Source organism: Panthera leo, chromosome C1 (assembly GCF_018350215.1).
Source record: "Panthera leo isolate Ple1 chromosome C1, P.leo_Ple1_pat1.1, whole genome shotgun sequence".
Lineage (NCBI taxonomy): Eukaryota > Metazoa > Chordata > Mammalia > Carnivora > Felidae > Panthera > Panthera leo.
Genome location: NC_056686.1, coordinates 7247482 through 7456305, shown reverse-complemented (window position 1 = coordinate 7456305; position 208824 = coordinate 7247482). Strand labels below are relative to the sequence as shown.

The following is a 208824-nucleotide window of genomic DNA, read 5'->3' as shown; positions in this document are numbered from 1 at the left end:
TGGTGACAGACACAAAAGCGCAGATTCTTTTTTTTTTTTTTAGAATTTTTTAAAATTTAAATCTAAGTTAGTTAACATATAATGTGGTAATGGTTTCAGGAGTAGAATTCAGTGATTCGTCACTTACCTACGACACCCAGTGCTCATCCCAGCAAGTGCCCTCCTTAATGCCCGTCCCCCCACCCACCTCCCCTCCAGCAACCCTCAGTTCGTTCTCTGTATTTAAGAGTCTCTTATGGTTTGCCTCCCTCTCTGTTTTCATCTCATTTTTGCTTCCCTTCCCCAAAGTGCAGATTCTGATGCAACAGGTTCCTGGAGGGGCCAAGATCCCACCCAGCGCCCTGGGGGGATGCTGCAGGGGCCCGGCCCAGGCCCGCTGGGGCTCAGACCGCTGGCGCCCCCCCCCCCCCCTCCCCGCCGTGGTCACAAACTCGCACTTTTCTCTGAAGGACATAGAAATCCGGGCACCACGTGGAGCCAGAGCTACTTGGCAGGTGTGTCGGGTGTAAAACGCACTTCTTACTGCGCTTGACCCGCTTTCCTTCGACTGCACCACCGCGGGGGATCCTCCTCCGTGCCCCACTTCCCCCCCCCACCCCCACCAACCGCCTCCCTTCACTGGTCCCAGTTGCAGACTCACACGAGCAAAGAAAGGCACAGACCCTCTTTACCCACCGGAGACGACCGGTAAACTGAGACCCGGGCCGCAAAGCTGCTAAACGCGGCCAGCAGCCATGGCAAGGTCCCGAGTAGAAGTAATGCAGCGGGAGCACGCACTCCACTGCCCTCTCCACTAGGAGCACTAAGGTTTTGTGTCCACAGTCCTGGTTCCCACCCCCTCACGGGGGAAGTCTCCACGTGAAGTTCCATTTCATCACAGGATTTGAAAGGGTCTGGGTAAAACCGCCATGACCTGAGGAGTCCTGGCTCGTATTTTTTCCATACTAATTTCTTTGCCTAATTCCCACAAATGGATTAAAAAATTGAGTCTTAGAGATGAGAAATTCACAGCAGCTTCGCCAATTTCTTATACCGAGCATATTTTGCAGATTTTTTTTTAATGTTTATTCAGTTTTGAGAGAGAGAGAGAGAGAGAAAGCACGAGCAGGGGAGAGACAGAGAGACAGGCAGAGAGAAAGAATCCCGAGCAGGTTCTGCACTGACAGCAGAGAACCCAGTGCAGGGCTCGAACTCACAGACCGCGAGATCATGACCCGAGCCGAAGTCAGGCACTCAACAGACGGAGCCACCCAGGCGCCCGTATCTTGCAGCCTTTACTCGATGGACTCGTGAAACACTCCGAGCACCTAGCACGTACGCAGAACGACAAAGGACCCAGCCCACACCCACCCCAGCAGCGTTGTTAGAGCCCAGCCGGGTGGCAGGACACACAGCCGACAAACGAAAGCACATTCGGGGCAACGGCAAGTGCACCAGGGAGGGCCGCGTGGGGCAGCTGGAGGGAGGCCATGCGTCATCTCAGTACTGGCTGTTTCCAAGGAGGTGGCAGCGTGTCTTCAAGGTGACAGCTGAAGACTAAAATCCTGGCTTTGCTCTTCAATTAGCCCCCCTGTGGCCCCAGTTTCCTCATCTGTGACACGGGGATGAAAAATCGCGCCCACCGCCCGCATCACAGCGTCGTGGCGAGCAAACAACCCACCAAGCACAAGAGGAAGGCACAGCGGACGCTGGTGTTCAGAACCGCTATTGAGATCTCCTGTCCTACTCCACTGGCACGCCTTCCACTCCAGAGTCCAAGTATCTCAGGGTGCCTACCGTGTGATCACCCTTCTCCAGCCCAAAGCCTGTCCGCAGGGAGCTGATAATCTAAGGTCTTCTGCAAGTATGTGTTTCGGAAAAGATGTAGAATGGGAACTTTGAGTAAAAGGAACTCAGGACTGGGGCTCCTGGCTGGCTCAGTCAGTAAAGCATGGGACTCTTGATCTCAGGGTCCTGAGTTCAAGCCCCACGTTGGGCATGGAGCCTACTTAAACATAAACAAACAAGTAAGAAAAGTTTAAAAAAAAAAAAAAAAAAAAGGAACTCAGTACTGAATTATTTTGAAAAACTTGAAAAACAAAGACAGCTCATCCTAAACGGCAGAACAGGACCCAGATAGAAGTTAGAATAGGGGCACCTGGGTGGCTCAGTCGGTTTAGCATCCGTCTTCGGCTCAGGTCACGATCTCAGTTCAGGAGTTCAAGCCCCAGGTCGAGCTCTGTGCTGACAGCTCAGAGCCTGGAGCCTGCTTTGGATTCTGTCGCCCTCTCTCTCTCTGCCCCATCCCCGCTCACACTCTGTCTCTGTCTCTCAAAAATGAATAAAAACATTAAAAAAAAATATTAAAGAAGTTAGAAAAGACTTTTCTCTGTACACAGAAGAACCTTGTAATAGTGAGTGTCCCATAACCAGAAGGGCTGTCTCTGGAGTTCCTGTGTAGTTCCTTGTTGGTGAGGAGATTGGACTAAATGACCCCTAGCGCCTCTTTATAAATTCCACAATTCAGTAAAGGGAAAGAAGCGTGTCCCGATTTAACCCTCCTGGGACATCCAGGCTTTAGGGTCTCAGCTGTGTACCAGCCAGTGCCGACCCTTGGCGCATTCCAGGGGCTGCTGTGTGCAGAAAGGGATGCTTTCCAAGTTCGCTGGCTCCAGTTAATTTCAGTAATAACAAATCAACACAAGACCTTTCATTTCGAGCTCTTCGAGGAACTGGTGTTAACAAGGAAGACAACAGATACTATAAATGTTAAGTTGCCCGTGTTTCCAGGACGCGTTCTTCCAAAGACACGAGCGTCTTTACACGGTTCATCATCTGGTAAATGGCTCATAGGTTAAAGTTCAGACGAGGTTCCAGGACACTCGAGGAAGCCAGCCCACAAAAACAGGGCCCTCTGCAACCCCTTTCCGCCACGTGTCCCCAAAGATGGACTCACACAGGATGACTGACATCGCTTTGGACATTCCAGAGTCAACAAGACCCCATCTAACATGCAGTGGAGAAGAGACAGCTCAAGAGAACACAGGAAATGGAGTCAGCTCTTCTTTACAAAGTCTGTCGACTCCTGTGTTGCGAGCCCTGAAAAATGTACTCACCTGCAGTATAAGCAGGTCACACGTTAAAGATGCGAAATAAACCAAAAGATTACGTGAACATCAAGTCAATTTTACAATCTGGCTAGAAAATTTCCCATCAAAACACCCATGCCAGCCCCCAGGTGCCCTCTCCAAGCCTGTAACCAGACAGGACGCCCGTGGCGCACAGAGTTCACCACTTCCAATCGTGAGCGTCCCGGGTTTCGAGAGCTACAGAAATCCATAAACACGAGACCCATAGTAACAGTGCTGCCCCCTTCCTCTTCCTGTCACGTACAACCTCGCTGCAAGGTACAGGGGACCCTACTGCACTCGAACAAAAAGCCACAGAATGTCACACGGCCACTAGAGTTGCAAACCCAGGATGCAAATCCAAGTCTGCGGACTTCTGGAAAGTCCATGGCATCCGGTGTCTGACCTCTCCTGACGCACAGTTCCAGAGAGCTTCTCCGGAAATGAAGCTGCTCACATACGGATCCGGGAGGGAATGCGACCTAAGGACGGAACGCTTTAGGATTCCCTTTTCTCCGACGTGACACACAGTCGTTTCCAGAAATGAAATAATTCGTCCTTTGCAGAGCCTGATGCCGAGAAGCTTGATTTCAGTGCTTTGCTGTGACCACAGCCCGCCACCGCCCCTTGAGAGCCAAACTTTGGGGTGTCTTTTGCTCATATTTAGTACGGGTGGTATAAATTCTATCCAGAACGCGTGTCCTGATCTCTCTTGCCCCCTCTTTAGTCAGCACCCCCAGTGTGAACACTGCCTCTGATCCGTAGAGCAGGGCAGCTGGCTGACCTCTTCGAGCCTCGGTCTGCATGTCAGTAAAATGGGGATAATGAGATCCACACTGATAAGGCTGTGAAAATGCGGTGACGTCCTATGGGAAGCCTCCAGGGCAGCCTGGCGCACAGAACGGCCTCTGCAAACGCTGCCCCTCCTCTTCCCCCTCTTGCCCCATGGGGGGAAATGCGCACCCTGGGCCTCCCAGACACCCCGGAGAGAAGACAGCAGAACCGGGCCCCTGGGAGGACCAGCCCTCACAGACTGACCCAGAGCACGACACACGGAAGTGTTTGGGAAGAGCCCAGGTTTTCCTCTCCAGCAAAACTTCCGGCCCACAGAACCATAGTTCAATTACAAAATAACCCAGAGAAAAGCTGCATCAAGTGTATTCTGGAGAAAATCATCTGTAAAAAGTAACGCAGACAATTTCCAAATATCACATTTACCTTGTGGTCACAAGTGACCCAGGTTTAAAAGCTATATTGGTGGTCAAAAGGACTAAATAAATAGAGCTGTATTCATCTTTCAGGGACTGTCAGCCTGAAAAATGACAAAGAATAACATTTTTGCTTGAAAAAATGGACTACATTTAAGCTGCTGACACAATTTTATTAGCAATAGATACAGCTTCCAATCTTTGCCACTCAAACCCTCCCGTGTTAGTGGAGGGTGAGAGACGGGAGTATTTCGCTGGAGAGTTTCCGGTCTCTTTGACACCAGCTTTGGCAGCCAATGACTCTGAGAAAGCAGCCCAGCAAGCCTCTTAGCCTTTTTATTTTAATCTCTACTGACCCCTTGGAAAACCCCTTTGTGGCAACGCAAGCTCTTGGCAACCTCCCTGCTGAAGGCTGCCTTTGCCAGCGACAGCTACAGACTCGAATTGTCCTTTTTTGCTGCTGCAGCCTCTGCTGGCTCCACTGGTTTTTGGTTTTCTTCCTCTAATTTCTTCTTCTTTTTTGCTCTTTGTTCTGAGTTAAACTGTGCAAGCTCTTCGCTTTTCTCTGTGATGTATTTTAGCTGGGAGGAAGGAAGAAAGGGGAAGGAAGGAAGGAAGGAGGAGGAAGGAAGGAGGAAGGGGGGAGGGAGGAAGAAATACATTATCTGGTTGTGCCATTTTATAAGTCTGGGGGAGGCAGTGGGAATCTACATCCCTCCCAACCACTCCCACCCTAAGAATCTGGGTGGAAAAGCCCGGGTTACATTCCTTAGAGTGAAAGCCTGGGTTACATTCCTAGAGTGAAACAAGCCTAGGTTACATTCCTTCCATTTTTTCTGGAAGAAGTAATCAACTAGAAAAATCAACCGATTGCTGCCCATACTCCTACCAAACAGGTAGGAAGGAGCTCCTTGAATAATCAGAAGAGTTAAAATGTGGAACTTGGGGCGCCTGAGTAGCTCAGTCAGTTGAGCGTCCAACTCTTGATTTCGGCTCAGGTCATGATCTCACGGTTGTGGGATTGAGCCCCTCCACTCAGCCCAGAGCCTGCTTCGGATTCTCTCTCTCTCTCCCCTTCTGCCCCTCCCCACCCCAAAATAAATAAACAAACATTAAAAAAAAAAAAGTGGAACTTGCAGAAGGCACGCCAGTCCTAAATATACTCCACACCAACTCCAGTACAGCCAACACCCCCCTAAATGTAGCCAACTAACATTACTGAGTGCTACTATGCACCAGATAGTAGGGGCAGAAGGTACAGAAAGAACACGGGGTCCCTGCCCTCCGGGAGCATTTCGTCAAATGCCTAAATTTAGCTGTAACCCTGTCAGATGAAATAAAAAATTAAGAGTCCAAAATAAAAATAATATTTGCAGGTAAACAAATGTGCAATAAACAGATAACGTCCCAATTAATATTCTAAGGTGACTGGCACTGACCAGTCCTTTGCAAAAGGTAGAAACTGCCCACTGAAACAGACCACGAACAGCTCTGACCCGCACCGAATTTACGGACAGAGAGGAGCGTCCTTGCCACTGACACACAGCACCGCCAGTCACCTTAGCTATTTTCCTTAGGGATCGCATCATCTTTAACCTTGACTTAAACTTTAAAGAGAGAATATTAGAAGAGCAGAGGGGGAAAAGAGAGCCGGGTAGAAACAGCGCTAGATCCTGGGCCAGAAGGTTAGGGCTCAGCTATCAACCAGAGAGCTTTGTTTTCAGCTCTGGGAAGTTACTGAACTCCAGCTGCCTCCCCTGTAAAAACGGGCTAATAAATCCTGTTCTTAAAGACCCTCAGAGGGTGGTTGTGAGGTTTAAATAATACATGTAAAATAACATCTATAAAAGTCCCCTGTAAACTGTCAACTGCTATACAAACTCATTCGACAACTACTTGCCGAGCACCTGCTGTGCGCCAGGCTCTATTCTAGGCACGGCAGATGGAGCAGAGATAAAAACCCCCGCCCTGGTGGAGCTCACAGTAAAGTATTTTTACTGCGGGAATTAAACTAGGTCATAAAACCTCACAGATGCCCTGGATCTGCCCCGGGCCACTGGCCTGGGATGATCACAGCATCACCTGTAAAATGAGGGCCTGGTCGAGATGACTTCTAGATTTCTTTGAAAAGACAGACAACGTGCTCAGTTTTCTGCCCGTCCCAGCTGTACGGACACTCCTTCCATACCTGGCCCATCAGACTTGCGGGCACCGTAATGGAACTGTCTCCATACACTCTAGCCTGGGGTCTGTCTCTGACATCATGCTGTAAATGAAAGGCAGGGCCAAAGTTTTGAGATGTTACGAAAAAGGCAAATTATGAAACCCAGAGAGTGCTGATTAGAAAATTCCAAATTGGCTTAGCGAGATCCATCATGATGAAAGAGAGACTATAAATTACGGGCAGGCCTGAATGGTTCAACCATCTCTCGTTTTTCATGCAAGGTGCCCTGGGGAATCGCTTCATGGCTGCAAGTGATTAATTGGGAATAATGTATTCTGATGGGAAAGGGGAGTGAGGAAAGAAATCCATCTCTCACCAGTGAATTACTCCTCCTGGCTAAGAGCTTCACATCTTCCGTGTTAATTGTGCTTCTTTTTGCGTGTCTGTAGAAAGGGCAGGAACAATTCACCAAAATGTTTAGTACCATTTCAAGTTTTGATGAAACCCAAAAGTTCATGGTCAGAGTCCAAACCAGCAAGGATCTCTAAGTAGCCCATCTTTTTAAATTAAATGCATTAAGCAACCATGACATAAAAACGAGTGAAGTGACTTAGCCAAGACACCAATTAAATAAAGAGACTAAGGAAAACAGAAGCCCATCTGTCCACCTCCGCCTGAGGCCCCGGGTGCCTGAGCAGGGACTTGCTTGAGCACCACGGTCACAGTGAACACCACAGAAAGAGCAAGCAGCACATACGTGCACACTTTCAGTGGAAAGAGAAAACGGCACAGTCTCACGACACAAAGATTGCCTACGCCTAAACAGACACTAAGTAGAAGAACAAAGAAAAGGTACAAGTTCCCGAGGCTCTTCTCCAAGGGTGAAATCACAGGAAAAAGCTCACACGGATGTCCCCTAATACCCCACTCCCCACCAGGGAGGTACCGCGCTCCCCCCACGATAGCCTGGCTAGAACAAAGAACGTCCTGTCAACTGGAGTCTGTGTCTTGCTCACAGCTTGGACTCCAATTCTCATTCCAGTCCTCGGATCTTGGCTTCAACAGGTAAAGCGGACAGGTCTGATAAGCTCCAGTCAATAACCTACTGCTCTGGTTACACCCCTTCTTGCCATTTCCAACTTCCTCCAAAAATAAGGAGAAAGTGTGTACACAGGAACAAGTAGGCGCGTGTCCCGAACAACCAGCACACGCAGCGTCCTCGCTGGGTACCCGCGCCGCTAACGATAAACTCACACGGAAATTCTACTCTGTATCTGGCCGAACCCCCCCATCCTGCTAAATGTGCAAACATCAAGCGTCATCTCATCACGGCCGCCTCTGCCGACGGTGTCACTCCAGGAGACGACCTCTAGTTAGCGGGCCGCAAGCACCAGGACGCCGACCCCCCCCCCCCCCCACTACTCCGCCAGTTAGCTGGCACCACCTGAAAGTTACCACTTCCCTAAATGGGTTGGGGGGTGGGGGCAGGTATATCCGATGGCGGCCGCTGCACATCAGAGACTCTCCTAAATCAAACCTCTGACTCCAGAAAACTACTCCAGAGAAGATTACAAAGCGACGTTTCATATGACACTTTTAGCGACACGGGTTGTAAAGACTATTCCCAAAGTCTTCCTAGAATTTATTCACTGTCCAGTATCTATCTTCAAGATGTTACATCTTTAACACATTGACAATGTGAGGTGACTAGAGATTGCAAAGCTAAATAAAGGAAACTCACAACTTAAATTGTGAGATAACTTGCCAAAGTTTACAGGCAAACTATTTCAAATGTAGGCACTATTTTCTCAGAGAAACAATGTTACAAATACCGCTTAAGTTCCCAGCCAGCCTATTTAGACTACTTAGGCTGGCCTGAAACAGACCCTTTGACTCTTTGTGGTGCTCACAGTTCTAGAAGACAGTGGCCACGGGGAAAATACAAAGCCACAGGATAAACGAAGCTAACCTTCTGGGAATATCAATTTCATCCCATGATAAACTTTAAAACAGGACTTTTTTTTTAATATGACGGCAAACTGAAACATTATGAAGATCAGTGTGAAATTAAGACAAAGGCCGAGTCTTCAAAGAAAATCTGCACTTGCGTCGGCTCAGGGTTCAGAGGGTGGCGGGAGCGTGCAGCATGCTGTGGGACACTCTCAGAGACGCGGAAGGTGAGGCACCTCCTGCTCAGTACGTCTCTGCCGCGCTCACTTAGACAAGAACAGCGTGAGAGCCTTTACCCAGACCCCTCGACTTACATGATGTCCTTCCCTGGGGAGCTCCCGGTCTAAGTGACAAACACAACACTCTCCCCCCCTTCACCAAGTACCCAGCAAAAGAAAATCAACCTTTTTTTTTTTTTTTTTTTTTTTAAAGCATGGTTAGAGTTAGGGAGTCCTTCCCCTGACATTTTTTTATTAAGAGCTTATTTTTAAGCTTATTATTAAGAGCCACCAGCATGGGGCTTCGAGCTTACAACCCCGAGATCAAGAGTCACCCTCTCCACCAGGGAGCCAGCCGGGCGCCCCGAAAATCAACCTCTTGATGTAATGATAAAAACACAGAGTGCCTGAAAGCTCAATGTACTACAATGCTAAATATTTCCAATTTCATTTTTATGTCTAGTATTTTATAGAAGCATCTAAAAACGTTCGTGGTCTTTTCCCACAGGGAACACAGAAATGGCAAGAAAAGTCACAACGGGGGGCCGCGCTACGGGCATCTACCAGAGAGAGGTCAGAGGAGCCAATGAACACCCTACTATGCACAGGACAGTCCCCACCACAACCCAGAATGATCTGGTGCAAATTGTCAACGGTGCTGAGGCAGAGAAACCCTACTCTCTATCGATAATCTTCATGTTCAAATTAAATACTCATTTGCTTACTTATTTACCTTTTTGTGCCACCCTTTGTAATAAAAAGAAGTTGTATTTTAAAAAAAAAGGAAAGAAATGGCAAGGAAAGGTGATAAATGGGTGTCACAGGAGACGAGGGGGCTGCGGGCGGGGGACGGGAGATAATGGGCGCCATGAAAGGGGCCACCACCCGTATTAACAAAGAATAAACCACATGAGCTATGACTATTCCATAATATGATCTTAGCCCTGTTGGCCAAGCCGAAGATGCTAAGCGGTTTTTAGGGACTCCTACACGTAGGGATGGGAAAGATTTAGAGTCTGCCCTCCAAGAACCTACTGCTTTAATTCATTCAAAATATTCACCCGAGCAACACAGAGCTAACGGGAGCAAGGTGAAAAGCGCCGGGTACGGAAGAGGCTGGCACCAACTCAGAAGTGCTAGCAAATTAGAAAGCTCTAGCCCTTTCCGGCCTCAGTCATTCAAACTGCTTCATAAAAGCAATTCCTCGCCAATTGTTTTCAATTACCTGAGGTCCTAATTGAAGAGATGAGCGTAAATCACCTGTAAAAGCTAAAGCTTACCAGCTGAGAGCAAATCACCCGCTTTTCAGGGAGCGGATGTCTCGCTGGTGACTAAGGCGGTGAATGCCAGGCTGACGGGGTGGGTGTCGGGCGCCGTGGTCCCCCGCGCACCGTCCCGCGGAAGCGTTCTGCAAAGCACACACACCCTGCACATTCACCGTCCGGGGCTGCTTTGTAGCCGCCAAATGAACGGCTCTGGTTCTTGCACAAAAAGTGCTTGGAAGACATAACCAAAAAAAGGCCAAATCAAGTCTGAATGGACGTGATTAAAGAGGATGTGATATTCTTGCAGAATCATGATTAGAGATGAGCCTCCAGAAAATCCACACGCACACACAGACTGCATACAGCTCGCCTGAAACACAGCAGCAGGTGGAGAGTACAAATGGGGTGTAAATGCACACAGCATCAGAGAACCGGCCTCTTTACCCACCTTGCAAACATTTCGAGGTCTTTGGCGAAATTTTCTGAAAGAGAAAAAGATGTGCTTTAGCTACCCTGATCTCAATCTTATTTCAGAAGGAGGGAAAGTGGAACTTCGGGACGTTTGGCACAGTGACTAATGCCACAAGCCCTTTAAAAGGCGAGAGGAGGCATTTCCGGAGCCTTTAGCAGTTTTATTCGTTGTGGCCTCCTTGTCATAATTGGGGTATTGTGGCTACACCCTTCCTTCCGTGAAACTGGCCCTTAATCTTAAATTTGGCTACAAGTTAGGGCTTGAAAGGACATTAATTTTCTCTAACGTCAAGCAGATACCAATGTCATAAGCCCGGCTGTCAAATAAACCATGGCATGGTGGACATAAAAATGTTATAAAGCAGGGGCGCCTGGGTGGCGCAGTCGGTTAGGCGTCCGACTTCAGCCAGGTCACGATCTTGCGGTCCGTGAGTTCGAGCCCCGCGTCAGGCTCTGGGCTGATGGCTCGGAGCTTGGAGCCTGTTTCCGATTCTGTGTCTCCCTCTCTCTCTGCCCCTCCCCCGTTCATGCTCTGTCTCTCTCTGTCCCAAAAATAAATAAAAAACGTTGAAAAAAAAAAATTAAAAAAAAAAAATGTTATAAAGCAATGAGGTAAAAAATTGAATGTCTAATGTTCCAGGCAGTTTAAAAAATAAAACAAAGGTGTTAATACCCAGTGTTAGGTAACAGGGAAAAAAAAAAAGTTCTTTTCATAAAATATCTGAATTTTACGGCAAAGAACTGTCTCACGAATAATGCCTGATGACCACGTTCTCCATCTGTTGGGATGACGAGCCAGGGCACCCCCCACACGTCTCTCCCAGGCAAAAGCAACTTCTGGGATGCCTCTACACCTACAGGAAGGCCATGGCTTCCTACCGCACTGCCGGAAAGTCAGCTCCGAGATGGCCGCAATGGTTTGTTTGCTGAACCGAATCTCTCTGTCCGACGCAACTTCCTCGCAAAGACACCCAACGGTGTAGTGAACGGCTGCTTTTAGCCTCTGAAGCGAAAATCAAAATACTTCATGGGTAAGGCTGCAAAGAAGAGCTTCGCACATCTTGGAAAGTTAAGACCAAGGAGAGGGTCTGCTGCGCTTCCCTCCTTCAGCACTTTCCATAATGGCTGAGTGACTTTTCAAGTGTACTAATAAATTAATGAGGCCCTCTGGAGTGTGGCTTGTAGAAACATTACTTCCTAGTTAATGGTTATGATTTAGGTCAAGTAAAGATAAGGAATTACAATGGCAGGTCAGTGGGGAGAAAAGTCGGACTCGCACTTGCAAAGTATCTGCATGACTTGAGTCGGGTAGTCCACGAACAGGGACCACGTTCCTACTGAGTAAAGGCCCATGCCAGCTGTTTGAGGAACAACGGAAAACCAGACAGGGGTTAATCAAGCGAAAAAGGAGGCGGTGCCATCCCCCTGCGGCCAGTCTCTGCCAGCCCCGGGCCTGCGTGTGACAAAAGACAAACGCTCAGGACTGGCTGGGAAAGGCCTGTGCGGGCACGTCTGAGCCTCCTTTGATTTGTTGGCTTGCTGGCCCACCTCGCCAGGACCCTCACTGCTCCTTAGCAGCCCTTTTAGATACTGAGTAACATATCTTTCCCATGCAGAGGAGCAAAGAAGCAAAACAAAGTTAAGCCAAGATCTCAGTCTCATGTCAGCAAACTTCTTGAGCCCCTAGGTGTGCTCCTCTATGGTGGAGACAGAACTGAACTGGACATGGGGACAGCTGAAGCCAAGACAGCATCAACCCTACCAGCAAGTGTTCACAGTTGAGACAAGATGAGGAGGAACCACAGAAACACAGGTCGAGGACTGAGGACCGAGGACCCAGGTAGAGGCCAGGCAGATAAGCAAGGGCAACTACCTTCCTTAGTTTCAGAGGTCACAAGACTAGGAAGTGGAGGCCTTTGGCAGGAGACAAAGGGACCATCACCCGGGGAGGGATAAAGACCTTCCCAGGTCATCTTTTTTAGGTATGCGTGAGGCAGGGGAGGTTCGGGGAACAGGACAGGAAGCCTTCTGAACATTCCAGGAAGTTTTTTAATGTCTCTCCTCCTTCTGTACGCCTCTTGGATGGGGCCAACTGCCTTCTGCAATGCTGCACACGCTAACCCACTAGACCCTAAATTCCTCAAGGGCACGACCCTGTCTGTTTTGTTCACTACCATCCACCTACCTAGTGCCAAGAACAGCTGGTTCAATGAATGGTGGGATCTTCAACCTGCTCACCAATTTCTCAGCCCAGCTCTGCAGCCTTACTCATCTCGTCAGCACGCAGAACCAGCCTCTGGTTCTTTATTGGGCACTGAGAACCAGCCTCTGTACTCGGGGCTGAGAATACAAAAATGGAAAGGCCAGCTCCCTTCTCAAAGACTTTATCTCCTGCTACACCTTTGCCATCAATGGACTCTTCAAAACCATCAATGTCAGGAAAAAGAGGATGGAGAACCAACCCGTCCAGGGAAGATCAGAGCCAGGATTACTAAATGCACTTTATGTTCCTTGACTGGATCCTGGGTGAGATAAAAAAAGACCACTAGAAAAAAAAAACAAAAAACTGCTTTGGAACACCGGGAACATAAAGGTGGACCGAACATTACATAATAGGATTTTATCCGTATTAAATTTGCTGAGTGTGATCATCGAGATTATGCAGAATACCCCTGTGGTCGGGAGAGCATACTATAAAGTATTAAAACTTACAGGGAAAGGGTCAAGGTATCTGTGATTATATCTCAAAGGAGTCAGAAAAAAAGAGAGCAAAGGAGCAAACACAGCCAAGTGCTAACAACTGGTGAATCCAGGTGGGGAGCATACGGCTGCAGAGTGGACTATTCTCGCCAACTTTTCCTGAAATCTTACACTTCTCAAAATAAAGGCAGGCGGTGGGTAAAACAGCTGAAGTGTAACACTGGCAGGAGGGAACTCCCGCGCCCTGAGCTCCTTCGAGTCTCTTGAGTGCCCCCTCTTTGAGGATACCGCCCTGGTTCTGGCTTTTTATCTCTTTGGGTCTTTACGGTTGGTTCCCGCGACCCTGCCCCATCGTACTAACTCCCGGGCCGATTAGAGGAAGGGCCGCCCCCGGGAGGGGGTTACTGTTACTCTGTTATTCTGCAAACAGGAAAGCTGGGCTCGCGCGGCGCCGAAGCGACCCTCGGGCTGCGGAGGCGGGACCGGAACCCGCCCGGGAAGGATGGGCTCCGGGACCGCACTGCCCGCGTCGCACCCAGGTTCGCAGGCCGTCTCCGCGTCTGCAGGACGGAGCGCGCACGTCACGGCGGCCACGTGCCGGGCATCGGGCTACGTGCTTGGCCTGAATCCCCTCCAAATGCTCACACCCCATCTTCACAACACCCCTGAGAAGGGAGACTGCGGCTGTCCTAGGCAAGAAGGCTGCCGCGCGACTCGGACCCGCGTTACCGAGGATACCGCCTCCCAGCACCCCCCGCGGCAGCCCAGCTGGCGCAGGCGCACGCGGCCCGAGCGCGCCCTTCGCCCCGGGGGACGCGCCCCGAGAAGCGCCAGGCCTCGGGGCCTTTCCCTCTCCAGCAGCTCGACGCCGTCCTCCCGCAGCCTGGCCGGGACCCGGCTTTCCTGTACCTGTTGGTAGGAGAATCGCTGCTGCTCCTCGGCCGCCTCGTCCTCCTCCATCTCACCGGGCCGACCCAGGCAGGCGTGCCAGGGCAGTAGGAGGCGGCGGCCGGGAGGAGCCCGTCGGATTTCCCGCCGCGGCGCCCGGAGACGGACCGCGCGAGGGGACAAAGCGCGAAGTTCCACGCCGCCGTGTGCGCGCGCCCCCTGGCGGCCGCTCTGGGAACGGTCCGCAGCGGTCCGAGCTCCCGCCTCGAGGCGCGGGGGGACCTGGCGGTCCAGGTCCCCTGGCTCCGCTCGGCTCTGCGCCTGGCTCGCGGCTCACGCGAACCCTTGAAAAGAACGCTTGTGTGTAGGGACAGCGTTGTCGGGCGGCACTCTTTACTGTGAGTTACGTGGGGCCGTAAGCTCCGTAGACCTTGCAGAATCCACCAACGTTCTGTAACTGTGTCACCAACAGTAGTGTCACCGAGTCAGACGCAGGCGAATGCTGGATTGCTGTCCATTCAGCATCGCAGTGAGTAGGTGACACAGCCGAGGCTAAGGCACTCATCAGCAGTGCAAGTGTCCCCGATTAAAAAAAAAAAAATTGTTTTTTTTTTTTCTTAAGTAATGTCTATACCCAGCATGGGTCTCTAACTCAGGATGCCGCAAGGGTCAAGAGTTGTGTGCTCCACGACTGAGCCAGCCAGATGCCCCAGGGCCCCCAATTTTTATGTATGTATGTATGTATGTATTTACTTCTTTATGAGAGAGAGAGGAAGAGAGACAGGCAAAGAGAAAGAGCGAGAATCCCAAGCAGTCTCTGCACTATCAGGGCGGAGTCCAGTGCAGGGCTTGAACCGTGAGCTCATGACCTGAACCAAAATCAAGAGTTGGACGCTTAACCAACTGAGCCACCCAGTCGCCCCAGGGCCCCTAATTTTTTTAAAAGAAATTAATTTGGTTATATATTTTCTAATGTCTTGGTGCAATCATCAGGGAGAAAAGCGCCTTCTTGGACCTCCTCACACTTTTTGTAAGGGTTAAGGTTGTGTTTATTTTTTTTTAAGATTCGTTTATTTTTATTTATTTATTTTTTTAATGTTTATTTATTTTTGAGACAGAGACAGAGCATGAATGGGTGAGGGTCAGAGAGAGAGGGAGACACAGAATCTGAAGCAGCCTCCAGGCTCTGAGCTGTCGGCACAGAGCCTGACGCAGGGCCTGAACTCACCGTGAGATCATGACCTGAGCCGAAGTCGGACGCTCAACCAGCTGAGCCACCCAGGCGTCCTGTTTATTTTTTTTAAAGATTTATTTATTTAGAGAGAGAGAAAACGAGTGGGGATGGTGCAGAGACAGAGAGAGAGAGAATCCCAAGCAAGTTCCGTGCTGTCAACACAGAGCCCGACTCGGGGCCCGATCCCACAAACCGTGAGATCATGACCTGAGCCGAAATCAAGAGTCCGACGCTTAACTAACTGACCCACCTAGGCGCCCCTGGTCAATTTCTACTGCATCTGAGATGACAGGTGCCTCTGGCCTCTTCTCCCCTTTGCTCCCGGAGAGAATTCCAGTTTCCAGTCCCCTGGGATGGTCCCCGATGTCATGCAGGGCAGGCCTCTCACGGGATGTCCCTGATCTGCAGCTGTGCCTTAGCAGGCCGAGCTCTGCCGGTCGGTTGTCGCCCTGCTCCCCGCTGCTGCAGCTCTCTGGTCTCCAGCAGGAAAGAAAAGGGTTGGGGGTGTGGAGTGGGCTGGGAGCAGGTGGGGAGCTCCAGCCGAGGCCCAGACCTTGGGTTCGGGGCCCGGCCCCTTTCACAAGCTTTGTGACCCTGGGTGAGTCACAGAACCTCTCCAAGCCCCAGTTCCTGCATTTATAAAGTGAGAAGCATGGGACTAACTTCAGAGAGTGGTCTCAAGGCCTAAGTTGCCTCACCAAAGGGCACAAGAAATAGTAACCATCTTCTCCTGGGCAGTTTCTGTGCTTTGTACCTTGCATGATGTCTCATTTTAAAGCAGTTGCTTCCCAGGGCCAAAAATACATTATTCTAGCAGCTTCTGGAATACCTGGGCACTTTAGAGTCTGAAGAGGAAGGCCTGGAGCTGAGGCATTACGTCACAGAAAATGGCTCTGTTCCTTTGGAACAATTTTGCCCGGGAAAGAACCAGCCACGTCAACTGGCCACTAGATGTCAGCATTGTGCCACGTTGTGGAACAAGGCGGGTCTTCCTGCCGGTGATCCGCCCCCCTCACCTTAACCCTGGGGTTACTAGCCTCTGGGTTCTAGGCACCCCGCTTGGGTTAGGTCTCAGCTGCTCAGAGGTAGGTGGGGATCCATCTCCTACGTGAGGGAACAAGGTCGCAGAGGGGAGAGAACTTTGCCTGAGGTTAGCCTGCCAGGAAGTGGTAAGAGTCCAGTGTCCGCAGGCTGGCGTCGGAGTCTGCGCCCTCACCAGAGATAAGACAGGGACATTTGTCCCTGGATCCTTTTCAGCTGCATCAAATAGGGTACAAGGAATACTTAGCTCAATAACAGTCCTCATTTATTCCCCCTATAAATGCGCTACAAACTGCTGGTTCAAAAATCAGTCTCCGGGGCGCCTGGGTGGCTCAGTCGGTTGAGCCTCCGACTCTTGACTTAAGCTCAGGTTATGATCCCAGGGTCGTGGGATTGAGCCACGCGTCAGGCTCCGCACCGAGCGTGGAGCCTGCTTAAAATTCTCTCCCTCGGGACGTCTGGGTGGTTAAGCATCCGACTTCAGTTCAGGTCATGACCTCACGGCTCGTGAGTTCGAGCCCCGCGTCGGGCTCTGTCCTGACAGCTCAGAGCCTGGAGCCTGCTTCGGATTCTGTCTCCCTCTCTCTCTCTGCCCTTCCCTCGCTAACACTCTCTCTCAAGAATAAACAAACATTAAAAAAATTCTCTTTCCCTCTTCCCCTTCCCCCACTCTCTCTCTCAAGGAAAAAAAAAATCAATTTCCATTAGCTGTAGTATAGATTCTATAAGCTCATGAGGTCAGGACTTTTCATCTTCTCTCACCACTGACACACGGTCCCGTCACAGTGCTTGGCACACAGTGGGTATACTGTAAGTATGCCAGTGGCCGAGTGAATAAGTGAATTGTACACTTCGAGCATTAAGAGCTTAATGGTTAATTGCCCGGATTCTGGCAGCAGCTTGCCATTGTTCCAGTTCCAGTGCCTCAGGAGTTACGTGACCTTGGACAGGTTACTTAACCATCCGGGAACTTCATTTGTGAATTGGGGATGACGGTAGCACCTGCTTCAGGGGGGTGTTGTATTATAAAACAGTGCCTGGCACACACTCAGTTATTACTTTCCAGTATGTGCCATGTATACGGCATGAGAACTCAGGAACACTAGCAAGTAGGGCCAGAGTTCCTAACTTCGTATAACCAACTGTCTTTTTCAAAAGAAGCGTATGTGGCAGATCATATTCGCTCAAAACATAGAGCCAGTGTCTCCTGACCCTTGTGTTCCTCCAGAACACTGCCGCTCCGCCATGAAGAGGTGGACTCTAGGGGCACCTGCGGGGCTCAGTCACTCAAGTGTCCAACTCTTGGTTTCGGTGTCGGGTCACAAGCTAAGGGTTCGTGGGTTCGAGCCCCACGTCGGGTTCCATGCTGTCAGCACGGAACCTGCCTGGGATTCTCTCCCTCCTCTCTCTCTGCTCATGTGCACTCTCCCCTGCTCATGTGCACTCTCTTTCTCTCTCAAAGTAAACATAAAAAAAAAAAAAAAAAAGGTAGAGTCTAGCCCTCCACCCATTGAATTTGGGGTGTCTATGACTTGCTTGTAACCGATACAGTGGGGCTGAAATAACGCCCTGTGGCATCCATGGCTAGGTCTTACAAGGCAATCCAGCGTCTGCTTTGTTAGCGGGGACATTCCTCACCTTTGGAGCCCTGCGCTCCCACGTGAGAAGTTAGCCCAGCCCGAGGCTGCCGTGAAGCGGGGCAGCCGACGGCCGTGTGGCGAGGCCACAAGTAGCTTTTGCAGCCCTAGCTGAGGTCCCAGCCAGCAGCCAGCAGCGGCCACCGGATGCATGAAGAGGACGGTCACGTCCAAGTGATCCCAGCCGTGGCCACCAGCTGTCTTTTTGCTGAGGTCCAGATGTTGTGGAGGAGAGATGAGCTATACCCCCTGTACCCTTCCAGTTCCTAACCTAGCCCACAGGATTAGGGTAGTAATGATGGTTTTATTACTCCCACTGAGTTTAGGGTAGTTCCAGGAATAACTGGAACAACATATAGGATTCCTAGACAGTGAACACACATGTGCCAACATCCATACTAAACACAGTACACGCATCTACACCCACCCTGGAAGACTTCTCTACGCCTCCTAAAGGGAGGGGCTCCACATCTACCTCAAAGAATGCACACTTGTCAATCGCCTGCCTAAAGTCTCTTGGCTGAGAAACCCTGTCCCCTCCCTTATCTGATCCATACACCTTTCTAACCACCCAACCCCTTTGTGTCCCAAGTAAAGCAGAAGTTGTGGCTGAAGTCATTAATAGGCCTGCAGTCTCTGCCCAGGGAGGCCCTTTGCTAGAATAGCCACCAGACTGTCCCTGCGTGGTCCGGGGACAGACCCCTGTGAGACCAGCTCCATCACTTTCAGAACTGTGGACTACCTCACCTTCCACGGGAGCTGGGTAATAGTGAACCCACCAACAGTATTTCACTACGCGGCGGGCACTGACTTCATCCTCAGAAGAACTCGGTGAGGTAGGTATTGTCATCACCTCTTTTGTGTGAATGGAAAACCGCGTGGGTACAGAGGTTTAGACACGTGTGGGGCAACAGTGAGTTCGTGGTGGGGCTGGGATTTGGGCCCAGGCTCCCACCCAGTAAGCTGGGCTGCCCTTACTAGAGCTAAGAGTTTTCACTGATACGTTTTCAAGTAGGTCATGGGATGTAAAATTCAAAAAGCATGAAAGCATATATAGTAAAAAGTCTCGCCCCCCCCCCCCCCCCCCACGAGGACCTAGGCAAAGGACCGTTGTATTCTTTGACAGTAAAAACTTCCTTTTGTTATGCCTTGTGTGCCAGGTACTGAGCCAAGGACTTTGTATAATCTCATCTATCATCCCACTAACCTAGGGAAGTAGTTGTGTCTTTTTTATTATTATTTTTGTTTTAGCATGCAAGTGAGGGAGAGGGGTAGAGGGAGAGAGAGAATCTTACGCAGCTGAGCATCGAGCGCGACACAGGGCTCGATCCCACGACCCTGGGATCATGACCTGAGCCTAAATCAAGAGTTGGACGCGCAACCGAGTGACCCAGGCACCCCGGGAAGTAGTTTTTAACTATGAGGAAATGTCAAGTCAGAGAGTTTAAAGAACTTACCTGCGGGGACAGCGCCAGTTAGTAGAGCGAGGGCATGTGTGCTCAGGCATCCTGACTCTGCACTGACGCCCCTCCTGCCGCGCTCCAGCACTGCTCCGTGGTCGAGTGGCCAGGGTGGCCTCAGCTGGGAGCTAGTGAGAAACGCACAGCATGGAGGGGCGCCTGGGTGGTTCAGTCGGTTAAGCGTCCGACTCTTGATTTCAGCTTAGGTGATGATCTCATGGTTCATGAGTTCAAGCCCCACATCGGGCTCTGTGCTGACAGTGCAGAGCCTGCTTGGGATTCTCTCTCTCTCCTCCCTCTCTGCTTGTGCTTGCTTTCTCTCTCTCTCAAAACTAGACATTAAAAATTAAAAGAAATGCACAGCATGGGGCCACCCCCCAGCACCCCTCTCCTGCTGAATCAGAAGCTGCCCTTTTTTTCCAGATCCACCCCCGGGGGTGGGGGCTCACAGTTTGAGGAGCTCCACTGGCCTGGAAGATGTTTGACGTGACCTACACCCCCCCTCCCCCCCTCCCGCCATGCAGCACACAGAGAAGCCCCACCAGGAACCTTCTGAGGACTGGTTTGCAGAGTGAACTCACTGCTGGGTGCTGAGAAATAAATCTGGTTTCTAGCGCTCAGAAATCCCTCTGCGTCGGGGACAGACACACCCGGAAGTGGTAATAATGCCACATATAGGTGATTATGTGCCAAGCATATAATCTTGGTCTGTTCTTGCTCTGCAAATGCTCAAAATAGCCTTAAGGAGACAGGTACTACCATCCTGTTTTACAGATGAGAAAACTGAGGCCAGAGACAGAAAATAGTTGGCCTAGAGTTCCACAGCTAGCCGGTGAAGGGGCCTGGAGCTGAGGCTTCCGCTTCCAGACGGTGAGCAGGGGCGTGTGTTCTGTCAGATGGCGTCACTAGTATTTCAAGCACTCTTCTGGACAGTCCAGCTTTCCTTTCCTTTCCTTCTGGCCCTTAACCTCCCACGCCTCGCTAGTGCTTCTCTCTGAAGGCACTCGCTCTCCATTCTAGAAGCACAAGTGGCCATAGTTCACCTGTGAGAAAAGCTGCACTGAGTGATTCACGTCCCTCAAAAAAGAACCCTGTCATGAGCAGTGACTCAGCACCTCTTATATTTAAAGGTGTGATCAGGGAGGGGGGACAGTCTCGCTGTGTACTCACATCCAGGCTGAGTCTCAAAAGTGGAACATTTCATGAAAAGGACCGCCTCCCGTGTCAGCCCCTGCCTGTCCCCGCGCTTTTCTGGAAGAGGTCAGAGCTGAGGTTATAGACACCAGCTGTCAAAACAGGGAAACTCTGGCTCTATTCTAGGATCCTCTCAGGACTTTCTGAAGCATTCCACAGAATTCTTTCTGGAGTTAAGCTGCTGGAATAAAACAATTACACTGGCCCCAGGCCACAGAACTATCAGTAAGAATTTGCTGGCAGGGTTTTTTTTCTTGAGTAAAGAAGATAAAGTAAAAAGGTCTGATTCAGAGGGCAGGCTTAGGTCGCCAGAAGTCCCACCCCAAACCCAGGGCCTGGCTTAGGGACAAACAGAAAGAGGTGGGGCACGCTGAGCCCACCCTGTCATTTAAGTGGAGTTTCCTAAAACATCTGGGATGAAGTGACAAAAGCCATGAAGACTGCACCCGTGAGCGGCCAGGGCCCAGCGCCCGACCCGGGGAAACGTTCGCACCCCCTGCACACTCAGCCCCCGATGGCCTCCTGGTCCTTCCCCGAGTCAATCGTTACCCTAACTTTGGTCTGTTTCTTATATTACAGTCTTTCTTTAAAGGAAACGGAGAGGAAACAGTAAACGAGGCTGGAAGGAAACAATGGGAGTCAACTGTGAGGAAACCAGCTGCAGATCTGTCTGCCAAGGGGGATGATGGCTCAGCGTGGCAGGTGAGGCTCCTGGAGAGTCTGCAGATGAAGCACAGATAGAATGTATCTTTTATTAAGTAGAGAAAACTGGGAATTCTACTACGTGACACAAAGGTTCCAGTTTGAGCGGACTCCACAGAAACCCTTCCCATCCACATGCGCCTCTAGCCGGGAAGACTGCGCTGCCTCCCCGACCACAGGTGCCACGCGGAGCTGATTCACAGGTACCGCGCACATGGTCACCTCCGGGTCGCCCCAAGGGGCGGGGGCCGAGGGCATGGCGGGTCTCAAAGAGCTACGTTACAAGTAAACTCGTGCTGACTTTTTCAGGAGTCCCTCGTGAGACTTTATTTTAAAGGGTCCGCGCAGTGGGCCGTGGGGCAGAGGGCTGCGTAAGCGGTGTCGTGTGGCCAAGTGGAATGTCCCAATCTGTGGACTCGTGGCGGGTGACCAGTCCGGTCAGGCATTGTAGGAAGAGGATGACACGCTGCCACCGTGGCCTGTCCAGTTGGTGTGGATGAACCGTCCGGGGTTGGCTAAGAGTTCGTAAGTGTGAGCCCCGAAGTAATCCCGCTGAGCCTGGAAAACAAGGAATTGGACGGGTTGGGATAACACGGGGACACGGACCCTCGGGCCGTGTCGATGTTTACCACCTGCTCCGAAAGCTTACCTGGATAAGGTTGGCAGGCAGCATCTCGTGTCTGTAGCCGTCGTAGAAGGAGAGGGCGGTGGTGAAACAGGGCATGGGGATGCCCGCCCGGACACCGGTGCTCACCGTCCGCCGCCAGGAGTCCTGAGCCAGAAAGAGCCAAAGACTCCGGGTCAGCCCCCAGAGAGGAGAACGGGTTCCATTTGAAATGACAACGCTCACGGGCATCGATGCTGGTGAGGGAAACACAAAGCCCGGTGAGGCAGAATTCCCACACCGCCCAGCTCTGGGCTACCTACCTGGCAGTTTTCAACAGCAGACTTAAAAAAGTCATCCAGTAGTAGATTCTGAAGGCGTGGGTTCCGATCGAATGCGTCTTTTATCTTTCCTAGGAACACGCTGAAACAAGCAAGAGGGAAGAAACCAATGAAACTTCACCTCCGTGCGTTCAGTGCCTGCCAGAAGGCAGGGAAGTAAGCCGGAAGCTGGTACATCGGCCCGCGAGGTACAGAGTTACTCTCCTTATCCCTTCAAGCCGGCTGTTTGCTCAGTGAAAACAGAGCCCACATCCCACGAGGCAAGGCCAGAGGGCATGACCGTCCTCCCAGAACCAGTTTAAAGGGAGTAGGGTAGACAGTCTAGTTAGAACAGCCGACCCCGTCCTGTCGCCAGCGAGGGGACTGGCCGCGCACATCCTAGGGAAACCGTCCCCAGGTGCAAGGCCGCGACTCCCAGCACGGTGCCGCGGCGCGTCCCCACACTTACCTCCTGATGATGCAGCCCCCCCTCCACATCAGGGCGATGCCACCGTAGTTAAGGGTCCAGCCGAATTCCATGGCGGCTTGTCTCAGCAGCATAAAGCCTTGCGCGTATGAGATGATCTTGGAAGCATACAGGGCCTACGGAACAACGGACCCGTCAGAGCTACGGTTAGCCACATCCACCCCGCGGGCAGGGCCGGGCCTGGCGCGGACAGCGGTGTCAGGATGGGGCTGGACTCTGCCGCCCCCACCCGGGGCCTCCCACATCTCCACGGGCCGCTGCCACCCCCACTGCCACCCAAGGCGCCAACCACGACCACTGCCAGGGAGCGGGCCCCACCTTCTGAATGTCCTCCAGGAATGATTTCTTATCACCTTCAAACTGGATCTTTTGGGGACCCTTCAGCTTTTGGCTGGCTTGAACCCTCTCGTCCTTCAGAGATGATAAGCACCGAGCAAAAACTGCCTCTCCTATGTGGGAGAGAGGATAACGTTACCGAAGTTCACACGTAAAACTGGACAGAAAAGAGTACACGTAAGCCCGAGAAGTTGAGGAAAAAATAGAAATGGAGCCGGATCTCCAATTGTACAAAGAGCCAGAAGTCTCAGTCTTAGGCCACAAAATCTAACATGGCTCAGAAAGAACTTTTTTTTTTAAGTTTATTTATTTACTGAGAGAGAGAGAGAGAGAGAGGGAGCGTGCACAGAGGAGGGGCAGAGAGAGAGAGAGAGAGAGAGAGAGAGAGAGAGAGAGAGAATCCCAAGCAGGCTCTGCCCTGTCAGCAAAAAGCCCAACTCAGGGCTTGATTCCAGGAACCGTGAGATCATGACCTGAGCCAAAACCAAGACTCGGATGCTTAACCAACTGAGCTACCCAGATGCCCCAGGAAGAACGTTTATACAAAACTCTAGACAGCTGACTTGGAAACTAAAACTCCACAAACAAGTCAATCTTCCAACATAATGTAGGCATCAACCACAAAAATCAACATGCAACTCAATGGGGAGCTTTGCAGAAAAAGCGAGGAGGTAAAGCCACCATGAGTCACAATTACTCTGTTGGTCCCCAAGTCAAATTTCAATTTCAATTGAGAGGACTTTAATTTTTAAATGCTCATCAAAGACTCTACTTTAAAAGCACTCGCTACCCCTCAAAAACTAGCGAATAACAGGCAGCCTCAGAATTTGGTAGGAGGCTCAACTATGGCGGCATTGCCTGCACACGGGGGGTGGTGTGAAACCACTAGAACACTGAGAAGTAACCTAGACTCACCCCTCAAAACACTCCATTTTCTATTTGTGAAAATGTAGTTTCCAGTACATCTATAATCACCACAACTTTGTTTCACTGGACTAAAAAACATTTTAGAAAGGTATTTTCATATCAAGACATTTAGTATCTTCAAGAACTAACCCTTATAAAAGACTACTTGCTCAACCGACAAGGTCTTTTTTTTTTTTTTTTTTAATGTTTATTCATTTTTGAGGGGGGGGAAGGGGCAGAGAGAGAGAGAGAGAGAGAGATACAGAATCGGAAGCAGCTCCAAGCTCCGAGCTGTCAGCACAGAGCCCGACACGGGGCTCGAACCCACGAGATCCTGACCTGAACGGAAGTCAGACGCTTTACCGATTGAGCCAACCAGGCGCCCCTCAACTGACAAGTTCTCTAATTAGAAGAATTCCTCTAGCCATTCCTTTCCCCGCAGACAAAAATGAAGTAAACTCTCTGGGGACCAACAAAGGGCTTTGTTTTTGAGGAAAGGGTACCAGCCACACACACTCGAGAACGCTGGGTAGTCCTTCTGTCCTTCTGTCCCCGGGCAGCCCCCTGGCCTGCACACACCCAATGACTCAGCACAAGCAGGAGGAAGTATCTGTGCAAGGCCACTGGCACCAGGAGGCCAGTGTGGCGCAAGCCCTCGGCGTTACTCAAGGCTCAGCCCGAAGACTTACTTCCCCGATAGTTCAGCAAACACACACGGTGCCCATCCGGGGATTAAGCCTGGCCTGCCTCTGCCGGGCAGAAGGGGTACACCGTCTCTCAAACAAGAGAGTGGGATCCTTTCTGAGCCCGCAATACTCTCCCATTTGGGTCAGTGATGACTACACTGTTCCCAGCTATTGTCCCCTTGGTCCCCAGCCCAGGCAACACTCAGATTTGCTAAACCTCGGCCACTTCCTTCTGCCTGCTTCTCCTTACGATGTCTCACAGCCCCAGCTCACTGTCACCAAGGAGCCATAATTAATCAGGATATCAGAAGGAGGGAGGAGGCCAAGGAGGGAAAGACAACCTTTAACCGGAAGGGTGAGGAGGAAACGGTGTTTTATTGGAAAGGGAGCCGTTCTGCCATCAGCAAAGATCAGCCTTTCATTATACACACTAGACCCCTTGTTTTATTCTTTTCTTTTCTTTTTTTAAATTAATTTGTTGGGTTTTTAAAAGGACACCTTTTAAAAGGTGCTGTCCGGGCACCCCGTTCTCCTTTTTCACTCTTGCCATAAATGTAGCTATTTTACTCTGAAAGGACCAACTTGTGGTTTTACTAATCCTCATTATTTGTTCTCTATTTCTGCTTTCTATGATTTCCTTCGCCCTGTATCTTTTTGAGTTTGAGGCTTAGCTCACGGCTACAAGACAAACAACATGCATGAAAAGGAGACACACCAATGGTCAGGACAGTGGCTTTCTTCTACAAGAAGGGCAAGGAACTTAGGACAACAATGTTAAAGGACTTGAAATGTGTAGGCAGTATTTTATTTTTAAAATATCGGGGGGGGGGAACCTCAGCAAAATATTAATAAATGCTGAGTACATAAGCTTATGTTATTCTCTGAACTTTTGTATGAAAAACTTCATTACAGTGATCTGACCCATTAGAAAGTCATGGAGGTCGCCGACTACAGTTCAATCACTAAGACAAAAACTATCCCAGGGGCACCTGGGTGGCTCAGTCGGTTAAGCCTCTGGCTCTTGATTTCGGCTCAGGTCATGATCTCATGATTCATGGGTTCGAGCCTCACGTCAGGCTCTGCGCTGAGAGTGCGAGCCTGCTTCGGGTTCTCTCTGTCCCTCCCCTACTCATGCTCTCTTTCTCTCTCTCTCAAAATAAATAAATAAACTTAAAAAAAAACACAAAAAGCTATCCCAAAGGTCAAACTGGAGAAGAAAGCCAAGAATATCCAAATGTATCTCAAAGTCCGTATGACTGAGAGGAGGTTACCGGGAAGAGACTGAACAACGTCAGCCTCGCACACCAGAAGAGCAGAACGCGCTCTGGAGGCTGACGAGGGCTGCACGCATTGTCCAAAGACCCGCTCCTTAGCTGCCAGTCTACACCAATTTTCCAGGAGGACGTCAAGAGCAAAACAGTGAGATAAAAGGCTCCAGGTGGAAGCCGCACCTTACCGATGAGGGTGACAGGAACGCCGTACTCCAGGGCCGAGATGGCAGTCCACTTCCCTGTGCCCTTCTGCCCTGCGCTGTCCCTGATCTTCGGCAGCAGGTGTTTGCCGTCGCTGTCTTGGAACTTGAGGATGTTGGCTGTGATTTCAATCAGGAACGAGTCGAGCTCGGTCTTATTCCATTCCTCAAATGCCTAGTGCAGGACGTGAGAGGAAACAGTGTGAGAGAAACCAGGGCCACACGGGAGAAGCCCCCTTAACCGGCTCACTGCTTTCCTCTGCAAATGCTCACCGATGCTCACGATTTGCTCAGCACGTGAGGCCAACAGGCTCTAAGAATGTGCCTGAACGCTGCTCCCCGACTGAGCTCTCTGCTCCCCAGGAGGCAGTTGTATCTATTTCCACCCGGTTATGCTGACTTCCGATTGCCAGCACAGCTCTTTCCCCCGAGGCAAGCGCCCCTCGCCCCACACCATCGCCTCCTCAGAGGCCTTCCCCACTCCCCTGATCTATATCTACCCCTTACAACAGTTTCCTCCTCTTTGTAACAGGTACCACCAGCGGGCTTCATCTATTTATTTATTTTCATGTTTTTGAGAGAGAGAGAGAGAGAGAGAGGGAGAGAGAGAGAGAGGGAGAGAGAGAGAGGGAGAGGGAGAGAGAGAGAGAGAGAGGGAGAGAGAGAGAGGGAGAGGGAGAGGGAGAGAGAGAGAGAGAGAGGGAGAGGGAGAGGGAGAGAGGGAGGGAGGGAGAGAGAGAGAGAGAGAGAGAGAGAGAGAGAGAGAAAGAGAGCACAAATGCGTGAGCAGGGAAGGGGCAGAGAAAGAGACAGAGAATCCCAAGCAGGCCCCATGTTGCCAGCATAGAGCCTGATGAGGGCTCGATCCCATGAACCGTGAGATCATGACCTGAGTCAAAGTGGGCCACTTAACTGAGCCACCCAGGTGCCACACCCCTGAGTTTTCTATTGTCTATGCAATTATTATTGTGTCTTCCCAGCTCCATGCAGGATAGCGCCTTTGTGGGTTTTTTTCACTGTCACATCCCCAGTGTTTAGAACAGTTCCTAGCGTGGACAGAAGCACTTCTATGTACTCGTTGAACACATGTATTAAGTTTGAAGTAAACCAATGAAATATGAACACAACAAAAAAAGCACTATTTCTATGAAAACTAAGTTAGATTGTGTTGGGGGTGCCTGGGTGGCTGAGTCAGTAAAGCAAAGTGGGGATGACACCGTTAAACATCAGGAGGAAAAACCGTACAAAATCTGGAAGGACTCTGCAGTGCGTACCTCACAAGTGTCTCTAAATCACGCTCCACTCGAAGGGACTAGAACTAGAAATTCTGGATGAGAAAGGACTACGATGCGAGCCGGGAGAGCCACATTTAGAGAAAAGGGCGGGAGTGGCGATGAGTGTGCTCTCCTGTATTTTCAGTTAAAAGAAGTGTTTGCCTCGTCAACGATGCTGAAGAGAACAGAGTACTGAGGCTTACCTTGAAACGTATTTGTAAAAGATCAAACCGACGGAGGGCTGGCCAGATAATCGACACGGCAAGCGTAGTGGAACGCTAAGCAAAGAATCAGGGTGGTGTTCCCACAAGTGCTCACTACCGAATTCTTTCAGCTTTGCTGTATGTTTGCACATCTTCATAATAAAATATCGGGGTGGGGGCGGGGGGTGTTCTGTTTCCCCACTTTGGCTAACTTTTTTGACTAACTGCCAAACAGCCAGTCCCAACCTGACCAGAAAAGCAAGCTTCTCGGGGTGCCCGGCTGGCTTCGTCAGTGGAGTGTGCGACTCTTGAGCTTGCGGTTTTGAGTTTAAGCCCCACCTTGGGTGTAGAGATTACTTGAAAAATAAAATCTTTAAAAAAAAAAAAAAAAAAAAAAAAGGGGGGCACCTGGGTGACTCAGTCGGTCAAGCAGCCGACTCGCTATCAGCTCAGGTTATGATCTCATGGTTCGTGAGATCGAGCCCTGCATCTGGCCCCATGCACTTGCTCTCTTGTTCTCTCTAAAAATAAGCTTAAAAAAAAAGGGGTCAGTAAACGGTGGGAGTGGTTACCACCAAGATCCCCTGGGGACGTTCGGCTCGGTGACGAGCTCTCCCATCTTATAGCTTACCTCCAACCGGGCTGAGTCCATCCTGCCAGCAGCACGACCGCGGGAAGGAGGAGGAGGGAGGCTTTACTGGAGCCAGCAAGTCCCTTCTCCGAGCAGGCCCGCCTGCCGCACCTGCAGCAGGGCCCGGGACTCACCTTCGCCATCTCGTCGTGCCCCATCTCCAGCACATCTTTCATCAGGTGGTAGGCCTCACAGATGAGCTGCATGTCCCCGTACTCTATCCCGTTGTGCACCATCTTCACGAAGTGTCCCGCTCCTTCATCTCCCACCTGTCAGAGGGACGGGCACCAGGAGGCCTCAGAGACGGCCCCAGAGGAACGGCCCAGAAAGGCCCACATCAAACCCTTTCGCCAGGCTCCCTCCCCAGACAAGGAACGACAGCGATGAAGCAAATATCTGTAGTATTTTTAAAATTAAGAATCACTATGGAGCAACTCAATACAAGCTTCAATCCAGCCCCGTGTCACTTCAAACTCACTCTAAATTCATTCTAGATTCTTCCACACCTTTCAACTCACTGCCGGCACCCCCAGCCCTTTACCTGCATTTCCCACCTTCCCTTGTTACTCAGGGCCCCTCGCCCCCAGCCCTGGCCACGAGTCAAAGACCTCCTCCTCCTCCTCCTCCTCCTGAGGTCACCATGCTCCTGGTGACCGGGGGTTACAGTAAGTCAGCTAATTAAATCGCTTGTACTTTTAAAAATACGTGTGTCGTAGGTGTTTCCAGTGGCTACCAAGGGGTAAAGTGACCTTAGATCCCAGGTCTGGCCCTCCACCTCGGAAGCCCAGAAATGTGTCCTCACCAGGGTCTCACAGTTGACAAAAAACACTGATTTCTAACAAAGATGGCAAGATGTATATAGTCAGAGTCCCAGTTTATGAATTGAGGGTGAGAAACTTAACTATGGATCTTAGTAGTTACAAGTGTGAGTCCGGCCGGCACACTCTGTCCCTGCAGACAAGCTACGGGGGAAGCCAAATAATCTGCAAATTGTGTAGTGGGCGGGGACTCAGAACAAAGGGAGTGTCGGGGTCAGTACTCAGGGGCATCGGGCTCTGAGGTCAGGTGCATCCGTCTCCACGACAGGCACCTACCTGCGGCTGGAGCCAGTGTTTGCTGGACCTGAGCACGCTCTATCCTGGCTGTCACTGCCGTACTGCTGACGTTTAGAGAGACCTCCATGGTCTGAGTCTCCACTGGTGACCTGCCTCCTGCTGACTGTGACACTTTCTGTGGCTGCTAAGGAGCGTGATGAGTAACATCTTACTTCACCCCATCCTGGCTGTGACTTCACAAGTGAACTAAGGAGTGCCTTTTAGGATCTATCCCAGTTCTTTCAGTATCCCGAGACAAAGCCTTGAGGCTACGGAAAGACTCAATCAAGACACCTCAGGGCCAGTATCTGTATCTGTAGATACGCTTAGGACAGAATTCTTGACGCTTCTATCCTAAGCGTATCTACAAAGAAGTGACTGTCGCTGTACTTTTACTGTAGTAATTGACTGTCAAGGCGTTAAGAGTTCCCTTCCCAGTCCTTCATACTAAGGAGAAAATCATCAGCCCTCCAAATCCGGCCCAGCCTCTCTCTACCCTAAGCAGACAGTGACCACTGGTGAAAATGTACGGACCAGCGTGGGTGCTACAGCTGAAGTCACCGGGCGTGGTCAGGCCCCCCCATTCTTCATATGCCTCAGTCCTCGGTTCATCTCCACCCTTTACCTCCCTGGGACGAAATCAAACTAACAAAGGGGATTAGGAGCTAAAGAGACCTTAGCGGTCATCCAGCCCACCCCCCACGTTTTACAGACAAGAACACTGAAGCCCACGGAATTTTCTGACTCGCTCATGATCACCCAGTTAATGGAGAGAGCCAGAATTACAGCTCAGGTCTCCCAGCCTCGCGGTATGGACTGAGGCTGCAGTAGGGATAAAACTTATTCTAGTAGCAACACAAAATGCCGGAAGAGAGGTCTGTATGAACGAGCCTGGGCCTCCCTCCCATTTCGTGAAGGCAAGAGGCCATAATGTGCTCTGTTCAAGCACAGGGCACCTGCATCCCAAGCTACAGGTACGAGATTTTCCACGGCCGGGCCAGGATATCTGACAGCACCAGCCAGTCAGTCCTCTTCCACGTGGGCAGACAAGGGCCCCTTTGGACTCTGACATCTTCGTCATCTTCCTGAAGCCACACAGCTAAAATAAACCTCACTTCCCCTCATCCTTGCTGTGCCTTCTTAAAGAACCCGGCTTTCAGATGAATCGAGGAGGGCTGTTTTTAACATCAGCCTCAAGGCTCTGAATGTTCAGCTAAGATGCAAGGACATGTAACACAGGCAAGCATCTTAGGCCTCAGCTTGCTAGCGACTTCGTGACTTCACATCTGAGCCGCCTGTTGCCACCACGGGCGTCCTGGCTCTGTGCACTTCGCGACACCTGTGCCCATGTTACCAGCAGGCTTGAAAGAGTAGCCAGAACTTGCCCAGTCACAGCACGGTTCCCCAGTTCCTACTTTTGCAGCGATGCCTTGGAAGATTGTCTTGATGTGGGGCCTGTGGAAAGGAACCGTGTAGTTTAGCTACTGAAAAGAGAGGGGTTGAGATCTCAAGATACTCAAGGACTATCCCCCCACCCCCAATTTTGTTCAAATGGAGAGGTTGAATGGGAGGTGGAAAAAAGTAACGAATGTGCCAGAAGTGCCGAGGGAAACCTGTCAGAGGCTGCGGGCTCTGTGATTAGAGCGGACAGACGGACAGACAGAAAGGCCAGAGGAAGCATCAAAGCATCAGGAGAAATTTCTTCTGCACAATCAAAAGAAGCTGTGGTTCCAAACGGCGGGCCACAGGGATGGTCCTGTAGACAGCCCTTCTCCCAGCCCGGGTGCGCGTGGTCAGATACAGCCCGGCTCTGCCTGGTGGCACCGCGCAGGACCTCCCGGGGTTGCGCCCACTACTATTCAGAGAAAAACCGGGTGTTCTTCATTCCTTCTGCTGCTCCTGTACGAGGACAGGTTACCTCACGGGGCTTCTCGCCTATGTTCTCCTCACTATTGACCACTAAAGGCTCCTTCGCAAGAAGTGTTTGGCAAAGACACAGAACTGACGGGGTCGCAAAGCTAACGCTTAGGATTAGGGCTAAGACAGTGACATGCGGAGCTTGAGAACTCTCCTGATTTCACGGGGAGCACGTCAGGTCACAGCGTCACTTGCACCTCTGCCAGGCCGGTGCGAGGAAATGCAGGGCACCTGCGCATATCAAATACTTTCCTGCGTCATGTCTGCGTGTCTAGCCTGCCGGGCTGTTACCCCCACGTAAATGTTCATAAGCTTCTCAGAAGCAGGAAGACTTCTATCTACTTCTAGATGTAACTTACTTAAAAGAATCCCCGAACTTGGGACGCCTGAGTGGCTCAGTCACTTAAGTGACCAACTCCAGCTCAGGTCATGATCTCATGGTTCGTGGGTTCAAGCCCAGAAATGGGCTCTGTGCTGACGGCTTGGAGCCTGGAGCCGGCTTCAGATTCTGTGTCTCCCTCTCTCTCTGCCCCTCCCCAACTTGCACTCTGTCTCTCTCTCAAAAACAAATAAAGAAACATTGCCAAAAAAAAAAATTTTTTTAACTAAAAAAAGAATCTCCAAACTTACTCCTCAGAGAGGTAACAGAAAGAATAACTTGCCCCAGGAAAACACTTCACCTCTGGGAATTAGGTTTGAACATGTTTTCTTTAACACCTGACTGTAGCATATTTGGAAGTCAAATTGATTCAGAAAAGAATGGTACCTTGTCAGGCCTCCCTGAAAAGGATCCTCCTTTTCTGTTTGCTTCTGTTCTGCTCAGCTATCTCCCTCTGTCTGGCTCTCTCTCTCTGCGGTCTGAACAGCAGGGGGAGTTGCCCTCAGTCAACGGCAGGTGGGATTATCCCTTCCATCTGTTTGTGTTGGTTCTCTCTCCGCTCACCCCCCACCCTTACGCCTCATGCACCCCTTCTTTCACATCTCCAACACACCTCCCCTTCTATGGCCAACACCTCCTCTTATATGAAGCACAGCAAACAGTGTAAAATGTGTTTTTGCCCCAAATCAAATAAAAAATGTCCACCTCGCTTTCCCAGGGACAAAATAGGCTCTGCCAGGTTTTCCCATTACCCACAATTATTAAATACATGGCTATCTTAGAACCGCACATCACTTACAGAGGCAGACCTTACTTCTAAGTCCAAACAGTGCACAGGACGCTATGCGAACAGCTTCCTTAAAGCCTCTGGACTCTGGAAGCCTATTTAGAATTTCTAGATCAGTCTTGGAGGGAGTAACAGAAGTAAACAGGCAAAAGAGAAGATGCACGTGTATGATGTCAAAGCAGCAGAGTGGATAAAAGAAACCTTTCCAGCATCTCTGACACTCAGGCACCACGGAGGTCAGGGTGCCAGAAGTGTCCCCAGCTCACCCTTCTCCCGGCTCAGGCCTCCCTCGTGCCGAAGTGGGGCACCTTCGATACTCACCAGGCTTCTTTGTCACCTCCTGGCATAAGTGAGGGGCCATAGCGGGCCCCTTCCTCTCCGCCACTGACTCCGCTCCCCACAAACAGGATTCCCTTGGCCTTGAGGGTTTGACATCGTCTCTACAGGAGAGAAAATTAATTTCATTATGCTTCCATAAAGTTCTCTCCCAATGAATGAGAGGAGGTATCAGACATGTATGGAGAGCCCACACTGGACATGAAATGACCCAAGGATCCAAGAATAACCTGATCATTCAAGAAATTTAATCCCCTCAGTTTGGGAGTTAGAAAAAAAATATCCAGCGTGCCTGGCTGGCTCAGTAAAGCATGTGACTCTTGATCTCAGGATCGTGAGTTTGATCCCTATGTCGTGTGCAGAGATTACTTTAAAAAAAAAAAAAAAAACAATCCACAGAAGTCTAATGTTTATTTATTTTTGAGAGAGAGAGAGAGAGAGAGAGAGAGAGAGAAGAGAGCGTGCTTGCACGCAAGTGGGGGAAGGGCAGAGAGAGGGAGACACAGAATCTGAAGCAGGTTCCAGGCTCTGAGCTGTCAGCACAGCTGACCCACAAACAGTGAGACCATGATCTAAGCAGAAGTCAGACATCCAACCAACTGAGCCACCCAGACGCCCCTCCACAGAAGTTTAAAATAGCTATCTGGGTGCCTGGGTAGCTCAGTCAGGTAAGTGTCCCGACTCTTGATTTCAGCTCAGGTCATGATTTCACAGTCTGTGGGATCGAGCCCCACATCCGGCTCTGTGCTGACAGCAAGAAGCCTGCTTGGAATGCTCTCCCTCTCTCTGTCCCCCCGTCAAAATAAATAATAAACATTAAAAAAATAATAATAAAATAAGAAAACAATAAAACAAAACAAAATAAAATAAATAGCTATCCTTCCCCCAAATGGAAATAACAAAGCCAAACATACATTCTCATTTTACTATAAGATCCAGTTACTGTAAGACTCAATCAGGAGTTTAATACAGGGCATCTGGGTGGCTCAATCGGTTAAGCATCTGGCTGCGGCTCAGGTCATGATCTCAAAGTTTGTGAGTTCAAGCCCAGCATCAAGCTCTCTGCTGTCAGCTTGGGATTCTCTGTCCCCCTCTCTGCCTCTCTCTCTCTCTCTCTCTCTCTCTCAAATAAAGCATTTTAAAAAATGATACAAAAGAGTTTAATACAAATACGACTTCCCCGACTCAGCACTTCAGATCCTCCAGAAACTCCTTCTAGCATATGAGGCCAGTAAAGACGTGGTTCTCGGGGCACCTGGGTGACTCGGTTGGTTGAGCATCCAACTTCCACTCAGGTGATGATCTCGCGGTTCATGGGTTCAAGTCCCGAATCGGGCTCACTGCTCTCGGTGCAAAGCCGGCTTCATATCCTCTTGTCCCCCTCTCTCCCTGCCCCTTCCCTGCTATCTCTCTCAAATAAAACATTAAAAAAAAAAAAAAGGACGTGGTTCTCAACCACATTGCACACCGACTGACATACCATGGGCTGGTGGCACAGTAGGAAAGAGCTAAGCACAAACTCTCAGCCTGCTGTATCCAGGCAAAAGTCATCCTGTTGAGTTATATGTATGACTGAGGAGGCCTCATTCCATCAGGTATGTCTTAGCAGAAACAAAGGCCAAGAACTGCAACGTCAGCACCAAGCCCCAGAGTCAGCACTACAGGACAGTCCATGCTTTTATCACATGTACAGTGCTGATACTTTTTTCTAGAATGTTCCCAGAACCAGGAAGAATTTAGACTGGAGAATACTTACTGTGGTATCCCTGTATTCAGAATTTCCTCCATCAATGATGATGTCACCAGTGTCCAACAATGGTACCTGTAACCAGACACTAGCATTAAGGTGAGCCAAAGAAATGAAAGACAAAAACAGAATGCACCTCGAGCAATTAATACAAACAAGAATTTATCCCAAATAAATCCAGTCTAAAAGCGTATGTTGTTTCATTTTCAAAAATCCTCTCCGTGGCTACGGCTGGAGCCTACATGAAAGGTTAGGGCTAGCAACCCAGTCAGACCTCCCCACAACTAAGATGGTTCTCTTTAAAATTTGACAACAACCAGGGGCGCCTGGGTGGCTCAGTCGGTTAAGCGTCCGACTTCAGCTCAGGTCATGATCTCACGGTCCATGAATTTGAGCCCCGCGTCGGGCTCTGGGCTGATGGCTCAGAACCTGGGGCCTGCTGCAGATTCTGTGTCTCCCTCTCTCTCTGCCCCTCCCCTGCTCATGCTCTGTCTCTCTCTGTGTCAAAAAGAAATAAAAACATTAAAAAAAAAAAGAGAAATAGGGGCACCTGGGTGGCTCAGTCGGTTAAGTGTCTGACTTCGGCTCAGGTCATGATCTCACGGTCTGTGAATTCGAGCCCCGCGTCGGGCTCTGTGCTGACAGCTCAGAGCCTGGAGCCTGTTTCGAATTCTGTGTCTCCCTCTCTCTCTGACCCTCCCCCATTCATGCTCTGTCTCTCTCTGTCTCAAAAATAAATAAACGTTAAAAAAAAAAATTTTAAATTTGACAACAACCAAAACCTACTTGAAAGATTTTGTATTTCCAGTGCGTGCCCTTGGCTCGTTTACATTCCCAAACACTGGGAACAGGGCTCGTTCTGAAGGATTACATCACGTCCTATAAAATCTCTGCACAGGGCAGAGTAGGGGTCCAGTGAACAGACATCAGGTGGTTTGGTGCCTGAGTGAGTGAGATGATCAGCCCCGTCTGGAGACGGCGGGACGAGACCGGACCTCGAACTAGCACATCTTCCTACAGAACACAACTGGGCTGGCTTGGTCATTTATCATTCAGTCCACATCCCCCCCGCACCCCCACACAGGGCTTCAGTGAACCTCACTTCGTATTTTCTTACGCTGAAGACTAAGCTACCACTTTCCAATCCGTTCTGTCGCTAATCGTGACCAGCTTAGCATCTTGCTACACAAAAAGCTTACTATGTCCTTCCCTTATCACAGTGTTCTTCCTTTCTAGGTCATTTTTGTCTTTCATGGTAGCACGCTGGTTACAAACCCCTCTCCCTGTGGAGTCGCCCCCACTGTTAACACTGCTCCTGGAGAAAAGGAACGTTCACCCCTTGCCTTTGTTTCCTGGCACTACATTTCTCACCGAGAAACGTTTCTTCCAGACAGCTAATGCCTCGGGTTTTTTTCAGAGATGTTACCGTAGAATTGTTTTTGAGTAGCTTCATGAGTTATTTCCACGGGTGCCCCTTCGTCCATATGTTGTGTGTGGTTTTGCGTTTCGTTGTTGGAGGAAATAGCACCCCGAGGCTGCAGGGCACTGGCCGTGAGCTTGTCTCCATGGATTGTCGGTGAGGTATGTTGAGGGAAGGGGCCCCAGAGGTGCCCCAGAAACAGCTCACAGCTACGGTGCCTCAACCAAATGCTGCTGGGCACATTCCCAGGGGAAAAGGCTGTTGTCCCCATCAGCTCCTCCTCTCCCACAGTCATCCCAGTGGGTGGGTGGCCATCAGCCCCTCTGTGAGGGGACAGACCCACCACCCCCTGATGACGCACAGCAGGGGAAAGTCTAGAGGGATCAGACTATAATGTGTTACAGAACAAGGGTTAGCACCTACACAAAACACTCCCTCCTTGGCTGATAATCAGGGCCAGAAGTGTAACAGAGGCCTGCCTCCCAGAGGCCCACCTCCCAGAGGCCCTCTCTGGGACACTTGGCATCGGGTCACCCATCTGCCCCAGCACGGCCGTTCCAGCCCTAACACACATTTTTTTTTTTTTTTCTTGCAAAAAAGATACACTTGCTAGAGCCAACAAATCATTGAGAAAGAATGTAGTTCCCAGGATTCCCTAAGGGGACCTCATCGTTTATATTAAGCGATACAACACTTTAAGTGTCAAGAAAAAACCGACTTCTAAATTTCAGACACTAAGGTTTATTAGCGAATAGCACTAAACACACGTAACACCACGACCAAAACTGTGTTTCCGAATACCAAAGACAGAGACCAAGACTACAGTTTCTGTCCCCATTGTTAATGAATTCTTATGGCAACGTCTCTCGTCTCTCGGTGGCTCAGAATCTCATGCCTAAGGAATCATTACCACCTGAGGATGTGCTGTCACTTAAATTAGTGCCAAGTTGACGAACGCTGAGACATTGAAGCAGTTTTGTTTGAACTGAGCAGTTCATATCCAGAAATTGAAAAAGAAAAAAAAAAAAAAATCTCTTAAGTAGAAAAGCGAGATCTAGCTACGGGAAGAGAAAAGCTGCCCCACTAGTAGCAGCTGGGGGGGCAGGGCTGGCCTCACCAGTTTTTCAATGAAATCATCAACGGCTTGGCCAGCCTTCACCAGCAGTATGACGCGCCGCGGTTTCTTCAGCTTGGAGACCATCTCCTCCAAGGAGTGTGCTCCGACCACCTTGGTTCCCTTTGCCTCGTTGGCCAAGAAATCATCCACTTTGGAGACCGTCCTATTAAAAGCACAAACCTAGAAGGCCGAAAAGGTCTGATTAGGAGATTCAGGACACGGAAGACCTTCAGAGCCTGGATTAAGTGAACCCCAAGGCACGGAACTGAATATAAGCAAAGGGTGACTGCCCGAGGCAAATCAGGCTAGAGTCTGTCACTAGCTGATAGAGACTCAATCAAGTCTAGGAAGCGGCTGCTGCAAACTGCTATCTTTGGTACCGAAACCACTTTAGTGTTTATAACTATTTAAACTTCTCTCTCTCCCCCGGTTCTCATTAGGCAATAAAGGTAGAGTTCTATACACCCAGCCGGATTTCTCCTACTTAACATCCGGTAAGTTTATCCAGGCTTACAGAACTGACATCTATTTTGCAAGACTGTCCTTCAGAGGATTGCAGAGCTGGCCCTCCCACACCGCATGTGACCTGGTGCTTCTCTTTCCCTTTGCAAAAAACGTCCTAAGCAGCAACAGGGCATATACGAAGAGACCTAAGTTCCAGATTGTACAGGATCTTTGAAATCAGCCTCCGTGCACCAAGAACCCACAAGAGTGTGCCCTCCTGACTTACCACGAAGCCATGGTCATTCATGTTCAAAATTAAGTTCTGGCCCATGACAGCCAGTCCAATCAGTGCAATATCAGCTCTAAAAGACCGGAAAAAGGAACAAAGAAAATGTGTCGGTTCCACTTTAATCCCTTCCAACTCAGGGGCCCAGAGTGTCCTAGCTTTTGCTATGAATACCTTGCCTTACCATTTCCTCTGTCCCCCTACTCTCTCCTACCCCTGAGAACCCAGGCATGCGCCTCCAGGCCACCCTGCCCTCTGCCACTTCAAAGGACCTCAAGTTCTCTTGAGATCAACTAGACTTGCACGCAGGAGGGCATGCAATCTTTGCCGTGCTCACTGCGGGTGTCCCCGCTCCCACACGGGGGAGAAGCCCCTGCAGGCACAGCCGCCCACTGTCCAGCCTCTTCCCCTCCTGGCTCGGGCCCCGGCTGCCCTCGGCCACGCGGGTTCCCTCCCGCCCGGCCCTTTCTAGAAAGGGGGATCCGCCCGGCGCCGCCGCGAAGGGTAGAGGGCCCGGGCCCGAAGGGGCTGAGACCCTGAAGGTCCGAGGCTCCGGGCGCCACGAGGCCGTGCTCCGGCGACCCCCGGGGCCAAAGCGACTTCAGGCAGGTTCGGCCCTCCTCGCCGGCTCCCGTAAAGTTCCCCGGCGGACCGCGAGCCGTCACTCACTGGGCCATGGCGGCGGCGACGGACCGGGCAGGAGCGGACAGAACCGGAGAGCTGAGGGCGCGCGGAGCGGCGACCGAGGAGGAGTCCCGCTCCTGCTTCGGCCCCCAGGCTCTGGCCGCGGCCTTCCAGCGCCGACCAATCGGGAGGAAGGGGCGGAGCTGTGCCACCACGCCATTGGCCCTTCCCGGCGCCTGTTAGACCACCTGAGGCAAACAGGCCCGCCCACTTCTGGAGCCGGCTCAGGAGAGCGCAGAGCACATCGATGGCGACGCCAAAGAGAAGGGGCGGGGTCGCCGGGGACTGGTACGAGCGCGCTGGGCGAGAGGCTCTGGGCGCCGGGACAGCAGGCTGGGCGCGGCGCGGGCATAAGTGGAGGGGGGGTGGGGGGCGCCTGGGACAGGCACAGGGAACCGAGCAGGGGGCGCCCGGGACTAGCACAAGGGGCCGGGAGGGGCGCAGGCACGAGTGGAGGGGTGCGGGGCACCTGAGACAGGCACTGGGGGCAGGGGGCAGGGGCACAAGTGAAGGCGGCGGGGGGCGCGAGCTGGCGGGCGCAAGGGACAGCGGAGCTGGCAGGGCGGGGGACGCCTGGGACTGGCACAGGGGGTGGGGCGAGGCGGGGGGCTCCGGGACAGGCACTGGCGACTGGGAGGGGGGGGCGGGGCGCAAGCCGGGAGGCCCCGGGACCGAGGAGGGTGTCGGGCGCGCGGCGGGGTCGCCGGGGCTGGCGGAGGGGCGGCGGCGGGCGGCCCCACCCGGACCCCAGAGCAGAGGACGCTCGGGGCCGGGGCTCCGCTCGGCGGGAAGGGTGGCGGCTCACGTCGGGCCGTGCATTCCAGGGTCCCAGGCACTCGGACGCCTGTTGTCCGAGTGCCCCTCGCCCCTCCCATCGCGGCCGCGCACTGTGGGGTTCAACCCCGTCGGGGACCGAGGCTCGTTGCGGCCTGTGGGAGTAACGGGTGCCAGGAAATGTGGGACCCCACCCACGACCCTGCGCGGGGAGCGCGCAGCCCCAGTTGCAGGAAAAGCAGCGGGCGCAGAGCAGGCTGGGAACGAACTTGTTGCGGGGGTGATGGAGGTCGCGTCGTTGAACTTCCTGAACCCGCTGAGGAGCTGGAGGTGCCCCGCAGGCCTTCTCAGAAGTGCCCGGGTGCTCCAGGCATCTTCCTCTCCCAGCACTGAACCCTCCCGCCTCCTACAGCAGATGCTGCTTGAACCAGGCTTGGCGCCTCCAGCACATTTAAGATTTTTTGTGTTTCCATGAATCCTTCATGTCATCTAACGTGTACCTTGCACACAGTAAGTGCTCACCGGATAGAAAAGTCACACAGCTGGTTAGTGGGTAATTAGTGACCCAGTTGTGACTGATTCAAGGCCAAGGCTAGTTCCATCACACCAAGTGCACAGATTTGTAATACAGATTTCGACAGGTACAATAATTTCCATGCGAGCTTGTGTCCCACCCACTATGGTAGTTTTTTTCCTGTTGGAAGTTGGGTATGAATAAATCACAGTAGCAGTATTTTTGAATGCAATGGAATCTCTGAAAATTTTAAAACTCACAATCTACTTTATCTTCTATGTAAATATTTATCTGTATGGTTTTCTTCACTAAAGGCATTCTTTCTATGAATTTGTTCTTTTTCTTGAGTCACTTCCATATTTGCCTGTTTTGTACCAGTCAGGGCTTACACGCCCGAAAAGTCCAATTTTCTTTTGTATACTCTCCCTTGAGCAAGGTGTTCATGGATTCTGAGGTTGACTCACTGTACAATGTCCAGGTGGGGCCAAGGTTAGAACAGCACTTCCTCCTAAGGAAGAGAAATCCCTGTCCCCTGAGGCCCTTTCCTTCTTTCCTTCTTGCTTTTCCTGGGTACAGAAATAGACAACTGTAGGCAAGCCCAGAGTTTATTTTATTTTTTGGTTCAACATTAGTAATTAAAAAAAAAGAAACCTCCAGTACAGTTAACATACTTTGTTGTTAATAGTTTCACGTATACAATGTAGTGATTCAACAATTTTGTACATTACTCAGTGCTCATCACAATAAGTGTACCCTTTAAAAAAAATAATAATCGGTTAAGCGTCCAACTTCGACTCAGGTCATGATCTCACAGTTCATGGGTTTGAGCCCCGCATCGGGCTCTGTGCTGACAGCTGGGAGCCTGGATCCTGCTTCAGATTCTGTGCCTCCTTCTCTCTCTGTCCCTCCCCTGCTCACGCTCTCTCTCTCGCAAAAATAAAATAAACATTAAAAAAAAATCTCTACCTGCAAATTGAGGCTCAAATTCATGACCCCAAGATCAAGAGTCGCATGTTCTACCGACTGAGCCAGCCAGGTGCCCCACAATAAGCGTACTACTCTCCTAGTCTTCTTCTATTTCACCCATCCCCACCCCCACTTCCCCTCTGCTACCCATCAGTTTGTTCTCTGTAGTTGAGTCTCTGTTTTTCTTTGTTGAATTCCACGTACGAGTAAAATCCTGTGGTATTTGTCTTTCTCGGACTTCACTTCTTTCACTTAGCATAATACACCCTAGTTCCATCCATGTTGCAAATGGGAAGATTTCATTCTTGTTTATGGCTCAATAGTATTCCAGTGTATATATACCACTCCTTTATCCATTCGTCAGTCGACGGACATTAGGGAGGCTTCTGTAATTTGGCCATTGTAGATCACGCCACAATAAACTCAGGGGTGCCTCTATCTTTTCGAATTAGCGTTTTCTTATTCTTGGGGTAAATACCCAGAAGTGGAATTACTGGATCATAGGGTAGTTCTATTTTTAATTTTTTGAGGCACCTCCATACGGTTTTCCACTGCGGCCGCACCGGTTAGCATTCCCGCCACAGGGCACCAGGGTTCCCCTTTCTCCACTTCCTCACCAACACCTGTTGTTTCTTCTGTTTTTAATTTCAGCCAAGAAAGCCCAGAATTTATCTTAAAGCTACAAGCAAGGTGCCTGGCTGCCCTCAACACTTCCCTAAAGGGGGAAGGAAGTGACTATGGAAATGGCGGAGCCAAGCAAAACCAGGGAGGGCAGACCTTCCGTCACTGGTCATCGTTGAGGCAAAAGCCCTGCGCGGCCTGAGCCCCGGCCCTGCCCAAACAGGTGACAGTACTTTTGGAGGAACCAGGCTGGTAGGAATCGTGGGGCTCTCCCAACCGAGTGTCTCCGCCCTCCAGTGTGCGAGGCGGCTTGTTAAATGTGAATTCGGATACCACAGATCTGGGGGACGCCGGGCAATGTGCATTTTATCCCTCCAGTGGGTTCTGACTGCAGGTGGCGCACGGGCCACCTTTTGAAACGGTTCTCAAAGGGTGGTCTAGGACCCCTGATACTTCATACCCTTTCAGGGTCCCTCATACCCTTTCAGGGAGAAGTGGGGACAAAACCTTTCTCCGTAGCACCAGTAGGATCGGATTTGTCTTTTTCATCTTCATTCTCTTACGAGTGTCCAGTGGCGTTTTCCAGAGGCTCTGTGACATGTGCTCTGGAAGAGGTTACATGTAGAAGCAAATGAGAGAATCCGGCGGTCTTAAACTGTAGTGAGCTTGACGTTAGAGAGATTTGCAAAACTGCCAGGCAGTAACACAGATCACGGAGTTTCCTTTTGTTTTGGGAACCTGTTATTAAAAACTGGTATTGATTTTTAAAAAAAACGGTAAATATTGGGCTGCCTACGTGGCTCAGTCGGTTAGGCATCTGACTCTTGATTTCGGCCCAGGTCATGGTCTGATGGCTGTGAGCCCCGTGTCGGGCTCTGTGCTGACAGTGTGGAGCCTACGTGGGATTCTCTCTCTCTCCCTCTCTCACTGCCCCTCCCTTGTCTTCTCTCAAAATAAGTAAGCTTCAAAGTCAATGAATTGGTAAATATTGATAAAACTCACATAAACAGAAGCTCTTTGTATCATCGGTCATTTTTAGGAATGTAAAGGGGTCTGAGACCGGTGGTTTGTGAACCACTCATCTAAACCAACCCCCGTTTTAGAGATGAGGAAATTGGGGCTCAGGGAAGCGGAACTTGCTTGATCAGAGACGTACACTAGAACTGCCCCTCTGGGGACAGATCAGATGCTCTCCAGGGTCCCTCTCAATAGAACCTGGGGTCCAGAGACAGACCCAGTGGTAGGACAGCACATTATCACAGAAGTCAGATCAGATGGCTCCTCAAATGACGTGGAACGTCTTTCTCAGCAGCTGCTTGATAGAGACAGGGAGGAATGAATGGGTTTGGGGGTCACGCTGCCCTTAGCCTGTTCCGATTCCACTTCTTTCTAGCTGTGCAGAATGGAGCAAGTTGTCGAGTCTCAGGAGTTTCCTCGTGTGTATATAAGGAGCGACAAAACCACAGAGGGTAGCTCTAGGGTGAAATGACTCAAACCAGGGCTTGTGTCTGGACTGAGTGCCCATATGCCAGCTTCTGTCTTTTTTTACAGAAAGGACACAGGAGAGATATAAACTGTAGTGGAGAATAGGACTAAAAGAGAACCTATCAGGGGTGCCTGGGTGACTCAGGTGAACATCTAGACTCTTCAGCTCAGGTCATGATCTCATGGTTCGTGAGTTCAAGCCCTGCGTGGGGCTCTGCACTGACAGCACAGAGCCTGTTTGGGATTCTGTCTCTCTCTCTTAATAAGTAAATAAGTAAGGAAGTAAATAAATAAACAGACAAACATTAAAAAAAAAAAACCCATGGGGTGTTTGGGTGGCTCAGTCGGTTGGGCGTCTGACTTCAGCTCGGGTCATGATCTCACCATTCCCGAGTTTGGGCCCCGCGTCAGGCTCTGTGCTGACAGCTCAGAGCCTGGAGCCTTCCGATTCTGTGCCTCCCTCTCTCTCTGGCCCTCCCCTGCTCGTGCTCTGTCTCTCTCGCTCTCAAAAATAAATAAACATAAACCAACAAAAACCAAAAACACCCACATTTCTTCAGGCTTCCTGGTGCAGTCTTCTGGGAATAGAGGCAAAAAAGCAACTTTGCAGCTTGCTGCACAGCTTCTGAGTGGTTCCTAGAGTTCTAACTCAGCTGGCGATAAAATGCCCCACTATTTGAATTGCTTGCTACGAAACTTCCCATTTGACAATGACATACCCATGACTCTCACAATCTCCGTCTTCCTGATCCAAATGCTTATCACCCCAAGCATCCTGTCTTCCTCCCCACAGTCACCACCTCTGTCCTACATCCCTTCTGGGTGCCCTAAGCAAGGTGCACGAGCATGGATGCCACGTCAGTCTTGCTCCCAAGTTTGTCTATCACCTTCCTGTGCCTTATACTTAATAGACGGCCACCAACTGTTGCTGTCAAATGTCTGGTTTACAGTTGTGTTTTTAAATTTTTATTTATTTTTTAAATGTTTATTTTTAAAAATTTTTATACGTTTATTTTTGATAGAGACAGAGCACAAGTGGGGGAAGGGCAGAGACAGAGAGGGAGACACAGAACCCGCAGCAGGCTCCAGGCTCCGAGCTGTCAGCACAGAGCCCGACGCGGGGCTCGAACTCACAAACCACAAGATCATGACCTGAGCTGAAGTCGGAGCTTAAGTGGCGCCGACTGAGCCACCCAGGCGCCCCTAAATGTTTATTTTTGAGAGAACACAAGGTGGGGAGGGGCAGAGTAAGTGGGGACAGAGGATTCGAAGCGGGCTCTATGCCGACAGCAGCAAGCCCGTTGTGGGGCTTGAACTCCCGAACCGTGAGATCATGACCTGGGCCGACACTGGACGCTCGACCGACGGAGCCACCCAGGCACCCCGCTTAGCATGTTTTTGAGGCTTGTCCGTGTTGCGGCATGTATGAACGGTGTGCTCCTTTTTACTGCCGAGTGGTATTCCTCTGCGTGTAATTTGTTTATCCACGTAATTTGTTTATCTGGTGGTGGACATTTGGATTATTTCTAAGTTGGACCATACATAAAGAACAAATCTTGTTTTGAACATTCACGTACCAAGTGTGGGGGCATGGTTTCATTTTTCTCGGGTAGACACGTTGGAGAAGAAGTGCTGGCTCATTTGGTGCATGTTTAACTTCTGAAGAGCTGCTAAGTTACTTCCAAAGTGGCCGCACCATCGTGCATTCCCACAAGCACTGTGTGAGGGTTCCCGTTCCCCCACATCCTCACCAACATTTGATTCTGTCTTTGTGATGACGGCCATCCTAGTGGGTGTGAAATGGTATCATCTCATTGTGGTTTTAATGTGCATCTCCCTAATGGCTAATAATGATGAGCATATTTTCAAGGGCTTATTAGCTATTCACATATATTTTATCCGGTGAGATATCCAATCAGATCTTTTCTTTGTACATTTTTAATAAGTTCAAGAATCGATTTATTTAAAAAGTTGCAGATAGTTCAGAGAGTAACCTTAGTTTCCCCCTACGGCTAACATCTTAACATGACCGTGGCGTATTTGTCACAACTGACAAACCAACACTGGCATTAATACTGTGACCTGAACTCCAGACTTCATCAGAGTTGCATTTTCCGGGGCGCCTGGGTGGCTCAGTCCATTAAGTGTCAGACTTCGGCTCCGGTCATGATCTCACGGTTGGTGAGTTCGAGTCCCGTGTCGGGCTCTGTGCTGACATCTTGGAGCCTGGAGCCTGCTTCCGATTCTATGCCTCCCTCTCTTTCTGCCCCTCCTCTGCTTGCACTCTGTCTCTCTTTCTCTCAAAAAGAAACATTAAAATAAATTTTTTAAAAAGAGAGAATTATATTTTCCACAAATATACTTTTCCTGTTTGGGGGCCTATCCAGAATACATTACATTTTATCATTACATCTTCTTAGTTTCCTCTGGTCTGTGGCAATTTCTTGGTCTTATTTTTAATAACCTTTGTTTTTTTTTTTAAAGATTATATTCTTAAGCAATCTCTATACCCATCGTGAGGCTTGAACTCACAACCCCGAGATCAAGAGTCACATGTTCCACTGATTTAGCCAGCCAGGCACCCCTCACGACCTTCAATTTTGAGGAATGCTGGTTGGGGATCTTATAGAATGTCCTTCAATTTGGATTGAAATTTTTTTTTTCTCTTGGTTATACAGGGGTTGTGGATTTTGTGGAAGAATACCATGGAAGTAAAGTGCCATTCTCTTGACATCATAACAGAGGGTCACGCTATCAACAGGGATGATATTAGTCTCAACCACTAGACAAGGCAGTGTTTATCGAGCCTCACCACTATAAAGTTCTTCCTTTACTCCTTTCCATGTTCTATTCTTTGGAACCCATTCACTAAGTACAGCCCACTTTTGCCTGTTTGTTTTTTAAATAGCATTGTTTGTCTTACTGAGTTTTAAAAGTTTTTGTGTATCCTAAATAAAAGTTATTTATTACATATACAACCAGCAAATATTTTCTCCCAGTTTGGGGCTTGTCTTTTCATTTTCTCAATTGTGTCTCCTGAAGAGGAAACTTTTAATTTTTTTTTTTTAATATTTATTTTTGAAAGACAGAGAGACAGAGTACAAGCAGGGGAGAGGCATCATGAGAGAGGGAGACACTGAATCCAAAGCAGGCTCCAGGCTGTCAGCACAGAGCCCGACGCGGGGCTCGAACTCACAGACCATGAGATCATGACCTGAGCCAAAGTCAGATGCTTAACCGACTGAGCCACTCAGGCGCCCCAGCTGGTGACATATCTAAAAAACCTTTGCCAAACCCAAAATCGCAAAGACTTTCTCCTATGTTTTCTTCCAGAATTCTTAGGGTTTTAGCTCTTACATGTAGATCCATGATCCATTTTGAGTTAATTTTTGTATAACATGTAAGGTAGGGGTCTAAGTCCATATTTTTGCATATGGATATCCAATTGTTCAAGCAACATTTGTTGGAAAGACCCCACTGAATTGCCTTGGCATCCTGGTAAAAAATCAGTCGACCTCAAATATGAACTATATATCTGGATTTTCCATTTTGTTCCATTGATTTTATGCTAGTACCACACTGTCTTCTTGATTACTGTAGCTTTATAGTAAGTTTTAAAATCAGGTAAATTCTTCGACTTAGTTTTTCTTTTCAAAAATTTTCTTTTTTGGCTATTGTAGGTCCTTTGCCATTTCCATACAAATCTTAGGATAAGCTTGTCAATTTCTACAGAAAAGCACCCTGGGATTTTATCGGGAGTGCACTGAGTCTATAGATTAATTTGGGGAGAATGGCCATCTTCTTTTTTTATTTTTAATTTACATCCAAATTAGTTAGCATATAGTGCAACAGTGATTTCAATAGATTCCTTAATGCCCCTTACCTATTTAGCCCATCCCCCCTTCCACAACCCCTCCAGTAACCCTCAGTTTGTTCTCCATATTTAAGAGTCTCTTCTGTTTTGTCCCCCTCCCTGTTTCTATATTGTTTTTGTTTCCCTTCCCTTATGTTCATCTGTTTTGTCTCTTAAAGTCCTGTGAGTGAAGTCATATGGTATTTGTTGTTCTCTAATTTCGCTTAGCATAATACCCTCCAGTTCCATCCACATGGTTATAAATGGCAAGGTTTCATTCTTTTTCATTGCTGAGTAGTATTCCATTGTGTGTGTGTGTGTGTGTGTGTGTGTGTGTGTATACCGCATCTTCTTTCTCCATTCATCCATCGATGGACATTTGGGCTCTTTCCATCCTTTGGCTATTGTTGATAGTGCTGCTATAAACATGGGGGTGCATGTGTCCCTTTGAAACAGCACACCTGTATCCCATGGATAAATGCCTAGTAGTGCAATTGCTGGGTCGTAGGGTAGTTCTGTTTTTAATTTTTTGAGGAACCTCCATACTGTTTTCCAGAGTGGCTGCACCAGCTTGCATTCCCAGAGAATGGCCATCTTAATAATATTGAGTCTTCCAACCCATGAACAGGTTATAATGTTTCCATCTATTTAGATCTTCAGCAATGTTCAGTGGTTTGAGTGTACAGGCTTTGCATTTTTGTTAACTAAATTCCAAATGCTCCTTTGGGTATTGTTCTGAACGGAATTTTCCTATTTTCAGTTTCAGATTGTTCATTGTTGGTGCATAGAAACACACCTAATTTTTTTTGTTGATCTTCATCCTGACAACTTACCATCTGTGATCATGTTATCTGCGAATAAACACAATTTTACTTCTTCCTTTCCAATCTGAACACCTTCTATTTTTGTTGCCATTTGCACTGAAGGCCACCTAGAGTGCGATGTTGAAGTGGTAAGAGGAGATCTATTTGCCTTGTTCCCAACCTTAGGGGGAAAGCATCAGTTTTTCACTACTGAGTATGACGCTCGTTTTAGGGTTTTCATAGATGCCTTTCGTTATGTTGAGAAATTTCACTTCACTTTGTTGAGAATTTTTATCATGAATTTTCAATTGCCTATTTCTCCTTTCATGTCTTTGACTCATGTCATTACCACCCTGATGCTAGATGCATATACATTTATAATGGTTATATCTTCCTGGTGTATTGATATCTTACCGTCATGAAATGTTCCTCTTTGGATCTGTTAAATAACATAAATTCAATCAAGTAATTCTGTTTCTTTATTTAGATTTTATTTGTTTGTGTAACTACTTATTTATTTATTTAAAAAGTAATCTCTGTGCCTAACGAAGGGCTCAAACTCACAATCCTGAGATCAAGAGTCTCATGCTCCACCAACTGAGCCGGACAGGGCACCCCCAACTAAGGACATTTTAAAGACTTTATTGTATTGTATTGTATTTATTTATTTTACTTTATTTATGCATGAATCAGTCAGCATCCTGTCTAGCAAGTAGAAGGGAGTTCCAAAGGGCCTACAGAAAAGGAAAGCCTTTTTATTTTATTAAAAAAAATTTTTTTTTAATGTTTGAAGGAGAGAGAGAGCATGAGCGAGGGAGGGGCAGGGAGAGAGGGAGACACAGAATCCGAAGCAGGCTCCAGGCTCCGAGCTGTCAGCACAGAGTCCGACACAAAGCTTGCTTGAACCCACTAACTGTGAGATCATGACCTGAGCCGAAGTCGGACGCTCAACCGACTGAGCCACCCAGGCGAGAAAAGAAAAGGCTTTTAAAATTAGGGAGTGGGGGAAAAGAGGGCATTTTATTAGCAAAGAATCCATTGTTTCAGGCAAGGTTGCCCTCCTAAGAGGACCAGAAGGGTGTATCAGTAAACTTCCTAATACTGACTAGGAAATTCCCATGTTAAATGTGACAAATCTGGTGGGTTGAAACTGCGGTGAGATTAGGTATTAAGCATTGGTTTTACAGACTTGGGGCCTCAACCCAAGTGACACCACTTTGGACCCATGGTTTCTCCCTAACAACTCCCTCTTTTGATCAGACTCTCAGCTCAGCTGAGAGATGGGATCCTTAGCTACAGCTCTTATTTCTCAAAGCTTCTGTTGCTCCTTTGCATGGTGTTCCCAGGTCACGATGGTTTTCCTTAATCTCTGAGATCGCCACAGTTATAGCTTCGGGTTCACAATTGTTTTTTTTTTTTAATAAAAAACAGATTTTATTTTATTTTATTTTTTATTTTTTAAACATGAGGTTTATTGCCAAATTGGTTCACAATTTTTAGATTGGTTGTCTTCTTTATTCCTTTCGTGACGCTCTGAGTCTCAGGGAAATCATTTGCTGTGGGTTAGCAGCTGCAAAAATGCATTTAAAGCTTTTGAGAGCATTTAACATACCAGGGAGATTCTTATGATTACTACAAACAGGGCAATTTCCAACGTTTGGAGTACACCTCGAAGCCGTGGTCCCCGAGACCCAAACCAAAAACCAAGTAAGTCAGAGAAAGACCCTGCTGAAGGAGCCGCTCTCTCGGTCAAGTGGCTTGCTCGGTGATCATGTAATCGGGGTTCAACTTCCCCAGAAGTGTCCATCCAGGTGCAGAAGATGGTGTTGGCCAGATACCTCCTTGCTCAGCTAGAAGAGAGTCAAGGGCTCTCTTATTATCAAGAACTACTTTGGCCAAAGATAAAAACAGAGAGAGAGGCAAAGCATAAGAGACTCTTTAATACAGAGAATAAACTGAGGGCTGGGGGTGGGGTGTTGGGTGTTGGGGATTGGCTAAATGGGTGATGGGCATTAAAGAGGTCACTTGTTGGGATGAGCACTGGGTACTGTATGTAAGTCACGAATCATTGGGTTCTACTCCTGAAACCGATACTACACTATATGTTAACTAACTTGAATTTAAGTAAAATAAATAAATATGGTATTTAAAAAAAAAAAGAACTACTTTGGCCAGAAAGTCCTAGAGGATTTCTGTTGGGTAGCTATTGAACTTCAGCCCCAGATTTTGCAATAATTTTAAGAGTTGAGGAGTTCCTGTAGCCTCAGTTACCTGTATCCCTAACCAGGGAAGCAGGCTCAGGCCAAAAGGAGTGAATCCTGAATCACAGGGGCCTCCTGGTAGGTCCTTTTTGACACACGATGTAAATTTAGGGGAGTTGACCAATGAGACGTCTTATTGTGCTTGTGATAAGTTAGGAGCATGGTTTGATTTTCTCTGAGCCTGAAATAAAAGCTTGCTCTGAACTTCCGGGTTACCCCAGACATAGAGATGAGGGCATTCTCTTTCCAGGACAATGTCAGAGTAAAAGAAAGGAAAAGAAGGAGAACGTTCTCACGTTTAAAGTGAGAAGCCTTGATCCGCTGTCTTGGGCAGAACGCGTCTACTGTGGCACCGGCCACTTGTCTTCTTTGCCCTTTGACTCGAGGTCTCCAGAGTCTGTGCAGGACCAGGTATCAGGGGATGCCTTTTTCAGCCGTGGGAGGTGTACCCGAGGCTTAATACCCTCTGGTTTTGCAGCAGCGTCCATGGTCGGGGCACTTGGTGAGGTCTCTTCCAATGGGGCTCGAGAGCTGTCTTCCGCGGCTCGCGTTTCCAGAATACCCACTCATCAGGCTCTAGACTGTGACCCACAGGATCCTCTGAATTGGGATCTGGGAAGGCTTTGGTGATAGGCTTGAGTATAAGACAGTAGAGACTGATACTAGCATGCAGAAGGTTGTACAGTGATAGGATTTCAAGAAGTTGACAAGGTTTTCCTTACGGTTCATATGATCTGCCCAGTGAACTGGGTGCCTTGATCACTGGAGATTATAGAAGATATACCCCAAGTGAAAAACGCATTTTTGAACACATTTTGAGCACATGTTCTTTGCCACTGTGAGGGCATCGGCAATGCGGCAGGGAAAGGCTTTAACCCATCTGGGAAACCAGAGCAGATTGGTAACTCATAGTAGGTGGAAACTGAATGAAGGTCAGGTGCAGGTGTTCAAAGTGTCCAGAGGGAGAAGGCCTGAGGCCTCTGGGAACACAGACTGTTTTTGTCTTTCCACCAATGTCTATCTATAATTTGAGTCATTTTATTTTATTTTTAAGTTTATTTTGAGAGAGAGAGCGAGAGAGAGAGAGCGAGCGAGTGCACACGAGCAGGGGAGGAGCGGAGAAAGAGAATCCCAAACTGACTTCTTACTGTCAGCACAGAGCCTGACACAGTGCTCTAACTTTATGAGACATCAAAAAGTCCTTCATTCTCGCAAGCTATTTAAAAAAATGAAGACACATTTTGTGTTAAGACATCCCGTCAACCTATTTGACTTTAAGTAAACCCAGGCAGAATAAAAGTTTTAATTTTAATGCTGATAACTAGAGACAGGTCTGTTTTAATTAAACCAACAACTGAGTATTTTCCCAGATTACGTGAACCCGAAAAAACATTTGGATTGACTTCCATCTGTCTGAGAGTTTTAGAATGCCGAATCCTTGCAGGCACTCGTCCAACTAGAGCTCTTTGACAAATTAATTTTAGCAATACTACCGGAGGTAGAAAAATCTCACATTTGTAATATGAATAGGTATGGACACACACACACACACACACATACACACACAGATGCAAGGACCCTATAGTTACTAATATTTGTGGAGAAGATTTTTAAGATTTGTATTTGTTCCTGGAATTGATTTTAAGGAAGAGGTGCTAAAGTTTGGGTACAAGAGCCGTTTTAGCAGTTTGTATTTTTAAAAGGCCTCCCCCACCCTCTTTTTTTTTTTTTTTCTTCAGTCTCAGGTGATTGTGGGCTGTGTTTACATTTCAAAGTCCTGATGAGATGTGTCGCTTTAAGGGACAGAGAAAGAATGCAAGTTCCTCCAGAAGGACTTTGGTTTCCTAAAGCCGATAGTTTTACAACCTGTTTAAGATAATGAGGGGAAGTTTGGGGACTGGAAAAGGAATAGGTGAACTTTGAATTGCCTCTAGTTTTGTAAAGATTTGTAAGATAAGGACAGTTGCTTTCGTTCCTCAAATAATTGGGTCGTAACTTAAATGATATCACCGGTTGATCCACCAACCCAAGTACACTATTCTCAATTTGCTTTTTTCCCTCTGGGTACATAGTTCTAATTTTAAATATTTCTGGAAATACCAAATAATCCCCCTTTTGGTGCAAGACGGTCCACAAAGAGGGTGCAAAGGATATTAATGGCCCAAGATGCAGAGTTACTCCCAATGAGAGCCAAAACACAGAAACACAACCCCAAAGTCTCAGGCAGGCAGAAAGCCAAGCCCAGCTCTGGGGAGAGGAGAGGAGCAGGAAGGCAGCTGGGACACAAAGGATCAATAACCAGTGGGTCTGGATTTGGAAAGGAAGGGACAACGTGACAACCAGACATTAGAGACAGATTCAGAAGAGGTGATTCTGGTAAGAATTTCCACCCTCTGTTGGCTTCTGCCAGTTCTTCCAGGATCCCGTCTGCGGGTTCTGCTATCACCATAGCTTCCCCTTGGCTGTTTACCAGAAAATCTTTCAGTTTCATCAACTCTGGGAGGGGCCCATATGGCAGCCCATCTTGGAAGGCAGATGTGGGGGTGTCTGTAAGGCCATTAACTTGGACGACTTTTGTTTACAGTTCTGTAATCCTTTCCAAGTGGGGAAACACTTCAGACAGAGGGTTACTACACTGGGCCCTGAGCAGGAAGTTGTGTCAGTCTTCAGGCTTTTGTTTTAGGTGCCTCTTACATTTATAATTTTTCATTAGCTGTTAATGAAACTAATTTGGAATCTTGAAACCTTTTGGAGGCTTTGTTTGCTAGTTAAAACAGGTATCCTAATTGGTTTAATTTGGGAATTTCTGCTTTCAAGGGTACTTTTCTTTCTTTCTTTCTTTCTTTCTTTCTTTCTTTCTTTCTTTCTCTCTTTTTTTTTTTTCTTAAGTAGGCTTCACCTCCAGCACAGAGCCCAACGCGGGACTTGAACTCATGACCCTGAGATCAAGACCTGAGCTGAGATCAAGATTGGACGCTTAACTGACTGAGTTACTCAGGTGGCCCTCAATAGTGGCTCAGTAGGACCCGAGCTGCAGATGGAGTTAACTCTCCCATTTTTGTACAGCCATATCCAGCCACAAATTGGGGGCAACCCCACTTTTCTCTGGTCTTATTTTGGGGCCTCCAGCCTGAAGGTTACCAAGCCAAATTCCTCAGGACACAAAACAAGCACAGTAAGATTCTGCTGTTTTTGCTAGCTATCTACCACTTCTGGGACTATCGTTTTTAGACATAAAATAATCAGGTGTGCTGGAAGGTTGAACGCTTGTCTTTAGACTTGAAGAATCCCATTAGCTAAGACTTTGGGTTTCTCAGAGCCAAACTGGTACCCAAAAAAGGACATGCCGTGACGTTGAGGACTGTGTGTGTTTTACGGTTTACCTTGTTGCATGAAGTTCTCTTGAGGTTGGTGGGTGACCTGACCTGTTCCGTGACCAACTTATCCTATCACAGGAGTCTTCTGGAGATGGCAAGTGCTCTAACAGTCTTTAAATGCTCAACCTGTGCCCACAGACTTTTGTGGCTTTTTGGCCTGAGATCCCCGCTAACAAGCCTTTATCTATATTAAACAAGACAAACAAATGTGCATCTTAATGCATTGGCAGCAACCAAGAGATGTTACAAGTATCCTGGCCACAAGATGGCCCTGTACGTACTACCACCAATTCCCTTGGAAACTTGCTGAGGTTTTCCATTAGGGGACTTACGATCTGAAAGGCTAGGGGCTTGCTCTGGGCAGACCCTCTGCCAGCTCAGTTGGGCTCTGGGCAAATATGGCAGGCAACTTGGGCTGCCAGCCCAAGCTGATCTGCCCTGTAAAGGAAAGCTGATTATCTCAGGAGCCCAACACAAAAAGAGCAGAGCTCAGAACCAGGAGGAACTCAACCAACAGGCAGTGAGAAAGGCAGTGAACCCAAACGGTTCACGGGTACCACATCTGTGTTTCTCATGGCTTCCGAATGCTGCTGGAAGTTCGTCTTGGTTCCCACTACTGCCACCAAATCTGTTAAATAACAAAAATTCAACAAAATACATTTTAAAGATCTAATTGGCTTTCTTAATCGATTCATGAATAGGGCAGTACCTGGCTAGCAAGTAGAGAAGAGCTCCAAAGGTTACAGAAAAGGAAAGGCTTGTGAAGGTAGAGAGGAAGTGGGGAAAAAGGAAATTGTTAGCAAAGAATCTGTTGTTTTAGGCAAGGTTGCCTTCCTCAAGGGAACAGAAGGGTCCATCAGTAAATTTCCTAATGCTGACCAGGAAATTCCCATGCTGATTGGTTAAGTTACATTCCTGGGGGGTTGAAAATGCAGTTAGGTTAGGGATTGAGTGTTGGTTTTCTGACTTGGGGCCTTAATCTAAATGCCACCATTTTGGGCCTGTAGTTTTCTTTTTAACATTTCCAGTAACAGTTCTTGTCTTAAAAAGTTGGTTTTTTCTGGTGTTGCTATAGCCATTCCAGTCCTCTTGTGGATTACTATTTGCATGGCAAATATTTCCAACCTTTTACTTTCAACCTGTTTGTGTCTTTGAAACTAAAGCAACTCTAGTAGACAGCATGTTGTTGGATCCTGCTTTTTGAAAACTTTTTTAACATTTATTTTTGAGAGACAGAGTGAGACAGAGCACGAGTGGGGGAGGGATAGGGGGGTACAGAATCCAAAGCAGGCTCCAGGCTCTGAGCTGTCAGCACAGAGCCCAGTGCAGGGCTTGAACTCACAAGACCACGAGATCATGATCTGAGCTGAAGTCAGACGCTTAACCAACTGAGCCACCCAGGTGCCCTAGATCCTACTTTTAAAAATCCAGTTTGACAATCTCTGCATTTTGATTGGAATTAATTTATTCATATGTAATTATTAATATAGGTGGATATATGAATGCCACTTAGCTATTTGTTTTCTATGTCTCATGTCTTTGTTCCTCTGGTCAGCTTTTACTGCTTCTTGTGTGTGTGTGTGTGTGTGTGTGTGTGTACACGTGTGTATACCACTATAATCCCTAAGTTGATTTTTAACTGTGTCTTTTTTTGAGTTATTTTCTTAGTGGTTGTCTAGAGATTACAATGTGTATCTCTTATTATAGTGTACTTCAGCTTAGTACTGAAAATTCTGGTAAAATATAGCAACTTTACTATATATAGCTCCATTTCCTTATTCATCCCTTTTGCTATTACTGTCATATACATCAGTATGTCATAACCCCAATAATACATGTTATAATTGCTAGTTTAAACACTGTTTTTTAAAAAATTAAGAAAAGAGGAAAATATAAAGTGTTTTCTTTTTTGTTATGTGTTTATCATTCCAGGGATCATCACTCCTTTTGGTGAACTTCAGTTACTGTCTGTCGTTGTCTTCCATTAGCCTAAGGCCTTCCTTTAGTATTTGCGTATTTCTTCTTGTAGTATTTCCTGTAGGACAACTCTGCCAGCCCTAATTCTTTTTTTTTTTTTTTCCTTTAAATCTGGGAATGTCTCTAACTTGCCCCTGTTTTTTTGAAAGATAGTTTTGCTGGGTATAAAATCCTGGCTTGCTGAGAATTCTTTGAGCACTTCAAGGACCTCATTTCAGTGGCTAGGACTTTTAGTTTCTGCTGAGTAGTTGGTTACTGTCATTCCCCTATATATGGTGAGCTGGTTTGCTCTTGCTGTTTTTAGAACTATCCCTTTGAACTGGTTTTCAATAGGTTAACTATGATGTATCTAAGCGCAGATCCCTCTGTGGTTATCCTAGAGGCCCACAGGGTTAGAACTGTAAATGAATGTCTTTCAACACATTCAGGCAGTTTTGAGCCCTTAATTTTTCACATATTTTTTCTGCCTTTTCTTTCCTCTCCTCCTAGAACCCCCATTTCACATATGCTGGTACACTCTGTCCAGATTTTTTTACTTTTACATTTTTAGTTTGGCTTCCTGATGGTTACCCTGTGTCTACCTAACTTAGCTGCCAGCTGAGGATTTGGAAGTCATGCCAGACCGACTGGAGGCCCTCGGGCCCCCACCCTCGGTGTTTCTGTACGCATCAGGAGCTGTGCTCACAGCTCTCCCAGGCCTCAACTTTGCTGTGGCTTTTGCTTGCGGCTGGGCTTCCAGAATTTCCCCTGCACATTTGCAGGTTTCTGGTAGCCAGGGACATGCTGAGCACTTACCTCGTCCTCCCTCCCATGGCACTCTCACTTTCAGAGTCTCCCCATTAAGTTTCTGGCTAGTCTGCTTCCTGCCCAACTGAGACCTCAGGCTAGCAAGCCTCGGGTTTTTCCCATTCCTCACCAGGTTTGCCACTTTTAGCTGACAAAAAACCCTACAGCTCTCCCCCTCCACCCCAAACCAAAGATGGTCAAGTATGCCCCATTCAGAGTGGAGCCCTGATCTGGTAAAACGGCTTCCCTTACCAACAGACAGACAGTGGGGATGGGGGAGAGCCCCAGGGGAGAGGGCTGCGGGCCTCCACTGCTCTTACTTGAAGAAGTTATAGTAGTTTTTCCCAAGAGTAATTGCTTTTTAATTCATCTGCCTTTGGTCAATTTCCAGAGTCTTGAAACGTTTTTAATACTTTTTCCAAGTTTTAGGCTTTTTTATGTTTTGCAGACTGCCTGTCCTCTTCACACTGGGGAGGCCGGAGCTCCCCCCAAAGCACTGCCCTTTTGTCTGCACTGAGGGCCTTCACCTGGAGTCCACCAGGGGGCACTCAGGGGCCTGAGAGTTTCCAGACACTGATTTGGGGGCAAAGTGAAACAGACCCTGTGCCGAGGCTGCCTCCACTGGCACTCCTCTTCCGCAGGCTGCGTTCAGCACCTCAGCCTCAGAGCACAGGGGAGAGACACCAAGAAGCAGAACATTGCAGGGAGAAGCTTCAAAAAGGACGAAGGGATCAGGAACCTCCCCCAAGTCCTGTTCTTCTCCAGGGGCTAACTAGAATTTCCAGGGTCCTTTGGGGGCCTGGCTGGCTCAGTCAGTAGAGCACGTGACTACTGATCTTCGGGTTGTGAGTTTGAGCCCCATGTTGGGCAGAGTTTATTTTAAAAAGTTTTCAGGGTTCTTGACTGCAGGGGTACTGCCTCCTGTCTGTCCTGCCTCCTTCTCAGGGTGGGCACAGCAAAGTGAGCTCATGCCTAGGAGAGTTCCTTGCAAACTTCAAATCGCTACACGGTTTTAAGATGCCATTATATGTAATGTGACAAGGAGACTCAGTGCAGGGAAAGTGGCTTTCTCAGCTAGTCAGTGGCAGAACGGAACTTAAACCCAAGTCTACTAAGAGCCCAGTACTCTGTCCTCATGGGAATAGCAGGCCATAATCAGGCAGATTCACAGAGACATGTTTCCCCAGCAAAATTGGGTTTAGCTGCATATTAGAGACCTTTAGTTGACCTTAAAAGGAAAGTTAAATAGAAATTAACTTTCAGGGTCCCTGGGTGGCTCAGTCGGAAGACATCTGACTCTTGATTTCGGCTCAGGTCATGATCCCAGGGTCATGGGATTGAGCCCCGCGTCAGGCTCCACACTTAAGGTTTTCTCTCTCTCTCCCTCTGCCCTTCTCCCCTGTGCTCTCTGTCTCTCTCTCTCTTGAAAGAAAAGAGAAGAGAAAAGAAAAGAAAAGAAAAGAAAAGAAAAGAAAAGAAAAAAAAGGGAGGAAGGAAGGAAGGATGGAAGGAAGGAAGGATGGAAGGAAGAAAAAAATACACATTAACTTTCTATGACTAGTTTTGGAGAACAAATGACACTTCTGGAAATTGTACAGGTTGAATTTCCACAATGGCTCCGATCAAGAAAGCCTCGGGACCTCCACACCTTTCAGCTTTGTTGCAAGGATTTCCTCTTTCTGTGGGGCTTGGTCGCAAGGAAAGCCTACCATCAGGTTTTGTTGCAGGAACAAATTGATTGCTCTAGTCTGAGATTTGGCAAGCGAGAGAAATGCTGAGTCAATGTGACTAAACATCTGGACACACCCAAGTCACCACCGAATAGACATCATTTTAGGCAAACGTGTTTAAACACCTAATGGAACAGCCCCCCGTTCGTTTTCTTCTGTCACTGATGTTACGTGCTATGCGGCCTTCCCATTTCTTTGCTAAGGCGTGAACCAGCAAAAAATGCTGGTTCCCAGGACTGTTGGAAAACTACCACAAACTGGTTTAGAAGACACAGGTGTCCTGTCAGTCGGGTTTTCTCTTTTTTTGTAAGTGCCTGACGCTTACGCTTTGATGGCTGGGGTATCCGCTTCATAGATGGCTCTCTCAAATAAACATTTTGCCGGCCCCGCCCCTAGAGAAAGCGCCAGCCCCTCTCTCCCCTCCTGGCTCCCCAGGCTCCTCTGTTTTAGAGATCTTGGTTGGGTTAGATAACTGACCATTTGGGCTACTTGTTTTTTCTCTTCCGACTTTAAATTCCTGTTTTTGTTTTAAATTCATCAATAAAGAGTGAGCCCAGCCTAACCCTGGATCCCCTCCCGCCCTAATAAAAAGCAGAACCCCAGACCTGGTTCTCTCTCTCTCTCTCTCTCTAACTGTAATCTTGCCGGGTGGCCCCAGGTGTACCATGCAATTTCCAGGTCCTATAAAAATAATAAACCCTGTGTTTGGTTCTCCAGCTTCCTGACTTATTGCTGAAGGGACTCTTGCAATCATAATAACCATGGGACTGAGACGAAGGCAAGTGTCTCCCAGAGATGAACAGAGTAAGGCCAGAGAATGCTGACCTTTAGTTTGCAGAAAATCCTCAAATGCTTGGCTTATAAGGCTTAAGAAAGTCAACTCACAGTATCATCCACCTTAACTTTTAGCCTTGCCCTAAATCCCCAAATCCCCAATCAAACCAGAGGCATGAATTCTACAAAAACAGCCCTTCTGTGCAAATCTCCCAGGGAAGAAAAACAGACTTACGTACGGGGGTGTGTAAGTTAACACACTAGTTGGGGCAGATTTGAAAATCCCCCTGCACTCACTTGCTCTAATTCCTGCGAATGAACCCAAAGGACTGGTTCACCTGCTAGGTAGAAAGAGCAAATTTAGGAAAAACCAGGAGACCACGTATTCAAAAGCCAGAGGAGCAAGCAGGTGACATACTCAGGGAAACTAAATTAAAACAGACTATGCAGAGACCAGGAGTTCCCGAGGGAAACAAAATCTCCACAACCGACCAAAAGTGGAGGGACCAGGAACATCAGGTAGAAAAGTAATGCATTCAACGCGCACAGTTCCATGGGGCCTCCTAAGAGACACGGTGACCTTCAAGAGAGCCTACACGACCCTGGATGAGGTCTAGTTGTAGGGGACAACCAACTCTGTAAAACAAATTCCATTTCGCTGTAAAGTCCAGTGGATTTCAGGAACGCAGGGCCCGACATAACCCTGAGAGCTGACCTAACTTCTCTGACGGATGAGTCCCACGGAGACAGACCGTTGCCATCAGAAGAGGCCCCCGGGAGTGGCTGTTGCTGTCTGCTGTCCCTGGCGGCCTCCGGGAACTGTGGTGACATGGTGGCACTGCCGTAGGACTCGAGACCCAGCTCTCTGCTGTGTGCCAGGCTACGAGGCTATCGCTCTAGCAAAACTCTCCACGCTGGTCTCTTCCTGTTGCCAGGTTTCCCTTCCTGTTCGCTCATTCCAGTCTACACACACACATGCACACACACACACACACACACACACACACATCTGTAAAGCTTTCTCCTTTCTTTGGGGCATCTGGGTGGCTCAGTCGGTTAAGCGGCCAACTTTGGCTCAGGTCACATCTTGTGGTTCGTGGGTTCGAGCCCTGCATCAGGCTCTGTGCTGACAGCTCGGAGCCTGGAGCCTGCTTTAGATTCTGTCTCCCTCGCTCCCTGCCCCTCCCCGACTCGTGCATACTCTCTCTCAAAAATAAATAAACTTAAAAAAAAAAGCTCTCTCCTTTCTTCAAAACACAAACCTCTCCTGGACTCCATATTCTTGTCCCTTCTCCCCTCTACAGTACAAATCTCCACAGGAATTTTCTGTACTATTTCAACGTCTTCTCCCCCACCTTTCCCCTGAACCCACCCTAGGTAGGCCTACTTGGCACCACTCAAGACGACGTCGCTCTCCTCGCCAACGACCTTTGTAGGGCGGGGGCACTTGTGACGTCTTCTCCCATGTGAAATGGGCGCCGTTACTGGAACATTCCTGCTTCTGCCAGCCCCTCACAGACCCCCAGGAGAGAAATGATAATTGTTGAGTTTGGGAAGCATGGACAGCCTGGCCACTGCCTCCCCCCTGAGAAGACTCCCCTGCCCTCAGAGCACACGGTCTGTAGTTCCTCCTACTTCCGTGACTTTCAGTGGGCCCACAACAGTGGCACTGCTGTCCCTTGGAAGCTGATCGGGAACGCAGAATGTCAGGGGCGCTTGGGTGGCACAAGTGTCTGACTCTGGATCTCGGCTCAGGCCATGATCTCACAGTTCCTGAGTTTGAGCCCCAGATCGAGCTGTGTTGATGGCGTGGAGCCTGCTTGGGATTCTGTCTCTCCTTCCCTCTGCCCCTCTCCTGCTTGTGCATACATGCATGCACTCTCTCTCAAAATAAGTAAATAAATTTAAAACCAAAAAAAAAAAAAGTAAAGAAAAGAAATGCAGAATTTCAGGCTGCACCCCAGGCCCACTCAGCCAGGATCCATGTTTTAGTGCGATCGCAGGCGAGTCTGGCGAAGTCCAAGCTCGCCGACCCTCTAGCCCTCACATTCTCTAATCGCACCTCTAATCGTCAACAAGACTGACCTGCCACATGCCTTATTCGTTTCTCGGTTGGCTCTGAAATTGGGAAACAGCGGCGGTATTCTCTGGCCCCCTCAAACTGCCTGGACCTCCCTGTTGCCGAAACCTGTGGTCGCTGCTCCGTCTGCCCTTAACCTGGCGGCTGCACCGGACACGGTTCTGCAAACACGTCCTTAACCTGGTCACCACGTGCCGCTCTCTCCCCGCGGCCGCTTCCTCGTCTTGGCCGAATCGTCCTCTTCCCCGCCCCCCGCCCCCCGCCCCGGACTCCTCGTCGCGGTGCTCCGGGACCCAACCCTTGGTTCGCAGGCCCCGCCACTCAGTCCCGGGTCTCCTGGCCTCTCGCCTTTCTCTGTCATCCTCACGCTGACAACCCCCAAGCGTACGTCCGCGGCCCCTCCTCTGCCCTGGACCCAACGGCCTCAGCGACTGGACAGTCAGGTGGGAACGTGGGCACCTCCAAGTGAACGTGACCGAAGCCAGATCCTTAATTCGGCCCCGCCCCCCCACCGTTCTCGCAATCTTCTTCAGCTCAGGCAGTCGCCATGCCGGCTGGGCTCAGGCGCACGTCCCGAGCCACCTCAGCAAACCGTTAGGGTCTGACCACATCTCCCGCCTTCGCCGCTCCTACCTGGGTCCAGGCCGCCAGCTCCCCCGGGGAGCACCGGGGTGACAGTTTCCTATTCGGTCTCCCTTCCTCCACCGGCCCCCTAGCCGCACGCCACCCTGGCTGCTCCCCACTCAGCAGTTAGAATGGCCTTCTGGAAACAAGAAGGATCGCGTGACTCCTCTCCCCCAGCCCTTCACTGGCTTCCTAGTTCACTCGCTGGGCCCCGGCTGCTTGCTGGGGCCGCGGGTTCGGGGTGCTCCCCCCCTTAGCCCACACCAGCCTCCCTGCCGTCTTTGGAACCTGCGGGGACACACCGCTGCCCCCAGGGCTCACACGCGTGTGTGTCCCCTCATTCAGGCGTCCGCTCCAGCGTCTTGTCAGCACAGGCCTTCTCTGACCACGTGGTCCGAAAGGACGCCTCCCTCTCACCCCTCCTCACCCTCCCTCAGCTGCCATTTGCTCTGTCACTGGGCGCTCGACGTTACGCATTCCACACTCGTCACAAAGGTCCTTCCTCAAGGGTGCGGGAGTGCCAGGGCACGTTCTGTTTGCTGCTGAGTCATCACCTCCCACCACGGCATCACTGCCTTCCGCCTGAACGCTGCTTCTCCCCGCCCTGTCTGTCCGCGAACAACCAGCACAGGGGTCCCTGCTCATGCCCTGCTCCCAACGGGAATTCGTTAAATTAAGCACACGGGGTGAACAATTCACTTTCTCCCTCTAGAAAAACCACACCGCCACCGCAGAATCATTGGTAGGTATATAAACAGGAGCTTCGGGAGAACCCAGACAACACTCGGGAGGAAGGCACTTTCAGGGAAACGGCACAAAAAAATAGCACCGGGCTCTCTGATAACCCTACTTTGAACGATCCGAAAAGAACGTGTTGGTCACACCATGGTAACTTTTGGCCTAGAAAGGTCATATCTCTGCAAGTCCAGAAGAGAAATCTTAAGTAAATACCTTTCAAAGGATGCAAGAATAAATGCATGTCAGGAGCCTTCTGATGCACTGGTTGTACCTTTATTATTTTTACCTCGTTCACTAATAGTTCCGTGATGCAAGGTTACCATACACAGTTAGATAATGTCTGCATCGCACATCTAAGGCTATACAGCAAAAGAACGAGAATTAGTACAAATACAAGAACTATATTTACATTCTGTATACTCAAGCTCCAAACATCAGATCATATTTACATAATAAAACATGAAAATGAAAATCTGAAATTAATAATGTACATTGTTGCTAATGTGCTCAACTCCTTACTGGGGAGAGATCAGTTTGCAAAGTCTTGGTTCAAAAAGGCCACGTATGCTCCATGGGTTCTGTTGCAGCGCACGAGGATGGCGAGGAGAGACCCCGACAGGTGGCGCCTTGCACGCGAGCAGGCCGATGGACTCCTCGGGTGAACAGATGCCAGAATGTGCAGCCTGAAAAAAGGGAACTCGGACACACGGAGACGACACACAACAGCCAGGGTTTGGGAGGAGACCAACCTCAGCTCGGACCTTCTGAGCACAGCTTGTAACATGAAATTTGGATCAATTCTCATTCTTTCCGTTAAATGATCACAAGCTTTCCTAAGGTTTCATGGGGTTCAAATACGACTTTCATAAATGGCCTTTTGAACAACAGCAGCAGATAATCTCTCAGCTGACATTTCAATTTGCTAAGGAAGCACAAATCAATACGTTCCTGCTACATACAGTAAAGGTCTGGCCACACACGTGGGTGTATCGTCACTGGCCACAGTGGACAGCTGCAGTGCGTACGGGCCAGAGTCCTGTTTAAAATACATTCAGCAAACCTTCCACGAGCAGCAGCAGAATTAGTGTTTTCCTTTTAAGGAGCAGGTTAACAATCACATTTTAATAAGGGAACCCAAAGCAAAAACGAAGGACCCGAGTCCAAGAGACAAACGAGCGAGCCCTGATCCCGTCCTGGAGACCCGTGTGGAACACAGCACGAGGAAACGGAGAGTACCGATAGCTGCCACACACTGGGTCATCCGCTCTTTTCCAGTCCGATGTGCAATTAATTACAGCACTATAAATATACATATACCTTACAAAATTAAATATCCCTGTAAATTAGAACAAGCAGCAGGCAACAAAGTCTTTGCTTTGAAATATGTGCCAGGAGAAGTCATTTTAATTTTAGAGCCTTAAAGACCTTGCACAATGATTTTACCTTATCCCTTCATCTTAAGAGAGCTGAAAAAAAAATCCATCAAAAATATGAGTAGTTGTTTAAGTTCTATGCAGCTGAAGGGAAAAGAAAAGTAAAACAATAGTGGTCGTTTAGTGGGGGGTGGGGGGGTGGGAATCGCTTCCCTTCCCCTCACAGTGAGCGCTCGAGCACTGTAACGACGTGCTGGGATCTGGGCGCCCACCACCCAAGCTGCCAGCAGCGGCCCTTCCCCACGCCCCTGGCCGTGTGCACGGCTGGCTGGCCCTGCACGGCCTGGCCCGAGAGCTGGCTGACCCCCAGGCAGGCACAGAGGGGAGGAGGCTGTGGGTCCCGGTTTGGTGTGGGCTGTGAGGCCGAATTTTGCTTTGGCAGGAGAAAGGAGGGTGGGGAAGGAGGGGAAGAGAGGATTACTTCTAACTGGAACTCATTTCTCCTTAATTTGCATAAGAGCTTTTTCTGGGTTGTTTTTTTTTTTTTGCTTGTTTAAAAGAATGCTTTAGGGAAAAAAAACCACAAAAGAAACCCCTTACTTAAAAGGTAGTTTCCTTAAATACTAATATTAATATCATCTTAAGTATCAACTTTCCTGCCACCGTGGCTTCAGCTAAAGCCTCGTAAGTAGCTCCTGCCATAAATGCTCTCTCAACTTCACAGGAGGGATGCACCTACCCAGAAAGAGAACATTAATCCCGAAACTGTTGCAACTCGGTCTGAAAACGGGCCGCTGGAAGAAGAGGGGCCACCAATAAGGGCTGTCCTCAGATGGAGGGAAGCACACCTGCCTGAGACCCTGCGGGCCGCGCACGTCCTGCTTCCTCAGGAGGCCCTCTTACCCGGGGGGTGTCACGAACGGTCCGGTCCTACCTGTCTTAATACCCGACACCTCCAAAGCAAAGACTTTCCAAGCCAGTTTTGTTTTGAGTTAGAAGAAAAACCGAACGTCATTTCAGTTTGTCACATGATTTTACTCTCCCTCAGCCCTCCCCACCTCCCTCTGTCACAGATCCAGGGCCCTCTGTCAGACTCTGTGACAAACAGCAGTGGCACCTGTGACTTCGCTAAAAGTCATCTTCCAACTTCATCATTTCCCTGCAACCGGATTTCATTCCAGTCCAGAAGCTGTCTCTAAGCACCGACAGGTCCTGGATTTGAGTATACACCAGAAGGGCATACCGTGCCCATTAGACGATGAAGGAACCCCTAACTACATTAAAAATCTCACACACCGCTTAGAAAACAAGTAACATCACAGTTAATGACCTATGTTTAAGGAGAGGAAAAAAGTTAAAAACCTACTGTTGAGTTTTTATTGATCACTTTTCAGCTAAGGTCACCGCCTGCGATTTCTATCCTTTCTTTTAAGCTCACCACGATTCACTTTTCCTCCCCTTGGCAAGGCAATTGTACCGAAGCTGGGAGACCTGTTCTCAGAGACGAGCCCAACCGGGAAGTCGGGAGCAAGGGTCTGTGGCCGGCGTGCTGCCCGGCTCTCGTCCGCAGCACCAACCGTGCACCAGCCCCTGCCCCCGTCCTGCCTGACGCAGACAGTCGGCCGGACCCCACAGAGTCGGCAATTCACGGCTGGGGGCCCTCAGTCTCCACGAGGTGGGAGAGGGCAGCTACTTTCCTGAGCGCCCGAGGGGTGGTCAGAGCTTCGTGTGAGGGAGGTAAGAAGGATGGTACAAAACACCCCAGGTCAACTGGCAAAGCAGCTGGAGTAACCCGGAGGCCTTCTCTTCCCCAGCTCGTTCCTAGAAAACGTAACTTTAACTGGCAGCGGAAAGAGAAAGAGTATCTATCTTCTTCCATGATGGCTTCTGGATGCAGACGACCCTGATCCGTCAGGGAAGGAGATGGGCAGCAGCGAGCTTCCTCCTTCCTCCTCCGGCAGTATTTCCACATCCGACAAACATGACCAAGGAGGAGAGGCCAGGCGGAGGCAGCAGCCAACCACTGGGGCCGTGGCTCAGGCGCACCTCCTCCCTGCCCCCGGATGTCCTCTTGTTTTCTTTTAGTGGTGGGAAGGGAGTGGTTTTAATCCTGGGATCCAGAAGGCAAAGCCTGCCGTGTCTGCGTATTTATGATTACAGGGGGGAGAAGCATTACCGAAAGTATTTTCAACTTGACAAGGATCATTGAAAATGCCCAGGAGTCAGAGGGAGGCTTCGCGTCTACACTTGAAGTTACGCTTGTTCGATCAAAGGGAGCTACAAGGATCACAAGGTCCCTGCTCGGCGTCACCATACTTATGATGGGAACAGTGACCCCCAGAAGGTGAGTCGCTCCCCCCTTGTGGATCATTGGTGTATGACGCTGCACTAATTCCAAACTGTACCACCGGCACTAATGCCAAGAAGAGAAATGAGAAATTCTGAGAGAAAAACAGTTCACAGGAATCCTGCTCTGAGGAACTGCTCTCATCCTACCGTCCGTCCGCCTTCATGAGCTGTTGCCAGATCCCACGGTCCTCTCAACCGTGCTGGCAATATCCTTGGCTTTTCCCTTCCCGCTGTTCCAGGCCTGCTACAAAGTCCTCCCTTCTCTCTTCCACTAAAAGAAAACCGCACAGCTACATTCTAACGAAGCTCCAATTTCAGAGAACACACCTGTGCCATTTCCAAGCTCACTACAACCTTTTCCCCGAATGGAAAATGCAGGGATTAGCAACGGCAAAAGGAGAGGGAAGGGGAAAAGGTAAGTTTTTTCCTTTTAGGTTTAAAAAAATGCCAGATGTTTCCTCCCTTAGTCTCTGAAGCCACCCCCCCCAAAATTAAAGTGATATCACAAATAGAGAAAAGAAAAAAAGGTATTGTGTTGTCTTAAAAAACAGACCAAGATATCCAAAGACAGCAGTACAGACATCACAGGTGGTCATATGGGGACCCATCATACAAAAGGAAGCCAAAAGTCACGAAAAAATAATTTGGAGATTCACCGGAGCCCCTCTGGGTCGTTTGTGTTTGTTCGTTTGTTTTTCTCCCTTTTGTTAGGCCACGTGCTATCACCACGATTCTCAGCACAGGAAAAAAGAAGGATACAGAGCAACGGAGACGGGGACCAGAAGAGCGAGAAAGAGTGTTGACAGGAGGGAAAGCAGTTACGCCACAGGCTTACACACGAGAGGGGCCGTCAAGAATCACAGAGAAAAGTGAGGGGCAACACTGACTTTATCTCTCGAAGGCGAGTGAGGGCGCTCGGCAGAGTCACTTAGTACTTCGGTTCGCTCGGGCACCTGCGGGACAGTTTCGACCTACAGGTGACACAGGGAAAGGAGGTTAGAAAGCTGGATGCAGACGACCGTCTCCTCACAGGTCTCTTTCCTCTGCGGTTCCCTCCTTGAGCTTCTGCCCTCCCCTCCGGCAGCCAAGACCCAGGTCTCCAGACTCCCCGAATAAGCAGGCTAAGCTGTGGTCTTCCCCATTCTGGGGCCCCCGGACACACGCCCCTCACAAGCTCAGAGGTTTGATCACAGGGCGGAATTCTGGGACACCTTGAAGGTTCTCACCACCTTCCCTTGACTCAGTCCCACGGACCCCAGCTGCAGACCCCTTCAGAACGAAAAGTCAAGGGGCGCCTGGCTGGCTCAGTGGGTGGAGCATGGGACTCTTGACCTCGGGGCTGTGAGTTCAAGCCCCACGCTGGGTGTAGAGATTATTTAAAAAAAAATAAACCTTAAAAAAAAAAGTCAAAGCAGGGCATTAACTGGGTACAGATGTGACCAGGTCCTCTTAGCCATTCAGGACACCAGGAGGCACCACCATCTCATAACTACACTCGACGTTGCCCTCCTTCCTCTATTTTCAACCTACTTTTGGGGAACAAGACTTCCTTCTCAGTTTACATTGATGTCACTGGGGCCAAAAGCCAGGAGAAGAAGGAAACACGAGGACTTCTTACCGTATCGTGCCAGCAAGCAGTGGGTTAAAGGCATACAACCAGTCGTTCATGTCTTTGTCATTGAGAGCCTGTAGAAGGACCCCACGGTGCTTCGTGCATACAGCAAAGATGTTAGGTGTCTGAAAGAGACATGGGTAAGTGGAAAAGTTACGATGGCTGCTGACAATGGGGACCACCCTGCCATATCACAGGTGCCCAGCACTTCATATTGAAGGTTCAGAGAGACCGGACGCATAGGAGAGATGCCACAGCACACAACAGAGAGTTCGGAACTCAGCAGGGAAGGGCCGACGGTGGCAATAAAAAGCCAAGAGAGCAGGACTGACCTTCACCATGGCCTGCTGGTCCTCACTGTATTCCACCTGTGCTGTGGACAGGTTAATGATGCCACGCTCCACTGGGTCTTTGTCGCTGTTATAGATGAAGACATAAGGGCGACGGACCACGACGAAATGTTTAGCCCAGTTGCTATAAAGCGGTTCCTTGAAATGCAGGTATCCTTTCTTAGAGACCACTGAGCTAAAAAGGACAGTACAAGAGAGGTTAGTTTCTCACAAAAAGAAAGGAATCATGGCCCGAGGACCATGAAAATATGTCTCACCTGGACCTAGTCCCTATAATGAACAAAAGAGGCAAGAGATCGCTTTGGCCTAGAATCTTCTCCGCTGAAGTAATACTGCAAAACAGCATAAAGCAGCACCATAGCAGATGCCTTGCAAGACACAGGCGAGCAGGATCCCAGCCCAGCTCTCTCCTCCCGGATTCCATTGGCATTAGACGGTGACATTCACCTCACGTACAAGAGCAGAGAGTAAATTACTGCTGATTTCTTTCTTATACCTGGCATCCCTGGGCAATACAGTACTCACCCTGGTCTAATTTCTTCAATATCTGGAACAAGATTGAGAAATTCATTTTTTCCTGCACGGGCCAAATAGGGTGTTTCCACAGTTGGGACAATCTGAAACTGTTCAAATTCTGGGCAGGGACTAGAGGCCCGGGAATTGGCTTCTGGGGTCCTTTAAAAGAGAGAGGGGTTAGGGGAAACAAGGAGCTTCAGCAAGGTCAATCCATAATGTGCACAACCCCCTCACCAGGAGGAACGACACCTCCCTCAACAGCAGGGGCCTTGCAAACATCAGCTCCAGAGAGCTCGGCTGAGAAGACAAGCTGCTGTTAGGAAGTTAATTCCAAATTCAACTGGGGTCATCCTTCAGAAGCTACGAAAGCCACCACCAAATCACACAGTCCCTCTTCCTACTCTGAAGCCCTCTGAACAGAGGCGTCTTGGGCAGGACCTCCATTCCCTTACATGTTTCTCTTTAGTCCCAAGGTCACAACTAGGGCAGTGGTCCTCAAAGTGCAGTCCCTGACCGGAGGCATCAACCTCACCTGGGAACTTGGTAGAAATTCAGTCTCGGGGCTCCGAGCCAGATGTACAGAATCAGAAATGCTGAGTGGAGTTCAGCCACCTGCACTTTTTAACAAGCCTCCCCAGTGATGCCGACGCGCACTAACGTCTGCGAACCGCTGCTCTGAGGGGCTGGCAGAGAGCACGCAAGCGGGAAGAAAGACCCGGCAGAGCGGAAGCTGCAGCGCCGAGCTGGCCCGGTCAGGACAGTTACGGGAGGACTTCCTGTGCTCTGCGCTGTGACTTGTCATCGCAGAGCAGCCTAGCCTAATGACGTGTATCCCACCAATTCTACAATTTCTGGACACTTGACCACTTCTCGAGTCGGGATGCGCCTTGCAGCTGACGACGGGTCACATTTTAAGTAGCGGTGCTTTTTCTCTCTCAGTGGCACATAAAATAATGTGTTATAGTTGATGACACCCTCAATTTAATTAAATTGCCTGGCTGTGTTACTTTCTCTGCCACGGTCAACTGTGGCAGTGCTGGTGTGGCAGGACAGGCAGCTGGACGGTACCAGGCGGGCTCTCTGACAGGTGAGCACGGTGAACGGAGACGGGCAAAGGAGTTTGATGGTGAGTTGCAAACGAGCGATTACAGTGATGATTCACAGAATCTAGACTACATTTGTCTCTATTGTTGTTATCAACACGTTTCACTGTGTCATCAAAATACTTTTTCCAAAGTAGTTTCAAACTGCTTTCCCCGCGATGAGGCTTCCTCTGTCTGACAAGATTCGGGAGCCTGGCAAGGGTGGGCATGGAAGGCCGAAATGAGCAGAGAGGGATTCAGAAGAGGAACCAAAGGTTTTTGTGCAGAAAGCTGCCGGGGCACGATGTGAGAAGGAGCAGGAGCGTCTCCCCAGGACTGGGATATCCAGAAAAGGCTCCCACATCCTTCTGAGTACTGCCGAGAGGGATGGTCCTGCCCTCAGCTGAGCACCACTGAGCTCTAGGAAGGCTGGAACTTCCCCTGGTTCTGAAATTAGCTTCTCTCAGTGAAGTCTGGATACTTGCTTTTTATTTATTTATTTTTTAGGTTGATATTTATTTATTTTTAGTAGTCTCTACTACCAATGTGGGGCTCAAACTCACGACCCCAAGATCAAGAGTTATATCCTCCACCAACTGAGCCAGCCAGGCACCCCTTTCATTTTTTTTATCAAAAAAATTTTTTTAAACGTTTATATACTTATTTTCTAAGTGTTTAATTATTCTCTCTGCAGGGGCAGAGAGAGGAGGAGACACAGAATCTGAAACAGGCTCCAGGCTCTGAGTTGTCAGCACAGAGCCTGATGCGGGCCTCGAACCCATGAACTGCGAGATCATGACCTGAGCCAAAGTCGGATATGCAACTGACTGAGCCACCCAGGCGCCCCTAAAAAAATTTTTTTTAATGTTTATTTATTTTTGAGAGAGAAGAGAGTGGGAGAGAGAGAGACAGAGTGTGAATGGGGTAGGGCCAGAGAGAGAGGGAGACACAGAATCTGAAGCAGGCTCTAGGCTCTGAGCTGTCAGCACAGAGCCCCATGCGGGGCTCGAACTCATGAGCTGTGAGATCATGACCTGAGCCCAAGTCAGATACCTAATCAACCGAGCCACCCAGGAACCCCTTATTTATTTTTTCAAAAGCAAACGAGGGTACTTACTTCTGCTCCTGAGAGTTGCTCCGAGCTTCTACCAGAGAAGGGCAGGTGGAGGAGGGAGTGAGGGTGGCGCTGCTGAAGCTGGACACGGACGGATCCCGTCCGAGAGGAGAGATATCAGACAGCTGGAGGCAAACACAAGACAGCGAGTGAGATTCGCTGGGAAAACAGAACGCCCCTGCAGCGAGGAGCTGTGATATAGATGTATATATATGTACGTATTTTTTTCAAGACTTACAAATACGGTATGGCCTGAGTGTCACAACAGGAATCATTTACAAAAGAGGCAAGGCTGGCTTTTTCTTTTGTGACTGTCCTCCTGCATTCAGTAAATGACCCTGTCTCCAGGAGCCCAGCACTTAGAACAACAGGCACTATTCTAAGAATATGGCAGAGGCCCCGCCCTGCTGGCGCTTCCATTCTAAGTGGAGAAGGCAGACAACAAACAAATCCACGAACACTCTGAGAAGCGTCAGGTAGTCCTACGATCCAGCGGTTCTACTACTGACTATTTACCCAAGGAAAATGAAAACACTAATTCAAAGAGATATATGCATGCCTCTGCTCACTGTAGCATCATCTACACTAGCCAAGATATGGAAGCGACTCAAGTGTCTGTCAGTAGATGAACGGGTAAAGAAGACATTGTACGTATACGCAATGCAGTATATACACAATGCACTCCACAAAAATGAATGACGTCTTGCCGTTTGTGACAAGATGGATGGACCTGGAGGGTACTATGCTAAGGGAAATACGACAGAGAAAGACAAATACCATGTAATTTGACTTATACGTGGACCTAAAAAACAAAAAACAAAACAAACGGATTCTTAAATACAGAGAACAAACCGGGGGGAGGTGGGTGAGGGGATGGGTGAAACAGATGACGGGGATTAAGAGGTACAGGCTTCCAGTTATAAAATAAATAAGGGGCGCCTGGGTGGTCAGTCGGTTGAGCATCCAACTTCGGCTCAGGTCATGATCCTGCGGTTCACAGGTTGGGACCCCACATTGGGCTCTGTGCTGACAGCTCAGAGCCTGGAACCTGCTTCGGATTTTTTGTCTCCCTCTCTCTCTGCCCCTCCCCAGGGCGCACACACTCTCTCTCTCTCTCTCTCAAAAATAAATAAACTTTAAAAAAATAAATAAACAGGGGCGCCTGGGTGGCTTAGTTGGTTAAGCATGCAACTTCAGCTCAGGTCATGATGTCAGGGCTCATGGATTCGAGCCCCGCGTCGGGCTCTGTGCTGATGGCTCAGAGCCTGGAGGCTGCTTTGGATTCTGTGTTTCCCTCTCTCTGTGTCCCCTCCCCCGCTTGCACTCTGCCTCTCTCTTAAAAAATAGAGATTAAAAAAATTTTTTTTTACTTTTTTTTTTTTTTAATGTTTTTATTTTTGAGACAGAGAGAGACAGAGCATGAGCAGGGGAGGGGCAGAGAGAGGGAGACACAGAATCTGAAGCAGGCTCTAGGCTCTGAGCTGTCAGCACAGAGCCCGACGTGGGGCTCGAACTCACGGCCTGTGAGATCATGACCTGAGCTGAAGTGGGATGCTTAACCGACTGAGCCACCCAGGCGCCCCCCAAAAAATTTTTTTTAATAAGTAAAATAAATAAGTCACAGAGATGACAAGTACAACACAGAGAATACAGTCAATGATGCCGTAATGATATCCTATAGTGACAGATGGGGACTATACTTATTATAATCACGGTGAGCACTGAGTGATGTACAGAATTATTCAATCACTAAGTTGTACACCTGAAGCTAATATAACACTGTATGTCAATTATACTTCAATAAAGAAAACGTCAGATAGCGGTAAGTGCTACAGCAAAAAATAAACCAAGGAAAGAGGTCAGAAAGTTTCGGGACCTGTTGGCTTTACACAGGGTGGTTAAGGAGTCGATATCTGAGCAGAAAGATGAAAAAGATAAGGGAGCCTATCATGGGCACATCTGGAAGAAGACTATTCCAAGGGAAGGGACAGCGAGGGTGTAAAGATCTGCTATAGGCAGGAATGAAGCTGGCATGTCTAAGGAACAGCAAAAAAGGTCCAAGTGATTAGAACAGAGTGGATGCTGGAGAGGCTCTTTAAAGTGTTCACCTCAGTCTTTGTCAAAAGCAACAACATTATGCCGCCAAGAACCTCAGGACCTCTAGTGTCCTGCCTTGCAGTGACGTACCAGCCCCTATAGGATCTTCCCTGAGGGATTTGGGGAAAAGCCAAAACGTTTCCCATCTGATTAACACCCTAAGAGACACCGGGGAGTACTCGTATCTTCAAAAGTCAGTGCTCTGACTCTAAAAAATGAAGATATGTCCTACATCCTCAAACACGATGCTACACCCATCTGAAGGCACCTAAAAGCAGGGAGACCCGGAGAGGAGATCTGAGCTCACCTTACAGTCACTGATGCTGCCATGCAGCTGGCTGAATTCCCGGTTGAAAGTGTGCGTGAGAAGTTGCAGGCACTGGGGACAAAAAGCCACGTGTAAGTTTCAGTGGTTAAATGAAGCCCTGGATGCGAGGCAGGAAGAGAAAATAACAGGCCTAAGACACACAGTGGGGCTCAGGTGCTGACCAAACGGCTCCAGAAATTAAATACGAATACAGCAAGGGAAGCCTGGCATACGTCTAACAAAGAAGATAAATTCAGTGGATTAAAAAAGCCATTCTCAGGACCACAAAAATGAATGGCTGCCACCACCACAGTTTAGAGCAACAGCTCCCCTTCCGACTTGTCCCCGTACTAGAAGGCGTGGAGACCTCTGGATGGAAGTATTTTCTTAAACCAACCAGAAGGCCATTCGGTTATTGAAACAACAAGACAGCCCCCCGCCCCGGCCCCCACCATCTCTCTATTCCACTGTTGGCCAGTTGCCCAGGCTCCATATGCCTGGGAGTCATCCTCGACGACCCCTCCGCCCTCTCCCACCCCACCCAGGCAACAAGGGGGGCTGATTCCACCTCCCCGGTGTCTCTTCCGTGACTGCTCTTCCTCCTCACCCTGCGGCCTCTGGCCTCAGCTGAGACCCGCACCGTCTCTATCTGGAACACCGTGCTAACGAGCTCTTTGTGCCTCTAGTCTCTCGTCGCCACAAACCCACCTTCTCTATTGCTGCCACGGGAGTCTTCCTAAAACAGGAATACCTGCTTAAAATATTTCCGCATCACCCCAGGACCCTCTGAACTCTATTCCAGTCCACAGACCCTGCCAGGTCTGGTCCTGTCCCATGTCTCCGACTCCATCTCCTGCCTCTGCCCACATCGCCCGCGTGATTCCCCAGCGCTGACGGTACAGCACACGAGGCTCCCTCTGGCGCAGACTTTCAAGGTCAGCTCACCGGCGCCAGCCCGCGGAGGCCCCCTCCTCTGGCTCCCCCAGGTTCCAGACACACACCTCCATCACACACTTGTCACCCGGTTCCCTGGGAGCTCAGTACGGGTAGAAACTGAGTCTTATTCTACCTTCCCAGCTAGCACCGGCCTCGAAACAGAGGCCCTCAAGGGTGCTGGAAAATGAAAACTCCAGCTGGCTCACGGGGTCTCACGGGGGAAAATGCTCAGCAAAGAGAAAGGGGGTCACACCTTGGTAGCCAGCTCCTTCTCTCGATCCACCAGGCTTTCGATGTCCGTGGAGTCGTAGCCGCTGCTCTCGCTGGGGGTGATGGCACTTTCAAAGGTGGTGGTAGAGATCTGAGAGGAGATGCTGGTGGAGGTGCTGAGGGTCCCACTGCTGAGGCTGGGGGACAGTGAGTCACTCAGGGATTTGGGGATGCTGTCACCAAGTCTCTCGCGCAGCAGCAGGAAGTGGCGAGTTTTCTCCACCTAAGAAGGTCAACACAATGGCCTCAGCGAACGCAAAGCTCGCTAAGACCTTCGTAAGCGAAATATTGGGCCTCTACCACGATCGAAGGCTGAAAAGCCAGGATCACGTAGAGAAGGTGAGCATGTGAGCCACACTTTGGGAGTTGTGCCCAAGAGTTCATCTGAGCAGCTCCCGCCCTCGGATACCTCGTGAAGGAGCTCCATCCTCTCCAACTCCCACTGGTGCTCAAGGATGAGGCTGTCCCCGCGGGGCCGCCAGCCCGCTAAGTTCTCTTCTCCCCGCACATAGGCCACTGACGTATCCAAGATTTTTCTTCTCCTTCTCTGCATGCCTGGGGCAAGAGGACAAAGTCTTTTATTCAGAGAAAAATCGGATTCCACTTTTAGCTCAAAACACACTGATAACTCAGATACGTGGCAAACGAAGACCCTTAGTCAAGATACCTGGGATTTTATTAATAATAATTCACCCCTTTTCCCCAAAGCAATTCTCTGAACCTCTTTTAAAACTGAGTTTTATATTCTTCGATAATTAGGGCGACCGTAACACAACCTGAGAAAATGCCCAAGTTGTTATGTTACATGAAAATATAGAAAGATCAAATTGTACCCTATGGTTCCAAATACATCCATACGAAGAAAGTAGGAAAGGACCATCCCCGTACTCCCCACACACACCCCACATTCACGAGCTCAGTTAGGACGGCAGACGGCAGATGGCTTCAGCCCCGTCATTTCCCATTAATTTCTAAAAATAGACTGTTTTTACATATCGAAGGCACGAACTTCTGTCAATTAATAAAATTTCTCAAGGAAATATCTGGACACCGTCAACAGCTACTACTGGGACTTGGATTCATACTCAGTCTTTTTTTAATCTACATCTTAACTGTGGGCCCCGACCTTTTCCTGTGTATGTTCCCTAAAATGATTCAAGCTCACCTTAATCAAATGTTGTTTATTTGTTCAGTTTTAAGTTTACTTATTTATTTTGAGACAGAGACAGTGTGAGTGCGGGAGGGGCAGACAAACAGGGAGGGAGAGAGAAAGAGAATCCCAAGCAGGCTCCGTGCTGCCAACGCAGAGCCCGATGTGGGGCTCGAACTCACGAGACTGAGAGATCATGACCTGAGCCGAAATCAAGAGTCAGATGCTTGACCGACTGAGCCATCAGGCGCCCTCAAATGTTTTTAAAAACACTGATTTTTGTCCACGTTCTGGTTTATAAATCTAGAAATGCAAAGGGCTGCTTAAGGCCACCAAGCCAGAGAGAGAAGTAATGGCAGCCCAGAGAGACATCCGAAAGGGCACCGAACAAGTTCAACTTAATAATTTGTCTTCCTAGGGCACAGGAAGTTCAAATTCTAGCTTGACAACACCTGTAAAGTCACACTGCCAAGTTACCTTTGGGGCTAACGTGGAGAGGGAAACGGTTATGAGGTCTGGAAAGCTAAATTCATTCTCACACACTCAAAGTTTTTATAATATGCAACAACCTCCTAACGTTTTGTTCAGTACAGTTTTTGTAACTGTTCTGCAGGTCATAAACCAAACAGTGTTGTTACTTAGAAAAAGGTAACTCTCACCACCACCAAAAAACTTATAAAATATGCTTGTTATATAAATATATAAAATATATATTTTTATATATAAAATATACTTGGTTTCTTATAAAATATACTTGGTTTCTACAAAATTTTCCTATTCGTGTAGGTTAGATTTTTGACATAAAATACCCCAAACACAGGCAAAGATAACCATCACCTCCCTGACCCACAAGGGCTTACCTGGGCTACCCGTGTCTGCCATTTTGCATAAACTGAGTTCATAAATTCCAGTGACACGATTGCTATTTGAATTAAAACAAACACTTGTTTAACTTCTCATGGCACAAAAACAGGAAAATCTCAATTCTCTCTACTTAAAACACTGTCTCCTCTGGAGGGACTGCAGCCCACCCTTAAATATAATTACAGACATTTCTCACTTCTTTTTTTATTCTGAACTTAAGAAGTATACTTTTTCCTAGGAGGAGTTTGTTTTCATGCCAATCTTTTGAATTACTTCAAAGGATGAGTAAAATTGAATGATGAACCCAAAAGTTTATAATACAAAGGTAAAAGTTAAAAATCTGTGTTTTCTTTTTTTTTTTAATTTTTTTTAATGTTTATTTATTTTTGAGACAGAGACAGAGCGTGAGCAGGGGAGGAGCAGAGAGAGAGGGAGACAGAATCCAAAACAGGTTCCAGGCTCTGAACTGTCAGCGCAGAGCCCGATGCGGGGCTCGAACTCACGAACTGCGAGATCGTGACCTGAGCCGAAGTCGGACGCTTAACCGACCGAGCCACCCAGGCGCCCCAAAAATCTGTTTCCTTACCACGAGAGACAAGACAGGGGCAGAGGAAGGTCTGACCAGAATGAAAAGATAAACATCGACTTTGGGGGCATGTCATGAGGAAGGTTACTGAACCCTCCACTGTGTTAGTAACGCATATTTATTTTGAGAGAGAACGTGTGTGCACACATGCGTGGAGGAGGAGCAGAGAGAAGAATCCCACGCAGGCTCCACACGCTGTCAGCAGAGCCTGACGCAGGGCTTGATCTCTCAAAACCGCGAAATCACGACCTGAGCCGAAATCAAGAGTCAGACGCTTAACCGACTGAACCACCCAGGCGCCCCGGTAACACGTATTTTTTAAGCTGAGTGGTGACACACAAGCATTCCCTGTATTAGTCTTGGCGGATTTCTACAGATCTTAAATATGAATAAGTCTTTAGAAGAAGAACGTCCCAATGGTGATCAGTTAGAAATAATGACATCTGAAAGAACATTTAGTCCCTGAAAAACTGCTGAGTGTTCACAATGTAATAGTCTTCCTTCCTTCATACGCTCGTCTATCCATCGGTATTCCATTAAATGCCAACATTTAAAAGTTACTGCCCTTCAGGCATCCGGTTGTAAGCTAAGCCCGCAGCAGCAAGCCAGGCACACTGCGGGCTCTGCTGACCCTGCAGTGGGCAGACCAAATGGAAACTCAACTTGTCTCAGAAACTTACGAGTCCGGTGACTTCGAGTAGCCGCTGCCAAAGAGGCTGCGCAGAGAGCGTGGCGGCGAGATCTTGGCGTCCCGGGAGTAGAAGACCATGCACACATCTTTGGTGATGACCGCCGGCTGGATGCAATGATCCAGCTGAAAGCAGAGAGGGGTGGGCCCCGATGAAACCCAGACGGAGCACTGTGGCAGGAGTCTGTGCGCCGCCACGGTTGGAGAGCTGGCCCCAGATGGGGGGCGGGGAGATTTCAGCTCTGCCAGTCGCTTCAACAGCAACTCGGCAGACGATACGTGCAAGAGTAGGCGGTGGTCCTCGCAGCTGCTTTACTTTTCGGAACTATTTTTAAAAGTTTTTTCTGTAATAACGGTTCCTATTTATTGTTTCTTATGTGCCAATCACTGTCCTAAATGCTTATATGTGATCTCTCAACACCTTTCTGAGGTAAATGCCATTATGTTTACCCTTGTTTAAGAAATGAGGGAACTGAGGCAGAGAGAGACGAAGCCCCTGTGTAAGGACATGCTGGCAGTAAGCGGCAGCACAGGGACCTGCGCTCAGTTGGGCTGGTTCCAGGGTCTGTGCTGTTAACCACGACCGGGCTCTGCCCACAGCTGCAAAAACACGAGGCAAAGTTTTCTTAAACTCATACCTTCTTTGAAGAATGGTGATTAGGCCACTAAAACTGAAGCTATAGTAGAAATCATAGGGCTTTTTTATTTTAAAGTTTATTACTATTTTTTTGAGTCATCTCTAACACCCAAAATGGGGCTCGAACTCACGACCGACCCCAAGATGGGGAGTCCCAACCTCTTCTGAGCCAGCCGAACACCCCGTCATGTAACTTTTCGATTAAACAGAGACTAGGAACAGAATTTCCTACAACCAGAACGGCAGCAAACGGTTGACAAAAATCTGTCAAATCATTCCTCTTCATCTCCCACGGTCATCTGCCCACTGTTCAGGGCTGGCCATTCAAGTTCAGAGTCTCCTCACCTCTAGGTATGCTGACAAGGTCATGTAGATCTTTTCCCCATAGGGTGTCACTCGGTTCAGAAGGAGAGAGTTATGGAGGGAGCTGTCCCACACGGCCTCGAAACGGTAGAAGGTCCTAAGGTCAGAAAGGCGAGAGGCAATTACCCAAAGAAGTGAAGTCACCTTAGTCGAGGTACTGTCACTGTCAGTAACACTGCCGACACCCACAAACACCTGCAATATATCGAAATCTAACAACACAGTGGAGGCTTTACCCCCTCGGAGGAAGAGGTAGGCCCCCCCCCCCGTCTCTCACCCCACCCACTACCCAGGAGCACTCAGCTATGCCTTCCCCCCCACCCCACAAGCCTGCTTTTCTGCCTATAAACATAAAAATAGAGCAATCAAAGAGATTAGGATGAAAAGGATAAGTGGGTACAGACAGAAACTAAAGGAAGAAAGCCAAAAGGAGCTCCTCCATCAGTCAACAAAGAGCAGGAAACAAATCCTCAGTAGATTGTAAGCCTGTCTTCACCTCACAGTCTGGTTCTGGAGCCTCAGAAATGTCACAAACATACCTGAGAAGATTGATGGAGGAAACAGGCAGGATAATTTAAGTACTGGGAGTCTTATTTTAAATAAAAAAACAAGTGGTTATCCTTAGCTGATGTTTCAGAAAAAGAATAATTTTAAAGTAGAGCTGGCTAACTACTATTTGTTACTTTTCAAAAAAAAAATCCACAAGAAAACCAACCTTGCATTTAAATAACAACTAGAAGCTTGATCTAATGAGTACCTATAAACTTTTTAAAGTTGTTCTCGTATCTTCTTTGTAAAACCCCACAGGGCTGACCTGGCCTGACATGGGTTCTGCCCATTCTGCAGTCTCATCTGAAGCACTGTGCTGAGTTACAGGCCAGCCCCCGACTGCCTGCAGTCCCCCCGCAGGGCCCCCGCGGGCTCCGTAACAGGTGCCTACCTCCGACAGTGCCTGTTCCATCGCTACTGGCTCTCACCCGATTCAGCTGGCAAGCGGTGGCGCACGCTGTGCTTCCTGCCCAATACACTCCTCCGAACTCCTTCCCAAATGGTGACCTTGCTATTGCTGTCTTTTCTAGGTTTCCTATGACAAATAACTGGTGTATTTTCTCTCTAAACACATGCCCGTGCTTCCTTCTCCTGAAACTGTCGAGAGAAAACAATTCACTTCTAAAAGAACTCCCTAGCCACACCTCATCCTCCACGTGTCAGACTAGGGAGCTCTTCTAGAAGCCTGACCAGTTCATTTCGTAGCTGCTTCCACATCGAAGTCTTCCGCAAGTACCTGCCACTCTCTCAAACGCCTAGCTTTTGATGCAGTGTGGATGGGTCAAGAAAATACAAAGACACCAAAGGAACAAAGAAACATTTAACAAGACAGAGACAGATAAAGCAACCAAGGGTCTCAAGAAGCAACCACAAAGGATGGTGGAAGTCTTCCTGGGCTCCTGGGCTCAGCAGAGAACACGTCATGCATCCACAGCGCCCTGTTTCAATCAAATAGTTCATTTTGGTTTAAAACACATTCTAATCCCGGGTGGTGATGAGCACTACTTGGGCAGAAGCTCCCTGAGAGCTCTGTCACCTGAGACTCCGCTTTTATTGTGTCCCTGTGTGTGTTGAGGTACCTGGAACGGGGCCTACCTGTCACACCACGAGGTCTGGACACACCCGTGCTGAAGTGGAATGAACCCCCTTCTTAGAGCGAGGGCATCTATTACTCTGGAGAAGCCGGACAGAAGTCCCTGTCCCTCCTGCCTATAATCTCTGACCCGTTAAATTTTCACACCGTGACTTAGCACCTCCCAGTGCCAATATTTAGGGTTCACGACTCTCTTTCAACACAGGCAAATGTTTTGAATTTGTCAAAGAAAAGCCTCTTCATTTCTGTTTTCAGGTTGCGTTTTCACTTAACCTAAGGAGGAAATTTCAGTGGTAGAACCTTGGCTAACAAAAAGGAATTTCTGACTCCACTAAAATCTTCCTGCATTTGCGGGGGAGGGGATTTTTGTTTCGTTTGGCACTTGGGGGTGCTGCAGCACATTCTTTTGGAATACCCACTGAAGAGAGAGCCAAAGCATTAGAGACTGTTAAAAACTGAGAACAAACTGAGGGTTGATGGGGGGTGGGAGGGAGGGCAGGGTGGGAGGGAGGGCAGGGTGGGTGATGGGTATTGAGGAGGGCACCTTTTGGGATGAGCACTGGGTGTTGTATGGAAACCAATTTGACAGTAAATTTCATATATTAAAAAATAAAAAAATAAATAAATAAATAAATAAATAAATCCCCAAAGATTAAAAAAAAAAAAAAATGGAATACCCACTGAAGATGGCAATCCTTCAGAGATGGTTGTTAAGAAACAAGACTGGTGAGAAATGTCAACTGAATCAAGCTAGCAAGAGAATTTAGAATTAGAAACAGGGCTGAGTCCTGAGACATGTTTCCCTGTATGGCTCCTATGGTGGTTAAGAAATAATCCCAAATGGATTTCTCGAGATGTTCTGAACAATGGCAGTGTGTGTGTGTGTGTGTGTGTGTGTCTTTAAAAACCAAACAGGGGCGCCTGGGTGGCTTGGTCGGTTAAGCGTCCGACTTCGGCTCAGGTCATGATCTCACGGCCCGTGAGTTCAAGCCCCGCGTCGGGCTCTGTGCTGACAGCTCAGAGCCTGGAGTCTGTTTCAAATTCTGTGTCTCCCTCTCTCTCTGCTCCTCCCCTGTTCATGCTCTGTCTCTCTCTGTCTCAAAAATAAATAAACGTCAAAAAAAAAAAAATTAAAAAAAAAAAAAACCAAACAGACATTTTAGGCTATGTTGTCATGTATAACTTCCTTCATTTTTCTTCCCTAAATCAGATGAAGAGAGATGGGCAAAGACTTCCTTCACTATTGAACCAGGACTTTTTTTCTACTGCAAAAGAAGAAAATAGATAAGACAAGCAGTCCTGACAGAGAAAGAGAAATGTTTAAAAATAAACAGCCTATTTTTCACAGACTCAGCTGCCCAAATAGCTAAACTGGTCTCTTCTACGGCATAGGACAAAACAAAGAAAACAGTGAGTAATTATGCAAAGCTACAGAGCAACAAACCTTTCAAGCTGCTGACAGAGACAGGACAGACAAAGAATAGAAAACCCAGCCTGAGATTCCACGAAAGGAGGGGAGTAACGCTCTAATTGGTAATGCAGCACAGGAAAACCCGAAGGCGCACAAGAATTAAATGGACAGGTCTAGTAAATGGAATGAAAGAATACGAACTCTGTCAATCATTTAAGAAGCTGTGTGTGAAACTATACACATCAGGAAAACCCGGGGAACAAAGGGTGCTGGAGAAGGTGTTGCTCTATCCTAGGTCTGCATGGGGAAAAACTACTAAATTAAAATAGTAGTCCAAGCAACGTAAGACATAAAGCATTCTGATAGACTAGAATCTTTATGTGCAAAAAAGCAAACAGAAAATACCTAGGAATGTCCTTATCAAGAAAGAGCCTGCAAAAACACAGAAAAGGCTTTTGTTAGTGCAGCAGTGGCACAAAAACGAAAGAGGAGAGGAAAGCAAAAGCGAAAAAAAAATACATAAGACACATTTGCTGTTAAGCAAAGTAAATTCAAGTGGACAATTGACACAGAACTCCATGGGGCACAATTTGATAGACAGCTTACAGTGACATGGGTCCCTCTCTCCCGAAACATTTAATTAAGGAAAATGCTGGGCACAGAAGGGACTGTGGAGACCACCTCTATTAACACCCCCTCTCTGCAGATGACTCAGTACTGGAAGGGGTAGGAAGTTGCTGCAGAATTAAGGGAAAACCAAAGCGATTCGGTAACACAGATGCGGGACTGGAAAGAAAAGCTGCAGTGGCCCCTGTTGGTCACACGCCACCATCAATACCCAGAGGTGCTCTCTCCTAGACACACGTGCACAACACACTCACACTGGAGTTCAAGTTCACCTTTAAACATTGAACCTTAGGCGAAACGAACAAAAGCTCTTAACCAAATTCCATTTAGCAACTTGCCAAATTAGCTTAGGCTCTCCGTATTCCTAAAATGGAAAGATGGATGTCCATTACGCGCTGAACATCCTAAACTAGATGGGTATCTCACCCACCCAGACAGTCTGCTCCCTAGAACTGAGTGGTGTGCTTATCAAGTGTCAATAGTACCTGGTCTTGACCCTGTTTATGCCGTTGTACTTACCATGATTATCTAAATTAATCCAGCATTAGGCAAAACAATGTAACGTGAGGGCAAAAATAATTTTTGCTCAGTGTGAAACAAAACTAAGTTGAACATTTTTAAAAGATTTGATAATGCTGAGTTGTCAAACAACTCAGCTGTCAAAAAACAGCTGTCAAACTAAGTTTGGGTGTGATCAATATAAAAAAGGGAAATATTAAAATTGTAATGACAGATGACAGAAAGCTGACAGGATTTTGCCATTAGATTTTCTTCAGAGGTTTCTACTTCTTGCTCCACAAGATTAAAAATCACAGATGATGAATTATGGGTGTGCTTCTGCAAGAAAGAGCATCCCAAGTCCAATAAATAAGGCTACAATTAAAGACAAGGCCTTGGCCCTACAGCAAGAGCTTGACAAGATAATGTACATTTATGGAGCTTAAATTAAAACGTTCAAAGTGCATATCTTTCTATTTTACTTGACGTTGGCCGACTTTTTTGATTAATTAACTCTACACCTCTATTGTGGAAGATAAGCTGCTTTTGACAAAAGCCAAATTCATTTCCTGCTGCATCTGACCTGCGGCCAGGTATGAATCCCGGGACTTCCGAAGGTCACTCTAACACAGGCCATTTAGCTCAACCAGCGTTTCAACCAAACATCATCCTTCCCTGTGAGTTTTGCTAAGTAACCTAGGAATATTTAGGATCTATTTCTCATAGCTGCAAAGAAAACATGGTGCATGCCGGCTGCCTCGGCAGGCGAGGATACCATGCAGGGTTAGTGAGGACTTCAGAGAAATGGTACCGCTCACGATTCTGCCCAGGAACGGACCAGGGAGGACCAGAGCACGCTTCTGTCCCTCTGTCCGCCCCGGCCCCCCCTACAGGTACACCCTCATACTCAGTCCCTCTCCCTCACAGCGCCTGCAGCTCCTCCTACAGGCAAAAAGCGAACAGATATTTGCTTTTTTTCCTCTTTCCTATGCAAAACTGTAACACAAGGAAACGGTGGAAAAAAATTAACTCTGGCCCAAACTTTTAATCCCATTTCTGCCTTTTGTCTCATTTTTCCTCTCCCTCTTCCCAACATAGATGTGAGCACGTTTTTCAGGAATACACAGAAGTATCCAGAAGTCCTCCTGTAATGCAAAGGCAGTGTTCTGAGCCCACATCTGCACACACAGCCACCCGTTTCCCAGCCATTGCTACATACAGGAATGGAGTCTCTGTGCACAGTGACAGAACTCCTTTCCTGGGGACGTAAGGGGCCCAGAAGATTTATCTCCAGTCTGACATGGGAAAGAAGACTGGCTATGTACTTTATGCATTGTCTGTCATCACTTGATTATAAAATGGAATTTTAAGGGAAGCCAGTTTAAAATTAAAAATAAAATAAAATTCATTATTTACAGCAGATAACCTTGGTCAGAAGAGTTCATACGTATGAATTTATCTCCTTTATAAGTGAACGAAAATGAAAAGCAAATACTAAGAATCCTGGAGCCTATGCTGGCAGCAGCAAAGGATAAACACAGGAGGGTTTGCTGGGCCCAGGAGGGCACGTTTCCATGACACTTAGGACAGACAGACCTTTCCCACAGCAACCACTTCATAGGAGAGCACCTAGTCTCAGCAATAATTAATTTGTACTTTTAAACCCTTGGGAAGAATGCTGAATTTTCTTTTTCTGTTCTCGTCTCTAAGACTGTATTTCATCTACTCAAACTCTATCCCGGAGAGAGTATTTTCACTCAGTATTGGTAACGGATCCACATACATGTAGCTCCACAATTATTTACTTTTGGAGAGCAGAGTGGCAGGGAGAAAAGGGATGTCTGAAGTGAAAGAGGAATTCGTTTCTGCCCCTGGACAGGAGTCACCGGTGAATGGGGAATCTAACGGTGTGGCGTCAACCTGCACGGGCTGACTCATCACGCTGCGCAGGGGCCGTACCTGCTGGAGTTGTGGGAGGACTTCAGGTACTTGGCAGAGATAATATTTAGGGAGAGGATAGCATCGACCGCAGCCTCATCCACTTCAGCCTTGTTCCTGATCCGGCCTACGAGGAAGAATAAAGAAACTAGGACAGGGGTACACTTAACGACACAACAGAAACTCATTAAGCCAAAGAGAGACTTTTAAACCTGTGTACCTTCGGGTGCCGGAAGGGTCACTTAGCCAACCACCAAATGGTCCTCCACTCTTCCCCCTGTTGTCTTCCCTTTCCTGCCCACATTTGGTCAATTGTGAAACCTTACAGACTCTTTGTTTGGAGTTTCTCATGCTCATCTCAACTTCTAGTTCTCATACCACCTCCTGCTCACAAAGGTCACCCCCTTCCCGTCTGGAACACTGCGATGGCCATTTCACTGATCTCCTGGCTGCTCACCTCATCCCCCTCTCCAATCCACCCTACACTCACCTTACAGAGACTTCTGAAGCCACTGCCTTCATTATACCGCTTAAAAACATTTTTTTTAATGTTTATTTATTTTTGAGAGAGACAGAGCGTGAGTGGGGGAGGAACAGAGAGAGAGGGAGACACAGAATCCAAAGCGGGTGCCAGGCTCTGAGCCATCAACATAGATGCCCGACACGGGGCTCGAACTTACAGAAGATCCTGACCTGAGCTGAAATCGAATGCTTAACCGACTGAGCCACGGAGGCGCCCCACCACTTTCCTGTTCAAAATCCTACAACTCTGTTTTCCAGTGAACACTAGGGGACGTACTGCAGAGAGGCTAAGAGCACAGCCTCTGGAGCTAGACTGGATTCAAATCTCAGCTTTAACACTTTCTGGCTGTGAAGCTTAGGCATATTGAGTCTTTGTTTCCTCTTCTATGAAGTGTGATTAGCAATTCTTCCCTTACATGATTGTTAAAACCATGTTATATATTTGTTATGTTAAATAATATTTTTAGAGCATTCAGAAAAGTACCTGGTATAGAGTAAGGACTACACAAGAGTTTGTTAAAATAAAAAAAAACAGTAATAAAAAAGAAAAGCTGCAAAAACCACTGCCCTAGACAGAAGAGAGTACAATCTCCCTTCTAGGGGTTCTTAATGTGGTCCACAGATACTCAAGGGGTCTATGTATAAAATTCAGGAGGTCCATGAGCTTGAATGAGAAAAAAAAAATTACAACTTTATTTTCATGAGCCTCTGACTAAAATTTGGCATTTCCTTCAATTATGAAGGGAGGAGACAATCCACAGGAAAATCAGCAGAAGCTGTGACTCTATCCCTGTAGAAATCAGATGTTTTCATGTCATACTAAGGTAGAATATCTCAACATTCATCACTGCTCTGAGTGATAGAAATTAGACCTGCTGCTTCTTTAATGCATTTAATGCATTAATATGAAGAAAAGCTTACACTATGAACTTATTTAGTATTTGAGCAATCTCAGTATCACTAGTTCCCTTTGTAACCCTATGTACAGCTGACCCTTGAACAACACGGGTTTGAACTGCATGGGTCCACTTACACACAGTTGTTTTTTCAGTAAATACAGGATAGTATTGTAAATATATTTTCTCTTATGATTTTCTTCCCCCATGGCTTTTTTTTTTTTTTTTTTTTTTTTTTTTTTTTTTAAAGTAGGCTTCATGCCCAGTGTGAAGCCCAAAGCAAGGCTTAAACTCGTGACACTGAGATCAGACCGGAGCTGAGACCAAGAGTCGGACGCTTGACTAACTGAGCCACTCAGGCGCACCCTCCCACCCTTATAATTTTCTTAATAACGTTTTTTTCTCTAGCTTACTTTAAGAATATAGTATATAATACATAAAGCATACAAAATACATGTTAATCAACTATTTACGTTATCAGGAAGGCTCTGGTCAACAAGAGGCTGTTAGCAGTTAAATTGTGGGGAGTCAAAAGTTATATGCAAATATTCAACTGCACTTTAAAACAATTTTTTTTAATGTTTATTTTTGAGAGACAGAGAGAAAGAGGGAGGGAGGGGCAGAGAGAGAGGGAGACACAGAATCTGAAGCAGGCTCCAGGCTCTGAGCTGTCGGCACAGAGCCCGACAAGGGGCTCAAACCCACGAACCGTGAGATCATGACCTGAGCCGAAGTCGGATGCCTAACCAACTGAGCCACCCAGATGCCCCTATCCAACTGCACTTCTAACCCTTACTCTGTTCAGGGGTCAACCGTACTTTATTTTCTACATTTAAAAACATTAATTCTGAGGCTACCCCACTGCCAAAGGGGTCCATGGCAACACAGGATCCAGAACCCTGCCTTGGACTCTAAAGCTTATACGGTTTATCCAGTTTTTTCTTCTCATCAGGAGACCTTGGCCATGGGTTTCTAGCCATCTGCATGTTAGACATGTTCCTGACTCTCTTTTCAAGATGTTTCTGTGTATGGAAAACAAGACAAATGAGAACCTTCTAATTTTTCCCACATCTGTTAAGATCCTCCTGGATCCTTTCTATTGTTAATTCTCAGCCCGGGGTCTTTCTCACTTGCCCTCATTTTGGCACTTACTCATCAAACTGCTCTATTTATTTATTATTTTTTAAGTTTATTTATTAATTTAAGTAATCTCTACACTCTACATGGGGCTTGAACTCATGATTCTGAGATCAAGAGTCGAATGCTCTACTGACTAAGCCAGCCAGGCGCCCCCCCACTGCTTTGCACATACATATGTCGTCTCCTCAACAAAACCGCAGGCTTACAATGAGCAGACACTTCTCTTAGGCCCTCTCAGAACCTTTAAAACAGAGCCATTCCCATGGTAGCTGAGTAAAATAACGGTTGGTTGCGGGGCACCTGGGTGGCTCAGTTGGTCAAGCATCTGACTCTTGATTTCAGCTCAGGTCATGATCTCACGGTTCATGACATTGAGCCCTGTGTCGGGCTCTGTGCTGACAGCACAGAGCCAGTTTGGGATTCTCCCTCTCTCCCTCTCTCTCTCTCTCCCCTCCCGCTCTGCCCCTCCCCCAATCTCGCTCTCTCTTGCTCTCCCTCTCTCAAAAATAAATAAATAAGCATTAAAAAAATAATGGCTGGTTGAATAACATATCCCTAATGATGGGAGTTGAGAAACAGAGTAGTTTCAAACTCTAGGCCACATATTCTCCAGTACTCTTTCTGCACATTCCCGGTGTTCCTCTAAAAAGCCTGGCTCTGTCCTCGGCTGAGGGAATGTACTCACCTACCACCAGCTCACGAACATCCTTCCAATGGAGCTCACTCCCCTTCTCATGGATAATGGTCACCGTGATCCTTCGCTGGATGCCCTAGGTAACGGAGCAGGGTTGTAATTTAGCTGGGACGGTCTAGGGTTTCCTCTTGTGTGCTGCTTTCTGGACTGCGTGGTGTGGGGGTGGGCAAGACGAGAGGAACGGAGAGGGGGCAATGCTGTCCCCACTCTCTCTTTTTTTTTTTTAAAGTAGGCTCCACGCCCAACGTGGGGCTTGAACTCACAACACCCTGAGATCGGTCACACGTTCTACTGACTGAGCTGCCTTGGCGCCCCTCCACGGTTACTCTAAACAAAGGGATATGGGCCGGGGACTGAGGAAGAGCCAGGTTCTGGAATGGCTTTAAGAACAAGCGGCTGGATGGTAGACCCAGAATATGAGACCCTCAGCTCCTACGCCCACCTGGGTGATAAGCATGTTTCTTAAAGATTTTACTTTTAAGTAATCTCTACGCCCGACGTGGGGCTTAAACTCACAGCCCCGAGATCAAGAGTCACGGGCTCCGCGGACGGAGCCAGCCAGGCGCCCCGGGCGTAGGCATGTCGGAGCACTGACCGAATCCACTTTTGATTTACCAAAGGAGGACACCTGAATTTCATGGCCAGATTTTAGTCCGTTGCAACTTCCATCCTCTATCCCCATTAAGAACTTTTAACTATAAAACGGTCTCCAAACATGGAAACTATATACAAGAAAATAAAATTGTATAAAATGACATGCGAGCTGCACAAATTATAGTAGTTGAATAAAAGTCTTTTTCAAAATAGGTCTCTCAAAATATATTTCTACGTATGAGCAAGGGTATAATACAAGCCAAGGTCTGAGGAAAAACATTAAAAAACGTACAAAAAAAGAAAAAAAAAGTACAACGTCTCCTGATCCCCAAATCTGCTTAAAGTGGAGAGGGAAAACAGAGACACAGAAAGAGCTCTGTTTTGGCTCTCTCCTAGGCCCTCTCTGGCTCCCTCATTAGTACCTGGTGAAGCAAAAATGTCCCCTGGCAGGGCAAGCCCGCTGTGTGGTCAACCACGGCTGGGATGTACCTAGAAGAACAGAAACGCAGAGAAAGCAGTCAGACGGGACGCCTGCGCGGAGGGCTCCGCCCGCAAGGTCTTCTCTGCTGCGACATCCCCCAGTGGTCTCGGTTTCCCTGGTCTTCCTCACCATTTGGGCATTCAGTGAGTCACACGGTCACTTGCATTTAATAAACCTTCTCACGTATCCGTGCCACATCCCCCTTACTAGACCCAAGTGCTCAAAGCACAGTAACATTTTGGGCTCCCTCCCAGCCTCCTGCATAACAGATATTCCATAAATAATGTACAACTGCAACAGCAAGTGTCAGGAGGTAGGAAAGGGGTCATTTCAGATTTCAGGTAGTTTTTAAGGATCAGAAAGCAATTAACTCAGTAGAAACTCTCCCTCATGACGCAAGTTATAATCACATTATAGGTCTGTGTACGGAAAGTACAGCTTCTTAAAGCCGTGTCACTACTGACAACGAAATATGGGACTGATACAGTCAGACTCTCCTATCGGTAGGAACACAAAAAATGTTTCATGGAGATGATCGTGGGGGTGGTACTCAGCATTATAAACAGAGGATCATTAGGATAACATTTTTTCCTTACCCTTTATATTAACCAATAGAGCCCCTTGCCTCTGTTCCAGGAATGGGATCTTTCTTTGTGTTTTTGCAAACGCAATTTAGAGACAACTGTGAACAAGAATTATATTCACCACTCGCTCTAACACAGCTCACACACAGAGAGTAAGCTGATGTTGATTCTTTTCATCTAGGACAACAGACCTCAACCGGGGGTGATTTGTAACGTCTGAGGACATTTTTGGTTGTCACACTGAAGGCAGGTGCTCCTGGCCCCCTGTGAGAAGAAGCCAGGGAGGCAACTACATATCCTACGATACACAGGACCGCCCCCCATGACGGAGACTTATCTGGCCCAAAACAGTGCTAAGGCTGAGAAACCCTGGTCTAAAGAAACATCCTGCCCTCAAATCCTCTCACTGAGATTATTAAGATAAGTTGTGACTATATTATGCACAAAATGCTTCTGATTCCCTTTGCTCTGCTGCTATTAAAACCCACTGTGTAAGTTTTCTTCCCTCATACAAGGTGCCAGGCTCCACGTTCTTGCTGTTGCTAACAAGAAGGCAAATTAGTATTCTGGACAGTCCCTTCTTTGACAAACATCTAATTCAAAAGAATAACACCACCAAAAATTCAATTCAAAACTGGAAGTCAACAGTGACGATGATTCATTAACCTGAATATGAGCAGAGAGGCTCAAAATTGCATTTTTTAATTTTGAAAAACTTTGCCCTTGTTTAAAAATTTAGAAAGTTGGACTTACTCTCCTGTAGGCTCCAGTTCACTGATCTCAAACCAAACCAGAAGATCGTACTTGCTCATGCTCTGGCCAAGGCTGGTTTTGCTCATGGTGTTTAACTTGGTAGCTGGAACTTTCAAAAGTTTTTAGAAAATGTCAAAATCTGGTCCGAGTCTACTTAGTAAAAGTATAAACTTCTCTTCAAGGACACACTTGGGAAAAAGGCAACGAAAGTCAGGGCTCCATTTCAATGCAGAAGACTCGGAAAAATGTCACCATCTACTGCATTAGTGCCTCTAAATTCAGAGAACTGGGAAAATGGAGAGTCGGCTTGTTTCTGCCTCTCAACAAACAGTATCCACTGACAAGAAAACGGGTTTCGTGCAGAGTGAACGTGCTCACAAAACTATTCAAAAACCTTCCTTAGACTGTCATATGTTCTGGCATGTGTAGCATGGTAACACTGTGGGAGAGACAGTGTGGACAGAGCCTCGTACGTCACAGGCTCTCTTCTCTCTCCCGTGCTCCCACCCAGTGGTGCCCAAACCTCCCTGTGCATTGGAGTCACCCAGGGATCTTAAAGCAAAGCCCAGGCAAGTAAATCATAATGTCCAGGGGTGGGACCCAGTCCGCCAAGAAGACTGAACCCCCTCTAGGCACTCTAATGTGTGGGTAAGTTCAGGAACCCCTGGTCCAAGATGCAAATACAGGATTCTATAAATGATCTTATGTTACACATTTTCTTCACATTTAAATTCCATATTATTAACTGTACTGGTGAAATAAGTTAGCCAAAAACACAGTATTCCCAAGAGTTCCAAATTCTACATGGTGGGTATTTTGAAACACTACACAGAAATTCTAAAATCTGGCAATACAAAGAGCGCTCTCTGCTCAGAACCTGGGAGCACTGGAGTGAGAGTCCGGTGGCTTGGGATCTAATACCGTTCAATCACTAACTATCTATGTGACTTGGGTTAAGTTGCTTAATCTCTGGGAGTCTGTCTCCTCATCTACAAAACGTAGATCATTAATATTTAGCCCGCTATCTTGAAAAGGTATCGTGAGGACCCACTCACAGATACCTGGGTATTTAGATACCCAAGAAGTATCTGGGTATTTAGATACCCAGGAAGTATCTAAAGGGGCCCAATACATACAGCACCAGTCAAATGTTAGCCTGTCTGCACTACACTCCAGCTGAATTCCACTAGTCAAGAAAAAAATAGTGTCACTGATTCTGGTGATCACCTGATGGGTCAGAAAGTGAAATCAGAAGCATTAAAAAAACAAAAACAAAACCCACTCGTTAATAAAACTCTTGAAAATTAAAGATACCATTACAAAGAATCCAAACGAGCAAACACAATGAGGCCCTCACCTTATGTGGCGATGTGAAAGAGGCACAAGGAGAGAAGGTGTGTCCTCACATCTCTCCAAAGGAAACGTGATCCTGACAACATGCTAGACTCTACGTTCGGGTCAAGCAGCAAGGAGAAACCCCAGCGTTTCGTACGCAGAGAGCCAGGCTTTAGGATGAGCCCGGAGGACGGTTCTACATCTAAGGCAGAGCTAAGTCGGCTACTAACCATCTCGTTTAGGTGCCCTCTCACTCTGGCAGCCGGGAACTGGCAGAGAGAGGAAAGGGGGCGATGTGTCTGCCCCATCCCGGAAGGTGGCGACAGCGGAGGAAGCAAGCGCGTTGGCGTGCTCAGAAACCGCGTCCAACACATGCACATTCACATAGTCAGCTACGAGAAACCGAATCAGCTCAATCTTTCTCTCATGGTCTGAAGGCAGGATGGAGAGCAGCAGTACGGAGGTGGAGAGCAAGTGTGGGCGGGGAGGGAAGGTGGCAAGTGGGCAACAAGGAGAGAGGATGAGAATGAAGAGAAAGCAAAACAGATGAATGAACATGCAGAATACATTTGATACGCAAAGAAACGCGCGGTCGCCAATCAGTTATGAGGAGTTACATACAAAAAGCAGAGAGATTTAGGGACAGGGAGCTTATCCAAATCTGTAATAAGAAGACCAGAAAGTTGGCAGGGAGAGAGAGCCCTATCGTTTCTGACTTCCCATTTAAATCAGGAACCAAGAATCCCAGCTCCTGCTAGACACAGGAATATGTAAGCACACACCAAGTGGAGCGGGAATGTGCAAATGGTTTCTATCTGAAAAGCCATCAGAATCAGAGCCGTGTCACCCCAAGGAGGGCTCACCTGGCTTGGAGAGCGGCATGGGCGGAGGGAAGAAGCGTCGAGATGGCTGAGGCGGGCTGCAAAGGAAGGGGACAAAGTTCAAGACTGAGAAAGGGTCCCATCAATGGCGTGTTTAAATCCCCTCTAGAAACGGATCCCTGGCACTTGCAAATGAGGCCTAGTATCAGATACCAGATATAACCCCACACAGTGAAACTGAGGCCAAGACATTTTAACAACAGTGCCCTTGGGTGTCCCAGTTAATAAACAGGAGAAGTTTTCTGCTAACACGGACACTCTGCCATCTCCCAAAAGGCCCCATTGCTGCTCTCCTCATCACTTTCAACGTCTCTACTTACAGCTCATGCTTCATATAGTTCTGGGTTAGTTAGGAACAATTACACAGAATTCTCATGTCGCATCACCTCAACTCTCTTTCCTATTCAAAGTCTCTTCCTACAAAAGAGATAGCACCCCAGGTCAGCTGGGCAAAATTCAATGCGCTCTACCTAAATTAGTGGTTCGGTGGCTTAGAAAAAAGGTGGTGACGTTTCTAAAGAGGAAATTATCAGGGACCACAGAAAACTGTTCTTCAGTTCTCTGAGTCCCGCAAAAGATTTCTTCCTTCCCGTCAAGTGGCAATGACAGTAAGAACAGGCCAACGATAACATCAGCAACAAGAATCTTTGCTTCTCTGGTCCAAACCTGTTAAGGTCCTGTCCTTGCAGATGAAGCGGGTGCTGCTGATAATGCCCAAAGACTTCAAATACTATCGGCTTGGTTTTGATATAGTCCACGAATGATTCCGTGACCTCCACTGCAATCTAATGAGGAATAAAGCCAAGCTAGATTAGGGAATGAATTACTCTAACAAACCCACATTTTTGCTGCAGTCAGAATTTTAGCACTTCTGAGTAGCCAGGGTGTGCTGGGGATTTGACTCTGCGGGTCTCTCCCACCAAGACAGGGGCTCCGCACTGGTTTTCATTCTAAAGCAACTTTAGTAATAAACTTTAGGCCTTCAAGACCCTCCGTCATCCGCACCTGCTGCCCTTTACACACTTACTGTTTTGGCATAAACTCACCTGCCGCTCCTCTCTCCCCTGTTGTGCCTGAGGACCTGCGCAGGCTATCGCCCTGCCTGTAAGGCCTGCTCCTGTCTCTGTGCCTGTAAGTCATTCGCAGACTTCCAGGCCTGGCTTGAATAGTAACGACAGTGAGAAAACCATGCCGGTTGACAAGGCACCAGGCACATAACCAAGTCTGACCCACCTTTTCTTATCACGCTACATCCTTCAGAAAGTTCCCACCTCCTTTCCCCACCCAACTACCAACCCCGCCCCCTGCCCCCACAGAAAAAGTAACCTAAAGTATCTTTCTGTTAATGGAAATAACTTTCCCTTCTTTCTACTTCCTTTGCATTTAACAAATACCTTGCTAATAAGCAAGGTCTCTAGGCCATGTGATACTGCTGTTTCAATACGCGTCTTATGTCTCTATCATCCTAAACTCTTCGGGGACACAACCCTCTGTGATTCATCACTCTTCCCTGGTGGCGTCAGCACAGTCCTTGTGCACACTATCCTCGTGAGTATTTCTCAGATACACGCACGCTCATACTCATGCAATTAAACATAAAGCAAGTGGGTTTCGCGTTTGCCGTTCCGTCTTTAGAGCTGTCCTTTCCGCTCGGACTTTAGACAGTGAATACGGTTAACAAGAGAAGGAGAGCGGTTCAGGTCGGAGCGAATCTCCTAGACACCACAGCCACATCGCTCTGGGCTTAAACCCCATCTCTGCCTCTTGTGAGCTCTGCAACCCTGGTGAGTGACTTTAACTGTTCTGCGCCTCAGTTATCTCAGCTGTCATTTGGGGGCCATGAGGGTCTGCGGTAGAAAGGTGAGGATTAGACGAATTAAGACACACAAGTGTCTCAGAACAGTGACTGACACAAAATAAGCTCTCAAAGAATGTTAGCTATTGTGAGGATGATGACTTCCGAACAGGGTTTGGGTGACCCTTCCTGGAAGAGACAGAAGCTCTGTTGTCTTACTCCACGTCTGAGAGAGCTGTAAGGGGCACTAACGGGTTAATCATAGTATCAGCTGCAAGGAAAACAGACTGAATCTTAATTTAGCTACAAAAGATAACGTAGTTTTTTTTTTAACCTTATTTGCAACTGAGCAACGTAAGTATCTTCTAGTTGAAAGGATAATACATTAACTTTAACAAAACTCCTACTAAGTGTGCTTATTTTTCTAGGAAGGAAACGCTAAAAACAACTCACTACATTCAAACTGATGGAAGATTTTATTGGCAGACCAACCCCCACATTGTTACACAGGGAAGGCTGGCTGCACGGTCCGCTGAGGATGACCTCATCGCTCTAGCCACTCCCTCCATTGTCTATTCTCACCAGGAAGCTCCCCCCACCCCCCCCCATGCCCAACCCCAGGCACAGCAGTTTGGACGATCCTCCTTCCTGGGCTGAGAAAGCCAGAGGCTGCCCACACAGGACGAGGGCCTAACACCAGCCGCTGTGGGGGCCCCCAAACCTGCAAGGCCTTTGGCAAAAACCACTTACATTCTGCACGTGATAAAAGCCCAGAGGACTTCCTCTGCCGTTGTTTTTGAGGGGTTCGGTGGAGAACGCTTCATCATGGCGATGCAAAAAGCTTAATAAAAAAATAAGACACGTGAATTTCACATTAACCAGTTTCATCAACATCGATGTCGTAGGAACCCGACTTGGATCGTATGGAAAGAAGCAGCCTACTTCAGCAGAGGCTTCCACTGAGCCAAGTAATTTGTAGTTCCTTGTAATGCACGTTTTCCAGGATCACTCAGATAGCATTTTAGATTTTATTTCAAAAATGACCGAAAGATTAACTGATGCTGACCACTTAGCCACCTGAACGCATACGCAAGACCTCAGATAGCAGAGCAAGAGTGAATTCAGGGAATTACTGTTTCTCTGTAGGAACATATTTTACTGAGAAAAAAAGATTATAATATCATTTTGTGTAGAAAAGATGTGGCATATTCAGGCTTCTACAAGGAAGTGCTAAAGCCTGTGTCTGGCATTCTCGCCTAGGAGTCTCCCTAAAGACCTGCAAAGATTAGGTTTAAGTGTCAGCTCCTCCAGGAAGTCTTCCCCAGCTCACCCAAACAGTTCTGTCTTCCCACAGCACTAGGGACCCGTTTTCTCCTCGACAGCAATTTCACTCTTTAAAATAATGTATTTACATGCCTGTCTCCCCGAGAGACAGCGAGTATCTCCTACAGTGCTCCAGATACAGAAGATACTCCTGAAATATTTGTGAAGCGATAGACTATGCTTATTCTCACAGACTGTGAGTTTTTATTGTTCTCTCTTCCTCCCTATTAGCCTGAAATGAAGAGGTAGAGAATGAAAGAAAACTCAACACAAAGACCTACTCCCAGACAGAAATAGCCATCGGAAGGACATCCCACAAGAAAACAAGGCGGGGAAAGGAACGAATACTTCGAATAGGGTGCCGAAACCAGGATTATGAACTCCCTGTCTTCCAAATCAGTTCACGGAGTCTGAGGGCAGCGGTGTACTTTTGCCCCGCATTCCTCATCCCAGATGCCACCTGCTGCCGGCACTGAAGCGTTCCGCACCGCACGCACCTTATTGGTCTTCTTCTCACTCTCCTCCTTAGCCCTCTCTTTCTCTCCTACCTGTACACCTTACTCCTTTTTTTCCTTCCGATTTCTTCCTATCCAGACCATACACCATACGTGCCAGAGGCTCCAGGGGCATCGCTTGATTTGCAGTCTATACTCCTCCATGTTATGATTACAGCAGGTACAAATATCCTGGGGTTCCACACTGGTCATGCATGAAATCGTCCATACTGCTTGACGGCCGTGTCTTCTCTACACAAGCCAGATAAGAGTCTGTAATAGCTCAAGAAGAATCTGAATCTTCTTTCAACGTGAGTCAACATGCCGTCCTCTCCAGAGCTGACCCCAGGTAGAGATGCTGCTCTCTCTTTGGAGATGTTAGGACAAAAGATCAACCTAACATTACTGACATTTCAGGTGCCCGTTAACCAAGGAGGTCTGTTTCCTAAGATATTCCAGTTGCCCCACAAGAATAACGATGAAAGCTCAAAGCAACTGGTTCATCTAGCAAACTCCACTGCACCCCACCCCCCAAACCATGTTAACTTAGGGTTGCCAGTGAAAACACACTGAATGGGCAAAATCAATACTTCAACAACAACTATGAGTTAGAGCAAATGACATTAGTGGTCTACTATGCAGTAATCACATTTGCTTCAGGACTTGGCTAAAATCTCTAGAAAGGCGGTGCTTTGTCAACTGCATTAGGATGCCTGGGAAGGCCGAGGCACATTCTGAGGGAGAGGGACAGCAGAACTTTCTAGAGCAGCCTCGTGGTGGCACCAGGGGCCAACTGATGGAACAGGGCGGGTCAGATGTCACTCTCTGTGGCCCTTCACAAGTACTGAAAAGATATACTGATGTCTATCAGTAAAACTGAAGGCATTAAAACTGAAGACTGACAAAAAAAGTGTTTTCCGAGGGAGGTCTTAAAAAGAATTCCAGGGCTCAAGAGGGTTACAGGCTGGAGAGAGCTTGTAGCGGAGGAGGAGCCAAACCCGTCACATCTTCTCCACATACTAGCTATTTTTCAGCTGATGTGGAATTTTACTCTCCTTTATATTATTTAAGTCAGTATTGAACAGGCATAATTGGTGGATGGACAATTCACTGCCTTCAGGCTTGTTTATTGGTAAGATACTGCTCCACGAAGAGCATTAGAATGACTAATAAACAGGCTTATCTAGATCAGATCCTGTACTGCCGGCAGAGGGGACAGGCCACAGCGGAACCCTGTGGCAGATGCACGGTCACACTCCTCCCCACGGCTAACTCTCTTTCATACCACTTTACGTGCCTGGTAGCAGTCCCATCTGGGGTGAAGAAAGCCTTTATTTCAGAAACTGCTGGTTGTGTACCTGATGAGAGCGGTACTATGTCACATATGTGGTACATCCTGCGGTTCACAGAGGACTGGGTCAACAGCCAGGATGGCGGAACCGGGGGCGGCTTACTTGAACTGACAGAAGATGTCTGCGTACTCCGGAAGGATCCCACTGGCCTGTAGCACTGTCACGCGGAAAGTGAAGGCGCTGCCCAGTTTCAGGTGGTTGCCAATCTCTTCAGAAAACCCTTCCATGACCATCTTACCATCCAGCAAAGTGCTTGACTTCAAATCTAAAGAGGGTCAAATTAGCACACAGGTGATCCAAATAATGCACACCACCTTTCAAAGAGGAGAGAGCAGAGCATTTCCGCTCCCAGTGGATGAAAGCAACCGTCTCCCTTGACAGTGCTCAATATTTTCCCCTCTTTGAAAATGTCCCCAGTCATAGTAAACTCTGTCTACGTACCCAAGTCATTCATTCGATTGATTTCTTCTGGAGGAGTGATGACCTCAGAACTCTGACCCTGCCCTTCCACAATCCTCAGTTCCTCCAGAGACAGACCAGAACGAGTCATTGCCACGGAAGAAAAGTCATTCTGAAAACAGGCAGGAGCAGGCGGATGATCAAGCTGCACGGCAGTGTGTTTTCCCCAATCTCCTTACTTATGTCTATCTGCCCAACAAGTAACGGTGACTGGAAAACTATGTGCATTGAGAGCTGCCTGAGAAAAGGCGATACAATACAATATAAATACCCCTTTACCTCTGTAAGTGTTAGATGTGTCCCATGATCTACGAACAACCCCGGGGTTACCCATCTTTTGTGACTCTAGTCAGAAGAATGGTTCTCCAGTGAACACCCTCCTTATAAACCTGTCTTCCACTTTCTCCTTTTCTGAGGTTTTTCTCCTTCCAGAAGGCTTCTCACCTGGTTAAAGTACTCGTTATCAAAAGATATTTTAGCTGTTCCTGATTGTCGAATTCCAGAGCCATAATCAGGAGCTTCCTCATCCGCTAAGTAGGGGGGGGAAAAAAAGGATCAAGTGAGACTACATACGGGGCAGGGGGGAATGGCTCCTGTTGGATCATAAATAGGAAAGTAGTGGAGCCCTCCGGTTCGAGAACTTTAGTAAGAGATATTAAAGAATAAGGCTTATGCATAAGAAAGGAAGAAAAGCTGGAAGCAGGAAAGTCACAAAGGGCTGCTTCCAGCTCTACTCAGGTAAATTTACCAACCTGCTTAGCTCAAATGAGACTAGTTAATAAAGAACCAGTTTTATCCTTGATATTGTTCAAATGTCATACCTAGAAATACCGACCCTTCGCTTGGCAAGATGATGTTCAATACCACCCAACAAATATTTGAAGAAGGAGTATTTGCAGAGATTTTCATAAACTCCACACTGGCGACTATGCCACAGATTTCCATGGGGAGAAGCTGAAAGGTCGCTCAACACAACATGGCACTTGGAAATTAAAAGACAAAAACTACAGGAAATGGCCACATTCTTCCCTCAGAATGTAGGCTGGATCGTGGAAAAGTATAAAATATCGGAATCTTGATCTATGCCCAACAAAAGAGAGTCAAAGGACAGAGAGGTCTACTAGAAGTACCCTGCAAGAAAATTAAGCAAGACAGAGTCGTGGAAATCCTGTTACTTCTGAAGCAGTTTTACCAATGTCTTTTATAAAGTCAATCCGAGAGTTGTTCTTCATGTTAAAGGAGATCCCTTCGTCCCGTTACTCCAAAATAGCTGTAGCCCAGACTAAACAGAATCCGTTTATGATACTCGGGAATAATAACTAAAAGGAAGCAGTAAAGGCTTTCTCCAAGGCAGCCCGTCAATCACGTAACCGAAGCGTGGCCCCCACACAATGGGACTGCTCTGTCTCTAGGCAAAGACTCCCCAGCTCCCAGTCCGGGAGAGGGTCACCTACCTGCAATGGCCTGCACAGCCACACGCAGAAATCCCCGCACTTCACCCTTCTCACTGACAATGGCCACCCTGTGAATCAGGGGCACAGGATACAGCAGGTTGCTCAGGTAAACAAATGCCCTGGAGACAGAAACCGGCAGACAAACATCTGAGCATCCCACAGACAGAGAGGATGGCTTTCAGAGTTACCGAGAATATCTTCAAGAAACTGTGAGCTGGCTTCTGGGCCCTGTCTTAAGGTCACCTTTCTGTTCTGTACTCCCAGACTGCCCCCTCCCGCCCCCGCCCCCATTGCTTTTTCAGCACAGATGATACAGAAAGAAATGCAAATGCTTGGTAAAGCAGTTGACAAAGACCAACTTATACCAAATTGCTTCCTATAAAAATGATGAGTTAAAAAAAAAAAAAGACTAGTTGGAGGTCGAAGAGTAACAATTGGAAGCAGACTTTCGAGGTACGGCCCTGTGGATGCTGCTAAGGGTGGAGAGAAGGGAGCCCACCGAAGAGCCTCACCTTTCAACATAAGCAATTATAAAGGTGTTTTGTTTTGTTTCTCCCAACAGATAAAACAGAAATCAGGAGACAAAAAAGGCAGGGAAATGTGATGAAACACAGCTAATTACTCTAAAATAGATTTCAAGTCACAGCATTATGGGTCTTTATTTTTCCCCTAGGAAATGACTGTTATCTTCAGGCAGGTGACTGACACACATGAACAGAGAGGCTCTGTAGCTAGAAGTTTCTGCGTAGCAAGCATATAGGAGACCCTGGAAGGGCACTGAGACAAATGTTGAGGGAGAATACAGCTGATCTCTAAAGGGCTGCTTTTGCTCCTGGATCCAAAACTTAACTCAGAAATGCAAACACAGAAGGGAGGTTACAGACCTCACATGGTCGATTTCAAACAAACTAGCAGTCCTATAGCACATTTGCACTCTTTTTACTTCTTCCGTTATTTTGTGGCTACTGAGGGTTTTTTTAAATAATAAAAATGCGATCACAAAGCTTAGGAGTGTTCACGTCAATCAGTGGATGGGATATAGAATCTAGTTCCCACTGTTACTCCTGTCTTCCGACTTGGTATATGCTGATCTTTGAACACAAGGCAAAACAAAGAGCAAACATTTGCACCAAGGAATCAAACGTAACTGAACGTGACACATGTGACTTTCTGCTTCTTTTCCTGCTCTGTATCTACTTTAAAACAAAGAGAAAAGAAGATGGAGGGGCTCTGTGGGGTTTCAACTCAATGCAATGAAAAAAAAAAACCACACACAGAAAATAGACAAAATACACCACAGAAAAACAAATGTTAATAAAACTCTAAGAGCATAAATGAAATGTGAATGAAAAGTATAACAAAAATAACTAACTGTAAATAAAACACTGAATCAGATCAAATGAAGTCTATTTCCCTTTCAGTCTGCTCCAAAGGCGGGGAGGGAAATGCTAAGAAACAGAGGATTAAGCTTTGTTGTATAAAAATTAAAAAATGAAAAGTCTTCTAAAAAGGGTTACAAACGAGACTCTCAAACATCAAAGTGCTGTGACAGAGTTTAAAGACTAAGAATCTGGCTTAAGGTACCAAATGGATCGTTTCACTTCCAAGGCGGCACCACACAGACCACCTCTGTCTCTCAATGGCATTCCGGCCACACCTGCTGACATTCGATGCCTGGCCATCACCGAGCCACTGCACATTCTTGTCCCCTGCCTGGAGTCCTCCCTGAACGCTGCGACCCACCTCACACCACTGATTTCACACCTTCAGGTCTTAGTCTGAACACCGCTCTCACGACAGCCCCCGCTTCCCACCCACCCCCCACCCCCCACCCCCCCCACGGCCTCTGGTGTTAAATGGTCTCGGTAACACGATTCCATCATTGCTATGATTTCCGTTTATTTATGTGATTATCTGTCTGTCTCGCCCACCAGACTGCAAACCTGTGAGAGCAGAAATCATGTCTGGTTTTGCTTGCCCCTGCCTACAGAGGGTCTGGCATATCTGAGTAAACATACTCAATAAATATCTGGCGTACGACTTAATGTCTAGGTACGTAAGTGAAGAAAAAATGATGTGCTCTCTATCTTTAAGTAGAAATGGAACATTTCCCAGAAAAATGGGTTACACCAGAGGTAGAGAAGCAAAGCCATCCAACCTTACATACTAGGTTGATTTTTCTAAGCTATACTCAAGATGGACATTAACTATATAGAACAAGTTTAGGTTCCTCCCTTGTCTTGACTTGCATAGCTGGTTTTATACTTAGAGCAGGAACCCCTGTTTCTAATTTTCAAAAAGCTTACCACTTGAAGGCACCACATATCATGTTCACACACACATTACAACAAAGCACTGTTTGAGCACACGTTAAAGACAAGAATCTCCTTTCTGCCCATGGCAATGGCTATTGCAAAGGTGAAAAAACAGAAAGTATTCTTGCAAATTTCCCTTTTTAGAAGAGAATTCTGTAATCCTATAGCAGTGGCAGGGGCACTGTGGCCACATAAGGGCACAGTCGCCAGACAGCTCCCTGTCCTATTATCAGAACAGAGTCCTCAGCCCAAAGTCAATGCTGTGTTAAGTTCTCCTCTGAAGTTTTTTAAACTGGAATTTTAATAAATACTCTGCATTCTTGAGAGTCCTTCTACTTTGAGCTAGCAGACTGAAGGAGAACAGGGATGAGACAGGGTAAGATGTAAAGGATATATTAGCATAAATTCTGTGAAGTTACATCAAGGAGGGAAACAAATTTTGTCAACATAAAGATAAGACAAATCAGTATAATTATGGTTCTAGTTACAGAAAAAAAAAATGTCAGTTCAGACTTAGGTATTAGAATAACCATCTTTACTCCCTTTTAACCCAGAGACTAGCTTAAATATTTTACATTTCATCCCAAATTATGATGGATGGTTCATAACATCCCAGCATGCCATAAGAGAACAGCTAAAGGGACAAGCTCTTTTAACATTCACATAAAAATTCACCAGAGGCAGCCAAGGCCAAGAAACAAAACCTACAAATGGAATTTCACAAGAAACTGGAAAGTTTTACGAGGGAATTGTATTTGCAATTAACGTGCCAATAGGGAAAGGCCAATCTTGTGAATCACAAAAACAGGAAAGAGGTCACTTCTCTTACCCAGATGTTGACCACTACACAACTGGGTGATGTTGCACAGGTATCAGTTTTGGTTGTGGATGCAAAATGTAGTTGAGGGCAAAAGTAAAGAGCTATCTTTCACTCCTCCGATCGCCATGATCTCACCTCCTCCCCCAACCTCTTCCTTGCAAGGTAAAGTTAGTCTTAGAACCCAGGGAAACCAAACACATGGAAAAATCCATTCCTGAAAGGCTCTTTAGTGTGTCTTTAAAGTGTCAAACAGACACTTCAACTGAAAATCAGAGCAGAGTTCATTGCTTTTACCTAACTTGTATCAGATATGATCACAATGAATAAAACCATAGAGAAAATAACGCACATATTTTAGAAAAAGCCAGTGAATGTCCACATTAAGTGGGATTCTGACTTCAGTTTTCCATACAAGTGACTCAAAATACAAACGCCTTGGAGTAGAACTCTTCACCAAGATACTCGTTTCGCTAGTGTGGATGACAGAATCTCAAAGATGTAAAGGATCTTTAAGGCTCTTTGTTTTCCCACCTAACTCATCATTGTGCACTCGAGAACCCAAGAGGCCTCGGTTTAAGTTAAGCCTAAGCTAGGACTCAGACTTCAGACAGTCAGGGCCAGTGCTCTTCCCGAAGTGCCATGTGAGGCGAAGCTCCACACTCCTCACTGTGTTGACAGAGTACGACACGAACGGGTGGCGTCAGAAGCTGCGCAACTGGCACGGGGACCGAGCCCTTTTTGAACAGAGACTTGGTTCTAACTTCCGACCTTTTTAGAACGCACACAGCCATAAAATACAAAGAGCGCATGGTCCCATTATTTGTACACAGGACTACTTTTCTCAGATTTAATATAAATCATCTTCTCCGAAATACTAAGCATCTATTCCTGGCAATATGCTAATAAAACACAACAGTCATGGCTGCATCATCCCTTCATGTTTATTCAAGGGAACACTGAATAAATGCCCCTCCCCTTCATAAGACCCCAAGACTGTCTAACATTAAATTACGACCCACGGTCATATTTGAGACTTTCATGTCTACAAGAAACCTCTTCTTTCCCCTCTCTCCCTAAACAGCGATCGTTTGCTTCAGTAGTCACGCAGTCCTTGCCAGGCAAGGACATGCCGACACCACGCGAGGAGCTCAGTTTCAGAACCTAAAATCCCCACTGGGTCGGGACACTCACTGCCCTTCAATTTCTAGATAACTGGCACTTACCCATTTAACACTGACATAATTCCCTATTTTCAAAATGTGTGGCCCTAATGAGGCGTTACAATTAAATTTCATACTTTAAAACCTAGGCAGACTTTTGTATTAATCCAGTGAGTGCTGCACTGTGGAATTCGTAATGAAACTTACTTGAGCGTGAAGACCGGGTTCGGACAAAGCCTCCAGTATTAGGAGGGTGTGCGTGAGAGCTCTGCAGCACTGACAGATGGGGTCAGAGACAAGGCCTCAGTTTGGAAAGTCAAACTGAACACAAAGCAGTCTCATGCAGTGCTGAACACATATCCATTGTTGATGGTGTCAACAGATCACTTCACGAGATTCATCATAAAGCCTGCAGGTGAAATTTTAGCAGAAGCCAAACACCTCAGATGGGCTCGGCGAAACCGGCCAAAGAAAGGCATCCGTCTCAGACAAAAGCAAACTTCGTGTTCCTGATTCTCGTTTGCACCCAGAGAAACTAACGCTCCTCCCGATTCCACTCCTGTCCTCTCGATTCCGGCCGGTGTGCCCAACCATGGACTTGCTCTGCTCTCAAGTCACCCCCACACGCTTCCTCGCTCCCCTTCCTACAAAACGGAAGCGTTAGAACACGGCAACATTCTTCGACCCTGTAACCTGTGACCCTTAGCTTTCATTCCTTTCTCCTCTGGGGTTTCGTCCTTCGGAAGGAAGTCACTGGGCACCCGAAGACCAGGGGTCCTCCACTCAGAGCCCTCACACACCGCCGCGTGCTATGCCAAGCAGGCTGCGCACCTCACAAACGCTGCCCGAGGGCCCGTCTCTCGCCAGACTGGCCCGTCACAGGCTGATCTGCTGAGGAGAGACCGTCCAAAATTGCACAAGGAGCCTCGTTAACGCAAGAGCTGGTCCCTTTTCGCCCTTCTGACGATAACCTCACCAACCTTCCCACTAAAATGAACCACGGGGATCGGTCGTAAAACGGGTCATGCCCGTCACTGAAGAGCTCTGATCCCTCCTCCGTCCCTGCGTCAGAGCCGGTGTCGTCCACGAGCGCCTCGTCCTCAAAATCCTCCATGTCGTCTTGCTGCTCATCAGCCAGCTCAGTGACGTCGGAGTCGGCCGTGGAAAAAGTGGGGGAGGGTGTGCGGTCCGCAAGGCGCTCGTTCACGCAGCCGTGGAAAATGGGGGAGCTAGGCACCAGGGAAGACGCCGACGGACACAGCCAAGGAGAGAGGAACAGCTGGTTAAACAGGAAGCTACAGGCGCCAAAAGGACAGAACCCACTGGGGAGCCAACACGGTACAAGCGAGTGGAAGAGCAAAGGGTAAAATCAGCATAAATCCTCTGGTTCAGGTGGAAGGCAACAAGGACTGATCCTTAGAATAGGAAAAGCAAAGGAAACACACGAGTAGAAGATCTCAGGTGAACGGTGTGCTGTAAAAATGTTTCTACTTTCCGGGTCACACGAAAGATCGGCGGCCAGGCCTCAAAGGAGCCACTCAACATTTGGTGCAAAAATATGGTTTAGATCTTTACCCCGATTCCCACATCATCTCTGAGCAGAAAACAAGATGGATGGAATGGCGTATAGCAAAGCAAGTTTCGTGCCTTGCTTGGGTGAGAGGTGTTTGGCCAACTCAACTCTTGAAAAACGCTCCACTATTGGAGTAGAACGGAAAGGATTTAAACTTCATTTCTACAAAATACTATGACTTTGCTCCTCCTTTATACCCAGTTCCTTTAAAACGGTCAGAAAATTTTTGCAATTAAAAAACAATTGAGGGGCGCCTGGGTGGCTCAGTCGGTTAAGCGTCCGACTTCAGCTCAGGTCACGATCTCGCGGTCCGTGAGTTCGAGCCCCGCGTCGGGCTCTGGGCTGACGGCTCAGAGCCTGGAGCCTGTTTCAGATTCTGTGTCTCCCTCTCTCTCTGCCCCTCCCCTGTTCATGCTCTGTCTCTCTCTGTCTCAAAAATAAATAAACGTTAAAAAAAAAAAAAAATTTAAAAAACAATTGAAATTCCGAAATCATTAAGCTAAAACTTACATCTCTCTGCTTTTAAAATTCTAAACATCTAAGAACTTGGACTCAGTATGGATTCCCAGAGGCATTATCTGTTTTCACTACATGTTGAAATTTATGTACACACAAAAGAGGCTCAAGAGGATGACCAAGGTATGTGGTTGGCTCACCCTTACAAAGACTATCGTGAGATAAACTGCTTTAAAAAGAAAAAAAAAAAAAGTGAGGACACATCGGATCATGGAGAAGTCGCAAGATGGTAAGCTGTAAGTCATTCTATGATTTTAAACTGGGCAGGATACAGACACAGGTTTTCTTTTAAATCTGTCTCGTTCAGGGGTGCCTGAATGGTTGGTTCACTGGGAGTCTGACACTTGACTTTCTTTTTTTTTTTTTCCGACACTTGACTTTGTCTCGGGTCATGGTCTCACGGTTGGTGCATGGGTTCAGGCCCCATGTCGGGCTCTGGGCTGGCAGTGTGGAGCCTGCTTGGGATTCTCTCTCTCCCTCTACCCTTGCCCCTCCCCCACTCATGTTCTCTCTCTCTCTCTCTCTCTCTCTCTCTGCCCCCCCCACTCATGTTTTCTCTCTCTCTCTTTCCCTTCCTCCCTCCCTCCCTCTCAAAGATATATAAACTTTAAAAAATAAATCTATCTCGTTCAACTGTAAGAGGCAAGGAAGATTGTGAATTACTCTAGCCAAAAGTTGAGACTTAAATCCGCACGCTGAATAAAATGAAGGGAAATATACCAAATAATACAGTGGTTGTGAATGAGTGGATAAGATTATACATGGAACATTTTTAAATTTTTTTACACGGAGCATTTTTATACACTTTCTTTTAACTTTCTGTAATATCTGCTGAGGTTGAAACAAAACCATTCACTATTTAAAAAGAAGACACCAATGAAATCATCACGTACCTTCCTACCAATTTGAACCAATGGAATCGATCATAAAATGGATCGCTGCCAGTCACGGTGGCTTCACTTTCATCCTGGGCACCAGAGGCCACCTCACCTGCTCTGTCATACATCTCTCGCATCAAATCCAGCCTCTGCCTGCATAAACACAAACATAAAGTGCACCGGGTTAACATCATGAGATTGTATTACAATTTCACTTTGGAAGCATCTTCCATGCAAGATTTAAAAACAAAACAAAACAAAAGCTGCTTCCACCATTTAATGATATTAAAAAAGAAAGAAGGCCAGAAGTACAGAAACTCAAACACTCAGTATCCAAAGTGTCTGAGTCTAGACACAAGCCACCAAAAGCAAAAAAATGGCTACCTGACCTCTGCTGAATTATAGGAGAAATATAGTTCAATGGTAGAGGACACCTCCAATATACCCAACAGTAGAAAACATGTCATCAACTTAAATGCAAAGGAGAAAACTACATTATAACTTTCCTGTTTTTTACCCATCATCCTCCGGAACAGAAAAGATGACTAGTTATTACATCCAAGATAGAAATAGGTATCATGAGACTGGAGCATTGAAAACGTAAGAGGGGCACCTGGGTGGCTCAGTCGGCTGAGCGTCTGACTTCGGCTCAGGTCATGATCTCACGGCTTGTGAGTTCGAGCCCCACGTCAGACTCTTGTGCTGACAGCTCAGAGCCTGGAGCCTGCTTCGGATTCTGTGTTCCTCTCTAGCTCTGCCCCTCTCCTACTCATGCTCTGTCTCTGTCTCTGTCTCTCAAGAATAAATAAACATTAAAAAATAATAAAAAAAAAAAAGAAAGAAAATGTAAGAGGGTCTACGGAGGGACAATTTAGATCATATCTACAAGTGACAAAGGTGTCAGAGTGGGATCCACTCACTTAGAAGAAAATGGATGGGGGGCGCCTGGGTGGCTCAGTCGGTTAAGCGTCCGACTTCAGCTCAGGTCACGATCTCGCGGTCCGTGAGTTCGAGCCCCGCATCGGGCTCTGGGCCGATGGCTCAGAGCCTGGAGCCTGCTTCCGATTCTGTGTCTCCCTCTCTCTCTGCCCCTCCCCCGTTCATGCTCTGTCTTTCTGTCTCAAAAATAAATAAACGTTAAAAAAAAAAAAAAAGAAGAAAATGGATGGACAGTAAATGTCACAATGACATTTTAAATCTTGCATGGAAGATACTTCCAAACCATCCAGAACCACAGAAAAGGATGCAACAGCGACCTCCTCCCAGAACGGAGAGTCTGAGGGAGCCCATCTGAGCAAGCCACTATTATTCCCTAAATAAAACACCACTTCCTTCACGAGGAATGTTTCCATACTTGAGTTTCTCCAAAGACCAATAATGCGTCGCTCCGTTCTTCAGATCCTGCACTTCGACCGCCACCACCGTCCGCGGGAAAGGCCTGTCTTCGTGAGTTTTGTCCACCTCGGTGGGAAGTAACTCCGGAGGCAGAGGGGAGTACAAGGTGTCGGTCAGCAGAACGAACTGGAACTGCACCTACGTGAACGGAATAAACCATGCAAATGGCCTCCGTGTTTTCAGCAAGTCAGCTTCAGAAACAAGGCGACAGAATCACGCCCCACAGGGAAGAGGTCAGACGAGTAGCATGTGCTCAACAAACAGCTTGCGATTAACGGGGGAAAATATGGCCACTTGTACACTAGTCGTAGAGAACCATCCTGATGTCAAACGAAGCTATTTCCAGACTCTGTTTTCCTGCCCTGGCCCAGTGTGTTCACACAAACTAAAACCTCAGTGCACGTACCTTTGGTGACTGAGTGAAGACTCTTGAGAACGTACACAAGAGAACAAAGGGGGGGACCCGCGAGTCTGTCTCGAGCGCCCCACAGAGAGGGGGTGGAAGCGTCACGGCCGGCTTTCCGGTCGAAATTCCAGGGCCACAAGCGCTACTCTTAAAAGTGTTCACTGTACGGTAAGTGCTTTTCAAGCACCATGTCATTTATTTCTCGCTACTGCCCCGCGTTTTCGCCTACAAATATTGATTACATCTGAGACACAGTCTGTGCCTTCATTTTGTCTACTTGAAGAGAGTAGATAAAGAATTACAAAACGAAATGGGTTGCCGAGATTGTGAATGAAGAAGACGTCTTATCCCTATTTCACAGAACTAGACGATAGCCCTCGGGGAAGAGACTGAATCTCCCCAAAGCTGGGCAGTCTGTGCTCTCTCCTACCATGTGACACTGCCCACCCCCCATCATCTTGCGGCCCCCGGGCCGTTCGGCGGTGGCACATACAGTGGGATTCAGCACGTGAACTGGAGATGCGCTGTGACGGTTCGGTAATGAGGAAGATCGGGAACATTTATCGTCTTTTACCACGTCCAAGAGCTATTCCAGCTCTTTACATGTCCTTACTGTTTCATCCCTCACAAAACCCTAGACGGCAGAGGCTGCTGCCAAGCCCACTTTATGGATGAGGAAATGGAGGCGCAGGGGCGTCAGAGTCAACGCAACCAGGAGAGCTGGAATTGGAATCCAGCCGGCTGAGGGCAGAGCGCTTGTCCACTGCACAAAGCTGCCTCTCACACCCTAGAGGAGGAGGGGCACTTAGGACTCGCAGCTGTAAATGTAACGGCAGAGAACTAAAAGCAAATTGAGAATTTCAGAAGCGCAAGAGTAGCTTCCTCCTACTAACATGTTTCCCTAGCTCTTGTCGGAATATAGTCTCCTCCTCTGTAAACAAGCTAGAAAACGTGTTCTTTTAAAAATGTCATGTAATCAATATTTAATTAGTATCTACCACGTTCCAGGCACATATGTAAAAGAAAGGCACGTATAAACCTGTTTCATAGCAAAAAGCACCTGAGTTCACCCAAGGGAAAGGTCAGCTCAAGACTGGGAGCCACGAACCCCCTCAGACTCAGCTGTGTCTCCAGACGACCCATATTCTCCCGCCCTCTGTACCTTCTTCTTCAGTTCCACACTGATGGCGTTGGCCTCCTTCAGGTAAACAGCATTGCCCCAGAGTAAGTCCCTTAATGAAGTAAACTGGTGAGACTTCCATTTCCGGAAGGCCCACTGGGCCAGCTCAAATTCGTGTTGTGTCCAAGGAACTGAAAGGGCAAACGAAGCGTGATTAACGGTGATCTCCTAACTATGTAGCAATTACGTCTCTCCTCTACCTCATCTCTCTTATCAAGTTAAAGTATTGTCCAGTTTTTCTCCATTCACTTGCTTTTGTCTTCTTCTTGTAACGCTTACTAAATTCTGCTGATGTTGTGAAGGTAGCATATACATTTCAGAAAACTCAAAAAATCCTGATATTTAAAACAGTACGGGGGCGCCTGGGTGGCTCAGTCAGCTAAGCGTCTACTCTTTTGATTTCAGCTCAGGTCATGATCTCACAATCCGTGAGATCGAGCCCTGCGTCGGGCTCTGTGCTGAGCATGGAGCCTGCTTGGGATCCTCACTCTCTGCCCCTCCCCTGCTCATGCCCGCACTCTTTTAAAATAAATAAACAAACATCAAAAAAGTAAATAAAGCAATGTATCAAAGAACTATACTTCAAAAAAATTAAAAATTAAAAATTAAAAAATTTTAAAAAAGAAAAGAAATACACTTCCTTTAAAAAAATACACATATCTATTAGAGGGCTTATAATAAAGAAAAGTCCTCCAGTATATCGTGCAACTTCACGTGTATCTATTTTTCTTGCTAGTACAGGAAGCAAAAAGGTCAAAATTTTACTTCACTATTAAAAAATGAATTTAGTACATAGAGTTCCTTCAAAGTTAATTTATCTGTAACATATACGTGAACTTCATATATACAGTAATATGAAACATATATGTAAACTGCCTAAGAGACTTTTGTGAAGACCAAGCTAAGAAATCTTGTACCCCGGGGAACACTGTCAGCCCCACTCCCACGTCAGAGAGCACAGTCTGTAGAATGGAGAATCTCTTGAATCACCTTTAAACCGGCTCGGTAAGATACCAATAAATGGTAGGGTCACCTATGATCAAATCCAGCTTTGACCACAAATAAAGGGTTAATCTGATAGTACAGATCCAAAAGATCTACAGTAGGAAGTTTCCATCTCTAGATTTCACCTTCTTCCTCCTCTTCCTCCTCTTCCGTTGTCTCGGCAGCGAGGGAGCGGGTCTCAACTTGCTTCTGCAAGGCCTGCAACTTACTCTCATAGTCCTGGATGAAAACAGAGGAGAGGACATGTAGGAGAGGGGGGAAGTGGAGGGAGGGCAGGAGAGATGAGCGCAGTATTGGTGAAAGCAGAGAGAGCAGAAGATAAAAGGAGACAGAGGCAGGAAGCGACAATAAAAAGACAGACACAGAAATACACAGGAAAAACCCACAAAGCACACGAGATGGTGTGTAAAGGGTAAGTGCTGAGGAAAGCTAATGGCAGTCTCTCTCTACTCCCTCAGACACGAAAGTTCTTCATGTGGGGCTCAGGTCCAGATGGGGGGGGGGATTTTGAGGGGAAAAACGCAGGTGCCCCTTAAATTTATTCAATAGTAGTACTTAAGTAGTACCTTCACACATCAAGGAATCCCAGGGAAAAACAATACTGGAAAATTCACCAGTATCACCAACAATTCTGACTATCTAGCTGTTTGGAGGGGAACTATGGACTCTGAAGCTCTCTGTGGATGAAACGTTATTGTCTTTGCAGCTGTACGATGTGGCCTTCAGGTAACCAAAGGATCGCAGTGCTATTAGAACCAAAATAATCTATGGATTGTATTTATTCAAGAAAGATATTCTAAAATATACTATTATGATACAAAACATATTATTGTAACACACATGAGATTTATCCTTCACTTCTCCATCTACTCCATGCGTTCTCGGTGAGGGCGGGATCACCCTGAAGAGGGCAAAGAACGGCTTCTGAAGGATACAAAAAAATCTTACTTTTTATATATAAAGCACAAACGTATACACGGCCTGTAAACAGATGGACTTAGGTATCTGAGATTAAAATTTCATGGTGGGGAGAGATTAAGGAAAAAGTGTCTAAAAAGGTTCCTTGGAGCGTTAACTTTAAAAAGCTTGTGTTGGGGCGCCTGGGTGGCGCAGTCGGTTAAGCGTCCGACTTCAGCCAGGTCACGATCTCGCGGTCCGTGAGTTCGAGCCCCGCGTCAGGCTCTGGGCTGATGGCTCGGAGCCTGGAGCCTGTTTCCGATTCTGTGTCTCCCTCTCTCTCTGACCCTCCCCCGTTCATGCTCTGTCTCTCTCTGTCCCAAAAATAAATAAAAAACATTGAAAAAAAAAAATTAAAAAAAAAAAAAAAAAAAAAAAATAAAAAAAAAAAAAAAGCTTGTGTTGCGGGGGCACCTGGGTGGCTCAGTCGGTTAAGTGTCCAATTCTTGATTTCGGCTCAGGTCATGGTCTCGTGGTTCGTGGGTTCAGGCCCCACTGGGTTCTGGGCTGACAGTGTGGGGCTTGCTTGGGATTCTCTCTCACTCTCTCTCTCTCTGCCCCTCCCCTGTTCTCTCTCTCTCAAAAAATAAACTAAAAAAAAAAAACAACCAAAAAACAAATTTAAAAAGCTTGTGTTGTTTGAGAAAGCAGAGACCTTCACATAATAAAATACCATATCGTAGCATAAGCATAGCATTTTAAGATCTACTACTTGGATTTCCTGCTTCCTTGGAGTGACCCAATTACAGGCTGTCATGAGACAGAGGGTTTAGGTATGACCGCGTACTGTTGTCAAACAGGGCTCTCCAAGCCACAAGTCAAATATTCTATTCAGTATGAAGGACCGCCGAAAGCCTCCTAGCAAAGTCTATTACAAAAGGAGCTTCCAATGGCGATGCTAAGAAGGATGTAAATATTCTCAAGGCTCATCATTTATCACTCAGAGTCACAAAGGAAGCGTTGTCTCTTCAGTGGAGCTGGCAGTGAGCAGGAGCCAGCGACACAGCATCACAGATATCAAAGCACACTTTTTAGCAGACTGTATACTGTGGCAAAAAAAAATCAAGCTTGCAGGTAGAAGTTTGGCTCCTGGCACCTGCTCTTACTAGTCTTAAAATTCTGGGCAAGCTAAATCCTCTCTACACCTCATTTTGTCATTTTTAAAATGATCCGCCTCCCACACAGGACTGAAGGAAGGACCAAATGATGAACCATTTAAAACCAAATGTGAAAGTCCTCTTAATTGATAACACACACAATCAAAATGACAGGTAATGCTTTAAAAAATTTATTTTCTAAGTATATCTAGTACCCAGATCTTGGTTCTAAATACCAGTCCCCACTAAAAGGAACCAGGGCTCCTTGGGAAAACAACGGATTTCAGGTTTGAAGGAAAGTACAGGTGAGCCCAGAGTGTCTTGTGCGAGAAAGGACGGAAGTACTCAAAGACTGATGGGGCCATTTCTACAGGACACAGAATCCCACTGGCAAGTAAATAATAATAATAACAGAAACACAATATAGCACACTGAATATAAAAGAAATCCGTGAGTCCACAATGATACTGAAGGGGGGGGGGGGAAGGAGCTCCTTTTTGGGGGGAAAAAGCCAGTTAATAAATAAATGCAAAGGGATTGACAATTAGAAAACCACTACATCGCAACCTCAGATGTAGTAAGTGAGTCAAGGCAAGAATCATTAAGAAACGCTAACACAATGGAGTGAAAGGTGGATGGAGAACAGAATCGTCACAGAATCCCAAGGACTACCCTAGATACATATGTGTTAATAAGGAAGAGAAAGAGCTGGGAAATGTCACATTAAATTGATTAAACTTTAACATTACTGATAATAGAACAATTTGACATTTTGTCTACCCGATACGATGTGAGGGAAGTACACAGTGTCACCTTGACAGCATTCTTATCAAAAATGCTTAAATCTAATCTTGAGGAAATAATCAGACAACGCCACACGTAGCCGAGACTACTGAAAAATGCCAATGTAATGAAAGAGAAGAGAAATATCATAACCAGAGGTAATATACAAGCTTCGCTTGGATCTGGGATTAAAACACACACATACTTCCAACACTTATATTTTTTAGACAATTAGGAAGACCTGAAACCGGGCAGGCTACTACACAGTAGTGAATCAGTATTAAATTTCTTGGCTAGGTTAATGGTGTTAAGAGAATGTCCTTGATTTTAGGAGATACACGTGGCAGTATCTGGGGGGTAAACTCCATGGTGCCTGCAACTTATTTTCAAATGATTCAGAAAAGACAATACATAAATACGGGTATACGAAGATTCATTGCACTAGCTTTCCTTTTGGTATGTTTGAAATATTTCAAAATAAAAGGCTACTTTCTTCCCCCTTAGAAAACCTCTCTGCTCTGTGAAGCCCCTTTCAGTGAAAAGAGGAAGATGGCCGGTTTACCTAAAAATCCTCAGGTGGAAAACATGTTACTATTTTACCTTGTGGACTTTTTTTCTTGTTTTTCATTTCCCCCTGCAACTTTTTATTACAGTAAAATGCACAGAACATAAGATTTGCCGTCTGAACCATTTTTAAGCAAACAGTTCAGTGTTGTGGAGGGAGTACATTCACGCTGTTGTGTTACCACCACCATCCGTCTCCAGAACTCCTTCCACCTCGCACAACTGAAACTCCACACCCACTAAACACTAACTCCCCACTCTCCCTGTCCTCCTCCCCTGGCAGCGACCATTCCACTTTCTATGATTTCAACTACTTTAAGTATCCCATGTAGATAGTTCCTTGTTGTGGAATCACACAATTCTGGCTGTTAGTGACTGGCTTGTTTTTGAGATTTCCTTCAAAAATCAGTTTACAAGCTGGCCAAACTGCCGATAAAAACAAAATCCTTAGAGTCTGACAGTTAAGGTATGAGGGAGACCTTCCCTGAAGGCTCTAGTGGCAGTAAAGCGGACATAAAAAGGTCTCCTGTAACACTATGGGCCTAGAACTTTGATTGCATCTTGACTCGGGAAAATCTCTATCAGCAGCAGATAGGCCAAGTATCAATACTATTTCCTGAACTGGCCCTCCTCTTCCCCAAACCAGGCTGTATATGAGCTTCCAACAAGGACACTTTGCAAGTCATCAGAAAAACTCTATTGGATTTTCCTCCAACAAATGGAGAGAGAGATTGGGATGCTATTGTTCTGTTGACTTCAGGGTGAAAGCTAGGATAATTATGGAAAGCCCACCAAATAATATCTTTTAGCAGTAGCCTTTTGTGTTTGTAAGAATTCCTAACTGGTTAAATATACCCAGTATATGTACACGTATCCAAGGCACTACACACTGGCTATTCCCTCTACGAGAATGTTCTCTCTCTCCTGCCCGTCCTTCTTTTTAAGCTTACTTTGTGCCAGCAACTGTTCTTAATGTTTCTGCATAAATTATCTGAATCTTCCTAATAACCCTGAGGATGCTACTACTGTTACCCTCATGTTAAAGAAAAAGGCATAAAAAAGTTAAGTAATTTTATAAAGATCGGAGTCGGCAAGCACGGATATGGGATTTGAACTCAAGCAACGGGACTCCAGGGCACGGTCCTTTCACCACTACCCTCTCCTGCTACATGCAGGTGCTAGGAATATAGTGGTCAATGAGACAAAAGGCTCACCGGTGAGGGAGAGACAGACAATCAATAGTTAAACAGACACAAGATACACCCTGAGAAGTACTATGAAGGAAAATCAAGGCTGGCAGATAGGTAGTAGGGAGGAGAGAAGGGCAGGCGGAAGACTTTTAGATTAGGTGGTCAGGGGACGTCTCTCTGTAGGGACCACCTTTAGTCAGAGATCTAAGCAGGCAGGCTGAGATCTCTGAGGGGAGTGGTTGTGGGGGGAATCCCAATCAAAGTAGAACTAACAGCAAGTACGATGGTCCTAGATGGAAAGGAGGACCTTTTCTTGTTTTAAGGAGAAACAAGGAAACCCGGGTGGGTGGAGTGGAGGAAGGAGTGAGACAGCAGTCGTGAAGGAGGCAGACAGGGACTGGGTGATGGACGGACGGCCTTACGGGACATGGTAAGGACCGTGGATTTCATTCTGAGGGAAGCCACCGGGCAGTTTGGAAGCTGGGAAGTAACAGGGGCCTGGCGTATGTTTCCACGTCACTCTCTGTGGAGAACAGGCCGGGGACGGCAGTCATGACGCTGCCCCGGCAATGTCGAGGGAGACGGTGGTAGGGGGTCCAGGGGGTCAGCAGTAAAGGTGGTTATCAGAGAACGGGGCTGGGGTATGCTTCACGGGTAGAGGAAGCATGACCTACTGATGATGTGGTCATGGGTGTGAGAACCAAAGGAGAAACTGAGGACGGCGCTTGGGATTTGGCCTGAGCTGATCGCTCCAGTTTAGACAGGTTAACCGTCAGATGCCAGTCAGCTATGAGGTCGTCAGGTCATAGCTGTGTGTGGCATCTTCAGGTCAGGGCAGAGGACTGAGAGAACACCACTGGATTTATCACCATCACTGTGGAGATCTTTGGTGGCCCTGAGACGAGTGGCTTAGTGGGGTGACATGGGACAAGAGTCCGACTACAGAGCGAGTTCAAGCAAGAATGGGGAGAAGAAACAATAAAAGAGCAATAAAAGGAAATAACGGGGAGGGGGTGTGGACGAGTGGGACATTACAGAGAACTCTTTGCAGGCACATTTCTACAACAGGCAGCAGAGAAATGGAGTGGAGGCTCTCAGGCAACATGGAGTGTTCTGAAAGTGGTGAAATGAAGCCATGCTCGAATGAAGATGTACAAGAGAAGGGCTGAATGTACAGGGAGTTCTTGAGAAGGTGACGTAAGATGGAGTGCAGGGAAAATGGGCGGGGCTCGGGGAGGAGCCAGGCCAGTTCATCCACCAACAGGAGGGAAGGATACACAACAGGAGGCCACAGGAGGGATGGATGCATGCAGAACCAGAAGTGGGTAGAAAAGCAGGTTTTCTTAAGATCGCTTCTTTTTCTCAGGGTAGCAACACAGAGGTCATCAGATGAGAGCAAAGGAAAGGCTGCCTCTCCTTCCCAGAGTCTCCTGGTGGTAAACTTCCAAAGCATCTTACATTTTTCCCTCATAGCATTTGTCACGAGCGTGCCGTATAACTACTGGTGTGACTGTTCGTCTAACGGCTGTCTCATCCACAACTGTGAACTTCCTGAGAGCGGGGAATCTGTCACTGACCATGGGATCACCAGCATCTGGCACATACCTGTCTTCTAGATCAGTTACGGACTCACGCCCTAAGCTTCCAGTGGAAGTTCCCCCAAGACGACCATCTTCTAGATCAGGGTTGGCAAACTACAGCCTAGGGGACAAATCCGGTCCACTGCCTATGTTTTGTACATGGAGTTTTACTGGAACATAGCCACGTCCATTCCTTTGCTGCTATTCATCTACAACAGTAGAGATGAGTGGTTGCAACAGAGACCGTTGGGCCCACAAAGCCTAAAATATTCACTATCTGGTCCTTTACACAGTAAGTCTGCCAACCCCTGTTCTAGATCAGTGGTTCTCAGACGTGGGTGCTGGTCCAGCCTCGTCAGCATCACCACCGCCTGGGAACTTATCAGAAATGCAGATTATCAGGTCCCACCCCAGACCTCCTGAATCGGAAAGTCTGGAGGTGGGGCCCAGGAATCTGTGCTCTTCCAAGCCCCCAGGGAGTTCTGATGCACACTCTCATTTCCGAACGGCTCTTCTGGCTCTTCTGGACGAGGTGTACAGATGAAAGGTGGAGCCCACAAGACAGATAAGGAACTTATTCCAGGTGAGTTTATACTCCCACGCGAGAACCAAACAGGCACAAAGGACTACAGGTCATCATTATCAAAACTGTGAGAGCCGCCCTGGGATGGGGAGGAGGGTCTGGGGCAGGGAAAGGGCATGTGAGCGCAGATCTGGAAGAGGAGCTATACATGTTGAGGAAGGATTTCAGTCTTGAAGAAGTGCAAGAGCCCAAGGGGGGAACAAACTCGCACGTTCAGGGGACAAACAGTCCAAAGTGCTTGCGGTGTGGGAATGTTACAAGACGAAGTCAGAGAGGCAGGTAAGCGGCCAGAACATGGAAAGCTTTGTGGGCTATGGTAAGAAGTTCAGATTTTATTAAAAATTTTTTTAACGTTTTATTTATTTTTGAGACAGTGAGAGACAGAGCATGAACAGGGGAGGGTCAGAGAGAGAGGGAGACACAGAATCTGAAACAGGCTCCAGGCTCTGAGCAGTCAGCACAGAGCCCGATGCGGGGCTCGAACTCACGGACCAAGAGATCATGACCTGAGCTGAAGTCGGCCGCTCAACCGACTGAGCCACCCAGGCGCCCCAAGAAGTTCAGATTTTAAAGCACAAGGGGAAGCCACCAGAGACTACTGATACGATCTGATGTTTGTTTTTACAAGATGATGCTGGTTGCTGTGTGGACGGTGGCTTAGGGAGTCCAGGACAGAAGCAAAGAGACAAGCTAGGAGGCCGCTGCAGCACTCCCAGGAAGAGAGGACGGTGCCACACTGGAGCATCTCTGAGGAGGTAGCATTTAGGGTGCAATCAAGGTCACCATTCCGGGGGTTCTGGTTAGGTCTGTTTTTGACACTACAGACTTGGCTCCTTTTGCTAATATTACCTTCCTCTTCTGATAGCAGATTATAATTAGCAAGCAGTAGCCAGAAGGGAGATATCCACGTCCCGTGTCAACCCCTAAATTTGCTCACCACCTGCGGTACCATGAGGACGCAGCCCCAGACCTCTTCCTCCAGGGATCCCACGACACCTACTCTTAGGCCTGAGTGGCTCCTATTTTCTCCCAGTCCCCCAGTATCCTCTTGGTCTCCTTTACTTTCCAACCACGATCCAAGTGAGAGCATTCATCACCTTTCAGGTTGTATACACAGGTTTATCCCATCCACAGACTGATCTGTTTGCTGATTCTACCTCCAGTAGTCTATCAGAGTCTTTCCCTCTCTCCACCGTCCCTGCCTTTGTTTGGAAAGCTTCGTTTCTCATTTTGTCCGTGCAGCAACTTCCGAACTGGAGCACTGGGCTCTGAATTTGCTTCCTTCCAACCCAAACTTGAATCATTTCTAAAAGGTGGATCTAATCACGCAGTCTCCCTGTATAAAATCATTTGGTAGCTTTCTATCACACTCAAGATGAAATGCCCACCTCTGAGCATGCCATGACCTGGCCCTTCCCCCCTCCCCAACCCCCTTCCTCTCTTACCCCTCCCTGACACACAGCTGCTCTTCTGACCGCCTCAAGCTGCTCGCAGTTCCCCTGGACCTGACAGGCTTCCTCGCTCACCCTGCCATTGTTCACTTGGGAGAAATTCCCAGTTGTGCTTTGGGACGCTGCTCTTGACTCAGGGCCGCCTCCTTCAAACACCTTTCCCCACTCTACCCTTGCGCACACGACTATCACTAAGCACATCATACTGCACTGGGATCGGGTGTGTCGCCCTAGAAATGATCAGGTCTTGGCCACCTTTCCACCAGTTTGTCCGACAGCAGAGAAATACAAAGTACTTTAAGGGGCAGAGTGTGAGGCCAGAAGCAGACCAATCCAAGTATAGTATTTTTCTCAAGTTCCAAACTTCATATTAAAAACTTACGGGGGAGAAAGAGCCTCGTGTGGGTTTTGTATTCTACTCCATAGTAATACACGATTGTGCTGTTCTTCAATATAAAAAAATAGTATCACGTCCACACGATCGTTAAGACTGACGGCCCACTCCAGAAAACTGTTCCGCTTCGTCCTGTGTCCCTTCTAGCACATCACTAAATACTCTGGGTGGAGAAGAGCAGCGATTGAGGGGAAAAAGAAAAGCCAAACAGAGCTATTGAAAGCTTTTCAGAAATTCAGTGTCTACCCATGTGAAAGGAACTATACTATTTCATTTTTAAAACGTTCAGCTTATATGACAAAAAGATTGAAACCATTGTTACGGTTAAACTCGACTTACACTACACAAGTTTTTATTTAAATAAAATATGGCATAGAATAGGGGTTAAAGATCCCATGTAAGATAGAATTCAGATAAACAGGAAAGGGCCACAGAAGCAACAGCTTTAGATGAATCAAGCTTGTACAGAAATATATTTTAAAAAGATGTGGTTTGCCACCATCTTCATATGAACTTGGAATAAATAAAAGTCAAGACCAGACTTAATTAGCACCACCCTGTTTCACTTTTCTTTCTTCCCACATCAGAGAGAAATCACACTCTTAAAAGATGGTTTCAGCTTTTATTGAACGAGGACTTTATTTTTTTAACATTACAAACTAAACTCTCCCTTTCTGAAAAGGTAGGTCTTACACTCACAGACAACCTTCAAGCATTTTATTTTAGAAACTGGGGGAGAAATCCATAGTTCATTAACAAGAAGATTCACAACTTCTTTTTACAGTAACGATGGCAGGAAACCAATACATTTCACAACCTAGAGTGGTTCAAACTAAGTATCCTAGAGCAGATTTTGAAACCTTGGAAAGATGACATAAACTGGACAAGTATGAAAACTGCTCATAACGCAGACTCTGGCTCTACCAGCACAGGACAGAAGCTGGCTCTGCGCCGCACCTAAGAAGGCATCTTCCCTACGGCACCCAAGGACGCGGCGTCTTCCCCTCCTCCCAGTCCTGTGCGCAAAGCATTAAGGCAAGCCTATTAAGGACCAGTCAGGCACGGGGTTACAGCAGCTGACCAGAGGAAATCTCTGTAACTTCCTGTAGTCTGAGAGCCTTTAAGGCAGACATCCGCGTGGCAGACTCTGCTGTGTTGTGTTTCTTTTCAGCATCGACCTGCACCTAAAGCACGAGAGGTCACTTCAAGTCACTTCGATGGAAAAAACGATCCCCAATCACTGCGTCTCCAGTGAGTGGAGAAACAATCTGAAGTGCTAGAAAGAATTAAGAGGCAAAAATAGAGGAAAAGCCCTTTGGTTTAGACTTATTAGATGAACAGAATGTCTTTAACTCTCCAGGGAATATCATTGTGGTGTGTAAAATTGTACTAATTAATTAGCACTCCTTTACATTCCCATAATTGTCAGACCATTATGTAATTTCAGTAGCACATTTCCGCCCATTTTTCTATGAAAATAGCTATGAATACTTCAGTAATACAATAATGGTTTAATGATGACCATTTCTCTTTGGTCACGTACTATTTAAGCTCAGGCAGAGATACCGTCAAATTTAAAAACAAAACAATACGGGCTATGCCAATTGCTCACAAAAGCATGACACCAATAGCTTATTTAGTTAAAAAGTCAAGGAAATAGCTTTATTCACCCAAAGTTGTTTTCTAAGACAAACATCTGCTCCGAAATGCAGGAGGGGACATGTGTGGCAATCAGTCAAACCTCGGTTCATTTCTTTCTGGTCATCTGAAATCAAGGGCTCCTTTAGGTATCTAAACATTTTAGCAATACAAGGGCATCTAGGTCAGCAGATGAAGCACAAACACAAACCTAATTCTTTGGAATACTGGTGTGGGTACAGTGCTTACCACAACCCACATTTGTAAATGAAAATGCCGTATTACTTCTCATTCTATAGTGTCACCTGATCACCAGTAGAAAGGCACTCCCGTTACTTAGTGGGAAAGGGAGGCAACTGCTCATAACGAGATTAAAAGGCCACCATAAAAGTGAAAAAATATATGGGCCTATCCTATCCTATTTCAAGTTAGGGAAATGAGAGCCCACTTTTGCTACAGGGATGAAAGCTCGGTCAATTATTACTGTGATTAACACAGGTTTCCCCCGCATTTCGAAAGTCTGTGTTATGCCACTTGCTTTCATGAAGACCTATGTTAATACCTGTTTTTGCTAACTGAAAGAAATCCAAAGAGGATTTTCGCTTTTATGAAAACCCGCGTTCAGTGCGTTCGTCTTGCAGCCAGCCATCAGAGGTGGCGCCCACATCCCAAGCAGCCAGCGGCCCCGCCGAGCTCCTTCCCGGGGAAACACACACAGAAGCTTGCTGTCAAGCTGCCAGACTCTGAACTGTGTCTGTGAGCACCTGTGCTGTATCTTGATCTATCCCGTGCATCCGTTAGCAAGACGTGTCGTAAGTATCAGAAAAGCCTGAGAGAGGTTGTTTTTTTGAGCCTGGGAACCCTCAGAATTTTTCCCATATAAATCAATGGTAATGGCTTCTTCACTTTACACCGTTTCAGCTTAGGAAAAGTTTCACAGAAACACTCTACTTTCGGACAGCGGGAGAAACCTGTAGTAGAAAATGAATTTTTTGCAAGAAGGGAAAGGAATAATTAATATATCTAAGAACGTATCTAAGAATAATAAAGAAGAACAAGCAGGGCTTACACAAGATGCGCTGAAGTGACTGATCTGAAGTAGCCTACTGAGTTCATTCAAGCCACGTGGTACAGGACATTGGCATCTCAAAGGAGTCCACCCGTTACAAACATCATTCACCCGAATCTGTCTAATATGCCATCAAACCTCAGTTGAAGACTAGACCTGTTCTAGCTACGAAAGCAAAAACGTCCCCAACGTTAATCAGAAGCAACTTTCTGTGCATTAAGAAAGCATTTTCTTAGAAGCAAAAAAGTAAAATAAAATAAGATACTATGGTTAAAAATAATGTGTTCTAATAAGGCATTGTGCCCACACGCAAAGGAAAAGAAAACCACCTAATCACAATCTCAAAGGCTTCCATGAATGCTAATCGCTATGTTGGCTGCAATTCCACACCATCTGGAAGACGAGTGTTGGGCAGGTGACCCCTGTGACTTAGGAGTCATCAGCGCGAAGTCAGGCAGTTATCACAGACATCTCTGGCTCTTTGCACCGCCTTTAAAAAAGTTGCCGATAAGTTCAAGAGATGAGGAAGGATGTAGAAAACTATTCTTTTCTTCCCATTAAAATCCATCGTTTTTAGTGGATTCTCCAGTGAGGCAAACTGAGACCACAACACAGTAAAATGAGGTATTGATACAATAAATGTTCACGAGGACTTCTCTTCCCTTGCTTGAGCATCTGTGAGCATTACTACTGTTAAGCAAAGAATAGTTTATTACACATCATCTCCTTTATTCTCAATCCAACCAAAGTTAACTTATTTCACGATATCATCTACTGAAAATAAGTGGCACAGAGTCACATGTTGTGTGGCCTTCTCCCCATGTCCAACTTCTTCCCTCTCTCCACCAAATAACCTCCCTGTGAACTTATACATACTGCTCAAAGCACATACAAGTATTTTGTTGGCCTGATTTTGGTGAACAGTTCAGAGTGTGAATGTGTGTGTGTGTGTGTGTGTGTGTGTGTGTGTGTGTAAGAAATGATGTGTTAAACTTCAAAAAGCAAACTACAAACAAATCCAGAAACGGTGCCAATTTAAAGATTTCAGTATTACGATAAATTTCATACACATACTGAGATACTTCAAAAAAAAAAAAAAAAAAAGAAAAGAAAAGAAAAAACAACCAAAGCGAAACAAACCTACTGAAGCAATTCTGTGTAAAATACGGTAGAAGAAGAAGAAGATGGGGGAAGTTCTGCAGAAGGATGCAAAGCTGTGTACTATAAAACATGTCCGAAGACATTTAGTTTTGGCTTATGAAATTCCAATTGTATTTAAAGACAGGAACAGACGTGGATGGGAAACCCAAAGCTGTGTCCAGCATGCTATTAAACTAACGACTAACATTTATGGGGAAATAAAAGACATTGAATTCTGTAGATCAAGTTCCCCTTTAGAATGTCTGCATTAACCCAGAGAGGCAGGTCTTTCTGGATATCAGATCAGTTGGTAGGCATTCTAAAAACATAACAAACTTACACCAAAACCAGACCAGCCTGGGTAAGTAAGTGTATTATCTAGGCACCAAGAAAGGGGGAAAGTCTCGGAAAAATAAGGGAGGTCTCAGTGTTTTGTCTAAAATTCCAGAAACTGCCCATTTATGTGGCATCAAACGACAGGGAGGTGCCGAAACGTTTACCAGTGTTTTAAGTTTTAACAGTATTAAAATCAGTTAAGATTTGTAGGGACGCAACATTAAAACCATCATGTAAATAGCAGGAACTCAAGGCCAAGGCTAGAACCAACTCAAATCGTGAGCTAACAACATTGCCTGTTTCCTCCACCAAGATTTCAAGTTTGTCCAGTAATTTACACTGTGGTTTCTCGACCAGCTTTGAGATTGGGTGCCGAAAACTGGCGCCTCATCCTCGGAGGTGTCACAAACTGGTTACAGGGGTTGGGTTTGTCAGTCTGCTTCTGAACGGAACTGGCCGCGCTGCCCTCTAACTGACCTCCAGCGTTATAATTACAGTAAGACTGACGGTGCTGATGAATATGGCGCTTTGCCTGGAAAGTCTGCAGATCGGCAGTGGGGTGACCACTGTGGGAATTCAACGATTCCGAGGAGGCAGATGCCTGGCAGCGTGTACTTTTCGGTTGGCCGTTATTGAGAGAGTTGCTTCTCCAGCGTAACTGAGGTGGCTGTTGTTGGGCATTAATATGCTGCTTGCTGACTTGGATGTGATCTTGACTTCGCGTGCCCTGAGAGCCCCATGGTAACTGGGGATCCTTAGGAGCTGCTCTACTCCCCTTTTCTTGGCTCTCCTCTTTACTTCCTCTCCTTCCGTCTTCATCTTTTGGGATTCTCAGCTCTATGACCTCATCTTCTGTTATGATGATATGGGTCCCAGGGCTCCAAGAGTTTCTGTGCTTAGGGTTGCTCTTAAAGGGGAACCGGGGCTTCCGGTTCTCAGGAGGGATGAACCTATGAGGTACGTTCTGCCTACGGAGCTGCTTTGCTATCTCCTGCTGCTGCAGATTCTTAAAGCGGATTTGTTCTTGCCTCATCCAGCGCAGACGTCCCCGTCTGAAAGCCGGATCCCCATTCATCAGCTGGGAGACGCGCTCCTCTTTCTCAAGTTCTCCGCTGTCCCCTCTGCTTCCGTCATTCTCAGACTTGCTACTGACACCAGCGCCGACGGGCTCCTTTGCTCTGTGGTTTCCTTGGCCTTTCTGTTCCTGAGATCCAATCAGTGGCAAGACTTTCTCCATTTTGAGCATTTTGTTTCTTAAGACTTTTATTTCCTCATCTTTCATGTTGTTTTGCTTTTTCACTTCCTGCAAAATGTCTTCCAGTTTGTCAATATGAACCTTGAGGTCATCTACGTCAGTGCCACCTTTACCACTGGCCATCATGTCTTCGATCTTCTCATCCCCTACACCAACAGTGTCCCAGACGTCCCTGGCCACTGCCCTCCAGGAGTCCCGCTCGTTGGGATCCTTCTTCCCGTACATGGCGCAGAGCTCTTTCATCTTCACGATGGCCAAGGCTTCAATCTCCTGCCGACTGTGCCTAAAATCGTTGAGCGCAACCTCATAGCATATCTCTTTTACAGCCTGAATCTTAAGATCTGAGATGGTGACCCACTTGGAATCTTTACTCAGGCGCCTTCTCTGGGGGATCTGATACATTTTAATTGGCTCTCGTTTCTTCCCACTGCTAGGGAGGCCACATTTTTTAACAATGGTTTGCAGCTTGCTGGGAGGTAGCTTTTCTCTCAGAGAAGTAATCAGTTTCCAGCTCTCTTCGCAGGACCTCTTGTCAGAATCGTCCCCGCTATCAGAATCCGCGTCCTTTGGAAAAACAAAATCAAAAAATGGCCCCAAAATAACCAAAATTAAAATGTAAAAAAGGAAAATCAAACTGAAGAAAAAACAAGCCAAAAAGCCTTAACCAAATTTAAAACCAAAACCAAAAATAAATAAGTAAAACTAAAAAAACAAAAACAAAAAAACACAAAAAAACCCCTAAATGGTGTGTACGTTTATTAAGACATATGTATATAAAGATCATTAATATAAAGATTTGCTTGTTTAGTAACACTAATGCAAATTCCCACTTTCTAGCTTAAGTGATGAAATCTGCAATCCAATTTCTTAAGAGGACTGACACAGTGACCTTTCGCTCTAAGGCCATGTGAAGTTTTTATTTAACAAAATGCCGTGAAATGACATCTCCACCATCTTGAGAAAATGAAGTAAAACCTATGCCCCATACATGCTAACGCCCATGCAGCCACTTCCCCACATTTGCCTTGGTTATTGCTGTTGCTTCTTCCAGAAACTCTCTCCCCCACGAGTGAGCACAGATGCCATACAAGATGTGACGAGCAGGCGGATTAACAAAGGTTAGTAAGGCTGTAGGAGGCCACGTTTTGTTTAGCTTTACTAAAAAGAGCAGCCCTAGAAAAAAGTTAGAAGATGAGAAGGTAGAAAAAGAAGCAGTCAAACAGGGATGATGTTAAAAATGAATCCCTACTGGCAGACCACGTGAGGTTCTTATCAACCAAACTGTTTTCTAGAAGACAAGAGGGTTTTGACAGGAGTCCTTCCACAAGTGCCTCCTGGAGTCGCTATTTTCTTGTCATGCCAAACCGATGCACTACGTCTGTGCAATTGACACTCGTTACCCAGAGAACAGGAAGCAGAAGAGAAGGATCCTTATGGTGGGTCTGCTTTTTTTGTTTTCACACACTGAAACCAACAAACACTTCACCTCCAAATTGTTAAGAAATAAATTTCCAGAATATAAATTAAGCTAGGCAAATATACTTTTCATTACACGTCATTTAAAATTCCCCAAGTAATATTTTACTACAACCTAAAGATCTTTTCTCCTTAGGAAAACCCATGGCATTTCTAGCTATTTGAGGAATATCGCTTTAAATGACAACTCTTCCTATCAAGACATGAAACAGAAAGATTATATTCTGCTCATGTAAAAATGGATCCACTTTAAAATGCTGTCCCTAACTCTTTCATACTTAGCTTGCACTTTACCTCTTCAAAAACTTTAGTTGGGTAGTCGGGCTGCTGTTTGGACTTGGGCCTAAAACAACTAACTAGTCTTCAAGGGCTATCTGGATACTAACCAACCGTTCTTAACTAACAAGAGCACATCCTGATAACACGGATCCAAGTGAAAGCAATGCTGGATTTAGAATTCCCTACGCTGGATAGGATTATGGAAGGCTTTCTATTCGGGAATTCTTTCTATTCCTTGGAAAAGAAACTTTTCACTTAGAAGAGTAGTTCAGGATGGTCTAGTTAAAAAAAAAGAATCTCAGCATTCTCTTTTACTTGGCTGCAATTACCACAATTATCTCTAGCAAATAGTATCTTGCTTTCTAGGCCAAAGACTTCTATGCAGTTACTTTATATGCACAGTTATTTCTAAAAAATAAGTTTTAACGATAATGATCATAATTTGGCCCCTGAATTTGGAGCTGTTGATCTATTATTTCTGTTGGTCAATAAATGGGTGCTAAACCCATCTATAAATCCTACCTGGTTGAAAATTTAACAAGAGAAAACACAGGGGCGCCTGGGTGGCTCAGTCGGTTAAGCGTCCGACTTCGGCTCAGGTCATGATCTCACAGTTCGTGAGCCCATGTCGGGCTCTGTGTTGACAGCTCAGAGCCTAGAGCCTGCTAGAGTCTCTAGAGTCTCCCTCTCTCCCTCTCTCTCTGCACCTCCCCCCATGTGCTCTTTCTGTCTCTCAAAAATGAATAAACATTGAAAACATTAAAAAAGAAAAAAAAAGCAGAGCTAAATTTATAGACTCTATGCTATTTTTTTCATTTTTAGTGTAAACCTCAGAATGGCTAATCTTAAGTGATAAAAGAGGACATTAACAAACATTAGAGAATAAAGTATGTCTGACTCTTAAAAAGGTTTTCTTATCAATATGTATAAACTATATTTTACAGAACATCAACTCTGATTGTTCCCACATAATTGACAACTATCACTCCACCCCCACCCTGGCTTCTTCTCTTTTCCTTTTAAGATTGCTTAAGGATAAAATGAATACTACCTATCTATGAAATAACAAATATTCTAATCTGCTTTCGTATCATGCTTGAGAGACAACGATTAGGTCTGTTAACTCTAATAAAAATAAAATATATTCATGTTATAAAAAATCATAAATAAAACAAATAAACAAGAAAGTCTACATAAATCCAAAACAACTCAAATTAAACTAAGTGGCCATACTTTTCCTTCTTCTTAAAATACTGTCGTATTGACTTTGTAGGATATGTTCTTAAAGCCCCCCTATCATGTACTGATCATGACACTAAATATTCTGTATGCAAAGTTATGTGCCAAGATATAAACCCTATCTCATGTCAAAAAAGATTTAAAGATATTTAGATTGACTTATTGCAGGGTTGGAAAAACTACTCGGGTCTGGCAAATTCACGTCACTAAATGCTGCTTCTGTCTTCATTAAATCCCAAATGCAAAGGCCTCCGTAAGAGACTCTGCAAGAAGCCTATGCAAATTGAAGAGAGAAGATACCTAAAGCACATGTGTAAAAAAGCAAGCACAAAAAGGACCAGGTATGTAACAGAGCACTAACTATAAGAGAATGTTCAGCAATGTGACAATGTGACGCATTTGGGGAACTATCGTAATACAATACTTATGAGCCTGAACTCCATTTTTGAAGGCTGTCATTATTCAAAATGATTACATTACAATATTAAATACAATTTTACTGCATAAGAATTCCTTTATATCCTCTCAATGTTTATTCATAGGGTGCATTCAAAATATATCTGTTTGTTGACCAATATGGGGTCATAAAAATACACTTTCCATTCAGTATTGTTACTGCTAGATATTCTTTAGGCTAAGGCATTAGAAATCAGTTCCTCTTGAGGACAAGAAACATGAGCGGAACAGACAGCTGGACTGAAGGGAGGAAAGCAGCCTCCCTGCTCCGAGTAGCTGCTCCCGAGATCCTAACCTGCTCTGCGAGCGATACACAGAACAGATGACAACCAGGACCTGACTACTTGCAGACTAAGTATGTCCCCTGGAAACGAAATAGGTCTTAGACACATTTACTTTCTCTTTACTTAATGGTCAGCATCTTTATTTCAGAGCAAAGAAGGACTATCAGCTCTTGGTTATGGAGAACGCCAGCCATCATCATCTCTCTCACCTGCTTTACTCAAAGGCTGGTCTCCGGCCCAGCAGCACTGGCATCACCTGGGAGCTTGTTAGAAATGAAGAACCTCAGGCCCCACCCCAGACCTGTTGAATCAGCATCTGCATTTCAACAAGACTCCCAGCTGGGGAAGAGGCACTGCTCTTTCTAAACAGAACAGAACACGGAAGCAATTCAGAAGACCCAAGGTGAAGCGTCAGACCCGTGACTTAACAGGGGTTTAAGAATGGGCAAGACAGACTTTTTTTAGCCTTGGTTTACTCAACTATAAATGGGAAGTAATATTACTCACTTTATTTACACACACGCCTACCAGGGAGGGCTATTCCAGAAATCAAAAAAAACCAAAAACTGATGGATGTTAAAACTCTCTGTAAATTACAAAGCACTATAGAAATACAAGGCACTACTGTTAATAACACACACAGCTTAATGATACCTGTCCTCATGTGATCTGTAACAGACCATCAGAGGCATGTTACTAAATCATACATTATGAAGATAAAAGGCTCCTCATGTGTCACAAACCTTTCAAACCCCTAATCATACGGTAGCCAAATTCCTTCTGTTTTCATTAAAAACTAAATGTTGACTAGGCTTCGTAAAGGGACTCAAACACTGCTATTATCTTGCCCCAAACATGTGATTTGTTCCTACAATCCATTCTTTCTTGGACTTCACTATAGTTTCCAAGATAACAAACTAACTGATTTAACCCACTGCCAGGCCTAAGGAATGAGTCGCCCTGGGAAAGGCCGCTTTAGCTCGAGCCCTTGGCTTTTCTGGCCCAGTTAGCAACAACGACCAGCCTCTCTTCTCCAAAGCAGAGCATCACCATAAGGCTGCAGTTTACACACAGCATTTTAGATGCTGTGTTTTACGCTAAGGGAAGCAACCAGTATCTCAGCTTTCTCCCTAATCTCCCCTTCTTTTAAAAGAAGTCCATGAATCGTAAAAATTCTACACTGTATCCACTGTACCCAAAGGTTTATTATACCTTTTCCTTACATATCAAATGACCGCCAAGAAGCTTCTTATGACCAGGGCTTTGTTAACCAAAGCTGGATGACCTTAAAAACAAAAATCTAACTACTAGATCAACTTATTTATCCATGCGATTCAGTTTCTAGCAAACTTGGAGAATCAATTCACATCATAAAATGCTAAAGCCATTATTAGCAGTATAAGCTGCAACCTTAAACCAACTTTTCGACTGCTCACCCGAACCCTTTCTCAACCTGGAGGAACCAGGCTTCCTTCTACTATTGGAGTTGGTTGTGAGCCCCTGCTTCCACTGTCATCCCACATGCCACGGAGACCCTTATTGAGAATTCAGACTCCATGCAGGGGAACAGAAAAGGATTAACACATGCAACTGTGCAGCAACACTTTTAGACACAGTTTAACTAAAAAAAGAAAAAGAAAAAAAGAAAAAAAAAAAAAAAGTCTGCCCAGCATAAGAACAATCCCCAAGTCAGCCCAAGAGCAGAGAATTAGTACTATCAGGTGATCAGAAACAAAACCAAGGCAAACACCCACCATATTCAATATAATTATTATTAAAAGATCCACCACTGATGCATACTCAAAAACCACTATCAGGAGGCAAAGGCTACCAGAAAAGCTCCCATAGTTCTTCAAAAAGCACTTGGTTTTGATAGAACTAACGATTTGACTTTAAGACATAAAAGGCACAACATCGTACCTTTATAGACACTTTCTCAGGCTAAGGCTACGAGGAGATGTAAGTTCATTCTCCATTAAGGAAATGAGAGAATAGCAGATGGTGTCAGTGAGAGCCGGACAAGCCATTTGGGCGAGTGCTCATCTGTGGAATGGGAGGGACCAGAGCAAGCCGCCCACTTCCTAACAGAGGATCGAGGATGGCCTCCTACCAGTCTCTGCTGCTCCAAAAGAAGATCTGCTTCTTCTTTCTCCTTTTTGTACAGGATCTCCATCTCCTGTAGCCTACAAGGAAAAGAAAAACGAGAGAGGAAAAAATAAATTGTGAAATCACCGGACTGTTTCATGCGTGCTACGTACTGTAGGTTTAAAAGAAGTGATGGTCACGTGGGCCACGTCATATTTGTGCATCACCTTTTCTCCATCTCCTGCTTCATATCAATCCCTTGTTTTTCCAGAAGTTCTCTCTGGGCAAACGTCCAGTCCACAGGCTCAGAGGGGGTCTCCGCAGAAGGAGTCTTCTCTCGCTCTGCCCGTGCTTGCTCCGGGTGGTTGAAACGAAACACATGATTTTTACCCATGATGATACGGTTTCCTAGAACAAAACAGAAACAGAGTTAAGAAGCCATTTTTTAAAAGGGTACTTACCTAGGTTAGTAACCTCACTCTCCCTCCCTTTCCCTAGTGCAAAAAGTCAGCTTTTGGAGTTTTACGAGAACAGAAATCCTAATGCTATCACTTCTTCAAACAAAGAGTCACACATTAAAGAGTTGCTCACACAAGCCACATGTTGTTTGCTGAAGACTTCAAACCTTTCCTGGTCTCACCTGAGCGCAGCTGAACGGGCTGGGCCACCCTCTTGCCATTTACATAGGTCTCTGAGCGTTCACAGGGCTCTAGGGTCACGATAACTAAGAAGAACACAAACTAGTATTAGCATCACAAACCACCGGAGTAAGACAATGGAAAGCAGACGACTTCCAGGGTAACCAGAATCGATTCCTGCAGCCAACCAAGTGGCTGAGAATCTACACAGGAGCTCTCGCTGGGGGACCCAAACCAGGGATATGGCTAAGAGAAACATTTAAATGAATTTCACAAGCCTCAGAAGAAGACAGGAAATGTTCGTTTTGGTCATACCTGAGAGTTCAGTCCATAAAACTGAAAACTATCAGAAATCTTAAGATACAGGTACTATCCAGAAACTTAAGATCAAAAGCTAATATTCTGATTAAAGGAATGAATCACATAGCACAAAAATACCATTAGAGTATTGTTTTGTTAATAACCTGGGCAAAAATCAAGACTGACTTTTTCTTCCCTTTTAGATAAAGTAAGTTCCACTGGGTTAAAATCAGAGGTCCTTCAAATCTCCCACTACCCAGGATATTTGTTCCTTTCTTACTTGTCTATTAACTAATTAACATTCAAGACCAAGCCTAATTGCCTCTGTCCTGCTCGGTTCTTGGCAGTCCCAAAAGGGCTCCTTTTGTCCAGCCTATTTTCATGTAAAACAGCTATGTCCGTCCCAGCATTTGTAAGCAGCACAGGTTTCTCCATTTTCCAAATATTAGATCGTACGAGAAAATATCACTGAAAGAGACAGGGAATGCCAAGCCTTGGGGATTTCTAATAACCCAGAATGAAAAGACTGCTGGAAAAGCTAAGCCAGGAACTCTCACCGTCCCCACTGTTGTTTCTCTCGCTCCGGAAGATACAATGTTCTTCTTTAATGTGAGCCCCACTCAGCACGATGTCCTGGCGCCGCTCAGCATCTGCTTGGCCAACCCTGAACACAAGGGAAAGTGTTTCCCAGGGAAATTCAGACACAAAAAGCACTGGAAACAATGAACCTCTTTCTCCCAGAGAATAGTCTTTGGTATGTACAAAAAAGGTATCGCTTCTTTTTATCGGAGTCTTTCAACTGCAAATTTTATTTTCACATATGATCAAGCTCCCTACGTGAGAATAAGAAACCAAGGAGCAAGGATACATCAACGTAACTCACTCAGCTTTATAAAAAGACACGAGTGAACTAACCTCCCTAATGAATTCATACAAGAAGTTAGAAGAAAATTTTACTTAGGGTGTTTAGGGAAAACTACATGTTAACTGGTTCAGATGACTAAAGCACGCATATAATTTGGGAAGACAAGATAGTTTGTAACTATTTCAGACAGGAAAAAGCAAATCATTACAACAAATTTTTCAAAAAACAACTTCCTTTTAGTTATGCAATCATTGAAAAGAACAGAAAACATTAAGTAACTGTAAGAAACAAATATACCTGGTAATTCCATCTTTGATGTAATAAAGCAGGCACTCGGACATGAGTGGGTCTTCATTGAGGTTAACAAGATGTGGGGTCTGAAAGAGGGTACAGATAATCAATCTGGAGCGAGTACCACCATGGGCTGTGACAAGAACAATGAGCCACAGGAAGCTGATGGCTTCCTGGATTATCTACAGTCCCTAGGTGAGGGACACCTTTTATTCCTAGTTGCGATTCCATTATAAACACAAAACATTCTCTTTAAGCCTTCTCAAATTACACCAATACACTCTCTTCAAAAATCATGAGTTCTGGGATAAAGAACAAGATCCAATTCTTGAGAAGGCCAAAGCATAAAGAATACAAAAGAAAAAGAAAGACAGGTTGATTCTCTGGATGGGCTAACCACAACTTTTGTAACTATCTGGATGAAATTCTTGAAGGGGACAAAACAGGCCACTTTGACATATTGATTATTTTGAGCTGAAGGCACTTCAAAAACAGCAACCGCAGGGAGAGGCTTCCTTTGAACGAACCCCATCCCCCCCGGCCTCCACCCCAAGACAGGTCCTCCTAAAGGACCTCAGCTGTTGTGTCCCCTCCGGGAGTCCATCAACCAGGGAGGATAGACTCTTGTCCCAAGAGAGGAGACCAGAAATCGACACCAGACAGACTTTGTCACAAACGATCACACTTCCCATCTATTCTCCCAAGGGCCCCTTCATCTTTCCTGAAAAATCATTCATTCCCTCTTGAGAGGCCTATGTCCCTGCTCCCCTTTCCCTACTAACATGGCATTTAAGTCTGAACTCTAAGCCCTCTTGGGGAGTCACTCACTTTCCCCCTGGGCAGCTCCCACACACATATGAAGCAGACATGTTAATAAACTTATTTTTGTTTTTTTCTTATTAATCTCTTATTACAGGGCTCTCAGCTAAGAATTCAGAAGGGTGGAGGGAAAACAATTTTCCCTTTCTACAATCTCAAGAAATACTTAATTTTTTCATTTACTTTATAAACATGTCCCCACACCCCCTGTCACGTCCCTCTATAATTTTTATCACTTCTTCCATGGTCCCCATTACTCTGTTTAGTTCATTAGTCTCTACTTTAAAGAAAAAATTAAAATTGTCAGCATTCAACAATATACACATCTTGTAAAAGTCCTCTTCATCTAACTCTAATATTTCTAAAATCTTTGAAAAACCAACCTTCTTTGGTGAAAATACCCCACTGGAATCCAAAAATAAGTCACATGGTCTTGGGGTCAAAATCTACTCAAGACAGTGCCAGCAAACGTGGAAAAATGAAAGAAGAGTCAGATGAGTGAGTTAAGAACAGGAAATGAGAAAGATGATTAAAAAGAAATTAGGAAAAGCTCTACATTAGCATCTGCCTCCGGAGTTAAGAGCTCTGCTGGTTTGAGAAAGTCAAAGTCCTCTGTGGGTACTGTTCTTTAACGTCTATCGTGACACTGGCCTCAGAAAAAGGGCATCCTAGAAATAGGCTTCATTTTCCCTTGCCTTAAAAGTATTCTCCCACCCCATCCCCCATTTGACTGAGGACTGACTGACAAAATCGTATATGTTTAGGTCGGACAACGTGTTTTTTTAAAGGTGTCCAACGTGTCAATTTAATACACATACACATTGTGCAATGATTACCACAATCAAGTTAACATATCAGAAACCGGTTCTAAAACCGAATCTGGATGTGGCCAGTGGTGTATCCCTTCCTTTCCTGAGGAAGTCTAGAAAGTTAAAACAAGATGCATAAAATTAAAGCAAGAAAAACCTTTGGAAACAGAGATCTCAGTTGGAATTCTGGGCTGTTTATATCACAACACTAATTCAAGTTATTTATAACTTGTGTTAAACGCCATATTTTTACAAGTTGTTACCAAATTTTTCCATATAGCTCTTTACACTGAAAGATGTTGTAACATCTTTCAAGATACACAAAGGCACAAATTCTATCAAACGTAGAACTGATAACACCTCTACAGTCATAAGTCATATCTTGATAAACAATGTCTTACCGAAGCAAACACTACTAAACTGTGAAAACCAGGGATCTCTGGCAATACAGACAGACAAAATACTGTTATTATTGTTCCAGTTCTAAAAAATTATGTGACCTTGACAGAAAAACCAAACCAAAAGAATCCCAGCAAAAACAAGGAATATTTCATATCAAATTAAAAACAAAAATGGAAAAGTCCCCACTCACTCTAATGCCAACCTAAAGAGATCACCATCGGAGCCTTGCAGAACATGTTTGAATCTCTCATAGCCAATTTGGGGTTATTTGAAATGAAGGCCCACTTATTACTGGCATGAATATATTTACTTTATAAATCAATTTATGTTTAATTACTACAGTCAAATGAGAAGCACACAAAAATAATCATTTGATAACAGTTTCCCAGGACCTAACAATAACTAGGAAGCAACTCAGTAAAAGAACAAAACAACAACAAAACCCAAAACAAAACCTACCTCACGCTATTCTAATTAGCTACAAGGTATCTACTACCTAACAACTATGATAACATACGTAGGATGATAACTACTGGAGTTTTATTTATTTATTTTTTTTAACTAAGAAAGAAGCAGAGGAGGCTACAGGGGTGAGGACAGGAATTGCTTTACTCGGTACAATGACCGTCTGTAACACAAACTAAAGAAGCAAACTTGAGTGGTATTTTTCTAAACAAACCTGAATGGCTGAAATTGCTTCCATAGAGTTATAAATCAGGGCTGCGGGCATCTGTGGGAAAATCTACATAGAAAGAGTAGCCAAACTGAAGCAAGGTATGCTAGATGAGAGGCTGGGAATTGAAAAGAAAGCAACAACGCACATGAGTAAACGTATGGAATCGTGACCGAAAGTTAGATTTACGGCCTTGCGTTTTGTTTTTTAAACAGCAAACATGACAGGCATTTTAGAAACAGGCTGCCTTTGTACTGTAAGATGAAATTAGAAATTCTGAAATTAAGCCGAATCCCAAGCCGAAACGAAGGGAGGAGGGGCCGGCCCTAAAAGGCCGGAAGTGCCTCAGTGACCCAGACAAACAGGAAGTTTGTCTTTTGTTGGGTGGAGTTTCACAACACTGTGTCCTACCTTCTTCGGTGAGAAAACTCCCAGGGTTCCTCCGTCTTCTCGAATGGCAACTCCCATCTCGGCCAACAAGGCCTCTCTAGAAGAACAACAAGCACACCAGAATACCAACACCAAACGTCAATTAAATCAGTCTCAAATGAACTAGAAAATGAGGCATGCAAAGCAAAAACTACTGTCCGTGTTAGTAACACAAATGTGAAAAACCTGTCTATCCTGTCATTAATGAGAAATTATTTTTAAGAAAAACAGCACATTCAAAATAAATTCTGTTCCCATGTTAGGTAAAGTTATATTCACCCAAGTAAGGACTTTGTCTCATCTGACTTTAGAGGCAGACAGTAATTCATAAATAATATGTCTACTAATATTTAAAAAAGGAAGAAAGGGATAGTCCTTAAGGCCAGACATCTAACTCAAAGAACCGTTTCTTCAAAATCTAAGAAAGCAAGACACCTGGGTGGCTCAGTCGGTTAAGCATCCGACTTCGGCTGACCTCGTAGTTCGTGGGTTCGAGCCCCGCGTCTGGCTCTGTGCTGCCAGCTCGGAGCCTGGAGCCTGCTTCAGATTCTGGGCATCCCTCTCTCTTTGCTCCTCCCCCACTCTCTCCCTCTCAAAAATTAATAAGAAACATTAAAAAAACAAAAACAAAAAACCCTGACAGAGCCCTTTTAACAAAAAATCTAAGAAAGCGATCAGAAAGGAACTTTGATATGTTAAGATTGTCTATAAGTGTGATTTTCTCAAATGTTATGCTCCTATGCCCACCACCATATGGACTCAACAATTCTAGCTTAGAATCCTTGTAAGAAGAAACTTCTAAGTGTTTGATACACCCACTGCATCCATACAACAGCACTCACTTCTTCCTCATCTTCCGTGGAGGAGGAAGACAGGTGTGAACTTTTTTAAATGTATATTCATCCCAAAAGGAAAAGTATTATTTCAGGTTACATTCACCTTCAGGGTAGAGAACTGATAGGTTAAGGTAGAAAAGGGATTTTAAAAGTCTGCAAATCAAACTACTTCACCGCTTAACCTAAGAGGTTCTAGAAAACATAACTCAAAGACAATCATCCGAAGGGCTTTATTATTTGGGCCTTTATCCAAGGCAGTTGTTTTGCAAAGTAAAAACTCTATCCCTCAATATCTTCCATTTTATATGGGCCCTGAGCACCACTCGGTCCGGTAAGGAACACAGGACTCCCGCAGAGAACGGGGGACTATGTAAGCCTCACTGGCGGAAGGCCCAGAGCAGGCTGGGCTCTGTTCTGTTCTGTGGTCGGTGAAGTGGACGCCGGGGGCGGGGGGGAGGGGTGGGGGCTTCGCTTTTACTTCCAGCTCATCTTCTCCTTCTATAAAAGGAATCCCAGCTCCCCTGAGAATGTGCAGACACTCCCCGAGCTTAATAATATCCTGACCTCTCCATTCTGATGGCCTCTGTTTTACGCAGCTTCTCTTCCCAGGTTTCATTCAGCTCAGCAATGATCTTCTCCGATTCCTAAGGGAGGAAGTCCACAGTTCAAGTGAAGACACTTATGATGTGACAGGCTAGGTCTGGGAAGGACAGCAAGATGCCCTTTGTGGGTATGAGGCAGAATCTAATACAGTGAGATTTTTTTCCTTTCTTAATATTACATACAATAAAAATCATGAAGACTAGATCTGGCATTAAATCAGCCCTAGGTATATAATCCTCCTAAGTCCTAATAAAAATGCCCTAATAGTGAGTGTGTATGTGTGTGTTTACAGAAGGAAGAGTAACATGAACATCCAAAAATGCAAGACATTATTCCCAACAGCCACTTCTACAAAAGAATAAAGCCACCAAAGGTATTCATTGCTTTTGTTCCATACTGTAATTTCACCATAACACTGATGGGGCTCAGAACACATTTGCCCACAATATGGCATCTTGGCATATTGACTATTTTCAGCTGAAGCAATCGGAGAAATGGTATCTGCAGGAAGGACTCTGATCTCCTCAAGCAAGCTTTAAGATCCCCACCCCCAACTGGAGAAAAGGCACATCCTCACCCCCAAAGATGGAGGAACACCAGGAGGAATCTGAACAAACAGGCCTTAATAGGTACCCACCCCTCCCCCAACCCCATCCTATCACAATTTCCCATGACTCTTCCCTCGTCATCAAACCTAGCACAAAAATGCTCAGGTTTAACACCTCTTTGGGTCTTTTATTTTCTTATGAAGGCTCCCATGTCACATAAAACTTACATGAAATCAATTTGTGTGCTTTTCTCTTGTTAATCTTTTGTTGTAGAAGCCCCAGCCAAGAACCCGAAGGGTAAATGAATGATATTTTAACTCCCCTGTAACACAATACCCTCCCGAACACAACCCAATACCTGCCATACAAAGGTTTAGTATTCATCTCATCTGAAGGTATGTAGCCACTGAAGTGACAGTTTCCTCGTCTCCCACTCAGTGTTTATCAATGCCAGAAATATAAGATTTCTTGATCTCAAGGAATTTACCATATACTAGGGAGAGAGAAATAACCGGTGATTCGTTCACTCAGTAATTCTACATCACCTCCTTACATGCCAAGCCCTGTTTCAGGCAACCAGAGATGTGGCAAGGAACAAAATCTCTGTCTTCGTAAGACTTCCATTCTGGTAAAGAGCCTGAAGTAATCGATTTTAATCAATAATTCAAATATACGGTATGTCAGAGAGCAGTAAGTACCTTGGAAAAAAAGCAAGAAAGGGAAAGGGGTAAGTGCGGGAGCAGTTTGGGGTGGGGCTGTCAGGACAGGGCTCACTGCCGAGGTTCTGCGTGAGCAGAGACAAGGAGCAGGGGCCACCACACAAACACGTGAGGGAAGAGGGAAGAAACGGCTGGCATTTTCCAGGAACAACAGTGTGGCCAGGGCAGCGTGCTTGCGGACTGTGCACGGGTAGGGCAGGAGAAGACCACAGAGCGGCTGGCCAAGTGCTAGAAGCGAAGCATTCATAGGTGGCGGGAGAATGGGTGAGCATGAGAAGGATGCTCACACTGATGAATGAAGGACAAGTGGGAACCGACTCGGTGGAAAATGGAGGGAGGAGGAGGAAAACCTGAAAGGGAGACGAGCACGTGCAGAAAGCAGGAGAAATCTAGTCACGGAGACGAAATCCGCAAGTCAAAGGGTGAGGACGAGGAGACTAGCGATGATGGGATGACAGCTCTGGGGACAGCAGTGGTTACGACTAGGGCCGAAAACCCTGCACAGTTTGCAAAATATTTCACTGTCTGATTCACTTAACAGGCTATTGTAAGAAGCCGCTGGGATCTGAAAACATAATTCTCTACACAGAAAGAAACAGTGAACATGTAATACGATCAACCCTAAGACACCTGCGATTTCGTTTTCCGGAATGACACACGAGAGCACGAAAAAAAAGCCACGAGTGAAAACTCCAGGCGGTGGGAGGGGGGGGGCAAAAGCAGAGGAGTACAAGCGTCAGGAGAAACAAACGGGACAGCATGACAACGATGATGACGGTGAAGGACGGCAACAGCTAGTGAAGAGGGACAAAGAGCAAAACCGGTAACCGAGTTAGAAAAGTCAGAAACCACATGGGCACCAGTACGGTCCACACAAAGGGGGCCACTGAAAAGGTACTGGTTTGGGAAGGGTCACTCACAACCTGGGGGATGTGAGAGCAAGTCTGCAGTGGGAGCGGGGAGGGTGGAGCCAAAGAGACAACACCACTCAAGGTGGTCACATTAGCCCTGTGAACAGACCCCACGGCTACCTGAACGGCATCGCTGCACACGCCTCCCAGGACTGACTTCGCCTGCAGTGCACCTGCCACTCCCAAGTTCAGGGAGGAGCCCATATGCCGTGCCAGAGGGCCAGCAACCAAAACACCCTTACAATTTTGGCAAGGAGTGAGATGGCCAGGACAGGAAGCGCACCAGGAACCAAGTGGACGGCAAGCACCACAGAAGTTCTTCAAACAACAGTTCTAGCAGAGTAGCATTAAGTGCTTTTGCAAATACTGTGAAAGGGCAAATACAAGACAAGCGGGCACCATATCCTCTGTGACAGTAAGGCTGATTAAAGACGGCTGGGGAGAAACCTTGACAGTCTCGAAATGGTAACTCTGAAAACAAAGGATAAGCACAAGAGGTTGCCCAAACCGGAGCATCTAGACTGGTGCTCATTATGCAGAGTGTGGCCCACAAGCCACTGATGTTGGATACGGAATACAAACTGACCCAGGAGCTACTTAAATTTTTTTTTTTCCCGGGTTGGTTATTTTCAGGAGCAGACTGTGTCTGATAAGAGGTTTATCTGGCTATATGAAAGCTATTCCATTTGGGGGCAACTGTAGACTCAGCCCATCTAGCAAAATCGCTGTGGAGGGACCCTCTTGTCTTTCGCTGCCAATTCTAATACGAACTCTCTAATTCTACTTTCCACCTGGAGGGTAAATCGGGACACAATCTCTTTATAAAGAGAAGATTTAATGAGTTAGCTGAGGACGATGCTAATTTTATTTTTCATTACAGCTTCAAGTTGCAATTTTTATGTTGTCTCAGAAGCTATTTGTTAAAAATCTGAAGAAAGCTCAGAGAAAATGATATTGAGCAAAACTTCAGTGCTAGAAAAAGCCATTTATTCCAGAACCATTCTAGAAAGAAAGAGACTGGGGGCCAGAGAACCTACGGACTAACCTGAGGCCACACTACTTCCTGAGCCACTAAACCCTAGGGCTGAGTTTCCTGACTCTTGACATTCTTCCTTCAATTAAGGCAGAATCAATGGGATTTCAAGAAAATATTCGACTAAACAGCCCGCCATCAATTAAGAAAGAGTGAAGGACATTCTCTCTTGAAGCCTGAATAGCAAACTGAGCATAAATAAAACTGAGCTGACAACAGGAGACAACTGCGGTCTCTGAGTTGTCAACCTGCTCTGCAGGCAGGACTGGCACACCGGTGCCCACTGCTGCCCATAACCCTAGGAGCCCAACTCCAGATTACGCTGAAACTGGGATTCATGCTTCAGAAATAAGGAGTCGAGACAATCTTTAAGGGTCCTTCCTTCGTGCACGTAGTACCCAAACACAAAAAATTCCAAAGAGCGATGACATCAGCAACCTTTTTTTTTTAAGCTCCAAGGAACATTGGGCTCAGGCGCCATTCAACTTTGGCCTCACATTCTGTAGGTCTAACTATCTGTATAACGCTGGTTAGTAATTGTGTTCACACAGCTAAACACGATTTAATTTCTTTGTCATGATTCGGTTAAAGTGGCAGAAAAATCCACAGAACAAGTCAGAAATATTTCCATGAAAAAAAAACGACAGTTAAATTGTGATATTTAAAAGGTTAAATGCTTACTACATGGAACATTCCTTGAAGCCATCGGATAGCCAAGGTTTTACTGTACTGAACACAGCATATGCTCCATAAAGTAAGTTCCAAGTGTGGGGCCCTCGGGCCGCCTACCCCAGCATCTGCCCTTGCATGCTTCTGTAATGGATATTTGTGGATATTTATAATCCAAGCCTCTGCAATGGCACTCCTAGTACTGACTTTGACGCCAGACTAATAAACACCAGAGCCACCACATGGTAGCTATGGTTACATATTTAAAACCTTACTGAATAAGAATCCAAATCAGGGGTATGTTCATTCCAACTCAGTTTGAGTTGTGATTAAAAACTGAGAGCAATTACATTTCACTCTCTTTTGCCAGAGACGTTTATGGAGGGATCAAGATCTTTATTGATGGGGTTAACACGGGTCTCTTCCATACGGAAAGAAGCTATTCAAAAAAAAGAAACAGTAGCAACACATTGTGCACAAGTCTTCTACCAACTGATCACATTTTTCAAGTCAAAAATACAGAGAAGCAAAGGAAAAGAAAGTGTCAGGAAAATGAATCAACCCCCTCTCCTTTATTACTGTTTTCCATTACAGTATTTTTGTTCTGCAGTATCATGTCTAAGGAACACAGTTCCTAAACATTCAATAACGAAATGGTCCCAAAATGAGAACTTCTCAAGCATCTCTATTGTATAACCACTGCTTTGCACTGTGCACGCAAGATGTTCTCCGCCTGAGTCATTAAAATGCAGGTCTGCTGGGACGGAATTCTCACCATTCACAAAACAGGAGCAGAGCTAAGGCGCTGAGGCCCCAATAGACTGCAGGGCTGCATTAAACACTCAAGATCCAACACAAAACCATTAAGAAGCAATTTTCTAAAGCTAGGGAAAATGGAAGATCACACCTATTTTGGCTTAAAGGAAAATTAAAACGGAAAAATTTCTTTTCTGATGAAAGTAATAACAGTTTTGCTTTGGTTTTGGTGGGAAGTAGAAAGATTGGGGGGAGGGTTCCCTGAATAATGGCAGTGTTATTCCCAAGAAACTATTTGGAAGACATGGAGTGACCTAATTCCTAAAGAGTCTGGTTAATGCCTTGACTCCTAACATCCAATGATATTTTTCAGTTGGTCCCACCTGGCAGTTAGGACAATTTTTTTCTTTTACGCCAAGATGCAAGTTAACAGAAAGTATAATCTCATTTGTACACCAAGGCTTTAACAGGCATACAGTGAGATTCAAAATCCCCAAAGACAAAGAACATTTCATATTAAATAGTAAGTGGGAGATCTCACCTCCCTCCCATGGAACCCCTGCACCACCACCCCCCCCCCCACTGGCCTGAATAGAAAGAACCCTGCACAGCAACTCTGTCACTGATGTCTATTCATGAAAAAAACACACACAGGAAGCGTTCTTGCACAGACTCCGCTGATGTCTCTATTAAAATTTCAAAGGCAATTTTAAAATAGCAGAAATTACCCTTCAAGTTACAGCAATTGATGAAAAGATTTCTCACCCTTTTCCCTTTGCTAGGTATTTCAGGACTTCATCCACTTTCTGCTAACATGCTCTGAAGAAAGAGACAAGATCAACACTCTGGTTTCCGAAGCACCTAAGCTTGGAAGTGAGTAAAACACCAAGGGAAAAGGCAGACTAAGAAACAGTAGCCTATTCTTCATATAAAATCTTTTTCTGGGGGCGCCTAGGTGGCTCAGTCAATTAAGCATCTGACTCTTGATTTTGGCTCAAGTCATGATTTCCTCGTTTGTGAGATCAAGCCCTATGTTGGGCTCTGCGCTGAGGGCATGAAGCCTACTTGGGATTCTCTCTTTCCCCGCTCTCTCTCTCTCTCTCTCTCTCAATAAACAAATAAACATTAAAAAAAATAATAAGATATTTTTCGGCCTCACCTGAAAAGGAAAATGAAAACATCTGCCATCTTCAACTTATCAAGCTTCCTCCCCTTTTAGTGGTGAAAAGGCTCAGCAAACCTTTCCCATCATTAATTTATCAAAGTGTGTCACTGTCCGCAACAGTCCTTGAACAAGCAGCAGTTGTGGAGAATACCGAGTGCAAAGAGCCTGTTGGCTGCAAACCTAACTGCAACTTCCCAGCTCCCTGAAAAACTTTCTCTGCCCTCCTTGTTCCTCCCCCAACACCTCCATCCCCGCCCCCCCCCCCCCCCCCCATACTTGGGAATACAAAGTCCCAAAGGCGTGGTGGATCAAACGATCACCCTGGAGGTAATGGGCAGGGAAAGAAAAAGCATTTGTGATGCTGTCACAGTGACCTGATAGATGGCACGGTCTGTTCTCACTGCAGTCACTGAGGGGCAGGAAGGACCCGGGAGCCAGGAGTCAGCAGGCACCACTACTGCTCACTTTTACACTCATGGAGAAAGACAAGAAAGTACCCAACAGAGCCAACCACAGCCTGGGGAAGCAAAGCTGGGCGCCACTGCAGGTGGACCTGTGAGCACACAATACAGGTGCACAGCATGGCGCTGAGGCCCATGACCCCACGAGCACCGGCCCAGGAGGCGGGCAGCCCTTCCACAGCCGTGTGAATAGGGCCCAAGACTTCCTATGAACTTCCAGAAGTTATCATTTCACATGTTCTGAATAAACCTGGTACAGCTACTCACGTGTCCAAACTTTTGACTGCGTACTTTACTAACATACACACGGCTCTATACAGAATTCAATCTTCAAATGAAACCAAGTGCTTCTGACAAATTAGTTTCCCACTAAATTTCTAACTAAACAATTTCCCTATGGCTTATAAACTACCTCAGAATTAAAGGACATATCTACTTATCAGTTACTTGCATGGCCAACCTCTGATCTCCCCATGCATCTCTCTAATCTCTGTCTGGCCATGTCAGACTCAAGCATTCTGGTGAAAAGCAACTGATGATATCATGAAGCAGCAAATTCCATTTTCAGGACACCTCTAGGGGTTAGAAAGTTCTTCCATATCCTCAACAAAAATCTCAGTGGTTTTTAAGTCCTAACTCTGCCTTATGGAACTATGCAGAACACCTTTCATTCAGTCTGAGGTATTACTTACCTTTAGGCGTTCAATGGCTTCCTCTCCTCCAGGTGTAGACATGATCCTCTCCTGAATACTGGTCACAGATGTTAAGCCCACCTGACTACTGAGTGAGCAGGAAGATGGAGATGAAGTAAGAGACCCCATGGACGCTGTGGAAAAATTGCCAGGGCGTTGATTCTCAGAGGCTAGCAAGTACCTATGCTTATTGTTCTGAAAATCTTTCAGATCTGGGAGACAGAAAGAAGGGAAGGCAGAAAAAGTGGAGAGGGGGGGAAAGGAGCAGAGGGAGAAAAAAGACAGGAAGGAACACCAGCGTAAGAAAGGAGAGCATTAAAGCGCCACGACAGACACGTTATGATACAAAGACAAGTTATAATTGTTCTAGATGGCAGTTCTAAAACATGTCTGTCTTTAATACTGGTATCGTAGAGGTGAAGAACCACTTCTGAATTTAGAAACTAAGAAACTCCAGGGTGGGTTAACATTGTATTTGGTAGAGGGTAACCAGAGCCTCAAAGGATAATGCTCAGGCACCCTCTGTAAATAAAACATGCTACGTTCCTTCTATTCTTTCTACGGCTCCGAATCTACAATGTTTTAAATTTACACTACTCTTAAATCTCAGTAATTTATCATGGTAAAGGAAAAAAAAGATGATCACATATTTATCAATAATATTAACCTGGCCCAGTATTTTATGGCATTCAGCAAAAATTCCCAAGAAGATGCTACAGTTAAAACAAAAATCTGAGCACTCAGTAGCATCCTTCGTATAGCAGCATTTCAACATGCTAAAAAGGACCTTTAAAATATGCTTTTAAAAAGGAGAGGTAACTGCAGAAATCACAAGAATTTTGTGTAAGTTCTGATTAAGAACTCAGGGCCAATTGCCTCAACAGGGAAGAACAATCAGCAAATTGATGAAGTTGGTATGCTTTTCATTCATCTATTAGATCAAGCAAATCAAGGCTGATTATTTGCTAACTATTGCAAAGTACAGCTCTTACTTTGCCTAACAGGACTGCCAGGAGTCACTGGTAGGCCGAGTTGCCAGTATGAAATGCAAGTTTCAGGGACATACTTTCACTTACTAAAAAGTCTTTAACAGAACTCTAAGTTCTGTGTTTAAATTTAGTTTTGATAAAAAGAGCCACAAACAACAAAATTAATTTGCTCTATGTACTTTCATTCATTTGTCATCCTTGTCACAGACACCAGAGAAAACCCATGGGTACTGATGGATTTCTATTTTAAAATTAGCTCATATTTAAATTTGAGAAAGTCGGCATTACTTAAAACTTGTATCAAAACTAAGTTAAGTTTTCCTTAAATGATATGAGCCAAAGAGTCAGAAAGCAGTATTATTGCTCTCTCTGGGTCTACTCATCTCTATTTAATCAAAGCCAGTTCTTGAAATCCCTTAAAACCAGTGGTTGCTTCAAGACAGTTTGAAAACCACCATCTGCAAATAGAGAACATAGGAAAACAAGCAAGTTTTAAAAGGGGGATGGGAACCGGAGCAAAAAATCAGCCATCAGGTGACGGCGGCAAGGTCGGAAAGAATAGGATGGATGGAGTTCAGAAGGTCCAATGGACACATGCAAGCCCTAAAAGACATTAAGAGTAGTAGAACGAAATGGAAATTCGTAAGTAGCCAGGGCTGCTTTCCTGCAGGGATACAAAATTAAAACTTAGTCATGCAGAGCTTTTTGGGAGATGCCACACTGCTCAGAAAAGAGTGACGCGACAAGCTGATAGCAGCACCACCTGGGGCACAAAAGCAGGAGCGAGATGGCGTCTTTCTCACATCAGTATCGGTCAGCTTCGGAAATCTCAGACAGAGCTGTTCTGGTCCAAGAGCCACTGGGTATTGGAGTCTTACTGTGTCCGCAAGGCCTAGCCTCATCACAGCAGCCAGGGCTGCGTTTGCTTTCTCCTGTGTGTTTCCTCCTAGTCAAGCCCTATTACATGCCTCATTAAATGAACAAGCAAATCAATTAAAATCTAAACTTAACCAAGAAGTCAAGATTCTTCATTTCTTCTAAGATAAAGATCCCCTCATGAAAAGGGTAAGAAACCACGTCCTCACCAACTTAATGATAGACATGGAGAGGACAACGAGGTGTCTAGATATTTATGATCCTTCATAAAATATCCTCATTTCAAGCACACATTTTAAATTTAATTTGTAATTCCAGAAAAGGAAAACAAAAAAGTTTTCCTAATCACCATGTAAGCTGAGGCCCAAGATATGGAGGAAACTAACTTAGCAGAAGCACAGGTGAGTGCTAACCCAACATTCACAGAGCTACTCAGTCATGGATCATTTGGCCAACGGCAAGCGGTTGTTTTTAGTTATACGTACACTACGTCTCAGAATTATATAGCTAATTTAAAAGGATCTTTCTATTAATCAGACCCTGAAGGAGCTCAAGAGGCCAAAAAGGCGTAGTAATGATTAAAAGCTGGAGCTGAGTTACACTATCCAATCCAACCACACAGAAACCATGAGATCTCAGTAGCAAATTAACCACCCCAGGTAAGTGGTGTCCTCATGGGTAAAAGTGGGCATAACGGAACTTTTTCCAGAATCAGTGACAGGATTAAATGAGATAATACATTCAAGGTCCCTAGAATGGGGCCCAGCACTTTATAAACACTCAGGATATGTAAGTTGCTGTTGTCACCACCATCATCCGCTATGACTTTGGATTCAGTTTAATCACAGAAGTGGAAAAACTGAAGAGTAGAAGTAGGAAGAGATTCTCAAGCCTATTAACTATTTAATCCACAAACTGAAATTCAGCAGTGTGTTTGCCAAATGGAGAAGGGCTAAACCAGGATCATTTCTGAACCTATAATACGCTCTGTCTGGGATTTCCCTGTTAGGATCGCTGGCATGCAAAGCTCATTTTAAGGCTGATCCAGCAGAGGCAGATTAGCAAATCAGAGTACTGGAAATAACCAATACATGAAATACACACATTTGCCTCCACTTCCAGAGTAATCATCGATCAATGGATCAACTGAAGGTAAGCAGGAGGGAAAATACAAGAAGGGTCAAAGTTCAGGTTCAGCAGTGACACAGAGAGGGAACAGAGCAGTATTTGGCATTTGGGAAGGTGAAAAAATTAACACTCGGAATACATGATCATTTTGCACACTGTATTCACTCAAACTCAGGTGCTAATCAGTAAGAAGAACTAAACTCAGAGGCTTTTAACATCTTATTAGAATTCCAAACAATAGAATATTAATTTTTTACTTAAAAACTAAAAACATGCTTTATCAAATAAACCCATATAATATTCTACCCGAATCATCCAGTTAACTCAACTTCTGATTAGACATTAGTCAGGCGGAATACTGAGGTTAAAAAAATACGTATTTTTCTTAAGTTTATTTATTTTGGGAGAGCAAGTGAGTGTGAGTGGGGAGGGGCAGAGAGAGAAGGAGAATCCCAAGCAGGCTCCGCACTGTCAGCGTGGAGCCCAACGTGGGGCCTGATCTCACAAACCACAAGATCATGACCTGAGGCTAAATCGAGTCAGATACTTAACCGATGGAGTCACCCAGGTGCCCCCCAAAAAGACTTATTTTAAGACAATACTGTGAACTGATATTCTCTGGAAGTCTCATTCTTAAACTTGATAGGAAATGGATAATTTCCCCTTTGTGTGTTCATAGGGAGCAAGGTGGGGAGTGTTCCTCGATCATTTTGCAGGAAGGGAAAGATACCACTCAAAGGTGAATCTTATCTGAAAGGGGACTGAAATAGTGTGTTTGTTACACATATATTATTGCTGCTACATCAATCCAGAGAAGCACATAATACAAAAACAAAAATTTCATAACATTTTTATGAAGTGATTAATTTCTCAGTAAGAATAAGCTCATTCCAAATAAACTTCACTGCTGATCTAAAATGAAAACCTAATAAAAATACAAGCAATGAGGGGCGCCTGGGTGTCTTAGTCAGTTAAGTATCTGACTCTTGATTTCAGCTCAGGTCATGATCTCACAGTTCATGAGATCGAGCCCTGCGTTGGGCTCTGTGCTGACAGCGTAGAACCTGCTTGGGATTCTCTCTCTGCCCCTCCCCGTCTCGTGCACGTGCACACTTTCTCTCTCTCTCTTAAGATAAATAAACTTAAAAGTATATATTTAAAAAAATATAAGCAGTGACATATTTACATTTTAAAAACTAATTTAAGGACTTCAATAAAAACTTTAAAAACTTTCACGACTGGATAGCCTGGTGCATACTACATAAAGAAATTCTGAGATTGTTTTCATTGGATTTTTTTAAAACTTAAGAAAAAGCAAAAAAAAAAAAACAAAAAAACCCACCTTTTTTTCCTACTATCTAACTTCATAAGCTCTTTTAATCTAAGTTTAAATCTTAGAACCCTGAAGAGGGAAAGATTAGAGTTTGCGTTGACCTTAATTCACTTACTATCGATAATATCTCCCAGTCCCTGAGCACGAAGAAGGTCCTTCAGCCGCGTCACCTCCTCCTTTAATTCACGAACCAGTTTGGCATTGGGGTCCTCGTTGATAACAGCATTGCATTTAATTTGCTTTGCACGATCTGCATATCTATATCAAAAAAAGGAACATTCATTTTTGCCATTCCTCAGATACTCTACTTCTCATAAATAACGTATCATTATTTCTATCTCTAAATCAAACAGCTTGAGTGTTTACACATTTTATAAGCCTTAATAATAACACATGCATAGGATGTTTTACAGTATCTTATAAAGATGAAGAAAAAGGCTCAGATGAATTTAATGATTTACCCAAAATCATAAAAGAAATAAATACCAGAAGAGGACTCAAAACGAATCTGTCAGACTGTATAGTGTTCTTTCCATTATATTAAAAGTGTGTCTTCAACAGAAGAAGAGTAGAAAGCTCCAGATTAAAGTAATAAAATCTACTGCACATACAGATATACAGCTGATGCTTGGACAACATGGGTTAGAACTGTGCAGGTCGACTTATAATCTGATTTTTTCTGATAAATACAGTCCAGTACTGTAAATGTATTTTCTCTCATGATTTTCTTAATAACATTTTCTTTCCTACAACTAACTTTATTGTAAGAATACAGTATAAAATACATGTAACATAAAAATATGAGTTAATCAACTATTTGTGTTAAGGCTTCTGGTCAAGAGTAGGCTATTAGTAGTCGAGTTTTGGGGGAGTCAACTTATATGCAGATTTTTTTGACTGTGCAGAGGGGAGGCACCCATGACCACTGAGCTGTTCAAGGGCCACCCGTGTTCTATTAGTGAACATTCTGTAATTTTTTTTTAATACGACACATACTCATAATTGCATTACTTGTTAAGACTTGAGCATCTCTATAATGACAAACACCACAAGAAGGGGACACTTCTTTTCACAGGGATGAAAATGGTAAGAAACTTTCACTGTTATCTAAAAGTTATCCAAACATCTCATTTGAGCAATTTTAGTATCTTTCCTATGAAAAAGTTCCTGTCTTTGCCATTAACAAGTAAATCCTATTACAGTAGAAGTCTCCCCCAACACATGTTTTCCCTGTTATGAGAGGGCTGGATCATTACTTACACAAAAAGTTACCCATATATCATAAGAAAATCCATGGCATAACAAAATGATTTATGGTGGCACAGTGTTCTATTTTGCTACCGAGATCATATTGGAGTACCTCAAAGTGCTCAAAGTTTCATCATAGTTGATATCTGCTGGGCTCAGAGCAGCAACCATTGCAGTCCGAGAATTACCACCTAAAAAGATGAATCATGGTCATCTCAAATCATATTCACTTTAGAAAGAAGAACTTTATTAAATGTGTCAATTTATACAGCACAATCTCAGATCCTAAGATTTAACCAAGAGTCAACAAATGTCTCAAGTTCCTATGCCAGGCACTGTTATACTCTTAATCTTGGTGTTTGAATCTACTGTGACCAGTTTCCCTCTCCCGCTCCAGCTAAGACCTCAGCCACTCCACCAAAGTGCTGTTAGTGAGTGAAAAGTCACAGTGACGTGGACAGTCCAACAGGCTATTCTCAGCCTCTTCCATCCGTCACCAACATTTGACACAACCGATCATTCCCTTCTTTCCATCAGGAAGGAGGGAAGGAGGCTAACAGAACAGAGAATAAAGAGCAATGCCCTGAAGGTCCAAAAACATCAGCAAAAAGGTAATATGGAGTTTTCAAAGAGGTCTGAAGAAGGAGCAAAAGTCTGAAGTAAGTGTGGTTAGGAAGACAACCACACCACAGTTCATGTTCCAAGGTCAACAAGATAGGGGAGAAAACTCTGATTTAAAGGTGAGCAAATCCAACCAGCTTAATTCAAGAGCAAAAAGGAAAAGAAGGAGGGAGGAGTCAGGTTAGTAACATGGGTATCTAGAACAAATATACAAGACAATTAACCACAAAAGATAATCAGTAAATAGCTTTGAAAAGATAACCACACACTAGTGTTCAACGTACCTAGATTTTCCCGAAGGAGCCAAGTAAGTACAGAATCCCTGTAGGGAATAAAATCAGTTTTCTTTTTCTTCTTACTCTATTAAACAGAAAGAAATGGTCTTAGCATTGCTAGGGAGGAAAAATTCACATGGAAGGCAAACCAGTCTAAAATTCCCAAGCAAAGTACCATAGAACCCCATCACTGCTGAACTTTAACACTCATGGCTTCAATTTTTCACCATACCCAAAGTTCATGCAATGAAGTAATTTTTTTTTAATATTTTATTTTGAAAAATTTACAACATACACTCAAACAATCCCTCAAACACTTAATGGTTTTTCTTCCTGAACCATTTTGGAATGAACTGCAGACACCATGCCCTTTCATCCCTAAATACTTAAGCAGATAAGGCCATTCTCTTACACAGTCACAGTCCAATGACCAAATTTAGGAAATTTAACATCCATACAATACCATTATCTAATATACTGTCCATATCATATCTTTCATAGCTGCTAGTGTTTTAAAGCAAATCCAACATTTCACCTATAAATATTTCAGGTATGTATCTCCAACAGAGAAGTACTTTTTTTAAAAAAAGGTAACTAGAGGGGCGCCTGGGTGGCTCAGTCGGTTGAGCATCCAACTGGCTCAAGTCATGATCTCACGCTTTGTGAGTTCAAGCCCCACGTCAGTCTCTGTGCGGACAGCTCAGAGCCTGGAGCCTGCTTCGGATTCTGTATCTCCCTCTCTCTCTGCTCCTCCCCTACTCACACGCTGTCTCTCTCTCTCAAAAATAAAAAAATATTTAAAAAAAATTTTTTAAATAAAAAAGGTGAGGTGCCTGGGTGGCTCAGTCAGTTAAGCGTCTGACTTTGGCTCAGGTCATGATCTCATGGTTTGTGAGTTCGAGCCACGCGTCAGGCTCTGTGCTGACAGCTCAGAGCCTGAAGCCTGCTTCAGATTGGGTGTCTCCCTCTCTCTCTGTCCCTCCCTTGCTCATGCTCTGTCTCTCTCTGTCTCAAAAATAAATAAAACATTAAAAAAAAATTTTTTTTAATCAAAATCAAAAAGGTAACTATAAAAACCATTATCACACATTAACAAAATTAATAATAACTCCTTAACATCACCTGATATCTAATCCTCAAACAATTATTTTTTACTTTTGCAGAAGGGCAGATATGAATCCTAGGCATTCCAGGTTGGATGTGTAGGAGCAAGTCATTTAGTTAATGAATTTATTTGGCCAAACACCAATTCACCAAGTGGACTGTTCCATCTCTAATAACTTTTATAAAGTAATGGACATTTGGTTTCTTTGGAAGGAAATTATGCCCCCCAAAAATCCAACTGACAGAGTTAGGGCTCAAAGTGAAAAGGTCTAAGACAGTGATGCGATCTTGACTCTGAACACTTACAAAGACTGCAAGATGAATGCTCTGTATATATGTATCAAGCATTTACCTATACTGCTGTGACCTTTCTCACTATCACAGGATAGAGCAAAAGCCACCAACACAAAGCCAGCGCTAAAATGAGAAAATTATATCCTTGAAGGTAAAAATTAACGTGAACGCTTGGCAGACAGACAACAGTTACTGCAGCATCCTCCTAGCTGACGACCATGTAGGGATAATTTAAGAAGCCACTAAGGGGAAGCCAGTGTTCACTGAAAAACATCTCCCCCTATTCCTGGTCCAATCTGAGGTTAAACTAAGGATGATCTAGTTTTTAAAGTTTATTCATTTTTGAGAGAGAGAGAGAGAAAGAGAAAGAGACAGACAGACAGACACACAGAGTGCGAGTGGGGGAGGGGCAGAGAGGGAGGCACAGAATCTGAAGCAGGTTCCTGGCTCCAAGCTGTCAGCACAGAGCCCGTCGCAGGGCTAGAACTCACAAGCAGTGAGATCATGACCGGAGCCGAAGTCAGACACTTCACCGACTGAGCCACCCAGGTGCCCCAAGGATGCTCTAGTTCTTGCAAAAGCATGGGCCTTCAGAAAAGGAGTACTAAGTAGCGGACCTCTAGTCTGTTGAGGAGGAGAGGGAATCGGCAAGTAGCACTTTAATTCCATCTCTCATAGCACAGACCTCTAGGGAGAATTAACCCGTCAGTCATTCATAGTTTAGTGGGACTGTCATCCCACTACAAAACTCTGGAGGCCTGCGACCTCAGTCTATTTTCGCTAGCCCCACACCACACCTAACCACTCCGCTTTGCCTGAGGTTGGTTCGTGCTGAAAATGCTGCAAGATTTAAAGTACGTCAGTTATAAGGACTCCAAACAGTACTGTAAAAATAAGCAGTATCTCTTTGCCAAAAATGTTCTATTTTCATTTCGGTCAATTAGACTAAATTAAGAAGGAGTAGCTAAATAAAGAAGCATAAGGAGAACTTCCATCTTTTCCATTTGAAAATACCTCAGAATTTTAGCCACTTCTTTTCTATTTGCTGTCTTACAAATTAATCTCATCTGTTCTCACAAAGAAGTGCCTCAGTAATTACCTAAAAGGGTTTATGTTTATTTATATCAGTAACCTTTCTAAAAAGAAAAACTATCAAGTATGGGTGATAATAATCCTGTTTCTCTCCCCAGTGGAAGTAACAGTACATTTTAATTCACCCCAAATTATGCTTGTTACAGAAAAACTAAAACTTACTTCTGATCTGTTAGTAATGGCATAGATGCCAAGTACTAAACTCGGTTTTGACAAAAATCATTCTAAAAAATTCATTTGCAAATTAATTGTGGCACAGAGCAGTGTGAGAAATATGCAGGTAAATACTTTGTAAGCTTTTCCTTTGGTTGATATGAATGTTAACAATGAGCAAACGGACAGGCCAAGTTGGGAAAGCCACTAAATTCTAACAGCTTTCATGGTTCTGGGACCCAGACTCGATATCTGAAGAGTATCTACACATGCATCATATCAAATAACAGATTTTTAAACTTAAGGCAGCTTTTTCCAACAAGCAGAAAGAAACAGAAAAAAAAAAAAGCATTACTTGTTACGAAGTAATTTTTGTGTAAGTAGAAAATAAATCTGTATGCTTAAAACATAGAATGAAATATTTCATGGCAGATACTGCCTGCTATCTCCAATGTTACTCATGTGATTCAGAACAAACTGTTAAGTGCTCCATTATTTATACAAAATAGTACTGAGAAATTTTAGAGTATTTGTATAGGAATATAAGGAAAAGTCTATTGTATTTCGATTAAAAGGATGCAAAGAGTAGGTTTTCTAGATACAATTATAGTGTTTAATTTGATTCTACAGCCTTCACTTTATATATAACCAAAGAGTAGAAAAAAATTTTTCTAACAATTTAAATAATCCATGACTTCTCATGATAGGAAATAAGATTACACAAAGAAATCTAAGGAACATGTCCTAATAACTTCACAAAGGTAGTTATGTTTCAGAATGGTACCTGTAAAAAATATTTTTATTGCCCTTTCAAGAGGTTTATAGGTGACTTCTTCAAATGACAGTCCTACAGGTCACTAGGAAAAGCATCATAAGATAACACAATGTAGACACTTCCTCAATTTCTTTCTTGTTCCTTTATTCTGAATTCCTTGTCCAAAGCACAGCATGTTCCCCAAATGAATTGTGGTGTGAAGTCTTATGATTCATGGTCACTCTAAACAGCAACTCTGAATTCCAGAGTCAGAAAGTGAGTAACAAAAAGGTTTTTTTCAAGGTTCCATTCCGTCTTATGTCTCCATACATCCTGCTGTGGATTTAAAATCATCACAATTGATTCTACAGCTAGTTCATTTCTAGCAAATCCCACCATACCTTGCTGGTGCAGTTATCCTACAGACGAAGCATTTAAAAGAAAGAATGAAAACACAGGATAAGCCTTCAAACAGGAAGTACTTTAAAGTCATAAATTGAGTATGACTTTTCAGAAACAAGCAAGAAAGCAGTGGATTCTTTTTATGGATTCAAATGATGTACTAGAGTACACAGTGACTAACTGGTACTTCCTTAGCTTTTAACCTAAAACATGAAGCCCCTTATACAAACTGTTTCAGATTTAGTGTCCTACTGTTAAAGAATAGGAAAGAGTAACACAACTTTTAAAAATGTATTATTGGCCCCCAAATCAATAGCATTCACCAAGGCAAATGCTCAAAATACTCCAAGAGGTACTACATCCTACTTAGAAAAGACTGTATAGGAAAAGGGTATGCAAAAAAAGAACAAAAAACAAAAAAAACCCCACAAAACAAACACACAAACAAACAAACAAACAAACACCTTAGTTTCGATGAGAGACTGAAGTAAGGCTCAAAAAAAGTAGTCAGACCTTAGGTCTTTGTAAAGAACTAGTTTCAGCCTAGCCTTTACAGATGTATTTACTTTCATTCTCGTTAATCTCTTTATTCTCAGTAGAAAGTTAAAATGTACTATGCCTAGTATCTTATCTGAAAAGTTCTAAAAGGAGAAAGGCAAGATTATGTAAAAGGGCCAAAAAAGGTCAGTCTTTATAAACACATAAAATATCATCAAGTACCTTTGCTGAACAGACAAATTTTCCCATACAATCGGGTATGTAATACTCACCACCTCTGCCAAGGCTGAAATGACTTTGCCCAGAGTTGTAAGAGACTTATTAATATTTGCTCCTTCCTGAAATCAATACCAAACATGAAGAATTATGATGCAGAATTTCTACGACTGCCACATCATATATAATACATAAGACACAATTAGGTCTTAATGCTAGCGTTGTGTATTTATGAGCACAAGTTCTAAAAACCTCTTGTAATCCTCTCCACTTAATGCCATGTCGGGACCACATGCCTAACTCACAGGCCTTCGTAGCTGCAGGATATCCTGCCCCAAAAGCTTACAGATGCAGCCTTCTTCCCCCAACTCACCAACATGCAATTTCTGCTCTTGCTAATGAAGCATCTCTCTGGAGAGGCCCATGTTTGTTCTCACACTTGGATCTTCTGTGTCCCTGTCCTATTAGTATCGCTTACATCTAGTTTGTTCCTCAAAACACACTCCAGCTCTCACCTTGACCATCAAGTCCTCCTTAACTGTTACATTATGTAACTTATCTTTCATTGGATTACAGATCAGACATCAGCAAAAGGTTTTGAGGGCCATGCGGTCACTTTCACAACTTTTCAACCTTACCATTGTAGACAACACATAAACAAAGAGACACAGCTGTGCCCCCATAAAATTTCATTTACAAAAACAGACAGTGGGCCAAATGTGACCTACTGGTCATAGTTTGCTGACCTATGTTATAGAACATTTATTAACTGGTACAGTTGTTTGGTAAAATAAATACCTTTAATCGAGTCCCTTTGGCACCAGTGGAATCAGCTCGTTCACTTCCTGCTAGATCCACCAAGCTGATTTTACTGACCTGGTAAAGAACAAGACATTGGGGCAATTCAGAAGAAATAAGCGAGGTAGAACCGGAAAACATCAAGAGGCAGGAAATTAAAAATGAGGCACGAAGACTACAAATATTAGGGCTTTTTTTACAGATGGCCCAAGACACAGAGCATGCACAAAAGTTCACAGCAATTATCTTGGTTCAAAACAAGTAATTTTAGGATACACATATTTTACAACGGCATGGCATAAAAACATATAAAACCCATGAATCCATTAAACGGCATATTAAATATGAAGCCTCCAGCAACTAGAACTCTCACGCACTGCTGGTGGGATGCAAAATGATATCATCACTTGGGAAGACAGTGTAGCAGAGACATACACCTACCATAAGACTCAACCATTCCACTCCTAGGTATTTACCAAGAGAAACAAAAGCAAATATCTACACGAAGGCTTGTACGCACATGTTTCCAGCATCTTCATTTAAACAATCAAAAACTAGAAACAATTCAAATGCCCATCAACAGATGAGTTAATGCACAAACTGTGATCGATCTTGATAACAGAATACTAACCGGCAATGAAAAGGAGTGAACTACTGATGTAACAACAACACAAATGAATTTCAAAATTATGCTGAGTGAAAGAAGCGAGGCCAGAGAACAGTACATACTATAAAACTCCACCTATATACAATTCTGGAAAATGTCAGTTAATCTGTCGTGACAAAAGGCAGATCAGAATTGCCCGAGTATCAGGGTGGAAGGAGTGGTACAGTAAGATTATAAAGCAGCATGAGGCAACTTTCCAGGGTAAAAGAAGTGGTTACTTGGATTATGACACTGGTTTTACAGGTGCATAAACAGCAATCCAATTTTATTCTTTAAATAGGTGTGGTTTATTGTACTTCAACAATACCTCAGTGAAGTTGTAAAAAAAAAAAACAAAAACAAAACATTCAGGGAAGTTAGACAAAAGTATCCAAAATGGATGATCAAAGAAGCTATGGTTATGTTAACATCATTATTTGTGTAGATGTGACATCATGGAAAAACTACTTTCACACTGGATGTACTAAATAGCATTAATACTGTAACTAGCTAAGCAGTGTCAAGTTATTTGACCACCTATGTGAAGACCATGTTTTCTAAAATAATTTTCAGCTAAAAACAGACAAGTCACCAAGTAAAAAGTGATTCTACTTTTTAGTGATACCAGTTATCATAAAGTACTCAGTTAATAAGGCAAAGGATCTTTTTTCGTTGCCGGTATAATAAAATCTAACTTCAGGGGCACCTGGCTGGCTCAGTCAATTAAGTGTCTGACTTCAGTTTAGGTCATTATCCCTTTATTCGTGGGTTCGAGCCCCGTATTGGGCTCTGTGCTGACAGCTCAGAGCCTGGAGCCTGCTTCGGATTCTGTGTCTCCCTCTCTTTCTGCTTCTCCCCACTAGTGCATGCACATGCTCGCTCTCTCTCTCTCTCTCTCTCTCTCTCTCAAAAATAAACATTAAGGGGCGCCTGAGTGGCTCAGTCAGTTAAGTGTCCGACGTCAGCTCAGGTCATAATCTTGCAGTCCTGTGAGTTCGAGCCCCGTGTCAGGCTCTGTGCTGACAGCCCAGAGCCTGGAGTCTGCTTCAGATTCTGTGTCTCCCTCTCTCTCTCTCTGCCCCTCCCCAGCTTGCACTCTGTCTCTCAAAAATAAACACTAGAAAACATATATAAAAAAAATGTCTTTTTAAATCTAACTTCAGGTTTAAAAAGCCAGCCACATGCTACTTAGGTATGTAAGCAGAGAAGAATTTAACATAAATCTACTACTAACAATAATAACAATAAAATCCACATTTATTGAGTGAATACACCGGGCTCTGAGCCAGGCTCTATGTGCACTAACCTGTACCAATATGTAATCATCTTGACAAACCTATGAGGTTCGGGAAACTAAGGTACAAAGAGGTTAAGTAACTTGCCCAAGGTAACAGTGCTGAAAAGTAGTAGAGGCAGGATCTAAGGCAAGCCGTTTAATTCCAGAGTCTACTCTATTGAACTGTGTAGAAAACGAGACATTAACAAGCAAGGTATTTGAAAAACCTAAGGAATGCTGTGCAGTTATTTATTTTCCAAGGAAAAACACACCTTGTCTGCTTAACTGTTTGCTTAAATATTTAATCCCACACCACATTATCAGAGCTCAAAAAGAAAAAAAAAAAAAATACACATACCAAACAAGCTAATAAAGTAATAAAGAGGTTCTAGTCAAGAAAAAAGGGAAGGATTTTCTCCCCACAGAACTGCTGAACTCTCTTGCACAAAGTAGTTTTTGAAACCCAAAGTCTTGAATTGTTTTTTCTTAACCCTACTTTCTGTCTTGCGATTTCACTCAAAACCCATGCTCAAAATTGGTTCAGAGTAGGAATAGAAATGACAAGTAGAAGATATAAACTATTCTCCGTTGAGTAGAACAGCAACTTTCTGCCCTCCATAAGATGCAGAGGGTCGCAAGGACTCCTGAAGTTTCCCGTCCTACACAACTCAAGCCTAGACACTGAAGTCGTCCTACCTTCTCAGTGGAAAGGTTGGTCTCAGTATCATGTTTCTTCTGGGTGAAAACAATGGTAAACACAGCATGGGAACGGCTACTTGTTTCATTCATGTTGGTAGCTGCCACTGTCCTAAATAAACATAATGGTGACATATGACAGTAGAATTCTTAGATGAAAGTTAAAACGGACAGCAGGCTCCACATCATAAGCACAAAAAGCAACAGCTTTAAACCTCTTCACAGATCGTGAGATTGTCACTTACACAAATTGTTCTCAATGCACCTTATTTGTGAGCCTATCAACCCACCCCCAACTCCAAAGGTACCACATCAGAGTCATTTCTCATACTTCAGTTGTCCCTTTAGGAACCACCAAGGCATTTAGTTTTTATTCTTTATTCCACAATCGATCACTACCATAGGCACATGATATCCAACATTTTACCATGACTTCATCAAAATCAAGATACTAAAATTTAATCAAAGTTCTGATGCACTCCAGCACCGCACCGTTTTGGTGAGAAGAAAGATGCCCAATATGCTGAAGCCCTCACTTCTTTCTCCAGCACGGCCAAAGGATCAGAGGATCCACAATTAAAGCAACTTTCATGGCTATGTGATCTCAAACCCTTAACTGGGAGCAAAGGACCCGAAAATGTACCAAACCCCTCAGTCATGAGTCTATTTCTACCATACCTGGCTTTGTTCCCAGCATCCATGAGGTCAGCAATGTCTGTGTAGGAAGTGACTGCCAGCTTGGACAGATCCTCCACATATGGGCCAAGAAGCGGATGTTCACGCACACGCAAATGACCCTTATTTTTTGGATTCAGCAGGTCTCGTACTCTTTCACAGTAAATTTCCATGTAGCTCACCTAGAAACAAACTAGTAATTTGAACTGGAGGACTTGGAAAAAGAAATTCTATACATTAAAAAAACGTTTCATGGGGGCGCCTGGGTGTCTCAGTCAGTTGACCATCTGACTCTTGGTTTTGGCTCAGGTCATGATCTCACGGTTCGTGGGTTCTAGCCCCGCGTCAGGCTCCATGCTGGTAGCATGGAGCCTGCTTGGGATTCTCTCTCTCCCTCTTCCTCTGCCCCTCCCCTGACTTAAAATGTTTTTACTTTTATTAAAAAAAATTTTTTTTTGAATGTTTATCTATTTTTGAGAGAGGGAGAGACAGAGCATGAGCAGCAGAGGGGCAGAGAGAGAGGGAGACACAGAATCCGAAGCAGCTCCAGGCTCCGAAGCTGTCGGCACAGAGCCCGACGTGGGTCTTGAACTCAAACTGCGAGATCATGACCTGAGCCAAAGTCAGACACTTAACCGACTGAGCCAGCCAGGCGCCCCTAAAATGTTTTTTAAATGTTGTATAACATTGATTAAAAGGTCTACAATTAGGGGCGCCTGGCTGACTCAGTTAGTAGAGTGCGTGACTCTTGATCTCGCGTCATGAGTTCAAGTCCCATGTTGGGTGTAGAGATTACTTAAAAAAAACGTCGTACGATGAGAGATCAGCAATCTTTACAAAGAAAAATACTGTAGGTCCAGTCCCTTTGATTCTACTAATGGTATGCACAGACACCACTAACTTAGAACCAGCCTTCCCACGGTCTCGGGAAAGAAAAGGAGGTAAACATTCTCTCAGCAGTCAGTAGCTGCTACTTGTCTAAAGCAGAAAAAAAATATCATTTTTAGTAACAACTTACCAGTTACTAATATACTTTTTAAAATGTATCCTGTTGTCAATAATTGAGGATTACAGTGAGGTTATTCTAAAAGCTTGGAAATAAAAACTCTATTAGTGTTAAAACCAAGAAACAATACTCCAGAGCAGGGAAGACTAAAAGAGACCAGCAACTCTACTACTCTAAGACTGACCACACGGTGACTGATTACGGACAAGCAATCCACCTGCCACAAGGAGTGAGGCCTGGTCAGCATAGAGCCTGGCTGCATGGCAGGACCTGCCCAAGACTCACGAGGGAAGAGGAAGCGTCAGCTAACACACTGCTGGAACTCTTGTCGTACCGGCAGGACCGTTCTCATCCTGGAGGTGGACGTAGCAGACTAGCCTTTCTCCACCTGAGGCAACTCAACGTAGGAGTCGTCTAGTCAACTCCTCCCTCTCGAATTCCACGGTCACTAAAGAACCTAAAGGGTTCCAACAGAAGTGTGTCCACAAGAAGATAATACGCCAGTCTTGCTAATGTGGGGGTTCTGGTCTAAGAGTTTTTCCTCACGGGAAAGTAACAAACAAAAATGGTGGTTTTGTAACATAAGCTAAATGAGCTTCATTCAAGAGTCTGGCTTTAAAGGATGCTTCTGCTCCTGATCTCTATATAAGATCAGACTTGTAAACAAATAATGTAGGCTCTGGACTGGGGTAAATTCACCACAGTAAGCCTCATTACAATCTTCCCGAGGAATGAGAAGCTTGTGCAGCAATAAGCTACTCAAGCATACCATAAAACTTCAACATTTTTCAACTTTAAATATTCTATAGGCACATTTTCAGAGTATCTGAAATAGAAGCTTATCTCCATTTCTATTGCTTTTCTCTTTCATTCCATCTCAGAGCTGACTGTATATTTATACGATAATCTAAAATCAATTTTTTAAATATTGAGAACCCTCGAAGTAACTGATCCACTCTGACAGTAAAACAACAGGACGACAAATATTCCTTCTTAAAAGCAGCTCATCTTAGAAAGTGAAATGGTAATCATTCTTGTGTACTTAAACTTGTCCATACACTCCAGAATCCCAGGTAGCTATTATATCTTCTTAGAAAACTTGTCTCTTTCCACACAGGTATGGGACTAAGAGGACCCAAGTAACCGAAGCGAAAGCTGTCATGCTCCGTTACTTACTCTCTAAGATGCAAATCCACCTAAAGTCATCACTATTTCTTTTCTTTTCGAGCTAACCATTACAGACCCCACTTGGCAAATTCAATTCACTGAGCAGCATTATCTTCCAGGCACTTTGTAAGGCACTTGGCAAATATCAGTAAATGAAACAGACAAGAATTCCTGTCCCGGTGAGCTTATGACTCTAAATGAAAATAAACAAAAGGCAGATAAATAGAGAGACAGGATTATAAGTAGGTTAGAATATGATGAGTATTGTGGGGGGAAGAAACAACCAGGGCAAGAGAGATCAGGAATGCAGGGGTGGAGGGCAAGCTGCAGTGCTAAACAAGGTGGTCAAAGTAAGCTTTGTTGAGAGGATAAGATTTGAAAAAAGACCTGAAGGAGTTACAACGCTTACACCAAAAGATATCCAAGAGAAGAAAATTCCAGGCTAAGAAAAAAAAAAAAAAAAAAAAAGTAAAAAGCCCTGAGGTAGGAAAGTTCCTGTGTATTCCAGAAACAGCAAAAAAGAAAAAAAAAAAAAGAAAAAAGCCAGTGTGGCCAGAGCAGAGCAAATACAAGAGAGAACGGAGAAGAGGCAGAGGTCCCACAAACATAAGGAACCAGAGTATCAACTAGGGATCTACACCACACCCCAAGTGAGCCTCCAATATGAAAGGAAATGGCATCTTCTTTTATTATCTATCTATAAGCTCAAAAAAGTCTGTCACATTCTGGCACACCCTCTATCCTTTGAATAGTGTAAACTATGTGATTATTTTAGTAAGAATAAAAATCTACTGAATTTTCATTTGTCATACATTTAGTATTCAAAAAAATAACAGTTATGGGATGAGACAAGCTATTTAGAGAATTCATTTTTACAAAAAAATTTTTCAGAGCAGCACATTCCCCTTTTGGCATAGGATCTTCACAAAGCAGAATTCTTTAAAACTTATAAATTAATGCAATGCTGTAAAGAAGAAACCCAAGCCAGCTAAGTGGGTCAACTAGGAATTGTGTAAGTCCTATAGAAAAGTCACAACACACAGATAAAAAAAAGTAGTTTGCTTAAAAACGGCTTCATGTCTCAGAACAGGCTCACGTTAATGGAAGACCTTAATCATTTGTTTCTATGAAACTGAGTACCAAACATGGGGGTAACGAGAGCTTCATAAAGCACATATAAGTGAGTGGAAATGTTCATCAAATAAATTAATGTATAGAATGCAATTCTACAGACCTGTTCTTCAAAGAGCTGGAGTATTCACTGGATGGAGAGTAACTTTCTAAGCTTATAAGCAATTATGAAGAAGGGAGGGGCGAAGAGATCTGATTATAAATATTTTAAAAACCAATGCCTATCGGAAATCATTATTGATAATATTAAAAGGGGAAAGAATTCACACAAATGAATATCGAGATAAACACTGCAACCCAAAATGTAAACAGGCATGTGCATAATTTACCAGATGTTCAACTACACTAATAATCAAAAGAATTCTACTTTAAGTAAGCAAGAAATTGTGCCCTTCTCAAATTGGCAGAGTAAAAAACGAAAACACTAAATGTTGGCAAGGACACAATGGGTGCTTACACCCTCCTGATAGGACTGGAAATTGGTACAGCATTTCCTTCTAAAAAGCCACTTGGCAATTCAAATGTATTGTCTGACAAGCGGCTACATAAAGGAAATAGCTAAAAATAAAGCTTATGAACAAGCTTACGACTTACGAACAAGGATTTAATTGCGACACTATTCGTTATGACCCAAACTTAGAAATAGCCTACGAGTACAAAACTGGGGGAATCGTTAAGTGATCTAGCTCAGTCATAATGTGGGGCCTTTGCAAAGTAACACTGGAGGGAATGGAGTCCGGAGGCCTCTTGCTTTAACCCACAGTTGTACTCACCTCTACAGAGTAAGACATTTCTTCATTACAGTTGTCGTTGATTTTCTCGAACAGTTCTTCACACAACTACAGAAGCAGGAGAGGCGGGAACAGCATAGATGAGAGAGGTACAAAGTTACTCATGAGTGCTAAACGAATTAGCGAGATCCCTTTTCTCTTAAAGTATGAATAGCAACAATATCAAAGGTGAATGCTTTGAATGGAATAAAAGGAGAGTTCGGAGTATGGTCTCCTCCAATCTCATCTCTATTCTCCCTCAATGACAGCATCTCAAAGAAAGCCACATTTAGGGAAGAGGAGGAGCTCTCCAGCGTTAGGTCCCTGGCACATTTAGTTTATGTGAATTCAATTCTTCACACTATCCTCGAGTACCTGTGACTCTGCTATTAGCATTATTACATAGCAGTCACTGCTATTAAACTACACTTTGCATGCATTTTATTTATCATGCTGTATACATTACACATTGTCAGTTACCATATATGTTATAAATTCATACATATATATGTATAAGAAGAGAATGCATGCTATTTAGACGGAGTAAATGAAGGTATTTAAGAATAATTTTGACTGTACAGGGGTGCCTGGCTGGCTCAGTTGGTGGAGTGTGTGATTCCTAATCTCAGGGTTGTTAAGTTCGAGCCCCACACTCAGTGCAGAGTACTTAAAAATAAAATCTTTTAAAAAAAGAATAATTTTAACTGTATAAAAATTTCCCCTTTACCTCTGTCTTAAGATTCCAAACCCTTTATGAGAAGATACTCCACAACATGGTGACATTTCTAATAGAAAACATTAATTTTTCTAGATCAGGAAAATCATAAAATTTCACTCTCCCCATCCTTTGAATTTACTCAAAATATGTGATACTTTAATAGGAGTACTTAATAAAATTTTATTGAATTTTCATTTGCTATACATTTTTTTAAATGATTACTATTTTTGAGAGAGAGAGGGCACACACATGGGGTAGTAAGGGTGGGGTAGACAGGGAGGGAGAGAGAGAGAGAATCTTAAAGAGGCTCCACACTCAGCAAGGAGCCCCATGTGGGGCTCAATCTCAGGACTCTGAGATCATGACCCAAGATGAAATCAAGAGTCAGAGACTCAACCAACTGAGCCACCCAGGCGCCCCATTTGCTATACATTTAATGTCAAGGCAATCAATATACATTTGGAAAATGAACTATATGTTTGTGATTCTCTAGAAGTCTAAATACAACTTAAAATTTACTGTGGGGAGCGCCTGTGTGGCTCAGTTGGTTAAGCATCTGACTACGGCTCAGATCATAATCTCATGGGGAAAAAAAAAAAAAATCTCATGGGGTGTGAGTTCGGGCCCCAAATCGGGCTCTGCACTGTCAGCCGGGAGACTGCTTTGGATCCTCTGTCTCCCTGTCTTCCTGCCCCTCCCTGCCCCACACACATGCTCTCTCTCTCTCTCTCAAGACTAAACATTAAAAAATTTTTTTAAAGAATTACATTTATTACAGGGGTGTCTGGGTGGCTCAGTTAAGCACCTGACTCTTGATTTCAGCTAGGGTCACAATCTCATGGTTGTAAGACTGAGCCCCACATCCAGCTCTGTGCTAAGCGTGGATCCTGCTTGGGATTCTCTCTTTCCCTCTCTGCCCCTCCCCCATAAGTGTGAACGCACGCGAGTGCGAGCACACTTTCTCTGTCAAAATGAATATTAAAAAAAATAAAAAATAATACAATGTATTAAAAATGGCAGTTTCTAAATGATAATCCTGTTTTAAAAAATTAATGCTTTTGCATTAAAATAAAATATTCCAAAATTCTGCCAAAAAAGGGATATATATGTAATTATAGAAAAATTCCAATAGCAAACAAATTAAGGTTAAAGGAGAGGGAAGGAGAAACTAAGTGTGATGACGGGATAAACAGGACTGTCTACTGTAACTTGCTATAATCTACAAAAAGATATTTTATTGCTAAAGAAGTATCACATTGTAGAAAAAGCAAAGCCTGCTTTTGAATTCCGGCTCTGCCACTTCCCTGGGCAAGTGATGTGACCTCCCTATGCCTCAGTTTCCTCGTCTTTAAAATGAGGAAAAAAACTCAGAGGAAGACAAAAATCATATGACTTCACTCACATGAGGACTTTAAGAGACAAAACAGATGAACATAAGGGAAGGGAAACAAAAATAATATAGAAACAGGGAGGGGGACAAAACAAAAGAGACTCATAAATATGGAGAACAAACGGAGGGTTGCCAGAGGGGTTGTGGGAGGGGGGATGGGCTAAATGGGTCAGGGGCATTAAGGAATCTACTGAAATCATTGCTTCACTATATACTAACTAATTTTGATGTAAATTTTAAAAAATAAAAAATAAAGTTAAATCACAAAAAAAAATAAAATAAAATGAGGAAAATAAAATAAAACAAGGGCACCTGGGTGGCTCAGTTGGTTAAGCATTTGACTTCCGCTCAGGTCGTGATCTCACAGTTTGTGAGTTCGAGCCCAGCATCGTTGTGTTCCAGCCCCGCTTCGGGTGAGCACAAGCCCTACTTCAGGTGTGCTTGAGCCCCACATTGGGTGACAATGAGCTTGTCCCCTCCCCTCTCTTTCTCTCCCCCCACCACCTGCCCCTCGTTGGATTCTCATTCTCTCTCTCTCTCTCTCAGTCTCTCGCTCACTTGCATCCCCTCTCTCTCTCAAAAAAAAAAAAAGAAAGAAAAATGCAATTAGGAAAATGAAATTAAATGAAAGAAGAGGAGGAGAGGAGAGGAGAGGAGAGGAGAGGAGAGGAGAGGAGAGGAGAGGAGAGGAGAGGAGAGGAAAGGAAAGGAAAGGAAAGGAAAGGAAAGGAAGAAAGAGAAGAGAAGAGAAAAATGAAAAAAGAAACAACAACATCTACCTCTTAGGGTCAAATGAGGAGGATATCTATAGATAAGCTAATGTCTGTGAAACACTTGGACCAGTACTTGGCACATGGTGAGTGCTACCTAATGTCTTCTCTAATTAGTACTGTAATTGCTATTCCTGCATATAAAGAAGGACAATTCCCAAGTATATCTTCATATTGACATGTATTTTTCACAGAAAAAAATATGCTAGTATGTTCAATTTTTTCTGAAAAATTCTTGACGTTTACTGATAGTGAAGCATTTCAATTATACAGCTGAATTTAAAATTATGCTCCAATAATCCACTAGGAAAAGTAGCTACTGCTCTCTTATGATATTTTGTTCTCAGAATACAGAGATGAGTCACACTAAGCCTGTATTTTAAAAAACACTTTAAAATTAATTCCAAATATCACCAATAAACGCAAACCAACCATATTTTTCTTATTACCAAAAGAAGTTCCTTCTAAATACCTGGGTTACAACTCTTCTCCATTCCGAACAATACAAGGCCAAAGACACTGCTCTTAAGATTTCCCAGACCGTTCAAGCTTAAAGTGTTAGCATCAAATTAATAAGATAAAAGGAAAATATCTCTGAGAAGGCAATCAAAAAACAAAAATAATCTCATGCTTACGAGGTGATCTATATATGGGACTTGGGGGCGGGGGTATCAGACCGGCGACAACACTGGTGTCCCCAGGACTCAGAACAGAGCATGGCACATACTACCACTTTTTTTTAAGAAGCCGGTAACACGGGTCAGGAGATACAATAACCAGACGTGGGGGTACAGCAAAATCTTTACAGAACGTCAACTTCCCTGCCTTTAAAGACGGACATGTATACACATCAGTCTTTTTCCACCAGACTGTTAGTTACTTTGAGAGAAGGGGACCAGTGATTTATTTTTGTGCCTCACATACAATAGTCCCTGAATAAGTGTCTGCTAAGTAAAAATAACTATTACAGCAACTGAAGGCTAAGAGTAATAATAAACAGAGGTCTTTGTCATTTTTTGCTTCTTTACCTGTGGAATGATGCCAGCCTGGCTTTCTTCTTGTTTACCCATCATTGTATAAGATTTCCCAGCACCAGTCTGCCCGTAGGCAAAAATACAGACATTATAGCCCTCAAAGGCATGTAAGAGCATTTCCTTTCCAATGTCATTGTACACGCGGTTTTGAGATGCAAAACAGGGATCTTCAGGCTGGAAAGATTAAAAGGAGAAATCAATGGCATTTTATTTGCATACTTTCCTATGTTTATTTGGTTACTTCTATAATAAATCAAAAGTGTCTGGAATCTCAACAGTCACCTAAAATGTATTATAAAATGTCTTAGTTCCTCCAACACACAGTTTATTTTTCTCTTATTAAACACACACAACCACAGTCACCCAGGTCACAGCCACACGTAAAAATACCTACATGAAATTACCTCACTTGATTACATTTCACTTTCCATCATCTTAAAAGTATTACTCTTCCATTCATAGAAGCTGCAAGAACGTTTTCTTAAATGGAAAATGGGACTGAAAGAGCAAAGGTCAAGTCCATATATAGAAATACTCCTCTGCACTCACTCCAGGTGGTGTGGCTATTTCTCAATAAACCCAGCTCCTAGTGACGAGCGTCGACCCCCCCTTCACAGGCCCCTTCCCTTGGCCAGCAGGCTTTGTCAGGAGTTTGAAACCTTTCCTACTCCAACACAAAACAGAAGAGGAAAACCAAAAAAACCAGGAAAAACATGTAATGAAGAGTTGCAGAAGCAAGCTCTAGTTGAGGAACAATCCCCAGGAGCCTGCAAGACTGGGGGTCCTTTACCAAGTAAGGGCACTGCAAAGGGCCCCCGCTCTCTCCGTTTCCTGGGTGTCGGGCATCTTTGCTTTCCCTGTGGACCTTCGAGCGCTTTCACAACTGCTCCCGGCCTGCCCCGCTCTATTGCGCCGCACCCCGAGTATACGCACCGAGGTGTGCGACCAGTAGGAGTAGTCGAAACTGAAGGACTTTGGAGCTTCCTTTGGGTTCTTTGGGTTAATAATACCTAGAGAATGAAAATGATTTGATTTGATAAGTCACTCCGTTACATTTTCTTTAGTTCAACATGATGTTATGTTGTAAATTCAAAACACCCAAATCAGGAAATTCATACTACTGAATCCGAACACGGAAATGTAAAAATTTTTAAAAAAATCACATCCTGAATAGGTAGGATCTGTCCACAGAACTTAAAAGAATCAGACCAACAACATTCACCGGGTGCCACCAGGATTTAGAACACAGCCTGGCATACAGTAGGTGCTCAGGAAATATTCAAAATTTGGAAATGGGCCACATTACTATTTCAAGGTACTTCATAAAGCTTAAAATATTTCAATACATCAGAAATAAAAATTAGAAAATTATTGAATCGATCCAACTACTACCTGAAATAAACTCTTGTTAAAGATCTTATTATTACTTTAGAAAAGCATTTGATAATGAAAGACAGTCTTTTTGCTGAAATCCACAGTTGATAATCAAGTATGCATGTACATGTGTGTATTACGTATGTATACAGTAGAACCACACACCACAAATCTTCTGTAGAATGTTACAGAAAGCAAAATTACTTCTTGACTGCAAAGCACGAAGCCTTACTGCCGACAGTGAAAATATTTCTCGAGTGATTAATCCAGTCACACTCTACTTTGGGGACTGACTGAATGCTGAAGTTTCGCCTCTCTTCCTTTCTCTTACATACAAAGCTTCAGCGTCTCATATTTCACATGGAATAGAATCTTTATAACATGTGGTCACGAAATCTCCTCAAAGACCAGACATCTCAACCAATCTGCTTCTCTGGAAGGCATGGCCACATCCCAGGCTATCAGTGAGATCAGGATTAAAAATAAATCTGTCCAGGGCAGCTGCTGCTCAGGACATAAATAGCAACAGTTGCTACGGTGCTTAGTTCTCTCTCGCGCTGGATTCCACTGGGTATGGCCCCACAACTTATGTTCAAACCTCAAATGCTGACAGAGTATTAATAAGGCTCACACTGCACATAATCATGTGACAAGCAGACATAGTTCTAGAAAGAACATCTCCCCACACACAAATGGCAACCTAAGCAAAGAAGTGTGCTTCTAACCAAAAGGCACTAGGGACAAGATTTAAATAATAGCCAACACTCATGGAGCACTTACTCTAAGCTCTGAGACCTTTCTGTGTACTAACCTATTTCATCCTCCCAGCCACTAAAGCACATAGAGGTTTCATTACTGCCACCGTATAGATAGAGACACTATCACAAAGAGGTTAAATAACTTACCCAAGGCTGTATAGAGAGCTAGCTAGTGGCAATCCAGGATGTGGACTTGGAGAGTTTAACTCCAGAGCCCACACTCTTAGCCAAGGCACCCGTCATCTAAAGGCTATTCCCTACATGTATCAACTGTCAAGGTAGACACAGGCATTTTTATGCGGACGCATACTTCACGTGTGCGTGTATGCGTATGCACATAATCACCCCCCCCCCAAATTACATCACAGACATTGCTCAAAACTCTCCTTACCCATTTAAAACTAGGAATTATGAGGATTACAGTTCCTAAAAGATGAAAGCCTACACACAAACTCTACCAAAAAAACGGAAATCAGTGTCATGTGAACCAGATTCAGGTTTCAGGGGCTCAGCAATAAAGACAATGACGAGACACAGGATATGACCTCTGAAGCAGTCTTCACCACTCAAAAACATGGTTAAAATAAACACTTTGTAACCTATAGGAAATGTGCTGTCATAAAACTTCATTAAAAAAAAATTTTTTTTTAATGTTTATTTGAGAGAGAGAGAGACCAAAAGCAAGTGGCGGAGGGGCAGAGAGAGAGAGAGAGAGAGAGAGAGAGAGAGAGAGCGGGCAACACAAAATCCGAAGCAGGTTCCAGGCTCCGAGCTGTCAGCACAGAGCCAGAAACGGGGCTCGAACCCACAAACCGTGAGATCACGACCTGAGCCGAAGCCTGACGCTTAACTGACTGAGCCACCCAGGCACCCCCGTCATAAAAACTTTTAAGCCATACTTCAGTCTTTTAGCTACTCATTGGTGGTACTGATTCTGCCAAGAACACTTAAGGGCTGGTTTTCAATCCTACCTCTTTGTTCTCTTTTTCCTAGTAAAGAAAAAGAAACAGTACACCAGTGAGTAACTTCCTTGATTCACTTGAAATCCTTTTCCTCTTCCTTACGATTCCCTTCTTCCGGATCTTTGAAACTCCTGAAACTAATAAAGTTTCCTAACTTACAGATTTGAAACCATGCTGCCTTTTAAGTAACTGCTTGTATGCAGACAAAACCCTTTTTAACATAAATAAGTAAATCAAAATATAATTTTAAAGGGCTATTTGCATTACAGTTATGTTAAGCAAGATGAAATTATCCACAATATTTTTTAAAATATTTAATTCCTAAATGAAAGATATTTACAGAAGACACTTCAGAACAACGTAAAACTCAATGTTGTTGTTACCTGTTTGAGAGGGTAGTGTAAGCAGAGAGCCCCAGAAGACATGGATAATTTCTATGTTAACTGGGTAGCAGTTAAAGGATAGTTTGTTTTATATTATTCTTTTTTTTTTCAATATATGAAATTTACTGTCAAATTCGTTTCCATACAACACCCAGTGCTCATCCCAAAAGGTGCCCTCCTCAATACCCATCACCCACCCTCCCCTCCCTCCCACCCCCCATCAACCCTCAGTTTGTTCTCAGTTTTTAACATTCTCTTATGCTTTGGCTCTCTCCCACTCTAACCTCTTTTTTTTTTTTCCTTCCCCTCCCCCATGGGTTTCTGTTACGTTTCTCAGGATCCACATAAGAGTGAAACCATATGGTATCTGTCTTTCTTTGTATGGCTTATTTCACTTAGCATCACACTCTCCAGTTCCATCCACATTGCTACAAAGGGCCATATTTCGTTCTTTCTTATTGCCATGTAGTACTCCATTGTGTATATAAACCACAATTTCTTTATCTATTCATCAGTTGATGGACATTTAGGCTCTTTCCATAATTTGGCTATTGTTGAGAGTGCTGCTAGAAACATTGGGTGTTTTATATTATTCTTATATTTATATATGCTTTGTACCGTCTTGAATATAGGAAGTGTTCCTAATAAAAAATTTTGGAACTCCCAACTCTACAAATGAAAAGAAAAAACTGTTATAAAGATAAAATATCAGAGGGCACCTGGGTAGCTCAGTTGGTTGACCATCTGACTTCAGCTCAGGTCATGATCTTGCAGTTGGTGAGTTCAAGCTCCACGTCAGGCTCTGTGCTGACAGCTCAGAGCCTGGAGCCTGCTTCAGATTTTGTGTCTCCCTCTCTTTCTGGTGTGTCCCCCACCCCCGCCACTCATGCTCTGTCTGTCTTTCTCAAAAATAAACATTAAAAAAAAAAAAGATAAAATATCGGGGGGCATGTGGGTGGCTCAGTCAGTTAAACATCCAACTTCAGCTCAGGTCATGATCTCACAGTTCATGAGTTTGAGCCCAACGTCAGGTTCTCTTCTCTGCTGTCAGCGCAGAGCCCGCTTCAGACCCTCTGCCCCCCACCTCTGTCCCTCCCCTCCTCTCAAAAATAAATAAACATTAAAAAAAAAAAACAGACTTAAAAAATTATTTAAAAAAAGAAACTACTTGGGTACCTGGGTGGCTCAGTCACTTAAGCACTGGACTCTTGACTTCCATTCAGGTCATGATCTCACAGCTCATAAGAAGACTGAGCCCTGAGCTGAACTCTGTGCTGACAGCAGGGAGCCTACTTGGGATTCTCTCTCCCTCTCTCTCCACACCTCCCCCACTCACGCTCTCTCATGCTCTCTATCTCTCAAAATAAATTTAAAAAACATTTTTTTAAGTTTTTTTTTAAAAAAAGATAAAGTATCAATGACAGCACTTGACCTCATCAGAAGTCCATGAACTCCACCATTACTTTCACAATGAACTAATAATATGTTCTCAATGTGCCAAAGGTTTTTTTCTTTCTGAATTAGTAACAGTTGAGATCTTACTTCCTTTAACCCAATTAAGAAACAGGATGTTTCAACATTAATAAAAGGGGGGAGGGATAACACAGTACATATAATGGAAAGGGAATGGGATTTGGATCAAAAGACGGTTTAGAATATGTTAATATTCTAAATACATGACAGACCCTTAATATTTAGAATTTTTTGTCACCTTGGGTATTGCTGCACTTTTAAGTCCTCCCTAAAACTGAGATCATACCTAGTTCACAGGATTAAATGAGGAAAGCAATATACAAATGCTCATTTTGAAAAATAGGTATTTTATCTTGTTTTTCACTCGGTGTTTTAGTGGCTACAGTCCATAGTCCTTACACCAAAGTTAGCAAAGTTCATTCACTAATTGATAAAATAAGCTAAAGCGGAACAGAAGAATTCTATTTCTCGCCAAGAATCAAAACTACGTTGGGGTTCTTTACCTGTGCCACCAAATCTCAGGTGCTCCTACCACATTATAAATCCCCTTCAATATATGGACTGCGTCTCGTGGATCCTCTGCACCAAACACACATTCAGATGCATGTCCCTCCATTTGTCATGCATAATTTTAATTTCATTAAATCCCATGCCATTTTTAGAAGCATAAAAAGAAAAAGAAGAATAGTACACACCTGTGCAGATTACACATAAAGTACCAGTTCATCTTATCAACTTTCACAGAAAAAACATAGAATTGTATTACCAAAAGATTAGGCACTATTTAACACAGTGTAAGAATAATTAATAATTAATTAATGCTATCAATAGCAATTCATAATATCTTCAACACATAAATTCTTTTCACCGCTGACCCGAGTCACGGGTCAGCCAAAGATGGCTGCGTTCAGGCTAGTTGAGCAAAGGCTGGAGTGAACCCCAGCGTGCAGAGGAGGGTTGTGAGCAGAGCATAAGGCTCAAGATGAAAAATCGTGAACCAGATGATAACTGTCAGGGAAGATTTAGTTTTCAATATCATAAACAGAAAAATTAACCACCTCCCAGAAGCAGAAAGGAATCTGTTTGAACATGGATCAGTTTATATCGGACTTAATGCTGCTCTCTGTGGTCTAATAGCAAACAGTCTTCTTCGACGCATCTTGAACGTGACACAGGCTCGTATAGCTGCTGGCTTACCAATGGCAGTGTTCCCATTTTTGACTGCGCATGCATCTTGCAAAGGTTTTGCAAATCTACCTTTGAATACAGGTGATTTGAATTGTGAAACCTGTACCATAACACGGGGTGGACTGGTTGGTCTTGTTTTTGGTGGTCCGTACCCTGTTTTCTTGGCTATACCTGTGAATGGTGGCCTAGCAGCCAGGTATGAGTCAGCCCTGCTACCAGAAAAAGGAAACAACTTACTGGACTAGAATTTCGAAGCTCATCTTTAGAAAGATGTTATTTCCCATTTTGCTCCAGACCATGTTTGCAGCATACCTTGGATCTAGACAATATAAGTTAGTTATAAAGGCTCTTCAGTTACCTGAACCTGGCCTAGAAATTCAGTGATTGTTAAACAACTCTGTACACAAAAATAAAACTGTAATGTATGAATAAATGTCTAGTGTATGAATAAAATAAATAAATAAGTAAATAAAAATAAACTATTTTCACCAATGTAAACACTGCTACAAACGCAGCATGCCTGCCAGGGTCACATGTCAACAGTGTGCAGGCTTTGTTTAGGATAAATCATCTTTTTTTTTTTTTTTACAAGAAATGGATCCCAGGAATATTTTGAGGGCTAGAGTCAGAACGTAACTCTTTTAAATGCTGTACACCTCATATTGTTTTATTTTCTATAAAATCACCTTTCATGCCACTTTTCAAGGCCCCTTTTAAGCAACTTCCATACCTCAGGCCTCTTCTCCTATGAAGACTTCTCCGGACACACAGTATACTCCAGACCTGGACCTACCTCCACAAGCAACTTTTCACAGATGACCTCAAGAATCATCTCCGGGCGCCTGGGTGGCTCAGTCGGTTGAGCATCCAACTTCAGCTCAGGTCATGATCTCGCTATTCATGGGTTCCAGCCCTGCATCAGGCTCTGTGCTGACAGCTCAGAACCTGGAGCCTGCTTCGGATTCTGTGTCTCCCTCTCTCTGCTCCTCCCCCACTCAGGCTCTGTCTCTGTCTCTCTCTCAAAAATAAAGAAACCTTAAAAAAAAAGAATCACCTCCAACTTTCTTAACACCCTACATCTGATCTATCCTGTCAGCTCTACTTTCAAAATGAATCCAGAATCCCATGGCTTCTCCAGCACCACCGTTACCACCCTGGTCCAAACTACTGCCTCCTTCACCAGAAGACAGCGGTAATTCCTAACAAGGCTCCCGGCTTCCCCTCCCCCCTCCCCCCTCCCCCCCCTCCCCCCTGGAGAGACTTATCCCCACACTGCAAACGGTGGTCCTTTGCTCAGACTAACCCAGATCAGATCCATGACACGCCTCTGGTGAGCATTCCGATGGGGTCCCAGCATACACTGAACAAAACTCTACTCTCCCTCTGAGCTCCTGTCCAGCTACTGGAGTGATTCACTCCCCACTCCAGCCCCACTGCCCTTCTTACTGAAGATATACCCTCACTTCAGGGCCTCTGAACTTTGGCTCTACCAGGAGTGCCACTCGCCCAGGTGTGGGAACAGCCCACCCCCTAACTTCATACAGGTCTCTGCTCACATGGCACCATATCAGATGGCCCTTTTCTGGGCGTGCCTTCACTCTCCATCTGCTTTCCCTGCCTTACTTGTCTTCACTGCACTCCTGACTACCTGACTTATTACAAGTCACTGGCATGCAGGTTCCAGGACACCAGAACTTCTGTTTCATCCACTGCTATATTCCAGTTCCGAGGAGAGCACCTGCCACATAGTAGATTCTCAATATATACCCAAAGACCCAAGGACTATGTTAGTTTTATCTTTCCTTACAGATTGTCACTGCTTTGTAGCTGGAAACCATGACTCCTCTTTCTGTATCACGCACTGTGCTGACTTCATAAGTAGCTGATGCTTGTATGTGGACTGGTACATAGCTCTCTCTACACAACTTGCTTCCTGAGTCTTTTCTTCCTGAGCAGCCAACTTACTCACCTTCTGGCAAGAAAGATTAATCTCTGGGAGAGGAGGAATCTAAATTCCAATCTCAGGAGTAGAAATACAACTTTCAGGAAACAGCAGTAATAGGTAAACAGGGGACAGGAGAAAAGACAACCAGGTTTTAAACAGGAAGATATGTTGATGGAGGTCACCAGGAAGGTCAAGGATAAAGGAAAATATAATGGAGGCAGGAAGAGTGGGGTAGGTGTTGGAAATCCCTCTCCTTCTCCAGGTCTTGAGAACTGTGTCTTACAGTATACATGTCACAGGAAATATGGACTTTCATATCAGACAGAGGGTACCTTACCATTCAAATTTATTGCTGTAAAATTTTCTCCAGTGTCCTACATATAAAAGGCTTGCCCAGCCTAAGGATTCTTATGTGGGTGTGAAACAGATTCTTGACCTCACACACAAGACACACACCCAAGAGGCGGTGCCATATGATAAACACCAACAGACATAAATAAATGCTAATTTCTCAGTACTCATCTTCCCAAGCACTTCCTCTGAAACATACATTCCATCAGAAGGGTGAGGTACACTGGCTGAGTCACTGGTGAATAGATCATAACTACACCTAGGTGCATCAAAGATCTTCAACAAAACACTGTTAGATGGCATCCACCTGAACAAGTTCATTTTCCTGATCTTTCTGCCTGTCTTTGAACAGTCCCTGCCCCTTTGCCTTCTACACTTTTACTCATTGTGCTCAGCTTTCCAAATCTCCCAGGTTGGCGGGAAATGACGCTAGTTTCCATGCTAACGTTAATCTTTCCCCCAAAGAAGCATTATTGCAAAAGATCCCAAGACCCTAGTTTAAGAAAAGAAAACTTAAACAGCACTTTCATTCATTGGGCATATTTACTGAGCACAAAACATATTTATTAAGCACAAACTATGTGCCAGGCACTGTGCTGGGGATAAAATGGCAAACAAACAAGTTATTTCTGCCCTTCTAGGGCTAATAGCCAATGGAGAAGAAAGACATACAATCACATAAAATAAATAAATGCTCTCAAATTATAATAAGAGCCATGCTAGACAAGCATGGGGTCCTATAAGAACACATAAACAGGTAAACTCTGATGTGATAAAACAGAGAAGGCTGGGCTGAAGGATAAAGGAGATGACTAAGGAAAGTGCAGAGATAACAACAGCTAGCACGTAGTAAATGCTTACTATGTTCCAAACACTGGGCTAAATAAAGCATTACATGTATTCACTCATTTAATCCTCATGATAACCTTACGAAGTAGATGCTATCATCTTCTCCATTTTATATTTGGAGCACCAGAGAAGAAGGCGCTTGTCCCAGGTCAGGGCCTAGACTACAGCTTGGAACATCTGGCCCCAAGGCTCCAAACCACTGGGCAATACGCATCCCAAGTCAGAGAGAACTGCGTTAGGAAACCCTGGGGCAAAAAGAAACACGTGGCATCCAGATTCCAGTTTGGCTGGTATGGCTCAAGTGTAGTGAACAACAAAGGGTTAGAAGCACTGAAATCTCAGAATCAAATCACAGATGGACTTCAAGGAGCTGGTGAACCCCTGAGCAATCAGAAGCCACTGGACTGACTTGACTACAGCATGGAGAGTGGCCTGGAGGAAGGCCTGAGTGGAAGTACGGAGACCAATTACACAGAACACAACCACCACTGCAGGATGTTTGGGAAATTTTGCCATTTACATAACAACTCCCATGAGAACTGCATTTGGCGTCAGAAATCCCCAAGTTCCACGATGTAGCATTTGTGGGGGCAGGGAGACAGAAGGGTCCATTCTGAGATCAAAAACATTACGTCTCTTGATCCAAAACTGAATTTTATCTTACAATATGACCCAATGTTTGGGGTGCCCGGGTGGCTCAGTTGGTTAAGGATCTGACTCTTGGCTTCGGCTCAGGTCATACTCTCACAGTTCATGAGACTGAGCCCCACATCAGGCTCTGTGCTGACAGCGAGCAGCCTACTTGGGATTCTCTCTCTCTCTTTCTCTCTGCCCCTCCCCTCACTCACACTCCCTCATTCTCTCAAAATGAATAAACTTAAATATCTATGTGTATATATATACACATATATATACATACATACGTATATGTATATACATATACATATATATATACATATATGTATATATATATATAACCCAACAGTCAATGATCAAAACACAAGCTGACCTAGAAAATATTTTTAGAAGACGTTTTCAAGGATTTTAGCAATGAAGGAAATGGAATAGTATAGAGGCTTTAACATACCCCTCTATGTATCCATTATTATCCATCTATAACTTGGGCATATAACAAATTATTTATGCCTCAATTTTCTTACCCGTAAATGGGTACAATATTTCCTATTTTATAGAACTGTTGTGAAGATTAATGACTAGTCCATGTTGAAAATTCTAACACAAAGCAAATGTTCAAAATATTCCTTCATTTAACAAATACTTGAGTACCTACTATGCCCAGACGTGAAGCATCTAGTGAAAACCAGTCCCTTATCTTCAAGGAGCTTACATTTTAATTCAGAAGTCAGATAATAAACTAAAAGAGACAGTATGACCTGGGTAAAACAAAAGAGAGGAGATATAAGGTGACGGTGGAGGTGGCAGGGGTGGCTCTTTCAGTAAAAGTGGGCAGATTGCCACCTCTGAGAAGGTAATATTTGAGCAGGGACTGTAGTGACATTTAAGGAAAAGCAAGACCACCAGAGTAGCCAGAAAAAAGGAAGTAGTAATGAGACGCCAAATCAGATAGCTAGCCAGAGGCCAAATGCTGTGGCCCTGTGGCCAAGGCGAAGATGTTTAGTTACGTTCCAGAAGTGACAGGAAGCCAATGAAGGATCCGAAGCACAGAGGTGACGTGCTCTGATTTACACTTCCAAACAGGACTCTGGCTACTGTATGGAACAAAGAAGCTACTGCAGTACTGGCTCTCACTACAGAAGAACGGGGTTCAGGACACAGTGTGAAGGCAGAAGAGACAGGCCTTACTGATGGACCGCAGGTGGTCTGTAAGAAAGAGAGAGAGGGCCAGAGCGACGCCGACATTTGGTCTGACAAACTGAAAAGAAGAGGTGAGAAAGAGCCACTTGAGGTGCACAGGGAAAACACCAGTTCTGCTGAGGACATGCTAAGTTTAAGACTTCTTAGGCTTTCAAGTAGGGTTAGGTTGGCAGCTGAGTGGACAAGTCCAGAGATCTACACAGAGGTCGGTCCAGACTGCAGAAATGAATTGGGGAGTCATCATCACCTCATAAAACTTAAAGCCCTGACCCTGAATGAATGAAATCACTTAGGGGTCCGTCTTCTCTGGAGACAGAGGAGAGATCAAAGAAGAGAGACAGAATCCTGGTGCGCTTTGAACACAGGAAGTGAGGAAGAAGGCAGAATGGCCTGTGAGGGAGGAAGGCAATAGAGAGAACCTGGGGACCAAGAGACAAGACAGAAATGATCCAAGGAGGAAGTCAAGCTATGCCACCATTCATTATTACCATGCTTTTATTACCACAACCATTTCTGGCCCCACAGGAGGAATGAGTCCCCGTTCGGGTGATCTCCTGACTTCCCGAATAACTCGTTCTGCTCACCCTCACCTCTGTGCCTGAGCCCCCTTCATCCAGATCTCAGCTTGTTTCAAGGCTGTCTTCTGTAAGTCCCCTTCACAGGCTAGAAAGGCAGCTTCAGCACTGAAGTCTGAGTGGATCCCGCCCCCAGGATCTTGCATTTCTCTCTCCCTAGGCCTTGCACGCCTTTCCCCTCTGTCCTCACACTTTTATTCCTCATGCTGGAGCCCAGCTACCTTCGGAGAGCTGGAGAAGAGTGAGAAACAGGACAGCCTCTTTCACGTGAAGGCTTACCTGATGACCCTTATCCAAGATACATGGAAATGCCTTTAAAATGATTACCACAAAATGTCCTATAGGTTTTAGTTTGTTGATGGACCACAGGACCATCTTCTCTTTCTTACAGACACTTCCAGTCGAAATTGGCCTCACAAAGTCTTCTGTTAAGTCCTCCAACTTGACCCCTTTTTTCCTTTGCTTTCTTCCCAACTTTGTTACTGCAGCATTAAGAAGCAGGAACAATGTTTTAATTACTAAGCCCTAGAAAACAAGGCAGTCAAAACAAGATTGGTACTTAAAAGCCTTTATATTCTCCAGAATAAATTTGTTTATCTAATATTTCAAAGTCTCTATGTAGCAATTATACTGTTGTTGGCAAACTATTAAAGATCTTGCCTGCAACTACAATTAACTTATCATTGTGGCAACACTGTAACTTTATATTAACTTTTCGAACACAGCAATGTTTCGGGCTTGTTAAAAATCCCAGTGACGGGGCGCCTGGGTGGCTCGGTCGGTTAAGCGTCCGACTTCGGCTCAGGTCATGATCTCACGGTCTGTCAGTTCGAGCCCCGCGTCGGGCTCTGGGCTGACCGCTCAGAGCCTGGAGCCTGTTTCAGATTCTGTGTCTCCCTCTCTCTCTGCCCCTCCCCTGTTCATGCTCTGTCTCTCTCTGTCTCAAAAATAAATAAACGTTAAAAAAAATTTTTTTTTAATAAATAAATAAACGTTAAAAAAAAAAATCCCAGTGACATCTTCAGTACAAACTTCCTCTTCCAAAATATACCCAAAATATGAGGAATACTGCACAAAATAAAGTCATTTGGTACAACATTTATATTCCCAAACCATAAAACCACAACCCATAAGCAGCTCCCTCCCCTACTCAGAATAACATATTTCCAAAATATATTAAAATGGTATAAAAGCATATTGCCAGAAAGTAGAATTGAGAAGATCTATAATCACAAAGTTCCTTAATCATTTAAAATAACAAACTTAGATTCCAAATCCTATAAACAATATAAACATACTTACTATATGTGTTCACTATTCAATCCCAGAGTAGTAAAAATAAATATAAAACGGGAAAAAACAAAACTCTATCAACTCTGTAATGTCACAGTGCCATCCTCAACTGGATATAAAATAAATTATGCTAGCTATAAGAAACATTTTTTAAGATTTTATTTAAGATTTTTTTAAGATTTATTTTTAAGATTTTTTAAGATTTTTTAAAGTAATTTCTCTATACCCAAAGTGGGGCTCGAACTCACAAACCCGAGATCAAGACTTGCAGGCTCCCAAGACTGAGCCAGCCAGGCACCCAAGTCGTAATAAACATTAAACAAGCCCCCGACTGACATCTCTTCTGCCCTTCTAAGCAAATGCTCAATGACTAGGAAAGGAGATGCTCTGGAAGGCCTAGCTCTCGCTCAGTCCAAATGGCACAAAGACGGAGGAAGTAATTATAATGCCCTGCTATTCACAATTACCTTGCAGCAAGAACGGCATCAAAATAAATTTTCATGTAACAGTTAAGGTCAAATTACACATAAACCGTACTTCTACACAGAATGATAAAACTGAGGATTTTGAGAGGCAGTGTGTGCTGCAGAGAGGTTAAGAATGAGGTTCTGGAATCAAACAACTCAATTTCATTCCCTAGTTCTCCCAAGTTCTGGATGTGCGACCCCAGAAAAGTCATCTGTGAAATGGGGAAAACAGGAATCTCTGCCCTGGGGTTATTGTGACGACGGCATGAGGTAAAATCTGTAAGTGCCTGATTGTGGCTGGCACAGCTGAAGTGTTTATTACTGCTTTTGTTGTTGTTAATTACTAATCATGGTTTGGTTTTTTTCCCCAATAAAAAGCATTTAAAAAGCTGCTTTTGTTCTTCCCTTCACCCATTGTGCCTCCTCAAGTTTATCCACAGTTATAAAATGAACTCTTGGTATCAGACCAGAAGAACGTCACAAGGAAACAGCAAATGGAGCTCAACCGCTCACAGAGCTTCTGCTAACTCTGGCCATATAGTTTTCTGTTCTGCCCAAACAAAAAGGCTTCCCAGACATTCCCTACCTCTCCAGGCCCTACTCCTCAATTATTCACATGTCTCTCGATGCTTTCATAAGAGTCGTCAGAGTACTGTGATATTTATCTCTAAGGTTCTGAGAGCCTGGTGGCCTGGTGGCCTCCCAGCCTATGCCTGCTGAGTAACAAAAACTTAATTTCCTATAGTTGCTCTCAAAAACCTAATTTCGTGTTTCTTCCTCCTACCACCGGGATGTCCGGAGCATTCATCCCTAAGCAATACGACTAAGAACTGTTTTTAGCCTGCTGGAAATGATTTTGATAAAATAAGCAACTGTTACTATGCTACCAAAAACTAAATCTAAATCCCTACCTTGCCTACCGTGCAAGCAGACGGAGGTAGCAGGCCCTTCCCCGGTCTCACGAACACTCTCCAGACTTTGCTAGCTCCCATCACAGCACTTCACGCTTCACTGGGCAACCACCAAAAGCAATCAGCACCATGTTATCAGCACGGACTTTTAAAAATGAACTCCAAAACATCTCTGGAGAATTGCCAAGAAGGCACTTAAAAAGGAAAGAAAGGAACACAAAAGAAGAGAAAAGCCTGGGCACGGCTGCTCTCCCTTTTGGAAAAAAACATCAGACGCATCTATGAGGGCCACGTGAAATACAGTTTAGATTTAATTAAGGCAACCTCGAAAGTCCAGAACAATCAGATGCAAAGCAGCCAAGAATGAGGACTAAACTTCCTACAAGGCTTCAGCTAGTCTTCTCTGCCCTGTTTGGAATCCAGGTGGTAGATTTTTTAGGTAATTGAAGATGTTCAAATCATAGAACGTAATAAAAAGCAGCCGCAAATACATAATACCAAAGGCCTCCTCCAACCTGGAGATAGGTGCAATTGTTTCCACCTTTAAATTTATACTCCCATTGAAAATAACAATTGAGGTACCAAAACTAATTACAAAAAAAAACTTTTTTAAGAAATAACCTTTCGAACACTATCCTATGCAGCATACCAGATTCCACTGGATCCTCACCAACAACCCTGGGAGATTAGGGTGAGTAGGCACTGGCAACATTTCCACTGACTAAATGAAAAACTTTAGGCTCAAGTGTCTGAACACAGAGAAGGAGCTAAATAATGTACAATTTACAAACACAGTCAAATCCGTGTAGCCACTAAGATCACATTCTTGCAGAATACGTGGGGAAATGTACCCAATATGCTACTAAGTAAAAGACCAGATGCTTGACAAAGGGAGAAGGGAGGTCAATGAACAGACTTTAGCTTTTATTCTGAATGAAATGGGAAATACCTTACAGTTTTGACGGAAAAGAAAATCCCACTTCGATTCTAAAAGGATTGCACTTGCTGCTCTATTGAGAAAAGAGGGCTAGAAAACAGAGGTTAAAGCCTCAAGACTTGCTAGGAGGTTACCGCGGCAGCGGCTCTAGAGGGAAGAGTGGTCTGGGTACCTTCTGAGACAGAGCCCACAGGCCTTTCTGAAGGAGACAGCGCAGGAGAGAAATCAAGGATGGTTGCGTGATTTTTGCCCTGAGCAAACCACAAAGACAATTTCCACTGAGCGGAAGGAGGAGAGCGCAGGGAAGCAGGACCGAAGAGAACACACTCGGAGTTCAGTTTTGGACGCGGCAAGTTTGAAATGCTTATCAGGCAGGAGAGATGCCAGGTAAACGGCTGCACACGCTGCCTTCAGAAACAATTCCTTCCCCACCTGTGTGGGGCTTACACTTTTCTTACAGCAGGCCTAAGAAGCAGTTTTAAAGCTCAAGTGTGTGATAACAGGGCATTAGCTAAAGAAATTACGGTGTATTAATATACCAGAATACTGAACAGCCATTACAATCATGTTCTTGAAGAATACTTAAAAGAAGGTGCTCAATAAATTAATGATAGATTCACTCATCTCATCTAAAAGAGGGTACGTTCCAGGGATACATTCCAGAATGTCAGTTTAGTAAGTTGCCACATGGGAAGTCATTGTGTCAGATGTAGAAGAAAAGACAAAGTACGTTTTGGGCCTGAGGGAAAGGAAAGCAAAAGCTGCCTTCAAAACTACGAGGGGGCAGAAGAGGGGTCAGGTGCACAGCAAAGTCAGGGGCCAGCAGATAGGGGTAGATTTAGAAGGCTAGCCTCAAAATTCATCTAAAAGTCGTTCTAAAGGACACACTCAGTTTCCACCAACTCCCGCTGAGTAAATATAGTATTACTTCCGGGGCACCCCTACTCCCCCAGCCCCAACACACACACACACACACACACACACACACACACACACACACACACACACACACCCCGCACCCCCCTCCAGCTGTAGCTCCAACTCCCAACTAGAGGAAAAGTGTTTCATTTCAAAACTTTAAAAAAGTTTCCATGCCACTGGCACCCAAGTTGATTTCAATATATTTTACTGAACTCTGCTTCCAGTGCCACATAAGTCTCGTCTTCTTGCTGACCTTCTAGCAGTCCAGTAACTAAACGAGCTATGGACATGTAACTTAAAAAGGAAACATTCCTCTCCTTGGAAGAAGAGAGTGACAAGTGTCTAGAGGACTTCAGAAAGAGGGGGCGGGAGACAAATTTCATGGGCTTGTGCCCATCACACGATACACCCTGGTCACTGATATTGAGAGGCATGGGTATACAGCAGCTCTATTTGCAAGGTGAAGACTTTGTCTTTTCCCTTTGTTTGTATGCTCTTCCAATTACTTAGTATACATATAGTAGAGAGAGTCATTAAACATATAAATGTATCAAAGGTACAAGCTGCAACAACAGAACAAAACCCCAGGTAGCCACCAGACAGCTCTAGAACATGATTCTCACCCCTGCAGTGCCACTGTGTCCTCCCAGATCTCTCTGCCCACCACCTCATCTCTGAGGCATGCTGAATTTTGTCATTACTGCCTTACTTTTCTTCATAGTTTTACCCATGTGTTTGTAGGGCATAAAGAATATAGAGAACAGCTTTGTATGTTTTTGAGATTTACATAAATATACCAATTTCTTTCGCGACTCGCTTGTACAGCTACCATTTGCTTATAATTTGTGTGTGTGTGCACAGTAATTCTCTGTTGTGTTCTATTTTATGTAAGTGTACCATGATTTATTTACCCATCCCCCTGTTGATGGATACTGGGTTGTTTCCAGTTTTTTTCTCTAAGAAAAACTAGTGCCGTTAAGAGTTTAAATGCCCCAATCTTCAGCAGTTTCAGTGACTCGATGAAACGCACTACACTGGCAGCCGGCCACAGAGATACAGGACTGGGCATGAGTGAGCCACGGAGTTCACAGAATGCATGCTGACAAAGGGTGTGTTTAAAAATATCGAGCATTCCCTCTCTAAGGTTAGAGCACATGGTGTGGAGGAGAAGTGCTGCTGAAGAGCTGGCCTCATCCTACATCTCCAGCCACACTATGAAGCACTCTGGATGCTGTGTTACAGAGCTCATGGCTTATCCCAGAAAAGACTTCAGGAGAATTCACTCTGATTGTAGGTTACAAAATGCATTCAGATTTAAAAGAATTCCTTCCAAAAGTCTTCCTTTCTAAACCTCCGCTTTGTCCCCTCCTCCATCCCAAATTTCCATTAATGGACATGAAGTCATTCTTCGTACCAGTTGTGATGTACAGTATTCCATTTTGAAATGTACATGTGTGAATGAAAAAGCCTTTAAAAATGTACCATGTTAGTAATTAATGGCGGGGGCGGGGGAGACAGGGTCCCTTCTACCCCACTAAGATTTGGGTACTGAAAAACAAAGACCCCAAGCAACGAAGACTGATAAATACATAAAGGAGACTGACCAAAGGGCTAGCTACAGACAGATTCCTGTGGTTAAAGGCAAAGCAAAAGTATTATAATTTAATACCTAAAGGACCATGTGAGAACCAGCTTTACCTACCCTCCTGTTTTTCAGCAGGGAATTAATGCAGCTTCAAAGTCTTCAGATTTACCATAAATGTGAGCAGTTCAGCTATTAATTTTCCCCCACTTTCCTTTTTAGGAGCAATTAGACACACACACACACATACACACACACACACACACACAGCTTCCAAAGTGGGAAAACTTGGAATTTAACAGGATATTATTAAACAAAGCCATTTGTATGCACTTGGTCTCCAAAATGTCAAGGCAGTAACATTTATCTGTGCCATGGAAAATATTCCCTCTGAGACCAGAAAGTGCTTAAATAAAACTGCTACTACTCAGCTTTCAGATCTGGCACATTCCCTAAAGTACTCTTCACCCTCTTCTACTTTTTCATAAGAGACCTTATGGCAGGAACATTCCACTGCATTCCGTGTGCAATCAGCTATAATCCCTGTGAGCAACAGTCCAGGCCAGCTTGCCAGCACAGCAGTCTTTTAATGCAGCTAACATGTGTGGCTACAGCAAATTCATTTCATTTTTTTCAACAAAATGCAAGCTTTCTCCCATTCTTAAGCCCAACTTTTTTTTTTTAAATAAGCCACTAATGCTTTCTAATGGAGCAAGTAGTTTGCTTAAAATCTCTCACATAAAAATTACGTGGATCACATTTTAGCCAAACTACTAAGAAACTGCCATAGAAAACTGAAAACAGAAATAGCAAACAGTAGCAGAAAACTGAAACCACCAAAAATCCTGGAGGAAAAGTCTCACTCAATTAATTAGTTTTCCAAGAACAAACACCTTTCAAAGGAACCAAAATTACCCCAAAACTGCTAAGCCACAGCAAAGTAAGTATTTAGCTAGAAAACCAACTCTACTTCTTCCAAGGCTGATTCATCAAATGAGGATTTCTGCCTCAGTAGACTAATGTTAACTTCAAAGTCCCAAACTTCTCCTGCTGTGTGCAGAGAGGCACGTGTCATCGCCAGAAGAGGGTCAGGAATACCATACGTGGTTACAACACTATTAAATTCTAATACCCTGCAAGTTTGAAATTTTCCCTGAACATGCTGGGTGTTTAGTTTAAATCTCACTTACTCCACAAGGTCCAGTTGAAATGCCCCATCATCTACGTACCTTACATGTGCCCTTTGCCAAACTCACATCTGCACGTTTTAAAACCCCTACTTATGGCAATTATCACTTTGATCACTTTGACTTTGTACTGAGCTTCTTTCGGTATGTCTTGTGTCTTCCACCACAAACTTTTGAAGACTCTTTAGGGACAAGATCCTACGTATGGTACATACAACTCTGCTTCCTGCAGACTCACATTATAGCAAACTCTCAAAAGAGGAAGGAAAAGAAAGGGTAAGGCAGAGCAGAGCCACTCAGTTTGCTGTGTACAACGGTTTTGAACCAAGTATGATGGAAAACCCTCTGGTAGTTCAGCACTGTGCTTAACATGGTCCATAGGCTGGTTGTCATGTGACCGGTACAATGTTCCCAGGCCTATCATAACCAAATTATTACTTTTAATAAAAACCATTTCTTCATTACTATTTTGTCAAAAGATACCTCAATATATTCAATAATTCTGGAGAGATTTTTGTGGGAGATAAGCAAGAATGAGTGAATAGAACTTACTATAAACACAAACTATAAAATTTACGGTCCTATCCTCAAAAGGTGCACCACCAGAGATCTTATTTTCTCCTCAGTTTGCTACCTACTACAAGTGAAAACATGGTACATTCTCCAGCCAGAGTGAATATCGTATTCGGACAATTTTATTTTTCCCCCTAAACTGACAGTATTTTCTATACAATCAAAATAAAAAGGTCAAAAAGAGAGTTATATATCTTAGAAACAATGAGCTCGAACACTCATATTTTATTACCCATTAATAATTTCTTAGTGAGCTTTTAATCCTTATGATCAAAAAAATAGCAAAGTCCGAAAAATCTAGCAGACCCAGATCTACTTCTCAAACTATCCAGAACTACAGAAAATCCTTTTCATTTTACAACATACTCTTAAAAGTTTTATTCTCCTAGATAGTCAATTGAGCACTTTTTTTGATATTCTATTTAGTACTCAGCATACCCATTATACATATAGTAGATACCTACTAATACATAAAACTTTATTAACTTATACAGATATTTTTTCATGTTTAAATCTCAAAGGAAACAACTTTTACAAATGAGCTATATTATTCAGGTATTTAAAACATACACTGCTGGGGGAAGGGGTGAGAAAATAAACAAAACACTAATCAGTGAAGACTGAAATATAAGCTACTATTATACCTTATCACTAATTAAAAGGGTAAAAAGCTATCTTAGAAAAAGATGCTGTTTGCACTCTCTCCGGAAGGAAAGGAAACACAAGTTGCTTCTAAGGAGGGGAACTGGTTGACTACATGATGGGTCAGAGGAAGTGTTTACACTTGTATATTCTTTGTACCTTGTGAATTTTATAGTCACAAAAATAAAAAACTCAGGAGAAATTAATACAATGCTATTTGACTTTGACAATGAATATAAACTTACAACCAATCTATAAAATGAATTGTCATCAAGAAAAAAAAAACCACGAGTATCATTCTTTATACTAATAAAACGTTTCCATTTATTTTTGTTATATAATTAATTGATTTTTGTATTTCATGAATATGGCCTTCTAATACTCATGTTCTTTCTTTTTTTTTAAAGTTTATTATTTATTTATTTGGGGAGGGAGAGAGACTGAGCATGTGCACAAGAGGGGAGGGGCAGAGAGACTCGCAAGCAGGCTCCGAGCTATCAGCACAGAGCCCAAGGAGGACCTTTATCTCTTGAACCATGAGAGCAGGACCTGAGCTGAAATCAAGAGTTGGATGCTTAATTGACTGAGCCACCTAGCTGTCCCTAATACTAATTTTCTACTTAAAAGTTTGTAGTAAGATTTTTAGGGTGCCTGGGTGGCTCAGTCAGTTAAGCATCCGACTCTTGATTTCAGCTCAGGACGTGATCTCATAGTTGGTGGGATGGGCCCCACCTTGGGCTCTGCACTAACAGTGCAAAGCCTGCTTGGGATTCTCTCTCTCCCTCTCTCTCTCTGCCATTCCTTTGCTCATGCACTTTCTCTCAAAATAAATAAATGTAAAAAAAAAAATGGTTAATAATAAAAAAATTTAACACTCTTTAAAAAAAAAAAAGAAAGAAAGTAGCAACAGACACTGGGGACACTGGGGATTTCTCCTGATAGTTCAGTATGTAAAACATATCACAGAGAAAAGTAGTTCTTTTTAGGATCAATTCTGGCTCCTGACCCAGGATTTCCTAAAGCCCACCTTCTAAAAGAACTAAATGATTATACCAGCATTTTCAGAGGCAACACCAACAGCCAAAAATGCCTCCAAACTAAGTTACAATTAAATACATTTTTCAGAGAGAAACAAGAGCTCAATAATCAGGATTCAGTATGTTCACTTCAGCAGCACATATACGAAAACTAAACTGATACAAATTAGTATGGCCTCTGTGCAAAGATTTATATATTGTGTAGAACTTAATTCTTTTTAAAAAATTTTTTTTCAATGTTTATTTATTTTTGAGAGCCAGAGAGAGCCAGAGCATGAGCAGGGGAGGGGCAGATAGAGAGGGAGACACAGAATTCGAAGCAGGCTCCAGGCTCTGAGCTGTCAGCACAGAGCCCGACGCGGGGCTCAAACTCACAAACTGCGAGATCATGACCTGAGCTGAAGTCGGATGCTGAACCGACTGAGCCACCCAGGTGCCCCTATATATTGTGTAGAACTTAATTCTTAAAATGAAGCATGAATAATACCATAGCTTAAATGAGTGGCATTTAGAACATAAACACTTGTTCTCTAGTTCAGTTATAAATCTAGCTCAAATTTTAAGAAAGGAGCAACTCATCAATATTGACCTTTTTTAAAAAACTTGAAATATAATTTACATACCCTACAAAGTTCACCCATTTAAAGTGTACAATTCAGTAGTAAATTTTGCATCTTTTTCTTTTACAATTACTCATAGGATATAATTCATACTCTAGCATCTTTTAAAAATATCTAATAAAAAGGCAAACTCATAGTAACAGAGAACAGAGGCTAGGGATGGGGTCAAAGGTGAGATATTCATTAAAAAATACACACTTTTAGTCATGAAATGAATAAGTTGTAGAGACTTAATGTGCAGCATAGTGACTATAGTTCATAATAATGTACTGTATACTTAAAATTTGCTGAGAAGTAGATCTCAAGTGTTTTCATCACACACACACACACACACACACACAAAGGTAATTATGAGAGGTGACAGATACGTTAATTACTTTGGACTGTGGTAATCATTTTGCAATGTATGCATATATCAAAACATCACGTTGTACACCTTAAATATACAATTTTATTCCCCACTGGTAGAATTCTCTACAGAGAACACTGGCAAATGGCCCACACATAGAGGAGATCAGAATGGTTTCCCCAACAACTAGGCATTAACTTGTGTGTCCGGAAGAACTATGATTCTGCTTTATCACAAAGTTGTAGGTTTCAAGACAGTAGAACCTACCAGTATTTTGAGTAATAATTTGCCTACAGATCCATATCAATTAATTATTAATCCAAGTACAAAATAAACCAGCTTAAGTCATTTTTCACCTAAGCAATTATATATAAAGAAGTTCAAAAGTAATGACTTCAATTTCAATAATAGATAATTTTATTTGTAAAAAAATTATAAGCAAATGATTACTGATAATTTTAGTAATAAATTTGTGAGTTTATTACCAATTGTAGCTATATCTGTTGTTCAACTTAAAGAATCACTGTAAGGAAGGAGAGTAAGTTTTAAGACCATCTTGGCAAGGTCAAGTGCCATTTAAAATGAAGAAAGAAAAATAATCTTAGAGCCTCAATAGATACATTTCACATCATGGTTAAGTATAAATCACTGCTAACACCTTTATTATCATTAAGTTTCAACGTAAGGGGCGCCTGAGTGGCTCAGTTGGTTGAGCGATTGACTTCAGCTCAGGTCACGATCTCATGGTTCATGGGTTCGAGCCCCATGTCAGACTCTGTGCTGACAGCTTGGAGCCTGGAGCCTGCTTCCAATTCTGTGTCTTCCTCTCTCTCTGTCCCTCCCCTGCTTGCGCTCTCTCTCTCTCTCTCTCTCTCTCAAAACTAAGATTAAAAATATACTTTAACTTAATAACTCTAGCTAAATTAGTTGCATTTTCCAGGGATTTCTCAATTGTAAAGAACAAAAGAAATAGTCCATATTTAAGTATACGAAAGCAAAAATCACAGGGCGAAGCACTTAGTGGATCATTCAGAATAGCAAAGTCCAAAGTGTTAATACCCAAATGTTCATTTATTCTGTTCACATTAAGAAGGGAAAAGAGAAAGGATAGGAAGGTGAGATATAATTGATAGAACACAACATGTACTCACTGGTCGAGTTGCCTTGCATCTGAATGATGCACTTGGACTCTTTGCTGGTCTCTCGAGAATTGAAGGGCCGAACCCGCACAGCCACCTTCACTGAGGCTCCCGACATTCTGATGGTCTTGTTATATATATGCAGTCCAGAAACAAAGTATCAAATCTTCTTTTGAAGTTATGTGCAAGTTTCCTTCAAAAAGAAAATAATTCCACACAGGTAGTCAGAATCAAAGGAAGCATGGGCTAACGTGAGCCTAAGGGCCACTCTTGTACATCTTGGTACTATTTTTTTTTTAATTTATGTTTATTTACATTTGAGGGGGGGCAGCGGCAGAGAGAGAGGGAGACACAGAATCCAAAGCAGGCTCAGAGCCTGACGTGGGGCTCAAACTCATGGACCGTGAGATCATGGCCTGAGCCAAAGTCAGAAGCTCAACTGACTGAGTCACCCAGGCACCCAATCTTTGTACTATTTCTATTTCCATTTCTAAAAACCTCATCCCTTTTCATCCTATAGATCTTATATGCTCAAAATTTTCCAAAATAGAAAATTAAACACCTAAGTTTATTTTCCTATTCCACTATCTCTTTCTCATACCTAAAAAGTCCCTAAACTTAATAATAAAAAATACATAACTACAAAAAAACAGGCATCTTTCTTGCTCTCTGTTTTTCTGGATCTTCAGTAATGTACGAAAAACACAAATGTTTATCTGTTAAAGAGAGTTCCTTACACAAGTAACTTCCCATCTGCAAAACCACTTATTATCTTCCTTTAAAGAAACGCTCTGAACTTCCTATACACTAATTACACTGTGAAACATTCAGTTACATGATATACAATTAAACAGCAAAGGGTAACGATAAGCTCTGGCCAGCTCTTTCAACTTCTAAGTATCTCGGGATTCCTTTAATTTTCACGTGTATCTCATTTGACCCTTACAACCATCCTGTACAATAAGCAGAGAAGTTTCCAAGAGACCTAGGTTCTACCCTCTAATATGCTAGTGACTCATGGTAAAATCAAATCACTACATTTCACTACTGAATGAAGCCATAGGAAAAAATGTGGACATTTTTCAGAGGCATAGTTTCCCTCCCAACAGAACAAAACAAACATTATTCTGTGAAAAGAACCCACGTAAGTAATTTCCACAAGAAACAACAGATCTCAATCTGTACTCTATCCATTATATAAATGTCCTTGAGAAGAACCAAACAAAAGAAAAAACTAAAATAAAAACACATTTAAGTCCAATTATCGGGGAACCCCAAGAAACCTTCAATCTAATTTTTCCCACATAATTAAGTAGAGATTAGGAATCCTAAACTACAGCTTTACAACTGCTAAGCTTTCCAATAAGAAAAGGCAAAAATCAATTAATCAAAACAAAACAAAATAAAACCAAAAAGCCACTCTCTACCCTAGCATTACCCTATCTTCTTTTCTTAGCAGCACTATGTGAAATTCCTGTGCTTTGGAACATGCTTATTGTCCGTCTCTCTCAACTCTGTCCAAATGCTCAGAGATCTCATTTGCTACCACTTAGACCACTGCCTGATAAAAGAGCTCGGTTTGTCGAAGGAGTGAATTAATGAATTGCAGTTGACCCTTGAACAAATGGGTTTGAAATGTGCAGGCCCACTTGCGCATGAATTTTTTTCCATAAATACAGTAGAACATTATAAATATATTTTCTCATGGGGCACCTGGGTGGCTTAGTCAGTTAAGTGTCTGACTCTTGATTTTGGCTCAGGTCATGATCTCACGGTTTGTGAGCTTTTTTTTTTTTTATTAAGTTTTTTAAAGTTTATTTATTTATTTTTGAGAGGGAGACAGAGTGAGCAGAGGGGAAGAGGGAGAGAGAGAATCCCAAGCAGGCTCCATGCTCACAGTGCAAAGCCCAATGTGGGTCTCAAACTCATCTATGGTTTTTGAGTTTGAGTCCCGCATCGGGCTCAGCACTGACAGCAAAGAGCCTGCTTGGGATCCTCTCTCTCCCCCTCTCTGCCCTCCCCGGCTCGTGCTCCCTTGCTCTCTCTCTCTGTCTCTCTCTCAAAATAAATAAATAAACATTAAAAAATGTTTAATGTATTTTTTCTCATAATTTTCTTAACATTTTTTCTCTTTATCGTAAGAATATAGTATATAACACATGTAACATACAATATACGTGTTAATCGACTTTATGTTATCAGTAAGGCTTCTGGTTGACAGTGGGCTGTTAGCAGTTAAATTTGGGGGAGTCAAAAGTTCTGTGTGGATTTTCCACTACGTGTGGGGGGAGGGCACTGCTAACCCCCCACATTGTTCAAGGGTTAACTGAGAATTATCTGTTCAAGTCCTCTGCCTGGTTTTGTTTCACATAATTACAATATTTATTGATATTAATCTTTTTCATATTTGCTGGAATGTTCTTCCAGTCTGTTTCCTATTTTATTTAACATTCAACAGATGGTTCTTGTTTAATATATCAAATATTTATTGTAATGACATCAAATAAAAACTTAAAGTTATTTGCCCTCCCAGTCAATATAGCATCACCTATAGTCACTAGCTGAGGACTTTGCCAAAAGAGAGTTAATGAAGCATTCAGAAAAAGAAAGACATGGAACACACTTTAACCCCCACACAAGAGTTCACAGTGATTTACAGCCACCGTCTGAACACTCAACATGCTCCATTATCTTCTCCCCCAAACTCGCAATCTCTGCCCATCTTCCTGTTTCTATCTGACCCCATATCATAACTCTTGGAGTCATCTTTGTTTCTTTTTCTTTGAATCCTTTTATTAGTATTAAAATTATTAATGATATGCTATATAAAAATGTTTAAGTTTATTTATTTATTTTGAGGGGGAAGAAGGGCAGAGAGAGAAGGAGGGAGAGAGACTCCCAAGCAGGCTCTGTGCTGGCAGTGTGAAGCCCAATGTGGGGCTCGAACTCACCAACCATGAGATCATGACCTGAGCCGGGATCGAGAGTCAGATGCCTAACTGACTGAGCCACCCAGGCGCCCCTATGAACTTTTAAAACATAAATTTGCAGGGTACCTGTGTGGCTCAGTTGGTTAAGCATCCGACTTTGGTTCAGGTCATTATCTCGCAGTTCGTGAGTTCAAGCCCCGCGTCGGGCTCTGTGCTGGCAGCTCAGAGGCTGGAGCCTGCTTCTGATTCTGTGTCTCCCCCTCTCTCTGCCCCTCCTCTGCTTGTGCTCTGTCTCTCTCTCTCTCTCAAAAATAAACATTAAAAAAAAAACAAACACATAAATTTTCTATCACTTCCTTCCTCTCGTTCTCATTGCCATCACCCCTAACCCACTGCCACTGCCTAACCCTAGTCCTCACTACCTCATGCCTACCATACCGGTAATAGTGGAACTAATCTTAGACCTTTTCATTTTAATCCAACAGTCCTTCCACAGCCTTGCACAAAACTGAATCACACAGGGGTCTTTTGAAAAACAAATGAGCCTGGTATTCAACAGTCTTGAAAAAGGCCCCAGGTCCGGAGTTTTTGTTTTCATTTTTCAAAGATTATGTTGCAAATCTCCAGCTGAGAACCCTGCAGTACGCAACTGCTTAACCTTGCTGCAATATTAACCTTTCTAAAGCATGACTGTCCATTTCACTTCCAAACTCAAGAATCTTCTCTTATTCCCAGTGCTTACAATACCAAGACCAAAGTCAAGGTACTCTGTGTTCTAGTCCCACACACATGCTCTTTCACACTTGTGAACAACTTCTCCCCTACAATTTTAATTTTTCTCCTATTTGATGCCCAGCTCCTGTCTTACTTCTTCCAAAATGACTATCCAAACATTGCAGGAATCACTGGTATTTCCAACAGCACTTACAGCCCAAACACATTATGAGAACCCTGCTATCATTTTATGTGACTGCATTCTATCTTGTATTGTTCTTTAATAGATTCCCAAAGTGAAACTCCTATTGCTTCAAAAAAACTCTTTCAACTCGGGCTTCTTGAAAAAATGGCTAATTCCAAGTCTGGTCAAGAAATTTCAAGATGATCCTGGGACATTTTAGTGTGATCACAAGCAGGAAGCCTATCAAAGATGAACAGAGTCAAGGCAAAAGCACACCAGAGCCAACTCAAAGGCACTCCCCAAGATGGAATACTTAAAGCATTAAAATGCATTCATGAAAACCACAAGTGGACTGAAAAACATCAAATATATAAATTCACGAGTTGAGGGGCACTTGGGTGGCTCAGTCAGTCAGTTAAGCGTCCAGCTTCGGCTCAAGTCATGATCTCACAGCCCACAGCTGACCACCCAGCCTGGAGCCTGCTTCGGATTCTGGGTCTCCGTTCATGCTCTGTCTCTGTCTCTCTCTCAAAAATAAAATAAAACATTTAAAAATAAACAAATTCATGAGTTCATAATGATACTTAAAAAAGAAAAAAAAACTCATTCTTAAAACTGGCAAATAAAATAATTGAGCATACACCTAGCCTGTATATCCTGTATAAACTATAGTCCACGACAGCCAAATGGTTGGTGAGGGCTAGCTCTTCTCACACACACACACAAAAAAGTCCAGCTAATAAACGCAGAAGAGGTGACAGAATTGGAATGTCACGTTTCCAACCCTACTGATATAAAAGCTCTCTGCAACAACAGTCACTAGCCACACACACACACACACACACACACACACACACACACACAAGCCATAGATGAAAAAAGGTTGGTTGATGTGGGAACATTTTTCTTTTATTTATTTTAAAGGAGAGAGCATGAGTGTGCACAGGGGAGAGGCAGACAGAGGGAGAGGGAGGGAGAGAGAGGGAAAGAAAGAGAGAGAGAAAGAGAGAGAGAGAAGGAAGAGAGAGAATCCCAAGCAGCCTCTGTGCCATCAGTGCAGAGCCCGACATGGGGTTCAATCTCACGAACCCTGAGATCATGACCTAAGCCAAAATCAAGAGTCAGATGCTTAGCCAACTGAGCCCCGCAGGCGCCCCAATGTGGACACGCTGTATTGCTTGGATTAGGCTGACGCTATCTGAACCAAATAGTCAGTCCTAGTGTCACTAAAGGGGGGACACCTGGGTGGTCTATGCTTCCATGCATGCTATACACAGCACCACCTAGTAAGTATTCTTATCCCACCCCCTTTAAAACAAAACAAAACAAAACAAAACAAAACAAAACAAGAGATGAAGCCTCAGCTCTAACCACCTAGGAGAGCAAATAAAAAATGTAAATGACTCTTAAAAGATACAATCAGCGAAAACCAGAACATAGAAAAATCTACACGTCAAGTCACCCAGTATCTTCCGATAAATAACATGCAGAGGTAATAAAAGGAACTTGTGTTAGTTATAAGATAAGTCGATGATTTTTTTAATCAAGAAAATCTGCAAAAACACATTTCTTAGATAATCATAATAGCCTGAACATAGACTCAGTATCTGATGATGTTAAGAAATTTATTAGGGGAAGATACAAGAAACAGGTTTGCCAAAATGTCCACCATTACTGAATACTGTCGATATTTCAATTAAAAAAACAAAACTTCCTTCTTTTGTATTCTACCCAAAGCCTACCAAGTACCGAATGCTGCTGATTTACAGACAACAAAGAATAAATCTCCTTGTGCGGATTTAGATATAAAGAGCTATGGATTTGTCACTAGGAACCGAAATACTAACGTCTCTAATATCTGCTTATTTCTTCCGTCCATCGAATCAACTGCCAAATCACATAGCTTTTACCTAGAAAATCTCTCCATTTCCACCACTACCATCCCTTTTAGATTTTCGATATTTCTCACCCAAGATGGTTAACTTTCACCACTTTCTCTCTTTCTTCCTTCCACCCCCATTCGACTACCCAATACTGCCACTTTCATCTACTCCATCCATAACCAAGCAACACGGCCAAACTGGCCTTCCTGAAGCACAGGTCTGTTCATATCAGCGTCCACTTAAAAATCCTCAACCTGTCCCCAGGTTGTTGTTGTCTACCAAACAACGGCTGAACTTCCCACACTGCATTCAATGTGTTCTGCGACATAAACCACCTACTTTTACAAACCCACAAAACACTGCCTTCCATCCACATTCCTTAACAACCACTCACCAGAGGGCTTCCTGAAAGTATCTCATGTTTTTCTGTGCCACTGCCTTTGCTCCAACGTTCCTTCTACCCACTGTGACCTTCTTCCTCTACCAATCCGATTTATTCTTCTACGATCTTCTTCTATGCCACCTATCTCTAAAGCCTTCATAGAATCTCCCTACCTCCCAAACCAAATGCTAATGCTTCTCCATTTAATACTACTCAAGTCACTGGCCTTACCTAGGGCAAGTAAGTTATTTACTTTTCTTATCTCTACTGTAAATTTTAAGCTCCTTGTGGACAAGAACAGAATTTTAGTCATGTTTCTAATCCCCTAGCTACGGGGGCTTGAATACTGTAGTTAAAATATTTTGGTTGAATTCCTAGTTATTGTATCAACGGACTGATGCTTGAAGGGCATTAATAAAAACCATAAGTTGTTCCAAAATAGAAACAGGTATTTGATCAGAAGGAAAAAGGATAAAATTAATTTCAAATTCTTTCCTAATTGAAGTGTTAAGTCATTCTTTTTTGGAAGTGATAAGTACATTTTAAAATTGCTTTTCCCTCTGGGTGCCTGGGTGGCTCAATCATTAAGCATCTGACTTTGGCTCAGGCCATGATCTCACGGTTCGTGAGTTTGAGTCTCCTGTTGGGTGAGCCCTGCTTCTCTCTCCCTCTGTCTCTCTGCCCCTCCTGGGATTCTCTCTCTCTCTCTCTCTGCCCCTCGCTCACTTGTGCCCTCTCTCTCAAAAAAAAAAATAAATAAATAAATAAAATAAAAACAAAAAAAACTTCCCCCTCAAATAAATAACGAAATTACTTTTCCCAAACAATTTGAACCTAAATATGTATTTTGTTTCTGATTTAATTGTCTTGAGGTAAAACTGCAACCATCTTCACAAGCGAGTCAAAATTTTACATAATAATAGGAAACTATAGTTAAATGGACTATAGAAAGTGTTACTTTGTTACTTCCCTACTACTATAAACAGTATCTCTTTTATAGTAGAATTACATCAAAGAATCACAGCTTCAAAATTCCCAGGCTGTTAAAGAAATATTACCAATTACATAAATCTGAAATCAGGTTTAAATTCCAATGAGAAACAATTATTACAGAATACTTTTAGGAGGTTACAAGAAAACAATACTTCTTAAATTTAGCATAAAAATACATTTTCCAAGCTTTGAACAGCCAAAGGAAGAAAGACAGGAAAGACCATCACATACTCTAAATCACTTACACAGCCTCAGCTCTAGACTGTGCCTCTGACCTGTTTTCCTTCCTATGACACACAATTAGAAGCATCAGGAAAGCGGAATGGAGCAAAAATTCCAGAAGCATTCGCTAACAATAAAGGGAAAATAAAACAGTTAGGTCTAAGTTATTTGAATTTTTCTGAATTTTGCCCAATTGCTTAACTTTGATCTTGTGCAACAGAACTTGCCCTCAGAGGTTCCCTGGAGTATTAAGAGCCTAAGAAGACTAATTTTCAAATTAACCATTCAGCAAAGTGAGTAAACAGGAACAAAATACAACTAGCATTTGGTTGGTCTGTTTTTGTAGTATCCCTTTTCTATAGAAAACAGCGAAGATTATATCCCCAACATATAAGTCAGTTCATGTCATTTCCTCTCTTTAAAAACCTTCCACTGGTTTCCGTGGCCTCAGAACACACCCTAAAAATCCAAGGGCCTCCGCAATCCAACCTGCTTCCCCAGTCACCATTTTCACTGCCCAGCTTCAAGCCTTCTTCCCCACCAAGCACCCTCTTACTACACCAAACACGCAATTCCTGGAAGCCCAATCCCCCTTTTCAACCTGTTACATCCACGTCTTTCCAGGAGAAGGTCAAATGTCACCATAAAGCAAAAAGCATTAAGTCATATATTCCTTAACGTGCCCCTTTTTGAGCCAAAAGTGATACCTTCTTTCTCTTTGCTCCTTAGAAATGTTGTGTTGATTCTTCCATTTTTCTACTTATTCCATTCTGCCCGATGTTGCAATCAGTATTTCACTTAACTCTCCTACACAGACACATTATTCAATACATATATGTCACAACTGAAAATAGAATTTAAATAAGAAATTTAGATTTTTAAATTCAATATTCACACAATTTGCTATATAGCAGCAGATTTACAACAGCAATAAGCACTCTATTTCAAAGATCATCTTTTCCACTGAATTATGGTTTCAAGAATGAATTATAACTTGAAGAATGAGTGGGTACCCAAAAGTAAGCATCAGCAGCTAATGAGACCATTTTGAGACTCTATGAAAACTTCATTATCATAAGTTTCACATCTCTCAATCCAATACTTTCCCTGAGAAACAAACAGATTTTAGGATCCAATACTCTGTGTCCCTGATCATGGCTATACTGATAAAATGGCCCACCAAAAGGTAAGAATTTTTGTATGTGTATGAGTTACCTGTCTATTCTTGGTCTTTGACTCTATAAACAAAAAGCAGCCATGAGTCAAGCTGTGAAAACTCAAAACGAATCACATGTTGGAAAAGCTTCTTTCTGCACTCTAACCCAGTGCCAAGAATCAGACTGCACAGAAAGTCTCCTGACAGATCAGATTTTCAATCTCAAATGGGGTTAAACCAGCTCACCCAGGCTCCCCAACTGTTTTCTTTTAACCGCTATCTAAAGTAAGTTTTAAAATACAGTTTTAAAACTGTCACTGCGGTTTTAAATAAAAGGAAAAGACGTTTTTCAAGGACATTTTTTAAAAAAGTAATCCAACCGCTTTTCAAACTGAGAATACAACATTAAAATATAACCAGTCTTTTTTTATGAAGGATATGACTAATATGGTTCAGATATATAACTTTATATAAAGATAAATCTGAGCAGAAAACTCATTATTTGTCACTGCAATTAAGAAATCTAGGATCCTCCTTTCCACTCGTAACATGATTTTTTTTAAATGTTTTCATTTATTTTTGAGGGACAGAGAGAGACAGAGCATGAGCAGGGGAGGGACAGAGAGAGACAGGAGACAGAGAATCTGAAGCAGGCTCCAGGCTCTGAGCTGTCAGCACAGAGCCCAACGTGGGGCTCAAACCCACAAACCGTGAGATCGTGACCTGAGCCAAAGTCAGACATCTAACCAACTGAGCCACCCAGGTGCCCTTCACTCGTAACATGATTTTATTCATAAACCAAGAGGTGCATCAAGAGACAACAGTTCCTAGGCGCTGGCTCGGTTGGTAGAGCATGTGACTCTTGATCTTGGGGTCAGGAGTTTGAGCCCCATGTTGGGCACAGAGCTTACTTAAAAATAAAAATAAATAGGAGCAGCTGGGTGGCTCAGTTGGCTAAGTGTCTGACTGTTGATTTTGGCTCAGGTCATGATCTCACAGTAGTGAGATAGAGCCCCCTTTAGGCTCTGTATTGAGCGTAGAGCCTGCTTAAGATTCTCTCTCTCCCTCTGCCCCTCCCCCACTCTGCACATACATGTGCACTCTCCTAAATAAATAAAAAATAAATAAGAGACAACAGCTCTTGTGGCTTAAAATAAAGTATTCCAAATGACAGTGATGTTTTTTCTTTTTTCTTTAAAAGGACAGTTAATACTAAACTCTAGTAAGTCAGTTCGTTCTAATACCTGAAGCTACATCTCATAATTTTATTTTGGCAGATCTGCTGGGAATTCTGCCACTTAAATTTCAACATTCCACTGAAGCTCTTCTATTGTCAAAGTGAATGACAGACAACACCTCCTCCTGGCAATGTCCAGGCTAAAGTCAACTCAGCTCGGTCATAGTATAGAAATGGTAAGTTTCAATCAGAGGTTAATTCAAATTTGGTATGAGTCAAGGTTCCCTCCTTCTGAAATCTGCCCTGACCACACCTCTGCAGCTACCTGCCCGGGAGGTAGCTTACTACCTGGGCAAGAATGCAGGTCAGACTTTTCCGTGTGTTGATAATATGCCAATCTTGATAAACCAGCACCGAAAGTTTAATAGATATGTTTTCATTTAGATGACAACACAGAATACAAGTATTCCAAACTCTCACAAGGGTTAAATAATGAGTTTTCTGCTCTGATTTATCTTTATATAAAGTTATATATCTGAACCATATTAGTCATAGCCTTCATAAAAAAAGACTGGTTATATTTTGATGTATTTGCAGTTTGAAAAGCAAGTTGGATTACTTTTTTTAAAAAGGTCCTTGAAAAACATCTTTTCCTTTTATTTAAAGACCTGTTAAAAACACCGAGTGTGGGGGTGTCTGGGTGGCTCAGTTAGTTAAGCGTCTGACTCCCAGTTTCAGCTCAGGTCATGATCTCACAGTTTCGTGGGTTTGAGCCGCGTGTCAGGCTCTGTGCTGACCGTGCAGAGCCTACTTGGGATCCTCTCTCTCCCTCTCTCTCTCTCTCTGCCCTTCCCCTGCTCACAGTGTCTTTGTCTCTCTCAAAATAAAAACATAAACTTTAAAATATTATAAAAAATGTGGTGCCTGGGTGGCTCAGTCAGTTGAGCGTCTGACTTTGGCTCAGGTCATGATCTCGTGGTTTATGGGTTCGAGCCCCCGCATCAGGCTCTGTGCTGACAGCTCAGAGCCTGGAGCCTGCTTCAGATTCTGTGTCTCCCTCTCTCTCTGCACCTCCCCACCCCCACTCACACTCTGTCTCTCTCTCCTTCAAAAATAAATAAACATTAAAAAATTAAAAAAAAAAAACTCTTAGTGTATGTATATAACATATGTATATATCAGTATGTCTATAACACATTTCTCTTACAATAATATTCAAATTTATTGAAAAAAAGTTTCTCTTTATGAACCATTATATATAGCCATTATATGTGTGTATAATTTACCTTTCCCTTTTTCCCTTGACTTCTAAAAGTTTCAAAACTAAATTATAATAACCACATTACATAAATTGCTGTAATGTGTTTATTTAGTTTTTCCTCCTGTTACACAAAGCTTTGTTTTTTATCTATACTTTAACAGCCCCTCTGTATTTATGGTACTTGTGGTAGGCTGCTCAAATCCTTTTTAGAAGCGGTAAGTGGTACAAACTGTAAACAAATAAAACATTCCGGCAATAAACCTATTCTGCTATTTAACATCAGAAATATGTTATGTCAAAATTCTAGTTCCTAAAAACAGAAGCTTTAAAAATTATACAAAAATTTGTGTTGAATGAATTTGAAAACAGTGTTGAGTGGCCAGAAAAGCAGGCCAAGATCTGAAACCAGATCCACCAAATAGAAGCAGACAAAAGCTCAATTAAGGAGGGAGTGTGAACTTCCAGTACTGTGAAGGCATGAAGTGTGTCCCCTGGTTTTGGCAGTAAAAGGCTGGAAGCCAGAGCAAGAGCAGGTGTCAGCAAAGTGAGGGCCACTGAAGCCAGTCTGTGGTGGGCTGGGGAGTAATTAGGAGGCTAGAAAGTGGATACAAGTATCCTCCTTGCTTCCAGAACTCGACAGGAGAGTAACAGCTAGGAGGAAACACGAATGAAGGAAGGATTTTTCTCCCCTGCTTCCCTTTTTTTATTAGGAGAGATCTGCATGTTTCTATGCTTTATTCAACAGCTATTTACTAGGTGCCTAGGTGCCTGTGACAGGCATTTCTAGGAGTCTGGGATAAATCAATGAATGAAACAGATAAACATCCTTGCCATGGAGGAGCTTACATCCTAGGAGGGGAAGTGGGGACACTAAAATAATAATTTATACAGAATGCTACATGATCATAAGCATTACCAGGGAGGGAGAAGTACAGCAGAGGCAGGTGTCTGGTGGGGAGGAACGCTGTGCAGGTGCATAAATGAGGTCAGGTTGGGCCTGTTGAGGTGATGAGGTGTAAGCAAAGACTTGAAGGAGGTGAAGGAGTTAGCCAAGCAGCGTTCAGGGAAGAGCACTCTAGGTCCGAGCAAAGGCCCTAAGGTGGGACTGTGGAGAAACTGCAAAAGGGGACAGGAGTAACCAATACGGCAAGTCCCTAAGATTACAAGGCAGTGCTAATATCCAGGACACAGGCTGAGGGATTAGCTAAGTCAGGGGGAGTAACTCCTCACGACACTTGAGGAAAGAAGGTAAGAAAGAAGGCAGAGAATTCTGTAAGTAGAGGAAAGGGAAGAAGGGGTGGGGGAGACCATGCCTTCTTTTCCCTATGAGGTGGTAGGTAAGGTTTTATGCCAAACATGGGGCCGTGGGGAGGCTTGAGTAAGGCAGTCAAAATGTTAGAAAAGTCACTGTGGAAGACAGGGGAGGGAGCTGACCAGAATTACTTCGACACCAAAGACAGGTTCGGAGGAGACCTAAGATTCCGCATTAATCGTGGCACTACCCCCTAGCACTGTGAGATTTCTCCCTGGCAGACTGAAAACAGAAGGTACGGATGGGAAGACGGATGCAAGGCTGGCATGTGCATAATGGGTCTTGCAGAATAATGAATTAGAAACTGCAAGTGCCAGTCAGAAAATAGCTAGAGCAATGCACCCCACAAGTCACGCGGAAGGAAAAGCTGGAAGAGGCTGCTGCACCAGGAGACTTGAGGTACAAGAGCACACAGAAAAAGACGATAGAAGTGAGAGCTGTAAGTGATCAGAACTTCATCCAGAGCTGCAGGCCAATCTGAGATCTGAAGACAAACCTGAAGGCTACGATAAGTGAAGAAGATGTGGCCACAACAGTGAGTTATGGGAACATGGGAGCATGAAGCCAACGTTTGCTTGAGCTGAAGTCAAGGAATTTTACAGTTAAAGGTAGTTAGTTACAGAACTTCAGTATAGCCGTTAGGTATTTCTAATGACTCGGGGTGGGAGAGTCACTTAGCCTGTTTCTTCATCTGTAAAATGGGAGTCATAGTATCTATTTCGTATAGTTGTTACAAGGATTAAAATAGAGGGGCGCCTGCGCGGCTCAGTCGGTTAAGCTCATGATCTCACGGTTTTGTGAGTTTCAGCCCCAAATCGGGCTCTGTGCTGACAATGTGGAGCTACTGGGGATTCTCTCTCTCTCTGCCCCTCCCCACTCACGCTGTCTCTGTCTCTTTCAAAATAGGTAAACTTTAAAAAAAAATTTTTTTAAACAAGGATTAGTGAATAATGCAAAGTGCTTGGAAAAGAGCCTGGCACATTAGAAAGAGCTCAATGAGAATAAGCTATTTTGTCAATATTGTTGTTGTTACTGTTTATACAGTCATTGACATCTGCCAGGATGATGTCAGAAGTTCAGATGGAAGGGAGAACTAATCCAAGTATCAATGATATCAAACAGAGCAATGGTAGAGGATGGTACAGTTGAATGATATGCTTTGGCATAGACAATGTGGTATTAAATATCAAAAAAAAATTTTAATCCATGGTTTACGATCTTTTGGCTTCAAACACATATACAAACACAAAGCAATCATAAAAGTACCAACTGAGTACTAGAGAAGTATTATATGACAATACAAAAGGGAAAAGGCTCTGATTATAAAAACCATGGAAGCCATCATGGTATGAGCAGTGGTACATTAAATTGTACTAAAACGTAAAAGAGTTGGGAGTTAACTTTATCCTACCATGCCTGTATACAAACAGAAGTTCCTTGAGGGTAAAGAACTAAATCTCTACATGCACTGTCAATAAACTGGTAATGAATGTCATAAAAGTGAGCATAAATGAATCAATGGGCCATTAACCAAAAAGTCCACCTCAAAGAGAAGCCCAAGGACTCTTTTGCAAGGTTTTCCTTGCCACTGTCACATCTGCTTCGTTCATCTTCTATTCCAAGGAGCTGCACAAAGAAAAGTTCTGGAAGTATGTATTTATCCATACTTTTATGAACTCCAGAGATTCACCAGTTTCTGTTTCAACAAGGCCATCTTTCAAAGAGAAAACTACATGAAATAGACAGGCTAGAGTTTCACTTCAGAGCCTTGTAAAATTATATCATATCAGTTTACAAGATCAAAAGGATATGCTTAACTCCTGGAAAAGACCTGCTGTGATTAGCAGCCTGGGAAGGAGTTTACAAACTAGGAAGCAGGGGCCTATTGTCATCCTTTACTTTGTACCCAGAACAAGCCCTTGGCAGGGAACTGGGCTAGAAAGCCTTGGTCTTGGAGAGACTCTGTTGGCACTCTTCTTGAGAGTTTATTCCCTGCACAAATTCAAAGTGGGAAAGAGCAAAGAGAAAAAAGGAAAGCTGCATTCATATCTGGTCTTGAAAAGAAAAGTGGTCTGTTTAAAGCCTTCGAAGCTGTACTTAATTGGATAAATTTTGGGAAAACATTCATCAGAGCAGAGCTGCACAGATTCATAAAATTCTGCCTCCAAATCAGATTCACAATCAGGTCTGATTTTATTAAATGCTGAAATTATATTGAACCACAATTCTTCAGATCTTTTGTACTAATAGAGTAACTGTAAAAATTGTTTAACTTAGAAACAGTTCTTAATTGGGGCATGGAATTTTAAAACAAACATTCTGTATTTCTCTCAAGTTAAAGTAATACAAAAAAAAAGCACTAGCTTCTATTGACGCCATTTTTGGTTCAACTAAGTTCTACAAGAAAAGCTTAACAGTAAAAGCAGAAAAATAAAGTATTAAGGCTTTTCTTAGAAAGCCCTATCCGAAAATTTTTAGAGAGTTCAACTTGAGAAGTTTACAGGAATTTGTTCCACAAGAAATAGAGTTTGAAAGCAAAGGGCACCAAGAAGACAGGCATGGCACTCTCCAGGTCCTGTCCACCCTGAGCACGTAGGAGACAGACCGACAGTCTCACACTAAGTTCCATCACTGATCATTTCCGGATCTGTTTCACAATCCCGAGGTGTGTACGATCCTTATACTCTACCCTCACACGGCAAGTGAACTCCGCTTGCCTCACAACCCAACAGCCACACCAAGTTAATTAGAAAAGCACCACCTCACTTAAGAGAACACAAGCTAAGATTTTATTATGACTAAGCTAAGCTGACAAAATGCCAGCCTTTAAATAAAATATCCACCATGATATCACTTAAGAGCTATTCAAATCCAATGACCGTACTTCCCTAGGCCTCAGACAGACCCATCTAGGACACAAAGCAACATATTCAGTGTCGCACAACAGCTGCCTAGAACAGAAAGAGATGGGCGAGCAAGGGATCTGTTGACAATCTAATTTCAGCTACCTCCAGATTCCACAAAGGTGACAACGTGCATCGTCAGAAATACTGCTGCACGCCTCTCTCACTATGAGAATATCCCGGCTTCCTAAACCTCTGCGTGGTGAGCTACTCTGAGAAATCCATCCCTGCAATGCAATTAACACTAACTGGAAGCCTCCAGACGGGAAAACTGGCCTTAGCGATCCTCAGATGTGCCCGTGTGCATGTAAGGCATCACCGCCAGGCCTCCACGGCCACAGCACGGGCCATACAAGATGAATACGCAGACACGGTATTTCACCCCAACAAGAAGGGCATCTTGAAGGCACTTTACCATAGAAGCTCACGTAGCAATTCACCACGGAGAAAAAGTGATCTGGGGAGCTCAGGCCCGGTTTTAGGGCCGGAATGCGCTGTGTTGCACGAACAATGACTAGCTTGCTCGAGCAGGCTCCCAACCCCCACGGCTCGGCTTCTGGTGCGGCCAGTCACCCTGAGAGCTGCCAGGGCTGTCACTCGGTGCCTTCCAGCAACCGGACTTGGCTACTGGAGGATTTGTCAGATCATCCTCCCAATATGGCTGCCAGAGTAATCCCGAGCTGCTGCTCGACGCCGAGACCACAGCAGCCTTCCTCGCGGCTGGCCAGCATCCCGCACGCCCCCTCCCTTCCACCGCGCTCCTCGCCAGTCCTCGCGCCCTCGGCGGCGCCCCCCCCCCCACCCCCACCCTCCGCCTCGCCGAGCCCCTTCCTACCTCCATCTGGCAAAGGGGCACAACCACAGTCCCAGTGTCAGCCCCGATGCCAACCCTGACGGCGGAGAGGGGAGAGGGGATGGAGGAAACGAGACCGGAGGGGCTTCCAGGCCGAGCAGCGCCCGCTCCGCGGAGCTGCAGTGTGCGCAGAGAGCGCAGGCAAAACAGACCCGCGGCGGCGGGCAGGCTGACCGCCGGGCACAGCCGGGGCCCGGCAGCTCAGGGGAAGCGGAGGGAAGGTGCGGGTCACTGCGGGGGACCCAGCAGGCCGCTGGACCCGAGCCCGGGGGCTCGCCGGCCCAGGGAGGGCCCCCCGCCCCACCCCACCCCACCCCACCCCACCCCACCCCAGTCCGCGCCCCGCTGGGGCGGCGCGGCTCCCGCCCCGCCCGGCCCTTCCTCCGCTCAGACCCCGCCCGGTCCCGGCCCGCCCCTCCCCCCCGGGCGGCCCCCTCCCCAGCCCGGCGGCGGCGAGCCAGCCGCTGCCCGCCCCCCGCCTTACCTCAGCCGCGCTACGGACCGACGGGCGGACGGGCGGGCCGGGTCAGCAGGCGACACGGCGCGCGGGGGCGCGGGGGGCCCGGCACCGAAGCGCCTCAGCGCGAGCAGCGGCCGCCGCGAGCCGCAGGGCACCGCTCCGCAGCCCCATCACGCAGCGGCCCGGCGCCGCATCGAGGGCCGCGGCGCGGGGAGGGCGAGAACACGGGACGCCGGGGCGCGGCGGCGACGGAGCCGGCGGTGGCGGCCGCAGCGGACGGGGAGCGGCTCGGACTCGCGCTGGCGCCTCCCAGGGCTGCCGCCGTCTGACTGACCCGCGTCGGTCCTCGCGAAGCTCCGCCCGCGGCCGCCCGCGCCGGACACCGCCCCGAGCCCGGCCACCGCTCGTCACCTCGGCCCGCCCCGACGTCCGCGATTGACGCGGGGGACAGCCAATCGGAGCTTAGAGCTCGAGACTGCCGGCCAATCGCAGGGTGAGCCGGAGAGAGGTTGGGGCGAGGAGCTGCGGAGATGCCGGGGCGCCTCCTGGTGGCCCGGGAGCCGGCGGGGGTGCGGGGCTACTGGGCTTGCGGGGTTGGGGAGGCCGGCGCCCAGAGTCCCCTCCCGGTTGACCCGCGAAGGACGTTAGTCGGCAGCAGTCGCGCCCGGCCCACCTGCTGATCCACCTTGAACAAAGCTTGGCCAAGTGGGGCGGGGCGGGACTGTGGGGACCTGACGCCTTCGGAGGGGCTGAGATGCGTATGGGAGGCAGCCGAGTGTGCAGTCATTGTCCGTTTGGAAAGCTGCTCACACGTTGAAGCCGCCGAGCACGGCGCAGTCGGAATTGAAACACGCAAGGGGATGAGTGTATTATCCCGCAGCAAGCTTTCCGGCCTATTCTTATCGAGCCCGATCACAACACCTCCCACACGCCACCTTGGGAGAAAAGGCGGAATGAGTAATGGAAAAGCATGACTTAGTGGGCATTCCACTCGTCTCCTTGGGAGACCGCGTAAGGGCCGTGAGTAAAGGAACAAAATGCTTTGTATCGTCTCTGAGCTAAGGACCCGAGCTCCCCTCTGGGAGATGCCCTTGAAGAGGGGGGTTGTTGGAATTCAGCAACCCGGACAACACGAACAGTCTAGTAGCGATTTTTTTAAAAATCAGACTTAGATTCAGCTCAAAAGGCAAAGCCCACAACTGTTCGTGAGCGGTCCAATTCAGTACTTAATGAAATACAATAGTCACCAGCATATATGTGCAATTATCATGCCAAGCACTATTATTTTATTAGGTTGTGAAATGCTTTCCTATTTACTAACAGACAATGAAAGTAAAATAGGATTTTCACCCTGAATTCAATACAGTTTTGGATGTACAAAGCCTTACTTATAAGCAGACACTAAAACACCGAAATTAATTCCCTACGCTAATGATTTTGGAAAATCCCCATCCCCACTAAAGTCCTCATACTCTCTATCCAGTCAACATTTATTGAACGTTTCTCATTTTATTTAGAATTTCAGCTCCACCTACCTGCAAAAGGATTTGACATAACTTCCCTGGAAGTATAAAAGCAATAAATCTTTATACCATTAACATAGGAGTAAAGTTAATAATTAAAAAAACAACAACAACAATAAAAGGCTGTATGAATAAGCCGGGTGCATCGAAAGAAAAGTAATGTTAAAAAGCAGAGTCAGGGAATGTGCCACCGCTGAGCACAAAACTCAGCTCTTAGCTTCCTGAAAGCCAGAAGAAAAATGAAATTCCAATGGGCTAATGAGCAGAAGTTCATCAGTTCATCAGCAGACACCAACTTTTTCCTTGTTTGGAGCTCTTTGTGTAAGTACTATGATAAGTACCATGGAGAGTTACAAATACCTGGAAGGTAGTTAATCTTGTCTGATCTCTCAATGGAGCTCAATCTAAAAAGAATCTAAAACCTGGTGAAGGGAATGTGGTGGCCATCGGCACTGAAATTAAGCAAAACACACTGAGAAGGGTCAATAGAGGCAGGGAAGGCTGTTCTAGGTTTCAAGGCCAAAACAGCCCGCGCTGCATCAGCCTTTTTCTCCTTGGATAGATGAAGTCACTCTGCAGAGCCATTCAATTTCTCAGATTACAGATTTTGTACAAAAGTACCTTTTAAAAACTGTCAAGTTCTAGAAAATTGAATTTAGCCACGGCCCCATTGGGTTATCCCTAGAATGTAAAAAGAACAACATCAAAAGATCTATTAATGGGGCGCCTGGGTGGCTCAGTCAGTAGAGTATGCAACTCTTGATTTTGGGGTTATGAGTTCAAGCCCTGTGTTAGGGCTAGAGTTTGCCTTAAAAAAAGAAAAGAAAAGAGAAGGAAA

The 208824-nt window shown here is 44.8% G+C and overlaps 3 protein-coding genes, 3 long non-coding RNA genes and 1 pseudogene across 19 annotated transcripts; 4 read left to right on the top strand and 3 right to left on the bottom strand.

Moving 5' to 3' along the window:
• Window positions 1-4467: 4467 nt before the first annotated feature.
• On the bottom strand, window positions 4468-14169 carry LOC122228628 (centromere protein S-like). 4 transcript variants are annotated; one of them, XM_042953782.1, is made up of 6 exons: window positions 13993-14169; window positions 11263-11386; window positions 10361-10394; window positions 6856-6922; window positions 6504-6581; window positions 4468-4896 (listed from the first exon to the last, which is right to left on the bottom strand). In XM_042953782.1, exons 1-6 carry the CDS (start codon window positions 14041-14043, stop codon window positions 4747-4749), a joined length of 504 nt encoding a protein of 167 aa, XP_042809716.1. In that variant the 5' UTR covers window positions 14044-14169; the 3' UTR covers window positions 4468-4746. The 4 variants fall into 4 exon arrangements, with proteins under 4 accessions (XP_042809716.1, XP_042809715.1, XP_042809718.1 ...); XM_042953781.1 differs by lacking the exon at window positions 13993-14169 and adding an exon at window positions 13619-13945; XM_042953784.1 differs by lacking the exon at window positions 6504-6581 and having other exon boundaries at window positions 13993-14151.
• A 3552-nt stretch (window positions 14170-17721) lies between these two features.
• On the top strand, window positions 17722-21203 carry LOC122228632. The gene is made up of 3 exons (XR_006206695.1): window positions 17722-18719; window positions 20118-20213; window positions 21117-21203. It is a non-coding gene; the product is annotated as an uncharacterized LOC122228632 (long non-coding RNA).
• Window positions 21204-21275: 72 nt separating this feature from the next.
• Window positions 21276-38460, bottom strand: PGD (phosphogluconate dehydrogenase). Its single transcript, XM_042953773.1, has 13 exons — window positions 38354-38460; window positions 37685-37760; window positions 36955-37134; window positions 34427-34492; window positions 32656-32774; window positions 30637-30706; window positions 28292-28426; window positions 26035-26224; window positions 22969-23099; window positions 22633-22766; window positions 22167-22266; window positions 21889-22011; window positions 21276-21797 (listed from the first exon to the last, which is right to left on the bottom strand). The coding sequence occupies exons 1-13, from the start codon at window positions 38359-38361 to the stop codon at window positions 21678-21680; spliced, it is 1452 nt and encodes a 483-aa protein (XP_042809707.1). The 5' UTR covers window positions 38362-38460; the 3' UTR covers window positions 21276-21677.
• Window positions 38461-38586: 126 nt separating this feature from the next.
• Window positions 38587-45663, top strand: LOC122228631. Of its 2 annotated transcripts, none has more exons than XR_006206694.1 (3): window positions 38587-38656; window positions 41274-41466; window positions 45407-45663. It is a non-coding gene; the product is annotated as an uncharacterized LOC122228631 (long non-coding RNA). The 2 variants fall into 2 exon arrangements; XR_006206693.1 differs by lacking the exon at window positions 38587-38656 and adding an exon at window positions 39202-39652.
• A 16325-nt stretch (window positions 45664-61988) lies between these two features.
• KIF1B (kinesin family member 1B) lies at window positions 61989-206795 on the bottom strand. 8 transcript variants are annotated; one of them, XM_042953772.1, is made up of 47 exons: window positions 206488-206659; window positions 190046-190226; window positions 167615-167691; window positions 166676-166855; window positions 162773-162838; window positions 158699-158877; window positions 158021-158132; window positions 155403-155480; window positions 154661-154726; window positions 150101-150176; window positions 149308-149386; window positions 148063-148205; window positions 143622-143755; window positions 136629-136708; window positions 135211-135286; window positions 132103-132182; window positions 131498-131604; window positions 130643-130726; window positions 130230-130410; window positions 130028-130100; window positions 110272-110365; window positions 109124-109272; window positions 107515-107693; window positions 106176-106313; window positions 104174-104422; window positions 98899-99017; window positions 97889-97974; window positions 97427-97556; window positions 97088-97250; window positions 94567-94657; window positions 92688-92806; window positions 92004-92059; window positions 89806-89914; window positions 88410-88476; window positions 87385-87469; window positions 84163-84268; window positions 78008-78122; window positions 77018-77151; window positions 75748-75809; window positions 74147-74292; window positions 73721-73960; window positions 72532-72603; window positions 70131-70252; window positions 67941-68090; window positions 67398-67590; window positions 67072-67190; window positions 61989-66424 (listed from the first exon to the last, which is right to left on the bottom strand). In XM_042953772.1, the coding sequence occupies exons 2-47, from the start codon at window positions 190149-190151 to the stop codon at window positions 66382-66384; spliced, it is 5313 nt and encodes a 1770-aa protein (XP_042809706.1). In that variant the 5' UTR covers window positions 190152-190226; window positions 206488-206659; the 3' UTR covers window positions 61989-66381. The 8 variants fall into 8 exon arrangements, 7 of the variants coding, with proteins under 7 accessions (XP_042809706.1, XP_042809699.1, XP_042809701.1 ...); XM_042953765.1 differs by lacking the exon at window positions 104174-104422 and having other exon boundaries at window positions 206488-206647; XM_042953767.1 differs by lacking the exons at window positions 104174-104422; window positions 206488-206659 and adding an exon at window positions 197365-197384.
• Window positions 123819-143324, top strand: LOC122228630. 3 transcript variants are annotated; one of them, XR_006206691.1, is made up of 5 exons: window positions 123819-123885; window positions 127425-127518; window positions 136960-137040; window positions 142086-142176; window positions 142875-143324. It is a non-coding gene; the product is annotated as an uncharacterized LOC122228630 (long non-coding RNA). The 3 variants fall into 3 exon arrangements; XR_006206690.1 differs by lacking the exon at window positions 123819-123885 and having other exon boundaries at window positions 127274-127518; XR_006206692.1 differs by lacking the exons at window positions 123819-123885; window positions 142086-142176; window positions 142875-143324 and adding an exon at window positions 137145-137287 and having other exon boundaries at window positions 127274-127518.
• Window positions 172614-173450, top strand: LOC122228627 (annotated as a pseudogene).
• Window positions 206796-208824: the final 2029 nt, after the last annotated feature.

Bases quoted from the DNA above. Each gene is read 5' to 3' on its own strand.
- LOC122228628 (XM_042953781.1), bottom strand. From the start codon at position 13,735: ATGGGGTGTGAGCATTTGGAGGGGATTCAGGCCAAGCACGTAGCCCGA. The intron at 11,387-13,618 runs GTGCGACGCGGG...TTTTCGCTTCAG, and splicing joins GAGACGGCCTGCGAACCTGG to AGGCTAAAAGCAGCCGTTCA. The intron at 6,582-6,855 runs GTGAGAGATGGA...TTTCATTTACAG, and splicing joins CCAGGAGGAGTAATTCACTG to CATGATGTCAGAGACAGACC.
- PGD (XM_042953773.1), bottom strand. The intron at 37,135-37,684 runs GTAAGTCAGGAG...TCGGCCTTCTAG, and splicing joins TGAATGACCATGGCTTCGTG to GTTTGTGCTTTTAATAGGAC. The intron at 34,493-36,954 runs GTGAGGCCAGCC...GTCTGGTTACAG, and splicing joins ATGATTTCATTGAAAAACTG to GTACCATTGTTGGACACTGG.
- KIF1B (XM_042953772.1), bottom strand. From the start codon at position 190,151: ATGTCGGGAGCCTCAGTGAAGGTGGCTGTGCGGGTTCGGCCCTTCAAT. The intron at 99,018-104,173 runs GTTGGTGAGGTT...TTCTGTCTCCAG, and splicing joins TGGTTCATTTTAGTGGGAAG to GGCATTTGTTTACCTGAGCA. The intron at 78,123-84,162 runs GTACGGCCCCTG...TTCTGACCTTAG, and splicing joins TCCTCCCACAACTCCAGCAG to GACCTTCTACCGTTTCGAGG.